This window comes from Trichoplusia ni, chromosome 2 (genome assembly GCF_003590095.1).
Source record: "Trichoplusia ni isolate ovarian cell line Hi5 chromosome 2, tn1, whole genome shotgun sequence".
Classification (NCBI taxonomy): Eukaryota; Metazoa; Arthropoda; class Insecta; order Lepidoptera; family Noctuidae; genus Trichoplusia; species Trichoplusia ni.
In genome coordinates this window covers 2,882,646-3,107,733 of record NC_039479.1, presented here as the reverse complement: position 1 = coordinate 3,107,733, position 225,088 = coordinate 2,882,646, and the positions used below count along the sequence as shown (strand labels likewise).

The 225,088-nt window shown below is 35.2% G+C and overlaps 3 protein-coding genes across 5 annotated transcripts; 1 reads left to right on the top strand and 2 right to left on the bottom strand.

Annotated features, from left to right (window-relative positions):
• Window positions 1–16,193: 16,193 nt before the first annotated feature.
• On the bottom strand, window positions 16,194–20,086 carry LOC113503507. Its single transcript, XM_026885531.1, has 3 exons — window positions 19,424–20,086; window positions 18,284–18,519; window positions 16,194–16,702 (listed from the first exon to the last, which is right to left on the bottom strand). The coding sequence occupies exons 1-3, from the start codon at window positions 19,634–19,636 to the stop codon at window positions 16,303–16,305; spliced, it is 849 nt and encodes a 282-aa protein (XP_026741332.1). The 5' UTR covers window positions 19,637–20,086; the 3' UTR covers window positions 16,194–16,302.
• Window positions 20,087–29,945: 9,859 nt separating this feature from the next.
• LOC113503491 (receptor-type tyrosine-protein phosphatase kappa) lies at window positions 29,946–196,809 on the top strand. Of its 3 annotated transcripts, none has more exons than XM_026885500.1 (16): window positions 29,946–30,135; window positions 113,079–113,648; window positions 170,531–170,649; window positions 177,515–177,602; window positions 181,694–181,770; window positions 185,765–185,899; window positions 188,251–188,388; window positions 190,568–190,734; window positions 192,687–192,822; window positions 193,856–194,105; window positions 194,507–194,583; window positions 195,542–195,673; window positions 195,937–196,065; window positions 196,145–196,332; window positions 196,418–196,553; window positions 196,622–196,809. In XM_026885500.1, exons 2-16 carry the CDS (start codon window positions 113,453–113,455, stop codon window positions 196,700–196,702), a joined length of 2,049 nt encoding a protein of 682 aa, XP_026741301.1. In that variant the 5' UTR covers window positions 29,946–30,135; window positions 113,079–113,452; the 3' UTR covers window positions 196,703–196,809. The 3 variants fall into 3 exon arrangements, with proteins under 3 accessions (XP_026741301.1, XP_026741317.1, XP_026741309.1); XM_026885516.1 differs by lacking the exon at window positions 29,946–30,135 and adding an exon at window positions 109,901–109,993 and having other exon boundaries at window positions 113,082–113,648; XM_026885508.1 differs by lacking the exon at window positions 29,946–30,135 and adding an exon at window positions 112,706–112,983 and having other exon boundaries at window positions 113,082–113,648.
• An 8,954-nt stretch (window positions 196,810–205,763) lies between these two features.
• LOC113503484 (holotricin-3-like) lies at window positions 205,764–207,635 on the bottom strand. Its single transcript, XM_026885490.1, has 3 exons — window positions 207,582–207,635; window positions 207,318–207,357; window positions 205,764–206,270 (listed from the first exon to the last, which is right to left on the bottom strand). Exons 1-3 carry the CDS (start codon window positions 207,591–207,593, stop codon window positions 205,780–205,782), a joined length of 543 nt encoding a protein of 180 aa, XP_026741291.1. The 5' UTR covers window positions 207,594–207,635; the 3' UTR covers window positions 205,764–205,779.
• Window positions 207,636–225,088: the final 17,453 nt, after the last annotated feature.

Here is a 225,088-nt window from a genome sequence, read left to right as displayed (position 1 = left end):
ATACTTTCTTAAATTTAGGGAAATGGAGGAGTGGAAGAATAATTCTTGATTAAATAGTTTATTTTTTTATGATTTGTCGCTCTGAAATATCTTTCTTGGCGAGTAAGTATCTCTTACTCGTCACGGCAACCAGCTTCAATGGATTTCTTTTGACGAAATTATTTGCTGGTCTTGATAGATAACATTGTGTCGCTTTAGTTATAACTGATCTTGATCAGGAACCACACATACACTACGACAAACCAAACCTACTCACAAAAGATCGGTTAACTTTTGTTCAACATTCATATTCAAACCATTCGTAACTACATGTTACTACGTATTAAATATATTAATTTTCTTCAAAAATAGGGATAAAAATTAACAGATACGTGTCTTCCTATTTCGCCTTTCTCATTCTATTTAGCGAAGTGTTCAGAAACAACTAACTCATCTAGATAAATTCTCGGGAGATAGTAGCTGGGCAACCAGATACGACCGTGTCCGGTGTTAGTATAGTCGCAGAGACAAGTATTTATAATATTATATTCTAAGTTATTTTAATTAAAAAAACTTTGATATTTAGAATAATAATTCTAGCCTTTTCCTAACTATTTTGGGGTCGACTTTAGTGTCACCGGATGCAAATTAGTAATTGTTTCTCAAGGAGCGACTGCCTATCTGATTTCCTCAACCCAGTCTACGCAATCACGTCTACTCAACTACACAATCTACATTTATCTTACCCTAGCACGTAGCTTCTATGTAAAAAAATCAAAACATATACATTTGTAGGCATGTTTACAATCAGTAATAGAGTGATAAATTCAAGATGAGGTTGCTCGATCGTCACCATATAAGTCAGTATTTTGGGTTATAAAACTTGTTGTCGTGACTGTACATACTTTAATAAATTAAATAGAAAAATGTAGACTGTAGCCAGAGCTGTTAACTGTTTGAACATTTCTAACAGAAATAAACTTTTCATTAATTTTCTTCGAGTGTTTAAATACATACAGTGTCTAAACTTCTATATTTATTGTAAGAAATTGGATCAAAGAATGCCCTTCAAGAATAAAACGTTCTTTAAGCATCAATGATCGTTTAGTTTTGAAACTTGTACCTTCGTTCAAATATGGTATGCTTTCGGAACATTAATTGAGCTGTTGAAACTAGGTTTCAATGGAAATAATAATATACATATCTTAATATTTCGCGTTTCGCGTTACATTGTTTGTCTGCTATGGATTCCCAGACCACTAAACCTATACCTATTGATCAAATTGGTTCACCGTGTGCAGTTTGATACAACTTGAAAGATAGTAGGTAGAGCATAAACAAAATAGCTTTAGGTGCTATAGGTACTTATTTTTTGTCTGTCATCGTTATTATTGACTGTTAATCAGTAGGAAGTTCGCCGAGGCAGCTAGTTATTTATAATTAAATGACATTACCTTTTTGGGACCTTTAATATCTATGTCTTTTTACACAGTAGACGACGGTATCTACATATCTACCAATAATTATTTGCAGTTCTACATAAGACTTTTTTCTATCCACTTTCTTCAAATTAAAACAACTAGCTCTCTACAAAATATTCCCTATACTCTCGTGTTCGCTCTAACAGTTTCTTCTACTATGTTGCAAACTTCAATACCGGCTACAGTTCTCATAGTTTTTGTGAAGTAGAGTAATCTGGAGACAAAAACCGGTCGGCAGAGACTCACACGGTGGCCCGGGGTATTGTTACAAGGACGCCGAGGGCAGACAATGTGCGGCTTAGTTAGATCTGTAGTTGATACAGGCTTGGGTGCGGCACAGATGTATGGTAGAATCGAGCTTCGAATTTGTCGAATATTTTCACGCCTGGACGGCAATAAACCTTATTGAAATGTTTGAGTTAGATTACAGTTTATTTCATTGCTTTTATTTAATCAATAATAGTTAAGTATGTCCATGGATGCCTATGGGATATAATGCTATTTAATATCTACCTCCTGACGACCTCCGTGGTCGAGTGGCATACGCACCGGTTACAAGGTGTCGCTAGCTCTGAGGTCCCGGGTTCGATCCCCGGTCGGGTCAATGTAAAAATTCACATTTCTACATTGTCTCGGGTCTGGGTGTTTGTGGTACCTTCGTTGTATCTGAATTCCATAACACAAGTGCTTCAGCAACTTACTTTGGGTTTAGAACAATGTATGTGATGTTGTCCGCATTTATTTACCTATCGCATATAATGTCTTAGTCTTGTAATGTTAATTTTGTATAATCAAATGTCTAACAAACATATTAATTCCAGCGAAACCTTTTAACGTCATCATCCCTAAAATACAGCGAAACAAAAACCTCAAATTGAGTAAGTCAAACAAAAGCTAACCTACCTACATCATAATTACCGTCGGCGCAACTTTGATGGATCACTTCAACATTGTTTTATATTCCAACGTATATTGAACTCGCTAACACTTCCACGATGGAATGACGCATGACTTCCAATCAAACAGAACTATAGGCTGAAGTTTGTGGAAATTCGTTTGCTGTACGTTGGACAGGACGGCTTTTGCACAAGCAAAAGTTTTTAGTCAATTATTCATTTGGAATTTCATTAAAAATAGACGGCGATGTTCATGTTTGTTCGACCGACTAAAACGGAGTTAGTTGGAGAAAAAATGGGACTATTTTTTTTAGCCTTTTATAGAGATGTAGTTAGGGATTTCATTTTTCAACCTTCTGATAAGTAATGTCTAGAGTTCGTAACTAGAACCTAGAATATGCGTAGCGGAAATGAATAACGTGAGAGCAAATATTAGTAACAATTAATTGCCCATCAATTGACCGCATTAATATACCTAACCTACAGAACATCGAATTTCTTTCGACCGCTGGCTACAACAAAACTATTTATCATAATCATTAATCACCAAAGAGGTTTATTACCATTCTGTTCCCACAGAGTATTTAAACAGATTGTCCGCTGTCACATCAAAAGAATGTCATTAGGCAAAGGCATGTTATGAAACAGCCACTTGAATGAGAGTTTAGGAATACATTATAATAAACTGTTTAAAAGTCCGGTAGGCTTTATATGCGTTCTTATAGGAGAAAGTTGATAATAATATTAGGTAATCGTTACCTGTTTGAACTAATTTAGGTGTGACAGCAAAGGTCAGTGGGCGATGAGAAAATACTTCGGTGTTTTATGGTTTAACTTTATTGGACAACTTTTGTAGTGTTTATGTCGAACCGATACGTGCTCGAGAATTCTTTCTGGAATGCGTAAATCAATAGATTTAAGTGTCGAATATTTTAGTAGATGGTTTTAATTAAAACCTGTAGGTATGTTATTGATTAGTGATTTGAAATTGGAGTAACAAGAAAAGAGCCTTTTGTCGTTTATGGGTTAAAAGCGCTAGATTAGTCGTTGACTACAATGAGAGTAACTTATTGAAACAGTATCACGTAGCGAGTATCGGACACAATTTACATTTATCTTAACACAATTTTAAACGCCGCGACTTTACTGTTCAAAACAAAAAAGAAGTTAATTTGTATACCATTCATCAAATAAATCACGTTATAAACAAATAGACATACATTAAGCATAATGATGAGCTGTCAAGTAATAAATGATACCAATTAACTATCAATAAAATAACAGACATCGCATGTTACCTACAAACAATTCGTAATCTTGTATGTGCGTTTAAATAGGACTTTATTACTGAAGTACCTATTTTTATTTGCTCTACGGAGACACGGTTCACCCGAGGATAGTATTATTAGTTTTCCATACATTACTCTGGACCCAAAATGTAGATAATTACATTAGTGTTACTGGTGTAAACTATAACCCATTTATATCATTAACCCGTGCCCTTTGCTTTGATTGTAAATGTCATGACAAGAGGATTTCGTTGAGCCAAATTGGATCTTAGTTAGTCCAAGGCCTTGCGTTATGCGTACAGGATGGAAATTTAGACATACTTTTACTCCTTTTTGTTATTTACTTAATAAAACACAATAGTTTGATCTGTCTCTTTGATTAAACAGACGTATTATAATAACGCTTCTAAAAAACAATTTAAAAGTCAATAAAAGTGTACTGACACGTGACGTCATGAGTCACGTTCGACTTTGTTCTCAAGTTAATTTTTTGGTGACGTAATAAAAGAAAAATACGTATTTAAGTAAGGGGACAGAGAGTGCACTATGCACCTTACTCGTAGTTTGCACTCACGCTCGTGCATTATTAGGTGCCCTGCGTAACTGACTGGGAACAAATTCTGCATTTTACAATTGCCGATGAATTAATAGCAATTGAATTTTTGACACTATTCTCTTAATAATGTTGTCAACACATTCGTTGGAAATTCATTGTATTGCCCTGGTGACTTGCGTCACTAGCCACTGTGGCCCAAATCGGTCGGCATATACATAACATGGTCCGATATTTGCCCTCAATTATAATACCCACCTTTTTCCACAAAGTAGCTTGCAACTAAGTATTGACTATAACCATTTAAAATCAACGTAAATAGATTCATTCATACGACTGTAACTAATGAATGAGTTCAAGTAACTCTTGCGAGATTCTTAGAATTACCCGACTGGCAAAAAGATGTGTATTGTTCTGTAGTTAATAACACGGGAGATAACAATGCACGTGTACTTAACAAGCTCAGAGTAGACAGTTCAAATAGTACTACGGCTTCATATAATTAATGGTGCTAAGTTCATATGGAAAATCTAACGATTTTCGTTAATCGTTTTTCGTTGAAATGAGATTAATATTATAAATATCAAAATGCTCTATAACGTACTTAATCTATACTAATATATAAAGCTGAAGAGTTTGTTTGTTTGTTTGAACGTGCTAATCTCAGGAACTACTGGTCCAAACTGAAAAATTCTTTTTGTGTTGAATAGACCATTCATCGAGGAAGGCTTTAGGCTATAAACCATCTCGCTGCGACTAATAGGCGCGAAGATACAATGGAAAATGTGAAAAAAACAGGGCAGGTATAAATCATAACTTATATCTTCTACCCACGGGGACGAAGTCGCGGGCAACAGCTAGTTTCTAATAATCTAATAATAATTTTAACTTAATTTCTTCATCGATCTCATCTCTGAGCTCTCAAAAAGATCGTATAGGACATTTCCCTCGCCACCCTATACATGACAGTATAGACATCTTTGGAAGAAAAAAGTAGTCACTAGCAACTAAACCATAAAAAAAGAAAAAAGCACTGCTCTTTTTTGAGGCTGAATAGTAGGATAACAATGCTTCAATCAATAATTCAAATTTAGAACAATACCCGGCAATAGTTCACTCCCGCCACAAATAAAACAAAAGCAATCCATAAACTGTCAGAGCTATACATTTGACGTTTTGCACGATGCATCATGGATTCTGGCAGGCCGTAATGCCCAGATAACATGAATAGTGAATACGTAGTTATTGAATTACTATCCGATTACCAATACAATTGAATTTTAGAAGATCTGGTCTAGGTGATTGGGAATAATAATAACACTTACTGTATCTAATAACTTAATGAAATCTCGTGTTACAGCACTAGGGACACGAAAAAAGTATCGATACTTTATAGTATCGAGTAGGTTTCCATTTGATACCGATACTTTTGTACTCGACACTTTGTTTTCGATACTTTTACTTAGCAAGTACTTTTGACAAGTTGAGTAGCTGGAAGTACAATTACTGAAACCCGTAACCGCCTATCGCCAAAAAGGCTCGACAAACTTCTTTTCTTGAGCGATTGTACAGAGGAGGAATGAGATTTATAATATTTTAGACTAAAAAATTGTGGCTTTACTTACAGATAGTTTTAGTTATGTACCATTTGCTATTTTTTCATTTTAATGAAGGTACAGTACAGACGATACTTACTAACTAACATTGACAAACTAACGTATGGCGTAGGAAGGCCCTGCCTGAGCAAAGAACTCGATACTTTGAGGTATCGATACTTTTGTGTCGATTCTTTTACGAGTACGATACTTTTTTATCGATACTACTCATGAGTACAGTATCGATACTTTCTATTCGATACCGTGTCACTATACAGCACTTACTACCTGGTCGTACCTACACTTTTTATCTATAAGACACCTTATTAGCCCCAATTTCTACTATAACGTTTCATCGTCTTTGAGATACTAAAGTTTTTTATTTTTATAAATCATCCCGATTTGACTGATAGACACCTACTACGGTTTTGGTCAAATACCACATAAATATTGTCAAAAAATATATTTAGTGGCAAAATCTGCGGGTACTGTCCAGTCTGTTTTCAAAATGTCATCGTGAAAGGTACATTGTACGGAGCGAGTCTACTGCATGTATCGCGATGTGTATTAGCACGTGCTACGAGAATTAATCGCTACGGAACCCCCGGCACGTCACGCGAACACAATTAAATGATAAGAATGGACTATTTACTGCACCAATTGGTTGTAGACATTACTGTTTGTTGATGCTTCTTTACTGGCTCTTTCACCACTTATATACCTGCTCACAAGCCGTTTACAAACAAATATTATGTTAGTTTGAGTAATTTTTATTAATTATCTTAGAAGCTGTGAAGCATAGAGGTTTCAAATCCCAAACGAAAGTTCTGAACACACTTCTCTTTTTAGGATGTCTGTGAATTACAATGTTTACATGCAATAACTATATCACCACTTATTCATCAGATTTTAGGGCATTCTTATATAGGTCACGACTACACCTGGCCTGTATGTACTTATAAATAAACATTCAACCCTCCAAGCAACCACAATACAACCGTAGCTCATTCGTAGAGCGCAGGAAGTTGCGGGCTACACGTCGTAGCTAATCCATTTTCCAGCCAAGCTCCAATTTGAAATACAGACCCGACGCAAAGGTTCACTACAATGACTTGTAGATTAGAGAGCAACGGTAGACGAATTGGCTAGCTATGAAATTGACGGATGAATTTTAAATTTTGACATCTAAGTGCTTTCGCAGTACGTACTTTTTTAGAAGTCAGACATAAAATATGTCTAATACTTTAATATACCTGTTGGTCTAGCAGGCAGTGGCTTCGACTGCTATAACAGTTGTCGTGATTTTGATTCCCACCCAGGACTAACGCTTGTGTGATGATACGATGTTTTGTTCTGAGTCAGGGATTAATTTATCTAAAACATGAATATAATAATATTCAAAAATATAAAAGTACTAGCAGTTGCCCGCGACTTCGTCCGCGTGGTTAGAAGAAATTGCGACTATAACTTGAGATTTAAACTATCCTATCTCTCAAGTTGGATCGAACTGCACATGGTGTGCGAATTTTATTATAATCTGCTAAGTGGTTTAGGAGTCCATTGAGGACAAACATTGTGACACGAGATTTATATATACCTACCTATTAAGATGTTTTTCAGTTGTCTAATAGATTACTACCAATGAACTCATAATCACTCATTCCTCTTCGCTATAAAATGCATAGTTTCCTGTTCGATTGCTAGCAAGAAACTGTTCGAGTTATTTTACATCCAGATTGCTTATTTAGAATCCGTGTACCTAACATGAATATTATATAGAATCGAAAACTAGTTTCACCATATCAATCCAGCTTACGAATTCTAAACAGGAACCTACTCAAACTTATAATCACTCAGCTTAACAATATGGCGGGAAAGTTTTGTGCATAAATTAAGAGATTCTCAGGTAAGCATTAACAACTGCGGCGTTGATAAACTTTATTCATAATCGCATGTTAATTTCATATTTAGGTTGGGTACACTGACGATGTAGGTTACATTTATACAAGTACAAAATCGTAATACTTTGATGAAATAAAGTAAAAATTGATAGCAGGTTAATTCGCACAAAATGTTAGTCAATCCTCGTGAATTAGTTCATCTAATTTTGCTCACAGGGAAAAAGGCGTGACGAAGTCAAATATTTATTTGTGGTTTATGAGAATGACCCTAACAGTCGATAAATCTTAAAGGTATAGATGTGTTTTACGTAATATCGGACATCTATCGGCATCTTTGACACGAATAGAAATGTTTTAATTATCATGTTATGTCACGATGTTTGTTTTTGTAGTTCTATTTTTGGAAACTTGTGAGTTTCCACGCTTCTGTTCATCTTTCATCCTATAGCTTTTCGAAAATTGTATAGTCCAAAGCCATTTTGCCAAATGCAATTTGTGTGTTTCATGTGCCAGTATTCGTTTTTGCGTTCTTTTCCCGATCTGAATTGTAAATTGTAATAAAATCCAATATGTATTTTTAGGTTTAATAAACAAAAATTTAGGTTTATAACATTTTTATCTATTAAAACTTTGTCAATCAAGTCACCATTTTTTATAGTGAATACCGGGCAACATATGACCCACAGCTGAGCACTGGTCTCTTCCATCTCTTGGAGCTTTGATCACCGCCATGCTAGTTCAAGGAGAGTTGGTGATTTCGGACTCAAAAAAATGTAATCCAGGTTTACTCACGATGTTCATCTACACCGTGTTTTAAAACCATTAAGCACATAATTGTAACTGAAAAAGTTACATTTGTAGGCCTGCATTGGCATCAAATCTACATCTCGATCAAACTAATCCATTTTTAGAACCACAATTGCTCAATAAAATCTACTATTGTTTAGTAACATTTAGGTATCACTGAAATGAAACTACTTTTACGGATTTTATCGCGGTTTAATGTTTGATTTCAGTTATTTTTAGTTAGTCTGCCCGAGGCCATGATACCTGCAAAGGTGTCGAAACGTCGGGAACTAAAATCAAAAATTAAACCGCGATAAAATCCGTAAAAGTAGTTTCATTTCAATGTCTAACATTCGCGTAAACCTAAGAAACCACTATTTAGGTATCAGTTTTGTTTTTACGTACCCAAGATATTAGTACATTTTATTATACGTTAATACACAGAGGTTTAGTTTCAGAATATTCACAAGTAGGTAACTTTAATAAACCCATTGATATTAGCTGTGAACATACGAGACTGTCACTCGCTGCCTCGTTTTAATAAGAGAATTTAAGCTAGTGCATTGGACCAGTTTATACAGGATGCGCTGCGATCGTAAAGCATGAACTTTGTACTGGGGATATAACGAGTTTTAATTAAATTTTACGAAGAAATAATGAGAATATGTTTCAATTAATGTGAGAGTTATTAACTTTGTACTATCAAATGAAAATGATATGTGGGTTTAAAGATTCTGGGGTCGAATTAATCAGTATCTTACTAAAATGTTCTTAAATGATGTTTCCAAAATTAGAAGAAAGAGATGATGGAACCAAATCATCAAATTTACTATTTTTTGTCAATTTTCACATATATGGCTTAAAATATAAGACTCTAAAGGCGTCATTTGCAAATTATATGTAGGAAATTTAATATTAGTAGAGTATGGACTACTCACAAAATATCAGCAGGCTCCACATATCAGAAGATCATCCAGACACTTACACTAAACCTCTCCTATACCAAGTTATGAATACAAAATGTAAAGTAAATAAAAAAGTCACTGTTCCACTGACGCAGCACCACTCTACAACGTACTGTCAGACATTGGAGCCAGCTGTTCCTACCACCAAGAAGGTTGGTATCAAATCCCTTCTACACTCCAAACATCACTACCAAGAACTCTCAAAGCAGTTCCATCGCTTTTGTGCAAGCGAGAGAGCGCTTTACATTTCTCGTAGCAGCATCTCTTTCCCACGATACGACTTACTTTTAAAAAATACAGTATTAAGTGTTCTCAGCAAACAATGCATTATATTGTTCAGTATTATTTATGGTCTATTGATTTGACAGCATGTTATCTCTTAAGTTTTTGTAAGTTGGGTTGCTGCTAATATTTATGGCGGTAAGTCACCCATTATGGCCATTACGGCGGCTTATTGAACTAACCTTGATGTTATAATGGCTTTAGTAAATTATGTGGTTGTTGTGCTGGAAGACGTAAGTAACAATGATGAAAGTACTTTTTTTAATAATTCGGTTCAGAGGGGTAATGCGATGAGACTTAAGACTGCAAGCTGATCTCAACATAGCTGGGAAAAGGAAGACCAAGGATAGCTTAAAAGGATCTATGAAAATTGACTAATTTATAAGTATCTAAAAAAGATTTCTGAACAGTAATTCAAATGGAAAATGTCTAAAGGGTGTCATGAGGAAAATTTAATTTCAATACATAATTCTAAGTACCTATATTTCCAAATGACTGAAATCAAAAAGACTTTTGCACGGACCATAATATGTAGGTCAGTGCAAAAGAGCTTTCATAATAAGCTCCCAAATCAACGTAATTACCACCCAAGATAAGTCAATACCTCCCTTTTAATACATAAGTTAAACTGTTGACACATTCTACAATCAATCAATCTAAATCAAATCAACATAAAATATGGAAAATCATTCATATTACAACCAGTCACAATTAACTGTCATTACTTAACTTAAGCCAACTTTACTGAGTAAAAAGCATTGGATATTGATTGTCATGTGAATGATAACAAAAAGACAGGCCGCGGTACTAAAGTGTCGTAAAACAAACACGTAATTGTGCTTTGTTAATATGTAATAGGAGACTGGATATGTAACTTTATTGCACGTTAGTATTAAGAGCAGAAAGAAATTTGGTTTTATTAATGTTTTTAAGACTCATTACACAGATGTTGTTGGTTTTATGTACTGTTTATTTTAGAGTGACCTGTTGGTCTTGTGGTTCGTGGCCCTGGCTGCTGTAACGCAGGTCGGAGATCGTAGATTTGATTTCTAACTAGAACACGTCCACTGCAGAATCGCTCCTTGAACCCTGAGTCCTGAAAGCTCGCATCCGACACTTTACTTTCTTAACAATAACTGAAAGTATTTTACCTAGGTCTAATAGTAGATATGTATGTTTATATAAACTTTGCTATAATATAAAAAAAACTGTTTTTCATTATTCCGTAAAGCCTTTTCATCTACTTTAGCACAGGAATAAGCACGGACTGCCTTTATCATACCCTGCCATTCTCTTCTTCAACATGCTCATTGATATTAAAATAAATTCCTATAGAAACAGGAATATGATATTTTTCTCATTTATCTCCGAGGAGAGTGTCTGACATAAGTTAATATCAAGAAAATTAAACGTCGCGGCACATACCACGCTGCGACAGGTGCTATAGATATTGGAGCTAAAAGATCGGAGTAAAATAGTACCAAGGAGGTTACACATTGTCATAAATTTTCTTGGAAATGTCTTATACATTTTAAGGGGAATCTTCGTGTCGTTATAATGTACAGTAAAATGATGGGTTTAAATTGTAATCTTACCTAATTATCTGCTAAAATGAATAAGATGTAATGACAATAGGTATAAAAAAGATTGTGAAATTGCAGTGAATAATTCGGTGACCAACTGGGAATGCAACAGGTTGGAAAGGTTTGAGTGATTTTAAAGTTTGACTTGAAATAAGGACTTTAAGTTCATAGGGAAGAATAACATAGTACCTAATGAAAAGAGGAAGCCCTTGGCCTGTAGTCTATTAAATCAGTGGTAAATACATATTTTTATTAAATTTGAACATTAAATAAAATTAACTTTTAATAGTTCATTTTAACGAAAGGAAATAATAAATGACACTCGCCTATAAATCTACTACCATTCGAACAAATTCTTAAGATATAATTAATATGATTAAATAGGTACCTATATCCCATAATATAAAAATCTTACGAACGTCTTCCCACGTAAATATATGAAGTTAAGATGGCTGCACGAAACAATCTGTATCGTTAAAATGAGCCGGTCGTAAAGAGACGCCGAGTTATCGTCGGATTTACTGCACAATTTCATGGCCTATCCTTTTAATAAAACTCTTAGCAACAGAACTGTCATCGTTGTGGAAGCGAGACAGCGATACACAGCTCGTGTTGGCGTCTCACTTACCTACACAGTGAAGACCATCTGGCTTTAAGAGATCTTGGAAGTCCTGGTGCCCAGTCTAGTGCAAGGAAACACCCCTTTTTATTGCGTGTGCTGGAAGAATAAAATATGAACTGTGTTTACAATGCAACGATATTAACGTGCGGGCTTATTTACTTTATGACACATACGGAGCAGCTTCCGATAAAATGGTCATCCCAACCTTCATTACTTTCAGCTGTCAATATCAATTATCCCCACTAATATTATAAATGCGAAAGTAACTCTGTCTGTCTGTTACGCTTTCACGTCCAAACCACTGAACCGATTTTAATAATATTTGGTACAGAGATAGAGTTGACCTTCGGAAAGAAGATAGGATATACGGTTTTTATCCCGGACTTTTGAAGAGTTCTCTTGGAAACGCGATATAACCGAAATCGACGCTAGAAATAAAAGCTAGTTCTCAATACTCCTAAATATTTATTAAACCGTTTTTTGTTGTAGTTTTACCTATAAAAATATAATGAAGCAACTGGCTTTGGAATGTATTAATATTGTAATTAAGTTCTTCCTATTTTATTGGACATGTCCTACATTATTGAGTCTCACTTATAGATTTAGATAATTTAGAATGTATCTTTTTGTTTTGTTTTGCAAGATCCCTGTTCTAGTGTACATAAATTAAGATTAGATGGAGCGTTTGCTAATGTCGCTGTGCCCTAGATAGTGCCAGTATTGATCAATAAACGTAGCTGCGTGAACCAGTACCAAACGTCACTGTTTTTACTGATAGCTGAGTGCAGTTTTTGCAGGATATTTCTCAAAATTGGTAATGTCTGGGTATCAGGGTGTTGTTGGCGTAAGTCAACGTAGGATTTTTTTTTTAATAATAAGATTAATTTTCTTTGGGCATTCAATATCGGAATATTTAAATTTTTCGCACTCTAGACCACTGAATTTGCCTGAATGCTTGGCATATTGTGAGACAATTAAATTGATAGAATTCTAGATCACTGCGGATTTCAGATTTCTTCATGATGATTTCCTCCACCGTTTATCATTTTTGTCTTAAACTAATTAAGAGACTTTGCTTACAAATCAATGTATGGAACCGCAAGACCACCACGAGAGCTACATTATATTACAATCTGTTTCTACGTAAAGGTACGCGATAGGTGTACGAGTGTCGCTGTGCTTAACATAGGCATACAAAAACAAAACATGGCTGATTAAAAACTCGCACAAAATAAATAACAACATGCTTAACGAAAGTATTGTTTCAACTCATTTTTATGACAATACCTACGGATTAAAATTCAGCCGCTATTCGTATTGCCCTAGTTTAAAAAGCTTTTAAGTTGAAAATATTACTTATATGGGAGAGTAGTAAGCTTTTCATTTTTTACGTTACGTGCGGTATGTGCGTATAGTTTTCGTTAGGAGCAGTGCTGACGTTAGAGGGCGTAGGAGGCGACTGCCACAGCCACAGGCTCCGAATTTAGGAGGAGTAAGGGCCCAGAACTGAGAATCGTGAAAGGATTTGGGGGAGGCCTTTGCCCAGCTGTGGGACACAGTGGGTTAGATAAAAAAGGGTCTTTAGTCCCCTGCCTCCTGTTGTGCAGGGGGCAGGGAGTATAGTTGCAGTATAGTTAGACTTCCCTCCTTATGTACCCTTAATAATATTTGGTTTAGCCAAAAATTTACAGTCGATGTTTTTAACCACATTTAATTGACCATTTCATTGCCGCTGATTTTATTTAACAGGAATATAAACTACTATAATAGATAAATAACTTAAAGCAATCGCTCTTTCTCGATAGTCAGTCACTATTCAAATCAATTTTCATATCAGCCGTCAAAGCTGACGACTTACAATCCCATTGTATGGAAATATAATTAAAATTTAAACGTTTTTTGCGTTTTCTATGTAAAACAGTTGAGTTATCCACACCGTGCGAACCAATTAATAAATATATGACGTACGACCATAACTCAGATTGTGAGAAAATAGATAGCATTAGGTATACATTACTTAGTGACTAGATGTTTCAATGTGTGTTGAAAGATTTTATTGTTTTTATGAGTTGTTGCACTTATCTGCAAGGTGTTAACAGCTTTTTGATTAAGAATACTTATCTATGAATGGAGAGTGATAGGCACCTGCTAAAAAACATATGTGTAAACTTTGTATGTTAATCCATTCATCAAGGAGCTTTAGGCTATAAACCATCACGCTGCGACTAATAGGAGCGAAGTTACAATAGAAAATGTGAAAAAAACAGGGCAGGTATAAATTATAACTTACATCTTCTACCCACGGGAACGAAGTCGCGGGCAACAGCTAGTTTGATGATAATTCAATGTATTATTTGTATTTTTGTAGGAATGCAACTAGACTTCTATGATTGTTAAGATTTTTTTTTGTATGTTTATATTGTAAGGTACTCAGGCAAATGCCTCTACTTTCTTTTTCTAACAAAATATTACAAAAAGATGGGTTTTTACATCTTCCACAAAAATTTTCGCCGACGCGCCGTCATCCTCGACGGCCTATTTACGGTGTTAAGATTATTTTAGCACTTTGAAATCGCTCGATCCTTTCGGGAGTTATGTTGCCACAGTCAGACAGACACTTCAATCTAAAGCCCCGCTCTTTTTGCGGGTAACAATAAAATCTCAAATCAATATGGAATACAGGGTTGAAAACTTTTAGGTCCACTAACAAACAGCATGGCATTACAAAATTGGTAATATTTACAAAAATAACGCTCAAATTTTCAATATCCACGCGAAGTGTTCACTCTACATTGTTGCCGAGCGCCGGCGAGTGTTTCACAGCAAATACTCGTTATGCCGAGCTGTCTCGTAAACTTGACGGTTGCTTTATAGAACTAACCTGGATACGGAAATGTTGAGTGGAGTAGGTTTTAAGTATACCTACCTACGTGTTTTAGTTTCTTAAGAATTGTCTATATCTAGGTTGAGAGTAGGTAGAGCCATATGAGTAGCATTTTTTCCAGGGAAACCTTCTCAAACAAAAAATAACTAGATACTGAACTGCTAACCGCGTGAACTCAAACCATCTGTCATTTCCTATGCAAGTTCCAGGACTAACAGACTGATAATGAAAATAAAGAGATTGTCTTATCTTAATGGGTTTTACGGATAGCCGAGTGGTATAGGTAACCACGCCAAAATTCGTTGTGCGCGAAATGTAGTGGGTTCGATCCCCGCGAAGGACAAGTATTTGTGTGATCTAAGAACACTTATTCTGTGTCTGAATGTGACTTAAATGTTTGTGTAATACCTGAAAGAGGAAATAATTGCTCATCATGGGACATGCTTAAAAAAAAAGTAAGAGAAAGGAGAATTGCATGTTCACTATATGTACGCAGTTTGCAGATTACCTAGGCCATAGAGGACGAGCCAAAAATATGGCGTTTCACCACTCTACCAAACTTATGGCAAAAAATTCAACTTCTAAGTTTAAACTAAACTTAGCAGCTCCACGTTTCAATCTGCGCATCAACATAAATACAATAACATTTAGCTCATTAACATGTAGTTATGCATAACTTAATTAAGGTGTGTGCGGTATCATTTTCTCTGAATCTCTATGACACAATTTCGAGTATTGTCGTAAATTAGATGATGTAACTGTGACGGTTTAGGGCAAAAGGTCTTGTTAATTATGCCGAGTGATAGAATACGGTAGAAAGCGTAGTTTAGATGTCACATAATAATAGAGCTAATAATTTCGGATGGGGAATGTTTAAATGACTCTCCCGCTTTGAATTAAGCGGAAGGAGTGTCAGATTTTTACTGACAAAAATCTACTCATGATCCCCCTTTTGCCCTTGATGTCCCGAACCCGCGGTAACACTTTCGAACAATCCTACTGGCCCGGCAGGCATCTGCCCTAATAGGAACCGCTAAGATAATAGAGCTACCACAAACTTATTTACTTAAAAAAAATGTTTTGTGCTAGTTCAAGTTGTTGCGATTTGAAGTAAATACAACCTACCGCAATAATGTGGAAGCGGGACAGCGCAATAAACTTCGTAGAGCGCCGTCTTTCTTCACTCTCTCTACGACTGTGGTGGTAGATCCACGGTCTATCCTATTACATGTAGTCAAAAAAATATATTTTTATTTTAATTGCAAAGCTAAAAAAATGCTGCCTTAATGTACATAACCGTGACCCGCTTGGTTATTAATTTATTTATAAATCGTAAAAAAAACAATGACACAACAGTTAGTTATAATTTAATTCTTTTAAATCCAATAATACTTAACAATTTTCTCCACGAAATAAATACCTAAAATAAATTTGTTCGATCCAATTAACAGCAATAATTAAGACCAATTGATATGACCAGATATCCTTATTTCTGGTTACTTGAAGTGAAACTCCAGGCTACACCATCCAGTCTATCAAATCCAGCTTTCTCATACAGCTTCATAGCATTCTTGTTAGTTCTAACGCAGAAAGCCAACACATCTCTTTTCTGCTTCAAAAGGATATTGCTCACCAGTTTCAATAGCAATTCCGCGTAGCCTTTTCTTCTGTGTTCGTCAACAGTGTACATATGAAGCAAGGTTCCAGACTCGCTGATCAATACCCAACATATTAAGGCGTCGTTAAAGAAGAGTCCGTAGCCATGGCCGGCCTTGATGATGAGCTCGAAGTACCATTCTGATTTGGGGTACTTGTGGGGCCAAGTGTCGTTGACGATGTTTACATGGTCTAATGTTAGATGGCCGAATGTGATGCCTTCGGGGAGACTGTGGACAAGATCGATGATATCATGAAATTTGTAGTACAATAGGAATAAGTCGTCTATAAAGCAGCCTATCGCAGTCCACAGCCGGACATGGGCCTCTATTTAGAAACCAGGCTTTTGCTAAGCCCTATTCCACATCTAGTCAAAAGGAGACGTACTCGACTGCGTACCATACGAGTACCATAGAAACAGTAGTAGTAAACGTAGTTATGTGTATAGAGCAAGACGCATAGGTAAAATATAATATTGGAAATACTGTTGTCTGCACGGATAGCCGAGTGGTTGAGATCATCACGCCAAACCGAATTTGCGCAACGTGTCACGGGTTCGATCCTGACGTACGACAAGCATTTGTGTGATCCACGAATGCTAGAAACCCCCGTGACACAAGGATTTAATACTTTGGTGCTAGAGTCGTATAAAAATTTTTTTGAAAGAATGACCGAGAATAAAAAGAGGTGGTACAGAAAGAGGCCCATTTAGCATTGGGATTAAGGCCAGATTTTTCAATCGTCAGATAACTTTTACCTGAGGAATAAATATGGCCGTTTGACATATTTTCTATACAAAAGCTGTCAAAACGTCAAACATATTCATCGAATAAAAGTTATCTGGCGATTGAAAACTCGGCCCTAAGAAGTATTAACGATGTAGATTTGCGATTGAAAATAGAACCAACAAAGCCAGGGATTGCTACCAAGCTTGCTAAACTATGACTCCCATTAACATCCGTAAAATATGACCTAACACTCAAAAGCATTAACTCACAAATATTCCATAAAACTAAAAACCAATGCCCTACATAATCTCTTAACATCTTATACGGTTTCAAAACAGTAATTCGACAGCCTCCGATATCTTCGTCAGAATAATAAACTAATAAAAGCACAGTAAGAATGAAATTAGCATAACAAATGTCTCTCGGGACATAAATTTTATTCATATGATTATCTACTATATCTACCATTACTATCTGCATAACACGCATCAAATGACATAAGTCGTTGTAACGTGATGGATTTATGGAGGTGTTACGAAATTGTCTTACTGTGCCATATTTGGGGTCAAATTTTATAGGCATAGTTTTTTAGAGATCTGTATCCGTGGAGTGAAACCGGAACTCTATTACTGAGGGTCAGCTATTCGTCCGTCTATCAGGTCGTACGTCCGTCACCAGGTTTTAACATAGAACCTCTATAGGTTTGTAAAATATTATTGGAATATTAGCATCTAATGTAAATATAAGTGTCCCGATGTACCAAGTTGCATCGACGACACACACACATTAAATTAGTTATAGCATAATTGGTGTTGGTTGCATGAGCTGGATTGTTCTAGAAGTAATGAAGGTCTAAAACCAGGAATCATAGTAATATTATTCTGGGAAAGCGTGACAGCGTTATACACGGCGTAGAGCGGCATCACTCTTGAACATCCGCAAAAATTTTGTAAGACCTGGCTATACGCCCCACAGTCCTTCATGGCTCATGAGAGATATAATTTATATCAATAGATTTTTATATTTATAGTTTTGCCTAGCTTTTCGGACATTGGAGGCTAGTAATAATAACTAAATACTCACGTAACATCATAAGGAGCAGTTTCTCTATCCAACACAAAAGTTTCAGAAGGTATGACCAAACTAATCTCAGCATTCACATGCTTCACCACCCTCTCCACACAATCTGTTGCATTCTTTGGTGCAAATGGTATTACAACACTTTTTGTCCAGTCTATTAGTTTCGTTTTAATAAGAGCTTCTTCAAGTTTTTCTGTATTGTCACTTGGACTGAAAATTATTACTTCATAGCATTCATTCTGCAAAAAAAAACATTTTCCCTGGTTATAAGTTTATTTTTGTATGACATACATTGTCTTTTTGTAGGCTAAAAGTAATTATTTATAAGTTACACCATCTAATAGATTTATTTTAAAAGTAATCATGAATTTATGAGCTTAGTTTAATATAATATTATTTACTTATTTCTGGCAAGCGGCAGGTGGTTAATGCTCGGTCAGTGCCCAGCGTATATAGTATAGTGTATATAGCTTGGTATTATTATTCCAAACAGAGGACTAAATGATATTCTAGATTATAGAGAGTACATTATATTTTTTTTTATTATTCCTAAAGTAAAAATAATTTATATGACATGAAAGGAAATCTTTACCACTTTCCAGTGCATTATCCTAATAGTTATACGCAATACAATATTGCCTGTGTATCAATTTATCTAATGAGTTATTTAGAATAAGAACAATTACTGTCTATTGAACAAGAACTTAATTTATTTACTAGCGCCATCTGTTATTTCTTACAATACCAACAGTGTTTAATGAGTTACTGCTTACACTACTAGATGGCTCTGTTAAGGGTTTTAATAAGTAAACCATCAAGTTGTTATTGACCTGGATATTTATTATTTACCTTATCAAATGCTACTTGTTTGCCTAGCAATTAAATCTCAAGCGCTGGTAGGTAACATAAATTAATTATATACATAGACAACCTTTGCTTTCATATAGAAATAACTTATGGAAACCACAGCATTAAAACCTAGAGACTTCTTGCTAATGTTTTATTCACTGTACAGGTGAAATTGTTATTGCATAAATTAAGTTTGTACTATATTATACAATAAATAAAGCTTTTTGTAACTTCAAAAAAGGAAGTAAAAGATTTAGGAACACTTACAAAATTGTTAAGTTATAAATAACTAACCTTTTCATTGAGGGCAACTATTCCATTTTCAACTTTACCAAATGGGCAGTAGACTTTGAATCCATAGGTATCTCCTTTCTCTAACCACAGCTGTTGAGTCTGTAAGACTGCATAGGCAGTCCTGCCTCTCTGCCAGTCTTTTTTAAAAGCACTTTTAAGTTCACACCACTTTTCTGGAGGTAAATATTGTAAAACATCTTGTTCTTCTGGCATTTTGTGGAATTAATTTCTATTAATTTCTGGCAATAAAGTTTTGAAACAATATTATATTATTTTTACAATTTAGTTTGAACTTTTGAAGTGCAGTTTGTAATGCACGAGTAGCTCAGACTGGTTTTTAAATAGTCTGTGTAGTGTGCAGTCATGTAGCGGCCAGGGTTTGGCGCGAACTGTTATCTGTTATTACTTGCAATACTTGCAGCAATAGCGTTGTAATCTACAGCAATATCAGTATAGCAAATACTGCTGTCTGGGAGCAAGGATATAAAGCAAGATAATTAAAGGTGCCTTTTTAATTTATCACCAATATTATACTGTATTTTTAAGTTTATAGTCGTTTTAAAGGATTAATGCAAATCACATTGCTCAGTGCTGGCGAGTACATTAATTTAGTTTTCATTCATTTTTATAATAATTTCGATTAGAAATATTTTTAACTTTGACAGTTATTGATAGTTTGTTTCATGTTTGAAAATGGTGGCTGACTTTGTGGTCACTAAACGTTTCGTCTAGAAAAACAAAACGTTTATTAAAAAAACATTATTGAATTAAAAACGAATAAAACGAAAAATTAGTACCATAAGATTTTTCTTCGCTCGATTTTTTTTTACCATTGGTCGTGTGTGAAAAATGAAGTGAAGTAAATTCAAAACGCGAAGTCGTTTCAATTTACGTTCTTTTTTAAGCGAAAGATGTTCTTTTTTGTGTTGTAAAAAGTGCTGCTTTTAATGCCAAAAATCATTACGATGCCAAAAAACTCCAATTTTATGACGTCTTTAATCATATTATAATGACAATGGCTTTAGTTAGTGATATATAGCGTCGCAATGATAGTTATTACAAGATTGATAAGATAACTTGCAGCCATTATTAAGATAAAAAATTATTATGAAATATTATAACTTAAAAATAGAAGACTTAAGTTCAAATTATTTGCGTATGGGTAATTCCGTATGAAACCCAGTATCTACTAGGTACTGGGTTTTTAACATAGTACTTTGTTAAATAATTCAATGTATATTTAATTTTCCTTGCACAATTCGCATTCATTTGCCACGATGGGACTAAAACTACCTCTTCAAATTAAAATTGAGGCAATGTCTCGCTTCCAAAACTCCAGCAGGCATTAAAAAAGTTATTGATAGGCCCCCACGACCCAGAGCGTGATTGTCCGAAAGGGTTCCCGCGGCTCTGGTATACAAAGGGAAAACGTACCAACATCGTTGTGTTTCAGGGTTGTGGTTGTGGCCGAGCAGGAGCGGGAGGTGTCATTTGATGGTGTCTTATCGGGAAAAATGTTCCCCACGGTGACGAATGACTTCTGTCTAATATCCTTAAGCTTCTTATTAAAGATTTTGTAATGACAAGTACCTACGTACGAATAATACCCTTATATCGTCGTCCTAAGCATGTAAACCCGTATGAGTCTGTTAATTTCTTCATAGGCTTAATTAGCTAAGTCACGTTGTCATGTACTGCAAGCTTATTATGATAGATTGTGCGTCGGTGACTTGTAAATTATTACGGTGTTACCTTACACAGTAATAACCAGTTTAATAACGTAGGTATACATTCTTATATTTGTTATAATGGATGCCTCTTTTTGGGGTTCGTATCAAGGGACGAAAACGGAAGCATGTTACTCAGGTTCGGTTGTCTGTCCATCTGTCCTTCCGTCTGCCACCAGGCTGTATCTCATGAATCGTTAGGTATAGCTAGAAAGTTGTTTTTTTCATAGATTGTGTCTTTATTGTATTTCAGTTCGCAAATTCTGGTCCCATATCAAGCCTTTAAATAAGAGAATTAAAAAAAACTGGTCTATTCCAAGTTAGACTCGTCGACAAAACTTGAAACTGCATACATTTATTGACTGATTTGTTAAAAAAAACGACTCTTGAAATAAATAATTTAATCCTTGTGCCCCGGGACGTTTTACGAACCATTCAAGTTACATGCACCAAGACACCAAGACAAAGCAAACAACTTTACCTTTCTTTGTAGGTTGGTATAATAATAGGTTTATCTGGCACGTTTTAACAGTCAGCTTACAAAAATAACGAGACCACACAATTCAAATTGACCTCGCTAAAAAGTCGTCTCAATAATTTTTCAATGTCATCACTTGTCTTTTCTGAATGGAGCTTGTTAAGCAAAGTGCTATCCATCTGAAGGATCACAAGCGAGGTCGTTGAACCGACGCACAGTTCAGAAAATACTCTAACGAAGATTTACATCAGTACTTGAAAAGTAAGGGAAAAGTGATACCTAGGGGTGAAGATTTAGTCAGGTTGTTGACCTTTTCATTTTCATCGATTTCTTTTTTATTTTAATTAACGGGTCTGGCCGTCTTGTCGTTCTAGGCGTAAGTCCAAGTACCAATAAGACCTTTCTAGATTTATTCTAAAACACCTGGATTCCAAATATTGGCATCTCATCACAGTACCCCACTTTAGCGTGGTGCTCAAATGCTCAAACCTTTCCTATAGGTACGGGAAGAGGCCTGTCCCCAGCTGTGGGACGCATGTAGGCTACCAGTTATCATTATTAATTGTGTAAGTAAAAATGCTTTGTGAAGTATTTGGGGTTGAATCTCGAAAGTTCATAGCGTGAGTGAATATAGTATAATCGATTCGGTTTCGGCAATATAGGCATTTACTGAAAATTGTGAAAAATAACAGATTAGCTTTTCGAGTGCATTTTGAGTTAGAGCCGAGCGAAATTTTAAGGTACCGTCCACTAATTGACCAAATCAAGATATTTTTACGTATCGTACCAAGCTTCATGCTTTTATCAAGAAGCGAAAGTATATTGTCATGCACAGTCGTGTTGTACTGAGAAAAACATGAGGTGTTAATTGTATTTATTTAGCAAAATAAACAGTTATACATTTTTGTCTTAATCTAAATTATGAAAGGGTTTCCGAGTTCCGACGTGCGCATAAGTTCTTTCACATTTAAAGTGTGGCACTGTGACCTTCACAACTAGAATACGTTAAAGCAACAAGGTCGTAATGAAACAGGCTCGTTTCATCGGCGTCATTAATTACTTTATTATGTTTTGCTCGTTAGGGGAAGATGGGCTATAAGTTGGATCTTCCTGGTATGCTGAAAGGGTACAAACGACCCGCACTTACCCTTTGACCTTCACGTTTGTAGGGTTGCTAGGCGCCACTTTACGGCCGTGTTTACGATAAATAATAGTGACTGACTGTTGGTAATAAGCATTTTATTGTCTTATGTTCAATAAAATAAAGGTAAGGTTCTTGTAGTGAAGGAGTTTACGGCGGAAGCGTCTGTTTGTCAATGGTAGGTACTTAAGCGTGACTGAGTTAAGCGGAGGTGTTTAGCGTTGATCATGCATCCTGCAGTTTGGGGTTTTCAGAGTTCCAACATTTGGAATCTAGGTTTCGTCATGGTGATTTCCTTCGCCACTTATCAATTGCGTCTGAGACTAGAAAAGAAAATATATTTAAATTGATAAAAGTCACAGTGTGAGAAAACCTAGATAAGAGCTAGCGTGGTGTGGTGCTCTATACAGGAAGTCAGGAATAATCTTTTGCCCTGCAGTAGGACGCATATACATACTTATATAGGCTGGTATTATACATAATGCGTTGCATGCCAACCTTATCTACAGGTAAATGTTTTACGGGTAGATGTGAACGCCGTATACTTCCGATAATGCCTGTAACGATGTTGAGGGGAGGGCGGGGATGCAAAGTGACGGGAAAAGTAAAGGCTTATCACAAAAAGGGGAATATAAGGTAAAGGAAAAATGACGGTTTTGTAGAAAATTGCATGAGAAGACGTCGAATTTCAAATTCCTGAATAATTATAATATGTGAATATTTAACAAGTGTCTTTGCATCGCACTTCGTAATGTTGTGTTCTGTCTTGATTCGCTCGGACTTGTATCATATAAGTGACACTGAATCCAGTTTCCGTACTTTGATTATTTGTTTTGAATAGTATTGGTATTACGGTCAAGTGTTTTGGGCGATTTTCAATGTTTGATATACTGTAATATAAGTAGCACCTACCCATGTTTTATTTAGATCAGATGACAACATGCAGGAATATTAAGCATTTTAACAAATGGAAATATTTTATGGCGAAAAATGTCTTGTCTTGTGCATGTAGAGCAGAGTTTTCTTGACAAAACTAAAATTTATGGTTGAAATATTAAGGGGTGACGTCGGAGATTATAGAAAAAAGGTTTGCATTCACAATGGCACTCACAAATATTGCAAATGCGAAGGTATGTACATATGTGACAGCGTTCGTGACTGTGTGAGTGTATGTTTTTGTTGCCTATTCACAAAATTTGGTATGGAGGTAACTAACACTTATTTTAGTACACAGGCTAGAAAGTCATAAATAAGGTTAATATTTTTGCAGTAAGGACCGACATCCATGGCAAGAACACGAGCAACAGCTAGATACTTATCAAATAACGTGAGGCAAGCTGCTGTTCAAGCGTCTGACAGCAAAAATCAGCAGGCGCTTTTATTTACTTATCTGGAACATATTAAAAATAGACAAAATAAACAGACATCATGACGATCACGTTACCAGGTGTTTACTAATACGATATATCTTTACTTTTATCTTTATCCACTCGGAGTATTATGAATAGATACGTATATCTTTGTGCATGAGTCAACAGAAAATATTTAAAACGACGTTAAATCATCATTTTCTTTTTCCTTTTTTGGTTTAAATTTAGGATTCTTGGAACATGTGTTCTATAAACTTGTACAATATTGAATTTTTATTAGTTACTAGCTGTTGTCCGCGACTTCGTCCCCGTGGGTAGAAGATATAAGTTATGATTTATACCTGCTCTGTTTTTTTCACATTTTCCTATTAGTCGCAGCGTGATGGTTTAAAGCCTAAAGCTTCCTCGATGAATGGTCTATTCAACACAAAAATATTTTTTCAATTTGGACAAGTAATTCCTTAGATTAGCGCGTTCAAACAAACAAACTAACTATTCAGCTTTATATATTAGTATATAGATAGATAAGAGTTTTTTTCATGCTAATGAAATTTAGGAACCATGCAACTACAAGTAATTGAAAGCATCTCTCTTAGGTCTACTGAAACTAAAAATAATTTGATTTTATCTTAAAAAACTCGAAGTTTGTTTTAATTTTGTTTCATATAGAGTCAATTGTTTACATCCTTATAAAGGTAAACAAGTCCATACGAAGATAATGGACCGTTTTTTAAGTATCTTAACAAATGAAGTATTGTCGTATTACAGTACTTAAATATAAATAGTTTTTCTATATTACATAATAAGTGCTTATATACCAATAGAAATTTCCTTAATAGGTCATAAGTGCTATCAATTTTCAAATGCCACCTTCCCCCAGAAAACCGTCTGTCGCGCCACATCCAACATTCAAAGTAATATTTCATCGTTACGTCTACAAATGTTTGCACTTTGGCTGAATTACACGAATATCATCACGTTTACGACCCCTCGGCTCTTCCACGTAAAGTACTCGTGTGATGCGCTTTTAAAACCACTTGAAGATATTTTACTGTGTCCTATAGAAGTCGGATAGGACGTGTAAGTGTAACGCCTACGAGTCTAAGTTTCATGATGTACACCTTTAGTATTATTATGTATAATTTTTAATAAAATATCAGACTCATTGTGGATAAAATATTAGGCCGTATATTGCACAAGCGACGGATAGGATTTTATACATAGTTTTTGCGGAGACAAAGATGGATTTTGTGCTGAGGAATCCTGAAGATATGAAATGGAGATTCTCCAATAGATATCTGAGAAGCCGTGATTTTATCTCCGAAGTCTCGTAGAGATCTATCAAGTAAAGTCCAACACTCTCTTCCGCTTAACCTAAAGCGGGAGAGTCATTTGATGATTCGCCATCAGGAAAAAGACGTGTCCGAAATTAGCTTAAAACCGCTAAAACCCGCAATACCTTAGTATTGATTGTTATATTAATATAACAAACATTATACATCCTCCTTCCTTAATTATACATCTCATGTTACCCAGTACTGCGTGGACGAGATTGCAAACTTTATGCTAATTAATTGTGGAATCATCCGTGCTCGTGCAAAAGCCGCAAAAATGTTTCCCGGAATATTATTTTTAGAAGAAATTTTAATTGTTCTATGTATCCAATGGATTAAGGTGTATTGTGTATAATATCGGACCTACATGTGTATTTTGTTATGCAGCCTTTTTGTGGAAAGAAGCCAGATACAAGATGACTCCATAGATGAATTCGTAAACGTTGTGAAAATTCTCATATTTTATCTAAACAACAATCAGCGGATCGACCAATGGGTCTCATTATGAATCTTGTCTGCCAAGGTATCTAGTCGAAGCTACAATAATAATTATATTAATTTAAGACGTGGCTATAGGGTCCTAGGGCGGTAATCCACAAACAGAAAGACACATGCACAGAAACACCCAGACTCAGAACTTCTTTGAAAAAAGCTTCTTTGATCACACAAACACTTGTAGTACGCCGGGATCGAGCAAGCGAAGTGCATAGAGCGTAGCGCATTTATACCACTTTGGAATCCGTGAAAAAAATGTAATTGAGTATGTTATATAATTTCATCAAGATCATTTCACAAGATACGTATATATGTATTTGTATATTCCCACAGCTGGGCAAAAGTCTCTCTTTCCCATCTACTCTTAAAGCAAAAACCACATCAACAACAACTCATACCACTAATGGCTCTTAAGAAAATTTAGCAAACTAAGTTAGTAACGTCTCACTAATGGTCTGTAACATATTCCTGCATGTTTTCGCATGCATATACATGGTATCAAACTCGTCGCGAACATGTATAACTCAATTTAAATCTGTCTGCGCGTCTTACTGTTTCATACCGATTGTTACGACGGGCGGAGGCAACTAGATGTGTAACTACCATTTGCTTGATTCAACACTTGTACCAACTACTTAGCAAGTACAGTCAGTTGTAATAGAGGATTCGATTAGATTTAAAATAATAAAGACTCCGGTCAAGTTCCTTACCTACAAATAAAGAAATCGGTTGAATGAAAAATGAGTTTGTGTCACCCCTTACATTTATTTGCCTCCCACCAATAAATTTATGAACAAGTGTTGCTGAGATAAGTTTCTGGGTATCCATCATGAAATTTTATTTGACATCCAGCCGATTTGCTTTTCCTTAATCTATTATGAGTCGCGAGTGCGGGTCGCACTTGACCGGTTATTACTCTACATAAGCGACTATTCTAACACCTGCACCACAATAAAATGCATCCTTTAAAATACATATTTTGGAAACAAAGAGTATGTTTAAATGGTTTGATGTCTTTTACCTAAATCCTGAAATAAAAAGAAAAAAACTTAATTTTTAATCATGACTGTTCCTGAACCACCCCTGTCCACATATGCTCAATCTCTGCTTGAAGCAACTGGTGACAATAATATCCAATAAGTATATGAAACGCTTTTATCGTCGACTGTACATCAAACTTACACCGATATCATGTGGAGTTTGTGAACTTGTGAAGTTATGTGCTAATGTTGGAATTTGTCGACATATCGATTTATATGAACTTCTGATCTCGGTATTCAATTGGGACAAAAGATTCTTTAGAAATGTTCATTTCAATAAATATTTCATGGAATCATCAAATAAAATCTGATGCTTATCACACATTACTCAAATGTCAGAACTTCACGTCACCAAAATAAATACTAGATAAAATAATCCTAATCAGTGTCAATTAAACTAATAATTGAATAATAACGGTGGAAAAATAACCATAAGGTAGTTGCGGCTGTCAGTCTGCTGAAATAGCAGTTGGTAAATCAATAGTATTCTTATGAATCCAGTTGAAATCACCAGTACGTTGCTAACCCAGTCAAGTGCGTGATGGAGACACGACACTAAGTGTTCTGTACAGATAGGCTAATAATGTAATTAGTTAATTAATACTACTAATATTATAAATTCAAAAGGATGTGTGAGTGTGTACGAGTCTACATTATGTGGGTATGTTTGTTCCCTCTTCAGATGGATTCTTTTAGATTTCAGATCTCAACAAATGGACTGATTTTGTTTGCAGGTAGCTAAATCCTTTAAATAAAGCATGCGATACTTTTATCAAACTTCGTAAAAGGAATGACTTGTTTGGCAGCTATAGTCGACATCCAAGTGGGCGAAGCCGCAAGGAACAGCTAGTAAAATTAATAAATGTACAAACGTCGCAGTGAATCGGTCTGTCTATAACATTCTAACGGCTAAAACACTGGGCCCGTATTAACGAAACTTTAGTATAGACATAGTTGAAATCCCAGGAAAACTAAACCACATTCAACTACAATTCCACGATAATCCGATTCAATATTTTTAAAAAATCACATAATTACGTAGGTAACATAATTATCGAAAGTAACTTATTTATAAACCTGTTAATAAGACATGTTGTACCAACGTATATGTTTTTTAAGAATGTCGAAGTATTTCTTCAAAAGAGTTTGGTTCGTAACGAGCACTGGATCTACATCAAAGAGCCCGCGCTCCTCGCGACGTGACTACGCGTTTGATAAAGGAGGGTAGCTAGATATTTTCCGTACCAATAATACCTTGATCAGATTAAATGAGATGGATCCTTTTAATGTAGCACACGTCGAATTTGAGGTACTGTATACATAGGTTTTAAACGGAGTCATATTACTGAGGCATAGCTTATCTGATTCAAAGCTTCATCTCAAGAACCGTGATAGCTAAATGGTCAAAGTTTTTACAAATGATTTGTTGTTGTTACACGGTTGTCACGGTCACGGTAATTGATTACTTATGTGTCTCATTTTTTTAAGCAATTTCAATAATTTTGTTGCTTCGGTATCTAATCGATTACTTAAGTTAACTCCTTATACATCTTTACCATAATGATTTATACATAATAAAATGAAACCATAGAAAATTTTCTGTTTTGTCTGATTGTTAAATGAAAAAAATCGGTCAAGTGCGAGTCGGACTCGCAACACAGATTTCGAATCAAACAGGCTAAAAAATGAAAAAAAACCGCTTAAGTGGCAAATCAATTTGTGGATAACCTGATAACCTTTTTAAGATTTCCAATTGCCGCCACTTTTGGACAAAATAAATCAGGTCAGCTCTCATCTATTTATCCATCGCTACCTCTTTCCTACAGCAAATAAATAACCTTAAAAGCCTCTGCCGGCTCATAAAGCATCATCATACTATCTTCGTACGTCGAGAACAAGGCTCTTGTTTTAAGTGGCTCTGAGTTGCCAATCTCGACCGGACGACCCGAGACTTTGACCCCTAGCGACCGACTTTTATTTTTCATTTGACTCCGCTTGGCTGCCATTCAGATGCATATACAGGAGATGTGACTTCACCTGCATGTAACTGAAAATATTGTTAAGTTATCCTCTTTGATTATTTAGAATTTTATGACACCTCTGATAAAGAGTGAAGGAAAACAGCAAATATCGTTAAGCCGCAGTGAGTTACCATGGAGATCAATCTATTTCCTATATCCCAAGAGGCCAGCAATAGGACGTATAGACAGGCATGATATATAACCTGTTTTTTAAAGGAAAAACAATACAATACGTTAAGTGAAATATTTTGTTACTACATTATTCAAAAGTGAATACCGGAATTCTGTGCTTCAATATTGAATTAATGCAAACACATTATTGTCAAATTAAAGTATTAACGTAAATGCAATGTGTTGTTTAAATAATGACTCTATTATTTCGATTTAATAGTTAAAACAAAATTTACTTCGTCTATTAACTATTAATTAGTAAAATAATATCTTTGAACAGTTTGAACTAAGTTACATCTAGTTAATACTCATTGCATGTGCTACCTATAAAGATGGCTACACAAGACTTGCAACAAATAGATCTGATTTCAAGCAAAACTAGGTTATTTGAGGTCGTGAGTACGCTTCCAGTACCGCATCTGAATACGCCTTATCGTTTGAATTTATTCATTTCATCGCTTCCTAGAATCATATTACTAGGCTGTGACCTACTTCCAGTTAATAGAGAAGCAAATTAATATCAATTTTAATACCAATAACTCGACAATCTTGATGATCGAACAAAACGATAATCTTAAACGTGTAATGGAACGGTAACAATATGCCAAATGCCATTTAAGTCATTAATAATCGCATCGTAAAGCGAGAAAATTTCAATGGGCATCCCATCGTCGGGCCGGTTATCCATTAAATAAATTTTATTTGTGTGATAAGGCGCGGGGCGGGCGGCGGCTGGGCGGGCGCCGGCCAGACGCCCCAGTCGCCGCCCGCCGCTGCCACAGCGACGACGCTCGCCGCTCCGCGCCCAGCCGCGCTAATTTTACACGCCAGTAACTCTCCACTGGTTCACCGCGTTGACCCACTGATAGTGAAGTGTTCCTCGTAGTGTTAGTGCCTGCTGCGAGCGCCAGCGCCAGCCCGGCCCGTCGCCTGCACAGTGAGTACCGCCACGTCGCCCCACAGAACTTTGACGGCGACTTATCTCAATCATCCGTCGAGCTTACGGCCATTTTATACGGACGCTCAACCTTGAGTCGTTGTCAGTATTTTGGTCATTGTGAGTAGCAGCTGACATATGATTTTTCCTCTCGCGCCGCCCGCGATGGTTCAGCGTACATACAGAAATAGCGTCTAAAGAATTTCATTAATGTATCGGGCGGTGAGATTTATTTGGATAAGCTTGGCTGACGATTAATATTGTGGAAGTTGTGTGGAAACAAGGGCGATATTCATGTCAAGGTTCTGACACCTCGTTATATTAACGGTTAACTGTTCTCGTGAAGTGCTCGCGACGTGTAGCCGACTTGTTTGCTGCCATTACTCGCTCCTAAACTTTATCTATTTTTATCTTTGTATTCTTACAGGTAAAAATAAAAGAATGCTGTCTAATGAGTATTTCACGACTCCCTGTTCATAGTAGACACGTACTAGCGTGTATACACGTTCTGTACGTATACACGGGCTAAGTTCCACGAAATCGTAAAAAAATGTTGGCAATGTGCTAGATTACGATTCAGTTAGTAATTTGAAATATGTAAAACATAGTTTTTATTATGAGGTAGTTAACGTTTAGGCATTAATGTCCTGTTGTTATTTCACACGTTATAAAACTTGAGATAATCGAGATTCGCTGACTTGAACACGTTATGCGAGCGTTTGTAAATTTGATGTTATAATTTTATCACTTTTGTTTTACGTCTCAGTTGTAACTCTTCTTCAATAAGAGCTAGGGATTATCAAACTTCGTAAAATCCAGGAATAAACTGGTAATTATAAGATTAATACCGATACATAATTTACATTTTACATGCATTTCCCTTATAACATAATGTTCAATAAATAAATAAAAAAGTCACATAGGTATGCCAATATTTTTCAAATTTAAATTTCGTTTTTCTACTACGAAAATCTACTATCAAATATCAAAACAGATATCCAGTTTGTGTAAACAATATCAATGTAAAACGACATTACTGGGAAGTTGATATTTTTCCATGAAAAAAAAAACATTTTGGTATAAAGCCGAAATGTTTTAAAATCCAGATTTTTCCGGAAAACTATTATTGATTCGTGTTTATGTAAGTAAGATATATGTGTTTCATACTAAAAGTTCATTTATATTCGATATTGTACAGAATTTCGCAAATAGAATAGTTTTAAATTTAATTACTTTAGTGGACGTTCTTGTTCTATAGAATTAATTCAATTAAATTGGAATAGATTGTGCAAAGTGACGCAATGTTGCCAGCGATGGAACTGTTTAGCTTTGTGCGACCCCATTGCACTCGAATGCAAAGCAGGCGTGGTTTAATGAAGTTCTGTAATTTGTTCTAGATTACAATTTATTTTTTGTCACATAAGTATGTTAAGTTTCTGATCAGCATAGTTTGTAATAATAGTTAAAAAGACGACAGTGTCAAAGACGTTTTTGAGGACAGGCTTTTGAAACTGGAACAAATGTAATTGCAAATTCTGTGGTAGGTATCTGAGGTAGTCTTGCTTTGTTTTTTTTATATTTATTCATTTGTTTCGTATAACCTGTAAGAATAAAAATCAATTCCTTGTTATATTCTGACCCATATTAGTTTTGGGACGATTATGATATGCTCATGTAGAAGAACGTAAGATTTCAACTGTCGAGTCAATGCGTACAATTAATGCGAGAAACAATTTTGATATAATTGTTTAGAGAATCCCTAGTATGGAAAACGTCTTCGGTAGAAATTAGTTTCCAATTCCTTATACATCTCAGGTACCGTTACGTTTATTGGTACCTTTGAAATCTTAGCCTGACGACAAACTCGAACTTTTATCCCTCTACCATAAAATCGTCACGTCAAGACCCTGATTGATGGATAGCCTTCCATTCCTGAGGACACGACAATGCTTCGCGGAAACAGGCGAAGTAATTCGTTTATCGCGACCGCTGACAATGGTACCAAGAGACGTACCAATAACTCTCAAAGTAAGAGGTGCAAGCGAGATAGACCATTACACAGGATAGCGGCATCTCGCTTTCACAACAGCTTCAGCCTTGTTCCTGGATATTCTTTAGTTTGATGGTAGATAGATACCCAGGGGTAACAGCTACATGGACCCGTTATTGATGGCTGGCGGATATTACGTGGGGGGTAACGCTTCCGGGCAGACTCGTGGTCAGACTGCTGAAGACTTTTGGCTTTTATTATTAGATCTTCACTTGGTTTGATATTTAAGAGTTTGGAAATAGTTTAATATACTTTTTGGTTAATCTTAGCTGGATTAGTGATCGTCGTGATGGGAATATGTATTTACTTATGGAATTGTGTTCACAAGTGAGAGTGCATGGTGATCATAGCCATTCTCATATTAGACTTATTATCCGGCGAAATTCGTTCTGCTTAGCTGATTTTTAATATAAAACATGAAGGATGCCACACAGACGTATTCGAAAAAAACAAATCTTTTATACCCAGGAGAAGTAAAACACACGTATGAAGAGGCCTGTACTGTGCCTGTACCCAGAGATTAAAAATTGACCGGTATTATAGTAGACATTAAAATGTTACTGTTCTTTGCCTATCTGTTCCTGTTTCATTGTGTAGTATCACAACACATCTAGCGGTGATTGTGAAACAGTTTTAATCTTCATATCGGGTGAACGTCGATTGCACCATCTGATAAATATTTAATTAAAAACTCGAGTTTGAAATAAACGTATAGTTGCGTATTGACAACCTCCTTCCTATTGGAGACGGTTTAAAATTTAGTTAAAAAGGCTTTTTAACAGATATTTTTATTCTGTTGTTAATTCTATTTGGTTTTTTGAGAGTATTCGATTATATTAAGATTTTACCGTTTGGCTGAATGTAATCACAATGTATGATTATTCAAATTGAGACAAACGGACAGACAGTTTTAACTTTAGACACAGTAAACTAACAAGTCCTTTGAGCCCCGAAAATCTAATGTATATTAGAATATACATTAGATTTCAATTCATTAATTTTGTCACTAATTACGAACAAATCAAAAAATAGTATGATTTAATAAAATCAAACCTGAATACAGTCCTTATGATCTTTAAAAACTATTTTTATTATAAAAGCAATTCAAAATATTAATTTAAATTTATTTTTATTTAAAGTGTTTAATAGAGCCATTAACTTGTATAAAATTACTTAATTACAAAGTGATTAATAGGCCCGCGGCCCGGCTGGGGTGTCCCATAAAAATGTTAAGTGTAATTAACACGCACCATGCATGTTTTTATTATTGTATTTATTTGTGTATGTATCGTGTACAATGGGTTCCTTCTGGTTTAAATTTAATCGTATTTCCTTATAGTTATAATTCAAATTGTAAAAAAGAGTTTAAATTATTATAACAATATACATTTTAAATCAGTCGTTCAGAAATATTCGTCAAAACAAACCAAATAAACAGAAATACTGTCTATTAACTTCTGAACATTTCAATGCTTTTATCTAAAGAAAAAAATAAATAAATATGAGACCACCAGTTCCACAGATTAGCTAATTCAAAATCGAACAAAGAAAATGTCCACCGTTTATTTCAAATAACTAAAATTCTCACGAAGCAAAACACTCCGATAATTCTTTAATCCACGTTATTTCCCCAGTACCATTTATAAAGCTTTTATTAATAAACAATGGATTGTAAATTCAATTTTCAAACTTGAGTATACAACCTTCACGATAGGTCGGCCACTGACCACAAGGCTTCCGCTGAAATTAAAGGGTCTACTGTCAGTAAGATTGACATTTTGTCCTGATTAAATACGAAGCCATCTTCTGCACACGTACCCCGAAACTTCGTGATGTGTATTAAATTAAAATCGAATTAAAGATTTTAATTGTTTTATTTTCATACTTACCATATTAATCTGATTAACGTTAATAGGTGGGTGCATCGTTAATATTCACAGATTCATGAAAATTTTATGTTTTTGAATCAAAATCATGCAATTATGCAACGTTATATTAGCAGTACTTTTGCACTTCACAAAATTAAAAATAGACAGCACCTCTATCACTCGCCCTTCGCTGCTTAACAAGTGCTTTGGCTGTGGAAAAAAACGGCGCAATGATTCTCTACAAGTTCGTACCATACCTTAAAACATATTTGGTCACCTTTGCCACATTGTTATGAAGCGGCTTAAAATAGAATCAATAGGGAAGAGTTTTAACAAACAAAGGAATGTGACTGTATTATTGTAATTGAAGTACAAAATAAATTTATTACCATCGTATCTTATTAAATCACCAAATGTTTAGAAGCTAAAACCTCAGTACATCCTTACCTTCACGAAAACTCTAAAATATCATCTCTATAAATTCTGCTCCACAAACTGTATAGGTAATCTCAATAGCTCTTCATCTAAAACAAAGAAACAAAATCACAAATCACTACACAGAACGATCGAAGTACCTACTTCACAGTACATAACCTACCCAACATATACTCACTACACCTATAGGTACATACATTATTTACACAGTAGCCTACGTCAGACCCTGTTACTTGATAATTATGAGGGCACGCTTAACTTCATTTAACTTAAAATTGGATTGTTTCACACAGGGAACACTTGCCGTGGTCTTAAGACTCATGGAGACTGCTCTAAACTTGTATATGTGTGTGTATATGCGTTTATGTGTGTGTATGTAAGCTTTATGTACATTTTGCGGCTTTACTTACGTTATGAAGTACTTCATTCGCTAACCCTACCTCTGTAGACATGAGATAATTGTCATATGTAAGTAAGTTACAAAGCGGTGTTGAATTTGTTTACATATATTAGTTCTGTTACCAGGGATCTAAAGCAAAGGTAATATTGTAATAAAAAGAATTGTTCTTCTATAGAAATCTGGGTAGGAAAAGGTGAATTTAAATTGATTCTATTGGTTTTTAAAACACATTACCGAGTATCTCTGATGGTTCTGTGACAACTCCGTGCTTTGCCTCGGTCCGGAATCTAAAAAGACCGTTCTGATGCTGGCTGGCTCTAAATAACCTGAATATATTAAGAAAACAATAAATAACCTTTTTTGCTTAACCGTAAAAACATTGCAAATGAAATTGTATATTCGCAAACTCAACGGGAATCGATTATAGAATTGAAAAAAAAATCGCCGTAAACTGATTATAATAAGGTTAAACCTATAGCATTGTTTTTCTTATCGCTCAATAGACACCAAAACTACACCATTTCACTGTTAATAAAGCAAGTAAAATTTACAAAGAGACCGCAAACCTCAATCTGGGCCAATTTAGGCTAATCACAGCTGCTCGTAATCCGCGGTGGCCCATGCAGCCAGTACGTCTAGTCCAATTAGCCGATTGTCCCCAAACGCCCGATTTCAATTACAGGGCCAGCTTATGTCAAATTAAACAGCTTATATACGGTTGGATCAAATGGACTTAAAGAGTTTATGTCGTCTTTAAAACCGGGTTTTTCTTATCAAAAGGTTAATCGAATTCCCGTGTCCTGAACAATGCGGTTGAGAAATAGGAAGGGTTCTAGTTGACTCGATCGGTGTTACGTGGCGGTTGGCTTTTTGAGTTCTTAAAATTACATTTTATTCCGGAGGACAAGGACTTTTCATGTATGCATCAGTTATTGGTGTATCAGGTGGGAGAAAATGCAAGTTTCATCGAACCAGTTGTGAGTTTAGATAGTTAACCATTTTTAGCATTATGATTATAAATTTTGTATTATTATGAGTATTATTGCTTTTATTCCAGTAGAGATAATTGTTCGATTCTTGATCTACATTAATACGTGCAACATGGCTCCGAAAGTAAGCTCATTGATTCCACGAAAAAAAGGTACTGAAAGATTTGACAACACTCCCTAATTCTTTATAAACTCAATTGAATTTCCTTCACACGTCCAACAGTGTTTCCTTCTTTCCTTAAAACTATTTACTTCTATCCGTAAACTGTACAAATACTTAAACCAACTCGTTACGTGAACAAATAGGTCGCCGGCAAAATGGGTTACACCGAAAACGATTTGTGACCAGTACTGACAGTTTAGCAGTGCCTAACAAAATGGCGGATAATCTACGTCACAATGCATTTGTCAACGTAAAGAATGAATTTGAACGAACGGGTTTTGTGTACGCTGAAGCTATATGGAGAAGGTTAATGGGTGCTTGACAAGGGTTTCAGCTGATAGAATAAGGATTTAAACAGTTGTATAGGTACGGGGGTTTAATTAAATAAGTTTTTAATAAAGGTAAATGTAATTTTATTTATAAATGTTCACATAATAATGATGATGCTTGGTGACTGGTAATGAGTAATAGACTTTTTGAAGGCTTTATGATAAAATGTTCCCAGTTTCTAGCTATCGATACTAGATACAGGTTTTCAAAGAAATTTGGTGCGTCATACCAAAGAAAGCTTTCCTAAACATTTGTTTCAGTTTGCGGTCAAAAATCCCCATAGCCACGGAAAAAGAGTTCGGAATTCGCTCATCTTTACACAGGACTATTCAACTTTTTCTGTAGGTACTTTATGGCTTTTAGAAGTGATTACGAGAAAAAATACTTTATTATTCTATTTAAAACAGACGTTATAGGTTATTGACCATCCGTGACCTTTAACCTTTGACCTTTACTACATTGTTCGGTACGAGTGGATCCTGTTGCACCTCTTTTATCCTATAAGCTGTTAGGACGATTTATGATTGTGCCACGTAAATTGGAATCGGACGCATCGTATGTGTCGGACTCGTCGTATGTGTTGGACGCATCGGTTGTGTTGGACGCATCGGTTTAGTCGGTCGCGTCGTACGTGTTGTTAGTGTAACATGAATATCATATTGTATTACCGCATTTGCATGCGGGCTCGGGACAAACAAAAGCCACGTTTGAATATTTAAATAGTAACGAAATGTGAATAAATATAGTTTTTTTATTTATAGATATTGAATCAGTTTTTTTGTAGAGTTTACAGTAGAGTTTTTTTGTAATATTGTTTAACTATTGCGCAATATGATAATGGTTATCAAATAAAAAATATTTCCATTTTTGAGATAGTTTTGGTTATTTCTGTTGCTGTATTTGGCCAGATGCAGTTGTCTGAAATCCTCTTTTTAATGTCTGTATTCACAGTTACATTACAGGTATTTTCTTTATTCTTCTTATCCTATCGTCTATATAACCTTTTATATTTCCTTACAACGTTAAAACATATGGGACACTAATTTAATTCGGGAATCCTACTATGCCTCTACCTACCTACCTCTCAAGTAAGATTCTATTTTTTGTTAAAGCGAGACAGCGCTCTTCTGCTTCTCGAGCAGTGACTCTTTCCCACAGTAACAAAAGGTTCATTCAAATTTGTTGGTCTGTCTTCAGTCAAATTTCCTATAAAAATAAAAAATCGCAAAAGCTTACAAAACAAGTTACAGTCAGTTACAAAAGTACCTGATCTATTTCTTTATCACTATCAAATACAAAAATATTAATTTTGCGTAAAGTGGTATAAGTGAACCAAGCAACAAAGTCCCTTACGACATATTAACTGCAAATCCAACAATGTCCAGTACATAAACCATTCACAGAACAAACAATTGCCCATCAACTGCCCTACAATTAGTGAAAGAGTAAATAGCATTTTTTTGCGTAACACAAGGCTTGGAAAATGGCCGCCGCTCCTGACCTCGCCCTATTAAAATGAAGTACGACGCTTCAGTTTGATAACCCGACTTACTATCATGTAACAATGAATCGGAATGAAATCAAAATCGAGCTTTTAAAAGGGTTTTTATGTTAAATAACTGATAGTGGATCAAAGAAGCCGGTTTTATGTTGCACGCTAATGTTGTTGATATGCGAGTTCAAGTGTTAGTTTAAACTACGCAAGTAGGAAGTTCTAGAATGTTATTGGAACTATATCGCCAGAAGGATTTTTATATTTTTTTATAACGGTTTCCCTACGCGTGCTTATCGGGATTGCTCGACTAGTTTCGGTTGCAAACGGAGTCCTTAATCATGAGCTGACGCATTTATAGTTATTTCCCGACTAGTTTCGGATACAACTGGAGTCCTTAATAGTTCTAGAAATAACCAGCATGCAAAAAGGTTAGCACTGCAACCTTAGTCATTGTACCGGCAAAAAGATAATGTAGGTATGTCCTTTAATTATGGATTGATCGTTTAATGAATGATAGCCGTAAGACTGAAGCAGGAAAAGTACCTCTTCTTTCTATGCCTAGTATAGCAAGGCAGACAACATGCTGTATCAGTACTATTCAAATCATGAGATAAATACTTAAATATTGGTAGTCGAGTGCTCCTATAAGGTCTAGGAGAAATCTTATGTTGGTCTTACATAAAAGTTCCTCCTATTAGCTCAATGTAGTTTTAATTTCAACAATAAAACTGAGATTATGAGCATTTAAACTGGTTTTACAGTTTCATATGTAAGCAGATGAATGCGAAATAACTTGGATATGTATATTACAACTCGTAAACTCGTTTTGACTTCTCTCCAAGGATTCTTGTTGTAGAGTCAGCAGCAAAAGTTGAACAAAATCAAATTAATGAAGAACGAGAATTGGTTGGAGATATTTGAAATATTTTGGTTCAGTCAATTTGTAGTCTTTTTTATACAAAACCCTGTTTCCTACTCCAAAAGATTATAAATGTGATTGCCAGTAATTCCTAAATGTGGTAATGTTTTTTGCTGTCTGTACATAAAGGTACGTATAAATAAGTAATGACGTTAGAGAAACAAGCTTGAATCAGTGTTACTCCTAGATCTAGACGTTTTGTCATCCAGGTAAATAATGGTCTAGTCCGGGGAGAACTGCCTGAATTATTCAGTTTAGACGATTTGGAAAACATGAAAGTGTTGCTCCCTGGCATGACAAAGAGTATAAGCAGAACCTTCAGAATTAATGTTGAGAATTGCATTAAAAATTGTAATACATTTTTGCTGACAATCGGACAGACAGACGGATAGACAGAGCCTTTGTAATAGGCGATTTTACCCTTTGCGTAAGGAACCCAAAAAAAGGTTGTATTGTAAGGGGAAAGAGACACAAGAAGTTGTGTCTTTTTCCCCGATCTTGGTGTAGTAGGTGTACTTTTCTTTCACATTCACATTACATTCCTTATACATGACATGTCAGCTCACCTCTCTCTTGCTCGTATAGTCATTTTAATGCAATTGATATGTCTTAGATATTTGTACTCTAATTGACAATAATTATAAAAATCATAATAATACAAGTCAACAGACCGGAAAGAGTGGAAAAATCAATTGGAGACCTTTGTCCTACTATGGGACAGTAACGGCTAAACCAAAAGAAAATAATAATAAAAGAAGAAAAATGAAAAAAGAAAACACATTGCATATGAAACAAAAATGAAAAGCAAATGAATCATCAACTACACAAACAAGGCTATAAAACAAGACTAGCTCAATTTACGATTATGTGAACATAATTATTAAAAAACCGCTTTAAAATCGATCAGTCATTATAATATGCAGCTAGACTAATATTACTGGTAGTTAGTACAGCGCATCTGCTCATAATAAATTATTTTATTGACCAGACGAACTATAATGTGTGATGCTGGATGTGTTACAAGTCATTATGATGTCATCAATATCTATTTCGGGCCTTGATTTGAAATAAAACTGCCGCACCTTGTAGGAAGAGCGTTGAACGGATTTGTTTAATTACTGGTTTTAAGACGATCATATTTTACCGTTTTCTTTTAGACACATTTTTGCTGTTTTGCGTAGGTAGGTAGTTAAAATATTTGTCTTTTTAATAAGATCAAAAGCAAATGTTAACTGAAGAATTCCAATGTCATTATTACTGAGCATTGCTCTCTTCTCATTATACATATATAAAGCTATTAATAATTTAAAATTTCAATTTTTAGAGTCCAGGCCTCCATTTTCCTTCACCGATATTCAGTACATTTGAATCATTGACTCATAACGTGCATTTTTGTTGCAAGTATGAGTTATACATGCTGTGTATAGTGTTAAATAAGCTTAGTGTTTTTTGTGTTACCAAGATAAAAATGAGAGCAAAGACATACTACAATTATGTCTTATTACCCAATAAAAGACTATATTTCAGTCATACAACACTTATACTTTCGGCCATCGCATTTCTCGGCGCGAACTAGAGGCCAGTAACAAATTTATCACGTAGTAAGTACGCCCAAAGTGGAACGACAGCCCCATTAATTTTTATTTCCTTTTCTTCGACAATAGCGACGAAGCCTTTAAGGAACTGGACTAAAACAAATTTCTGCAATTACTGTGCAGTTGAACTTTTTCTCTTTTTCCCCAAGAGCGAGTATGTTAGCGGATATAGTGGAATCGTATCATTAATGAAGTAGCTCTTTATTTCTCATCCATAGCTCCATAATATTGGCGACCACAGACACCACGGTATCCAATATTCACAAGTCGCTGGAAAGACTTTCCCCCTTTTTTGGCTGTTGCCTTCTGTGTTCTTTTCTATATATTGTATTTCGTCTTTTGACTTATAGTCATAAATCAGCAAAGTCCACAGTCAAATCCAACGTCCTCGCGGAGTTATCTTAGATTCTTCAACGGTCATAAACAATCACCTATCCACATACCCAATGTGATCTAGCATGCAAGTCAATTTCATTAAAATTAAGCTACTAAATAGCACTTCTTGAATGTCAAATTACAATGGACAGGACATTCGCCCACCCTTCTCCGCTTTCTAAGTGCTTGCTATGAGAGAGAAGAAACAGCGCACCAAATACCCTAGCAGCACGCTGTCCTCATAGCCTATTACCATTCAAACCAGCTTACACCGACACGGGCTTCCCTGTGCATCACTTTGACATTACGGTTAAATCCGATCATTGGATTTGAGTGTAAATTATCATTGGAACGGCTGACAATGGGGGAATGTGCACGTAATATGGCCGGCATTAGAGCCACGGATGGCAACGATTATCTGAATTCACATACGAATGTAATTACGTATGCTGTTCTGTGTCTACTGTTCTGTACTTACTATTTTTAGGATGAAATTGAGCAGATTTAAAGCTGGATGAAGCCTTTGTTTGGTAGTTTCTTACCGGCTCGTTCCTATGGTAACGCGAACAAGCGTGCATCTTTAAAGCTAACATGTTTTTACTAACAATTTATTGAAACTTTACTCGTACTAGAATAGCTTTTTTTGTAAAAACTATGCAGTACATGCTTTTCAACATTCAAGAAGAAGCGTAAACAGCTATAGTATCGTAGTTTACTATTTTCATTCGACGCCTTTACAAGTGTCATAAGTAGAGTCATAATACCTAAAAAGTAATAAAAATAAAACAGAAAAAAGTGAAACAGTTTTCCCTTAAAAAATATCACTTTTGACGTAGTTTTCCTTTTAAGGTACTTTAGGACAAAACCCGCAGTACGGCGTCGTTCGTTCATTTTTCACATCCTTAATTCCGCGCCTGTGCCATCTGCGTGTAGAATGCCTCGAGTGGCTGGGAGCTGCTCGTTTTTATCACCGAGTATATTTCCACGAATATTATCACTTATACTCGGTATAATCTCGTAAACATTAAATATTAAAACGTTTTGTTTCGCTAGAGCATTTCGAAGTGGCTCTCTGGTGTAGAGTCTCCACATTTCAGCTTTTTTCGAGTTGATAGGCGTAATGTTGAAGTGTTTACTGTTTGTTCGTGTTGTATGGGACTACCGCATTACGGATATTATTATGGACCTTCATACATATCTTATTTGTTTTTGTCCTAGTTATACAGGGCATGCTTAAAATTTTGTTTTTTTTTTGTCGCAGATGTGAACTTCAGTTTGGCATTGTAGGAAAATACGGAGGTTAAGTTAATTTTAGAGAACTCCGAAGGAACAGTAGACGATATCGATTTTACTAAATTTAACGCGTCTAACCTCAAGTCACCGGACAGGGCAACGGAGCAAAAAATAATACAAATAACACATCTAACATTAAGAACACAAACACGAAGACACACAATCTATTTCGTCCATTTATTTGCCGATATTCTGTATTTGACATTCGGTAAATAGGCTAGTGTAATTGATAATAGATTTTCATTAGTTTTGGTCAATATTGTTCATATTATCTATAATTATATTCCTTAGTGTAGCAAAAAAGTCAAATAACTTTAACGAATGTTTGATGTTTCTAATGAAACTTCTAAATTTTTCTTTCACTAAATTATTTATAAAGAAACCAGATTTCCCTTCAACATTTCCCAAAAAAGTTCGGCATCAAACATCAGATCGAGTACTAATAAACTAGTTATTAACATTTTCGAACTCCTCGGAAATGAAAGGGTAAGTTAGAAACAATTGTCATTGTCTGCCTGTTAACATCGGCGGGATTCCTGGACGATCATTTATCTTGTAATAAATTCCTACAAGTCTCGCCCTTCATATTTCTATTATCGTCGATGTCTCAAAGTTTTTATCGCCGACGTGCTGATTGCTACTGGCTGACAGTTCGGTTTCCTGCGGTCGTTCATTTCCAAAGTTCTGACAATTTTGATGTCAGAAAATGGCTGAAATGGTGCTTTTACGCCGTGACAATGTAGTGGACAAAGGGCTATAAGGGAAATGCTTTTTTGTGACTTTTGGAGACTATCAGATCTTATGTGTATTCCGAAACTTCGCCTTTTTCTAGACGCAATAACCATGTAGCTATTGATACAACTGCGGTCAATGCAGACAATATACACTGCATTAGTTTATACACTTTACTCACATTTTAAAATTGTCTGGACTTTAAAAGAGACTGCGACTCCTGAGTTTGTTTCGACATTTCTTCTCAGGGTAGTCAGATAGGAAATGTCGACTCCAGCGTTCTCAAAAAAGACATGTAAAAGTTTGCAGAATAAATGATGTCATTTTATTTCATTTCAATATATTTGAAGACAAATCAATCTCATTTACTATCTGATCTCAATATTATTATAGTGTAATAACCTCATTAAGCATTGGATAAGCCCATAATCAGCTTTCCCAGCGACTTTACTTATCTTCGTCCCTCCCGATCATGACTCGAAAGAATAAAGGAAATGAGACATAGTAGTATCCTTTGATGCGGAATCTAATTAGCGTTTTTCCTAAGCTTAGTGACGATCAAAGAGTTTTTACGAGGCTCGACTGTAGCTGATTAATTTCTTTTAGCTCCGTAATGGAACGCGGTTGCAGATTTTCATTTTTTTTTTGTAAGATCTCTTAGTAAGTATTTTTAAAGGGTATTTTTTGTTGACTACATTTTTCTTTATGTCTTGTGAGATTTTAGTCAAAAGGATTTGTGGAGAAAAATTTCAAAATATAGTTTCGGAACAAAATGGGGAGGTCTCTTACCAGCAGTGGGAACTTAGGCACGCTATTTTAAAAAGTTCTAAGTAAATAATAAAATACATTGCAAAATACGCTTCTTTTATTTTTGTCTTTTCTCTCTGAATCAAACAAATATAATTAACTCGTATCGTTTACATAATCTGACATCAAAGGATTCCCTTGACCCATATAACTGGCTAAACTTTCCATTCTTATTTGATTTGATTTATTCGGACCAAACCTTTGAATGCGTAGTTCACAAAGTGCTCCTATTTATATTTACAGTTCCGATTAACTATTAAATACTACAGAATAAATTTGTAAATATCTATAATGAAAATGCATACGACATGAACCTGTTTTAATTCTGCGTGCAATTTTTGGGCAATGAAATTATACGGTCAACCTTTGTCTCAACAAAACGTTAAATAAAGACCCCGAAACATGGAATTTAGAGATCAAAACTAAAAAGAACAGCAGAAATCAAGTTCCTCACATAAAATATATCCTCTGCAATAAAACATAACAAAACTCTCTCCAACAACAGTTGTAACAATTTGGCCACAACTCAGAAAGTTCCCGAACATGTCCCCAATGTTTTCAGTATCCATCCACGATTTATCAATTTCATTCTATTCTCTAAATATTCTCTAAACGTTCGGCCTTGCTAAAACATTATTTTTCGAGTCCCCTCGCCGCAAACACGCCTGCCAGTGTCGGAATGACAACGGTGCGACAATGACACTTGCAGATGTAGCATTGACACACTAACTATTATTAGATTCGCGAGTAACGCGAGTATTTTTTGAGCTTGGATATTTGATGATGCTCGGATTGTGTAAGCCCTTTATGAATAACCAAAGGATTTCTGGGAATTGGGGACTTTTTAGTTTTCGCAATCAGACACCCCTTGACCTTACTCACTTTGGGTCATCTAGTGCTCTTGTCTTTTCACTTTTTATAACCAAAAGGCTTGCGTTTATTATCTCTATTTTTTTTTCTATTTCTTAGGTGGATATATAATAAACAAACAACTACCTGCAACTACCTGTACAAATGTTATTCCTTCCGAATTTAGTTCATCCAAAGGTTGTCTGTAAAAGATTGCACTCAGCGATAAGACCGCCCATTGTGGCACCATGTAACTATTTATTTGTATCCAATCCTGTACTTAATGCTATAAATATATATTTAATCTATCTAATAAAACAAAAAAAAATCACTTTCCTATATGTTCACCAATTATTTTCCATTCTTACTTTACCATCATTAATGAATACACAACGTGTAAAAGCATCTGTACAGCGTGCACAGCTAGACAAACTTCACGATACTTCCAATGTTCGAACTAAGTTGTAGAAGCACAAGCCTTCCGCTGAACTTTGAAGATGAACCAGTTTTTGATACGGCTAACGAAACACCACTCCAGAAATGTTCTGTTGTTCGTGATGAAAATATGAGTACTTTTATAAGTACGGTTACAAGTACCCGTATAGGTAACTTGTACTTTAAAACAGAGTTCAAGGTACACAATGTGTGTATCGAAAAGTATTATGCTCAAGGGGATTGTGTAACATAACAATCTAGATATCATATTAATGTTTACAATCATTTACAAGGTGCGCAAATTCTTCTACACTTGAATTCAAACCGTGTTTAGGCAGAATAGACTACTGGCGTATGTAATGTCGGTGATCTTGACTGCCAAAGGAAAATATAAACTGATTGATAGTCACCGGTGACTGCTTGACTTTCAAAGGTGTTAATATCGCTTTGGTGAGTGGAACTAAACATTTTTTTTGTTGAACAAAGAACTCGAATTTCATTGTTGGAGACAATTCTGTATGGTTAAGATGTAAGGTGTGTTGTTGATTGCCTTGCAATTTGAGTCGGTCAATTTAAGAAGCTTCTCTTTCTTTTTAAAGTCTACAATATCTCTTTTGTTTCCTACTTTGTCTAAAAACTGTGCAAGCTGCTGCCATGCCATACATACACGTATACAATCTGCATTCAAACCAGATCGGATTCTGTTTACACAAAAAAAAACACAAGATAATCATGGAGTAAGAAGGTACAATAATACATTTCTGGTACGAATGAGTAAGTATTACTCGCTTAAATTCCCATAGAAATCCCAATTCGTTCGTTTTTTATTGTTTTCCCAATCTCAGGACTTTATCCCTTCCGTAATGAGGGAGGTCCCTTTGAGGCACGTGCGAGACACGCACGAACCCTTTGGAGACTTTAAATCTGAAAAGTAATGGGACGAGAGATGCTGGGATTGGATTCTTACAGGATAACGAATGATTAACGATTATTCTTCGTAATCGGAAAAGTGACAGCCAGTTAATAAAAAAATGATATGGAAGGAATCGTCTGTAGGTATGAATTCTTTATTTTATGTACAGGACTTTTTCTTTGATCTAGCATGTTGTGTTGGGTTCAGATGTGTTGTATTCAGTCTAAACGGAATTAAGATAAATGCGGTTTTTAACATGAAGTGATTGATTGCATGTCTGTATTAAGTTCTTAATCTTTATATTCCGACAGGGAGGGAAAAAAAAGTTTTTAAATACAATTTGGTCTTCTAAGAACTCGTGTCATTATAATTAGGTCACTTTGATCACAAACTGAAAAGGCGAATTATTAAATTAGGCGCAAGCGGTTTCACTGTTACTTACCTAAAATAAAAATATCGATCCAGTGTACTCCTTCGGTCGACTAATGAAATAGCAATAGGCACTGTGAGCTGTCCAGGTTATAAACTTTGATATAAACTTTGCACCAATTTTGCATTATTATTGAAATAAATTTTGTTGTAATAATTCTTTCCATTCACAGGTTATCTTCATGGGCAGAGACCCTGTCCTTTTTGAAAGACATACACGGGCACATTGGTCCAATATGAAGAGGCCTCGTAGATAACTATAAAAAATACTCCTTTTTGTAATTATTGTTGTCTTTTAATTTGAATTGTGCTCTACCTGTTAAAGCCTCTTTAAATAAAATCAGTGGCACACACGGCACTTTCCCGAGGGAGGACTTTGTTTCGAGTTGTTTGCCCGTAATTGGTCGGCCAGTTATAAACGAATCAGTACCAAGGCAGGCTAGTCCCCGAGAATTAATAAAACACTGAAATGCTTGAAATATATGTGTGTGGAAGTTTATTAATTATTCTCTTTCATTTTAAATTGTGAAATTGCAATTGTAAAGTCTTTGATAAAGTAATATAAATAAATTATATTATGCAGACTGGCTATTTGGTCTAGTGGTTAGTGGCCCTAACTGCTATTCTGGAGGTCGTGTGTTTGATTTCTATCCCAGGCAAATGTTTGTGTGGTTGAGTTTGTGACTAGATAGGCGTTTTTTGAGTAGTAGAATATATGTGTTGGTCAGTTATTTACCATTGCGATCTCAGATTACGCGGAAAAGTTTCGATATCAACTGCACTTACTCACGCTGTTAGTTTGAAAAGGATAGCTTTACTCATTACTGAGAATCGAAGCATAATTTTCAAAAGTTCTCCTAACTAAGGTGATCTACGAGCATTAACCTCGATCGAGTCACTCAAATGTATAAAAGTTCCAAAACACGTGATTTTTAATTAAAATTTCCATCACCTTTACCGCTTCTAGAAGTACCACCTGACAACAAGCTCCACTCGACAATAATTTTAACCCATCACAATATTTCAATAACAAACGCGGTGTCATTACAAACATATAACAATTGTTCTACACAATATCAAAGCAACCTTATACAGGATGTTGTTAATAATTGTTTCCCAGATTCGTGGAGTAATAACAACTGGCTTTCATTGTTACATTTCGTATTGAGTTCGTTTGCTCCTTAGTTTAAGAGTCGAAAATTGGAGTAAAGTTTTGTATCACTTCCCTTTATTGGGAATGATAACAGCGTGTAGTTAAACCAATGCGGGGTGAAAGGGAGAACGGAAAGTTTCAGTTGTTATTAAATGATGTAACGGTTTACTCACGCGTATTTATCGGGGTAGCCCGACTAGTTTCGGACCCAACCGGAGTCCTTAATCATGAGCAGCCGCGGCGGGATCGCGAGTCGAACTGACGTCAGCGGCCGCGCATCTCGCTGCATATGCGTCTGCTCATGATTAAGGACTCCGGTTGGGTCCGAAACTAGTCGGGCTACCCCGATAAATACGCGAGAGTAAACCGTTACATCATTTAATAATGAATCATTCTCACGACAGTTTCAGTTGTTGTTTGTGGGCTTCTTTGGGATGTCATGTAGCTGCCAGTTGGAGCAAATAAAACAATTGGTCTTATTAACAGGCTGAGATTTTACCAGTTTACTTGTATTTTACTTTAGATCAACTCTAGACGCCACGGCCGTTTAAGCTCATGTTGGGTCCAAGAATGAGTAGGTACATTTTTATATAATAATATCATCTTCGCTGAATTTGCTATAAAAAATATGTTTTTGTTAACATTGAATTACGGTAGGTACCTGATCATACATCATTCCTACATTTATATCTAAACCTAATGTATTAATAATCGAATCTTAGTTGTCTCTCTGGTAGTTTAAGGCCACAATACCCTCTTTCGGTTTGTCTATCTTTGACTTTTTGTGACAAGTTCTCCACAACAGAGTCAATTTGTTCCAACACATCTTCCGCAATTGTCCTAAACTCTCCAATACCTAAGTACAAGAAAAAATTTAGGAGGTATATATATATATATATCTATATATACATTATAGAGTTACAAGTTATTCTACTCATCTTGACCAACTTTTTACTGAGGATACATTGAAATGTATTTAGTATAGAAGTAGCTTTAAGTAAATGCTAATTCATTTCTCTCGCAACCAAAATTTACGATTTACGGAGAATAAATCCAACCACGGGAATTGCAATCGTGACCGAATTTCCTAATAGAAAAAGTTTGTTCAGGATTTTAACATTATGTTCAACAAATAAGAGAAGGAATGGAAGAATTTATTATTAATTATCGTCAGTTTCAATTATAATTGAACATGAGTTGCTACATTCATTACTCGATTTCAGTAAATGTGTGGTAATATTTGTGTTTCACTAATTAAATCGTAATTTTAATATGCTTGCTTTTTACTATTGTCAATGATTTGATGATAATGTAAAATTGATATGGGCGCCCTCAAACATAGTTGTGATCTATGAGTTAGTCGATATATGCATACCGCTTGCTGGCACAGGCTTGCTTAGATCTATCTGGAACTTAAAAGGTCAGTCTCGGAATACTCTGCACTAGTGTAAACGCTTATACACAATCTTCTGAACTTTTAAAAAAATGCTAAAGGGTGTCTGGGTGAGTGAGCTTGTTTCCAATTTTTTTACTTGGGATAATTGATACAAAATGTTACTCTATAGTATTTACAAAAAAGTCAGGTATAAGTGGTGATATATCTTACTAACAGAATAAATTCTTCTTTCATGACACATTTTTTTTCCAGATATTATTATATCCTAAAGATTTATCTTAAACAAAAAAAACTCAAACACTTCACATACGAAGTAAACGTCTGCCAATATGAATAACGTTTTTTAAAACTAGAGGAATATACGGACAGTGCGTTCACGTTTAATAAGGAAAGTTAGCAGAGCGCCGCGGGCAAGCAAACAGGCGCGCGCACCGCAGACATAACCGAGTGCCGAGCAAAGTTGTCGGTCGTCAAATGTAATATACTCGTTAAAGTGCAGTAATTAGGACTGTATTAAATATTTTCATAGTAAATAGCTGGTGTGAACAGATCTCGGATATGTTTGAAACATTGCATGCGTCGAAGTTAAAGGCTGTCTAGAAAAGGTAGGTGCCGAATAAAAAGTTGTCAGCGATTTCTTTTATTCTTAACTAGCTGTTGCCCGCGACTTCGTCCCCGTGGGTAGAAGATATAAGTTATGATTTATATCTACCCTATTTTTTTCACATTTTCCTTTGTATCTTCGCTCCTATTAGTCGCAGCGTGATGGTTTATACCCTAAAGCCTTCCTCGATTAATGGTCTATTCAACACAAAAAGAATTTTTCAAATTGGACCAGTAGTTCCTGAGATTAGCGCGTTCAAACAAACAAACAAACAAACTCTTCAGCTTTATATATTAGTATAGATATAGATTGTCCACTTTTTGAGGGTTTCGTTAACAGAAGTTGAATACAGAATCGTATTAATAAGGCTCCACTGTCTGTCTGTTTGTTACCAGACTGTTTCTCTATAACGATATCTAGACATTTGAGGTTTTACCTACTGATGTTGTAGTTGAGATGCTTCTATAAGAACAAATTATGATAAAAATAATCGAAGTTAAGAAATGGTTGGTTTATGGTTAATACCGCAATTAGATTTGATTGGTGTTACTTTTTTTTATTTCATCTTTTTATACTGGACTCTCAGTATAGTGTAGTGGCCGGATTCCGACTATTAAAATATGACCGGGCTACGCCGAAACAGAAAGCTTTTTGATCCTAAAAACTCAAACAAACATTTAAAACAAGTTGCCAATACAAAATAAAAAAGTGCTCCAAATTGGTTGGTAGTTTCAAATTTGAAATTCTGAAAAACCAACGTTGTTTTAAAAGTAATTACAATTTTCGTACCTACCTACCTATACACAACCTTACCGCTTACACAAACACCAATTATATCGAATGATAAACATTTCTAATTAAAACATTGAATAATTAACATATTGATTGGCGAGTGAACTTGGAGCGTGGGGTCGTCCAATTAGTACACCGAGAAGCTTTCGTGCCAAAGACAAACTTCGCTAGCCGAATAGACACAGATAATTAATATTTACTCTCATATAGACCATAGACTAGAGTATAGACACTAAGTGGCATGAAGACTTGGTGCAAGTTTAAGTATGGCCTTGCTAGGGGATATTTTATCAATATTATTTGAGCAATTTAGGCATCAGAAGTTGCATACCAGCCCATAAATGTCCACCTATTGGGCACAAAACGTTCAATATTAGGTTTTTCAATGATTACCACGCCAGTTCACTGCGGATTGGGGATTCCAGAACCCAATATTTGGATTCCAGGTTGCCTCACCTACTTAGTTTTTTTTTCACCTTTTGTAAGTGGTGTGCGTGAAAGTTTTATTTTTGCCATCGCGTGGTTGTAACCTGCAACCTCAAAGACACTTGTACACACACACACATGACAAGCAAACATTATTAATTATAATTATCGACATACTCCTACATACCTACTGTTTAAATATCTCACACACAAAGGCAAATTTACACAAGTTACCTCAATATTCCTCAGAAGCATTAAATAGGAAACTCCCAAGATGGCCACAACATCTCAATAGTAAATACCGTCTTACGCTCAAGCATGCATACAGCTACTAAAACTTAGTGCATCTGTAAATAATATGTGGCTCACGTGTGCTTCTCATTCGTATTGAAGCGTGTACATACATACTTGAAACTACTCATAGTTTTAACTCATGTGTATGCATGTATGCTAGCGACTTCATTTGCGTCTAAAATGGTTTGAATTTGGGCAGTGGTTTTTTTAATAATATTCTGTGATTCTCTTAATTGCCATTACGTTTTTATTGATGATTGCGATTTGACATGAAACACTTAATATTAATTAAGCTTACCCTAATACATTGAAGAAAGAAGAGAAAATTAAATCGGTATAGTCGTTGCTGTGTTCATCGCGCTCAACAGCAAGGAGAAATAGACGAAGATTGAAAGGAAAAAAAATACTTCGATATTCAATAAACTACTCGTAAAACAAGTAAAATCGATGACTATTCATTATTTAACCATATTCTGTGAACGTTTTTCTTATTTCAACACGAAAACTGGTGCAGTTAAGCAAGCTAACTCCATCAATTGATAGACTAAGAGCATACATAAGCCATTAAGCACCTAATCAGTCCCCGATCAATGTGTAATGACTATAAAATAGTGAGCGCGACCGCATGGAGATTATTCTAATGCTGCAATAGGGGCGCGGTCCGATAAACACAATACAGGTAGCTTAAAGCATCACGCTGAATGTTACGTCAGAGTTGAGATACTATAGTTTCCCTTATTTTGGTTTCGGGTTAAAATGGTAGTGACTTCATCCCAGGTCGTGAGCAACACAGCGTGGGATATTATCGTAGTCTCACCCGCTAAACACCCCGGGGCACTTTAGCTGGGTCACAGTCACAGTCAGGGGTTCGCTCCCACGATTCTGGCTGGCTTCTGTTATTGGAATACTTCTCAAAGGGTAGGTATGAAGAGTTTGCCTCTCAATCCTTGTAAACTTTCTTCGATACTATAGCGTGTGAAGTACTAGTCATCTCCTGAGGTTGACAAAAAATAATCCACAGCATCGTTAGCATTTTTTTCGACCCGTCTTATTGTCTAAACTAAATTATGTTGCCGTTGTAGAAGAAAGATGCCGATATTAATGTGCGGTTTCGCTTTGAAATCTGAAGAGCACTTAAAGTGGTGATTCAGGCAGACAAATGTTTCTACAGGTTATAGGATACTATTGCGGTTTGGGCCTACCTATTTTTTTTCGGATGGGGAATCGTCAAATGACTTCTTCCACTTTGGGTTGAGATAAGGAGTGTCAGACTTCTACTGACTGAAACCCACCCATGTTCTTTGCTTTGCCCGTTGTGTACCGGGGCCACGGTAACCCTTTTGGACAATCCTCCTGCCCTGGCAGACGTCAGCCCTAATGGGCACCGGCACCTCAGTGGTGGCTAAAGTACCTGGAGGCTAAACAGATGGACCTAAGCACCTACCGCTTGTTTGCCAACCCCTGTAGCCAATGCTTTGTAGATGTCACTTTGCTAATTGAATCTGACTAAATCTCTGTGGAGCAGGTTTAACATGCGGATGCCCGTTATGGATTGTATTGAGGTTATTTCTAGTACGCCATTAAGATAATTGTTTGGTACGAACCGATTGAATTAGTTGCTTGTTATTACTGAAGAAAATAAAAAATATAAGGTAATAATCACAATCACAAATACAAAGTTATATACGAGAATACGACAACCAAACACATAAACGTACAAATTAAAACTTCGGACCGCTGAAACAAAGGTTACTAAACTATAAAACCATGCCTCTCAGACGCACTCCGCCGTCAAAGCCAAAATCACCAGTTATCACCGAGGATAATCTTTTTACGGATAACAATCTCAATAGCTCATTCTCTGGATCCGCACCAAACTTAAACACAGAGAAAAGCAGTCTCAAGACACGAAACAAGCGCAAGCGAGAAGATGAACTGACCACATTTATGCAAGAGATACGCGATTTATTACAAACTTCCGCGAAACAAACTGAACATAAATTTCTCGCTCTTCAATCCTCCATGACGGAAATAATCGCACAGAATATTGAATTAAAAAATACCCTTACCTTTGTGTCTCGACAATATGATGACCTAAAATTAAAAATGGATGAATGTGAACAGGAACGCAAAACTGAGCGCCACTACATACATAAACTCGAGGAAAAAATAGAAAATATGGAGCGAACGCTTTGCCTTACAAAATTAGAAATTAGAAACATACCGAAAAAGGAGGGTGAGACCAGAAATGATCTACACGAGATAGTTTCTAAAACAGCTGACGTTGTCGAAGTAACGCTCGAGCGACAGGATTTAAAGGATGTTTATCGCATAAATAAAAAAGAAGGATCTTCATCTATCATCTTAGACTTCTCATCAGTAACCACCAGGGAAAATTTCTTGGGAAAAGTCCGTCAGTTCAACCGCAAAAACACCAACAAAATAAATACAGGCCACTTAAAGATCGGAGGTGAGACAAAACCTATATATTTTTCAGAATATCTAAGCACAAAAGCGCAACGTTTATTCTACCAAGCTCGACAATTTGCCAAAGATAATAATTATAAATTTTGTTGGACCGCGTTTGGTAGAGTATATCTGCGACAATCCGAAGGACAAAGATATATTGTCATTAAAAGTGAGGACGACCTCAAATTGAATATAGAACAATGACTAATAAATCCTAAAAATTGTCTCTTCTTTTTAATGTCTTTTTTAAATTTCTTTGTTTTTTATTTACTTTATGATGATTGTATACACAAAACCATTTTAATGTTACACAAAAACACACTCATACACACACATAAATTTTACACATTGCAAATACACACCTCTCTATGTGATTGTACAAAAACCGTGCTATTATATAATAAAACAGATAAAATTACCAAAATATTAATATACGGGTATTGGCTGATTAAATGTAGTAATTATGACATACTTACACAATTAGTTTTCAAAATACTAAAGATAAATAAAAACACATGTCTTGTGCAATATAAAATTATAAAAACTTCCAATGGCTAATCAAAATAATAATATAATAACATATTTAGATAAGTTTACAATAGCCAGCTCATATCAGTGTGACACAGAAGAATGTGACAGAATAATAAATATGTCTACCACTCGTGATTCCTTAAAAATTATAAGTCAAAATATTCGAAGTATTTATAAAAATTTCGACAATTTCCAAGCACAATTAGCTAGACTATCGTTCGATATAGATATTATCATTCTTACTGAATGCTGGCTCAATGACAGTAAACCGATACCAGTATTAAAAAATTATGTTGCATATGCTTCAAAACAATGCTTGAATCAGAACGGCGGTATGGTTATCTACGTAAAAAAACACATTTTGTGTTCTGTAGAGGAGCCCGAACCTTTAGGTGCTAATTATCTGTTATTAAAAATTAAACCAGATATTTGTATTTTAGCAGTGTACCGATCACCATCCATATATTGCATTGATAGCTTCCTCAACTCCCTTGAAAACATCATTAATAACGTCAAAGAGAAAAATATTATTATAGCAGGTGATATCAATATTGATATAAAACCGAATAACACAGATAGAAACAGTGAAGCATATCTAAACTTAACATCAGAACTAGGACTCCTCCCAGGACACACCTATCCAACCCGCATGGAAAACTGTCTTGATCATATATTGGTCAATACACCAATATGTTTGACGGTTATAGTTATTGATTCGACTGTTACTGATCATGCATCTGTACTTATATGTCTAGATAACTCCCACCCAAAAACAAAGAAAGTTATGACAAATACAAAAGTGAACCTCAATGCAGTGGTAGAAGAGTTGAAAGATGTAGATTTCACATTTATCGCCGACACCGTAGATGCCAATGAGACGGCCTCTAAATTTGTCAACTGTCTAAAATCAATAATTACGAGGCATACACAAGTAATAAAAATCCCTAACCGTAAAATAATTACCAAAGCATGGATTACCCCTGGTCTATTACGTTGCATTAGACATAGGGACAAATTACATAGATCTTCACTAAAAGACCCAGATAATACAATTTTAAAGATAACATATAAGAGATATCGAAACTATTGTAACTCTTTACTAAAGAAACTTAAAACTAACTACGAACAAGACGCGTTAAAATCATCAAATAATTCAAAAGAAACATGGAACGTTATAAAGTCAATTACTAACCAATCCAAACAAAAAACATCAGCTTCCAAACTAATACCTGAAACGAAAAACGGACCTGTAGTGACTGAACAAATAAACAAGTACTTCTCTGAGATTGGTAGAGAATTAGCACATACTATTATGAAAAAGCACAACTTACAGCAAAATTTAAAGTATAAATTCAACTCACCGCCTGAAAGAGACTCAATTGTTTTATTACCCCCCGATGAGACTGAAATAGAATCTATAATAAATGCATTGAAGATAGATAGTGCTACAGGATGGGATACTATTTCAGGAAAACTTATTAAAATGAGCAAACAGACTCTAATTCCCCACATCACAAAACTTTACGAGAAGTGCTTCGAGCAGGGTATCTTCCCCGACGTTTTTAAAAAATCACTTATAACACCGGTTCATAAGGGTGGAAATCAAGAAGACATGAAAAACTATAGACCTATATCGATTTTACCAACACTCTCAAAAATGCTAGAAAAAATACTAAATAGGCGGTTAGTACAATTCTTAGAACGTAATCAAACTCTATCCGAATCACAATTTGGCTTTAGAACAGGGAAAAGCACTGAAGACGCAGTGAATCATCTGGTTGACTACATAACAGAGAAAGTTGATGCAAAAGAAAAATGCTTAGGTGTTTTTCTTGATCTAGCAAAAGCCTTCGATACAGTCTGTGTTGCTACACTTATAGAAAAATTAGAACACGTGGGGATACGGGATAAGGCTCTCAGCATATTTACAAACTTTTTATCTAACAGAAGGCAACGGGTAAGGATTGACGGTATAATTAGTCAAGAAAGTGGAGTATCTTTCGGTGTACCACAAGGGAGCGCATTATCACCGACTCTCTTCTTGATTTATGTTAATGATCTGTGCAGTAAAAAGCTTTACAAAGGTAGAATTTTCAGTTATGCAGACGACACTGCACTCGTATTTCACGGAAAGACATGGGACGAAGTAAAACATACGACTGAAATGGAACTAAATAAAATAGCGCACTGGCTTGAAAATAACCTGCTCACTCTTAACATTGAAAAAACTTCTTATATACAATTTACCTTCTCTAAAACTAAACCTCCAGATATAAACCTCAAAATTCATCCATGTAGCACCGCCTCTCAATGCACATGCCCCTCACTTACTAACAAACCATATTTAAGATATTTAGGTGTGATTGTGGACGAACGATTGACCTGGCGACCACAGATAGATCTTACCACGTCGCGTGTTAGAAAACTTATATGGGCATTTAAGAAACTTCGACATGTAGCTGAGTTTAAGCTTCTTCGCACGATTTATATTTCTCTAGCCCAATCAATTTTAAGTTATTGTATTACGGTGTGGGGAGGCGCTTGTAAATCTATTTTGATACAACTTGAAAGAGCTCAGAGATCACTTCTTAAAGTCATGACATTTAAAAACTACAGATATCCGACAGTCACGCTTTATGAAAACTGTGAAATCCTTACTGTTAGGCAACTATTTCTGCTAAATATCTCACTAAGACAACATAAAATAACACCAGTAAACCAAATACAACAACGGACAATACCAAACGCATGCAAACCTATTAAATGTAACACTGCTTCCGCTAGTAGACAACACTATTGCTTATCAAAATACATATATAATAAAATAAACAAAACCCTGGTAATAAATTCTCTGAAAATGTCAGAAACAAAAAAGAAATTAATGGAATGGCTACAATCACTTGATTACCTGCAAACTGAAAATGTACTACAAAGACTAATTTGATATCACCAAGCACACGCACACGCACACACACACGCGCGCACACACACACACACACACACACACACACACACACACACACACATACACGCGCAAAACATGATCTCATTAATATAGTTTAAACAATAATAAGTTTTATATAAATTCAGTTTTAACATTAAGTTAGTATTAAGATATAAATATAATAACCTAAGCGGGCGAAGACACTGGCTCCTGTAACACAGGCTTTAAGCCTAGCACAGGCGTCAGGGTTACATTTATGCTGAACTGTATTTTTAAGTCAATAAAAACTTTTTAATTTTTTTTTTTAATTTTTTTAATAATATAATGGTTTGAAATCGTGAGCAATAAGAATAACTAATTTAAAATTAGTCTAAAAATTAGAAAATAATAAAGTTCTTTGATTAAATCTATTATTTTTTTATTTTGATGTTTTACAGTATTTCTTTCGTTTCAATGTTGTTGGCTCGACTCGATCTGAACATTTGATTTGACGAGAAAATTTGATTGAATTGTTTAAGATCACGCCGCAGCTATACTTATGTAGTGTGTCTATACATACGTTTAGAGTGCCTGACTTGTCTAAGATGCAGAGTTAAAAAGACCAAAATCTAAACTGGTTTTTATTATAACATGTTTTTTTTGTAACAGCAGCGACATGTATATTAGATAGTTAGATACATTCGCAAATAAGCGCCTAGTAACAGTTTAATCACCATCGTCACACGCAAAACACGAAACGATCGGCAGTCCAAACAATACGGTGTCATTGAACTCCAAGCTATAATCCGACCTAATCAGGTCAATCATGACAACAATATAACGTCATTACTACATATTTGAAGAGAGGCCAAAGAGAGGCCAAAAAGAGGCCAATAAGAAATTATACACATCAGGACAGTATTATTGTGGTCGCAAATCCGCGCCAACCGGACTAATTAGGCCACAGAGATTTATGGCGCGAGCCTACATGTCCAGGGGTTGTAAACCTACTGCCAGACGTAATGAAAAGTTATTTATTTTCAGCTAATAGGCTTTTTGGTTATGCTATGCGGTTTTATGTTGAAGCTTTTTTAATAAATAAATGAAGAAAAATTTTATTACGTTAAAACTAAGCTACAGGAAACATGGCAAGGAGGTTTATTCAACAAGACGGATTATTACCTCGAGAAAATATTTTCAATCATCTCTCTTATTAGTATTTTTTCTGAAGAAATATTTTATATAAAACAATACCTAGTGTTTACAAACTACGGTATGATTTATATATTTTTTTCTTTCTTTTTTGAATGTAATCCTTGTGTTGCGGTTGTTTCACAAAAAACAAATCACATGCCCATAGACACCCAGACCCAGAACAAGCATTCGTGGATCGGAACCCGCGGTAAGACGTGCACAGTGGATTTGGCGTGGTAGCTTAGCCACTGGGCTATAAGTGCAGTCAAGTAAAATACTCTTAATAACAATCATTTCAGCTTCTATGACAAAAAGGTCCATCAAACTTCGAATAAATTTTAAATTCGAACAGAAATTAAAAACAAAAAGTATTTCATAAAAATGTGACGTAACTTGAACGTAGCGAACAAAACCTTGTTCCATCGTTAATCATAGTTGAAATGTTTCCAACATACGAACCCGCTTCCTATGGGTCTGCCGAAACAAATGTCAAATGTATTTTTGTCAAAGCAATTTTTCATGGCTTAAAGTTCGAGAGTATGCTTTTGATATGATAATACAGGCACAAAAGTACGTACATATGTGAGCAAGGGAAAAAACTTTGGCTACTTCGAATGGTCCACAAAGGTTGAACGATATAATGGGGCCTACTTATAGAAGCTTGTAAATATTTGATACTTGATTGTAGACTATTTTAATGTTTTGTGTCTCGTGGTTCTACGTCTACTAGAGGTGGTAAAAGTTTTGCGGATACGATCACGGTGTAGGAACGAGTGTTCGTCCTGAGTCTTGATGTCTTTATGCATGTGCTTCGACTTGAATGTTTGTGAGACCCCCGCATCACAAGTATTAAGTAAATAATAAATGCGGACAACAACAACGGACAATCACATACATTGTTCTGAACCCAAAGTAAGTTGCTACTTACTGAAGCACTTGTGTTATGGAATTCTGATACAACGAAGGTACCACAAACACCCAGACCCGAGACAATGTAGAAATGTGAATTTTTACATTGCCCCGACCGGGGATCGAACCCGGGACCTCAGAGCTAGCGACACCTTGAAACCGGTGCGTACGCCACTCGACCACGGAGGTCGTTTTTTTTTAATTGGTATTATTTTGTTAATTTTACCAGTTCCTGACTGGCTGATTTGTCAGGATAAGATGGCTTTGTGTGATATATTAATATGACAATATATTATAAACATAAATAGTTTAGTCCTAGCTACCGCATTACGTTAAGTAACCTGTAATGGTAGATTAGTGTGATAATTAAGTAAATAAATAAATAACAAATAAATAAATTATTACTGAATACGTAGTAAACTTTGAAACCCATTGATCGAAACCACGTCTGGCTCAGTGGCTACCTGAATTAATCCGATTTACACAGAAAAAACACCATTATGTTTCTCCAATAATATTCATAAAACTGTAAAATTTTCAAAGAAAAGTTTATGGGATTCGTAGGATCGGGTATCCATACATTATACATATTTAATAAGCAAAATTTCCGGTCGACTGGAGCACGAAGTGGTTTATCAATATACCTATATAATAAAAGGTACATCTGTGTCTGTTAGTGTTTCAACTAAATCCTTTAATCCGATTACCGTGATTTTAGTATATATTCATGCTTTATGCTCCGGATCTAGCTCTACAAGCAATACAATTTTATACGAGTTATTTTATTACTAAGTTATAAAAACAACAATGAGTTTATAAATTTTACTTTTCCCAGTTTATTACTGCACATAAATGTTGCATTAAAATCGACCATCACTGATCTACAATATCTCTATCTTCGTTCTTCCGAGCCGACCAAACCATCCAGGCTTCTAACCGAATGTATACAAATAACTCATGCAAATCAGTTTAGCTGTTTAGGAGGAATTCAGTAATATGCACACGTCCATTAGAATTATACATATAAAGAAAATAGCAGCCTATAAATGTCTCTATTGCTTATTTATCGGGATAGCCCGACTAGTTTCAGACCTGATTGAAGTCTTCTTACCACTAATTCAACTTGCTCTGCAAGTCTTCTGAGGATATTTGTCAAAGCTCGTTCCTGTTCCCAACTTGGCTTCTTGACCAATTTTCCCAGCAATGACATCTCTAAGCTAGTATTACAACCGACTCTTGCCCAAAATATTTGAACCATAGTTCGTGATAACTCACGTAAACGTCGTTTGTACAAATCGTTCCCCGTCTCCTGCTTCGTCCCTGTGATTTCAGGTCGCAATGCGTATTTTCTTCGATTCATCCCCTCAATCCATCATTCATCCTCATTCGTTTTCATATAATTCTTCTTCAAGTCCATTAATCTTCCTTTGCCCGCATGCCGTGTTACCGCTTAGTGGATTCTATGATAAGCATTCATTTGAACATAGTGAACAATTATTTTGTCAATTTGGGTAAAGATTTAGCTGAAAATTATTCCCGAAATTCTTGTCCACAAACTACACATATGTCGCCTAATACCTTATATTCGTTTGTGTTATTAGATACGGACGTTAAAGAGGTTGTTAGTATTATAGATGGTTTAAAAGACTCTTGTGCCGTTGGATGGGATAACATCCCAAATAGCGTACTAAAAAGATTCAAGCACATAATTGCACCTCCACTAACTTACATATTTAACTTATGTTTATCGAACGGTATATTTCCTAATCTGCTTAAAAAGGCCTTAGTAACCCCAGTTTTTAAAGCCGGAGACAAAAACAATATTACCAATTATAGACCAATTGCAGTTCTATCAGGAATTTCTAAGATTTTGGAGAAAATAATTAACGTTAGGCTTATTAAATATCTTGAGAGCAATAATTTGCTTTCGGATCGCCAATTTGGCTTTAGATCAAAAAGATCAACTAACCAAGCGGTGCATCAGCTAACTAACTATGTATGTACAAGTCTAGATAAAGGTATGTACACAATGGGGATCTTCTTAGACCTTGCCAAGGCATTTGACACCATTGCTTGCTCTCTGTTATTGTATAAACTGGAAAAAATTGGTATAAGAGGAACACAGCTCAAATTATTCTCGGACTATCTTAATAACCGTGAGCAGTGCGTAAAAATTGGTCAATATAGAAGTGCGGGACTAAACAGCAGTAGTTACGGAATCCCCCAGGGTAGTATATTGGGACCTACTTTATTCCTAGTTTACATAAACGACCTGTGCAATTTGTCTCTGCAAAATGGTGTCATTATATCGTATGCTGATGATACAGCTCTTGTGTTCTCAGGCAAGTCTAAGGATGAGGTCTATCAAAATGCCCAAAATGGTTTTAATGTAGTGTCTAACTGGCTTAACAATAATATTCTAACATTAAATTCAAGTAAAACAAATTACATGTTATTTTCAATGAGAAATAGTAATAAGTCGACTACTAACCTAAATATTTATGCGCATAAGTGTAATACGAGCGCGTCCGCGGCGACTGCATGCGCTTGCCCTACATTAGTAAAAACTGACAATACTAAATATCTAGGTGTCACTATTGACAGTCACCTTAATTTCCGTAAACATATTGATTCATTATGCACCAGAGTACGTAAATTAATCTATATCTTTAAACACTTACGCAACATTGCAGACTTTAATCTAATTCGCCAGGTGTATATGGCTTTGTGCCAATCCATTCTTACCTACTGCATAGGCTCATGGGGTGGTGCATCTAAATCTATTATCTTGCCCCTAGAACGTGCTCAAAGAGCAATCCTAAAGGTCGCCACCTTTCGTCCTTTCAGGTTTCCTACTCACCAGTTATACAGGGAATGCAAAGTACTTACAGTACGCCAGTTATTTATTCTACATATAGTACGACTCCAGCATACTGAAATTGGTTTCAGCCCGGTACCTTCCGGCAAGAGAAGAAAGGATTTAGTTTGCACTAACCCACAAACGCAACATGCTTTTACTAACAGATTTTATTTATTTCAAGGACCCTATTTATATAACAAGTTTAACAGGCTACTTAAGTTATATAGTGTAAGCTTAAATAGGTGTAATAGAATGGTAACAGAATACTTACAGTCCCTCAATTACTCAGATACGGAAAAATTGCTAGAAATATTACAATAAACTGTTTAGCTTAGAAATTATAATAATAAGTACAGGTAATGTAATTAAATAATTCAGGACAGCTTGTCCTGCTTAGTCTTTTATAATACAATTAAGTGATAGAATTACATTAAAATATCCATCAATCATTTTTCTGCACTGATAACCCGAAACACAGGTTTAAAACAAACCTAGTTCGGGTGTCCCTATATTATCTTTAGACCATCCTTCTCGTATATTATTATGTTTTTGTGTAGATTAACTCAACTCCTATGATTATGACTATTAAGATATTTTTACTGGTTTTACATCCGAGTCATTTGTATTCGTACATGTATTTAAGTAATGTGAACTATGTTTTTAATAAATATATTTTTTTTTTTTTTTAAATCTTCGGGAACTATTTATCTTGCTAGATTTATTTTATCCCGGCAGAAAAGTGTTATGTCACGTCTCTGTGACACTTTATCATGGAATACTTTGTGTTTTCTATGTATTGTGGGGGATGAAGCTACGGACACTGGTATTTGGTTGAGAATGGGTAGATCCTTGCTTGAGTGACCGGAAGGATCGCCTCGACAGTATGGACTATTAATCAGCCGCCACAATGTACCAGATGCGCCTGAAGGGATATCTGGGAACTCGCACAGTTGCTCTTAAATAGTTGCTTGTAGAAATAAAGTGGGTAGCAGTAAGTTACTGTTTGACTGAATTAAGTGGGGGTTTTTCTTTTTATAGTTATTTGCCTTCTTATCAAATCAAATATCAAATATTTTATTAGAACATAAGCAATTTTACAATGTATAGTGCTCGTTAACGACTACATTAGTTAAAATTAAATTAATTCCTGATTGATTAAATTGTAAGGTGATGAATGTGATCGTTCTTCTAGGTAAAAGAAAATTATAGTTAAAAATTTTAACCCAACGATCGATAGTTCAAATCAAAAGTTTGAAAACCATGAAGGCCTTCTTCAGGCACTTGCACAGGTAATGTCAATTAATGACTCTAGATGCGTAGGTTCCAAAAATTTATTCCGATATGATTTAAACATAAATGAAGAAAGCAAGTAATAAGTGGTTCTGATCCCTTTATCCGAAGAATATACAACTGCTGCAATAAACTCAAATTAAATTCAAAAAAATATTTAAGTAGAAACTTTGGACACAAAATATGAAGTCTCTTCAAGAACTTAAACTTAGCTACGCTATGCAGCTGGGTCTCAGATTTAACGAATTTTGTATCCCTAATAAGCAAAAGTTTTTAGCATTAAAACGTAAACAAAAATACTCTTACTTTTATATTGTTTTTTAGTTAAGAAAATAAAAAAAAACTCAGATGCAATAAAATTAAAATATGAAAATTAATAAAGATACGGTACAAAAGTCCGTTTTATAACTTTATTAAGAAATCTTCTAGAAACTCCCAAGAGAATGATTTGTCCCGTACCTATTACATATCTTAACTCGATGTCGACCTATGTAAAACGTGTCGGGATGGTAATAGCCCCCCGGGAGGATCATTAACACCGATGTCTTTATTATCACATAGCTCGTATATAAATTAATCTCGTTCCTTTTATGCGGCAATTTTCGTAAACTTCATTTCGATTGGCTCATCGCTTTTATGTGTTTGGTTAACTTGAGGTATTTTATTCAATGTACCGGGAAATTGTTATTGAGGTTTCCGGGAGCGTTTTTTCTTTTGGCATTGTTTGAGAATGTATTTGGTATGATAGGTATACTAGCTGTCTAGTATTAAAATTAAAATTGTCCGCATAGACAAAACCTTGTATCGTATTTTTTTGTAGAACAACACTTTTTGTAGCAATGTAGCCTAAAAATTTTATTTTGGTGCACGTACAGTAAATTAAAAAGGTTCTATCATTATACCAAACAAACACTCCAATTTTATCTATATGTATAGATTAAACCTTCGTACTTTTAAGGATGTGGAAAACACATTTCATATTTTGTCTCTTGTAAGTGTCTCTTTGCATACGAATATTTTCTTTTAACGTTAACAATTGTAAAAATGTCTCTCGGCTAGAAGGACAGATTGCGTTAATCGACTTTCGTTGCAAACCGTACGTTACCTTGAACTAAATTCTACACAATTTCGAATCGGAAAGGGTTATAAAAATATATCTGAAACGAGAAATATTATGCAAACGGTTGCGGCGTGAATTACATCAAGCATGGGGTTTTATAACCGTCGTTACATGATCGTTGAGCGCCCATGGGGTGCCGTATTGTGGATCGTATCTTCGTGGGAACCTTGGAGTTTAGAAAGGAGGTTGAAATTGTTTCGTTGAATGTGGAGAGAGTAATATTATATGTAATGTAAAATGTTTGGTTGATGTTATAAAGATTTGTTAAACAGTTATTAGGGAATTGTGTATTTTTTTAACTTTAAACTAAATTCGCACTACAAGGCGAAAGCGTCATATACTATCATCTATATTCTTCCAGGTCTAATTGTAATAACAGAAGTTTAATAAGATAAGAATGTAAAAAAAATGAATTTATGTTACTGTCATTTCTTCATCTGTACTACTGCCGTGCCTGAAAGTTTCCACATGACTTACAATTTTTTTTCTTTATGCCATGGCCATTGAGTATTAAAATGATATATACAAATGTAAAAAATACTTATGTAAAAATTCTAGTTCCCCAAAAAGCTATTTTATAACCGAAAAATTCAAGGACCAACTTTTGCCCTAGCTTTTAATGCATCACATTATAAGGCAGTGTCAAGTAAAAAGTTTTGGGTTAAGTGTTAGAATACATTCTCCGAAGCACCGGCACCTCATGAATCCTCTACAATATGGCCAGGCTTGAGGCTTACAACCTCTTAAAGTGATATAAGGCCGGTGTGTAAGCGAGAAAGCAAACTACATTGTGTAGAGCGACATCCCTTTCCCACTCTCAAAGGTAGGCTTCTGGTGACGCCCAGCCATCGTAAAGTGCGGTAACTGACTTTCATAGTTTCATCGTAACCATCTCATCTTTGTAACTTAAGCTAGTGAGGCTACTTTTTACTTTTAATGTAGTCCCTAAAGTGACAAGAGGTTGGTTTATTCGCACACATGATGTTTAAGTTAGGTAAAAGATCTAGATTAGAAACTTCGGTACCTAATTTTTTTGCGCTAGAAAATATCTGCTGCCAAATATTACGTAGCACTTCCCACATACTACAAAAAATATTAAATTATAATAAAATTAAAAACGGTGTGCGGTGAACTCATTAATATTTTTCAATTCCTCATACAAAAATCTCTAATTGAGCCCAAACAGAACAAATTGAGTTATGTTTTACTCAATAGATTCGCCTACCGAGATTACGGTTTCAATCCTTGTACACAGTTCACTAGCTCACAATGTCGGGTCCTTTAGACCCTACAAAGTCCGCGTAGCATTGAACAAAGACGTTTATACCTGGCGTTCGGCGCGCCTTGGATACAGTCCCTTTGTACAGCGCTCTGTAAACCTTTAATCTGGTCGCACGCAGCCCGCGCCGGCGGTACTTTGACATTTGAAGGGTTAAGCCTTTGAAGAAGTATTTGTTTACTGATTCTTGAAAGAATATAGAGGTCATATTTATTATGAAGTTTATATCATAATATGCTTGTTAAAAAATCTGTAGTAATAGCATAAAATATAGAAATTACCGTAATATGTTGTGTTTTTTATATTTGATATAAGTATTCCCAGTGTACTATGGTTAATAGTCTTCTCAAGATGTTTTCCTTCAACAACTTTTTTCTTTCACATAGCGAGTGTATATTTACATATACCTTTGATATGTGCTGGGATTCGAAACTACGACCTTTTACTTTGCAGTCTATCGGAGATACCACTAGGCTATAACACTATTTACTGTATTTTGTGCAGAAGGTCTTGTGCCCTACATTTTTGGCTAAGAACCTTGACATGCAGTGAACTGAAGTCCTTGGCTTAGTAACAACTGAGTTAATATGCTCAATTCATATATGAAACATGTCATAGTCTCTTATGGGACTGGGCCAAGTGCTCAGTCTGGCCTTTCTAAGTAGCTTTTATCTAAATCAATTCTATATAAGTACTTTAATATGAAAATGATTCTATCTGTCTGTAAAACTATTCTAGTAGAAACTATTTTCAATTGGATCCAAAACGGAGGAGCTGGTCAATTCGTTTCTTTTTTATTTGGGGTCTCGAATCTCTCGAATGAATGAGACAATTTTGATGATTCTTTCTTTGTTTGATACGCAATTGGTGTTATTTGAATATAAATCTTGAAGTAAACAACAAAAAATGATGTAAGATTTGCCGCTATTTAGTAGAATTTGATGTGAGAAGTTTTACAACAAGCAGCCATAAGACCAAAATACGAGGTACCTTTTGCTAAAACAATCAACTGAAGTAATCCGATCAAAACTATATTATTTTTCATCAATTCCAAACAAATACAGAAATTGAAAATTCCAAAACACAACAGGACGAATGATTGACAGATCAAATTATCGAAATAGCGACTTATGAAGGGAGAAGCCTTCTCGTGTATTAAAACATAACCTTCGTTTTACGATTGGCTGCAACCGACAGATTACCTTGGCCTTTTGAGTTTTTTTTAAACGCTAACATTTATCGTATAGCCAAAATTTATTCTACTTAAAAGTCTAAGTGACGTCCAAAAAAATAAAATATTTTTTTTAAAATCCCCGGCCTGCAAATACTTGCACCCCCACAACTTTAAAATGGCTCGACCGATTTTTATCAGACATGTTTTCAAACACTAACACGTACTAATCCTTTAATACAAAACGAACTACATTGGAATCTCTATATCCGTTCGGGAGATATGACGCCACAGACCTTAAACTCATACTCATACACTCATACAACTCATAATTAAATATCCCACTTCTTGCCTGGGATGTACGTACCAAAACGTAATAACAGAATTCTATTACTGAACTAAGAATAAATAGGGGTAAAACAACGTTGTTACGGTCAATTTATTGGTGGGTGTCAAATAAATTTATTCGACATCCAACTTATTCGACTCGTCCAACTCGGACTTGACCTGTTTTTTTAGATATAAGTTTTTCAATACAAATTGCAACATAACACCTAAGTTCACATTGTGGAATGCATTAAACATATTGAGTATTGAGTAAATTACCGCTGCCACGTTGTTATTGCATTACACCACGCAAAACAGGAGAATATCCAATCACAGTACTGTGGGGGCAAAGTTGAAAAACCTGCATCGCATTGTGTAGGTTCCAGTAGGTCTGGCACTCCGGAGTTTCGAACTGTTTCACCACGCTCGTAATTAACAGCTTTGTTTGCAGGCTTTTTTCAGTTTCAGTATAACCGACTGAGTTGGTGAATGATTTCTCGTTTCGAAATTGTAATTAGGTGTTTTGCAATTGAATGTGATCTTGAGAGGAAAAAATAAACAGAAATCATATGGATTGTGGACATAATTTTTACCATTAATTAAGGTGTTGATTTGATTCAGAAAATAATGGAATATTCTTTAGTTCTTATCACATAAGTACAAGTTTGAACAAAGATAAATAATTGAACGAGGCCACAAAGGAAGGTTAATATTTTTTTTGGTTACTCATTAAAACTAAATATCTTTCACTAATAAGCTTAATAATATTAATTAAGCTACTAATAGAAACATCTATAATATCGCCTGGATTAGCTTGTTAAGGAGCCAGCTACCACGACTATTTAAAAAAAATGTCCACACTTTTGGGCCTGAAGATGTAACAAAAATTTACACTTTCACATCTATACTAATCTATATTTATACTAATATATAAAGCTGAAGAGTTTGTTTGTTTGAACGCGCTAATCTCAGGAACTTCTGGTCCAAATTGAAAAAATGTTTTTGTGTTAAATAGACCATTCATCGAGGAAGGCTTTAGGCTATAAACCATCACGCTGAGACTAATAGGAGCGAAGATACAATGGAAAATATGAAAAAAACAGGGCAGGTATAAATCATAACTTATATCTTCTACCCACGGGGACGAAGTCGCGGGCAACAGCTAGTTTAAAATATAAGTGGGATATATCTTTACATCTTCAAACAACTACCTTTATCTCCCATTGTACCTGAGACAAATATCTTAATATTTAGAGACTTGTACATTACAAACCTCTGTGGACCTTCGTGCTCGCGACTTCTTTTGTTCCCACCCTTGAGAACTTTGCTAACGATATTGCGAACGTGACGCAAATAATAAGTAGTTTGTAATACAACAGTAATAATAACGATGACTGTACCAATCTTTTGGGAGTTGCTGTTAACTCAGAAAATAATGAAGTGCTTTAGAGATTAGTAGTTGTGCCTATCGGGTTTAACTGTGTTATTGCTTTGGTGGAGATCGAGATGCCGTAATACATGGAGTGAGAAAGAAGTTAATTCTAGAAGGTTTTTGTGAAGTTTAACTTTCTCTCACAGGTTTATAATTATTCAGCGTTAGTTTTCAATATATAAAGAATTTCATGTATGAGCTCTTCCAGATGACAGGAACCAGCGACTAGGACTACTGACCACTAGAACATCAGGCCAGTCCAATAATAAGAATATCTTAAGTTAGAATTTCATATAAATCATATCATCATTTCAAAAAATCCCTCCAAGTTGCTTGTAACTGAGCCAATGTTTCTTGTAAATCAATCTAAAATATCATAAAATAATATTATTATAGATGAAGACGGCCACAAGTATTCCTCAGAGTATGTTTCAAGTGTAGGCGTTGGTCTACTCCCACACACTTTTCTCGTTTGCTGTTAATTACATTAATGTCACGGTTAGGGATACTTTTAGATGACGTCACTGCAGGGAAAACTACAAAAATAGGTTTTAAGTATGTAAATTGAAAAAAGGATTAAAATCTGGTTTTGTATCTGCTATCCCGCCATTTTTAAAAGCGTATGTATTGCATACGTACTGCATAAAGCACTTGATTCTTGTGATGATTGTGATTATATTTTTTGGCAATAATAGATACCACACAAGACAACCGACTTCAAATAAAATTTGATGATTTTTTTATAGGTAGATAGGTGGAAGGGAAATGTAGGACAAACAGCAAAAACTGTTCATCAGTTCACAAGTTCAACAAACATAAAAAATACACACGATTTGAGACCCTCTTCCATTTTGAAGTCTGTTTAAAATAATACAAATATTTATTTCAATAGATACCTAAACATCACAAAACATACTGAATTAAATACATTTTCATGAGTAGAATTCATAAATGACTGCACAGATAGCCGAGTGGTTGAGGTCACCACGCTAAACCCACAGTGCGCGATGTGTCGCGGGTCCAACCCCCTTGTAGGACAAGTATTTGTGTGATCCACGAATGCTTGTTCTGAGTCTGGGTGTTGTTGTGCACGTGATTTGTATGTTTGTGAAATCCCCAGCGACACAAGGATTGAATTCCTTAGTGCAGGAGGAAAAAAAATGTAGAAATTCATTCCAGCCAGTAAGAGTAACTTAATCATATTATAAAATACCAAAATCTAAATTAAATTTCGAAATCTATTTACGTTTAACCATTATCTATTACTTGCTTCATCTAACTGCTCATAATTGCAATCTGAGGCCCTTGCAGTCGCTCACGGCATGTTATCTTCTCTAATGAAAAGACAATTAGTTTGGAAAACCGTATTAAACTTTGGATGTTCATAAACTCGTTGAAGGTAAACAGAAATTGGATAGCTTTCAACCAACTTTGTCAGAAAGGTGGTAAGTAGATATATTTTTTAATCAGGTAGAAAATGAAGGCAATGAATATTATTTTATTTCAAGATCATAATCAAAGGTACATATTTTTTATCTCAAGTAGGCCGTTTTCCAGGCACTTTTAAAACGTTACAATGATGACTCTAGTTCCGCGGTTCTAAAATGTCATTCTCATGGAGAAGAACGGGCTTTTTAAAAATACTAGGTCAATTGCTTTACATGCAAAGAAACGAATTACTCGACAAAGGCAATTGCTGGAAAAAATACATGACCTTCCATAAAAAAATGATGATCAAATTATAATATGTCAATTTTCAATGACAGGACAAAGTTACCACTATAACGACCAATATTGGGATTAGTAATTTTGTACGTTGTCTTTTTTGTGGCAATTCCTAGTCGCACCTGACCGTATTTTCTTTCACCTTTCCAAAATCATTTTCAGCTTTATAATACTGTCTAGATCAGATACAAAATCGAAGGTATTTAAATATACATTCTGGCCGTGAGTGTACCACCTTTCTGGGATCGAGTGACGTCAGCTTATTGATTTGGTACTGAAATAGTTTCTTAAGAACGTGCAAACGGAGCCGAGAGACGGGAACTCGTCCGACGAATAATTGTTTTATTTTATGACGGTGATATAACATTTCTGTTGTAATCTTTAACAGGTTTTATGAAATTCCTTATTTTATTCATTTACAATTAAAAATTTACAATGTACTTAATGTCTGAGGCATTCTCTACCATTCAATCAAATAAGAAATTCAATGTTATGAAAATGAAAATGGATGACCTTCAACTAAGTGTTTAATTTTCCATTTGATATTTTAGCGAATAAATTATTGATTGTCCATACCTCCGTAGGTCACAAGGCTCTATCCATAATGGCTACATGATATTAATTTTCATAGATGATGTATGCTGCTACCGTTGTTGCAACAAATACTAATAAGAATCGAGAGAACTTGAATTTTAAGAGTTTATTTTATTTGTCACATAACCGATTTCTTTTCCTTTACCCTATTTGTAGGCAAACCGCTCTTGACTATTTATTACCAAAAATTATGTTGAAATTCCTTAATTGTTATTTGCTTTATTTCCTACAACAAAATAATATACATACTTGAATTATTTTGAAAGTAATTAACAAAGGTCGTGGCGGTCGACAGTCAACTGTCAATATTGTCTGTCCGTGTGTACACTGGTGTCGGCTTGCGTCACTCACGAGGGTAAATTAACTGTGCCGGCGTCACTGTTGTCTCTGTCACTGTGAGATAAAGTGACAATTGAATATAGGACGTCAGACTGTAGTTCAGAAGTTTATAATTGCGCAATAGCAGCCATTGAGCAGCAGAAATTAAATTAGTTAAGTAGTAGGAGTAGTTTAACAATGTTTTAAATCTCAAATAAGGTCACAAAAAATGATATAAAAATGATAATGATATAATTTCCATCGTATCTTCGCTCCTATTAGTCGCAGCGTGATGGTTTATAGCCTAAAGCCTTCCTCGATTAATGGTCTATTTAACACAAAAATTATTTTTTAATTTTTTCCTGAGATTAGCGCGTTCAAACAAACAAACAAACTCTTTAGCTTTATAGCTAGATTAGTATAGAAGTATAGATTAATAATTTGAGTATTAATCATTTGCATTTGTCAATTTCTTCCAGTCCGTACAAACAGGCTAATAAAAAACAAATCAGCAAATAAAATGGCCACCCATAAAATTTTTGACCTTACCAATAGTTTAAGGCAATTGGTCAATCACCTAAATTTAATTTTATCACCTTGCAATCTCTAGTACCGAATAGAGTACGATGTGGAAACCATAAAAACAGCCGAAGCAAAACATGCCCTAAATATTCAAGTTACTAAAATTCCCGCCAGAAGTCACAGTTATTTCTCAAATAAGGAAATATGGTAATGTAACCACTTCCCTGGGTATTATTAAAAAATATTTATGTTATGCAAAACGGGGCCAAGCTTACGGAACCCACTACCAGACTATTTAAATTTGAAATTGTAAACTCGACCGAGTACTTACTTTGTCTCTCAGTTGAGGTGGTATACTTCATCTTATAAGTTTTAACCTGAATCTAAACGCGTTGACACTTCATTCTTTTATTTAATATGAAAAATATAGGTTAGAATTTTAACGTATAACTTATGGGCGTGGGTCTTTGCAGTTTTATGCATTTGATTTGTGTTCAAAAGGTGCAGGTTTGATATAATTATGTAATCCTACATGTAATATATTAAATATTAACATATTGTAGTACGCACCCCCGTAGCTAATGTGCCACCTTTTTCTGCCTTGATTTGTTAAAGAGCAGTGCCAAGATTTGTATTTGCAAGAAAAACTACTTTATAATCTAAATCCTTAATCCATAAAAGATGAAATAAATCTCAACAGAAAGTATTGAAACACACAAATCCTCGTCAGAGGTAACACAATGTAACACTGTCTTTTGTTTTATTTATGTCGCTTTAAACCCCACACCAAGGTCACATACAATCTGAATTGATCTGTGCTTGGCAACTCAGCCTATGTATGTATATTGGATTACAGTCTTACAAAATCTGTATAATTTATATGTTGACACAAAACTGACAAAAGTTTGTACTAGAATACAACTTATACCTATGTTTTTAAGCTCTATTTTTAAGTAACCATTTATCAGCACATGTCAATACAATACCTTGGTTTGAAGGATAAATAAACTTATACGCATGTATTTAAAATTGATTTTCGTATAGTAAGTTTTCACAAGCACATGTCAATACGATACCTAAGTACAGTCTGTACAAAAATAGAACTTATGCTCATGGATTTAAGTGCTATTTTTACGTAGTAACCACTTAGAAGCACTTAAAATGATTAATATTCTATGAAAATAATCGTCGATTGTTTTGGCGAGGTGCCACGGATTGTGTAAAGGGCGTTTGATTCAATATTAATTTATATGATTATGTTTCATACATTAATATTTGATTTTGGAAAGCGAATCTTATTGTTACTGCTTTATAGCTCTCTTTGGATTAATTTTGAGGAAATTTCGCAAAGAACTAACCTTCTTTTAAAAACTAGGTGCACACGAATTTTACTAAAATGATAAAGATATTTATTTTGTTACGATTAAGGACCAAAATAGTTTAATCACAAATTATAGGTAATGCTGATCACTATTGAACCCTACTTGTTGTTTAAAGATATTTTTCAAATCCTATTCCGTTCATTCACTTTTATAATTGCCTTTTTATAGCTTCTTTTAGATGCCACTGCTGGGCAAAGGCCTTCCTCTTTCTTTTCCAGCCCTCTTTTTCTTTTGCGTATTCTAGACCCGTGCTCAACGCGTGTTTGATGTCAAACCTAAACTTAAAGGTACAATATCACTTTCGCTAGAAACAATATTTAAATAAAGTATTTCGAGCATTTTATCCTCCATTATATTAAATGGGTCAGTTTGAGCATGAAAAACATAAAACAAGTTATGAACACAAACAGAGAAATAAATAGATATCCTTGCAGGTTAACTGAGGTGTGAAGTTTCTGCAAAAATGAAAGTTATTCGTACGAGGCGCTCGGCACGCGAAGCGTTTTCAAGTATTTTATTTTCTTTTTGCTCGGCGCTCGCAATTTGCCCTCGCGACCGATTCTGAAGAGTGCTTAGCTTGACAAATATCGATACGTCAGACCTGCACCGAAAGTACCTTTGTGGTTGTGTTATTGTATGCTGGGTGCTATTTTTGGTTTGAGGTACATATGAGAGTTAACTCTCCCATGATTCGGGGTAAAAATTAGCTCAAGTGTCTACTTTTGTTTTATCCCATCAATTATATTATGACGAAATCAATTGATATCTGTAAATTGAAAGTTTCGCGTTCTGACTTAGAACGTTTATAATATCTGCAAGAAAGCGAATCAGACGGATAATTGCTGTGCTACCCTGATGATATGACAGTTGGATAGCTAAGTCAAAGGGTTCAGGTTCAAAAGTTATTCCGAATTCATGTGCGTATTGCTAGTAATAATTACCCACGTAATGCATAATGGAAATGTCAAAGGAAAAATCGCTTTTCTTTGTTTTTCAATGTGTGGAACTTTGACTCTAGCATTATACATCAACCATTTGAAAGAACGGTCAATGTCAGTCGTTATAATAATACTTTAATGCAGAATAAAATATCTACCCAGGTTTTTAAACCATTAAATTATTGTCAAAGAAAACAAACCTTAGGAACTGTGTATTATACAGTTATCCAGTATTATACAGGGTGCGGCAGAAGTCAAGCGCTCTCTGCCCCTCATTGAACAGTCGCGCCGTGCTCACCAAACCGAGGCTGTCGGTATCAGGATGCATAATTTTAAATATCTTTGTGTAAATCAAAGGGAAATCGATGTAATCTGAATGCTGAATGGTGACCCGTATTTTTAGGTTGTTTTGCATTTGTAAGATTGGACGCAAAGAACCTTCTTAATAGTGTTTTTGTAACGCGAGGTTTTTTTATCCGATGTTTCCACAACCGGACAAACTAAAAGGTATCATGTTGCGGAGGTAAGTGAGTTGAGAAGGTCAGATAGACAGGCGCTCATTGTAAAACACTGGTACTTAACTGCATCCGGTTAGACTTTAGGCCGAACCCAACATAGTTGTGAAAAGACTTTCAAAATATATCTTGCTTTTGTATAGTACATTTGTGTGGTACATTTCCTCCTCTAGACCATTTTGGTAAAAATCGGCATGTACACAGTTTAAATGCCAAGGAAAGTTACAGACTACAATAAATTGGTTTTGCTTGTAATGTTGTGATTCCTATGCTTTTTCCGTGATTTTCCGTCGAACTCATAAATATTCATCGTGCGTTTTCGAGTTTGATGCAACGCCGAAACGCTCACAAATTTAAGAATAATCGTGACATATTAAATCAAATATAACAAATGAACAATTCATTTCAATGTCATGTATCTTCATAGCAAATTCAGTCATTATAAATCTGTTGCTCGCATTGAGGACGCCTCAAATTTATACCTGATACAAATTATTAAAGAATTTCTTACACATCACACCTGCGTTATATCTTAATAACGGAACATAATCTTCTGGTACAGTTGGGAAATGACAATGGGAACAACACATCTTAAAATCATTATGTCATCACCTTTCAAAGCCTCTCAGTGTACCGAGTCTCTCTTGGATAAGATTTGTAAGTCTTTTGTTAAAAGAAAAGAATCAATGTGACAGTCAAATATATACTCGTAGGTCTTTGATCAAAGCCGTTGATCAGGCTCGTTGCGAAGCAGGGATAAATTCGAATTTGTTTTCTTGTTTGTTGCTGAATACGGTACGCTCATACCACGAGTACTTTATTTTTTTAGACCTTTTTCAACATTTTTGAGATGGCATCCAGTCTAACGGGATTCAGCTAGGTATATATGTATTACATGAAGCGACTGCCTATCTGACCTCCTCAACCCGGTTACCTAGACAACACGGTACTCCTTAGTATCTGAGACTGGCCACACTATGTCAGGCACAATAAAAAAAAGGTTTTATCCTCTAAGTTTAAAAAGTAACCAGACAATACAAAATTGAAATATTAAATAAAAACAAAAACATTCTTCTTTATGGCATTATTATGAAATTGTAGGTAAATAAAAACAAATTTAAAAAGGAAACAAACATCAAACGTTACCAACCTTTCACATTAGGTTAAGTGACACATTATTAAAAAAAACATACAAATATCGAATGTTATTCTCAATCTATATCTATACTAATATATAAAGCTGAAGAGTTTGTTTGTTTGTTTGTTTGAACGCGCTCATCTCAGGAACTACTGGTCCAAATCGAAAAATTCTTTTTGTGTTGAATAGACCATTCATCGAGGAAGGTTATAGGCTATATCTCATCACACTGCGACTAATAGGAGCGAAGATACAATGGAAAATGTCAAAAAAACAGGGCAGGTATAAATCATAACTTATATCTTCTTCTACCCACGGGGACGAAGTCGCGGGCAACAGCTAGTTTGTAATAAATATAGGGTAATGTAAATGAGTCTTCTTTGACCTCCTTGTTAGCCGTGACGTATAATTAAAAGCTCAAATGTTAAGGACGGGCAAGGGAGAGTCCCTGAAGGTTCTCCTATCATATTACATTTCGAGAACGTTTCAGAGTCTTTTATTTACTGAAGTACAAGTAGGTAACTCTTAATACTACGTAAAGTAACGTGTTGGTTAAGTAATGCAATTTGGTTTGAACTATCTTCTAGGGATTATATTTGAGTGTTTTCTGATTTAAGTGAAAGTATTTTGTACGGATTTTAAAGAGTGTTTTTTAGGTAAATTTACTTCATGCGATTCAATAATATGAGCCGGTTAATATCGACATCGAATCGTGCAATTGGGGAGGCCTACATCCAGCACTGGACGAATATGGGCTTATCATACAGGGGTGGATTGATTGGTCTCTGCGGGTCGGTAGTTTTTATACCCTGATAAAAATAATACATTATCGTCTCCTAGAATAAACATTCATCGTATTTGAAAAACTGTATCTATGAGTGGTGTTTAAACCAGCTATTCGTCCACCAGAAACTCGTCACTGTAAAACTTTGAGACAGCGACAATAGAAATATGAAGGGCGAGACTTGTAGGAATTTATTACAAGATAAATGATCGTCCAGGAATCCCGCCGATGTTAACAGGCAGACAATGACAAACAATGTTGTTCAGCCTTTAACACTGTCTCCGAAGTTATGGGTTGATGGTTGAGTTAATGAGAGACTCAATTAACTAACTGCAGTGTATTTGTTAGTGTATTTGAAATTATGTTGTCGAGGATCGCGATTGCTTTGTATGTAGGTTATTTACAAAATTATAAATAATTCAGTGGTTTTTGAGGTTAGGTACACAAAGGGTAAACATGACCCTATTATTGAGGGACCGTGGTCTGTATCGCCAGGCTGTACCCACTGAACCGTGATAGCTAGACGATTCTATTTTTTTTTCAGGTAATCTATTGACTATGTAACTAAAAATAATAACTTTATTTTTTAACTGTGGTTTATACGAATGAGCAAAGAGTCTACATAAAATTCTTTTTAGTCTCTATTTAACATTTAACATTTACTTTTCTATTTTCGTAATAAAACGTTACAACTCGCTTACTTCTACAAAAACACATGTCTTACTTAAAAATTAAAATCTTTACAAACCCAAAACCATCTAGATAATCTTAGCTTTAATTTTACCTAAAATCCCAGTCTGAAAATATTTTATCTCCCCAGAGTAAAGTGAGAGTAGCTTAAATTGTTCATGAGTTCAGTCGCGCGTCGGTTGCTGCTCGGTGTAAGAGGCGGCCGTCTACAACGTTACGTAGAACTAGCTTTTGCCCGTGACTTCGTCCACGTGGCTAGGATTTTTTAAATCGAATTATTAGTTTTTGATTTTAAGAGGATTTTCAAGAATTTAATTAAAAAGTTGTATTAAAGCAGTTTTAATGTATGGAAACGCATGTGACCTCCCAAAAACACTTTTTCTCATTTCACCCCTTGAATCCATATAGGTTTCACCCTATGACTTATATAAGAATAATAGTTTATATACACGCAATGAATAAAATAACCAATGAACGCTTTCAAAAACGATGTGACTGTTTTTTTATAATAACCTATTCGATGTTCAACATTTCCAAAAAATAATTTAACTTGTATTTGAAAAAAAAACGACAAACTATTTTATCCACCTTCATTCAGTTATAACTAGTTCCATCTGTTCTGTTTTCAAATTACGAAGCTCTTTTGCTAATTATTGTCAGTGTTAATGAGTATCGTATAGAACCCGATACGTAATTGAAGACTGAAATTCAATTTGTGTTAAATCTTCTTGTTGTAGATTTATTTGCTTAATGTTTGTATTGATTTCACATTAAAGTAGCATCAATTTATTTAATTGGGTACGTAAATTGTGCAAGTCTTGAGGCAACTGCTGGGATAGGTACATTATTATCAACTAGCTATGCCCCACGGTTTAATTCGAGTTGATTGCTTCGGCGTATTATGTAATAGCAATAATTTTCTCAGATTTTATCCAAGACGCAATTACTTGTAAAGTTAAGACAGGAATCAAACCCGAGACGTCTGACTAAACACACCATACCTTTTACCAACAAAGCTACCGCGGTCACCACCCATGTGTAGCATTCGATTGTTTTATAGATTTTATTTGCGGATTCAATAATTACAATAATTGTGTTAGTTTTTATATAGTATACTATAGCAGTATAACTAAAATAGGTTCTATTTTTAAAGTAGAAAAAAAACAACCGATTATCAGACAAGAAATTTGACATTAATAAAAAAGAACCTTTAGTTAACGTTCATATTTCAATAAATGACATCTTAGTCGCTTGTTCAGAACTTAATTAAACCCTTATTTTACAGTTGATGTTACTACAATATAATTGCAATAGATCTCATCATCAACACCAACCTCATTTGAACTTGACAAGCAAAAGTTCATCTTGTATCTTTTTACATTCATCCCTCTTCCAGAATAAACTATTTCATTTCATAATTCTCTTCAGACAACATCTAAACGTGTAGCAACAATAGAAACAGAATTATAACGAATGAAACAACAACTCGCACACAATTTCAATTATATCATCTAAATATTTACCTTACATACAGACCAACAGACAAACGCAAACATTTACCGTTCACACCACTCTACGCGATCTTCATTTATAACGATATACAAGCATCTAATTTCCAATAGGTTTGAAACAAATTAATGACTATTATTATATAACTATACTATACAAATATACTATAATATACTATTATATAACTCATTATTTGTCCTACGTTTCCCACTGCAGAGAAGAGGCCTCTCTAATTACTTTCACTATTACCTATCCCAGACGTCTAGGAATCAGCTAAAACATACTCAAATACATTGCAAACAATTAATTGAATGTTAACAACGCGACCTCCTTCGCAAATTTTTTGGATCATCTATTTTTTGTAAATTACTGCTTAATTGAATATATTTTAGTAGAAGAAGTAACAACCATATTATGTGATAATGTAAGTCTACGAAACATCCTAAAACATATAACACGTTTAATGCATGTCTAACAACACCACCAACCCTTTCAAGTCACTCACTTAATAAAAAGCTGCCAACACGAGTGTTGTACCTACATAAGATACACAGAGCAGGCCGAGTGCCTCTGTGGGGCAATAACGGGTTCAATGAACTGGAACTATTGATGTCGGCCGCCTCTCCAGTTTACTCTGATTACCTACCTATTGCCGGCAATTCAGCCAATATGATTGTGATAATCGCGTTTATTGAATTTCATTGGATGATTTAGATGGGATAATTTGTTTGGGAGAATCGGGGAGGTTGATAGTAACTCTTGAAGGAAGCTTGTGAAAAGTTGTGACTGAAGGAATGTTCGAAGTTGATATGTACAGCATATACCTATAAAGAAATAAACATAAAAGTGACATAATAAATTCAATTTCTGTGATACCGTATAAAATTTAAGCTGACATTAACGAGAATTTCTCTTCTTTTCAGGGTAAGCACCGACCAAAGTACTTTATGCGTCGGACAGCGCGACCCCCCGCGACAAAGTTCCTGGTTTGTTAATTACTTGCTTCTCAAACGTCACTTACAAGCCTGTGTGGTACTAACTAAGGTTTATCTGGTAAGTCTGGTAAAATCAAATGTTTAAACGCAGTAGTCGAGTGGTATAGTCACTACACCAAACCGTGCGCGACGTACATCGGGTTTGATCCGAGAACAAGTGTTTGTATGATTCACGAATGCTTGTTCTTAGCCAGTAAATCTTTAAATGACATCCTTACTGCGTTATTCTTTATCAAAACTTATAATTACATGATGAAAATTATCTGGTTTATATTTTAGCCTCGCTTGTATAGAAAAAAATCATAAACCATTTAATGTCAATGCCGCTTTGTTTCTATTGCTTTGTTGTCGGTGTATTTTCCAAGTGTACATAATTATGGATGCGAAAAGAACATTTCGCACAAAATATTTGCATCAAACACCTTTACACCTTACTAATACAGTTAAAATAGAAATGAGCTGCTGTTTATTAATATCGACTAAACTCATAACGAGAAGGAGCGATTTGGCCACAAAAGTTTTAAAGCCAACGAAGCCACGTTCAATAGTTAAGTACGACAACGAACGGAGTCTAAAATTAAAAAATCAAGCTCCATATATTCTACAGCATATAAGGTACGATACACACTATCAGGAGAGCCTTCATTTTAAAAATTCGCTGTGTGTCAGGCACTCTATTACTTTGTCGTTGCTAGGGGTGTGCAAAGGTGCTGAGTTTTATGTAAAATCGATAACAGGTCATAAAATGCGGTCCGTGACTCTAAGCGTGTGCCGAGGTGACTGTCAGGGATGTACCCGCGATATATATTCATGATGATGAGCAGGCAGATTCGGAACTTTAGTTATAAAGTGAGAATTTTTGAATTTTACTATGGAAACTTTTTGTTCCTATGTGGTTTTTATAAGGACTGAAATAAAGATTGGGAATATACGATAGAGTTTCAAAGTGTGTGTCTTGACTCATTGAATACAGAAATTAATTTTAGCTTTTCGATAGTGTGGTAGCAAAAATTTAAATAATCAGTTTAATTAATTCGCTTTGTTGATGTGTCTATGCATTTTTGGTTTACTTTTCTCATCTATCCGACTTGTGCCTAGCATTGGGACCTATAGAGGCTAGTATTATTTTTCTAGGTAACTAACAATGTAGTTTTTTTTACCTTGCAAATAAATTCTTCTCAGCTCTCTTTTTTATCTAACAAACTCTCCAGCATAAATACTAACTAATAAGTCTCATAAGTAACTCTTTCGACTTTACTTTTAAAAAATATGTTCTCTAATGAGCGGCCTACACATGGCCCGCAGCAGCCCTACTCCAGAACGCCACTGTACCCCATTTACCGTCGGAGTGAGAATTCTTTGTTGTCAATAACTACGTGGGGGAAATTGGAAAATAAAATAAAAGTCACCGCCGTACAAAATCCATTACTTGCGACGTCCATAGTTAACACTTTTTGTTTGTTGAAATTGTAATTACTTGTTCCTCTTTCTGTCGTGTTGGGGAATCTAAATAGAGTTATTGTTTGTCATTTCGGGTGATTTTGATTTGATGTAAAACTAATTTGGGGTGATGAGAAACTAGGTATCAGTGTTGTCTGCTATTTAAATTAACTTTTGCGTTTTATCACCTTTGTTCTTAAGGATAATGATAATATATGATCTAAAAATGTATAAAAAAAAATATTCGAACAAATTTTATATGGAACTAGCAAACGTTGTTTTGCAGATTTTTTTTTCTAGTTGTATGTATTTTAATGCCACATTATAAAAAATAAAAACAAACAATTTCGTCCAAAAAATAAAATATTTTTTTTTAGTGTGAGCAACCCTTAACCCTTAGGGGTATGAAAAATAGATGTTGTTTCATTCTCAGACTTACCCAATATGTATACAACAGTATAGAAATCGGTAAAGCCGTTTCGGAGGAGTACGGTAACTAACATCGTGACGCGGGAATTTTATATATTAGATTTGTAGACACCTTGGGTTAACACACCAAGCTACTTTATTTGACTTCGTTCAAGATGAGTAATATATTAAACTATAACCGACATCCAGGCGAGCGAGCCCGCGCTTAACATCTAGTAAAAAATTAAAGGCAAATGAGATCAAAATAAGTAAGTGTGAAACAAGTAAAAACCATAACTTCTCAGTGATCAAAAATACTTTCTAGCAAAATAAGTTACAATCCCAACGCAAATATTATAACAACAGACTCTATTTTCAACAAATTATAATAAACATACCGAAAAACCTATGTAAAATCAACAAACATTGTGTCACTATACGGTACTACTATCACCTCGTAAAGCAAGACTTGCCACTGTGCGAGCAGGACGGCGCTCTACAGGCGTACAGCGGTCTCTCGCTCTCCCCACCAACAGTATTGCTTTAAGTTATAAGCGCTCGGGTGAGCTAATTCCCTACGCGCCAACCCGCTCGGAACAAACGATTGGGTAATTGGGACGAACCGGTGTAAAAGTTACCTTTACCGGTAATATGAGCCGGTAATTGTTCAACGATTTTACCGGTACGAATATATTGTTAGAGGATAGTTTTTTTTTGTCTCTAGTGTTGCTATGTTGTATAAATTGATTTATTTTTTCTGTTGCTTTTTTGTTTGATTTGTGTTGTTTGGTGTTATCTTGTTATTAGGTGTCTTCTTTAAAATATTTCAACGTTACAATGATTTATATTTTTTTTTAAGAATATAGCTTTTTGTTGTAACTGCTAAGACTAAATTGTCTTTGTGTTGCAAAGGCCAATTTTGTATAATGTTAAATCCATATTCTTTTATACAACGACATTTGAATATAAAGAAAGAAAAATTGAAAACCGTATTTAAATCATAAAATCATTTGAATAAAAAATCTGTTGTAAAATTTCAATAATAAAACTTGCCTTCATGTTATCCAAAGATAAACATAACCTCACAGAATATTTTTTTAAACATTCTAAGGTAAAGTATTTGTGTCATGCAGTTACGCGAGTAGCGACAGGCGCGTATCGTAACACGATCGACTACGCCTGCTACGAAGGCATGTGCTACGGCGACTACGCGCTACGCTATGCCTGGCATGTGTCTTGGCTGGCGGGCTTGATACACTACATAACCTACGCGCCTACGTTCGTGGCAATTGACTATGTCAGTTGTTTGAAAATAATAATAACTGACTAGGATTTGTTTGAGTAATTTAAATAAGTACGGTTTGCGTCTCTTTATCTTTTTAGTGTTCCGTAGCCAACGGGTAAAAATGGAATTCCTTCTTTACCAGAACAAACTCATGTATTGTACGACTAAAGCGAAAGGAGTAAAAAAATATACAATGAATTTATGTTGAAATTCAATGGGTGACCTATTAATTTTGAAAAGAAGAATGTCCTTTAGCATAGTTGTATGGAACACTAAGATCTTTTACAATATAATTTAATTTTAAATAAATGACATAATGATATCTTTTAGTACTTTCAACATTAATTTACAGAAAAAATACAACAAAATAAAAAGGACATATAATAAAATAAATCTACATAATGAGGTGTTTCCAACGCACCTACTTTTACGTCAAGGTATTAGAAACCCTTCTCACTTGACAATGGGATGTGCAATCAATCTCAGTCGGTGTAAATGTATAGGTTTGCATATCATTGTATAAATGTTTAAAGGCTTCATTCCATGATTGATTACCTATTAATGTGTGTGGTTTTACTCGATTTTTTTGTGTGGCGCAAATTCTTTTTCCTTTTCGAAAACTATTAAAATGTAGAACAGTTTTTTCCAAGTGTGAAATACATTGTTTAGAAATATGGTATACCTTACCATCTTTCTAGGATTATATTTATACATTTTAACATAAAGCCTCCCTTTTTGAGTCATTCGTCATAAAATGATTTTCTTAGTCTACAAAAAATGTTAGCACTTAATCCTAAACGAATTCTTAATTAAGTAGTTAACTAAAACAACATTTTCAAACCAGCCACGAGTAACTCACTGACATTTATTACATAACATAGCTGAAACACAGCCAAACTTTCTCATTAGGTAATTAACCAACAAAATAAGCACTCCATTAAAGTTTCATCATAATGTCACAAGTCCGGTTAACTCTCCGACGGTTTGCAAGGAAGAAAGTCCGCAGAACGGGTTTTAAATGTTCCGAGATGATCAAATTCGTTTGATTCAAACTCGGTTTTTTTATTGACGCAAACACAGGTGGGTTTGAAAGGAGAGTACTCTAGGTTCTATCAGATGTTGATTTTAAGGTTCGAAACAACTGTAGAATGATTTGAATACATTGTTTTTATATTCGAATTAAGTGTTTTATTTTTCAGCCGACCTTCAAAAAGAAGGCGGATCACATTCGTCTGTCTTTTTTTATCTATATTACCTCATAATTTTGGTCTGGATGAACCGATTTTATTGATTCTTTTTTATTAGTGTCATTTGGTCTAATGGCAATAATCGAGTTTGGACCAGAAGTTTTTATTTAAAGTCAGTTGTATGTATGTATATGTTGTTTGTTCTTAAATAAAAAACATTTTGTGTTAAAATGTCATTTGTTGGCTACATTGTATTCAATTGCCCAGTTGGGATTCATCAAACGCAGATCATTCGAGTCAAACTCGTGTGATCATCTCTGGGGCCCTTTTAAAGGTCCGATCTGATTTCTTAAGCCTTTTTAAGAAATTTTCCGAATTTTTTTTCACAGTTTTAAATGTTTTCTTACTTAGTTTTGAAGGCTTTTAATATTTCTTGGCTGTGATTTGGCGATTTATATTTTTTATCGAATTATTTTTTTTTAATACGTTACTTTTCTGATGTTTTTAGTCTACTAGACACGTAAAATTCCCCTTTTTGTATGATCGGGCTTGACCAAAACAAAGATTCTTTCAATTTTTCAAGAGGTTTTAAGCTTGGATTTATTTTACCACAATCAAAATGTTAAATCAACAATCTCGGTCAATTTGATAAATAATAGAGTTTGGGTTAAACTTTTGGAATTTTAACAAGGTCTGATGATTTGAAGAAATTGAGTTTTGTGTTCTCAATAATTCAATTGTTGTGATTTGTGTAAGTTGATAAAGAATTTCGTTAGGCATAATAAATATGGAACAGAAACTATCGAATATTTGTTTTGCATAATATTTTGTTAATAATACACGACTTCTGCGTTGCTTGTTTGCAATTATAAACTTTTAGTTTCAAGAATACGTATAAACGCATAATGTTATACAATAATGTGAGCATTCAAATAATTGAGACACAATGGATACTGAACCTGTTTCTAATTCCTATATTCGAATATTTTTCAATAATTTAATGAAAACAAATCTGAGACGATGAATCTTCTTTTCTTTCTTTCTAATAGAATTAGGTACGGGATTCTTAGTTCGATGCAGGAGTAGACCAGCCACTTCACCATAAAAAAACTCACATTTCATGTCTTTACCTAATTTCTTCTCATTTCACTGCTTATAGCAACACACTTCAACAGACAAATTATCCCGGATTCAAGAGATGTCCGTCCAGTTTCAAAAAATAAAAATGTAGCAAAAATATTCAAACGAAAATATGTCAAAGGTAGAAATGTTCGTTTCGTTTGAGAGCGGGAGACAAATTACTGTGCCCGTACTTCAGTTATGCTTCCTTAAATTTAATCAATTAAACTGAGACTTTACATTTCTGGAGGACTTCAGGCTACCTACCATATTTAAAGTTAGGTTTTTGCAGTTGTGGAAGGGAGCCCCACAGACAAGCCATTCAATAGTTTTGTGGGAAATTGTTATATATGCATATATCAATATATGTAACCGGTTATATAAGAATCGTAAATGGGAGAGTGATCAAGACTTGGACATGGTCGCGGTGGACGGAAAAATCGAGGGAAGAAAAGATCAAGAAATCGATAGCACAAAAAAAGGGAGTCGTTTTCCTAGCAGTGCTTTTTTAAGGTTGATGATGATGGCGATTAAAGCCATCAGTAGTATTAGCGATCAAAAGTATTCCCTTTCAATAGAAAATTTGTACCAAACCATACAGTCGAAAATCCTCAAAAAATTACCAAGACGGTCATTAATCAGAATACCATTCTACAATTTATTACTCGACACTTTATTTAGGGACATCGATCAGTCGGCAAGGGCAATGGCCCAGGTGTTCCTTATTTATAACTCAATCTGGCTGGGACCCTTAAGGACCGCCCCTCATAAATTGTGGGGTCCCAGCGCATTGAGGTTAAGACTTTTAGTCAACGATAACGTTTGGGATTCTCATCTCCCGCTCGCTCTAAATTGAATTTGATGTTTTTTTTTTATGTTTATGAGGTAATGCTGTGTGATCCTTTGATGTAGATTTTGGGAAGACTTCAAGCATACAGGAAGTTTGCGTAGATATTTAAAGTTTTGTTGTCAACTGCATATGCAGTATAACATACCTAATAACAAAAAAAAAATGTTTCCATGATTAGATAAAGTAAAAGAGCTTTGTGGCTTAAAATTTTAGTCACATAACCTATTTATTTTGTGAAACATATTGCCATTTTAACCTTATTATGCAATTAAGAATAATAATAATTTGGGAAAAGCTGTCAAGACATTTACATTCTATTAAATATAAAATCGAGATCTTTAAATTACAAGACAATTAATTTACCATTTCAACTTAGATCTCCTTTTAAAGATTTATTTTTATTGTAAAAAAAAACGAATCCTATCATTAATATATCTACACAATCAAATTGAAAATTCGTAAATTATGTAAAAAGCATTAATGTCCCTTGTTTTGGGGTCACAAGGAAAACGTTCGGAAAGACGACGTATAATGTGATGTTCACCACCTACCACGATACCTTTAACAAAGACTGTTGCATATGCCGAAGGGAGACAGCGCTCTACAAGTCATATAGGGTTGTTTCTCTTTAGCAACTGCAACAGTGTGACGTGAGAGCTGGTAGTAGGGTCCCAGATTCCCGATAAAATAAGGTCAGGATTTATTTATTGTACTTGACATCGATCCGATTCACTGTTCGAGTGTTTTAACGTCAATTTGGATATAGGGGAAATATGTAGTTTACGTGCTACGTAGAAAGATTTTTCGTTGGTTGAAGCGTAGCGTAGTCCTTTGTTCTGCTTTATTTCATTTTATTTAGGGAAGTATTTTTGCGAATAGTCAGATTACTTTTTAGAGTTTTTTTTCTTTTTGGTAATTTCAACATAGTATACTTATAACAAGGAGAAAACTCGAAAGCTATTATTCAATATTTCGTAACTGTTAAAGAAAAAAACTAAAACTCATACTTACATATCTTCATCTTTCAGAAATACACACGTACATATGACGGCGTGTATAAAAGACACCTTATACATACATACATACACACACATATGCAACGCACTTCAAAACCCTTGACACGAGAAATAAAATTAATAATTCAATAGTTATCACTGTGTTAAGTAATTCGCAGAATATTTTGGTAAAACGGTACAGCTCGCGAAGTTCGTCATATACAAGCTCGGTCCTTGAGCCAACAATTTGTGAATTTCCATCTATTATTGAACGACGACTTTACGCTTCATTACATACATTCATATTGAAGTATTGGTTGGAGTATTTTTAAATATGTGGATAGTCTTGTGGGATAATTTTTACACAACGCCATCTAGTTTCCAACTAAGCAAAGCTTGTATTACGAGTACTAGACGACAGAAAAACATATGTACCTACTTATGTCATTCTAAATACACATTATTCTAAGTAAATTGCACACAGATACAGTACGGATCATCGCACAAACATTTGTCGGTTGGTGGGAATCGAAACTACGACCCCTAGTACAGCAATCAAAGTCAGACTTAATACTAACAGCATGGAATCGAATACTGATAAAATTTTGCGGAGATGATGATGATGATGATGATGACGATTGATGATGTTGTTTTAACCACAAAAGTATTCATGACAAAACTACTCAAACATAAAATTACGCGTAAAAAGTAACGCGTCATAAGTGAGTATATAGTTCTTCAAATCTATGCAGCTTTCCAATCAAGATTTCACTTCTGTCCTCGAACGAGTTTCAATGGCAAATATGTAACAATGTAATCTAGTTATCGTGGTAGTCATCCGCCGGCTTCGTATGTGCCACATAATTTATGACCTATCTACGTAGATAGATCGGCGAAATTCAATTATCGCGGACGAACAAGGTTAAAACTGAGGATCGTTAGCGAAAATACGAGAACGTCGACATATTGTGTCTTATTTATCTTTTTCAACTTTCAAAGAACGTATTTTGAAAGTTGCTTTTTAAATGTTGTTCGATTTATAACGGTTTTTAATTAGGTGTTATTTTTATAAATGTGTAATATGTAGTTCCTTTTTGAGATTTTCGAAAAAAGAACAAGTTTCTTTAGTCAATTTCACGTTTATGACTATCATTAAATTCCTATTTTATTCTAATTTCAAACCCTTGCAAACGTCGTCCATTTTTCTTTCAATTAGCATGACATTGTTTTGAAAATGCAACATTCCATTTTTTGCTTTTAAATCACTGGCCATATAATGCAGAGATATACAACCTTTGTGCAAACCGCATTTGTTCTTGTTTTGACATTCACGTGTTTTTCGAATTTCGAAATAAAAAGATAGTTCTTTGTGGCTTTCCACATTGTTTTAATAAAAGAAATGGTAATGAAAACACACTGGTAAAGAAAAAGTAAAAATATATTTAAATGTAAACGTTTATTTTCCTAGAGGTTATTCTTGGTAATTTAATTTAAGTAGCTCTGGTTATGTGAATGTTTAACCGCGAAACGGAGCTAGCCATTTAACTTGACTTGGCCAAAAAAATTTTTGGAAATTAATTAAATGATGAATAAGTGAGATTGTGAGACTAGGTGATACTTTATTAGAACTTATCTAAACTGTAATATTATAGTTAAATTATAGTTTAGTGCCTGATCGTCACGGTTTTTAATTGCCGTCAGATTTTATTTAAACCCCATTATTATGTTACGCGATAGCAAATCGATTAAAAACAAAAAAAAAATTAATAGTAATAAAAAAATAAAAATAAATGATCAACTTACTAGTTAGTACTGATATCGAAGGAATGGGTAAATAATTATTAAAAAAAAAAACAAATTAAAAAACGACTTGTGTTTGCTAACCTTACTCCTCATTGACAATGTGTGTTTTTTTTCTGAACAGAACAATTGTCTTCAAATGAAACCATTTAGATGCCCGTACAATAACATCGTGTAGTGGTGACAGAAAAATCCCGACTGTTCAACGAAATGTATTTCGTTATTCACGAGAAATTACGCAGCGGTTTCTGTGAATAGGCTGTTGATTTAAAACATTCCGAGACTCGACGAATATAAATGGGTGTTTAATTTTCTTTGGAATTCCGTTTCTAAGATGTATGGATTTTTATATCTACTTAAATAAAGGAGAAAACCAAACTCCATAGAAACTTGGGCCTGGCGTTACAGAGCTGGAATTTTGCCATAAATTAGAGAACTTAGGAAGATTTCACGAGTCCAATTTTCACGACACTCAACAATGGCCAAATTGGTAAAATCAGACAATGTTTACACTGATTGTTAGTCTTAGCGAAACCTCCTTTTTAAAGTGAAACCTCCTTCTCAAGATCCTTAGTAAAACCTCCTTCAAAACCTGGGACCTGACAAGCGGTGCGCTATAAAGGACGGAGCGCGCTTAGCAACGCTCTCTCTCATGTCTCTCTCTCACACTCTCTGCTGTCGAGATCGCTGGAACATATGGCCGTCTCCTGCGTTGTATTTATTCAACTGTAGCGCTTGCAATCTACCATGATGAGGTTTAGGTACCTACCTACTTACTTAAAAAGCGATAAACTCAGATTAATATTCGTGAAAACTTCAGCAGAAAACTGTTTACTAGATAAGGCCTACTTAGATCAATAATGACATATTTAAACATTGTATTTACTACCAGGGGATTTTTTGATGCTATCTGAAATTACAGTAAACTGAGATTGCAACAATAGGTTTATTAAAATAAAAACTGTATTATTAAGATCGTTCTTTATTAACCACCTTCGTTAGGATTATCGTAATATAATAATACAGGAATTGTGCAGGAGTAAAATTGGTCCATGGTGTGGGCACAGCACCCAACCAATCTTCGAATTTCTATTGTGTTGCAGCGGTCTGTTGCTATTCCACCATTAATGAACTCATGATACAGTATCCACCAATCGTCAGAAGAGCAATATCCAGATCCGGTTTTCCAGCAAAGGTCAGCAGGAATCCAGGCATCCAATATGCAAGCAAGGGTCAGTCAGAAGGCATCAATTTCGGAGTCCAGTATTCGAGCAGAGGTTTAATATTGTAATAAATCTCGAGAATTTGAAAAACACATTCACGCGCTCGAAGATACGAAAAGCGAATGTCACTTATGAAAGCACGATGACAATTATCAGACATTTGCTAGTGTAATCCATGTGAAATAAATGAATCGATGCGTTAAAATCGATTTTTTCTATTATTTATTTCCTTTAATGATTTTTTAATCGTGCTTACATAAACAAGTTATTAGACACCAGATTTTTTATTTTACAATTATTTGAATATAAAAAAAGGAATTACACTAAAATAAAGGCTAAGGCTGATCTATATTTTGCCCAAAGAATTAGTATTGCCATACAACACTGGCAATACTAATTCTTATTCTTCTGGGTACGTTTCCCGATTTTAGCACTGATGAAGATGTCTTTTTTGACGCTTTGTAAATAATGTATATTTTTCATTTTATATTGATATAGTTTTAAAAATATAATATCCGCTAAATCGATTATATCCTAGGTACACTCTATTGTTTAATGCTAGTGTTTGCAAATGAAGTTATGTACAATAAAATAAATACTTTAACGGTTTACAAAGGTTGTTTTAAATAGAAAAATAGAAATGTACTTTTTTTTAGACTTGGCCATTGTAATTGAGGCTAATATTTAAATGGGTAAACAAAGAAAAATAGTAGAATTTTTTAGTACATATTTCATTCGTGTAACGGCTAGGCCCAGAATCGGGTTTCTCCTTTTAGTGATAGGATGTTAGTTCTATTGATGCTTGAATTTTCCTATCTATATTATTTTATAATCCCCAAAGTTTAGGTGTTTAGGTGTTTGTAACTCTTAATGCATAGGGTATTTTATTCGTAATATTTTAACATGTTTACATATCTGTCTTCTGTACTATTTGATACTCATAATGTTTTTCGTACTTATTCTAATGGCGGTAGTGTCAGAAACTATCCATCCTATTTAGAAAAATCCATATCCTATGAAAAACCATATAATTTGTGATTTTTTGTTAAACGACTCCTGAAGTAAAGAATTTAGTGTTTGTGTCGCGGGGCTTCTACAAATATTCAAGTCATACACATAAGATCACCCAGGATCAGGAGAAGCATTCATAGACCGGGGATCGAACACATATCACGCACATTGCGTTTGGCGTGGTAACCTAACCACTCTCCTCCTAACCCAAATAAAATCTTTTAAAGAAGCTGGTATGTGTAGCTGGACTATCATATTTTTGATATACCTACATGCTATTTTTATACATCGACCTCATTACTCAAAAAAACCTGTCACCTTTTACTTAGACTACAAAGTGATATACACAAAAAGGGTTCCATACATATTTTATCGTAATAAAGTGGAGAGCATTGTTCCAATATTCATGTTTTTGTGTTTTACCAATATAGGTAAGCCGGGTAGCCAGGTAGTGAGGTAGTGGGTACCGGGTAGTTTGTAGGAAAATAGAAAGCTAAGTTACTGGTCCTATTGTGTCTATTACTTTCGCGCGTTGAGCCACACAGGCTTTGGGAACTTTACTATGTTTTTTATTTTTCGGCTTTCGTGTCGGCAAAGGTTTTATATTTTAGACAAAAGTTGAGTGATTGGTTTTATTTTGGGTGTTTTGTTAAACGTGATAAATGTGCTTTGTGAATATGTAAATAAGTTTTATTGAAAATTGTCCAGTATTGTTATGGTTATACATAAGCGGCTGAGCGTCCGCTGTCTGTCTATCCGTCTGGCCGTTATCAGGCTGTATCTCATTACCCGTGAGAACTTCACAGAGAGAATTTTTACAGATTTTTTTTTAAAGATCGGGATTAAACAACCTTTGCTATGGTTATAAATTTGCACTATATGTTACAAATCGAAGAAGATCCTACGGGAACATAAAATCGGGATAAAAACTATCGAATGTGGTAACTATCCTGGTTACCGTCGCTGTACCAAGTTTCATCTAAATCCGTTCAGCGGTTTTTGCGTGAAAGAGGAACAAACATCCATACATCCATAAATACAACCTATCGCGTTTATAATATAAGTAGAACGAAGTCTTATTGCATTGCAAGTTTACCGCGCTCGTTCAGAAATTTATTTTCATATCAGTGTTTCAGTCCGCGCGTCATCCGATATTCCTACACGGGTCCCTCGTATTGGTATTGTAGGCTCTCTGTACTTTTTGTATCACTTTTCATTCATGAGGGTTTTCAATTATTATACCGTCGGTGTGTTGCTAGGTAACTGTGTATTATGTACTTGGATATTGTTTTGCGACTATAAAGTATGTGGAATAAATATAGGTAGCACAATGTATTTTTATCATTAAATAGATATTGTTTGAATTTTAGATCCTTCTTTTATGCAAGGCAATAAACAAAATAGTCGAAACGGCGACACTATACTGGTCATGACTGTACACACGTTGCTTAACCTCGATTTGTTATAGTGGTAACAGAAATACATCACTAAAAACTGGTTTCAAACAGATCGACACGCATACAGAAAGCTTAGCCATATTAGGGTTATGTATTGACGCCTAGAGTACAGAACCTTTTAAAACTAATTGCCAGTTTCATCACCTGATGTTAGTTTTAAATGAGAACCCATTTTTGAAAATATAAGTACACCCATTATTGAATAACAAGCAATGAATTGAAAAATATAGATTTTCGATAAACATTCATTACTTTGATTAAATATACCGCAATTACTGAAATGAAAACAATTATTCAAATTTGAATTGAAAGCTTTAAGTTCTGCGTAGCGGAAAATATGAAGTTTTCAATAAAACTCTTTTAAATCTGAAATATATAATTCATTAAAATCATATTTAGTTACAAGTGCCGAGAACCAATGGTCGCCAGATCGGGTCTTGTGTGTTTTTCGATTCGCCAGACACAACATCCGTGACATAAGGATGTCATTTTTAGCGCGGGAGTCTGTTTTTTTAAAGAAATCTGCAGTTGTTTGACTCACACATCAGTGAATTAAAAATATAAGAATAAAAGCATATTTAAGCATAAGTAAACCGATTCTCACCAATACCTTCACAGAAAATAGTTTAAATGAATAAATGTAATAAAATGAGACAAACCTGCGAGTTTGTATTTGAGTCGGAATTTTTCGTCGAAGTCAGCTAATGTAAGTTACAATGTGTACCGTCAGCGCTGACTCAGCACTTTCCAGAGTGTCGCCTTGAAGTATTATGACCACATCTTTAAGCAAGATGGCTGTAGGAGCAAGAGCGGGATAGCGCGCTACAAGGCGTAGAGCGGCGTCTCGCTTCCACTGCTGCAAGTCTTAACTTTTATTGGTGATGACAGGTTTTCCGTACACATAAGACGCTCAGCAAATATTGTCGATGAAAATGTAGAGTATTTTATTCTTATTAAAATATTTCAAACTTCGAACCTGATATACAGTATTCAAACCTAGAATGATTTATTTTAATTGGTTTAATTTTGAGGAGAATAATTATCGTCCATGGCCTTAAGCTACGAGAGTCTACGCACCCTACAACCAATATAACGATTTGTAACTCTACTCTAGTTGTCTACGAGCGCCCTTTTGTAGCAATTTTATAAAAAAACTAACATAAATCAGCTACGAGACTACGTCATAGACATACTACGTAAGCCTACGAAATTAAGATAAAGATCTACGAGACCCATCGCTCTATATTTTAGCGAAACCTAATATTTTGAATGCTAAAAGCGTTATGATAATATTGAACACAAATATTTGACAAGTACAAAGCCTTATCGTGTCTCGGCAAAAAGCCTGCGTCACTCAGGATGATGTGGGCTGTTTTATTCCCGATGGATAAGATTAGTTGGACCGAGCATGAATGGTATAAGAGATTACGAGTCAAATGCTGAGTTTTAATGTTCACAAGTATGGGTTTGAAGATGGTTTAAAGTGATCTACATTTTTTGTTTGGAGGTAAATTAATATTCTATATGACATGTATATTTGTTGTTTTTTTGCATTGGATCTTGAAGCATTGAGTACAATAACCGAGAAGAATTTAATCTTCACGATACATGATCTCATAAACTATATTTCGTTAGCATGTAAAAATGTTTGGAAATGATAATTAATCATTTCTTTTCAAGAAGGTCAAGGGAAAAGTACTTAATACAAAAACAAATGTTTTCTATTTTTTTATAAAATCCTAGTAACAGTTTTAAAAGTAACTATGCAATAGGTAAATCAATTTTATAGAAAAGTCTTGAGATACCTAAATGCGAATACGTAGCAGAACTAGAAGAGCTCTTCAGAAATGTAATACATTGCATTGTCAAGAAAATAAGATAAAACGTAACATATTGCTCTTGAATAACAAGATTGTAGGAGCCTAAAAATGTACGGACTCGTATACATCAGTACCTGTACCACGGAATACTTACAACATTACTGATGACGTTATAGACACGAGATAGCGCTATACAATGTATATATTGGCATCTCGCTCACACAACGTTAGCAGACTAGTCTGGAATGCGTGGTGAATGTAGAGCCTGTCATTCTTAAAAGGTTATTGCACTAGGCGCCGAGATGGTGAGCGTCTTATGAAATGTTGTCTAGTTTATAAAGATTGGAACATGTTTATTCAAATAATGCGAATGCAAAAGGAATGTTCTAAAATTAACACTTAGTACGATAGTTGTATTATTAGAAAATGTTAGACAGGCTTTGTCTTTTATGTGATTCGCCCACCTGTATATTTGAGATAGATCATGAGATATAATCGATTTATTTCTGAAAGATATACAAGATTATTCCCTAGTACCGATATAATACTTACAGATGCATTCCTTCATTGTCAGTTTTTATTTCCCAATAACTCTTTTTAGTAACAGAACCCGACTACTGAAGCCTTTTTATCTTTAGCTTGTTTGTACGAAGCCCTCTATGCCCTTTACCAATTATTTATTTGCCCAGCTCATAATTAAGAACTGCTTTTGCGTCCACAACTAGTCGGGCAATCCTTATACACCCTTATTTGTTGATTTAGAATAGCGTTGGTAGCGACTGCGTGCCGTTAATCTCACAAAGGTGTGGGAGTGACACGACAATAGCGGAACGCTAGCTAACGTGTGTTACTGAAGCTTTGAACGTGTCAAAGCTTTTAAAAATAAGTAGTAAAACACAAGTCAAAAATGAATCATAAACTTAAAATAGAGTATTTTGACCATACCAGGCAATGGGAGCACAAATACTAACAGCGTATACAGGCCCCCCCTCACACAACTTTTAAACTGCTCGATCAATGTTGGTCAAACATGTCTAAACAGACTCCCACTTCATTCATCTTTAACAAAAAACAAATTTATTAGAAATCGCTCTATCCATTCCGGGGCTATGATACCACAAACATACACGTTTATAACACTCCTCTTTTTGACCGGAGATCCGAAACCGGGGTTCATAAAGTACTTACCAAATCGTGCTTACCTTACAGCATTTTCGTCATAGCGGTGCGTTTACAAATAGGAATGGTCCGTCGGTACAACTTCGCAAAGCTGTTCGCGACTTTACCGAGTTTCGACATAAACTCTTGCTTTCCAGTCAAATATTTAGAGAAGTGAAGTTACGGAACCATGTTTTGCAACTTTTGTTTTGCGTAACCGATTTAGATATTGCTTTCGAAACATTAATGGCTATCATTTAATTTACCTCGCTGACAGATTCAATGGGGAAGGGGTAGTAGGGGGCAAAGGGGTTCAAATCTCTCCTAGAACGAGTGGTTGAGTGGTCTCTAAACAGAACTTTCAATCTGACGTTGAAACGATTATCATCGCAGATCTTGCATTTTCAAATTTAATACCAAATTAATATCGTTTTTATTAAAGTTTACTGTACTTCCCCCGTTCCTTGCATCAAATGGCAACCTTGAATTAATAAGATAACAGCTTGCATAATAAGATAACATAAGATCAACTGGAAAACCGAATAATATAACGACTGCACTACTTGAAAACATTAAAAAAAGTTATTAAGAAATTACAAATAATTAAAAAAAAACATCAATATGCGTCCACAAAGTAACCTACATTCGCTGAGGAGATAAGTTCAAGTTTCGAACAAATAAAAACAAAAGAAGAATAACAAAACAGGCCGCAAAAACAAACAGTAAGTGTAAATACAACACAATGTGAAATACAGTTGCGAAATTCACTTACACCACTTACAACGGTTAGCTAAATTGAATGAGTTACACGTGTACATTGTACATAGACCACGTATCGGTGTACATGTGCTGTGTGTGTGCATTGGGGTATGTACAATCACCAGCAAAAGGTTTTTAATAAATATTTGTGGCTTTTTTGTGGAGAAATAATTTACTTTAGTTATAGATAGGTTTTCATAGGTTTGCTTTAAAGTAATTATGAGAACTAATGGTTTATTAGATACATATTGCTCATCCATGGGAAATATATATTTGAATTCATTCAGAATAAGCCTATGTTAGCTCGGCTCAGCTACTTGCATTTGTCTGACAATCTACTCTGGACGAATTAATACACATACATGCGAACACATTCATATTAGATTTTATATTACAAAGCAATCGATTTAAAATTGTAAGTTCTTTTTTTAAACTCAGGCTTTGTTTCTCCATTTTTTATTTATATATTTTTGTCGGCGACTGTACAATGCGAACATAGACAATATAAGTTGGGTAAAACTAATTTCTGTGGGAAGCGATGCGAGAACTTTTCTGTTACGTAATCCATCAAAAGGCTTCACCTCGACGATGTTAACTTAGTTATACACTGTTAACGATGATTTTATTTGTTTGTTGTATGATTGATTGCCAAGCTTCTATTAGTAATTGAATTACAATTGTAGAGCATACGGACAGCCGAGTGGCATAGGTTACCAAGCTAAATCTATAGTACGTGACGTATCGCGAGTTCGATCTCCGCAAGCGACAAGCATTTTTGTGATCCACAAACGCTTTTTCTGAGTCTGGGTGCCTTGTCTTGACTTGTTTATAATTCCACAACGATATTTTTTTAGTGCGAATCGTTTAAAGAAATACTCTTCACAAATAAGTAAGTATTGTAGGTACTCTTAAGTATTTTACATTTCACTGCTTTCTTAAAACAAACGAACCACATACAAACCTAGTTTTGAGAACCATAACCCACTTGCTAACAAACGACTCTACAATTTAATAATTAAAGTCCAAATTCATTAAATCGAAACACGACGTAGCTAATCTATACTCGGGGATTAATCAGCTGATCCCCATATATTATTATCGTTCCCGGATACGGCCGGACGTTTTGATTTATTTATCAGGATTTTATCTCTGCTACCCGATCGGAGCCGCGGATAAGCGCTCGCCATTTTGCACTTGGCTTAAGTAAAGTCCCACTGGGACTAATATTCGACCTATTTGTCTATGACCTACTTTATGGATTCTTTCATGTTTAGTCATGTGTTAATAGTTATGTTTATATTTTGGATAGAATGTGTGTGAATTATTGTTAGATTGGAAGTCAGTAAGAAGATTAGTAGGGAGATTTTTACGAAATAGATAATCTTTTGTTTAAGATTGGAAAGAAGGCATACACAGTTGAAAAGGTTAAATAATATTTAAAGATTAGGCTAGAGGCGAACATTTTTTTATACTTATATATTTATAGCCCACGTCATTTATATATCTCTATCTCTTTATACCATATGCATGGGACGCTTTTCGAACACCAGTCAATAATATTTAATTTTTAATTTAATTTACTAAATAAAAATATTATTTTTATTTTAATGATACACTTTATTCACCGCCAATTTGTACATTTTACATGTTATTTACTGCATCAAATGTTTTCTCTTGATGTGCAATAAAGTGGATTTTGTATTTGTATTTATTCAGTTCCAAAGCTCATCGTTATTAATTAAAACGTGTACCGAACAATAAAGTAATTTCAATAAGTTATTAATTTCGGTAAAATTGATTCAAATGTAGAGAACGTTATAATTTGGCAATTAGCTGAGGCAGTAGAGGTGACCGCGCCATTCGGAAATGAGCGATACCATTCCGTTTTTATTCTATCGTTATACTTTTGATTTTTCTTTTAATTTGTTTGACATTTTTTACATATTCAATATAATATTTGTATGATGTAGAGGTTTATACGCAGTAAGGAATTGAATCCTTGTGTCGCGGGGGTTTCACAAACATATAAAACACATGCACAAAGTCACCCAGACTGAAAACAACCATACGTGAACCAGACAAATGTTTACGCAGTCCTACGCCGGGACCTCAACCGCTCGGCTATCCGTGCAGTCATTGGTATATCAGTCTTTTCTGTGCATCCACATGCTGTCTGGAAGATATCGCAATCTATACTAATATATAAAGCTGAAGAGTTTGTTTGTTTGTTCCAAATCGAAAAATCCTTTTTGTGTTGAATAGACCATTCATCGAGGAAGGCTTTAGGCTATAAACCATCACGCTGCGACTAATAGGAGCGAAGATATAATGGAAAGTGTGAAAAAAACCAGGCAGGTATACCTAAATCATAACTTATATCTTCTACCCACGGGGACGAAGTCGCGGGCAACAGCTAGTTAGTGATAAGACCGCCAGTGTACCCTTACACTGTATGTACTAAGAATCACTGCTTTTATTCTATGGTGCACTATAAAGTAATGATATTCTATTTTAATAAGTAGACTTTCAATTGAATAATAAAAATTGATTGTATACCATCAACTATTATGCCATTATGTTCGAATTAAATTAAAAACATAATTTTTATTTGCATGCTAACATAGCAAATATATCTTAAAAATATAATAATTTTACTTATTTCAACTTCTACGGTAGCTTCCTGTATGCTTAGTAATCCTATGTATGAGTGAGGACATCGGGTGTCGTGTCATTCAGTCCTGGCACTGATAGGTTTAGTCGGCCGACAATACCTATTGATCCTGTACTACGGAAAAGTTTTAATTCAGTGTAGTATGGGAGAATAATATTACTAGAATATTAAGTAGCAGGCTTAATCTCGTCATCATGAACAGTTTTACAAAAGTAAATTGACCTCATTCTTACTATGTTCTATATTTTAAAAGTATCTTATAATTTCTTACTAAGATACAGTTTTATTATTTCACCTCCAAGAGCTGTTTTGCCTCCTTATCCTTTCAATAATGTTGTTATAACTTGTAACACGTATCTAGTTTTAGGGAACAAAAGTAGTATAATACTATATGTTGAAATACCTATCTGTATTGAAATTAATTAATTAATTAGTTGCAAAGAAATAAAACTCATGCGCGAGTTGGTTCAAAATTACATATATCGGTTGGTTGACACTAAAATTCGGTAGTCAAACTTAATTTAATTTGTCACTTACTAACAAATTTAAGGTAGTAAAAACCATAAACTGTTTAGCTAGGTATCACTGTTTTTTGAGAAGGTACTCTCGATCGTGTATTTGGCTTCCGAACTCAAACGGGTACTAAACCCTAATAAAACAACGTAAAAGTAAAAGAGTATGAAATGTTCCAGCAATACATCTTCAAACATATCCAGCATCCTATTACATATTAAAGTGATTCTCCATACCCATGTATCGTACTCAGAACCTCCTTTGTCTGCCCTTAAAATTCTACCTCCATACAAAAGATATTGAATAACCCTATTGAATACGCCAGATTTTTTAAGAACAATAAAAGCTAAGACATTGTCATATAACGTCCCACGTATGCGAAAACGTTTTCGTAATAAATTACATCTGAGTTGTTCTAACCCTCCGTCGCCGGGTACATTACTGCGACGCGGGCGAGACACGGGCGGGACGGGGTCGAGACGCGGTCGGGTAGGCCCCGCTCGCGACCTGCCCGCGAATTTAATAAATCACATCACATGTGAGCGTCGTCGCTGCGAATCTCTCTCCGTCTCTTAAGAGCAAGTTACGTATTACTTTACAATTACGATATTCACGATCGCAGGTTTTTGTTATGTTTGAACGTAATACAATTTATGCCGTTAACTTAATGTACCCTGAGTGGCAATCGATCGATTTTTGTCGTGGAAATACAAAATGCACGCCTCGACGCTCACGAACCATAAAAGTTGCTTTGAAAAATGGGAGTTTTCCAACCGATTACCTTCATGCAACCCAAGAAATGTATGAATTATTTGAAACGCGAGCTCTGCTGGTGATCCTCCAAATAAATCTAGGTATACGGAGCACATTATTCAATGCACCTATTCTAAAGATGTTTGGGAAGGTTTCTGCTGCCTAGTATCAAAGATTTTTATAACATTGTTGACATTGTCACGCCTAACCTTTATACTTTTTAAGGCATCAAGATCTTTCTTAGTGGTGCTAAGACCTTGGTTCTTACCTATGTTGGGACCATCCGCTGGCAAACTTTCAGCGTTAATAAAATAACGTAGGTCTGGCGTCCACGGGCTCTTACTCTAGTAGTTTAACCTGTGATCGACCAACTTATACAGTTATAGTTCCACCACAAGATTCTCAAGAATGAGGAACAGAGAATAAATAATATTCACTTTTATATTTATTTACTTAATTAGCTAGCGTTATTCTGGCTTTTATATTAACAATCTCTAAAGCAAAACTGTTACTATTGTGTGAGCAAGAGCGCTCTACACTGTTTGTAACGATATCTCGCTTTGACATCGGCATCAGTAACTTCAGAGTATATAGTAAGGTTGCTGATCTTACATTTGATAGTTGCGTTGGCGTTAAATTGTTGAACGTTTTAATAATACAGCGAATAATGCTGAATGATACCCTAATCAGTAAATTTATAGAGCTAATTTGGCTTAAACAAATACTATTAACAAAGCTGTGAATGTGATCGTTGTTTTGATGCTAGTGTTAACCTCATTTGATGAACTATGAAAATGGCATGATAAACATTCATGATTCAAACAGTTGAAAACAAATTTAAATAGAGTCCGGTGACTGTCAGAAAATGGTCTCTAAAATGTCTCTGTTTAGTCAGTATGTTGAATGTTATGGACTGTAGATTAGATTAGACAACTTATTCTATTAATAAACGAAGTTACAGGAAAAACGTTTGACAAAAAACTTGGAGACTAAAAAAACACAGAGAACGAAAAACCAGGCAAAATAAAAAATGCATCCAAATTTTAATGTCTGCCACCTCTAGAACAACATAAGTCCTTTATTAAGTAGTCCAGAGTTACAGCTTCATTATCCCTTTCACTGAAGGCCGAGGATTTCAATTATCTCAGGGGTTTTAATATTAAAGTAAAACGCAAACGTCCGCACTGACTACGGAGAAAAAAATGTACCCTCAAAACGGTGTAGCAAGCACAGGGTTAATGGCATTCTTGACCCTTTTAAGCTACAGCAGGGATAAATGTATAAATTCTTTGAAGTAGACGTGTGAACTCGTTATGAATTTAATGGGCCGGTCCTGGGCACTTTTTGATGACGTCCGACAATTATGTACGAGAAGTTTCAAAAAGTTAAAGGTAGAATTTGGTTCTCTGGGGAGGTACAGGAAGGATAAATTAGCGTAGACATTGAAGAAAAGAACGATTGCATTTTTTTTTAGAAAAAGCGTGGAGGCAGTGCTCTTATGATTTGTGCTCGAATCTAAATAACGTGAGGGTCAAAATTTAGAAAATAACTATACATTAACCATACACATTAAATACCATATTTTCCTCATAAACTAACATACTGATTTTGCTTCAAACTATAGTAATTTAACATGACTTAAACGTGCATAGAACAAATATTTGTCATAATATAGTAAAGCATTAAAACTGAAACTAAGTTCTGAAACTGCGAACCAATTATATTTAACAAACATCTGTTTAAAACTCCTGGCGCGTATACTAGAAATTCGCGTACCACCCTTTATGTAGAACTATTGGTGGAAAAGAGATGCCGCTATACAATATGTATGGCGCTGTCCCGCTTCAGCTTTGTGATAGTCTCAATTGTGAGATATCGTGGTAGGTCTGTTCCTAGATAAAGTTCCTTTTTATATTTTTTCTCGACGAACTAAAGTACGGGCTAATTGGATATCTTTTTATGTTCAATTCTTTGACTGAACCTATACAAGATCACTTCGGATGAAGCAATTATGCTTTATGCAAATGTTTGCATTTTTATTTCGATGGAATGGCTAACGGCGGACATTTTATCTGTGATTGTCTTTTGTTCGAAAAGGTATTAAACTGGAGTATTTTAATTGCTTTTTTATTTCTTGGTCTGGCGGTTGAAGAATGAGTGGTTTTTCAGGAGTTTTTAGGTTATAAGTGGTGCTTGTTTTTGAAGTATTGTAATTTACGATGGATAAATAAATGCTGTCAACTATTCCTTATTTAGTTTGTCTATAAATCCATTACTTAGGCCTTATAAATCTATTTTGTGATACATTTTCAATGACAAATATTTGAACTGCCAATAATATGATTCCCTAAAACAGCATAGGCCATTTTTCTTCTTATATTGAAACAGGCGAAGCCATTGAAAAGTCCTAGTACAATATATTAACATTACGAATTCATTATTACTATGTGTACTGCGGTCGCTCTTAAAATGAGAGTACGTTTTAAAAATTCATAAAATAATGAATTGAGTGTGTGAATGATGAATATTTAAATCTGTTTGGATTTATATGAAATCTGGTTTGTCTATGTTGATGAGACACTTATGAGATTAATGAAGACCGTTTTAATTTAAAATAATAAAGTTTACATCTAAACCACAAGGGAAAATCACAAGTTTTATTAATTTGTGATTTTCTTTTCGATTCGTAGTCGATAGTTGCAAGTTCGACGACTGTCTGAGGTTAAGATTTTTTTATTACAAATACATCATAACAAACTATCACACTTGCTCTAGGCGCCTGAAGAAGCAAAAACACCCACACCTGAAAACTTTCACCGCTCAGTATTAAGACAAAACTTTGGCTACATTACACTAATTGATCTCGTTCCCATGGCAACAGTAGTTACCCCACACAGACAAAGCAATAGGCGTTAAACGATTCCCATTTCTGAACACACAAGAAGCATAAATAAATCCCAACAAGATCCCAACAGTTACGACTATCCAAGTTCCCAGTATTTCCCTTGAGGCCCACGTCTGTATTAAGAAATAAAGCCCACTTGTGGGAGCCCACACGATTGCTTTTCGTGATTCCCAGTGATTCCGGTTAAATTATGTACGAATAGTGACAGCGAACATGGGAAGTGGATATACGGTGCATTTATTGTTTCCTCATAAGGGTTCTTGAGGATATTTATAGGATGATGAGGAGAAGGGTTCTATTGTTTTACGGAACTAATTTATTTTTGTGTTTGTAATCTTTGGGTCGAAAAGCAAGTGATTTTTTTCTCAGTCAACTGTAAAATAAAAGTGCGATTCATTCAATATTTTTTCTTAATATACTAGTTGTTTCTCGCGGTATTACCCGCGTAGTTAAGCAGTTATTTCAATTTTTTTTTCGTTTTTTTGTTTGCCGCGATTTTTCCATATTTTCTCACCATTTACAACTTCTCTTGACTGCCACAAATATTTCAAGATTTAAATTCAAATTGGTTCAGTCGTTGTCTAGTTACTATCCAACAGCAAGATTTATAGATCCCAAATGTAACTAACATTGCTGTCAAACGAATACACTTGCAGATACCATGACTAAATTTACGACATAAACTTACGGATAGCATAATATTTCTTGATATTAAGATATTGTCTTGACAAGGGTAAGCTAATATTGCAAGTATCCTTGTTTCAGATACCTACGTCGTTTGTTTTGTGTTGGAATAATATTTGAGAAACGAATACTAACCCAGACACTCTTAGATTGCATCTACTTATAGTTTAGAAATCCCTTAGAATGACTATTGTTTTAAGTGTTAGAAAAATGAGTACATAAAACAAAAGCGATCTAAAGAAAATTTCTCGACTAAAGCACGGCTATAATTGCTTAAGCAATTTCTTATATAGTCAGTTTTTAATGCTCTACCATCAAATTTCAATTGCTTGAAACTGAGATTGAGTTAAACAGAAAGCAAACGGTGGAATCAAATGACAGAGTCATGTGAATGAGATGGGTCGACAACTCAGGTCGTCTCGGTAAACATTTATTAAAATACCAGCTATTTATAAAATTATCCAATGGAACAAAAATCGGGATAACAGCTACCCTATGTGTTATTCCAGTTTATAAGATATCTGTGTACCTAATTTCATCCAAACACGTTCAGTGGTTTCTGCGTGAAAGAGTAACAAACATCCATACGTATAAACTTTCGTGTTTAAATATTAGTAGGCATACATGACTACTTTGTAGCCACCTATATTCAGGCAGAAAACACTACATCATGATTAAATTAATTAGTGTGGCAGTAGTATAAACAAAAAAATAAGGGAATAAAAAACTTTGCGTCTGAACGCGAAATTAGCCAAAACAAAACACAGCATTCGAAGATGAAAATTAAAAGCTTATTAACCTGCGGCCCAATATTAAACAGTTCATCGAGTTTCTCATTAAATTGATTATTGTTAAAGACCTCGTCGCGTCTTGAATTCCGTCAAATTGTGTTTCAAAGCCAATCTCAATGTTAATCATGGACCCGAAGGCGTTGGACGGAACTTTGGGAAGTTAAAGCGAGACAACGCATTATATTATGTAGTTCAGTCTCGTTTCCACGGCCACAGAAAACTTATAAAGTGTGGAAAAGAGTATACTGGTTATTTCAAGTATGCTTGCAAGGATACCGTTAATCATTTGACTTCAGTTTAGTTTTGTTGATGTTTTCGCATCGGACTTGTATGCTTCAATAGAATTATTATTTTTGTAGGATTTTTCCTTAATTCAAGGAATTTTTCCTTTGGTATAATATAAAAAAACTCTCTGTTAATGATGGATTTAAAAGCACATAGCAAAAAAATGGCTGCAAATTTATAAGTTTGTTTAAAGAAAATGGCTTAGAAACAGGGCCGGATCTAGGGGTCCAGGGGCCCTGACGCCTCGAAGCAACAAAGGAGTGGGGGCCCCCTTGGTTCAAGTTATTTTTATTATCGAGCTTTTTTTTAGTGTCGATAATGTGGGCTTCTACCGTGGTTTCATATTTGGCGCCTAGTCATAGTGGTGGGCCCCTGGTCATTGTGGGCCCCTAGGCACTGGCCTAAAGTGCCTTATGGATGAAACGACACTGCTGAAAAGGTGTAATTTAATCCATTACTTCTTTTATCTTATTGCATCCAACCATTAACCAGTAATCGATCACTAGTTCAACGCTCTGATTGGCTGAAGAAAACATCAGAAGAAAGAACGTATGAATGGGTAGAATGATTGAATGAAGGTAACGAGACCAATTTAAAGCTCATTTGTAATACTAGTTTCCTCGTTAAAGCATCTTGTTTGAGAATAAATATCTTGTTTTGAAGCCAATACGTTATATAAAAGGTAAATTATTTGAAGGAATGTTTACCTCTTGAACTAGCAGTTTTTATATTGAAAATTAATATGATTACGACTCTTCATATCTGCATTCAATGTGAAAGAAACGAGATTGGATCACGTAGCAATAATTACACTAAAGTAACAGTTTTAACAGAACAGTTGACCATGGGATGCCTAATGGTCGATTTTGACCATTTACGAGAGTGAAAACTAGTATCATATAACTTTGATATGGGACTAGTCTGCTACACATGTCCTTCATTGCAACTCCTAGATCTCCAAAGAATTCAACGAAAACCGCCGAACAACTGAGCCTTTTTAAAAGTTTCGGTTCTCAGGCCTTCAGTCAGTCTATCTGTCGCCAGAGATTAAGCAACGATTCAATGGGAAACAATTTTGTTGAATTTTTTTGAAAATTTGTTTTTCTTTAGCCTCTTGACAGTTTTGTTCATGTCTGTTCGATTCTTTAAAGCTCTGGTTTGTAACCATTTAAGGCAGAGATACAGTTTAGTTTATTGCAGTAACGTCAGTTGAAAAAAAATAGTAAAGTCAGTAGAAACACCTTCAGTTAAAAACAATCTAAATGATATTTCTTATATGAAACACTAATAAAGAATCTATTTTATATTAAATTCATTAAATTATAACTTTTGCACTGCATAGCGCATGATTAAACAAGAACAAACAATATGTGCTTAAGCGATTATACCCCTCACAGTTAAAATCGTTCCATCTGTTTGGTGTTGCCAACACAATTATGAAATGCATGTAACTTCATTCCGAGTTGCCAGCTCTGGGGAATAAACGTGCATTGTGCACACGTATTGCAATTTATGAATTAACTAAATTAATCTCACGGTTTCGCTGTTACTAACTAATTCCCATGAAGTTTTCTATAAAGTTTCCATGAGTTTCTGACTTTTGAAGATAATATACCTCGTTAGTGTGATGGCGTAGAAGAGTAGCGATTTTTGGTGATAAAAATACAAAAATATGCTCTTAAGAAACGGAAAAAAGAAAAAATAAAATAAAAGAATTGTGAAAATTACCAGACGTGCCTACTTTTTAAAATCTCATAAACTTTACATCGTTTTCATTTATCGTCATCGTAAAGAAAAACATATTCCTGCATACAATTCGATCAACCATGAACTATGTTCTCGTTATCCAGTTATTTCCAGTTCGAGCTAGTTAACAGCGGACTAGCGTTGTGTTATAAATGTCCGGATTATCTTTTACTTACAAGTTGTAATTGTACCGACACTGCGAGCATAAGGTATTTCATAATAAGCGTTCCATTACACGTTAATGGCGTTTTATATGGCAACAGATGTTAGATATTCCTAGTTTCCGTATTAGGTTTGGTCACGAAACGACAGATATTTTTTTGTGACAAATATGGCATTAATAACACTTTTATATTTTGTTAACTATACTTCATAATAGGAGGAGCTCGTAGCTAAGCTATAACCGCATAAGTGATTCGATCACAGGTTAAGCTATGCTTGACGCGGTCGGTCCGTAGGTGACCATCTTTGTAATAGCGAGTTCCTCCGTGTTTGTCGGAAGGCACGTTAAATTGTGGGCCCCGGCTGTTATTCCTACATCTTTGAGAGTTGTTACAGGTAGTCAGAAGCTCGAAAAGTCTGACAGCCAGTCTAACCAAGGGGTGTCGTATTGCCCAGGTAAATGGGTTGAGGACGTCAGATAGGCAGTCGCTCCTTGTAAAACACTAGTACTTAGCTGAAAACGGTTGGACTGGTAGCTGATCCAAACATAGTTGGGAAAAGGCTACACCGATGATACTTCATAATTTAAAAAAAAAACTGTGGCTTCTGAAAACCCAGCTTTAAACTTATAAAGAACACATCATAGTCTTTTGAATTAAAAAAAAAGCGAGCGTCTCTAGTCGCAAATCGATTCCGAAATTAAATATTGGCGCACGACCATTCGAATAGGATTTTGTTTTCAAATTTCAAATCCTATCGAATTCAAAAAAGTCTGTTATTTGCGGCCAGCTTTACACGAGCGCATGTGGTTCGAAATTTGAACTATACGAGTTTTGACGTGGCGGGAACTGACAGTACTTTTTTTTCGTCTATGTAATATCTGCGGGGCCTGTGGACTAAGCAAATATTTTTTTCGGGGATTGGATTCGCGACCGGCATCGACGGCAGGCGGAATACTGTCATCGAATATGCTGATAGACTTTTTCCACTCTTGGATGCTTTTTACTGAATGTATATACTAGCAGACCAGTGCCCACTTACACTGGTTACTGAGTTATGTGTCCATAGCATACAATATGGTGAAGGTTATTTTTTTACTCGTCTTTTTTACTCATCAAAAAGCTAAAGAACTAGTATTAATAGGAAGTAGAAAAAAAATGTACGTGCAAAAAAAAATTGTTATCTTTCGCTAAGCGAAATAAGTGCGCCATATTTTAAAGCAAACATGTGCTTAAGTTTTATCTAAATCTGTTGTAACAAAGAATTGCATCCAGCTTCGTTGCCAGCATAAATATTTCTGTAGACCCTGTGCAAAGAGTTTTGTGAGCTCATTATCTTAAATAAGGTTAAACAAACACGTTTTTTGATATTCGTTCCTTGGGTGCTAAAGTTATACCATTATAATATAATAGTAGATCGTTATATGTAGGTATGTATACAAATACGAAACTAATTTCACGTTTTGTCGGTGAAACTCAAGTAAGAACTAAAAAAAGCTCACTGCAATAAATATTAAAAGCTTAAAACTGCTTAACGTATTATTAAAAATAATTTGTAATTTGTACGCAAATTAATAGACGTTCTGATTATTTATTTGCACATGCATTCAGTTTTTGGGATGATAAAAGAAAATTTACAAAGGCTTTGAATTGCGAAAGATAATTTTATTATGATCATTTACGATTGTTTCTTTTTTAATACTTTGAAAAAAAGCAAAACGTCATACCAAAAGCTCCAAAAAGTCGAACAACAAAAAAGTATTTATGTAATACAAATAGTGGAAAAGAATAAATTTGTAACCAAAACAAAAAAAAAACTCTTTGCTTTCAGCTAAACACGGTAAACCACCACGTCTTAAAGTAATATCATTGACTTGTAGAAGCGGGACAGCGCACTATACGGCGTAGCGGCATCTCTCTTCAACACTGCAATGTGATTCCTTTAAGAGGTTGCTGTAGGCCCTCTAGCCGCAATATTAGTATCACAAGGATTATCCCGTGGCTTCTGATACAATAAAACGAAATTGGATAAAAGGGGAAAAGGTACCACGCTAGAGTTGGACACCCAACGCATCGGATTCTTTTGTGACAATCAAAAACAAATTCTAAAACTATCCACATAAAGTGCATGATTGTTTGTCAAAAAATGATAATTACAAATGCTCGCAATCTAGCTCGATCTAGCTGCCAATGTTTGCCTTACAATTACGCACTTTATTCTTATAGTTTTAAGGGTTGTATTCTAGTGTAAGTATTAAAAAAATAAACCCGCTTCGCTCCTTTCAGAGATCTTTACGCCGGCCCTCTATCCTTGATCCATTGTAGCTTGTAGGATACATTTTTATTCCCTAAGATTAGTAGGCTAATCTTAGTGTTGCTAGTTAATTATGTAACACATCTAAAGTGAGGATAAAAGATCGTTTTAAGGGAAATCTTTTCCTTTTTGTGTAAGCATTGAGATTCAGTGATTAATTTCCTTTTATTCATTTGTATGGACTTTGCTGTTTTTGGTAATACTTTTGGGAATTGACCTCGACTTTGTCGTTCTTTTAGGGACGGTGTACTTACATTTAATTGATTTAGCATTTCCTGGACTACACTTGTCTTTCAAGAATAAATTATTGTCCTTTTCCCGTTTGAAGGCGGATCAAACATGATCCTTTCTGTAAATACATTATTGAGAACTTCGGAGAACACTTTCCGGTGGAGAAAAGGTTATTCGATATAATCCATAGTTAATTCTGCTGATCTCTTGAATGCTTGTTTACTTATAAGGGGGGAAATTTTATGACATGCCTTAGTTTCAACAATATTTTCATTTGTAGAAAAACGCTGCCGTGCAACTATAGCAACTAAGGAAATACTGTCAATAGGTATATTATATTATAAATAATTGTTCAAGAACGAATTTTTTAACACGTTTTTAAGGGGATCGTCCGAATACTTTATTTAGGACATAGTCGGAGTTCTTAGTCAGGAGCTGATGCGATGGTACGGACGCGAGCCTAACTAACCGGGCAAACCCAATTAATATAAATGAGTTATTGTTAAAAAAACCATTCCACGTAATTTACTAAACAACGTATTCATTATATCTAAAGACATGAGAAATTTTGGATAAATGAAATTACGTTGCCTTTAAAATTAATATATAGAATGCAATCCACGTGTCGAAATATTCCTAGCTATTTCCAGCTTAGAATGCGAATGATTCATTCATTCACGGCACATGTCATTACAAAATCCGCCATGCTTTATTTCGACAGCCGCCCTTGAGTGAACCCAACCGGTCCATTCAATAGCGTGACTCACTCAGCTGTTTACTCGTTCATTCAACAAACAACGTTGGAGTGAAATGATTTTCTTTTATTTTTCTTATGTAGTTCACATTAGGTGAACGATTTAGGATGTGATGTGGTTGTGTCGTTTTTGAGTGTTGGTATTACGAGGTGATTTGGTTTTAGCTGAATTTATATTGGTATGTCAAACCTTTATTTTTAAGCTATAAGACGCCTATTTTTTTTATCAAAACTTATATTTATAAAGAAACGAATAACATATCTGGCTTGTTTTCTTTCTGTGCAAATAAATAATAAATTATTCACCAAAACGTTTTGAACGTTCCTGAAAGAGATCAATTAGAAATAAATACTTTTAAATTGTAATTAAAAAAGAGAAAACAATGTATTTAAGCAGCCAACAAGAACAAGTTCGTTGCGATATTACAAATGAAATTTCCTTTTATTCTTAAAACAACGGATAAATTTGTTCCAAAATACGATTTTCGTATTTAACAAACAAAGCACGTGTAACCCGTTGCACAAGGGATCATAGGCCGCGAGATACAATTCCGTTGCCGCTTTTTACTTTTTAAATTCGTTTTATTTTTATACAAATGTTTTTAAATGTTGGTCGCACGGAATGCTAATTTGTGGGACTTCGAAATTTTAATACAAGTTATTAGTTTTATGTTTTAGGATTTTAAAAAGTGTTTTGGGATTTGAAAAGATTTTGTTTTTGCGTAGGTTTTAAATACTTTTTACACATAATATTTTTAGTCTCACTAAATTTTATATTTAGTAAAATATAGGTATACAGAAATATCTATAATATTTAAGAAGGTATATCTAAAATAAAAAAAATGCCAAAAATAATACAATATCTATACATATAAAACATAATATTATTAAGATTTAGTACACATATGTATTTTTTAATTTATACCTAATTCTACTGGCATAAGTACCATACTATTAAAATGTTTTTTACGCGTTTGGAGGTTGCCCTGTACGGTTTGATTCAGTCATACGTTGCTTCTACATACTGGCACTCTTCTAAAATTAAAAAAAAAGAACTTTAATGACCGGTAATGACACCTACACATATACGTACATAGTATATACTGGTATACATAAACACTACACCCACAGGTGCACTCGTCACGGTTGCGTCTGTGTGCGTTTCTGGCAACAACGCAGACGTAGGTAATAGTTTGTGTTACCAATTATATGTATATGGCACTATAGAAAAGGACTACACTTGAAACTGATTCTTATTACAGAAGATATAAAGTTGATTATGCTGGGATAAGTTTATAAAAAAAGACTTGAAAATCAAAAGCATCCCTGTTTGTGACTGGATTTGGGAGAATCATGATTTTTATTGATTTTTAGAACCGTTATTATACATTTTGAATTTCATGAACTCCGTATTTGAATATTGCAAAATAAAGAAACTGCTCAGCCATCGTTCGACAAAGTAGAAAATAATAATTCGCACAAAAAAAATAACTTCATGAAAATTATAGAGTGTGTCCACTTTTCCCTCAAGATACAGTTACTATGCCCGTAGCCATCTTCCAGCAATTAGTACGGGCAACATGCCATACTTTTTGTTTTGCCATTTACTTGCAATGGCGATCACTTGTGTTGCATGTTCACTTTTCGACACGCAGCTGTCATCTTACGTCATCGATACACAAACAGTTTTGAAAATAGAACTTGTTGGTGTTTTGTACTTTTTATTTTTTTGTGTTTGTGACCTTGTGTTATGTATAACATAAGATTAATTCTTATGTTATCTATGATATTATGTAATTTAGTTTGATTTAAAAAAAATGATTTTCTTAGATTTGAGAGATAGAGCATAGAGTTTTTTGCAATGGGTTTAAGAATTTCTTGTCTTAAAAAAATGACAGATATTACCTTCATAAATTTAATAGACGATTTGAATTTGTGTAAATTTTATCATGCAACGCAAATAGTAGAACATGTTAGGTAAATCATCAATGAAGCACGTAACGTAATATCCACGCCAGCTGTCCCAAAATATAAATTTTACAAAATACTTTACCCAACGTGAATTGCATAAGTTTCCTTAGTTTAACAAACAAATCACATTGTTTTCATTTCCCATGGTCTAAATAGGTAATGTGAACATTTTGTACTACCAAAAGTAAATTAAATATTTCATCAAATTCTCGCCGTCATATTCATATGACTCGGTCATCGAGTATTCGCGTACATTCTTTTTTCAAACGTGACATTCCACCACAATGCGTATTCAAATAACTTCATTCATGTATGTACGAGAAACGCGCGGCTGACCGATTCCAAATTTAAATAAAGCAGCTAGTTCCCTGAAGCATTTATTTTTAAAAAGTGACAAGGCATTGGAAACTTTTGTCATCCATTTAAAATCCGCTTTTCTCTCGATTATCAAGAATCGGAAGTTTTCCGAGTAATGGAAAGTTATTTGTAGATCGCCTAAGGCATGCAAACGTGCCTGTACCAAATATCTGTACGGCTGCATCATTGGCCATTGCCTCTAAAAATACTTTGATAGTACCCGAAAATAGATTTTCGATGATTGCACATAAACCGAACGGCGATTAAATTCGGAGGAAATTTTCTTATAACGGACTTGGTTTTGGGTTTAAATAAACAACGCTGTTGGTTTTATGGGTGCCAAAAGCGTAAACTCTTTAGAAGTGTGCAGCACTCGCATTCCTTAAAACGGAAAAAATATTTCTATTTTGATCTACATTTTGATATTTTCAATTTTTTTTTTAATTATTTTGATATTCCATCTGTTTGACATAATTTGTGTCACTTCAATTCCTCCAAATAATGTCCCGAGTTATGAATGAATGAGTGCATATACACACCTTTTTGTATATTTATTTGTAGTACATAGATGTATTTTAAATGCGTCATATTAAGAGAATGCATTAGGTGCAGATAGCATATAGGATATACTAATGTAATGTATTGTAAGTTGGCAAACAATCAAGATATTTCAATGTGGCCAATCTAAGAATCGAAATCGAAAAGGAAGTTAGGTAATGCTGATTCATATTTAGAACGCATTCGTCTCTGATCATGTTTTGAAGCATTGGCAAATTTTATAAAATTGTTCATTTTATTCAAAAGAATGAATGCTGACTTACTGGCGAGAATAATATTATGTGTAATCTTATTTCTTTTTTCCACGACTTCCTATTGTGTCACATTATTAATAGTCGAGAACTTACAAGTTAATAACTTCTCTTTTTCTCTTTGTTTCAGGCGACGACTTGACACCAACACGCAACTTAGTCGAAATGACAGCGCTTTTATGATATCGCGACTGGCAACCCAAAACTGTTTCCGCCATTTTTAGTAATAATGTGTCAAATTGTAGGGTAGTTTAACAAAAAAAAAGTAATGTTTTGATAAAAGTTATATTTAAAGTTTTTCATTTAATTTCGCACCGGTTTAGTTTTCCACAAAAATTCCGTACCTTCCAGTAAAATTTTATACCACAATAAATAAACGAAAACAGTGTTTGTGTGTGATTTTCTACGTTGTAAAATGACGGTGTGATATTAATTGCGCCAGATACTTCCGTTCATATCCGTGTGAGTATAAATCGGCGGGAAATTGTGTGGTGTGCCAAAATGTCGTCGCGTACGGGGCAGCGCGGCACGTCAGTCGCGACGAGCCAGCGGAAACACCGCTCCCGGTCTACCACCAGGTACGACATGGAGAAAAAGCCCAAGAAGAAGGACTTCAGGACTTCTGGCACCACCAGTCTGGTGTCCATCCCCAACAGCATCAAGCTTCCCATGCTTAACAGCGGCCTCATATCTCTTGGTGAGTCCATTTTTCAAACTCTTTTTTTTACTATTCTATCATTCGTCAATCAGTCGGGTTCTTAATTCGAAATGGCATAGTTCTTATGTATGTCTGATATTCGATCCCTCAATTTTGTTTTTAAAAATGTTTTTTTTTTTATTTATATATTTTCTTTGAACGATGTATTTGAAATTCTAATGCAGTTCTTTCATTTGCTGAGAAGTTATTATTGCACGTCGTCCTGCTCGGGAAAATTAATAAGTGTTTTCTTTTTAAAAAGAAAGTTTTGAATTACCCACATGATATCGAAAAATACATAATACAAGACAAAATAAAATTCGAGTAGGTATAAAATAGCATGAAATCTACGTGCCTGTTTTAATATTATTTAAATCTCTATATTACAAGGTCAAGTTGTCTCGAGAGGTCAGAATAGAGATCAGACTGTTATAATTATTGAGCATTTTCGTGAACACTTAACGGATATTATCAGGATCACCGTTCAATTGTCTTTTTCGAGTAAGAAGGCACCTACAGTGAAGATATAGTACCTACTTCTACTAGTTCTACTTATGTATATACATTTTAATGAATATTGGGTAATAATCATAGAAGAGTTAAAAGTATAGAAATTGATTCAGAATCGTCCTGCAGTGTGAAACATTTTTGCATTGCACCATTTAATGCTCTTAACACTAGGGGAGGGCCACTATCAGCCACTATGTACCAGTTGGTGTCGATCGAAATCTATGTTAATGAAAAACAATACATTGACAAAAGGTTTTAAATACGAGTTCTATGATTATACTGCGGTTTCGGGTAGTTTCAGAAACCATTACGCCTGAATTTCTCTCTTTTTCGTTTTTTGAGTTCAACTAGCAGCTAAATCTGTAATTTACATATATGTTCGTTCTGTTCAAGTCATTCCAAACTGTCATCTCTAACGCTGTCAAATCAAATATCTGAATATGAGGTATTTTCATACCACGTCTTAAAATATTATTATAGTTGGTGTGGAAGAGAGATGTCGCTCTACGCCGTATATAGCGCTGTCACGCTTCCATCACCATATTAATATTACTTTAAGACAAAGTGTTACCCTTTCGGTGCTGTCTTAAACACTTTCAGTATTATAGCTCATTAATATAAATTCAATCGTTCAAAGCGCGTATAATTATGTATGCGAACGTATTATTTAGTACTGCTAGTTACGAAAGCAGTTTCAAGAAGTAATGAGGTTTAAGTATATTTAAATGGTCATTTATTCATATTAATAAAGTTAAATTTAAATCTGAAAGTCTAACACGAAGGTTTGAAAAATCTTTTTAAACTTATTAATTAAATCCTGGAAAAGAATGCTAGATCAGTGTAGTACTTTCTTATAAACAAAGAACAAGTTGGTTCAAGTACTTGTGGATCATAAGAGAGAAGATCAATCTATTTAACTTTACTTTATTTTACATCACTAAGCATCATTAAGCATGTAAAAGTTATAGTTTAAAAAAAATAACTGACAAACAAATTTTAATACCTACAAATGTAGGAACTTAGATAAGCGTCACCCTTAAGTAGTAAAGGTGTCTTTGTCACGTATCAATGACTAGCTGTTGCCCGCGACTTCGTCCCCGTGGGTAGAAGATATATGTAAGTTATGATTTATACCTGCCCTGTTTTTTTCACATTTTCCATTGTATCTTCGCTCCTATTAGTCGCAGTTGGTTTATAGCCTAAAGCCTTCTTCGATGAATGGTCTATTCAATACAAAAAGAACTTTTCAATTTGGACCAGTAGTTCTTGAGATTAGTGGGTTCAAACAAACTCTTCAGCTTTATATATTAGCACTAGCTGTTGCCCGCGACTTCGTCCCCGTGGGTAGAAGATTATGAGTTATGATTTATTTATACCTGCCCTGTTTTTTTTCACATTTTCCATTGTATCTTCGCTCCTATTAGTCGCAGCGTAATGTAGCCTAAAGCCTTCCTCGATGAATGGTCTATTCAACACAAAAATAATTTTTCAATTTGGACCAGCAGTTCCTGATATTAGCGCGTTCAAACAAACAAACAATCAAACAAACAAACTCTTCAGCTTTATATATTAGGATAGATATAGATTAGGCAAATACACGATTAAAAACGTCACTCTATACAGCAACGTTTATTAATACGGCTGATGAATTATGAAATTAAAACTATCCTTCATTGAGCTCTCCTTGAAAAATATCGTTTACCAACATTTATTTTTAAATATTTAGCGCATTTACATTATTTCATATTCAGAATTAGTCTATGGTGGAGATGTAAACATCCATGTTGTGATAGGAAAATCCTCTTTGATGGGGAAATCCCGAAAGAAGAAAAACATTAAACATTATATTTATAGAATTCTGATATTATGAAAATATTATTTATCTGTTCACTTTAGCGCATGTTTGTGAATCATGAAAAATTCTGATAGGTAATTTTTAGGGTAAGCAACTCTAAAACCAAAATAAAGCTACTTTGCTAAAAGATCACAAAATGATTTTTTTCATCTTCAGTCTTAGACTTTAAATTTTCTTAGACAGGATGGAAAATAAGCAATTTAAATCAACCTTTCTTTAAAAAATTTCGTCTCACAACAAAATTTATCGAAATAGTTCTTTACATTTATTTAGCTAACTTTCATGTAAAATAAAGACATATTTTTAAAAACCACTATTTGGATTAATGGATATATTCCATGATCAGCATTAATACATAAAATGATAAAAATATCCCGTATATTATTGTATGCAATATGTCCGAACTAGCTAGATGACTGGTATATACTTCCATAAAAAAATTGTTCTTCATTGATAGTAACATCATCTTTATTCCAAAGCAGTAAGACTCATTTCTAAACTTGATCATAATCATTTAACTGCGTTTGACCGTCGCGTACACAGAATCTCTCAATGGAAGCGTCCGAATACAGATATTTAAAAATAGAACTAGAGCGAATTTTCCACTGGTATACATCCGCGTTTGAGCTCGAACTAACGGTCAACAATAAAGATAAGATACAGAACGTTTCGTTTTACGCAAATGTGTTTTGAGATTCAAATTTCGATTTGGTAATAAGAATGTCTGACGTCAGTGTGGAAACGGATTTTCTGGATTAAGTGTGTTCGTGTATCTGGCGTGTAAAAACTTACGGTTTTAGTTTGGAATTTCTGTAGTTCTCAGTAAATATACCTCTCCAATATTTTGACCAATTGGATAAAAACCCCTTAAATACAAATAAAGAATAATAAAAAAAACTTGTGTATTTCGATTTACCGCTTTGCGGGTTGACAATTTAATCAATGCTTTGGGTCTAGGACACAAATGTCACGCATAAAAGACCCACTTGAGCCACTAAAAGCATAAAAACATGAAAGAACTTCTAAATTACGATATCAAAAATGAGTATACTTAACGTCGTATTCGATCGGTTATTGCAGTAACGAAGATTAATATCGGAGGTGACTGGCGAGTAATAAATTAAAACTGCTTTAAGTACAATGAGCGGCAACCATGATTTATGACAAGCATTAGGGATGAGGCTGCTCAAATGTTCTTAAATATTTAAATTTTTAATGGTGAAAATATGTTTTATTTTTTCTGAACTTATTAGCTGAAAGATTTGTAGTAGTTGTTTTTTCTCTAGACCGTAACGAACGTCGTGTATCTATCTTTTCTAATTGATTGTTTTTTTAAGAATGAACTTAGTTTTAAAAATAAATAATAAATAAATAATGAAATATGTTTGAAAGGAAATTAATAAAAATAATAAAATCTACTCGGTAAAATAGCAAATATTAAAAAGAAAATACATTATCATTTACATTCGAATCATTTGAATTTAGACCGATCTATACAAATCGCTGAGTGCCAACAGCTATTTAAAAATAGAAAGAAAAAAAACTTCTTAAAATCTATTGTCATTTCGTACTTCGTAAGTATGTGGATTATCTAAACAAAATACTCGGCTTCGGTACCGAGTAGCCAGCCAGAAATAGACTCAAAAGGCTGTTGGCCCGCTCTAGGTCAAGAGAAATGACGCGAGTACATCCCAACATCTGTACATACAAAGTTTTTGAAAAATGTACCTTATTCCTTTGATTTAAGCACTATAATAATGTCACATGTAACTAGACTTCTGTGGCACACTGTACGTATGAACTGTAGGTGTTTGTTTTCATTATGTATGACTGTGCGTTGTTTTACGATTTTAGGTATGTATCATCACGACTTCCTATTATAACCTAACGTGAATATTTTCGTTCATGATTTGTTTAAGACAGTTTTTTGAACCCATCAAAAGTTTTTTTAATTTTTCACTCTATTTTAGACATTTATCATACAGTCAATATTGTAACAAAGAATTCCCCTTGAATGATGCATTACGACTGGATATCGTTGACAGGATCGTATGACTGAAGTACATGAAAGTGATAACTCTAATTTCCATTAAACTTCGTAGCTCTAAAATATTTGTAATTTTCATACATTTAATGTCATTCGAATGATTTCTACTGAAGTAAAAGGTTGTACTTAACCTAAAATACTTTCATCATTCGCTCATTTCTACAAACGACATTCTGACAGCTGTCATGACAATACAAAATACTAATTTCGTGGTAAGCTAGCAATTTCTCCATAACCTTGGTATTCATACATTGACCTCAAGAATTCCTTGTTCTCATAAACTACGTGAACGTAGAACGTAGACGTAAATAACGTTTAGTTGCGGTCACGTCTTGTTTGCTACCAACCGCCTCCAATTAAGCTTGGCTGTATATAATTGATTCCGTTGCACGGTTTTGTAGTCTATTGTTGTTTATGAGTGGCTAAAGTTTTTTTAAAGGCAAAGGAAAATTAAAGAATGTTTCTGGCGTTTTGATTTTTTTAGGGACGCGTTTTTTTTTATTAATTTAATTAATTCCGCCAGATTCAAGCTCTGGCGCTTACTGAGTGCGGACGTATACTTAGTTGTTTCGAAAATATTCTTATTTAATTAATAGTACTACAAAGTAAAATAAACCTTACGATATTAGTTTTAAAGTTAATAAACAAAGTGACAAAATAGGCTAAAAAACCGTGTCCCCGCAGCAGTGTGAATCACGGAACGTCAACGAAGGCGCACCCACCCTCCCTCTACACCTCGAGTAAAGAGAGGCGTTGCTATTTTTCGACTCACTCGCACCTACGCGACCGAGCTACACAATGAATGTACAACGATCTCCGCCCGGGTCCAAGTTAACAGCGGGGAGCGATTACGGCGGGAGTGCAAGCGAATCAACGTCGACGTACAACAATAATGAAGATTCAGATACCCCATACTACGTAAACCTAAGAAAACGAAAGATACGACCGGAAGAAAGTGATTACAATCAGACATTAGATAGATTTAGAAGCGATATCATGAAGTTTATGGAAGACTTTGGTAAGCAACAAAATGAAAATCTTAAGCAAATTCGAGATGAAATAGCAGAAATTAAAGATGAAACCAAAACAATCAATTTGAAAATTGAACACTTTACCGAAAAGATAGACCTAATAAACACCGAAATAGAAAATATAAAAATTGTCAATAACACAACCCAGCAAAAGTTCAAACGCTTAGAAGAGGAAATCAACCAAATTAAAATTAATCAACAAACTGATACACAAATTATCAAAACGCCAATCGCTCATAACGAAGAGATCATCCAGGAACTTAAAGACCGATGTGAACGCGAAAAAAATGTCATAATAGTGGGTATCTCGGAAACAATAAACGCTAACTCGAATGTAAGACAAAAATATGATTATGAAGAAGTGACAAAACTAATCACAACATTCACAGCGGAAAGTCCCAATCCAATTAAATGTATGAGATTGGGCAAATACGTTCCAAACAAAAACCGACCTATTAAGGCATGTTTTGCCAATACTGATACACCAAGGAACTTACTACGTATTAAAAATAAACTACCCGAGAACATACAAGTGTATTATGATCAAACACCTACACAAAAAAAAAATCTTGCAGTCTATAAAAGAGGAGTTGAATAGACGCCTAGAAAATGGAGAAAAAGACCTTACTCTGAGATATTTAAAAGGAATACCCACAATCGTCATAAACAAAAGTAATCAAAAAAACTAATCAACACTTCACAACAAAAAGAAATTGTATCAAATGAATATAATAGATTAAATCATTACATAGTGAAATCTTATGAGGACATTCCATTGCACCCATCGGCACTTAGGTTCTTTTACGCCAACTTACGTAGTATTCGAACAGCTGGCAAGCTCGAAGAAATTAATTGCATAATAAAATCTATACCAAGGACTACCCACATACTGATATTTACAGAGACATGGATCACGTCGGAAAATGATGCCAAACTATACGAAATACAGAACTATAAACACGTATATAACTATAGACAAAACAGCAAAGGTGGAGGGGTTTCTATATTCATCCATAAAAGTATCAAATATGAAATAACCGAGGAGCTATGTGAAAATGGAAATCACTACTTATGGATACACATAGACAAATTATCGCTTAACATTGGCGCGATATATAAGCCAGGAGACACAAACATAAGCAACTTCTTGGATGTATATTCTGCGCAATTGGAACGGCGACGCCGAGCCATTGTATTCGGAGATTTTAATATGGATTTGCTTACTTCTAATAGACACACCACGAAATATCAAAACGAGATAAAAGAAACCGGATACGAACTATTAAATAAAATAAGCAGATTATACAGCACTAGAGAAACCAGCACAACCAATACAATACTAGACCATGTCTGTACAAACATAAATAATCACTCGTTTAATATGTCAATAATCGATTCATCCTTGTCTGATCACAAGCAAATCTATCTTGAAATAGGCAATCTCGCACCAAAAAAAAAAAAAAAAAACTTTACACAGCGATCAACTACGAAAGTCTGTATGAAAACACCCTAAAGGCTAAGTATGAAAACGACGAGCAAGAGTATTCTGTCCTTGAGAACTTTGTCTTGGAACAGGTGAACAATAGTAAGATCCAAAAAACTAAAATAGTGAACCCACCACAGGAAGATTGGATTACCAAAGATATTTTAGACGCGATCAAACTACGAAACAACTTATGGCAACTACTTAAATCTAACTCGAAGGACGAAGGGCTACAAAGAAGTGTCAATAAGGAACAAAACCGCGTGAAAACCATGATAAGAGAACGTAAGAGAAACTACTACTACAACATGTTTAAGAACAATGCCAACAACCCTAAAAAGGTGTGGGAACTGATTAATGAATTAGCGTTAAACAAAACGAAGGACATCAGTGCTCCCCCAAAGCTAATATCCGACACAGGTGTCATCACGGAAGGTAAAGCTGCTTGTGATTTATTTAACTCATTTTTTACGTCAGTAGGCTCAGAATTGGCTAATAAAATACCACACATGTACCATACATCTAACGGCAATACACTAATGTACGACCCTACATACTCACACAACACAACACTACACAAACTAGAACCTTGTACCACTCCAGAAATATCGAAAATTATAGATGACCTTGATATCAACACAAGTACCGGGCTTGACGGAATAAGCGCAAAAGCTATAAAATGTTTAAAAAATATAATACTAAACAGATTAACCAACTGCATAAACAAATGTTTACAAAATGGCACTTTTCCCGACACACTGAAGGTAGCCAAGGTCAGTCCTATCTATAAGGCCGGCAGCAGATCAGATCCAGGCAATTACAGGCCCGTCTCTGTACTACCCATACTTTCCAAAATATTTGAGCGTGTGATATACACTCGGCTAAATAACTACCTAAATGAGAAAAAGTTTTTAATTGACGAACAATATGGTTTCCGATCCAAATCCAGTACACTATCAGCTGCGATAGATTTAATAACCAAAATTAAAATTAATATTGACCAAAAAAAATTTGCTGTAGGTATATTTATCGATTTAAAAAAATGTTTTGACACCGTTAGTCCACAAAAATTACTCGATAAATTAGAGAATATAGGCGTGAGGGGTACAGCGCTAAAAATTTTTAATTCATACATGCAAAATAGGAGACAGGTTGTCAAAATGGGTAATTTTGTTAGTTCGCCACAGAACTTGGATTACGGCTGTCCTCAAGGCTCGATCATAAGTCCATTACTATTCCTAATTTATGTGAATAATATTAATAAAATAGGCCTCAGTGGCCATTTAACACTTTACGCGGATGATACCTGTTTATTTTATTTTGACAAGTCAATCAGAGAAATCATGACTGATGCACAGAAAGACTTGAATTTGCTTGCTGAGTGGCTAAAATATAACTTGTTAACAGTGAACGCCTCAAAAACATCCTATATGATTTTTACTGCAAAAAATAAACAGATACCCACATTCACACCGCTAACTATTAATGACGAACCAATAAAACGCTCAAACGCGGAAAAATATTTGGGCCTGTGGTTAGATGACAAACTAACGTGGAACCTCCATATCAATCACATCCGCACAAAGTTAACATCACTACTAGGAAGCCTTCGCAGAATAGCACATTGCATACCATATCAAGTGCGCAATGTTATCTATAACTCGTTAGTAAAATCAAACCTTGAGTACATGATTGAAATATGGGGATCAGCCGCCGCCACTCATTTGAAACAATTACAAACTACCCAAAATAAAATTATTAAGGTGCTTCACCACTATAACTACTTGACTCCAACAAAAACACTATACGAAAAGACTAACGTACTAAATCTTACGCAACTCTACACATATTGTACTTGTATCCTAGTTAGAAATATTAGTAACCTAACAATACAAACAAACATTAAACTACACAAAAAAGAAACTACATATAATCTAAGACATAATAAAAACAAAATTCAACTAAGGAAGCCACGCACTAACTTCGGAAAAAAAACAATAGTATTTGAGGGAGCACAACTGTATAACAACTTACCAAAAGAAGTGAAAGAAAGCAGCAGTATAAATGTATTTAAAATGAAACTAAAAAGATATCTCAGCACACTGTAAGCGACTCGTTATAAATAATTCCTAGTTCAGAATATAGAAATATAAAAATAATATATACTTATTAAAGAAATGTAATAAAATTTAACATAGAAACTTATTCTAAGTAAAGAAAATGTTTATGTATGCAATCTCGTAATTAATAGTAATAAGCGCTAGAGATACCATATTTTAATTGAATTTGTTATGCATATCTTATTTTAAATGAACTGTATAGTTTTTATAAGAAAATAAATGTCTTTAAACCGAATTAAATTGTAATTAATGTATTACGCTTTGCTAATTAAATTATAGGGTGTTGTATAAAATTATTATACGGAGAACGGTGTTTTATCCAAACTTTTATTTTATTACGTATGTTTGGTTGTAAAATTTCGTGATAAAGCTTTTTTTTACGTTGTATTAAAAAATAACAATTTCTTTAGTACTAGCCCAACACGGAAAATAATTGCGCAATATTTTTCATTATACATAAAATATAAGTATAAGAATATTGACAGTACTTTTCCAGTTCTCGATACGAGGAAATAATAACGCGTTGTTTATTACAAAGACTTCTTAAGATTCCAATAAATCCTGTCTCAATTTACTGACAAACAAATAATACGAGGAATATATTGAAATATTTATTTTTCCGATCGTATGTCACTTATGTATACAATGTGCAGCAAACAACACAGAAAATCTACTCCGAAGAAGCTATTTTTTAAATATAACTACATAAAAATAAAAAAGCTATCTGCAGTATAAGCTATCGCCATCCATGACTTTTAAACGGCCTGACTGATTTTTTCAAATATGACTAAAAACATTTGTACCATCAATACAAATTAAATTGATATCGCATTATCCGTTCGGGAGCTATCATGTCACTGACAGATAGATCGACAGTCAGAAAAGCATTACCTGTACGAAAGGATCACCTATGAATGGTTTTCATTCTTTTTTATTTGACATATCACTCGGTATTTTCCCAATTCTTTATCATGTCTAGCTTTCTTGCAAGGATTCTTGGAATCGACTTAATACAATATGGATAGGTACAGGGTTGATATTTCTACTGTAATATTTCTCTAAGTAAATGATATAAGGATAAACTTCAGAAGCAAAGGTATCTACTCGATTTGAATTCTAAATTTACTGACTTTTATGTTATGTAAGTTAGCTTAAATATAAAATAATATAAAACATAAAAATAATACTTGAGAATTAATAAATGATTATACCTAAACTTATATGCAACGCCTGCCTCTCTTCTAACTACCAGTATTATATGTATTATCTATGCTTCTAACTTACTATTTGCTGTGCCCTTCAGGGTCCACGATTGCTTCCATCATAATTGTATTACCATCTAATCTTACATTGTGGATTTGCAATATGAATAAAACGAATGAAATGAATATGTATCTTCAAATCTTTTGTCTCTCTACATTTACGATGTACATACATTGTTAAATACCTATATAATTATAATTAGCTGTTGCCCGCGACTTCGTCCCCGTGGGTAGAAGATACAAGTTAACATTTAAATATACCTGCCCGGTTTTTTTTTACATCTTAGCTCCTATTAGTCACAGCGTGATAGTTTATAGCCTAAAGCCTTCCTCGATTAAGGCTCTATTCAAGACAAAAATATTTTTTCTATTTGGACCAGTAGTTCCTGAGATTAGCGCGTTCAAACAAACAAACTCTTCAGCTTTATATATTAGTATAGATATACAAGCGCGCTCCTTTATAAAGAGTGGTATCACTGCTTCAACGTTATTGTGGTTTAACCGCTCAGCAGATAATCTCGTTTATTATCAATAAAATAGTATTAGCCACGTTATACGGATTACGTAGCCAGTGCGGTGGCAAATTGTCCGGATATACAACGATGTATAGGTATACGGTATTTATTGCGTTGATGGTAATACTAGCCGTACCTCGTGGTGTTATTTACGAATTAAAAGCAACATATTTTAATCTGAAAACGGTCAGAAACGAAGATATAATGTATGTTAACAAGATGAAATCAAAAATGAACTTGCTGTTTCGAGTGTATAAAGATTACAAACGTACGCCTACAAACGTAGGCAACAACACAATCTTTGTGTAATGGAAGAATACCGTGATCTCATAAGAGATAGATCAATTGGTTCGTATATTTATTAAATACATTACTTGGTGTTGCCAGCGGGCGCGCCCGCTATATACAGAAAATGACCCCACGATAACAACGACAACGGTTAAAATCAGAATAAAAATTATATTATGTGTTAATCTAAATCATTCAGTAATCAATCATTTTTCGCGTAAAACAGGAACAAACATCCGTATATACAAACTTTCGTGTTTATAATATTAGTATAATTGTAGGATAAAGATAGTTGGTATAAACACAAAAGCTCATAAGAAATTTGTAGAAAGAGAATCGGTCTCATGGTATCTTTTCATTAGTCTGTCACATTATGTCGCTTCACTAGGCGATAAATTTGTTTGTAAATGTTTGTGAAAGAAATTAGGTAACGGGAACATCCGCGATCTTTGATTCCAAGTAGGTGTAGCTAAAAATAGTTTTATACTATAAACAAACACTCATCTTCCAGTTTAATGACAAACAATTTTAAGTTTTGAAATTTTCAATTAAAAAAAACAAACTTCTTCAAAGATTCAAAATAGTTTCCTCAATAGAACTATTTTATCTTCAAAAATATTAGTCAAGATCCTAATTCACCAATATCAATAATAGAGACAAGAAAAAGCCACTTACTTTGTCCTAAAACAAAAATATTAATCTTATTCTCCAAAGCCAAACACGGAAAATAGGTCTGTCTAAACAAAAACACAAATAAACGAACAACTCTAAAAGAAAACGTTTCGTATTATCATCTTTTTACTGAAATGAAAAATGGCTCCGTTTATTGGGGACGGCGAGAGTTTAAGACGGTTAATCCGTTTTGTCCCAAGATCACTTATCCCTTTACGAGGAAATATTTTTATTGGCGGTGAGGGAGCCATTTCGGCGTTCAACGTCATACTAAAAATCATAGGGTAGGTGGAAAATTTGTCCAAGCCGACCCTTTTTATGTAGTTATAATAAAAGTTTATTTTGTGGCAATGTTCATTTAGTCAAAGTGAAATTAAAAAGGGGTTTTTGGCGTTTAGGGATGCAATTTTCTGGTAATTTTTTGTCGCGTGCTGAGGCTTATAGATACTTACATAAATACTCTTTGATACATAATTTGTTTTCTCTCCTTATAGCTATGCAATTCGTCTACTATTATTTTTAGTGCTTATTCCGTTCTCTTCTCGTTATTTCATGAATCCAATTTGGCCATTGTAAACCTGCGACCTGCGAATTTTAAGCTACGAATATAAACCTGAAAGAAATGTCTCCCATATAGTTTGTTTATGCAGTGATATATCTCTGATATTCAACGAAAACAAGTCGGAAGCGTCGGCTGTTTGTCATCCCGTACGCGACCCCCGTTAAAACGACGAAGAGAAATGTTTTTATTATTGTGTTCCTCCGCTATGGCAGGCACGCTTTCAACACAGCTCAGACCTTCTAAGAAAAAACCGTTTAAGATGCTTTCTTACACAAACATGGATATCGCACGCAGTTCTTTGAACCAGAAAATCATAGTATAAAATATTTTCCAACAATATTAATTTGTTGTATCGTTCTACGTTCAATCATGCAGATACATAAATCTTTTCACCCGACTGTGGTTCTGGAATCCTCGCTCGCGCTGTGGGTATATCATACAGATTGATAAATTATCAATCATTTTTACGTGTCCCGATGACAGTGTAGTTCACTGAGCCCTAGGGAAGGGCGACCGAAATCTAATAAAGTCCGCCATTTGTTAGAGCGAGTCCATTTTGTGCGTGTCCCGTTTCGTTCCATGTAGTGTTGACGTGTATAGATAACTCCATTATATTGGACCAGAAAGGAATCGGGGCTTGGATTTCACAAGTTACTTTGTTGCGACAGCTGTAGTTCTTTTGTGAATGGATGTTTCGTTTTCTTGACAGTTGCTATTTACGTTATTTACGAAATTATATTCGAGATCTAAAATAAAAGAAGAGATTTGACGGCTATTTGTAATTATGGAACGATTTAACGACCTCTTTGGTCGCTTTTTATTTAACCGGAATATGTAATAAAACTTTCAGAGAAATACCTATATTTCCCCAAACATGACGGAGATCATCAAAAATTTCCGACTTTTAACAAAATTAATTCATCACATCATAAAACTATTAAGGCTTCCGCAAAACAATTATCTCGTAACACATCAAACGAAAGTCGAAAGCAATAAAACAAAATGGCCGTCAATTTCCCGCGCGAACGAGAGCTGTCAATGCAGATTTGCGCGCCGCGAGCAATGACGAATGTTACCGAAATAATCCCACTCGTGGAGTCGTGTCTATGGCATGGCGGTTGCTAGAGTGACATATCCAGTGACGTCATCGGGCATAAATTTAAATAGCCCGGCTTATTGACGGCTCTCTTTTGTTTTACGTTACAATCAATTCTCGTGTTTTGTATGATTTTATTAGTGATCTGACAAAAATGATTTATGACGTTTATTGTTGTATTTTTCCGTATACGGTAGCGATTTTTGTATTTCCTTTTTGAGATTGGCCTAATGCACTGTTAATCTCTACACTACATACCTTAAAGACTTTTGAAAACTAGACAGACATCTATGAGTCTTGACCATTTAATATCTTAGAGACACGGGCCTTTAGAGAGTAAGTAGTCTTGGGCTACAATAGATGTCACACGAATGAAAGACAGTATGTAAATTAGAAGCAACATCTAACACATTACAAAACAAATGACGCTTCAAAACCAATACCAACCAATGACGTCATCGCGAGAACACCAATTTAATCTATCATCTATCCATGTATCCGTAACACGTAATACTACATAATCAAAATCGTCTAATTAACACAAGCGTTCGTGTAACAGCTAAACCGTTGCTATACCGTCCCTCGATACGTGTTCTGTAATAACAGTAAAATCTAATTACATTCTAAACAAGGTAATATCGCTGAACGTGTAGTGCGTAATCGATGCATTAAGGTCTCTTATCGCTTGTACTGTATGGTTTAAAGACGGTAAATTATTGTTGTATTTTATGTAAATATCGAACCCCGAAATTTAGTAAGTGTATCTACTGCAGTAGATACTCAGTAAATAGATACTGGTACATTTTTTTTATTTAGCCTTTACTGTCTCAATGCAGAGCAATGCCACCCCAAAGTACATATTCCACATAAAAAAATCAAAAAGCTATCACTTGAATTAGACACGAGACGTGCCCACTGTACCTACCTCTATGAGTTCGTAAGGCAGTCTGCAATCATCGGTTAAAACAAAAATTGGAATTAAACCTTTCATTGGAATCTCGTTATTCGATAGAACAAAAAGAAACCCTTTTAAATTCACATCTCTGTCTGTTGGTCTTTTGTGTTTCTCTTGAGAGTGTCATTTTTTTTGGTTCTGTAATTAAAAAGTTAAAACAAAACCTGAGGCTCCGCTGTTTGTCCCTCTGTCAATGGGATGTACCACATCAACCGTTACAGGTAAGCAGTTGAAATTTCTACAGAAGATGTATTACCACTATCACAACAATTACTAATAATAATAATTTAGGTTAAGCAATGATTATAAAAAAATAAAATATTTTATTTTATAAGTAGCATAAATCACCACTTTTACATGACATTGTTCGTTAAGCCTACTTGTATGGACCCTCAAATTCGCGAGTCCAACTAGCGCTAAACCGTCCTAATTCAGTCCAGAATCAAATAATCGGGAGAATTGCGTCACCTTGTTTTCACAAGGTCTTATAGACAACAAACTATATTAAAAATATTATGTACCGAATATCCAATATTTCACGTCAAAATGTCTACTATATTTCTTGACCAAAACTTATATGAACAACATATTGCTTTCTATAAACCTAGACTATCTCTATATAAACAGTTTGTCGTAACTTTGATGCAGCAAATATTGTGAATCTCATGGCGTTTCGCCAGTTTTACCTGATATCGTCTTTATTTCTTTTGGCTATCGATATCTGTCCTACTTTCAATTTACTTCTTCCATTTAAAAATCAAGAAACTGTTTTTAGTATGATAAATAAGGTCCTTCTTGAATCAGTCATTTAAAATCATGTCACATTTTCTGTAAAAACACACACGTATAAGCACGTAGCTTGGATTGCATCAGCTATTTTTATCACATGAGTTTTAAGTAGCACCTTAGTTATATGCTTTTTCTTTCATAAGAAGTTAACAAGCGATACATGCTCGTTTGAGATGTATTTCACAACAAACCACGAATAAAAAATGTCCAAAAGTTCAAACGTCATGTATAGTCCCAGCTTCATAAACTCCTTAATATGGTGTTGACAGTTCATGCGCTCCCCGCATAAAACAGTCCTATCAAAACATTTCTACTACTTCACCACCCATCACACCTAAAAGTCCATAAACCCGACTCTAGCTAGTGTGGAAGCAAGATACCGCTAGCGGGGCTACTGCTATTTCTCTCTTTTCCGTAACAATTTTTCTGCAAACTTTCATAGTACAGGAGCCAGAGTACAAAAAATTTTTGCAGATCCTACGATCGGATGCTTGAGGCACGTTTTTCTGTTTGTTTGCCTCAAGGATAACAGACATAGTGTGACTTAGAAAATATAGGGGAAAGGAGAGGGAAAATAGGCCAGGAAGACGCCGCCCTTGAAATTGCAGGCGTCACGAGATATTCCGCTTACATTTCCTTGAGATAATAACGCCAACGTTTCGTTTTCTCCGTCTCCAACTACGTAATACGTTTGTAAATAGCATAGCACTAATAATACTGAGAATTTCATTGTTTTCGAGAGATCTTCATCTGTTTTATATTTGTGTTAATTGCATGCGTTTTGGAATGTTGTCAATAGGATTGTTCTGATGGTTTTGTGAGAGGATAAGTAGAGATAATAGTTGGTTAACAATTTTTAAACGATATGTAGTTTTGACAACATTGATTGGAATTTAATAGCATGCAAATATAATATATGTATGTGTCTTATATATCTCTTTGTTTCTGTAAAGCAAAACGTGTTATTTATTTCTCCTACAGCTTCAAGTCCTACTTGCCAGATATAAAAAGTCGCTTGGCCAGTTTACACATAATACAACATGCTAAGCCGCATATCCTTTACCATTTTACCATCAGCCTTTTTTTCAAATCATACAGTATTACCAGAATAAAAATAAAGTCTAGGCACAAAAATTCGACCAGTTCTTTTGCTTTCTATCTCTGAGAAACCACACTCTAGTCTGTCATATTTTAGAGAAAGGGCTTAAAAACAAAGAGGATATATACAAACTCGATGGGATGTGACTAATACAGTTACTGGTGTAACTTCCACCCAACTATGCGTGGGTTCAAAGGGAAGGGGAGACGGTTAACGGATTGCAAGTCATGCTTCGAATTACTGACCTCCTTAAATAATATTACAGAGTCTGAACATTATTTAAAAAGCGAGTCTATGTTTGGTTTTAAATTTTGTCCAAGACAGCAAAATTAGTTTGTGTAATTAACTGGTGACATATGTATACACTTTTTTGTTCTGTTAATAATAGAATTTGCACAGAAGTGTTTAGCCTCACCTAACTATATTTAGTCACTAAAAAGTACCTTAGATGTCTTTTCTTTGAGCTAGAGTAATACCTATTTATAATAATCGATAGCCGTAACATTGTAATAGACAATTGACAATAATTGTTTCTAACGAAATTAAAACACTGAACAATTATTATATTTCTACACAAAACATACAAAACAAACACATACCTATATAGTTATTAATATAAATAAACATTACCAATGAGTATCTAAAGCAAATTACCGAACATAAATAAATTTAATATACAATTAAAAAACACACCAAAACTAACTAACTAGAAATACTCTCAATTTAACGAATACTGCATAATTAACAGCTATTGAAAACAAACCTTTTTAATTTGAAAATAAAATTCAGAGTTCTTTAATAATTAAAAAAGTTAGTTGACTTTATTAAAACAATGGTTCGTATTTAAAAAAGAGCTTTTCTAGCTTTAACAGGGCTTTTTAAACGTTGTCAGTTCTCAGCGTTTACGTTTCATCTGAATTTACCCTTTTCAGACAATTATGATTTTGGATTTTACGTCTCCATAAATTAGTGGAAGATAACTAGCCGTTTACGAACTTTGGCTTTGACAGCTGGTATATTGTATAATACCTACTTTTATAGTAGTTTTAATTTCTGTAACGAAGTTCTACACACATTTTGACAATATAGTACGTTTAATTCAACTGATTTTTTTTGTTTTATCATAACGTGACTGATGATTTTTGTTTCAAGATCATTAAGAATCGATTGCGCAGCATTAAAAACAGCACACATGCAGTGCCGTATTATCCATAAGGCACTTTGGGCCAGTGCCTATTTATTTTTTATTTTTTCACGAATGAAAATAATTTGCAGCAAGGGGCCTCCACTCCTTTGTTGCCCCGAGGCCTCTGGGCCCCTAAATCCGGCCCCATGAGAAAGGACTATGACCATGCAAGAAACAGTGGCCGCGACCAAAAAACTGTCTTCATGTTATTCCTCCATAGAAACATTTTATACAACTTTATCTTAAGCGCGGACATTATCCACAGCGTTTACACTTCACCCTTTACGTAAGCACATAAGTGGCTCCGCCCTGACCCTTTGCATCCGGAAGGCATTCCCGCTTCCGCATACGGAGACCACTCCTCGCTACTGTTCTCCTGGTACTTATCGTGAACTTTACGTGTAACACGGATAAGTTAAATGAACTGAATCTAGAATACAGAAGAAATAAAAGGAAATTTTGTCTGTAAATTTCTGTTTTTTTTAGGATACAAACTAACTATTTAAAATTGAATATTTATATAGATTTAAAGTTCCATAACATTAATATTATAATAGTACAAGTTAATTGTACATATAATTTATGAAGAAAATGTCAATTTTTCTTTCAATTTAGATTTATCTTGACGCCTATAAATCTTTGAACCACAACCCTTCAAGACTATTTACCTTGTTTACTTACACATTGGGTTCTTTTAATCAGTGGTTGTAAACTTAAATCAAAATAAATTTTACCCTAAATAACTGTAAAAGTAATCAGAAACGTAAAGTTTTATCGACACTGAAACGTACCTTCAAAGATTACTTAGATCAAATAGACAATCAGGCTCAGACTGTTTTTTAACGTATATAATGTACGTGTAGATGAAACGCTGAAAGCAATTAATAGGCAATCCGATACTGCAAGAGTTCAATAACAGTAAACTGAGTTAAATTATTCCTTTGATCTCGAAGGCTCAAGTGACTGACCGTTATTGTATTGCATCCCTACATCTGTGCCTACATTGTCTGCAGAAATTGGATCCGTTTGACATCCGTAAGACGTGTATGCATAAGGCAACAGCCGTAATTGGCGGCTTCCACACAGATTGACAGAATCATCGGCCTCCGTAGTCCGCACGATCTCGGCTTTCGGCCTAGCACCTACTACCTCTCTGATTTCGGCCTCACAGTTCACTACCCCACGTTTCATACCGGTTGACTATACAAAGGCCAGAAAATTTATGAATGAACGCTTCTTGAAACTCGTTTGAAATAGGTTAACATTTTATAAGTCTGATATTAGGTTAAATTTAAAAAATTTAAAACTGAAAATATTGTACTGTTATTTTTCAGTGGATTGCATTGAATTATGTTTTTGTTAGGCCAATATAAATCTGTGTTCCAAGAATCGTTTTAAACGCTATATTGTTTTATTTTTCAGTAGTCGCTACCGAATTTTTGAAGCATTCAAAGAAATAACTTTGTTTTTTCGGTTATTTATTTACCCGAGAATTGGGTTCAAAATCGCACATTACCTCGATTGATGGACTACACTGTGTACGACTTTAATAGGAGATAGATAAAAACCAATAGGTAATAGAAAAATAATGAAAAAATATAATATTTTATTAACAAAATATTAGAATCATGTTAAGAATGAAAGATTTTCCTAGATCGGATTTTAATTGGAAATCAGTAACCACGTCATAATAGAAAACAAAATAGCCCAATATTCAATACAAACTCGCGCAACACACCGTTTTCATACACAGTCACGATTTACTTCTCACAAAAACTACACAAACGCTACAACTCAGCAAATAGCTACGTGTACACCATGTGAAAAACACACTAAGACAGATCAAATCTCAAAAAGACTTACAAAAAATGACTCAGCGTTAAAAAGGGAAGGTTAAAAATTCTGAAAACATCTAGATAAAACCGGAGAGCACGGAGTACGGCACAAGCCGGTCTAATTGGCGGTACCGGTGCCGGAAGGCCGGCGGGCGCTGTGTTCCGGCGCCGGTGGAAGCCGCTTCCCCGCTAGATACATTATGCTCAGCATAAACGCTGGCTTTTCGGACTAAGAGGTTTGTTACAAGGCTATTAGATGGGAAAGTTGTTTTACAGTTGTGTTTGTAAATTTCGTAATTATTATTTTTAAAGCTCGGCTGCAGTTGAAAGTGCTGCGATACACGTTTAGGAAGATGTGTATGCTTGGTTCAAGATGAGGGTAACGACTGCTTAATCTCCAGATATCACAGGATTCAACGAACTGTATTCAGAAAAAATCGTTCACTTAAATAATTTTTACATTTTGATTGTCTACTGAACGAGAGTAGGTCACTGAACTCCTCCTAGACGGCTTTTTTTATTCGTTTGGTCTATGTCTAGGTCTTAGGTGGCTTCAATTCACAAATCACTCCGGCAAAACGAAGTTCCCCAAATGATCTAGTATCTTTAGTAATAGCGTAGAAACCACCACAACATTTAATACGCGGTGCCTGGCAACTGTTATGGCTGTTGTTCCCCTTCTCATCTGTAGCATACCCCTCTTTGTTGATCCTGACTTACAGCTGCCCCATTAAAAAAAACAAAACATTAATTTTATAAATAAAATACACAACACCTCAAAATCAAGTTGAAATACCGATGACAAGCATTAAACCACATTTCAATACAGAAAACCACAACAAACATTAAATTCAATGAATAATTCTGAGCCCAAATATTGAATTTTCACAAAGTCGTTATGAATTTTCCAGAACGTTTCGAAATGCAAAACGTGGTGCAGACATTGAGGGCCATTGTATTGTCTGTCAATGAAATGAAGTTTTACACATCAATGTTTTATTTAAAGGTCGAAAACGATCAATATTCAGCATAATGATGCCCTAATATTTATGAGGATATAAGATGTGATAGAGAAATGAATTAATTTAGTGTGAAGACATAAAATTCAAACGTTATGTTAAAATTAAGCAAAGAAAATTTGGCTACAAAACCTAAGGGTTCGTTTATTTCTTTTACTTATAGAGAAGATAAAACCTAAAATAGAATAAGACACCTGTCAAAAGTCATTCGGACTCTGGACACTGATGGTTCTGAACCAATATGCTTCTTGAGAAAAAAAAACGAATCTTTGGAATTTGTGATCGTACCCTAAATATGTATATTGTTATAGCGGCAAAATAAATATCAACATCATCTATGAAAATTTCCTTCGTATAGCGGTTTATGAGCTACATCCTGGTGGCAGACGGATAAACAGATAGACAGCGGACACTTTCTAATATAGTCCCGTTTCACCCTATAGGTACGGAAAACTTAGAACCAAGAAAAAACCTTGCTAATAAAATCTTATCCTTATTTACCCCTGAATATTATCAAAGTTACGAAAAAACAAATGCCGTCACGCAATAAACTAAACTTATCAATAGATAATGCCCTGTTTACGACTGTAACATCCCTATTTTCATCTCGAAATGTCCCAAAAGTGTAAATAAAACTATTTATTAGGCTCCGAGTGGCAGATACGAGTAATTTATGCGTCGTAAGGAAGGCAATGGGTTCGAAACTGATTCCCACGCTGGTATGAGTCAATGAATAGATGAACAGGACTTATTCATTCTCAAGTTACGACATCTATTTTCATTTGTTTTTTGGGATTACTTTTTTTCTTTTTGTCGGCAACCGGACTATATCTGTGTAGAATTTTGGAATTTTCACATTTATTTTTAAACCGGTTGAAAAAAACGCAGGTTAAATAACGGTTAGTACGGTCAAAATTTTGATAGGTGACCAATTTTTGTTTCTTTTTCGGCTATTTGTACAGAGTATTTTTAAATCGTTTCGCTGTGGCAGTATGTTATTTGTTAAAATAAATCATAGAAAATTTTAAAATACATAATATTATTATGTTATTGCAATTAATTATTGTAATGTTTCTAGTAACGAAGAAAAAAGTGATTTTGACATGAAAATTCATAATGTAAGTAATTGCAAACGGTAGATTTAATGAACTTACATTGTGTGCAGTTCACCGTCAAAACTTTCAACTTACCATTCAAAACATCATACTATCTCAATTTGATTCCAGTTAACTTAAACTTAATTGTGAAGTTCTCTCAACTAACAAACTGCTCTATTCCCTATTAAGGCTTAATAAATACGAGACCACAGACAATTAGGCTGAAATTTGCGACCTTATAATTCACGGTCAAGCCGCATAGCCTAATAAATAGGCCCACTAAAGGCCTCTAAATCTGCGTTTTAATAATATTGGAGGGCAACGCTTTTGCAGGATTTAAGACGGTTTTAGAATTACTTAGAACGTAATCAATTTTATTTTTCACATTTAGTATTTTAGTTTCTACTAAAACTTGTTCCTTTTTTATATCATACAAATCTGAAAAATCTAAAATCTCCAAACTTTTTTAGCTCTCAACAGGGTAAGGCTTGCTCCTTCAAAGCAATTTGACTTATTTAACAAATGACAAAAATTACTTAAATCGGAAGATAATGTGACTCCTTGTTTTTCGTTCTTAAAACTATTCAACTCATTTTTATTTAAAACAGCACCAAAGATTATCTGCATATATAATTATTATTATTTCGTTCGAGCTTTGCACTTTAGAAATTTCGTACAGTTTATTTAGCTCTTTACCTACCTGTGCTAGCCAAGCACTCTAAAACAATTGACTACCAGATTAAGCTGCGCAGTAGGTATTTAGCTAGAAGCTTCCCCTGCATACTTGCCAAATGTTCTTAATAATTCTAGAAAGTTCTACCACAACAGCCGCTCGAGAAATTCACTTAATTCACAACAAATTCAACTTGTACTGTTGTTTACTCAGCTTGTTGCGGAGAGCAAATTATTTAAATGTATACAACTTTGTCATAGAAGTATTTAAAATCTTTCTGATGTTCTTTAATTGCTTTTTTAGAAATAAAAAATATCTACTAATAACATACAGGTATGATCATTGTAATAACTTCAGATTCATTATTTTTATAGTAACTATCGTGAGACTGATTCATTATTGAATGATGCAACTCACGCTTATTTATCAAAACAGCTAAAACAGTTTTAGACAAAACTAAAGTCTTTAATGATGAGCTGCAGCGATGTTTCAGGACCTGGCTATCGAAAAATACGTGTGAGAAAGCCGTTGTTGAATAAATAATTAAATCTATACTAATATATAAAGTTGAAGAGGTTGTTTGTTTGTTTGTTTAAACGCGCTAATCTCAGGAACTACTGGTTCAAATTGAAAAATTCTTTTTGTATTGAATAGACTATTCATCGAGGGAGGTTTTAGGCTATAAACCATCACGCTGCGACTAATAGGAGCGCAGATACAACGGAAAATGTGGACAAGTATAAATCATGTGGGTAGGTATAAATCATAGCTTATATCTTCTAACGGACGAAGTTGCGGGCAACAGTTAGTGTGTAATATAAAATTACTTCCGATTTAGTTAGGGACAGTTGCCTTTTGTTGTGCCTAGTTGTTTTACCCAATAATGCATCAAAAAAGCATTCTGATTTACAATAAAAAGAATGCATAAGGGGCATTAATAATACAAAATAAATTTAACACACTGTTTATCGATAACATGTAAAAAAAAATTAAAGTCGCTTCAGCATAATAAAATTATGGCATACACTTGAAAAACCATTCTATATACTTACATGAAAACATTCAACGACGCGTAGAAAATTTTCCACTTCATAAAATACATTCAGTTAAATTAGAAACACTATAGCAGTTTACACCGCAGGAACAGAGCAATATGAACGTAATATCCTCTTCGGAACTCTAACAGATATCTTGAAGGCTCACCACAGTTCTATTAGGGCGCCATTTCCAATCAAACATAGATTTACCCGGTTCATTTGGAGCAAAAAGTTTTGTTGTGGAAAACTCGATTGGGACCTCCGAAATCCGGGTCATCGTAAAGTAATGCTTATTGAATTTGGCTCCAAAATAAAATATGGAGGTTGAGGGTTTTAAAAATGTTTAATTTAGAAGTATACCTTATACTTTACTGACTTAGTTCATCTTGAAACAAACGTTATTTGGTAAACTTGCGTAGAAATACTACTTAAACAAATCAAGTGATCTATGTTTCATCACAGAGGACTACCAACCTACAAAAAATCACAAAAATATATGATATTCAACTGTTTTGTGCTTTTACGGAGCTTTTTTATATGTTTTTTTTGTATTTCAGAATAATACGTGTTTTAAGTATAAAGACTTTTATTTTGGATTTCTGAAACCATCGATGTTAGAATCCGTTTTATCAATGAACTAAAATTAAATAATTTACTGCGCAAGTGGAACATATAGCCACATATTATACATACGTCAAATATTTTTGAGCCAGCTGAAGAAGACATTTCTATCTGACCCTGAGAAAAAGAAGTTTCAGAGTCAGGGTCGCTGTCCTCTTTAAAGTAGTAAAAAAAAATAGTATGTAGTAGACAATCATTTTAGTCCTAACCCGAATATAATTAGTCTACATTACAATTCTGATGTATTACATTAATCTTAAAAACAATGACTTCAGGCAGTCCTCCTTTCTACATCTAATAAATACACATTTAGGAATTCTTTATGTTTTTCAATGTACGGCCGTTGTTTTTCATAAGTCCCTTAAAGGTATCGGTACGATTTAGGCAAGCATTAGCAAGTAAATATTCAATCGAAATTAGCTTTACCTTGGAAGGGACTTAGGGCTAATGTTTTTGGGTCTCGTGAAGGGATTTTTGTCTTTATTGTGTTGTTTTTATGTGCTTAATGTATTATAGAATTATTGGGGTCGTAAATTTCGTTTTTATGTTATATTATAGGGTGAAGGTCACTGATGTATTTTGTATACACTTTCATGTAAAATTTGAGTTTCTTCAGCTACTAGCTGATCCGGCAAACGTCTTGCAAAGTTTTGCCGAGGTTCTGATTTATGTAAAATCAGTGTTGTTGCAGTTGCAAGTAGCACATAAAAGTCAGCCATAACACGTTGAAAGTAATGCATGTATTAAATAATAATATATATTACAATGCAACGTAACCATGACAACATCAAAATATGAATGTACAACAATGGGATTAAAGTATGAATTTAATTTAAATAATGGCACTTCTCTCTTTGTGGGTGTCGGAGAATAAATACCGGCACTTTATCCCTCCCTTTGAGTGCGGGAACTAATGGGAATATTATTATCTTAATGACACCTCGGACTTGCTCTTTATAGCCATAAGCTGAGCCCTGACATATGCAGGGCACTTTATTTCGACCATTCATCCAATGCAATATTTAGGTGGTGCAACCTTTGTCGTTGGAGTTATGTTTAACTGCAAATTATCTGAACGTTGTATTTTGTAGTACATTGTATTATTTAACAAAGAGTTAATTAAATGGGAAGAGGATTGGGAAGCTTATCGGGAAGTGCATCAAAATTGAGTTGGAGAAATCCAACCAGAACGACAAACAAACAAACAGACAAGAAAAGTGAGTGTGTAAAAACGTGGAAAAATCATAAACTATTTAATATTAAACCACCTTGAAAATCAAATTAACCAAACAATCGTTCATTCACTCATCCCACAACACATTACATCTTAACAGCGTAACAACTTCACAAACAACGAAGTCACCACAGAGCAAAAAGTACAGTCCATCTCACAATTTAATCTCTCTCTTGAAGGACAAAAAAACGTTAATGCAGTTCGTTTGTCAGTGTACTTTCGAGGCACTGACAAATAGACGCTGACTTCTTTAATAACTGCCGGTCTTAAATTGTTGTTGTAATTACGAGAATGAGTTTTTATTTGTTGCTGCGGTTTGTATTCTTGCTTGTATGTTTAGTAGTTAAAGAGATAGGAGTTTATTTGAAAGAAGAACTTACATAAGCTACTTAGGATGAAAAAAATAAATAAAAGATTTAGGGTCCAGCTAGTATAAATAAACATTATATTTTATGGAATATACAGAACACAGTGCAGTTCCGATTTTCTTGTGACTCATTTGTTTTTGTAATATTTTTGTTGCTTTTCTAAGCTTTACGTGCGTATCGGTACCAACTTATTGTTGAGCTTTATTGGATGGATCAGGACGAAGTACCAGTTCTAAAATCTAAACCGTTGTCTGACCTCGATCTTTATTTGTAGTGTTTTTTGTGAAAATGGCATTAGAAAATCCTCATCTAAAAAAAACTTGAACTGTCTAACTATCACAATTCAGAAGAGACCGCGAAGTCTCAAAATAATTCTTGGATTTGAACCATTGATTATGGATTCTTACAAATACATTATAAATACAACGTCGAACGTTACTTGTACCTACAATATCATGTACCTTTACTGGCAATATTGAATAATAATGATACAATGGAAAAATACAAGTAATTTATGATTTATCGGCCTGAAGACAGTTTTATAGTTTTCGTTTAGTGCTACGGATTCTTAGCACGCAAGGTCAGCATTGTAACAAAATGTTTTTCATTAATTCACTCGTAAATGTTTCGCTGTATCTATGTGGGTAGTTACTTGTTAGGAACATCTTTTGTAATTATTGTTATAGTGAGGACAATAATTAATAACCAGGGGAACTTTTAACTATTGTCAGTTACAAGGTAAACATTTTTTTTTACACAGAAGTGACATCAAGCGTAATGTTCATTTACTGTAATTTAATTAATTTATGTTTGTTTGACAAATAAAACTGTGTCCAATAATAATAATATATATTTTTTAAAGTAAATGACATCGAAAAAGAATGTCATCTTCTATCTGTGCTACCTAAACCCGTCAGAAATCGCAAAAAATTGACAAAATGAAACCTTTCAGCGTCCAGAAACAATTCGTACCGAATTGTTTAAATGAAATTTGGCTTGATATCATAAAACAACTTTTACGAGTTTAAAAGGAAATAATTAATCATTGGACACACGTTTTACAAGGGAAATAAAAAAAGAAACCCACGGAATATTCATTTTGTAAGCAAGAAGAAAAGTTATACAAATTGGCGGTCCAGATAAGCCGCTTCACTGATTTTAATAGCGTATTTGAAATTTCCTTTTTATATTCGAAAAAGTGAAATAAATGTATTTTTTAAAGAGGCTTTGAAAATTCTTTATAGAGGTTATTGGTCAAAAGTCAATTTTGTGGTATTTTTATGGTATTGATGCATTTACACTGGTTGATCTAATGTTCCACAAAATGCTGTCCGTAAATTTTTGGGTAGCTAAAGGGTAAAAATGGAATCTCTATTAATTATGCTCAAAATGCTCAAAATAAAAAAAATAATATTAAAGATATAAAGCTGTCTGTCCGTCCGTCGGCCACTAAGCTGTATCTCATGTATAGTAATAGCTATACTGTTTACATTTTAAGGATGTTGTTAATCGGTTTGCTATAATCACTATACAAAAAATAAAGATTGACATAGGCAACGGTTGTTGCTGCCATTAATTTGTAGGTTCTTGAGTCCAATTAGAACTTATCCTGTATTTTTAGATATTTCTCAAAAAATCTCTACACTATTGAAAATAAACTAAATGGAGAGATTAATACAACCATCTTCTATTTGTAACAGAAAGAACGAATTTACCTTCAAATAACAAAGAGTGATAATACTACCAATTTTATACGCCATCGTACATAGCCATAACCACAACTCTAATATAACTCCGCCGAAAATACCAACACCAACCCCACAATTCCTTTCAAGCAATTTTCTTAAGCTTTACGAACGCACGTCATCTACCACACGCAAGATAATCCTAATGAGCGCACCTAATCTTCCGTATACATTGCGTGCTTGTTATTAACCGCTGAAGTACCTCTTGTTTCACACTCGGCGGTCTACACGCAGCATTGCGATCTATTCATTGAGTAAGTTATACAAGAATGTTCAGGTGGAAGGGAATTCAGTAATACTACTCCCAATATTAATATGATTAAATAACCTGATATATAAATGTGGTGGAAGTTTGGTTGTTACGCTTTATTGGATGAACCGCTTAACCGGTTTGGATAAAATTAAGTGTGGAGACAACTTAAACCCTTAATTACTGACCACAAGGACATACTCAGGGTCACTGATGTTTTTCTTTAATCTTTAAGTTTTCTTATCCACAGTTAATCCGGACCCCTATTACATAATCTCCACTGTCTGATACCAGGCATCTTATGAACCGTGCTGAGCCACGACATTGAAATTTTCACAGATAATGTACATATTATGAATGAAATTATGATAGGCAGCACCCCTTTAAAGTAACAGCTGATAATTTATTCAGATCAAGACTCAAAAAGACAGAAAATTTGTACCGAATTCTTTTGTGAAGCGAGTCCGAATAGCACATGACCGCTTATCATTTAGTTATTAGTATTTTTTCGCCTTATTTCAGCAAATTCATGAACTAACGAAAAAAGAAGCCTAACTAGGCAGTGTAATTTTGCTAAATGAAAAAAGTTTGTTCTCAGTTAGTTGTTTCTGAACATAGTTTCAAAGCGCTAAGTCATCTAATTAAGTTCGAACCTTCTAGTTAAACCTGACACCAACAGGCATTATACAGATATTGTGCGTCTCTCAATGCTAAAGAAAATAGTTATTTCTTTTAGAAATTTAATCCTTGTATCGTGGGGGGTTTCACAAATATACAATTCACATGCACAAAGACGCCCAGACTCAGAACAAGCATTCGTGGATCACACAAACGTTTGTCCTGGTGTGTATGGGTTTGGCGTGATGACCTCAACCACTCTTCTATCCGCGCAGTCATTGCATTACATGAATTTAATTCCATACCATTCTTGAACAAGTACTAGTAGCCGTTTTATATAGATCTTTGACCGTCGTTAAGGGCAGTTACAAGCTAAAAAATCTAACAACCTGTATCGTAGGGAGGGGGGAATAAGGGGTATCGTGTTGCCACTTTTTTTTGGTAAGGCGGGGGAATCCTCATGGACACCCACTCCCTAGTGAGAGGAAATGGGTAGAGTCAGACTTTTACTGACTAAACCTGAACCGCCGTGCTACGTCATCCGCGTTTTTGTGTCGATGTATGGAAATGCGTTGCAATCTTTCATAAACCGACCGCGGGCTTCCACCGGCCAGTAATGTGGACCGGTAGGTCACTTTCTCGTGTTGTGTAGAGGCCGACGGTCTTTACACGCCTCATATTGGGACCGCATCCCTAGCACCGAATGTGCCCCCCCGCCGTGGGGGTATCGTGTTGCCTTGGTAACTGGTTTAAAAGAAACGTAGATTGGAGGTGTGAAGGCAGTTGTAGCGGTTTTAAAACACTGGCACTTAGCTTCATTCAGTGAAATTGATAGCTGACCACAACATAGTTGGAAAAAGGCTAGGCTGATGATGATCAATTGACGGTTCTTACAACACCAAAACAGTTGGTTTTGGTTTTTGTATTATAATTAAACATTTATATTTTCTTGCGTTATTATAAGTTTTGTCCCTACTTGTCCTTCTGAATCAGTTGTCTAGTCTCACTAACCTCTGCCACTTGTTGCTACGCGACGGGGCGTTGCACTACGCATGCGCGTCGGCTAACCTCGCTCAATCGTAATAAGAGAAGAAAATTCATTCATTTTCTTTTTACTGTTTATTGTATAAAAGAAATTTATGTTTGTAATGTGTAAACATTGCTTTATGTGGTCGTAAGAATTTTGTTTGATGGGTTATAACAAGCCATTTGATGAGAAATAAGGTTTGCCTTATGTACTTTACGAAATAATAGCCTAGATATAAGTAATCCCTATGAACTTAAAGGTAGATATTATAGATTCAGGATTGTCCTGTATACTGTTAACTTAAACATGTATTACGTTAAAATTCTTCCCAGGTTTTACAAGAAGTGAATCGGTTTTGGCAACCAGTGAATAATGCGACCGATTAATTTAAAATGATTTTACGCATTCTTAGAATAAATAATATTTGTACGCTTATGTGTTTTATAATAGTATAGTTATTTTGGTCAGGTGATTTGAGTTTTACGCAAAAGAGGTTTTATATCTTAACCCAATATATTGGAAGCTTTTCAATATGTTTTGCGATATTCATACTAATTCAGTAAGTTATGTAGGCGTTATTGTTGTGCTTATCTATATTTAGGATATTTATAGCCAGCTTACTATCTAATATAGCGAAAACAATGACGTCAGACCAGCCCACACGGTATAAGCGGAACTCATTGAAGTATAATATTAGATATTTTCATTTAACTTTGTGAATTGAAATTATTGGACTTGGTTTCAAAAATATATAGACACAAAAATGACATCCATCGAAAATCCAATCCATTTAATCAAGTGAGACTACTAAGTAGCATTTTTTGAACCACAAAGAGCAATATTAAGACAACACCCCATATCTGTGAGAAAAAAAGGTACACAAACCCCATAACACAGCGCACTGTCGCTAATAATACGTTCAATACATATCAATGACATGATAACAAGATTAAATAGTAAAAATTCCATTTTTTTTTATTTAAAACGACTCCCGCACTAAGGGATTTAATCCTTGTGTCGCGGGGCTTTTCACAAACATACAAATCACGTGCCCAACAACACCCAGGCTCAGAACAAGCATTCGTGGATCACACAAATGCTTGCCAAACAATTGCGTTGGAAAAAATAAAATAAAAAATGATTGCTGTTGCAAAGAAACTAAACATCTATTTTTTTTATTTACGTTTTCTGCTGTGGTATAAAAACCTGGTTTTACAGCATCAGTTTTATCTGCAATACATTTTATACATGTGGAATGTGTGATGTGGAATGCGCTGCCGCCTAACATTCGCGACTCCCAATCCACAGGCATATTTAAACGTCGTGTCAAAGAACACTATCTTGATCAGTAAAATAGCTTAATGTCCATGTTTAATGTAACTTTGTATGTACATATAAGATATCTATATAAGTATATATTTAACAAAAAGTTGTATTATTGTGTTTTCGTTATTTTTTTTTATTGTCCTATATTTGTCTACACACTGATCTATGTGTCTTCTTGTTATCTCCTGTCGTAGGTCTGTTGGAAGAAATTTCATAAGAAATGAGCAGAACCTTTGTACCTATAGTATTTTTTCTTTTTATATGTGTTTTACTCTGTCTTTGTTGTGTGTACAAAAATAAATAAATAAATAAATACATATACTCAATCATATTTTCCTCAATATAATTCAGGCAGGCAAGCATTTTGTAACAATGTTACCAAGTAGGTAGGTATTTATGCTTGTTAAATCCTCCATTCATGTGCAATAAAGTAAATTCTATTTTTATATCTAACACAGCCATTACCAATTAAAACCTATATCCAAAATAATACGGTTGAAACTTCAATACCGAAAAAAATCGTTGAAAACATTAATTAAAAATAAATTCTGCCAATCTGTTGTCAGCATCATGGTTCATCTGACAAAGTACACGCGCCATGATTAATTGTCGCTGTGACGTCATTCTGTGACGTCATTCCGCTGGTCCTTATGTAAACTACATGCATGATAAATTACTGATTCCTCTTTTGTTTGTTTAGGGTTTCAAATATCTATTTTATGAAATTTCTGAGATACTGTCATTTTCACAGCCATTGTTGTTTATGTTTTAACCTTCAGGCGATTCAGTTTTATAAACCAGTTTGACATCCTATGCATAGTTACAAACGCGAAAGTTTGTAAGTATGTCTGGGTCTATTACATTTTTGTAATATCTAATAACAAGTAACTGATTATTTAATTAAATTAAATTCGTCTAAAGATCGATGATTGAGGTCTAAATGAGATGAATTAATTAGAATAACTGAAAAATAATTAGGTAAGTAGATATTTTACCTTTTTTAAATGACATTAAGATTCACACATGCTTCTAATTTCAAAACACGTACACATTCAACAAGAAAACAGCTATAATAAATAATTTCCCAAACAAGTATTCATTGTTTTGCGTTACCATGGTAACCGTGACTGCGTGTGAATTCCATCTCTTCTGTTTATTTAAAGCCGTCGTTTCCGCGAAGGTTCAGCAATAACAAAGAAACAGTAATTAATGTAGTCATGTTCACACCTTATGAACTATTTGTAACATTCAGGTGACCAATTATTTTTTCTTTTATTTATGGATTCATTTGTTATTTACCAAAATTTTCTATTGTGTATAAAATATCGAATTTCGAACAACACTCTGCTTTCCAAAACTGAGATCACAAACAACAACACAACGAAGGCTGCCAGGCAAAATGGGTGTGGGCGACTCAAGTCACCCTCACAATAGGACCCAGCCAGAGTCAGCTTAACGTCTGAGCTGGTTAGATGTGACCCGGGATAGAAAATTGCGGAAGGTATTGTGCGGGGCTTTTTCCCAGCACTGGGACACAGTGAGCTAGATAAAAAATGTGTTCTGTTTAAACCAAAACTTGTTTTATTTAACATATTTCGATAAGTGTGTGTACCTATCTATCTATCTACATAGGTATATCATATGTGTGTCGAATGGAAGTATGTATGAGTTATAAAACCTCAAAAGTAGGTCGACTCTTTTCTAAAGCTCAGTGGTGTTAAAATGGTTTCCATTAATAATGCTACAGATATAACTCAAGTGAAATCCGTACGCGTCAGTCATCCGTTAATGTTTGATGTGGGGAGTCACTAATCCAAAATGGCGTCGAAAATAAACGATTAGCATTAAGGAGGCTTTGCAAAGTTAAGTGGGTAAGGTGTATTTATTTTCTTGAATATAAATGTTGTAATTTTAGTGATAAATGTGTTTTTTGTACAGGTTTCTTAATGGTTTGGTTTTATTTTAACTTCTTACGTTCTTCTTAATCATAGCTTATATTCTTCGTCTGCCTACACTTTATTAAGGACTTTCCACACACACGACACCAATGGTAATTAATGGCAAAATTGTTCAATTAATGCTGTTTATTGTCTATTGCTATAATGGAACATGACAGCAACAAAATATGAGAGCAATAAAATGTTCACATTTTTCAATCACATATAGCTCGATAGCTCTCACTGGATATGCACTAGCGCTGTCAATCCCTACTAATATTATAAACTAGCTGCTGCCCGCGACTTCGTCCACGTGGTTAGAATTTTCCCCTTTTTTCCACATTTTCCATTGTATCTTCGCTAATATTCGTCGCAGCGTGATGTTATATAGCCTATAGCCTTCCTTGATAAATGGTCTTTTCAACACAAAAATATTTTTTCAATTCGAACCAGTAGTTCCTGAGATTAGCGCGTTCAAACGAACAAACAAATTCTTCAGCTTTATATAATAGTATATAGATGCGCTAGTTGTTAAGCTTTTCCGCAAAAAAATACTTAACCGATTATCATGAAACTTCGTACATAATATTATGATCTTGGAGCTATAAGAAGTAGCACAAGGTTCCTTTTAGGTATGCGACTTAAAATAAAAATAGGATTATGCTTTACAGCGATATCCTACGCCTGGAGATATGCTAGCGTACGCTCGTCTAATATAAAGAAGAAAACAGGAAAAACACGTATAAGTCTATAATTTTAAACAATCACTTCAGACCTCTCGCTCTCCATCTTGACAACACAAAACATACATCGCAAACTCCCAAATCTAACGTCTTCAACAAACAATCAACGCACCTACAATATTTGCTACACTAATCAAATCTAAGCGTAATTTTCGCGCGTAATTCCAGAAAGCTTTGTCACAAAGCCATTAATTACATCGGCAAAGACAAAGGGATGTGCCTCAATGTGGTCTGTCTCGAACGTCTCCACTTGAGATACGTTGTCGAATCATTTTAGTGAGGCATTGGGGATTAACAGGATCGCAAGCTATAATCTGACTGAGACGTGACTTGGTTTGAGTACGTGAGGTTAAGCTGTGTCTGCTATGCTGAGTTTGTGGATGGGTGAACGTTTGGTGTGTATACTGCGATAATGTCTGTACTTCGGAAGACGTTTAGCTGCTAGTCGCAACTGTCATGGGTTCTCTGTGGCGAATCTTTGTGCAAGCTTTGTTTGGTTCACTGGGTTATCCTATTGGGCACTACTCAGATAAGTTCTTTAACTAACGGTTACTACGTTATCCAATAAAAAACTAGATTTCAGATTAGTAGGTTTCACACATTCCTATAATGCTTAATAGAAAATACTGCTAAAAATAGACATCCAGGCTGATAATGGCCTATATTGTCCTAAATTACAGTGGAATATGTTCGGCAATATACTAGGCAAATATTTCTTCCATATTCTGCTAATCAACTCTGATGACGTCACGGAACATGACGGCATAAGCCATATTGACTTGCCCATAAAACGTTACAGTACTACAAACTTATTTTTGCCGGCGACAGTGGCGCTAGCAGCTCTGTCTTCACACCAAAAGCTGTCGAATTTGTTCAGCCAAATTTTAGTACCGTTTTCCGCCACCGGCAAAAATAAAATTGTCGAGGTTTATTGGATGAGCTTATTAAACGGAGAATCATGGGGTTCATATTATTAAGATGGAATTCTTATGGGACGTGGAGAAATGGTTATTGTGCTGTTAGGGACTAAATTAACAGAGGTTTATACATCATAGTACTTGTATATGAACATTTTTGTCCACCTTTTTACTCAGATAGTCGGAACGAAATTGATGTCTTCAAAAATACATGTAGTTTACTAACGTGAAGAAAGCATTTGGACTGTTCTATTTGAAATTTTCTCAGACGATATATCATACTGAAAGATAGGTATACATCAGATATTTTGGTGAAAATACTTTTGAGTTCCCTCAGAGTATTTTTTCTTCCACTAAGTTTCTATCTATAACAAAAAAACAAAAAAACAGAATTGTATCGTCCTGTGACAATTTGAATTGACTAGCTAAGTCTCACGGGTCATGTGAACTTTGGTGACGAACAGACGCACAGTGGAACCTCAGAAATACAGTTCCATTTTACCTTATGTTGACAAATCCGCAAATACCACGCAATATCGAAATATCGCAATAAAATATGAATTCATTTTCACAAATACTTCAATAGTACAAAATCCTCTTAACAAATTACAAAAAAAACATTTATTATAAAATCCAATTGCAATTGCATTGATAGTAAAAACCTAGTTAGCATACTCCAATACGACCTGAATTGGATATTTTAATCTTTTTAATAGTGTAAAACAAAAGGAGACCGCTTGCAACAGTATTGCGTGCCTCGCTAATGACCGCGTTAACGGTACTACGAATTGTTATTACTTCCGAAGTGTAATTAATTTATATTATTACAGGGTGCGACACGGCATGCTCGTCTTTTTTCAATTATAAATATTTATGTGTTTTGTAACTGGTACTCTTATAACTTAGTAAGTACCTCCTTGTTTGATAACAAGAATTGCATCTTTGTTGTGTAGTTTTAAATGGAAGTGTGGAAGTCGATCAAAACATAGCTAAGTTTGACTTGCCGAAATATGGCGCATAGTAAAGCAAATGGAGTTTAAATTATTCATTGTAAAAAAAAAACAAAATCTTTTTTGTACGACTGCTCTCTACAAAAGTCCGAAAAAAGTTGTTATTTTATTAAAATTATCATCCGCTAATGAAAGTATTGTTGGACCATTTAGTTTGATAATAGTTATAAAAAAACACCGGTTCCTTTAAACAAGTTTAAAAATTATTCATCTCTCTTCGACTTCGACTCCGACTTTCACTCCTAAATATAAAAGTCTACATAGTAAATTATATTCGGGTCTTATAACCATTCAGGAAACTGCCTGAAAATATTCAGTGCACGAACTGTTTCAGGAGTGTCGTTTATTTCAGCAGTATTTACAGTCCCTTGTGGTCATTTGTAGAAACGTGCCAAGGACACCAAACTTTGTCATATTTATGTTTTAATTAAAATTTTATTTTCTTGCAAAATGTTGTTTTAATTTTAGGGTTATCGTTTTTTATTTTGAGCTTATTGTTAGACGCGCAATAGGTGCCGAAAATAGTAATTATTAATGCAATTGGGGTTATTTAATATAATGTAGATATATAATATAAGTATTCGGCAACCATTGAAGCAAATACTAAATCGACATATTTAAGAGAATGTTGCATAATAATTAATGAGATAATAGGTAAAGTTTCCAATTAATTCAGTTATTTAATTATGGTATTTTAATATTAATAACAATTTAATTGAGATATAATACATAAAAAAGCTATTCATAATTATCAATTTAGTAGCAAGAAGAAATATCAAAAAACTGTTACTACCCAGTAAATAAAGACAATGAAAAAACGACAATATAAACAAAACATATCAAACCTCATCAAAAATCCCTAAATTATTAAAAACCAAAAACAAATGAAGATCTCAAATAGAATCAAAAACCAAGTTCATCAAAGGCTCTCTTTGTTTGTCAAGCATCTGTATCAACGGTGCTGGACAAACGGACAGCATTTGTACACTGTACGCATATATAATGGCGAGCTGACCTACAGGGGTCGTTCGCAAATAACTCAATGTGCAGACACGTTGCGAATAATTTGAGAATGTTTTAATGTCCTTTTTTCTAGGGATTTGGCGTTGTGAATGGGCTGACAGCTGGTTATGTAGTTGCTATGTTGTTGCGTTTCACTAACATAATTCAACTTCCGAGTCTAAATATTTTTGAATTCAGAATGTAGTTTTTGGTTTGATACCAAGATATTTAAAAGTTAGCTAGTTTGAAAGGTTCGACAGACAGCAATATTTAGAGCTCATTCACACCATCACATATTTTACCTTTGTTTTGTGTCCCATTTAGCTTTAGAATCAATGCTTGAAGGACTTTTAAACAAATACCAAATAGTTCCAAATAAAACTTAATGTTCAACACAAGCCGTAAATACTTTCAGTAAAAAAATGACAATCAAAAAGTATCCATCATGTAATAAAACATTGTACTGAAATGTCATCTCTATTTCCATTTTACTATGGAAATCGATCAGTAGGTACAATCGCGTAGAAAAATGCTAAGATATTTAACATGTGGTGCAGTAACCTCGGCGAGTACATCTGAGTACGTAAGTCGCTATTTACATGGTAACTAGGTGTTTATTCGGGGAGGCTCCGAGCGGGCCTCGGGAGAGCTGGGACGGTGGTACATGCGTGAACGGAAGGCGGTTACTAAGGGTGAGAGTATTTCGTAATCAATTTGCAAGTCTTCAATTCTTTTTTTTTTAACTTTGCTCTCGCTAAACACACGTCTTTTTAGGTCTAGATATAAAGAAGTGTAAGGTACACGGTGTATAGTATAAGTTATCTGTTCATTTTTAAGTTTAAGTTTTTATTGTTCAATTTTGATACACGTAGGTATTAAAATAGTCCCTTACGTTTTAGTAATATATTAAAACGTAAGGTTTTGGATTGGTAACACTTAAGAATTAAGAATATTAACCATTTACCTGCAGTTCACGTCAGAACTATCTTGTATTACTCCTATTATGAAGTTGTATTGACAGCATGTTTACCCAACAGTGGGACAAAAAAATCACTCGAAAAAATAACTTTATTTCATTTTATTAAAATCGCTCGATCTTATCAATTGGACCACCCACCAAGGGTAGAGGAGGGGTCGTGTCAGGCGCCACAGGGGCGCGCCGCCGCAAAAAACACTGCCATCAAATTCACAAGATTTGAAAACGCAATGAAAATAACCGTTATCTCCGTATAGGCCTTGTTTCGATTATGTTCACGAGCCTAACTTGATTTTACAATTATTCCTTTGTTTACTCATGTTTCTTTTATTCCGATTTTATGGTACCCAGAAAAGGAGTGACGTTTTGGGAATCATGTATGTTCTTTAGTACGGATAGCCGAATGTTGTAAAATGCTCGATCCCTGCGTAGGAAAACTGTGCGTGATTCACCAATGCTTGAATTGTTTATGTAGTCAGAAGTATGTATAAAAATTGTTTCATAAGGTTTGTATCTAGTTTTCCGATAAGTGTTTTATTTTTGATCGCGTCTCGCTCGCAAAATAACATTACGAAATAATTGACTGGATCGATCAAATGGCAACAATTTTTGACTTTAATAAAAAATTGTTTAACTGAATTATGAATTAATGTTGGAATTTAAATTAACTCCAGAATAAACCAACTGTTCCTTTTCTCGATTCCAAGGACCACGATGAACAAAATAAGCTATTTTGGTAAAGTTTAAATTAACGCCCACGTTCAATTATAAAATGATATATTTCCTGATAATGCTGAAACAATAAACAGAATTTTGAAATGGGCTTGGTCTTAGTTCAACAATATTATAAATATTTAACATTACAGACTTTCAGCAAACAGCTTTCGTGTAGGTATTTTCGATAAATGTTAAGTATACAAAAACGATTTTTTTTTTCAGGAAAACAGCTTCGCATATAATCTTTTCTATAAAAACATAAGAAAATTTTGAATTTTTAACGCGTTTTTTATTTTATAATCTATACTTATATACGTATATATTATATTATCTATATCTATACTAATATATAAAGCTGAAGAGTTTGTTTGTTTGTTTGTTTGAACGCGCTAATCTCAGGAACTACTGGTCCAAATTGAAAAAATCTTTTTGTGTTGAATAGACCATTCATCGAGGAAGGCTTTAGGCTATAAACCATCACGCTGCGACTAATAGGACCTAAGATACAATGGAAAATGTGAAAAAATCCGGGCAGGTACACCTAAATCATAACTTATATCTTCTACTCACGGGGACGAAGTTGCGGGCAACAGCTAGTAATATATAAAGCTGAAGAGTTTGTTTGTTTGAACGCGCTAATCTCAGGATCTACTGGTTCAAATTGAAAAAATATTTTTGTGTTCAATAGACCATTCATCGAGGAAGGTTTCAGGCTATATATCATCACGCTGTAACTAATAGGAGCGAAGATACAATGGATAATGTGGCAAAAAATATTCATTTTCGAGGGCTTCCGTTCAAAAATTCCTAACTTATATCTTCTAACCACGCGGACGAAGTCGGGGCCAACAGCTAGTAATATATATTTGTTAATAAAGATAAGTCTTGGCCTCTGCTCTGTAAATGCAAATCAAAGTCTTTCCATTTTTTTAAACATTTCTTTTCTTTTATAATAATTATAAAACTTACACAATATACTAATTGATACATTATTTTGTTCCATGTACGCTGCGGTCTTCATAAAACAGGTAAGTTATAACACTTTGGCGAAAAGTTCCAGTAGAAATAAAACTATCTCTACTTAGTCCAACTTGAGCGGATTTCTTTGCGGTTGAAGTTTTCTGGTCGAGCACGTGCGACCAATGTTTATAACCACGCCACGTGTGGCCTCTGTACTTCGAGATGTCTTCTACATTTCTACTTAAAGAACACTTGGATGTGCGAGCCAATTTTAAATACATTGCAGTTTATGTATGCGAATGTTTTCGTTGTGTTTGTATTGAGCAAGCAATGTATTTTGAAAGATGCTGTATGTCAAATTTTAATGAACTGTATTTTTTTAGAATAGTTTACTTTTTGAAGTAATAGGTTTAACGTGACATTATTATCATAGTGTTTTTAGCAAAAGCATATGTTTCTAGAATAATGAAAACTTACCTAGATTAGTTGTAGTTTAGAAAACTAACAAAAAGATAATGACGCTATTGGCGACAATAGTCTTACAAAAAATTAACGGACTATTTTATTATTTCAGAACGAGTCACATTTAAACCAGAGAGTAAGTTAAAGGTTTTAGAACAAATTATTTGTGTTTAGAAGCCTTAGGCTAAACTGGGAATAGAGAAAATAGAAAATTCGTCAAGCATTTCCAACCTCCTTTGATTTTGACCTGAAAATTTGTTTTTTTTTGTTTTCATTCGATTTCCAAATGTTTTGTTATTTCAATAAATGCTGGCGAACTTTCTAGAACGTTCCAGACGAAGCCAAAGCTTACAACCGCTATAATAGTAGCACTAATGCTTCCATATGCCTTCGTAGCCGAAATTAGTATGTGAAACTTAACCGAAAACCACCGACTTTTGTAATAACCTATAGTATATAACGTAGAAAAATGTGACACAGTAATAACAACTGTATATTTTATGTTGCAATGTTGATATTGGAAAAACACTTTTATATACACGTGTTTAAGTTTGTATTTACAATGGATCAAAGTTATTGGGTTCTAGGTTTTTTGTAGCCAATGCAATATTGGCTTTTAAATGGCAGTTACGTATATACAGGCACGGATATTGCAAGCCGACTTTTTTTGTTTTTTCATGATATCGTATTCGACTTTCATTCGTTTACTTGTATTAACCGATAAAGTTATGATGTAAAAATGTATTGAATAGTTTCAAATTGTTGCAAAAAATATTTTTCTGATCAACCGCTGTTTGAAATAAGAAAGTAACATATGTAAGGGACCATAGCTGTCATCCCTGCAAATCTGGTGTGATCTATTCAGAAATCACGAAAGATTACGAGGTTTAGAAGAAAAGGAGAGTGGCTTTCGCCCAGCTGTGAGATCACATATATTATATTAAAAAAAATGCTTTCCTGCAATCATGCACCGAAACATATTGAATATTGTATAGTTAAGTTATGTGAACAGAACTAGGTCAACGTTACAGTCAACAGAACATGTCACAACATGTCCAACATATTTATGTAGAGCTACTTCTCAATCGTATTTGGGTCAAATTCTTTTCGGAGACTTGTTATTGTATTTGTTTGTTTAGTTTATGAACTTTAGGGTATCTCTTTTTAATGGCTTGTAGGTCAAAGAAAATTTAACACTTCAAGAGTATTTGCTAAATATTCAATTTAAATTATTAATATACCAATTCAGTCGTGAATTAATTTTTATACAATTTAACGCATTCGACAATGAATTTAATTTATTTTTATTTCTAAAGAAAATATTAAAACACTTACATGTGTAAATTGGGATTCAAAACTAAGAGCTAACGCAAATAAATGTTATATGAACTCCAGCAAAAATCCAGGTCACTCGATTTTGAATGTGAAATCACATTTATGTATATCAGATATTTCCAATGAACCGGTTACTGGCAGTTCAAATCAACTCGTATCAAATATCGACAAAACTTTAATACACTCTGGAACGCTCCATTTGAATTCTCTCATATATTTGAATGCGAAAATACTGATTTTGAATCCGTTGCATTTCATAGCCAGATGTTAAAATAAAATTGTAGCTAAAATATATAATTTAAACTAAGTGTTAATATTACTAAAAGCTTCCAATCAGTTCTTTTGTAAAAAGGAAATGAACTTAAAAGTTTGACAATAAATAAGGACCTGCTTTCGTCTATTCATAGGCTTCAATTCAATGGATCATATAACCTACTTCTTGCGGATAAAGCGGACCCCTTTGACGAATTTTCACGAGTGATCGGCAAAGTAAAAACATGGCCGAAGTTTCCCAAACACGATGTATTGGTAACTGTTAGCGTATCGACGAACTTTGTTGGAGCCGTGCAAGTTATCGCTCTAAAAACATTTTACAACATGATTTTTCCCGGGGCACAGAAACTTCCTGATCCGCCCGTCAAGATTGGCGTCTAAAGCAAAAAACTTCACTTTTGAGGTATTGGATATTTTTTGCCGAGGTCTCGTTGAGAAAGTAACTTTGTCTTAAAATCCATTTTCATGGGCTACCACAGAATGTTTAGAAAATCTTACTCCAAGTTTGGACAGGCTGGTTTGCAATTTGAGGTATTACTAATGAAGGAGAATTTTATAACACTTTAAAACATGGACTAAAAAGTACATGTATAAATCAATCCGTATTGAAAATAAGATAAATTATTTATCGCATTTTTTATATGAGAATAATAATAATTGTACTTGCTTAGGTGCAACGAATATCAGCATTTTGTTAAACGACTGAACAGATAAGATAATTGCATAAGCTTATAAGATTCCTCCAGAATTATATTTTATAAGTAGATTACTAAAACTTATTATTCCTGTACCACGAACTCCTATAGAACAACTGTAACCACTGTATAAATGAGACACCGCTACGCGCAAAGTAGAGCGCCCTCTCGCTTCCACAAAGGAAACAGTCTAGCTTTAAGTTATCATAGTACAGGCAGAATATTAATTAGGATAGTAATTAGAATTAGAGGCAAGCTTCGCTTACTGTGTTAGTCTGTTTTAGTATGGTTAACTATCTAACAAACAAATGCTTATTAGATCGCTCATAACACAATATCGATGAAATCAAAATTAACAGCTTCTAGTGTGTAGTTCTAATCACTTGCCTTTTAGAGACGATATTTTTTGACATAAGATGGCTTGAACTAAGTTTCAAAGGTCGGTACCACTAATGTCTCAAGTTCTTGTCTTGATCGACAAAAATATGGGTATTGGCTCCAGAAATCCTAGGTTATTTTTTCTATGTTATTTAATGTTTATCGCGAATTTAAACTTGTTATTAAATATTTTTACTCATAGATCATGTACTGAATACACAAAAATACAGGTTTAAGAATGTATATATTTCTACGGCTACTTTAAGCAGTTATCCACGTTTTCATCTAGCCACACCACTCTATACATAATGAGTGTTTTAAGACGTATTGTTAAACAACTGTAGCAACATATGAAAAAAAAGAAAATAAAAATAAATTTGCATTGAATGCCAGCACTACTATCTCCACATGAATAAACTTTCGTGTATCAGAAAAGTGACTGAAACTGGAATCAATTTTGCTAATCAAGAACTGAACATATAGTTTTTTTTTTAGGTTAATACCCGATACTACACAGCTATATTTTTCTTGGTGAGAAACCACAGCACAATCATTATAAGTCCACTGCTGGACAAAGGGTTCCCCGATCACCTCACACAACTTCTTCGTCTTCACTGAGTCTTTATCTCCAAGAGTACAGTAATTTTAGTTAATTAACAAAAATGTGAGCCTAAATACAACCACGGATCTCACCTCTTAAAATCACGCTGCAGGTAAAAACAATAAGCATACTTAATTTAAAAAGAAAAGCACATCAAAAAAATAATAACGAAATTCTTTAAATAAATAATAATAATAAATAAATGCGGACAACATCACATACATTGTTCTGAACCCAAAGTAAGTTGCTAAAGCACTTGTGTTATGGAATTCAGATACAACGAAGGTACCACAAACACCCAGACCCGAGACAATGTAGAAATGTGAATTATTACATTGACCCGACCGGGGATCGAACCCGGGACCTCAGAGCTAGCGACACCTTGAAACCGGTGCGTACGCCACTCGACCACGGAGGTCGTCTTTGTAGGTAAATTAATTAAATAAAAATACGAGGTGAAGCGACGCAAGAGCACACATTACCTCGAAAATGTTAATGGGATCTCGAGTATCCTGTTTACATTTTCGCCTCTATTAACCCTTACTGATGTACTTTTCCGAGAACTTTGGTCCGGGATAACTGGTCTTGTTACATTCAGTTGGAGTTTTGGCCTGTCTCCAACATTCCCCCGCCGCGATTGGACCCAGTGGGGGCCCATTGTTGTCCAATTCGGTGACAGGATTAATGGCCCGCCAATATGTGTGACGTATTTTTCCTTATAGTTGTTTTTATCCCAAATATGGATACCTGATTATTCAACTTATTGGGCTACGAAAGTAGTGTGACAACCATATTATAGGTCCTTACTTGGGTTTTGTAGAAACCAAATGTGTGACGATATCTATGACCAACCGTTACACAATGTTTTTACGTTCACTTTTTTCATCAAACCTTACCTAACTACACTTGGTCAATACTCTACGCGTAGTCGTATCGCTACGACTCGTCAAGGCGCTACGCGTAGTGAATACGCTACGCGTGGTCCCGACTAAAAAGGCCGTATAGTTTTACGTTAACGTTAGTGCTCACAGCGAACCTGATCTAAAAATGTTTGCGATCTTAGCATTGAACACTATTAATGAAATATCCAGTATTGCTTAAACAAATGGCACGCAGTACAGAAAACAATAGAATGTTGAGTTTTCTATCTTTAAATCCACTGTACCGCGCCCCTGCCAACGGGTTCTGTCTATCAAAATTCCGACGACGAAATTAAACTTTCCATCGATCAGTAATATAATAGCTAGATGTTCAACTGACTGGCTTAAATTTCATTCTCGAAATATCTTTACCGCTGAAAATAAATTGAAAAGTTAATTGTATTTTAGAGACGAAAAACAAAAGGCAACAGAAGTGTTTTAATACAAAATTAAAGTATTTGTATCGTTTGACACTCGATTATTGTTACCATTTCCAAGAATCCGCTTAATTTTGTATTTTATGGCTTTTTTAGAGTATTATAAAATTTGATAATAAAGTACCATTCACGGTTTTACTATCAGCTGTTGTTATGCTGTAGCCGTTGTGGACGCATGATAACGCGAGGAATGAATCGCGATCCTTATTCCATGGGAAGATGGTTATTGAGTTAATAATGTTTTATCACTCACACTTATATTTCTACCTACAATTTGTATTTATTTAAGTTTCAGCATAAAATTATTACACTTATTGTCTTATTGAATAAAAACTAAACAAATCTGTCGAAATCAACCACTTCTTCTCTCATTTTTAATGAAATAAACAGCACCTTTGTATACCTTTTCTTGTATATTGTCTATTTACCATGTGGTGTCTTCATAATTTATTAAATAAATAAAAAAAAACCGAAGTCCTGAAGCAAAACGTCGATATATATAAATACGTAGAACTGCACCATCTCGTATTCAACCCAGGAGACCAATCTGTTTGGTACCGATAAACTTTACTGCCACGAACTTGATTTGCACTATTCGGTATCGACCATATAGTTTTATGAACTCAACACAATTCCAATCCGTGCATTTATGTTTGCTCTACGTTGCTTTACTGACTTTATTCCCTATAAAAGAGAGTATAACAGTAAAATCATTGTTTTATTTAACACTAGCCATTGCGCTCGTTCCGTTTGAATACCGGTTTCCACGTCAAAAATGAAAAGGATTGGATATTGTTTACTTATAAACGCAAGGACAGCCGGAGAAGAAAGAGACAGAGAAGAAATCAAATGGAAAATTATGAGGATACCACCTGACGGTTATGTAAGGCTCATGACGATGATGGTAGTTGAAAAAACCAAAAATTTATGTGTACCCGAAAATCATGTTAGATAGACAGATCAAAATAATTTACCACGGAAATTACGCTGCTTTTTCTATTATTTTAACCACCGTAAACGAAGTCACGAAAATGCGCCATAAATCCATTACAATACAAACAAACGCTTCTGTCAGTGCGTTAGTTATAGTTTATGTTAATGATATCATCTTAACATGTAGTAGAAACATAACAGGCCCAGTTTTCAATGTTCTTAGTCGCAATATCCCCAGCAGCTGTCAATGCTTGTCGGACGTTACACGACGCCATGTTGGCCGCCATTTTCTCTCGACGTGCAGCGACATCTCTCCCAACGGACACAGCTGAGAGTTCCATTTTCAAAGTTTCGAATCGTTAAAGTAGAAGTTTAATGGAAGTGACGGTTCTATTTCGATATTTTAAATACAAAACTGTTCTGGAACGAGTTTTTTTTTAACAGTTTGATTGAGTAAAGTTAGATTTTAAATTGAGTTTGAAATTACACGTTATTCATTTATTAAAGTTACTCTAATTAATGTATCAAAAGGTTATTAAATACGTTAACCCAAGCAAATTAGTTTTTGATGTGAAAATTGAAATTGAAATAAACATAACATTTGGGTAACTTCACACTTTTCTTTGATCTCCCATTTAAATTAGGCATTCCTAACAGGGGTTCCACGAACGCTAAATAGGTCTCTATCGGCCTAAATCAATTTATCAATTTATCTAAAGGAACGTTGGGCATTAAAGTTAGCTGTGACGGCACGTTCCCTTGTTTATACGTCTTACGATGGCCGACTTAATCAGTCTCGGATAAAAGGACCAGTAATTGGACTATGTCGTATCTATGATCTCGCGTCTTTTGCATTGCGAGACTGTCGGAGCTTGCTAAAAGAAAAATAAAACTCACGTTCTTTGCTTTTTTTGCGTGAGTGTATTTCTTTCTCGCGCTTTATATTTTCCTGCGATGAATTTTCACGATGGAAAAGTAGGAAAATTTTGTCCTCGATTTAATGAAAAACTGAGTTAAATATTACGTGATATATTCTGTACATGCCAGTCATTACTTTACTCCAATTCCGAAACAGCTGTTAAACTTCACGATTAGTTTGCAACACATAAGTGCATCTATATAGGAATAAAGTGTCACTTTAAACAATATCTGCATAGCAACGGTAACCCAGTTCGGAACAAACTAGAAGCTAAACGGAGCGTGATAGCACTAAGTTTATATATTCTAATCCAAACTCCTGAATTGGAAATCGGTTCAGCCCCCGACGCATATAAAGTAGGCACACAACAGCGTACTGTGTGCTGTGCATACAGCTTGGTGGTCCTTTAACTATTTTTTGGTCCTTTTGGTAGCAAAGTTTTAAACTGGCTTGTGTATGAAAAATAACAGAAATATATGTAAATTTTTTCGCGTACCGTGTAGACTGCTTCACACGGTGGACGATGAAAAAATGATGAATAAGTACTGAATCAGACTGGAAACGAAAGGATAATGGAATGTTCTAGTCAAACTTGCTTAGGTTTATCTCTAGTAGTAGACCGTCATATCTTTAGTCAATTCATAACACAGGCGTAATATATTGTGAACCAGTGGTATTTTTATCAAATATTGTCGATTTCATTTCAGCCTTTTTTTTCGGATGGGAAATGATCAAATGACTCCTTCCGCTTTGGGTTAAGCGGAAGGGAAGGTCAGACTTTAACTGACTAAAATTCACTGATGTTCTTTCCTTCGTCCTTCGTGTACCAGGGCCGCGGTAACCCATTCGGACAATCCTGTTGCCCCGGGTTTCATTAATTCATTCTTAATCAAAACAAAAACTTTTGCTACTTAAAACACGTTTCAGCAAAAACAATACAGTTCGATCAATCGCAAATGAACACGCTCATCTCGCTACTCTCAGTCGATAAACAGATTCTCCAGCTCAAGGATAGAGCGTTGACCTCAGCCACGCATGTTACAAGAATTTATTGAATTTCTCAAGACCTTACTCTAGAGTGAATTTGTATGTTTATTGGAAGGACAAGGGTAGAGGTTAATTAAGTTTTAAGTGTTAAAGGATCTATTAGTAGTATGTGGTTTGTTTTTAGAGGGTTAGGTATTAGGTTTGTGGTGAGGTAGGTTATTTTGGCGTAAGCTTCTTCATTTCTGAGTTTTTAATTAATAATATAAAAAAAATCGTAATTAGCCGGTCAAGTAGAATTCAAAAAAATGATAGTTATGTAATTTTCTTAAATCGATAAATGGTGCGATGATGAACGCATCAATCTTGGTGGCACGTATGGAAGCTAGGGCTAATAACGTCACCTGTCAGTATAAAATGTACTGGTCAGTGACGTCATACAAGATTTCAACTTATCGTAGCCGATTTTTTTCTAATGTCTTACGGACTGAATAAGATTTTAGTTAAACTCTCAACAAATAGTGGTTCCTTATTTAAAATTATAAAAAAACTGGTGGTTCTGCAACCAGCATTGAATTTCTTACTTTTCGTTTTTAAACCACACAAAACATTATTTCAGAATAATCACTTTAGGTACATTATTCCTCATGTTGATTCCGTAAAAGTTTAATGATCAAATGAATGCTTGATGTTTTATAATGAATACAACATCAAGCAGTTGCACTTACACAACAAAACAACACACTTCACGCCATAACTCGTTAGCAACCATTAACAATATCCTGCGAGCTCAAAACCAGCTCAATAACAATTGTGAACAGACATAGTTGTCTAATTTCAGTCATGCAGCAGTTTGTGACGGTAATCACAATTGAAACGCGAAACTCCTACACAGTTATCATATACAATACGAAATACGAGGAAATTGTGCGGAGTATTCAAAGCTGGCGTTTTAATTAAGTTTTTACTGTATTTTGAGAATAATTTTTCGGGGCATGAAGGCTTTACTAAGCATTTTTGTTGCGTATCGCAGTTGAGCAGTGTGTGTCTAATTTTAGTACAAAAGGACCAAGACATGTATGAAATAAGCTTTCGGCGTGGTTGAACTCGAACAGTGCCTTGAAGTGAACACCTATATAATTGTTGTAAAATGAAAAAATTGCGGATTATTGTTATATTTAATAAAAGAAAGTATTTAGAAAATAAAAACGTAGTTTATATTTTGAGAGAATTTAAAACATAAGACACAGACAGTCAGATTGTCAAAAACTATAAAAAGTAAATAAGTACTAAAATAAGGTTCAATATTTTCATATTTCATCAATTATCTATTATACTTGTTACGGCTGTTGAGTATAAAGTATATTTATTCAACATAAAGACTTGATAGGATATCAGTACTCCAGAAAAGTAGAACAAAGAACCCGGGTGTTTTTAAACGGAGACCGTCCACCCGCATCATTGAGATACACTATGAGATTTGGTCGAGACGTCGGTGACACAATAACGAGGCTGAAGTGGACTTGGGCAGGCCACTTGGCCAGACGAAGTGATGGCAGGTGGACTAAGGCGGTGACAGAATGGTGGCCAAGACAAGGCAAAAGAAGCGTCGGTCGTCCGGGAGCAAGATGGGTCGATGACATTATAAAGGTCTCGGGTCGAGTCTGGATGAGGTTAGCACAGGACCGTAGAAATTGGCACGAAAAAGGGGAGGCCTATGCCCAGCAGTGGGAGGATAAAGGCTGTGGATGATGATGATGATGATGAGATTTGGCCCAAATTCATTAGTATCAAAACTGCACGGATAACCGAGTGGTTGAGGTCATCACGCCAAACCCACTGTGCGCGACATCTCATGGGTCCAATCCCTGCGTAGGATAAACCGTTCTGTGATCAGTAATTGTCCTTAGTCTGAGTGACTTTATGCAGGTGACTTAAATATTTGTGGAATCCCCCACGACACAACGATAAAATTTCCTAATGCAAATAAGCTTTATCTAATCCGAGTGCGACTTACTCCACAAAATGACTAAATAATTCATTATTTCTTTCTCTGAATGAGCGTAAACCAAGCCCTCAGCACGTGGACTGACATGTTGTATTGATTAGTCATACTACCGTCAATGGAAGACTCTTGGGCTTCGTCCAAATTACGAACAAACATTATTTGGCTTTGGTACGTAAGGAGATGTCTGAATGTTTTAAGATATGTAACACAAAAACTATTTTAAGTATAATACTTACAGTGTCTCGTTCGCATTTTAGGCTAGTCTTATTAATTATTAATCTATAAAGCTTTGGTCCTAAAGTAACATAGGCCACAGAATTAAAATTAAATGTATAATATTTTTCAAGTCACATATTATCTACAGGATAACAAAAGTAAACCTATTCTTCTATCACATGATTCTTGTATTCAACCCAAAAACGACGATCGCTCTGACAGTGAACAAAAAACAGTCATCGTCCTATTACAAAATAAAAACTAAGAAACTCATAAATTCCTCCGACGAATATTGTTCTCAGCAAAACCTTGCAACCTCCTCCGAGTAATATCATATTTCCCATGTAAAAACTTTAATACAGCGAAGTTCTTATCCGGCCGCCTCAACGGGCGTAATTTATTGCTTACTTACGCATAGCGGTGACTATGAACATAATACCGTAATACTTTCAATGTTTAGCATCTCTGGCAAAGTTCATTGACGTGATGAATTTTCTAGAAGATGGAACTGACAACCCCTGCTTTAGTATAAGGTCATGGGTATGAAAGACATATTTACGTACACCTACATAAAAACGCAGGTGACATAGCGGTTTATGTTTAGTTAGTATGAGACTAACACTACCCGTTCCCTTCCCCGAGGGAGTGGGTGTCCATGAGTATACACCGCCTAAACAAAAAAAGCTAACAAAGAGACATGACAAGTGTTAAAACCTCTTTCTAGTTCTACATAACTTTCTACGTCATAAATTGATATTACTAGTTTCTGACGCCTCTGTATCGAATCGCCCGACTAGTATCGAATCCAACTTAAGTATTTAATTATGAGCCGCGTCACTCAAAAATGCACCCTATTTATATATCAGCTAATGTTTACATTTGCTGCTGACTGTATTTACGCATAGCGATGACTTTGAGCTGAATATTTCAGTGTTCAGCGTTTTTGGAAAGTCCATTGACTCGATGAATGGTCTAGAAAATCGGAGCTGTGAAATGCAGACGCATTCGTATTATATTAGTTTTTCTAATCTGATTATTTTGAGACGCGACGTAGTTTTTTTTAATTGAATTAAATGTTTGGTCTGAGTGCTTTTAGCTAATCTTTAAAAGTAGGTAATTATTGATTAAAATTTGTTGTGGATTTGTCTAGGTCAGTTTGCAATGTCATGAGCAATTTCCATTGCAGGTATCAGTAATATTTATGTTTTAGGTATATTGAAAAAGGCGTATTCTCTTTCTAAAAGAATCTCGGAAATAACTGACGATACACTGTGTCTAGCACGACCTACTTTTGCGACGTAATAGAAATAATTCACTTCGCCATTTCCTTAAAAGGAATGATTTTTTAATGTTTCTCTTATAGAACATACGTTATTTAGTTCTATTCATGTCTCCAACACACTCAAACACCAACAGCTGCACAACAAACGTGCCCATTATTCCTTACTTCTCAGATAGAGTCAGATACAAAAACCATTACGGAAACACTACCCATCGTTATTGTTTACTAACTCCATTTAATAGCAATGGTACACCCGATATCCATGCTATTGTCTTTAGATTGCGTTCCGGAGCCTTCGAGAGAGATTGTGGGATTAACGTTCCCTTTTATCTTTGGCTAAAACAATTTCCAGCTTAGTAAACAGTGACGCAATGGGGACTGTGAGAGACTATGATGGAGAGTAGGGCCTGACGAAATGACTATGTCACTCGTTGTCCTAGTAGAAAAAAGTCTATTCTATTGAATATTTAGAAATCGTTATGACAATTGAATATGTAGGTATAATATGAACAATATATTTGTGCCCAGAATGAATTAGTAGTTGTTTCTAATTTTGAAATTGATGCAGAATTCCATTTGTCTCAACATTGTTAAAGCTTTTAATGTGATGTATACAGTATATATTATGTATTATATGACGGCTGCGATGGTAATGGTCCCCTTAAAATTAAGCCCAGAAATGTGATGATAGAGGCTTTCGATTAATGATGAAAATGAAGCTAAAACAGTTGAGTCATAACGTACAGGCACATAATTTCCATCACTTTATTTTGATAGCATCTTCAAAGATTCATACTTGGATTATACAACGGTTTACCTACTCTTGCATATTTATCGGAATTGCCCGAATTGTTTAGACGTAACCGGGGTCCTTAATCATGCGCTGACGCGGCGGGAGGGTCGCATAGTACGCATAAACTGTAGAATAATCTAAAAATATTTTTTTTACGTAGTTCACTGTACGGATATGATGGTATTAACCAACATATCGCCCAAATGCAACACAATTTAAACTTGAAACTTACTGAATCAGGAAATTGGACAGTCGCGCCAAAATTAAATAAGTTTATAATGCATTATAGTCCGCTTCGGAAGCAATACAAAATGTATGTGCTACGTCAGCTGATACCGTTCACTTTTAATACAGAAAGCCTTTTAATATGTTCCGTTAATGAAGTAATAATTTATTTCAGACAGTCGTATTGCATATGTTTTTTGTAGCTTTGAATTTGATATTGTGGAGAATTGAGGCTATTATCAGTATTTTTAGATATGCCTAGGATAGATGAAAATAACATGTTTAAAATATGTAACATGTCTTCAAAACGTTTACAGTTAATTTAACGTAGAGACCTAGTTTTAAATAAACATATACCTGTGTTAGGAGTAAACAATAGATTTTAAGTTGTCAACTAACTGTTGACATTTTGACAATGACATGACAGGCTGTTAACTTGAAAATTTTTGAGGATTATACTCTCTCCCTTTTTTTACTGTACCTTTTTTGAGCCGGATTGTCTCTACTCTTCGTTAGATTTTCACACTAACCCTAGCTAGCTCACTATGGGTTGGCGATTTCAGATTTCAATTATTGGAATTAGTTTTCCTTACGATAATCTTCCTTCAGCGTTTGTCATAGTACATATAGCTATAAAAATCTTATATGTTATACCTTGTCCGCGTTGTGATAAAACAATAAAACACACATGTAAACACACATACGTATAAAATACTTCCGTGACCTTAATTCGAACGATTGTATACATTACAATATTCAATTCACAAAAATTAATATACCCGGAATCAAAAACATTTATTCAGTGGTCAAGATTTAACTTTTTATTTAATTAAGTGCTTACAAGGAGGTTGGAGTTTTATATTTTCATTGTTGAATATTTCATAACAAACGTCAGGAAAACCGTCGAGCTCTGAGTACTAATTAAAATGTAATGAAAAACTTTTGCGAACAAAAATGTACTGTGGTTCAGAAGTTCGGATATAAGACTTCGTGGAGTGGTACTTACCGGTATTTGTGGATGTACACACTTCGCATGTTCATAGCCTAGTGGCGAGACCCTGGGGTTGTCAGTTAAAAGGTCATAGGATCGAACTCTTTACGCATGAATATTTTCCGAATGTATGTATTAACATGTGGAAAAGCGATTACGACTCCCTAAAATCTATATAGGAAAACTTTGTTAAAAGATCAACCTACCTAGGTACGTTATGATACTTGAGAGACAGAAAAAGAAGATTTGTGGCCTAGAGGGTCAAAGAGCCTTCGCGTCGTGTACAAATGTCACTTTTAAATACAGTAACGATGATAGAAATGTTTGGTGTGTTTGTCTGGGACTGAGCTTCCCTTAAAGCGATGCCGTTCGTCGGTCCATTAATGCTCACAGCAAGCAGATCCTACTTAATTCCGTAATCGTAAAAAGTCATTGGCCAACATGGTACAATATATTTGTAAACACTACAGTAACTACGTACAGTACGTATTGAAACCGTAATAGTCACTGCTATTTCCTCCTAACAAGCCCTGTGGTCTTTTTATAAAGATACCTAGAATAGTATTGCCCAAAATAATTTAAACATGCTAAATCATAAAAAGTCAATAGTCGTTACTCAGACACGGCCTCATGTCGTTTAGATCTACAGATTAAAAAGGTCCCATCATCCAAAACGTCTCCATAATCCGCTGGTTTTTTAATCTTTCATCGCATCGCCAAAAAGAGGCTTATATTCGAGGGTGGGCAACAAAATGGCAGAGTTGATAAGGTTTGTGATAACCGTGTTAAGTGATAAGCTGTGATGGAGATAGACCGCGTGATACGTGACTGCCGGCTTTGGTGATTTCTTTGCCATTCTTTTTTCTTGGTTGATGTTTTTGTTGTCTGTTTGTTTTTTTTTTGCGTGATTTGGAGATAATATGATGCGTAGATGTCTTCACACCCGTCTCTGATAATGTTCTTTTTTCTGATGTTGAAATTTATGTCGGCGTCCAGGTATATTTCAGTAGTTTTCCGAAGTTTAATAATAAAGCAGTAACCGTAGTAGTCAAAATTAAAAAAACAACACAAGTAGAATCAAATTATCCAACAAACACAACAGCTTTAAGACAACTGTTTATTTCAATAAACACCCCATTTACCCTTTAACATTAAAAGCTCCATTATTTCCTGTTATTGGAGTGATTTTCATAATCCTTTGTTACTTACAAGCCGTTGACCGTAATATTACATCTCTTAACTGTCTCGCAGTAATAAATGAATACTCAACATCCTACACCACCGTCATCCGTCATAAAGTGGGCCATACTAGCACTTAGCCCTGCCACAGAGTAAGTGCTTCGTAGAGGCGACACTTCACACCACCACTTGTCGATACGTACCTATGCTTACATACTATATACCTATAGCATAAGTACTATTTAGGTACAAGGATTAAATTTATCATGCGTATGTTACCTCAATATAAGATAACATCACAGAACTAGGAGAGAGAATTATAGTTGCATATTATGCACAATTGATTGTTGGAGACAATATAAGCGTCATGCATGCGTTACCTTAATATTAGATTTACGCAAAGCCTCACATCACTAAATCATCATCACAGCCTAAGTCTGGCGAGTAGGAATAGTAAGAAAAATTGTATGATTTAAAATAAATAACAAAAAAAAAACTAAGGATGTGAATAGTTGCATATTATGCTGTTTTAATTAATTTGAAAGTGTACCTTATAACACCGCTGAGTTTAATTATCAAAAGCAGTAATGGAATTATTTATAAGCATCCTCCGTCCAGTTTTGGATCCAATTGTAGGTGTTCACGAGGATGCGATGTCAATCCCGACACATAAACACTAGTAAACCGTTTAAACAAAAAATAAATGCTTAATCGTTCAACAATAGGTGAACTTATTGACAACTACAACGATGACAACCAAATACAAATGACTTTTTCGTAAAAAAAAAACTGTAAGTGCTAATATAAGGGTACATAAAAACACGTCTGTAAAACATTTACTCTGTGGCTCTTGTGTTTAGAGGCCCACAATAACGGCTCATATAATGGGGTAGTTGTTGTAATATTGCCCATTTTTTGTGCGATTTGAGGGTTAATATCGTTATAGGTTGTTACCCTTTGGGTTACTGATATTGGGTTACACAATAACTATTTACATTGAATTTATGTAGACTGAAAGGGTTCGGCATAATGTATAAGTAATAAGAACAAAAGTTACGATTTATACTAAAACTTGGATAAGAAGGTTGGGTCGAGTATGCACCTCTAATGGTTATAATGTTTCCATGTTTTCATATGGTGTACTTGCTAATTGTATCATTAACTATCAATTACCAATGCTATAGGTCATTAATGTGCTGGGTTCATTCATCAATCAAAAACGGAATTTTGTCATTAAAAACACAGAATTGATGCATCAAAACTTTGCTATTAAAAAAATGCATTATTTCACTTTTTAATTTACACAAAAAATACCGAAAAACTTAATTCAAATCAACGAATAAAAATGTCCAAAGCCTTCCTATAAACTCAAATGATGGGACTCAAAGCCATCTCAAACTAATCAAGCTATAAACTTGTCGGCCAAATCATGGGCCGTTCAACTTCGACCCGCCATTCGCTCTTCCATTCATTCAGTCAGTCGTATAGCTTATTCATTCATTCAATAATCAGGCTAATTTTGCGCCAGTCAATTTTTATTTAACGACATTTCTTGGGCGCGAAATGAGTTTGACATTTTTAGTTCGAATAGAATTTTTAACATAGCTTAGGTTATTTAATTCATGTTATTTTTATTCTTTATGTTCGTAGATTAAAGAATAGTTTTTTTATTTGAGGTTTTCTTTGTATACCTATACACGATAGGTCCCTTAATTGCATTTTACACTATGCATCAAAATTGCATCTCGGTATTAAAGTAGATTACTTAATCAATTTGTAAAAAATGGACGTCTTGTCATTAACAAGAGTTGTGTGGCTTACAATATTATATTTTAAACCTAAAACAACATGATCAGATACTGTTGTAATAATATTTTATTAAAACTTATTACCTTTTGAAACGTTGTCATTAAATGAACGCCATTAATTCTCTGCTTCCCAAAATTTCGCCCATCGATCAAGAGCTCTAGAATATGAATTCAAATTAAGAACAGAATTGCAATCGTTCTAAAGTCGAATTAGAAACGGCAATTTACAGCCGGCGGGGATTTTTTGGCGGGAAACGGTACGAGAATTATTATTAGTGTTAAAGACCCACCAGGCTATTGCGCAATTGTTTTATTTGATGGTTAAACACGGTATAGAGCAAATATCGCATAATAACACTTTTATTTTCCTATTTAACATTAAAAATAATTATTAAAAAAATTGAAATTACATTGAAGATTAGATAATAGTTTTGTATTTAGTATAAAATAAGTGTAAAATGTATATATGTGACATATAATTATTCAAATCACGTGTAGACAATCTATTGACCGTATTTTTTTCTTTTACATTTCTATTATTTTTGACACTAACTGCCTTCCATATCCATGTATATATAAATACTTAATTACCTATATTATGCTAGTACACTCACAGTGCGCTTTCAAAGCACATTCAGACGAATGCGGGTGCAGTCACTGATTACACGTGCCTTTGTGAGCCGGTTGTCTTCAAATGCACAAAACCAGGTTCCACTAACGACTAAACTTATCTAAAATACAGTATTCCACAAAAACGGCTTAATTTCACAAAGTGGATATATCTACACTTAATTAAAGTTGTGGACGAAGATAAATACAATCGACAAAAATACTTTTAATGTCACGTTTTAAAGTGGAATCAGTAAAAAATAATTAAGCTAGTTATGAAAATTAAATATTATTGAAATAGACAATATATTTAATAAATAATATTCTTTAAAATATTATATTGTTGTGGATAGAATGTAAAGATATTACACTTCTGACGAGTTTTCATTATTTCGGTTCTTATTCTACTACACTATTATCAAAAAAGTAGTCGAGGTTTAGTGCCTAGAGTACGTCTTTAACCTTCGTGCTAACCTTAAGCATGAGAACCTTTAAGGTTAGAAGGTCATAAGAACCGTCTTTATATTGCAAACTATTAGTATGATTAACGTCCATCACATGCAATATTCCGTGCCCAATAGACAAGGGATCTACAATGATAACCACGAAATTAATGTAGTTGCTCCTTTATACTGTATTTTTACACAGACTAGAAACAAAATATGCAACAATGCTATGTAATAAAAAATAACATAACACGTACACAGGTACCTAACTTCTACTTCTATCACTATTACGTATCTCTTAATAGCAAATCTACTATATTTGTCACAGACATAATAAGGTGCTTGACTAAGGCCCGATTTTTGAGTCGCCAGATAACTTTTATCTGAGGAATAAATATGGCCGCTTGACATATTTTCTATACAAAAGCTGTCAAAACGTCAAACTTATTCGTCAAATAAAAGTTATCTGACGATTGAAAAATCGGCCCTAAATCTAATAATATAAATTTAGTCCGTCAGACATATTTATAAAAAAAAAATGTATTTGTTATTTGTTTTGTTTTTCGACATCAATGCCACAGGGTATAATAAAAAACAAGGAGGTCGCATTTTATATTTCTCTAATAGTTATTATGTGCCTGTATCAATTTTCTTTCTTTTCAAATTTCGAATTTTCCGGCACGATACGGAACGCTTTTGTCTGCGTTAACTCCAACGCCATTACTCCTAGCATTTTGAAGTAAACTAACACTTGTTGACAAGTATATTTTGTTACATTGTTTTTAATAATTATATTTGTTTTGCAGCCGACGAAAATGGTTCCATATCGGAGACGATACCGGACCGGCCCGTCGAACTCAAGAACTTCCCCAAACTGTGCGACCAAAGGAGAAAATATCCTGTTTTATACAAGCTCGAATTTCAAGTAAGTTGTCGGCCATTTTGAACGTTATTTTTATAGGAATTATCGTGAAAATGATTCTAATATTTTTTTCCTTTATCTTTTTTGTCAGTAGCGCTACAATTACTTGACGGTAATTCTTCTGCATGCATAAATAATTAATGTTTTACAAGAGCAAACTTAAAAATTTAATCCAGATATAATTGTTCAAACAATCTTGTTTTAATAGTGTTTATGAATTATGAATGATAGATGAATTATTAAATGAAGTAACGGTTTACTCTCGCGTGTATATTGAGATTGCCCAACTAGTTTGGGACCCAAACGGAGTCCTTAATCATTACCTGGCGGGGTTCAGTCGCGAGTCAAGCATTTGTTTTTATAACATCAATTTATAGATTTTAAAATAATAAAAAAGATTTACATAATCGTATGTAAATAAATTTCATTGAATTCTATCGCGGGCTTGAAAGTAACTCTACTAATGACTATGACAGTTGCAACGGCTTTGAAATCTCGATAGTTGAAATCGTATTAACAATCTGTTATAGAATATCTCCCACAAAGGCATTGGAATTGGAAACGTCGATCTAAAAAAGAATTAATAAATGGCAGCCAGTTAAAACTGTTCTATTTCAATATCGATTTCTTGTCAATTTTGAATACTGTAACGCCCCAATAATAAAATGTAATTATTTTTCAAACTTTAAAGGCAGTGTCTTTTCAGCTTTTATTTTCTATGGATTATGGATTATTATGACGATTTCATGGATACATAGGCTAGTACGAAGAATTTCAATATATTTTGACCTAGTAAGGATATCCAAGCATGAATCACAGATCTAGTGAAGGAAACTTAATACACATACATATGCTAAACGAGCGTAAGAAAGCAAGTATTACTAGTAGATAACGCAAAGTAAATATATAAAAATGCTGATAATTACAGGAAAACACGAACTATCATAATCCAAATCAAATAACTGCATAGTTCTTCTAGACCTACAATCTAACTTGTATTTCACTCAACTGAATTTGTTTTACTAAAGCAGTTGAACCGAACTGTATAAACCAATGAACCCAACCCGAAAAGAAAATTCCTTAAAACTCGCAAACATTGAATACAAGGGTTGACACAGATAATGGCGAACACACCAGTAAACCTACCAAAACCGTTTAAACTTAGACTTGAAACTGTGGAAGCAAGACGGCATTACACAGAGCGTAGAGTGCTATCTCCTTCGCACATTAGGAATAGTTAAAGTTTCAAGATCTAGTGGGAGGACCTCTGATATCTTTATTTCTTGGTACGGGGCCAAGGAGATAGATAATAAGTCAGTATAATAGCCTTTTGGCCACCCCTTACTCACTGAGTATTTACTTTGTTCATTGATAAACGTTCTTTGGAAATTAAGAGAAGATATTGAGATAAAGGGGCATATAGACCGGGATCGCTAGATGATATTTTTTTTTTTCGTTTTTCGGCGCACGAAATGATAACTTTGAGAAAAAATAAATGAGATAATTATTGCGGAATTTTAAGTAGGTATGTTGAAATTCTGCTATGAAGCAAAAAGGCGTGCGTAATCATTTACCTGTCAAATTAATCCTACTAATATTATAAAGGCGAAAGTTTGTAAGTATGGATGTATGGATGTTTGTTACTCTTTCACGTAAAAACTACTGAATGGATTTGAATGAAACTTTACCACAATATAGCTTATACATCAGAATAACACATAGTCTACAATTTTTGAGGTTTCTAATGTGAGGTCGTAAAAAAACACATTTTTTGCGCTTACATTGCAAACGCTGACTGAATCCTACAAGATAGATAGAAGGTAGGTATAAATTATAACTTATATCTTCTAACTACGCGGACGAAGTCGCGGGCAACAGCTAGTATGTAATAAGTCATTAAAAACTAAATACTAGTTTCAAAGAAACATAATAGTGAGTTCATCAAAAGCTAAAATTATATTGTTATACCTAGTCATCAATTTGTTAATTTCACATCTTAAACAAAATTATTATTCCTTTATTTCACAGACGAAATGAATTATTCATAAATTAAAATTACCATCCTTAAGTAAAGAAAAGTAAAAACGATATCATAATTTTATTAAAGCTTAAAATACTGCGCGAGGGTATGATTAAATTGACAATTTGTGGGCGTTCGTCAAAGGAAATTACGAAGTGGACAACCTGCTAAAATAGCAAAAAGAGAAATATTATAGAAAGATAAGATAATAGGAAAAAAAATCATGATATTGTAATTGTGAAGCGAGAAAGCGTGTTGCGTTTCAATTTGTGGAGAATAGATGGTGCTTGTGATATATGTTTACTTTTGCCATAATTTTAGAGAGAATAGTAGATAACTTAGTAAATACTACGTTGATCACATGGTATACCAAAAATAATCTACATAAAGCAATCGTAATTTAAAAGTCATATAATTGGAGAAGATTACATTCTAAATCCAATGTAACGACCAGTTTATTATAATCTCTATTGTTAAATTGTATCCATACTTTATTAAGCTTACGATGTATAGTGCTTGCGATCACCACGTGATGCGTTTCGATCCCTGCGTCTGCGTCACGGATCACATAAATGCTTGTCTAAGCATTTATGTGATCCGCGAATTCTTGTCTTTAGTCTAGGTGTCTTTGTATATGGGAATTGATTTATTGTGAAAACTCCTGCTTCACAAGGATTAAGATCTTTCATGCGGGAGTCGTTCACAAAAAATCAAAAACTAAAATTAGTAGTCTCACCAATCCGTTGTTAATAGTCACCTGAAGATAAAAACATCGCTTTCCCATTGTTCAGAGTAATGTCAAGAGCAAATACCCCATTCATGAGACCCGGATATAAGGAAAACGGATAACCGTATATCCTTCATGCCACTTTCAAGGACACCGGGCAACCTTCATAGATTATAGCCGAGATAAAATAATAAACTCATTTGGAAAGCTTGCGAAGTTGTTTTGAGGTTTATTTAAAAAGGTTTTGCGTCACCGCCTTTAACCATATTTAGTTTGCTTGAGAGAGACTAATGCCCATTTTCTAATTAAGTATAATATGTTTTATTGGCTCCAACGTTCTTAATTCGGTCAGCATTTCTTTAGGTTTGGTGCCTTAGAATTTCGGACAAGATGAATCGAATTTGTTTAAAGTGAAATAACTTTCATTTGATCCCATAATAATTACGTCAAGTTCGATTTTAAATATGTTGTCTTTTCAGTCAATTTTGCCGGCCGGCCGGGAAGTGAACCTCGTCAACATTATTCCTGACAATTAGACTTGAGTACAAAGACAATATAATTACTACAAGTACATTATCAGTTTTGCTCTACCGCTGATCAAAAATTAAATTAACACCTGTATTATTTAAATTCCATTCACTGTAAATATATAAAATATAGCGGTGTTCCAACAAAGCAGGCTTGTCACTCACGGCGACCGCGTCAAAGGCAGGTATGCGGGGGTCGGCGACGGTTGTGTCAAACACCATCAAAACGTACTCGCTAAATTAAACAGGGTTTTTGGACACTATTCTTATCTAAGAGGTATTTTATTTGTATATCAGAGCTTTTTTCGGTATAACGTGTGACTATTTGAAATAGATTCAAACTTTTTCGTAAAATTTATATGGAGCAAAATATCCTGATTTTTATTTTTTGTTATAGCTTCTAAAGAAGTAAATCATCAATTTCAGCTGTCTAGATATAACTGTTCATGAGATACAGGTTATTGTCAGACTGGCTGATAGCGAAGCCTCAGTGATAGGATTCTAATTTACCCTTGGGCACGATACTAAAAATTGTGACAAGAATTGATCCAGAAAGCTTATAACAGTTATAACTACATTTATTTCAACTTCACACGTACTTCAAAAATGGAAACGTGAACAATAAACTAGCTAAATTGAATCATAGTTCAGGTCCACGAAATAGATTAAAAAGTTAAACCGGTGTAATCCGATTTTCCAACGTAATATAAAGATTGAGTACGAAAAAGAAATACAAACAATATTTCTTTGCTTGTTTTCTTTTCTTTCTATAAACGTATCCCCGAAGGCAGTTATAAAGTACCTGAAATTCTTCACAGCATTTGTATGAAATATTGTTTTAAGTTAATAATTGAAGAAACTCTTCGTACATTTCTTTCAATTGAAAATATTGTATTAACACGTCAGCTATTTTTCTTCTAGATTCTACAAAGCCATTTCACTAGAATGCAGTTATTATTTGTCTTATTGTACTTAACTTGGTTTATGTTATATTATACTTATATATACTTATATTATACTATATAGTAAGTTAGTTTTAATCACAATATAAAAAAAAATCTTTAATAAAAATGTGAATGTGTTTGTTGGTGTAAAACGTTGTAGTTTTAAGGGTTTCGTGGCCACAGGATGAATAGGGAAGCCTTTAACTGAGACACTGCTGTATGTTTGTGTGTTACGAGGCTTCATCTTATGAATCTTGATAGCTGGACAGTTGAAATTTAAACAGATGGCGAACTTATTTGTCTTCCAAACGATTTGTTTTCTTTTACCTATAAATACGGAGCCCTCAGTGTTGTAAGTTCGGCTCGAAATCTTTTGGTTATTTGATTAAATTGATTGCTTTGTTCATCCATCGCATAGTGCTGTATAGCAAAATAAATAGGTCACTTAAGGCGACGCTTAAACTTAACATTCCGCTTTATATTAACTTAGTGCAGTGCCACTGAAAAACTGCATACAGCGTCTAAGAATTTCAAGAATGTTAATCTTTTATTCTCAATATTATTATTTTTAATTTTTATATCCTAAACATCGATACAATTTACTGTAATACGCAAGCAAAATGACAGGGACAACTTGTTAATTTCTTATAAGGACTATATTATGCCTCTCGTGAACTCTCAACCTGCCCTAAGCTGTAAATTATCCAGTACAAACAAGAGTACTATAGACTTCCATAAAACAGACAAATAACAAGCATAATCAAATTACAAGGTGCTTTATAAATCGCCCAAACTGTAATTAATACAAAGTGTTTGTTTGTTTTCCAAGCCTTTGTTATACTTAATCGAAGTTATTACAAAACTTCTTACTACTGAAAACTTCCGTGAAGGAAAATGCAACAAAGCTTCCCCTGATTAACCGGCATCTTTGCTTTAAGACAAACAAACTGCTTTCAGGACTTTGATAGAACTTCAATACTTTATCACATTTCAGAACTTGAACGTGAAATTGTCAGATTAAGTTATGACAGTTATCGCACACTTTTAACTATGTACGCTCATTCGGATTATGGATATATGCAAATGTACGGATAGGAAAGTGGTATAAGATCACCACGTGAAACCCAGTGTGCGTAATGTGTGAGGTTGTATACCTGCGTTCTGCAACAATTCGTTCGGATAAGTAAACGCACGAAACAAGATTTTAAATTCATAAATGCGGGTGAAATTAAAAGAAAAAAAATGCCCGAATTGTTTGGAAAACTTGCAGCTCTGAGTGATAGGGAGATTTTAGTCAGAATTGCCTTTTCTACAATCATTAGCACTGATCTTAGACTATAACGAATACCTTCGTCATCGTTTGTTGGAAACATTACCTTATGTTTCCAAATCTATGTCTGTCATCTGGAAAGAGTATATACATGCATGGGATACAGTCTAAGTTATGAAAGCATCGTCTCTATTTTATTACTACAATTTCTATCTATAAGTTCTTTCGGTTATAATTAAAAATATACATTATATTGATTGAACAACCGGTCAATCCCAAAAAGACACGCGTGACCTGCGAAATATGTCAATGTTTTTTTACCAAAACAAATTTCTAAAAAACTTGCCTTTTCCCGCTATTCCCGATGCCCGTCAAAAAGGCTGTCTGCCGTTAAAAATAGCAAAAAACCAAAAGTTCCGTGAACTTTATCAAAGCTGGGACGCGAAGGGACCCGGACGTCAAGTTTTCGCTTTTTATTCACTTTGTTAGCGACACATACGGTCAGCAAAAGAAGTCGATTAACACCATTCGATTTTCAAAACAAGTATCCATAATCAAAAATTCAATGATCTACTCAAGGACAAAATGTATTCTGGCACTAATTTATACCGACCAACTCTATGTACTTATATTTTAAGCAAATAAATAATTATACTATTGTTTTCCTTTAAAGCAACAAAACAGGCATGACACCTGATATAGTTAAAACATCATCATCCTCATCATCGTCGACAGCCTTTGTCCTCCCACTGCTGGGCATGGGCCTCCCCTTTTTCTCCTGCCAATTTCTCCTACTAAACGCCAATTCCCACCCATCACTGAATAACTGGAATTTCGGCATAACTGGCAACCGGCTCGTATTAACCGCTTCTATTGCGGGCTGTACGTTGGGGGAGAGATAACATCGATTAGAGAATAAAAACATTTTGCTGACGTCGGTCCCGACGCTATCTGCCCTTAGCCCTTACAAGCTTTCAAATAACACTACTGATATGGAGTGAAAAAACGAGAAATGTATTTCATTACATTTGTCCGGCCGTAAAACAGGTATTAAATACTTCGCGTGTTCTTAAAATAATTAAAATAAGATTTAGCGAAGTGAAGTCATGCTAGTTAGGGTTGTAGCACTAAAGAAGACCTATTTAGTGATCTTTTTTATATTAATAAAGTAAATCAAGTTTACATTTTCAATAGAGTGTTTTTCAGTATAAGATTCTCTTCCATTTTTTAAGTTTTGACACAGCATAACAGAACAAACAAACGCTTGGATTTTTACTTACTTAGGACGGAATGTAAAAACCTTTCATATTTTTTTTTGTGTTATCATCATTTTTGCAGTTTTTTAATTACTTTAAGCTAATGTACACTCTTCTGTTTCAGACGGCGGTCAAAGTGGAAACACATTCGTGTCGACACGCGACAAAGAAAACAAATTCACATAAAAATCAAAATCAAAAAGTCATACCTTGTAAGTACCGTTTTTTTTAATTATATATTGTGACACGAGAGGTTTATATAAGTACAAATATGACTAGACGCCAGCATAATTCACAACTTATTGTACTAATAATTTTTTAATTATCTCATTAAACTATTAATATAAAATTAATTCATTATAAATCTTTGATTACATTTCCTGCAAATGAAAATAATTCTGCATCCATATTACTCAGATTAATGAGGTTTTCATAGTCATGACATCGTTGACCGCAACATGATTCGGCACAAAGGACCAAATAATTAGCTATTGAATATGAACTGGATTTGAATTACGATTTACTATTGCAAACATCGTAATTATACGGGTTCAGGATTAAATGTGGTATTTAGATGAAATGAAGTTGTAATATTATGTGCATTTAATGTATCAATTTTCGGCAATAGAAACTTCTTATATTAGACAAAGAATTAGAGTTATTTAATTGAGCTTTAGGCTTAAAAAAGTCCTAAAGTCTTAGAATGTAAGTAATTTTTCTACTGCAGGAGATACGCCACTCTTTTTTAATATTAAAAAAATCAAGTGAAAAAAAATGTCAAAAAAAGCTTGCAAGTGTGTCTTACGGGTGTATCATCTAGTTTCAATATACCACAAAGTGTGATTTAATTTTCAGCATAAAGTTTGTTAGACAAAAAAGATAAGTTTTTTTGCCTGAACATATTAAACATAGATTTCGGTCCTAACAAAAGCGACCAAAGCCGTTTGTGATATTAAAACTTTGTTATAATACTCGTTTTTGGAATCGTTTTTTATGAAAGCCGAGAGTAATCGAGAACTGGTCCTAATGTTTTTACTTGGTCTTTGTTGAGGTAATTTTTTTAAACTTGAGTAGGTATTAAGACTGTTTGTTTTATAGAGTATCTCTTTGTATGTAATTTTATAATGATACAAATTGCTATAATCTGTTCAAATTAATGACAATCATATAAAATATAAATCGCTTCATCTGTTCGCACTTCTGCTGTTAAATTAAAACAATTTGATATCCATTCAATTTTGTCAACATAATTTTCTATCACCGAAGCTAAATATTCATAGTTTATTATTCAACAGCCATACTAAAACTGAAAGCAAAACATTTAAGTTGTTATTCAACAACATTTTTAATACATCCTCTATTCTCATCTATATTTTATCGTATGTTAATAAACATGGCTATGAAAAACTAATATTAAGCCTTAAGAAAAAAAAAACAATTCAAACAATTTTAAGCCTTATTTTTAGCCAGCCTAATCTCTAATTTCATCGTATATTTATGATCTATGAACTGAAATTCAATCTTACCGATAGCCGATCACTTAATATCATTCAGAAATCAGACATCCATTACCGCTTACTGACATACCAAACAGAAGCAATTGTGTTGTCAGCGTTCAATCTGTATCGACATCAACGATTTGTCGGCAACATAATAGAAACTTTGGAGTCGCGGAAACAATTGTGACACTTGAAACAACTGTTCCTATGTTGCAATACGATAGAAAGCAAATTGGATAGGGAATATGGGTTCTTCTGCTTTTAATTGCAATACACTTTCATCAAGTATTAATCATCATCATCGGCCTAGCCTTTTCCCAACCATGTTGGGGTCGGCTTCCAGTCCAACCGGTTTCAGCTAAGTACCAGTGTTTTACAAGGAGCGACTGCCTATCTGACCTCCTCAACCCAGTTACCTGGGCAAAACCATACCCCTTGGTTAGACTGGTTGTCATACTTTTCAAGCTTCTGACTACCTGTAACGACTGTCAAAGATGTAGGAATAACAGCCGGGACCCACAATTTAACGTGCCTTCCGAAACACGGAGAAACTCGTTATGACAAAGATGGTCACCCATCTACGGACCAACCGCGTCAAGCACAGCAGAACCTGTGATCGACTCACTTATAAAGAGAAAGATGGAGAAGCGGTTAAAGCTTAGCCACGAGCTCCTCCTCCTCCTTCATAAAATATTAATCATGAGAAAAAATTCTAACACAAAATTGATTTCTTTATTACTGTTTTATTACTTCATAAATATTGACTGCACGGATAGCCAACTGGTTGAGGTCACTTGAGGTCATTACGCCAAGACCCACTGTGCGCCACGTGTCAAGGGTTTTACCCCGCTTAGGACAGGCGTCTGTGTGATCCACGACTGCTTGTTCTGAGGCTGGGTATCTTTGTGAATGTGAATTGTATGTTTGTGAAACCACCCCGCGAGACAAGGATTAAACTCCTTAACGCAGGAGTCGTTTAAAAAAATCGTTCAGTTATTTCTTTGTACATGTAAGAGACAAAGCTATTTATCTACATTTGAATTTATTGAGGTCAGATTCTTCTTTTGTCCCCTCGTTTCTGAATTGGAAGTCAATTTTATCTGTAGGCAAACTACTGATTAATACATTGATTGGTTCGGCAAAAAGACTAACATTTAATCATAGCGATTGGCATCAAGTTTGATCGATACCTAACGATTTTTTCTGTTGAACAAACCTTCAGAAACTAGCTTAGTTTTATCTACTACCAAACTTTGAACTACAGTCAAAATTAAAAGTAGTTGTTTCAAATAGGCCTTTCTCCAAGCAATCTTAAAATGTTACTGTAATGACTCTCAATGCACGGTTCCAAAATGTAATTCCTCTGGATAAGAACCGGCACGAAACTCCATAAGTTACTCTTTTCAAAATACATCAGCATATATTATACATATAAATTATGTTTGCATAAACATAACTTGGCGAAAGTTGTCTCAAATATCAAAATGATACACTTTAAAAATGGCGAGATGGCATTGATTGAAAAAAAATCTTCTTTTTACCACAAAAATTCTTCTAACCGTATTAGTCCTGATTCAACACCACCAAAGCACCATCCCTATCATTCCCTATCTTATCACACAATGTATCTGTTACCACAATAAGATCTTTAGATCCTCGGAGTTATGGTGAGTAACACTCGTTAGCCCAGCTTTGTCTGGTATCGTTCGAGACAAGACTTCCTATGTAGAATCTAAACTTCCCGTTTATACTAACAAGATTGTTATTTGGTCCTTCGGTCCTTTTGCTCATGGTTGCTTTAAGGATGTTGAAGATATTATTTTTTGCGGGTTGTACTGGTTTATATTGGAACTTAGATTATTATCACGTTTATGCATAGTTTTTTTTCTTTTGATTTTCAACTGCCATATATTTTTATTTATTCTTTTAATGGCGATCCTTGGGAAATCAGCTTATAGGTTAATGTACATTCCCCGGTTAAAAAGATGAATTATTTATAATCCCTCTAAGGTTGTTAATGTAAAAAAAAAATATCAATATACAACAATACATTATTAGAAACGATACTATTGTAAATAACTAAATATATTAATGGATTTCAAATTCAATTAATCATTATAACGAGGATGAAATAGTTCCAACTAATACATTAGTCACATCATTTGAATTGATTTACTGACACCATTCCCAAACATTTGATTTTGAAACCGGAAGTGATGTATGCGAATTTAACATGAAATCCTAACTAATGAATGGATTAAGTAATAATTTACTTGGTTCATGACTGTATACGTTGAGACCAATTTGTTAAGTTAATGTTACGCTCTCTGGAGCTCTTAGTTTTGATAGTAAGTTTCCAACTATTAAGGTTCTCTTTAGTGGAAATATTATCTTTTTTTGTTTAAGTTTTTACTTATAGTTGTTCAGAAGTTCAATTAATTTTACCAATTATTGACATTTTATTTATTCATGATTTCACAATGATTTCTTTTAAGTGAGAGGCAACTCAAAATGATTATTAAGTGGACCAGGCATTCAACATATTCAAGACACAGGTTTTTAAAATTAGTTTTAATCATCTTTAATAATATACCCAAAAATAACAACACCCTATTTCATAAAGCGTTATAAAAATACTGGTCCTTCTGCGAACCAAAGGACCAAAACTCGTCATCTTTAAAGACGGTTCACAAAATACACTCTCAACTTTCTACAGCAAAAATCGTTGTTGAAATATGTAGAGACATTGAACATACTCTTGTATTCGAGATAACAGTTCCACTCATTACGTATTCTGCCCTCAGATGACTACAACAGAGTGGTGCTAGAGACGGTGGATCGAGAGCCAGACTCCGACTACATTAACGCTTCCTATATAGATGTGAGTATGGAAAATACTGTCTTATTTGCATGTTCTTAAGTGTGATTTTTCATTTTTATATACTTTTTATGCATCGTTTGTTTAACAAGTGTTCCACACATATAAAATAGAACAAAATGTTATAGTAAAATTAAGGACGAGCGCTCATTTTAGTTTAAGACAGACTAGTACCTTTCGTAATTTTAGAAAAAATTAAACAACTTGTTTGATTGAAAAAAACTGCCTTATACTTACAAGTCGCACGAAGATAAATCAAGCCTAAAACATACTGTCTGACTACAAATGAGCGCTCGCTTCCTCACATTTGTTTTTAAGAGAATTTCGAACTTTATTGAATAAACTACTGTGCACAAGGAAAGTAATATTGCAATATACAATAAACAGTATATGTAGTACACTTTTGAACAGAACAACTACATTAGTACCACGGTTTCAAGTTCACCAGTTTCCATGCCTACAGTGCAGTTTACTTGCACTAAAATTATAACATCGATATGATGCAAAATTATGTACAAATTATGTACTACCATATAAATGTATTACTAATTTATGTAAATGATTATAAATTCAATTTTACAGTCAAATTTAAAGCAAATAAACCTTGCAAGGCTATCATAGGCGACGGGCCTGTTGGTCTAGTGGTTAGCGACCCTGACTGCTATACCGGAGGTCGTGGGTTCGATTCCCGCCCAGGACAAATCTTGTGTAATGAGCATGATCATTTGTTCTGGTGTCTGGGTGTAATTTATCTATAATATTTATGTATTTAGAAATATATTATAAGTAAGTTTATCAGCTGTCTGGTTACCATAACACAAGCTCTGCTTAGCTTGGGATCAGATAACCGTGTATGACTTGTCCCAGGATATATTATATTATATATCAAATCCATATCCTTTATTCTAACGTAGTAACGAGTTTTCTATACTAAGGTAATACGTAAAAAAATGTATACCTTAAATTAAGGCTTTACTAAACCTTATCTTCAAACAACAGCCTTCAATTAAGTTACGAAGTCTCCTGCTTTGTTATTATAATATTAATTACATGTCTATCCCAAATTAATTACGTATCATTAAAGCATAATTACGTGACAAAGGGATCGATATTCATAATCATTTGGCAGTATCAAATGCATCGGTAATAGACTAGGAGGTACATTATAAATTAACTAGATTGAAATCTAGCCGAGTAAGCAGCGGACCCAGTTAGGTTTAAGTAAAATGAAAAAAGTTTTATGTCTTGATACATGCGGTGCGAAAGCTGTTGTTTTTTTTTTCTAGAGCAGTTCAATGATGCTCTACTAATCTTGAATCAACTGACCCAATGTGCAGTATATCCGAATCGATTCATAGTAGTCAAGCAGTTTTGGAAATGTCCGATACTCCAGTCCATAATATAAAGGATCCAAAGTAACAATCGTCTGAATTCACCGTTTTATAAGAGGGTTTGGAGGCTATCACAAATTCAGTCACGTGCACACGTAATGACTACACGAATTGTTGGTTCCAATGTGTGCGGACGAAAAGACCCGAATCAGAAAGTGAATGGGTCTGAAGGACCAAAAAAATTCAACTTGTATGTCCTCTAGAATTGAAATCGGTTCTAACATTCCTGATAAAAGTATCGAATGACCTAATTTTGTTACAAAAAGGGTACCTTAATGTACTAGGTAGGTTTTTAGTATTAGGTACATTTTGTTTGGGATGAAATTGTAAGTGAACTGCTACGAAAGTAGAGCTTTAAAAAAACCTAGGCGAAACAAATATAAGGTAAAAGAGACAGGTACTGTACAAAAGCGTAAAGAGTAAAATGTAATGCACACTTTTAGTACCTGCAAGTACCTGCTTTTAGGTAGACGTTGGTGCCACTATTAACGAGGAAATGTAGCAGTAAATTGTTGAGAATATACTGGTAGAACTTGCATATTTTCCCGCTTAATTCTGCAAAATCTTGGGTTAAGTTTCAGTTTTTCCTTTAAAAGATAAGTGAAATAAGTTTTTCACTTAGGCAAGCGTGAGTAAGTGGTATTCTCGCGTAATTTAATTTAACAGACGAAAAAACACAATTGTGTCGTAATCACCATGTTTGGTCACTTTTGGGTTGAGGACTTCACCTTTACAATGTTGGTAACCATATTTTCCTTCCTCCAAATTAATATAATTAACTTAATAATCTCCTCTTTTCGACACATTTAATTAAAACCATTAAAGCTTATTAAAGATTTTTATTGAAGTTAAAGAGTAATATTAAATTTCACGTATTTTATCGGACGATATTCTTTAGAGGCGGCGTTTTTTACGAAATTAAAAGCCGGGTAAGTCTTTGATAAATGCACTTCTTGTAGTCGCCGACAGCTTAAGCCAGGCGGAGCTTATTAGACATCCTTGTTGGGTTCTACGATATTAATATTACTGGAACTTATCCTAGTAATATTAAATTCTCAGTATATTTTGAAGAGCAGTATTACCTCTTTTGCGGATCAAAGGACAAGATAATATGGTGTAGGAAATGGATCAATTAACTTTAGTAAATATCTATTATGTAACGATATGTTACTAAGCGATTTATTTTACTTTTCTTAGTATCGGCAATTAAGATGTAACATAAAAAAACTCGTATTTTCCAATGCCCAAAAGTCATCATTCTTATTCGTCATAGATATCGAATAACTCTTTTTGTCATTATTGAATCTGATATGTGTTCGGTGGCATTAATATCCGCTTACGTCACCCAACATGAGCAGATGGAGTCCATTAAACGTTATGTAGCCGTAAAAGTCACATTTGATAGCCAACGCAGTCTCAGTACCGCTGTTAGCCTTTTTATTGGAATGACGTGCATTCCAATAAAAAGCTGTGTTTCTGTTTTGCGATCAAACGAGGTAAATAAGAATCGCGGATCAAGACAAGGTCAGAGTTGTGGTGGTCACCACGCCACCACCACTGTGCGCGACGTGTCGGAGTGTCGTTCCCATGGGACAAGCATTTGTGTGATCTACAAATGCTTGTTCTGAGTCTGATTTCTTTGTGCATGTGACTTGAATATCTGTGTAATGCCCGCGACACGAGCCATTAATAAAAAGGTAACGAGTAGCACATCCCTCACGAAATACGTTCTTTGTAATGTGTTTACCCAACCAGTCCTATTCACCTAATTCTACGGTATAGGTTTATATACAATATAGCTAGGTGCATATACGTTCATTTGCGCCATTGGTCCTGTGGTTTCAAATGCAATTATCGTGTGATTAGCATTTTAGTTTAGTTCGCTATCACGTATTCCTGGTAAATTTTGAACAGCCAATCCAAAAGGCAATTTATGATAATATCGTTATTCCAATGAAATGGCTAGATACTACTAGATATAGGTCTTAAATTGCTATATACGTAAGCTAGTATATTGGCAACTATGACGTAATATACGTGCAATTTTTTTTGTCCCACTAGCAATATTTTATCTTTCAAATGATGTAGGACTTGTTTATTGGAAAAAATAAAAATATTGAACTCAACGGAGCATGAATAATATCTTCTCGCTTATAAGGGTATCGTTATCCGTACCACTTTTTAAGTTTTCTCTGTTTATGTTCATGATGTATTCACCTTTAATTATTTGTTGCGCAAGTATATAATCTGTTTTGTTTAAGTATATAATGTAATTAAGTGTTGATGAATCTTAGAAATAAACTAAGTGTAGAGCAGAAATCTATTATCTTCACTGTCGCTGTCTATCCCACCTTTTGTTTCATAAGCCTTGATAGTTGGTTATTAAAATAATTAAGATATATTTTGCGACAAAAAATAATGGCTATTACAAACAAACATGACATGATTTTTATTTGTAATCTTGAATATTCAATACGGAACCGTTCCTGTGCGATTCTGAATCGCATTTTTTTAATCTATTGAGTTGGAAACACTTGTTTATCGCCATGAATCAATTGCTTATCCTATAATAATGCCGATTTAACTTGATACACATTTGTCCACAGAGTATATTAAAACCAAACGCATACATAGTAACCCAGGGTCCAACGGAAGATACAGTGGTCGACTTCTGGCGCATGATCTGGCAGGAGCGGGCGGCTGCCATCGTCATGCTCACCAAGACCTTCGATTTCATTAAGGTAAGATACCAGAAACCACGTCAAAAAAGAGTGCTCCAAGGAGGCTGATCCAAGACACGTGAATTTCCGAAACAATTTTTTATGCGTTATTTATCGATGTTACCCATTGTATAAATTTTACTTGGTTTTTGGAAAAATAATCTTGGATTCAGACATGAGGTTTTACCATTCTTAAAATATTAGTTTTTTTACGACCGTTGACTGTCAATCTAGAAAGGGTACCTCGAAGTCTCTATTTTGGCAAAACGTCCAATAGTACAAATTGCTACCATCCTATTTCCATAAAGTCAGAAAATCCTCTACAAATTCTCCATTTCATACTTCATCAAATGAAATGTTGAGCACCTCTGTTGACTGGTTCTAATGGCATAAAGAAACTTGACGCCAACGTAACAAATTTCTGCGCTCCGTGACCCCTACATTTACATCGTTCATCATTCCCGAAAAATATGTAAAACATTTAGGCATACACAAGTTTATGAGGAAGTACGTCAAATGTTACATTATTATAGAGGAAAGGAAGTTTTTTATTGCAAAAATTCTTTAGCATTTGTAGTCAGTAAATGAATGAACTTGTAAAATGTAGGATGTTGGATTTAAATCAATGATTTTAGGGAAAATTGGAAACTTACCTCAGAAAATGGCTTATATTTGTAAACATAGATTTACAGAGTGCTGTAGATGGCAAAGATAATTGTCACCATCAATTTCTTCCACAAAATAGTATAACCACTCACAATGTACGCCATGATTTTTCTTTATATATATCTTCCTGAGAAACATCAAGGAAATTGAACCAGTGTAAAATATACCTATCGTAAAAGTATGCTCGTATAAGAGACATTAGCTTATTTAAAAGCCCTTAATCAGGATTATACCACGTATTTATCAGGATTGCCCAAATATTTTTAACCTAACCGGAGTTTGAAACGTGACGCGATGACGTGGCACCTAGTTACTGTAAAAAATACGTTAGCTTCTTAAAACTTACCGCTGGCTATGTCGCCTAAAGTACAATATGACAGTCACGACAAATTAATTTACCGTCCATTAATATGACCTCATTAAAATTCCCATCTCATCAGACTTTGACATAAAAGTCCAAGAAGTATCTACAAATTCAATCTACCCTAATCAAGTCCGCTATTTGCTTACACGGAATCCTACTCAGAAACACTTAACAACAGATCTGTCTAATGCGACATTAATTATTAATTAACCGGACCACACTCTCGGCAACGTTGTGAATAATTAGTTTGAATAACAAACAGACAAACGACTTTGTGACGTTTTCCCAAATCGGGAAGGAATGGTCTTTGGTGACATTTATTTTCGGGTCCTAAAGTTTGAAAATGAAACCCTATTAGTAAGGCTGTCCGCTGTCTGCCTTCTGTCTGTTAGTTTGTCTTTCGCCACCAGGTCATGTCACAAACTGTGAATGATATATAGTCTGATATATATATCTTTTCCTGATAATTTATTTCTTTAACGAAAAGTAACAAAAATATAAAACACGGTGTGAAGAGTGGAAACGTACGAAAAAAATTCAAACTTTCACACTTAATAAACTAAAATATCATCATCATCATCATGATCATCAGCCCATATTCGTCCACTGCTGGACTAAGCCTCCGATTGCACGCCATCTAGATCTATCTTCAGCTGCTCGCATCCAGCTCCTGCCAGCCCTCTCGCTCAACAAAAATATATGTGGCTTTATTTCTCTTTGCCTATTACAATATCCTCTAACCTCCTAGTTTTACCGGTATATAACAAGCATCAAACCCAAATACAACCCTAACTGTAGAAAAACTTCTCCAAGTTCTCTCCCTGAAGAGCAACCGTCTCAACAAATCATAAAGTGATCAAACTATAAGCGCTCTTAGCTCTACTTTGATTTCTCAAGATTACCAAACTTCTGATTTTATGTACTTGGATTTAGATATTGTAATTTACAGGGATTTTTTGGTATTCCTAACTTTGTAATATGGTGAAAACTGTTCTTTCTCATTTGGATAAAGAATGTCCGTTTCAAATCACTCTGAGTAGTATTTTGTTGGACCTGCTAGTATTTGCAGCATTTGCGTATATTCTCTCAAATCCTCAATGAAAAATGTTGCTAAACAAAACTACTAATATTGATATTAGATATAAAATCTACGGACACTAAACTAAACATTTATCGTGTTATCATTTATCGTAATATTTTTGCTTATTCTACTCACATTTGAAATACAGTTCAGCAGTTTGGTTATAGCCGTCTCACCCAGTCTAATAGTAGTTACTGAGTATCACTATTATGTACTTCTTAGTATCACAAACTTATAACCACTTATTTATTGTTGATCTAGGTCATGTGCGTCCAATACTGGCCGCCGAACAAAGACAAGGACGAGACATACGGAGACATCAGCGTCGGCATCGTGCAGGAGGAGGAACTCGCCAACTTCCACATACGAACCTTCAGGCTCTACAAAAGTGAAAAGAGCGTGAGTAGATCTAGATTAAGAGCAGAACTTAGGTTAAGCGAGTCACACTGTGTAGTAATACCATGTAACTCCACGTGCCGGTACCAAACGCGACTGACGTCACCCGGTTACGTTCAGTGAGAAAGAGTCTGACACTACCCGTCCTCTCCCCTAAGAGGGCAGGGGTTGATGAGGATTCCCCCGCCATAAGAGAGAGAAAAAAGGTTAAGCGAGTCAATGAGTCGCTAATCAAAAAGTCGAGAAAATGAAATGTGTTTCACTTAAACCCACCGTGCACAGCGAGCCGCGGTCCCTGAGTAGGGCAAGCGTTTGTGTGATCCACAAAAACTTATTCTGAATCTATGTGTATTTGTGCTTGTGATTTGAATGTTTGTAAAACCTCTGCGATACAGGCATTAATTCCTTAGCGCGAGTGTCGTTTTTTTAACGCAGTATGTTGATATGAATGAGCTTTGAGCATCTAGGGAAATAAGAACATTCTTCATAATTAATTTTATTTTAACAGACTGAAAGTACAAAAATAAGCTTTTAATAATTATAAAGGACATAACAAGATTCCACTAAAGTCTAAAAAACAAGAAATCTGAGATCCTGGAGATACTACGAAGAACTACGTTTAAAATTAAAATAAACGAAAAATATTTTCGTCGAAACCAAAGGAAGCCCTGCGAAAATTCTTTGAATATTTTTGAACGTAAGATATATATTCGAGAACTTTGTTTACAAAGGATTCACGAGAGAAGTTGAATTCAGCTCGCCAGCGGTTCTATCCGTGTTTAGGTTTCAACTTATCAAAACACAAGACTAGGAAACTCTAATGAAAACCATATATATTAAAACGAGCAAAAACAGTTTGGTTAAAAATATTTTGCTTTCCTGAATTTTTCATAAACTTTTAAAAGATATGCAAGGTAGCCCATGGATTAATTCAAAAGATACAGTTGTATTCAATTTTGCGGAATGTATATAACAGACACTGAAGAAAGAATAATATACTTACAGAAAATCAAAAAGACTGAATTGTGGAAAAAAACTTTTTTTTTATTAAACACCTAAATTCAGAGGTTTTTCCCAAAATCTGAAGCGTCAACACCAAAATATACTAATATAACTTGTTCAACATCAAATGGCTGTTAATAATTTCATGTATAATAAAGCTATCCATTGTTCTACCAAAACGTGTTTACCGTTTCATAATATTTGGTGTACAATAATTATAACTTGGTAAACAATGATCGTTCGCTGTGACAAAGCTTTCGTTTAGTACCAGTTGTAACAAATTAAAATCACAGTCGGAATAAAAGTTGATTCTCCTGAGAATGGCATGTAATTAATGAAAAAAATATTTATGTTGTCAAGGAAAGTTTGGGATGAAACGTTATTTTTTTTGTGGACACGTAATTTTGATATTGAAACTTAAATCTTCTTCAATAGCTATTGTTCTGGGGAAAATTAAATTTCTTTTATTTCTCTCTAAATAAATTCACTTTTTGTTCTGGTTATTTTTTTATACTTTAAGAGCGACTCCCGTATTCAGGAATTTATGTCTTGTGTTGCGAGGGGTTTCACAAACATTCAAGTCATAGAACAAGTCATAAGACCGTGATAGCCCTAAAATAAGACTGTCGAAATTGTAAAAGGGAGACGCACTATACATGGCATAGAGTATTGACTCTTTCTACAGCTGCCACCTTACAACTTTCAGATGTACTTCTTGATCAAGCATTTAAATTACGCACTTAAAGCTCTCAGCTATCTAACTCGCTATAAAGCCACGCTTGTCTTGTTCTTTATTATAAATCTTGAATATGAGGACATAAACCTTTGTGAACCTCGTTAAAACGTCACAATCCCATGGAATTAACTGTAATGCGCGACGGCAGGGGAGTACGATTTTATGAGCGTAATCAAAATCTGTCAAAACGCATAGTCAAAACAAATTCAGAACTGGCATTCTTTCTGTCCTTCTTCTGGATTTTCTCAACATTAGCAATATGCTAAACACAATATTCCTTAGCAATGACGTTCTGATCTGGCGTAAAAAGTCATTTTCTTTATCCTCCTATTATTTTTAATACTCCAGCGAAATTCAAATAGGGTCAAAACATTTCTGAGAATAACTAGCCCACGCTCAAGAAATCATAGAAATAAGTGATCCTGAAGGTATATTTTCCACCAGGTGGTGGTCGAAGAGCGCTTCATCCTGCAGTTCCACTACACCCAGTGGCATTCTCACACGTGCCCGTTCAGCAACGCGCTGTTGGAGTTCAGACGGCGTGTGCGCGCCGTTGTCGGCAGGAGGCTCGCCACGAACCCCGCAGCTGGACCCATGGTCGTGCACTGCAAGTAAGTAACAATTCTTGGACAATACTTTTGGGCATGTCGGCCTATCACCAATAGTTGGAGGGAAGTTGGTACAGTTTTGGAAGCAAGACAGCATTAAAAGGCGTCTTGCACGTCGGTTTAACACCTGCATGAAGCTTAAGTAATGGTGGCAGAGCTGATAAAATTAAGAAATCTCAAGATGATATGGTGAAAGAAGGTAGTTAATTTTGGTCCAATTCATCCAAGAAGTGATATCTGAATGCTAAAACACTTCTTTAACCTTGTAAAAGAGCAAACGATATAAGAATATTCATTTCCCGAGATTACAAATAATCTTCAATTTGCAAATTTACTCTGAACTACCAACTACAGCTTTCTTCTTCTTTATGGAAAGATCTTATTCCTCAAATATGAATACTAGTTACTTAGCTCATTTTAACTTTCTTTAAAAGCAAGAAATAAAACCTTAAAAAGTAAGTCGTCTACTCTGTCTGATTGTCCCGTGACAAAAGGTCGTTGAAGACGCACGCGATTCTGAAAAGGTTCAATGCACTTATATTATTTCAGACGAACAGACGAGACTATTTTATTGATGTTTTATGTTCTTGATAAGTGGTGCTAGAACCAAAAAAATATTGAGTGTTTTTTTGGTTAGACTTTTGAAGCAGACTCGAATCTATCTATCAAAGTAGACGCTTAACAATATATCAACTCAGGTACAAAAGTTGATTCAAGGATTTCGTTGCCGATTGACGATCTTCCAAATGAATAATAATAATAATACCAGCATATAGGTATCCTACTGTTGGGTACTAAGCTCAAAGTAGATCGGGCAGATCGGCGATTAAAGCTTCCAAACTTGTAATTAATTTTATTACGCTGATGTTTAGCAAGTCGTCACCGGTTTTGCTTTGTTTTTTAGTTCTAGCAATAAGTTATTATCTACATATGATCTGATCCAAGAGTAACCTAGATCCGTTCTTAAAAAAAAAAGAAAAATTCAACGAAGATCTTATTACGAAGGCTCCGATGTCCAGCCGTGATAGTAAGGCTGTTGCTCAGAGATAATACATTTCTGTTGCTACTATAACAAACAACAATAAATAAAAATACAGATTCACATAAACATTTAAAAGGCTCCAGCAAACATATTTTTGGTTCATAAGTCTTTGTATGCAAGTTTGACTCGCTCTCACCCGATTTTCATAGTAAACATATTATAAAATAGTAAAATGAGTGTATACGCTAAGTCTTTTGAAAATCTTTTACTTAGAGTGCACAACATTTGAATTTTACTTAAGGGCTTCCTTTGAACACATTCCGTTTACATTCTCTGAATAAAAATGTTTCTAGTAAATACTCCTTTCTGCATGTTAAGTTTATTTACAGTACATTGTGTACTGAGAGCAAATAACGTCGCAGACAGTATTTGATTAAACTAAAGCTTTTCTATTTGTTTCTCTGCCTCGCCTTTGATTTTACTGACATTCGAAACACGTTATATTAATAAAACACATTTTATTTTACATAGTTTTCTGTGGGTCTGACTGAATAAAAATGTGAAATTAATAAGGCGCATCTATCAGTCGTATCTTTTTTGCACCACTAATTAAGTTCAACACGGTCTAAATTTCTTGAAACTCTTGTCTCGTTCCTACCGAAGTTACATGCTTTAGTAGTTTAGTATAGGGATAGGTTTTACCATACAGATCTAAATCAAAATTTATTTTATTCATTATCACTTTTTGGACGACGCAAAATACATCTATCGTATAGACAACAGCACCCCGTATAGCTCACCCTTCACCACAGATACCTGATAAGCTCGCTGTTTTTATATACATTTTTATTTCCTCAACATCATTTACCCTTTAAAAGTCCCAAAATATTCGTCTCCTGAAAACCTCACATGATAAATTATCCCATTTTAATGTTCGTATTGAGTTTAAAACTAAGAATTTTGTCCCGAACAGTGATGGCGGTGGCAGATCAGGTGTATATCTCGCCATCGATGCAAATCTTGAGCTGGCTGAGGAAGAAGACTGCTTTGATGTGTTTGGGTTCCTCAAGAAACTCAGACAATCCAGGAAAGGCCTTATAGAGAACGAGGTAAGGTCAGCTAAGCCTTGGAAGATGTAGATCATGACAGTTTCTTTATGTGAGCAAATAACTGAAGCATACATGAATGAATTTTCGACAGAAATAACAATGTATCAAGCTTCGTTTATTGTTTTTAACTTACAAATTACTAATTCTGAAACTCCCCAGAAAATTTTGAAGAACTTTGTCAACAAGAAAGATATCTCCCCCTTTTAATCCCAAATGGGTACTAGACTTAAATATATTATTGTCATCTGTAGTTATTATCAAATTACTAAAGTGCTCTTAAAACTGACAAATGTAAAAATTGCAATTACGTAAAACATAAAAGCTTGCTGACATTGCAATTTCAGACTGCAATAGTAGCCATTACATTTTAGCTCCGTACTGTTAACACAGCAAAACGAACTCAGCACAAAAAGCAATGCTGCACTCCTAACAAGTAGTTTTTCCTCCTAATTGGAGATTTGCTATTGAGAACAATAATATCTTGCTGGAATTGAACAGTCTGCAATTTTGTTATTGTAAATATTTAATGTTATAAAAGCTTAATGTATTTCTTCTTTCGTGGATATTAATATTTTAATTTGATTTGCTTTTATTTTGTCTTCCTTTTCTGGGAGGCCGAAAACAAAATGTTAAACAGCTGTCAAACGTCACGTGAAGTTTTGTGATTGATTGTTGTTGTTTTGGTCATCTTTTATCCAATTTCATTAATGGATTAGATGATGGAATAAATTGAATCATATCTTGTATCGTGGGGTCTTTACAAAGGTACCTGTATTTAGAGAAAGCGTTTGTAGATCCAACATCAAGAATCAGACAGCAAAGAATAAAATTAAGGGAAAAAAAGAGAATATAAAAATAATTAAATCTTGTCCTTACTGGAGATCGAATCTGTGATGTGATGAAAATCGTCACTCTAAATCATAAGTGTACTGAGCGTAACACTCACTCACCACAAAGCTCACAAACCCTTTCTTTCTATCTAAGCAGTTGTAAGATTCTTAAGAACTCTTCATAAACTTTACAACATTTGTAGGAACAATACAAATTCGTGTACGATACTCTGGAAGAGCACGTCGTGTGCGGAGTCTCGTGGTTCCCGGTGTCAGAGCTATCCCAAAGACTGAAGCAGAAGTCCCAGAGGGACCCGGTGTCCAAACTGAATGAATACCAGAAGGAGTACCAGCAGATCTGCAAGCAGACGCCGAGGTTCACGATAGGAGACTGCGCTGGTGGGCACAGAGGAGATAATAGGGAGAAGAATCGGGATGTGCTGGTTGTACCACGTAAGTTTGGGGTCATTTGATTTGTTCTGATAGTTTATGAAAGAAGTTTGACTTAAATTATTGATTTATGAGTGAGAGTTAAATGTGACAACTGTCCATATCTTCTGTTCTTAAATAATAAATTACCATAGAAAGAAGAAATCTTTGATTTAATATGCTTGTTATTTCTAGCGATTATTTTGGGGAATTTAACAAAGTATTTTCCAAAGAGGTATTTTCCATTTCCAAAATTACACAAATAACTGTATTAAATTTTAGACGAAAAGCTTGGCTAAACATGCAATGGAAGTTATTTGTAGATCATATTTTAACTCACATTTTTCCGTCCTTAGTGTTCATGAACCATGAATAAACGAACCTTAGCGAGATTGTTTCAGTTCTAATCTAAATTTATGTTTCAGCTGACAATTTTCGTCCATACTTGACATCTTTCCAAGGAAACAGCTTCACGGACTACATCAACGCTGTGTTTGTCGATGTAAGTAAAGAAGAAAATTATTAAATTTACTAAACTAAATGAGGAACTTTTAGGTCATTCCCATTCCAAATAGGACCATTTGTACCAACGTTTTTGCTATGAGTCCCGAAGCTAAAAGTCCCGTTAAAAATAGGATACCGCTAAAAACAGTGTAGAACGCAGACCTGTTTTCATTAATATTTTAAATTAATCAATGCTACCTTAGAATAGAGATGAAACACATGTACTGGGATTCCTGATGTATTTTTGACAGTACAGATATGCAATGATAAAAAAGTTATTGAAACACAAATCCACATCTTCCTACTGATAACTAAAAATCAACATTAGCTTAAAGGGATAAAGTACATATCCGCCTTTCGTAAACCCTGCAGAAATACGATATTTTCCTTTTGAAAAACATTTTTAATAGTTATACACTGTTCTTACATTTTATTTTGCTCAAATTGCATTTTTTCTCAGCGAAGCTTGGAATTTCTCAGGCTCTCATCTTGTAACTAATGGGAGGTTATTATGATGCAGCACCACCTCTAATGTAGTTTGTTTGTTACGAGCTCCTTCACTATAAACCTGAGATTAAGCATATCAGGAGCTTCAAAACTACTCTTGGATTTTAAAATTTTCTTTGAAATTTTTTTGCTCACCTTCTATAAAATATTCTCGTACAAAATTATTGTTGGATATGGCTCAAATCTTCCCACCAATTGTAATTAAATTTGCCATTCAATACATGTTTAAGCGATCGGCATTAGCGGATTGTCGAAACTTCAATGTCTTAGGAGGCTGAAGCAACTTATTCTCAAAGTATATCAAGTTCCTTTTCCAGTCTAAGCAAATCAGGGAATCTCCCAAAAAAGTTGCAAACAACGGGCAGACGACATGAAGTACCATAATACCTCTTTTACAAATTGTGATTCTTATGTAAAAGGTGAGAAGTATCATAATCCATTGTTTCCAGGGTTACACGAAGCCTCGTGAGTACATTGTGACAGAGTGGCCGCTGGTCAGAACACAGGGAGAGTTCTGGTCGTTAGTGTACGACTACGAGTGCGCGGCTGTGGTGGTGCTGTGTGTGCCGCCGAAGAACTCTGTAAGTATATAAAGCCATCGTAAATATTATGTTTTAAATAATAATATACAGTTCTGATATTTTTTTGCTGAAAATGTACTCGGCTATAGTTAATAAAATAAACTTAGACGGTTAAAGCATAGAGAATCTAATCCCAATTTCGAATTGCATCTGCTTCTTTTGGAAAGAGGGAAGAAATTTTAATTTTGGTAAGAGCGAAGAAAATCCTTCATACATAATTTATTTGTAGCTTATTAGGTTTCTAACAATGATCCTCTTTGCAGCAACAATTCCCACCCTTCTGGCCAGAGGGTCGGCATTCCAAGAAGTACGGGCCAGTGTTCACGATAGACCACGTCTCCCACAACCACTACACCAACATCAAGACTTGGATATTCAGAATCAATAAGAAGGTAAAGAATACCTTCGGATATTGTGATAGCTTTCAACTTAGCAAAATGTACAACTTCCTTCATATTTTTCCAAAACCAGATTATATCGCTGACGGAGCTGATGGCTGGCGTGAAGGCGCCTACGAAAACAGTGCAGCTGTTCCAGTTGACGTGCTGGCCTATGGGTCACAAGGTGCCCTCCTCCACCAATTCTCTGGTCGAGCTCATGAACATGGTGGAGCGCTGGCGGCAGCGCACCGACTACGGCCCCGTCTGCGTGGTGTCGCCGTGAGTGGATAACTTGTTCTTTGTTATTTATGCGTGCTTAAAATACGGATTCAGGAGCTGATGGTTGTGTTTTGTTGGGGTGTAGTGACGGGCGAAGTCGTGCCGGCGTATATTGCGCTGCCAACGCGTGCATCGAGCAAGTGATCCAACACGGCGAGGTGGACGTGTTCCAAGCGGTCAAGACTGTACGCCGGCACCGACCACAGCTGGTCGAAAATATGGTATGTATCTATTAGTAAGGTTTAATATTGTAACGAAATAACATTTCTAATGACATTTCCCTCCACAGACTGAATACAAATACTGCTACGACCTAGTCCTCCATTACGTGCTGCACTATTTAAATAAAGACATGAATGAAAAGAAGTGAGAGTGCGAACTCAAGGACGAGCTCTGGTTCATCGAGTTCGGTCGCGGCGCGGCGCTGCCCACGACCCCCGAGGAGACGTCGCCGGCGGCGGCGCGCGAGCCGAAGCGCGCGCGGCCGCGGCGCGGGCTGTCGCTGGACCGGCTGCTGCCCGCGCCGCGCCCGCCGCTGGCGCACGCCGCCACCGAGGAGCCGCGCCGGCCGCGCCGCGAGCGCCCGCCGCTGCGCCGCTCCTTCCGCCTCGACGAGCACGACGCCGCCGCTGCCGAGCGCCGCCGCGCCTTCTCCCGCGGCCCGCGCGCGCCCTCCTTCGACGAGGGCGATGACTGCGAGTGCGCGCGCTCCTCGCTCGAGCGCTCGCAGCCCTCCGACGCGGCCGACGACGACGAATACGAACCCGAGTTCGCCGCTTCCCCGCCGCGCGCGGTGCCCCCGCCCCGCGCCGGCTCGCACGACCGCGTGCTGCACGACGCGCCGCCGCGTGCACCCGCCAGAGCGCACTCTCAAGGTGTCTTTGAACGGCGCCTGCCTAAGATATATAAGTTCGGCCTTATGGATAAGTCTAAACGCGCTAGTTCTAGCGCTCTGTACGAGCGGGCCGAGCGATCGCCTACCGAAGCGTTCTATAACGCAACAGGCTCCACTCGGCTCAGCTCCCAGGAACTCTTTGAGAAGTTTTGTTCAGAGGACTTCACATCGCTATACGGTCGGGAGGACGACCGGCGGCGGCGTCCCCCGCACTCCAAGTCCCAGGGCAGCAGCGGGTCGGACGTGCGTCACGAGCGCACGTGTTGCCGGCGCACGCCGTGCGGCTCGCAGCCGGCGCTGGGCCGCGCGCGCCACGTGTGCGCCGCGCCGCGCTCCGACCGCTCCACCGACTCCGAGGACACGTCCCCGCGCCGCGCCGCGCTGCGCCCGCTGCCGCTCGGCGCCGAGCCCGACGCGCAGCCCGACGACTGCTCGCGTTCCGCGCCGCTGCTCAGCCCGGACAGGTTCGAAGCTAGATTTACTTTTGATATCTCGGAACGGAGCGAGGTCACATCTAATCGTGACGAGACCCCTTCCGACGCCACCGAGACTAGAAATCTGACTCTGTATGAGGAACCGCACTCGGACCGGACGAGTCTTTGTGAATTATATGATGCAGCCTTCTCTTCGCATCGCCCATCTTTTCGGCGAGATGGGTCGAAGCGACGCGCTGGCCCCGTCGACCTTAGTACCCTCGACTTCCGCGCTATCGACGATGAAAGCCCTCGGCACAGCAGACGCACGTCACAGCGGAGTGTAGACGACACTCTGAGACAGAACTCGGAGTCCCGCAGTTGGGCTTCTGATTCAGTGTTCGCGACGCCGGAGCGGCGTGTCCCCGGCGATGCGTCTCCTTCGTCCGGCGACACGCGAGGTTCGGTCACCGCGGCGGGAGACTCGCCCCCTAGAGCTGACTCCGCCGCTGCCGACTCCACCATCGCGGACACCACGATCGCCGACACCACTGTGGTGGAGGAAGAACCGACGAGTGTAATCGAGCGCGCGGAGTACGCGCTGGCGCTGCGGCTGGGCCGCATCGAGCTGGACGGGGACTCGTCGTCGCGCGCGGCGTCCACGCCAGTGGGCAGCGCGCGGCTGTCGAGCCGGCCGTCCATGCACAAGCTGGAGCCGCTGGAGCCGGAGCGCGCGTGGAGCGGCGCGCGCGAGGAGGCGGGCGGGGGGGGCGCGCGGCGGCGGCGCCCGGCCTCGGAGCCGCGGCGCTCGGCGCGCTGCTTCCCGCTCTGACTGCGCGCGGCGCCGGTGCGGCCGGCCCGCCCGCCGGCCCGTCGCGCCGCTGCCGCCGCCGCGCGCCGCCCCCCAGTGCCTTGTCGGCGGCGCTCCGGCGCTCCCCGTCCGGCCGCCGCTGTCCTCTCCCTGTACATTCTCCCCCCCTCTAGTTTCCTCCGGTCGCCGGATCGTAACTGCCAAATTTCTAAATGAACATATTGATTACTTTGACTACATAGGTAAGTAGAGTAGCGCCGTCTTTTTCGGTATCGTTAGGTAGGCAGTGCCTAAGTCGACTACGTGCGTAGAGCGTAGATTCTAAATCTCGTAGATAGAAATTGTACCCGGGGCAGCCGCGGGCGCCCCGGTCGCAGTCCACGACTGACACAGGGTCATCGTTTAGCTAATTACACATAATGCGCTGTCCTCGCTCACGCGGCATTGTGCGAAGTCTTAATCCTGATAAACCATATTTCAACAAGGATGTAGAAATTTTATAACAGCCATTTGGACACTAGATACCACAAACTTCCTCTACTGTATCAACTAAAAGAAACACAAGCGCAGCGTGAGTGCGGGCAGTATGTAACACATCGCGACTGTACCAAGCGAGGTGACTAGCTAGTACTTAGGTATTTAAATATATTACTTTTAGGTAATTTATGTGCTTTTTATATTGAGCTGAAACGTTTCGTCACGTGACGCGGAGTTTCGGGACACGACTCTCCGGTTAGACTGATGCAGGTACTGTTCTGTTCAAAAGTGTTTCGATATTTAATATTTTGTATAACGATACCTTATGTTAAAGGTTTAGGTGTCGTACAGTCGATGTTATCAATGTTTGTCTAGTTTATTCCAATGTGTTAAAATATTATATTATTATCAAAACTATGGTTATGTATGTAAAGCTTACAATTTGCTGAATATTTTGCAAATTACTTAATATATAATGTTTGCTATTATGCTAGTTTTATATCGTTATAAATTTCTAATGTGCCAATGTTCCAAAATATTAGTTTAGAAGTTTGTTTTTATATAATTTTATTAAATGATATTGAGGTTTTCTGATTTTCGTTTAGTTTTGTTAAATTATTGACTGTTTTGAATTTATTGTGAATAATTTTATATTTTATTCAGTTACGTTTACGTGATAAATAGATTTACGTAATTACTATGTATTTATAGCTATTCTCATATATTTTGTATAAGATAACATATTCAAATGGATAAAACTAATTTTGAATTATATTTTATGGGCTTGAAGTCCTTGTTTGATGTTTAGGTAAATAAGGTACTTCCAAATATTTATTTTAGTGGATGTATAAGTAAATAGCTCATATTATTGTTGTCCTTCCATAATTTATGTATTAAAATATTTAATATTTTAAATATGTGTATATTAAAGTAAAATTTATAATGTTTTTCGATGGAAATGTCAAGCATTGTGCTTAAAGTTTTGCTGAATGCATAATATTTTTACGACGTAACTTGCGTAAGATATGGCAATTATATTATTTTGTATTATCTTATTTAGCTCGTGCTGCTATTATTCAAATAGTTTGTAACCCTTTGATGTGGTATAATATAAATATTAATTTGATAGTTTACAAAATGTATTTATGCAAAAAGTAAATATTTAACGAATATAACGCACAACCAATCCTAATATATAATATAATAATATAAATGGTTAGATTACCCCGACCTGTGACTGCAAACATTTTGATAGTGCAAGTTTTTGAACATGTATACGCTTTTCAACACAATTTTGAAAGTAGCAGCTAATTTAGAAAGTAATTGTCAATAGAGTACAGTGGTATGAAGATTTTATAACCATAGAATATTTACAATCGTCAAAACAGCTTTTGTAAGTCCTAAAACCGCTTTGCAAATATAATGAATAAAATTTAAAAATTTATTAAAATAAATTCGGAATATATACAATTTTAATAGACGTTACAAATGTGTTGGCGACTGTACAACATTTTAAAAGACATTATTGAGTGTTTTATAAGTTTGATAAATATTTTGAAGTGTTGGGAGGTAGAAATTTGTATCGAATGCTTTCATAAAGGCAAAGTTATGTAAACAATAATACGTAAGTCCGACACCCGCAAACACTTTTCTGGAATTCGAAAAACCACTTAGAAACAGAATTGAGTACACGAAAAATATCGTAAAGAAAAACATTTTTAACTAGCATAAAATGTAAAGAGCCTGAATAAAATTAAATTCATTAGTACAAGAATTTTCCTTTCCTTTAAATACTAAAACGATGCTATTTTACGGGTCTTACGGAATAAAGTACCACCTTCTACATATTTCTACCCCCCTTATATGTAACATAATAATATATTATAATTTCACGTTCATTTAATATATATTTATTTAGTAGGTACGTAGCCATTATCGCTTATAGTAAGTTAAAATTTCATGTGGACCATAATTGATTTCTCTTTAGTGATAGTTTTAATAACTATATTGTGTGTAAATGCGACAATTTTCTTTATATTTGGGAAAATTTTAACTATAATGAACTCGCCCGACCATCTTTTATGTAAATAAATTAGAAAAAAAAACTAATTGTGTAGTCAAAAATACCTACCTATACCAAATTATGAATATTGTATACTGCGTAACGTATTAAAATATTTACTAAATAATGTGGAACGCGAATACGCGGTCATGTTTAAATACCACTTCTAAAAATGGAAATAGACTTCATTTATTCAAATTGTCATACATTTAAAAAAAATATAGGAACGAATTCTCCACTGAGAAATCTTCGTGTCTCGGGGAGTTATGCCAACATTCAAGTCACATGCACAGAGACCCAGACTCGGAACAAGCGTTCTTGGATAAACAAATGCTTGTTCACCCGAAACAAGCGTACATTGGGTTGAACAGTTTAGCTTAGCGAGGTAATTGCAACTTCTCTTAGAAAAACAAAAAGATCCATTAACGGAAATATGTGGTATTTAAATGTCCAAGTATTTTTGCCGCATGTCGTATAAGTGGTGGTGGACAATGTACGACTTACTATAGTAAAATTTATATGTATAGAAACATTGTGATTTCAAATTTTCAACTTCCAAAATATTGTAAAATAACATTGAAATATTGTTGTCATGAATGTTATTTAAAAAGGTAATTTTAAAATTTATACATGGAACTTAATGGAAAATATATTTATTTGTTGTATAAAATTATTTGTTTTATTGTTTTCTCGTCGCTTATAAGATAATTTGTCTTCACCTGAAAGAACAGCCCTATTTTACAAGTAGTACAGAGTGATAACGTCGCATCAATGTTTGGAAATAAGAATTCTAAATCTTGTGTACTTTCATTTTGTTTAAGATTTAAAAAATATATAGCTTTACAAACTACTTCTAGAAAAAAACTTGTACATCAAACTCTTCCAGCATTACCAGTTAAATAAAGATACATTAAATACAAAACCATAGTTCAGTTATGACGTCACTCAAAGATAAATCCGTTAAATCAGAATGCTGAAAACGTTTTTGCTATCTCAATCTGTTGGCTGTCAGATGTACCGGATATCAAATGATGTATCAGAGAAGATATGTGAGTGGATATGAATCAATGTCTGCGGGATATTTAAGAGGAATCTGCAGTGTTTCAAGTTGTACGATAAATTAAGCTTGGTAAGAGTGATGGGTTTATCAATCTTTTCTAAAACTTTTAATCTTTTCTAGTAAAGATCTGTCAACTGGGATGGGAATAGGTACATTTGTTTTCATCTCTTAATTGAAAAGCCATGATTTTAACCATGTTTAAAAAAAGACTACTTCCGCACTAAGAAATTTAATCCTTGTGTCGCGGGGATGTTTGCAAACATCCAAATCACATGCACAAAGACAACCAGACTCAGGACAAGCATTCATGAATCACACAAATGTTTGATTGCTTGTCCTACGCGGTGAGCGTATCTGCGGCGTGGCGTGAGGTCAACCACTCGGTCATCTGTTTTCAAAAAATAACTTAAATAACGGTGTTTCTTGACGGTTCTTCTACACTGCGTGCCTAGAGCCACCACTAAAACGTTTTAAAAGTGTCTGAAAAAAGACCTACGTAAAATAACTATTGATATTATCATTTTCATCAAAAACGGGTCACAAAATTAGGTCACCGTGTTACATTAAAACAACTGGTAAGGTCGCACTTAAAATGCAGCAAATAATAACTACTCTACAAATTCGTCTCTCATAATTTAATGGAGAGCATTTGTGTGCATTTTATAAAGTGCTTGTTATGCGAGCGCTCAGCATTCATTTGCTACGTTATTCTGCAAAGTAATGCAGTTTTCATGAAGCGTCACACCCAGAGTTCTAACCCAATTAGAGCGAGATGGAACTATGCCGTATAGCGCGCTTTCTCGCTTACACACCTACAGTCATCTTACTCGAACGTATGGTGGTCAGCCCTCTGTAACCGACGCTGCGTCATACAGTTGTTGTTAATGATGTAATTAGCAGTTAAGCAGCCGTTAATTAGTCCTGAGTATACAATGTAATGGCTAGTTTAGTGACTTACTAAGGTACTTTAGCTGAATAATATTTTAGTTTAGAAAGTGTTGACAGAGACTTCTATATCTAGATTTTTCTTGAATAAACACTTCTGCAAGTTGATTTGATTTGGTAAATTTAAGATTATATTTCAAAAATAAAGAATAACCTTGTACCTAGTTATAGTATTCAACAAATTTAGTACATATTGTTCCAACAATGTTTAAGATTAATCTCTGCTTACCCGAACACGTTTCCAGAATCTTAACTTCGTTATACACAAGTGTTGAAGATCCCCGTTTGATTGTTTACATGCATTTTTGTTACCCGTTCACATTGATGTAGCTTCAGAAATATTGTTATACACCAATACTTTTATAATATTACTTTTATGCGAATTACAAAGCAAGGTGTACACAGATTTTGGTAGTTAAATAAGAACTCATAATTTAGCTCAGTGTTATCAATGTAAATATATAATAAGAAATCAACCATTGTTTTTGTCACACATAATTTTTTTTTACTATTATTAATATAAAATTATTAAAAAATCGATCATAATGATCAGTTTCACAGCTTGTCATCTGACATAGACCTCTAAAACTTTTCATTTCTGCCCGTCTCGTGCTATTCTCTTCTATGCTCGTCTCGACGAGCTCGTGCTATTATATTCTCACCGTAACGAAAGTAAATACAAAATCATTATAGTAAAAAAAATAAAGCAAATTGGATCGAAAAAATAAATAAAAATCGGGACAGTAATAAACAAAAAAAAAACAATTATAAAATGACAAACAGACGGCAATAAATTCGTAATGTTCTTTATTTATATGATACCATCCGCCGCTCGTCAATACAATCTTACACCATACTGACCTTACCATCTTGTACCTACATACATAAGCACAAACCGAATATATGAATACCTTAATATTTGTATGATAAACAGATACAGTTATAAGATAATGCATGGTTCTGTCCTGCATAGCTAAGTAAGAAATAAATCATTGTTATCTGAACACAGTACAGACCTCCACAAATCACTTGTAATTTACTATAGTATTGTTTCTGTTGTAAATATATAATAATAATGTGACCCACTCATAACTGAGGATTATTTACAACCAAATTAAAATATCTAGAAAATTTTGTTAGGCCGAAAGCGCTAATGCCGATTAAAAATGTCTAATTTCGAATTAGGATGCTAAGTAGCACTTTTTCAAAATGATTATTTGATGCCTTATTTTAATTACTATTTTTATCATAAGTAGGTAATCAACTAGTTTTAATGTAGGTAAAAACTAATCAAACCTCATATAATGCACAGAATTTTTAATTTTTAATCTGGAAAAATCACTTAAGTGTGAAAAAGAGAACACAGTCTAGGTCTCTTAGCTTATCAAAGAAAAATGCAAGTAATTTCTTATCAATGACGCTCGTAAAATGACGTAGATATACGGTTCATCGCGATGCTAACCACTTATTAACCCTTCCTAATCAATAATGAAGACAGCAGTCTCAAATTACCCATCTTAATCTTAAGTAATTTAAAATATGAATTAAGTATGTCTTAAAACTAGCTGTTGCCCGCGACTTCGTTCGCGTTGTTAGAAGACATAAGTTATTATTTATACCTGCCCCGTTTTTTCCACATTTACCGTTGTATCTTCGCTCCTATCAGTCGCAGTGTGATGGTATATAGCCTAAAACCTTCCTCAATGAATGGTCTATTCAACACAAAAATAATTTTTCAATTTGAACCAGTAGTTTCTGAGATTAGCCCGTTCAAAGAAACAAACAAACACACTCTTCAGCTTTATATATTAGTATAGATATATTATGTCTGTTGCAGCCCGATTACCTCCAATCGATGTTCTTGATCGAATAGCAGAATGATCGTTTAGAAATACAGTTATACGGAGCTTTTTAGTAAAGTAGCTAGTTTTTTGAATGAAAAGAAACAATGAAACAGAATTACAATCGTTTATAAAAAAAAACATAGATGAACAGGAAATGCGTGCAGATATTGGAGTAAATTAACTCAGCGCTATCCTTTGTACATGGTACGACATACCTACTACTATAAATATACGTAGAAAAGACAAAACCCAAATGAGTCAACTGCGACATTTCTGTCCGAATTACATTTCAAAGCTTCATTGGAAAAATATGTCCAAAATCCGTTGTTATAAATCCTACTGTATTCACAAATTACATCAGTTTTTCGTCCTCCAACTTTCAGTACACAAACATTCACTATTTATTTGTATTAGTCACTCGCCGTCGCAGCAAATGTGTTTGAAATGGAATTGTCAGCCCAACAATGCATACGAGACTAAGCGAAACTTGGCCAAAATATCCTGACCTTTGGTTTCACAGCGGGAGGCCGCGTTTTGACCTTAATCTGAGGAATAGTGGGAAGCGGGGAGGATTAAGTTATAATAGATGTTTTATATGAAAGTGCTTTGTTTGCTCCTGCATAACACACGACTAGCTATGAGTTTGGACAAAGATAGGACGGTATTTATTTTGATTTAATTTGGACAAAACTTTTTTTGGTGGTCTGTTGTTGTAATTTCGGCAAAAAAGTTTCCTGGTTTCGTCCTTCATTGGGATATGAAGTTTTATTTGGCCTTGTTTGGTTTTATTCTTACAGATAAGAACTATTGACTCATAGCAAATCCACAAAACATTCTGACTTGTTATATCTAAACTATAGCAAAATATAAACATCACTTTTGACACGTAAGGTAACATTTTTTATTTATCAATAAAACACACAATCATTCAACAAGCAATCTAATATCCGTGTTCCTGGTAACCGCCGTGGTGAGAGCCATATCCGCCATGATGGCTGCCCTGACTGCCGTGCCCGCCGCTGCCAAAACCGCCACTGGGAGACGATCCGCTGAAACCAGAGTTCTGATGGCCGGGGACTCCAAAACCTTGGTCAAAGCCTTGTCCACCGGTTCCGAACCCTGAAGATCCAAATCCGCCTTGTTGGGTATTTCCTGGGCCAAATCCTCCTTGATGACCTGCACCAGATCCAAAACCTCCTTGGTGGCTTCCTCCAGATCCAAAACCTCCTTGGTGACCACCACCAGATCCAAAACCTCCTTGATGGCCTCCGCTAGATCCAAAACCTCCTTGTTGTCCAGTTGGTTGTCCAAAGCCCCCGCTAGGTCCAAAGTCCTGGGAGTGACCTCCAGAGGATCCTTGGCCCCCAAAGCCACTGTTGCCACCACCGTTGCCGCCGCCGTGGCCACCGCCGTACCCACCATATGGGATACCTGAAACAGACAATGCACGCATAAAGGAATATTGTTTAATGTATCTACGAATCCAGTGAAGAAGTGACATTTCCTAATTTCATTATTTATACTTTTTCTTAAAAAATTACTTCCGCGTAAGGAAATTTAATCCTTGTGTCGTGGGTGATTTTACAATCATTTAAGATACATTCTTTAAGACGCCCAGACTTAGAACAGGCATTCGTGGAGCACACAAACGCTTGTCCTATGCGGGAGCACGGAACAAATAAATTTAAAAAAGAACTAAATACATAACTTTATCTAAAATAACCAAAGTGTTGGATTAGGAATACTAAGTTCTCGCGTCGCCTGTAGACCCAGAACATTCTGCATAATAATATATGAATTAACTAAACAAATTACATTTATTTCATATATTCAAATAATTTAACCGCTCATAAACATTTAAGAGAAGCTAACAAACACCGTTAGACTTCAACAAACCGCACATTCTAACACTGATTAACGTAACCTTTAAAACAAGGGAATAAGGTCGCATTTCGCAATTACTTATCACCAGTGCACTTGCCACGATATTTTAAAACAAAGCTGTGGTCGATGTGCGAAAGAGACCTCGCTCTATACCGTGTGATGTGCTATCTCGCTTTAGCAAATAGTGCAAGCGTACGCAATCACGGTTGGTTTGTAACATTTATTACAAACGCATAATAAGTTCAAATGTCATTACAACATGCATAAAACAGTAATTAATTAAATTTTACGAGTGAAGAGCAAAGGCGGTTGAGGTTATCTTAAATCTTTATTGCTTTGCTAATAGTTAGGAAAAGTTCTAGACTTATTTATTAAATATCTACCGGAACTTGCATACTTGCTAATATTATGCCGTTTTTTTTTTGCTTTGTCCTTAAAGAAATTAACAAGTTTAACAAAAAAAATAACTTAGAAAAAACAGCGGAGTATCAATTTAAATAATGAAAGAGTTAAACTTTTTTTGAAGAGATTTTTCCGTTGTGTAATTAGTAAATACGAGTGTAAAAGTGACAAATTATGTTTAGAGTTACTTACAGTTAGCAGCTACGGCTAAGGCCAACACTAAGCAGGTAATCTGAAAAAAAAAAAAATTTAGTCAAAAATATTAAACTACATTTATTACAAAATGTTTTACATCAATAACTCATTTGAATAACTATTTTTCACTTGTTTTCTAAGTTCGATCTCAAATGAACCCTTATCACATTTAAAAAATACAAAAAAAAAAACGATTTTTCGATGATATCAATCAGAATGAAAATATAGACCACTTTTTAGAAAAAAGGTTTGAATACTAACTTTAAAAGCCATGTTTACAACACTCCAAACACCGTTCTTATGAAATGTATGCCCCAATAGATTAACACCACCTTATATAGTCACGTTATCTCCAGAATTTGAGCGTCTGACCCCCAAGACGCTTTGAGAAAACACTTCATTATACTAAAGTTTATATTATAAACAATAACAGACCCCTTATCGGTTACTCGGAATAGATTCTATGAAACTGGCATCTTATGTTGACAATATTATGTTGTTACGTGAATTGATCTAATTTTTGTTCGTGGAAAACTTTATCTGGCGTGTTGTGCTGTGGAGTTTGTTGCACCGATTCTTGTCGACAGCTGTAACACTTGTTAAACGGTAAAGAGCGGGTGATACGAGGTGCTGTCTATAGATTTTTTTTGTAACGTTCAAAAACTTGGTAATCTGTAGGGAATAAATTAACTTCGAGTATCTACCTAACCTGACCTTTGATTCAGTTACGGTACGTACCGTACCACTTTCTCCCTGAATTTAGTAGATGCTGATAGATGTTATGAAACTCTCTCCAAAAATCCATACTTATGGTTTTTTTTTTGTAAGGCGGGGAATCCTCATGGATATCTACCGTCACGGGAAAGTGGGTTGTTTCAGAATCAAGCTGGCTTAACCTGTGTCTCCTATTTGGTTTCCAAGCATACCATTTTATCACGCACCGACTTCGGATCTATCCAAATACCATGAACAAAAGCTATGCATTCACAGATTAGGTGCGTATAAATAATGTTCAATTTCTTCGTAGACATGTTTTAGAATGGAAATTACAGTCTCAGCCCTCTTCACAGGTTTCCTCAGACTATCTTTTACGGCCAGCCTTTGTAGTCAGCTAAATGAACAAAAATTGCACTTAATAAAACTTATTCAACTTCGTTCCTTTCTCTTGAAAACTAAATTCCCAATCAAATTCAAGTGTCCATTTTCTTATTCTTAGAAAGGAAAACCTTTTTCTAAAATGATCTAGTAAATCTAGTTTTATAATGACGTTATTTAATTCAGACCGCGGCGGCGGGTCGGGTAATGACCACGATAGCCTACAAATGCATTCTTTGACCTTCCGGGACTTTGATGATAAATTTCGTTCGGACACCTTTTTTCGTAACCGAAATCATCAAATGACTCCTTCCGCTTCGGGTTTAGAGAAAGAGTGTCAGGCTCCTACTGACTAAAACCCACCCATGTTCCTTCATTTGCCCTTCATATACCGGGGCCACGGTAACCCTTTCGGACAATCCCGCTACCCCGGCATCATTGGGATACCTACATTTTGCTTTATGGATGTTTGGATGTTTTATAACAGTTCTATCTTCAAATTGTCTACTTTATTGTAGGTACTTAGACATAAAATTTACACGTCATGTGAAATAACATTATGTCAATCATCATCCTCACTTATCTACAGGTCTCCATTTGAACTTTGAATTTGACAAGTAAGTTACCTATTTTTTTAATAAAATAATAATAACGAGCGATAAATATGCATTTCAGATCGTATTTTCCTGGCTTTCATTTGATACCTATAATGCCAGGATTGCCAGGAGGACTTGACAAGAAATTAGACGCCCATATACATATACGTATGCACCTACGCTCGAAATCCATAAGCGCTCTTTTGCCCCATCCGGCTAAAAGAGGCAACAATTGAAAGTTGAAAACTGCATTAATTCATTAAGCTTGTATGTGGTCCAATCTCTACTGTAGTCGGATCTCTGACCTATTCCACCTTTTTATTCAATTAGTCTCGAAGTTTTTATTGTTGGCTCTTCAATGTCTATTTGACCTATTTAAGTATCTACTGTATTATGGTAGCCTTTGGTACTGTTTTATGGTTTGCTTTCTTCAAATTGAATGTAGATTATTATTTAATTTAACTTAAAAGTAGGGAGCAACTTTAATTGATTACTTTCCTTCATCTTCCTTTCTCTCATGTAATCATTAATACATTTCTTATTAATCTCTTTTGAGCTGATGATCGTTGCGACTGCTTTTTGCATATTATATTTTCTCCAAATACATGTATACTGGAGTATATATTGTAACATATCAATCTGATATTAGATGACACATCCCGTTATCTGTAACGACTTAATTGTGCGTAAGTAATTTTAATGTGTTTGTGACTTCCAGAATTGGGTCACCTGATTTCGTCACCATGACAGATGAGATTACTTGAATCGTTTGATAGATTTGCTAGCTAGGTCACAGAATCGAAATTCATCGCTCCTTCATAAGCTCGGGAACTTCTCGAAGATAAAACATGGCCTCAAAAAATCCGCCTTTCCTGTTTAATTTATTTAGCCATGAGAAAGATATATTTCAATTAAAAATAATATGAGAAACTATTTGGTAGCACATTGCTCTCTTGATTAGGGGTCGTTTACGTTTTATAACGGAACCAAATAGTCGGCAGTTTGATCAACAATCAGATGAGTCACCAACTCACTAAAAAAAATTTTGTTATCATCATTGCATATTTTTACCCCATGTTTTATCTCGAACCGATAACTTATACATTTAAAAGCAATAAATCTGTCAGTTTTTACAAGGGAATTTAATATACATATACTATCCTCATTAAATATAATATATTTTCATGACGATCAAAAAACTTTAATTAAGTAAATATTACTTTATTCAAATTAGCCAAAATTGTGTCAAATAAACAACTCTGTCTACATACATTTTATCAGATCTCTTCGGCCGTTACTTTATAAACGATTGCGATGTACTTCATTATGTGGCTGCTCAGGTGCATTATCATCAGGTGACTCTGGTAAAGCAAACATCGCTACCTGAGCAGTTATGGCACCTTGGTCATTTTCACTAAAATTAGCTAAAACCAACCAAGCATTTTGATCGAAATCTGGAAAGGAAAGATCAAGATTGATGTCCATCCCATTTTGATCTTGGCCAAATCTATTTTCATTTTGATCGCCTGGACCAGCAAAACCAGGTTGTCTTCCCATTGGACCTGCAGGACCTTGTGGGTATCTGGGACCTCCAAATTCCACTGGGAAATTCATAGGTCTTTGAGGAATTCCTTGCCAAAATCCTGGCTTTTGATTCATTGAACCAAACCCAGGTCTGATTGGGTATGGCCCTGGTCTAAAATATCCTTGATTCCACTGTCCAGGACCAAATCTACGTGGTCCAAACCGATTTAAGGCTCTGTATGGTAATGGGTGTCTATGGTGCATTGGCTGGAGTCTTGGAGAGACTCTTGGGACATTTCCTAGCATTGGTTGTTGTAGTCCGAAGCCAGCGTTTCTTGTTGGACGCTTATAGCCATTGGTGTCTTCTGATTCTTCATCTTTCTTTCCTTTTTCCTCTTTAGCTCCAGGGTGTTCAGGATCAGTAGGTTTATTTTCTTCAAGTAACTGTTTTACTAAATCAATTGCGTGTTTATCTGTATCATTCAAAGTGTTTAATTCTTCAGGAATATCTGGAATCTTCAAAACTTCACCGACGGTACTTGGAGTATCCTCACCTATCACGTTACCTAAACAAAAAATTAACAGATCATATTTTGATTGCTTCTTAAACCCAAAATTTTTACTTAGGCTGAAAATATGCGTTCTTTAAAAGAACTCATTATAACTTACCAAAATAAGCTATAATCAGGAACACGAAGAAGTGTGATAACTGTAAAAGGAAAAAAAAAGAAAAATATTATTTTCTAAATTTACTTGGATGTGATTACCTTTGTTAACCTTTCACCTTTAAAGGTAAAAAGACATGTTAAGAAACGAATAGCGACAGCCTCACAGACTTATTTCACTCTATTTTCTTATCTTATCTTTCTCAATATTCTAATCATATACAACAAAACGCAGACACAACATTCACACACATTTTTCTTAATTTCCTTTTAAGATTGATAACGTCAACTAATTAAAAAAAAATGTGGATTAAAAAATCTAAATACCCACGTTTTTTTTTATTTGTGACTCCATTAAAATGTTATCAAAAGCGGTTCAGAATTTTATAGTTCCCTCTAAACTGAGTTACAAAAATCCAACCAGAACGAAAACCAACAAACAAACAAACAAGAAAGCGAATGTATAAACACGTGGGAAAAAGAACTTTCTCTACACTCACCCTGTCAGCCATCTTGCGTCACAAACACTGTACTTTAAATATTCATCAATGAACCTAGTCCTTATATACGAAGTGTTATCATTCCTGTGATTACCCAACAGGACACTCACATTGTTAAACGACCATAAATTATAACTTTATCAATCAATATCCTTCACACATTTAAATGTATTATTATTTAATATTATTTGACGTAGTTTCCCTTCATATCTTTGAATTATCGAGGGAAATTTTGGTTTGTCATGTCCTAATAACTTCTAGCGGCCGTGTAGCGACGGCTAAAGAATACATATGTCGCTACCCCTTCTTCCAGTGGGTGTCGTAGAAGTCGACTAATGGAGTCAAAATGCACCGAACACCAGTGCGAGAGAAGGAAAACTCGGAAAAAAAAAACCCTCTATCAACCCGTCTGGCCAGCGTGATAGCAGTAGGCTAAATACCTCTATGGGCAGCACACAAAAGCCACGGCCCCTAGTTCCCGGCAGTCCCGCTATTCCCGGTCACGGTGGCGACCGTGGTTACGGCGGGACAGGGGGTGCGAAGAATCTCCGGGTTACGAGAGGCCACCAAACAAATCTGACTCTTGCGACGTACAACGGCCGCACGCTACGGCTTGACTCGCATCTGGCGCAACTCGAGGTGGAACTTGGGAAGATTAGGTGGCACATATTAGGGTTATGTGAAGTTCGAAGAGAGGGGGAGGACACCATAACCCTCGAATCAGGTCACCTAATGTACTTCCGAGAGGGAGACCAACAATCTCAAGGTGGCGTTGGGTTTCTGGTTAATAAGTCCCTAGCTGATAACGTTGTGGAGGTGTCTAGTGTGTCGAACAGGGTAGCGTACCTTATCATAAAGCTCACCGACAGGTATAGCCTTAAGGTCGTGCAAGTGTACGCACCGACCTCGACACATTCAGACGATGAAGTGGAGGATATGTTTGATGATATATCAAGGGCCCTCCACTTCACTACAAAGACCCATTACACCGTTGTCATGGGGGACTTTAACGCTAAAGTGGGAGTACAGATTTGCGGCGAATCGGCAGTAGGATCCCATGGATTTGGAAGCAGGAATCATAGGGGGCAAATGCTCGTCAACTTCCTCGAACGCGAGGGGCTCTTTTTGATGAACTCCTTTTTCAAAAAGCAGCCACAAAGGAAGTGGACGTGGCAAAGCCCCGACACTATGACTAAAAATGAGATTGACTTCATCATGACGAACAAGAAGCACATATTCAGAGACGTCTCCGTGATCAATAGGTTTAATACCGGGAGCGATCACCGACTTGTCCGAGGCTCTCTGAATATCAACTTCAAGGCCGAACGTTTCCGTCTGATGAAGGCCAGGCTCCGACCAACACTGCTCCAAACCATGACAGGATCTGAAACGTTCCAGTCAAATTTGGAGAACCGATTTGCCGCCGTGGAAACCACAACAGACGTTAACCAGAACCACGAATATGTGGTTCGGATCCTCAGGGAGGAAGGTTCGAGATTCTGTAACATGCAGCGTAAGGGCAGGAAATCAAAGCTTTCGGAAGAGACATTAGGGCTTATGAAGAAACGACGTGAAAACCCGCCTGTCACTTCGTCAGCTAAGCGGGCTCTAAACCAAGAGATCAACAAGCACGTACGACGCGACCTCCGGTGCTCCAATACTCTAGACATTGAAAGAGCAATTGAGCTGAATCGGGGGTCAAAGGTGTTCGTACAATCTCTTGGAAGAAGCCACTTGACGAAGCTGACCACAACAAGTGGAGAAGTCGTCTCTTCGGTGCCGGCAGTCCTTACGGAAGTGGAAAATTTCTATGGCCGGTTATACGCATCGCATGCATCTCGACCTGATCCCGGAAATGAGGATCCCAGAGCCACATTAACACGCCATTTCACCGACGACCTGCCAGAAGTCAGCAGTGGCGAAATCGAGATCGCTCTGAGACAGCTCAAAAATGGAAAAGCCCCTGGCGAGGATGGCATTACAACAGAGCTATTAAAAGCAGGAGGAAACCCCTTACTAGGGGAGCTCCAAAAGCTTTTTAATGCCGTCCTGTTTGAAGGGAGAACTCCAGAGGCGTGGAGTAGGAGTGTTGTCGTCCTGTTCTTCAAAAAGGGAGACAAAACCCAGCTGAAGAACTATCGACCCATTTCCCTCCTAAGCCACGTCTATAAGCTGTTCTCAAGAGTGATCACGAACCGACTTGCGCGAAGACTCGACGAATTCCAACCGCCGGAGCAGGCCGGGTTTCGGAGCGGATACGGCACCATAGACCACATCCACACAGTGCGGCAGATTATACAGAAGACCGAAGAGTATAATCAGCCCCTGTGTCTAGCATTTGTGGACTATGAGAAGGCCTTTGACTCGGTGGAAATCTGGTCTGTTCTGGAGTCCCTGCAGCGTTGTCAAGTAGATTGGCGATACATCCAAGTGATGAGATGTCTTTACGAAGCCGCTACAATGTCCGTCCAAGTACAGAATCAGCAAACAAGGCCCATACCGTTGCATCGAGGAGTGAGACAAGGGGATGTTATTTCCCCGAAATTGTTCACTAATGCAATGGAGGATATGTTCAAGACGCTGAACTGGAAAGGACGCGGCATCAACATCAATGGCGAACACATCTCTCACTTGCGATTTGCTGACGATATTGTCATCATGGCGGAAACGCTGCAGGACCTACAACAGATGCTGAACGGCCTGGCTGAATCTTCTCTACGCATCGGCCTACGGATGAACTTGGACAAAACCAAGGTCATGTTCAATGAACATGTTCTACCGGAACCGATTGCGATACACGGCGCCGTTCTCGAAGTTGTTCAGAAATATGTATACCTCGGGCAGACATTGCAGTTAGGTAGAAACAACTTTGAGGACGAGGTGAATAGGAGAATTCAGTTGGGTTGGACTGCATTTGGGAAGTTACGTCGAGTCCTAACATCGTCGATCCCACAGTGCCTAAAGACAAAAGTCTTCAATCAGTGCGTCCTACCTGTCATGACTTACGGAGCCGAAACGTGGACACTGTCGGTACGGCTGGTTCACAAGTTTAAAGTCGCTCAGCGAGCTATGGAAAGGGCTATGCTCGGTATTTCTCTGAGGGACCGCATCAGAAATGAGGTAATCCGTCAGAGAACCAAAGTCATCGACATAGCCCACCGAATCAGCAAGCTGAAGTGGCAGTGGGCTGGCCATATTAGCCGAAGAACCGATAACCGTTGGGGTAAACGAGTTCTAGAGTGGAGACCACGCCTCGGCAAACGTAGTGTAGGACGTCCTCAGGCACGGTGGAGTGATGACTTGCGCAAGACGGCTGGCAGGAGCTGGATGCGAGAAGCCGAAAATCGATCTCAGTGGCGTGCACTTGGAGAGGCCTATGTCCAGCAGTGGACTTCGATAGGCTGATGATGAATAACTTCTAGTATTAATTATTTTACCAAGGCTCTATTTAAAAAAAAACGATAAATTGTAGTAAATTTTGATCGCTTTCGAGTGTAAACAAGCGGAGACGTAAAAGAAAGTATTGAACATCTGCAAAATCAAAAAAGTCATCGTTATTATAAATTTACAACAATAAAGTATATTTTTTTTTTGCAGGAACAAACCTCAACACACTTATTTGCAGATCTTTAAGATTTCTTGAAGCAAGAGACTAATACATTCCCCTTTCCACAATTCCAATTCTTGCTTCAAAACCTCATAGCAAAAGCTGTATTGCTTTCCGACTCACAATTGTAAGTACCTAATCAAGACAATCCAAATAAATCATGTCGGTTCCTCATCGAATAACAAGTTACTGGACGACCCTGAAACACTTAACTAACTAACTTCAGCAATATATTTTATTATCTGTATGTTTATCTTTATCTTTTCCTGTTTTTGAAGGTTAAGACGCAAGGGTGCGTATTTCTTACTGCTTTCTATTGTGTTCGACCATTTTTTGTTTTTGCGAAATACAACCTTTTTAATAAACAAGTGTTTTAGTCCAAAAGCTAGTTTTAATAGTTTATTTTTTAACACCTCAAATTAACATTAAATCACAATGATATTATTTCGGCTTTTCTCAGAGACTGGGGAATTAAACTAAATATAGCTTTAACAAAGACATAGTTGAATAATAATAATCAATTATTGCAGTATTCCTTTAGTACCGAATGCCAGACCACTTTATTACAAATAAATAACCCCTACCTCTTTATTAAGGTTTATTACGAAAACTGACCTTAACACATTATCGCCCTGTCAACGACACATAAAATTTCCTTAACATAATTAATTAAATGGCCGTGTAAAATTAACTGAGGCATTACTTTTAATTATTCTGCAACATTATATTAATTACAGGAAGTTGTTACATTATTTTCGTCACGTACTTTCCCGCCCTCTGTCTAAAATGTCAAACTGTCCAAAACACGCGTCTGCTGATGAATTAAATAAAAAAAAAACTCGAAACTTCATTTAGCTCCAACCCAAAACTTGAAAGAGAAATGTTTTTTTTAATATTGAACCAAAAAGCTATTCATATTTTTAAAATTAGAACTTTTTAGGTGGCTTTTTTAATAAATATCGTATACTCATTTTCTCTTTGGCCAGTAATGAAAATTCGCAAATGAGGGTGCATGCTTTTTTGTAGCATTTTATTTTTGAGTCGATGTTCAAAGCAACTTATCTCGGGCAACTTAAGTGAAAAATGTTTTCCTCATAAAGTAAAATAGTTTCATCAATAAAGTATCCGAACGCCACCTGTGTCAGTTTTCAGAAGCATTTTTAAAGTTTTTTGTGGGCACACTTTGAAAAACGGAAAATAGCTATAAAAGGCAGAGCTCTATAATTATTAGCGCTGAATATTAAAGTGAAGCGAATAAAAAGTTTAGTTCAACTTGTTCACAAAAAAAACAGAACTGAATGAAACAGATTTTTATTCATAAGATTTTTACAAAAACTCATAATTTTAGTCCTGATCGGATAAAAACCTCTTTTCTTTTTCAAGATATTAAGTAATTTAACCTACACTAATAACTACGTTTTTGCAGAAGTTAAGTCGAAGAAAAATGGATAAAACTGAGTTGAAAAGATTGAAATGAGAATTTCTTTTCATTTGATACGATAATCGTACTTGGCGATTCAATAGTTTGAGAGAAATCGGTCTGCCTCGGGAGCCTGTGGAATCAGGTCAATGCGTCACTTTGTATAAGAGATAATTTTTAATGAGCGTTTACGAAGTTGAGAACAAACAACTGCAGTTGGAAGGAAAACCAATTGATTGTGTCTTCAATAGTTAATAAAAAAATATATTTTTCTTTCATCCTATTTGTTCTTCTCAACTTATGAAATGAAGGGTGAACTGTGAGCGATACGGGATGCACGAATAAAGATTTTGATTAATTACAGAATTTAGCTGAACAGTGGTTGACGGGTAGCCAGTTAGACGCCATCCACTTAAGCAGTTCGTATTGGCGTAAACCGATCGTAAGGTTAAGCTAGTTTTAATAGATGTCTAGTGATACTAGGAGATCGAGTGTCTGGAATCAAGTAGCTTAAAAAATGAGAATATTACAAAAAATACAGTGACGAGAATAACCAAAACTCACAACTCAGAACGTGGTTAACAACTCGCAAACAAATGTAGTAATATACAGTCTGTTGTCACAATATCATTGGCCTAGCCTTTTCCCAACTATGTTGGGGTCGGCTACCAGTCTAGCCGGTTTCAGCTAAGTACCAGTGTTTTACAAGGAGCGACTGCCTATCTGACCTCCTCAACCCAGTTACCTGGGCAACACGATACCCCTTGGTTCGATTGGTTTTCAGACTTTTCAAGCTTCTGACTACCTGTAACGACTGTCAAAGATGTAGAAATAACAGCCGGGAACCCACAATTTAACGTGCCTTCCGAAACACGGAGGAACTCGCTATGACAAAGATGGTCACCCATCAACGGACCAACCGCGTCAGGCTTAGCTTAACCTGTGATCGTTTCACTTATGCGGTTATAGCTTAGCCACGAGCTCCTCACTGTTGTCACAATACTAGACTGATTATTCTCAGACCTCATAGTGAAAATGTTGCAGTTTAGTTTTAGACGTATAATGCACAAAGAGAGCTTAAAAAAATCCCCCGAGTTTACGCTCTGTTACACAATGCATCATACTCAAAAACTTTAATTTAATTCACAACTAAAAAGTACAACAAAATTAGTTTTCCCATTTCACTGTCTACGTTTTTCGTCTCCTGAATCTCTAAAAACGAGGATATTTCGCTGCATTTTTATACGATAGATTAAGGTCGGAATAAATTTGAATCCGTTCCCAGTAATAAAGTGCGGGTCTCCTCCGGCACTCCATTAAGTCATTTTGTATTACAAATCGTTCTGACGTTAAATATCGCCATCTTGGATTTTGGCGTTTGGGGTATTATGTCATTTTTAGCAACAGCGAATTTCAATTAGAACCCTATATTTATGTTAAGGTTCAAATAATGATTGACATTTTAAGGTGTAATTATTACGATATATTGAAAAACGATTACAATGAGTTAATTTTGCTTGTCTTTATTCAGATGTTTAAGGTACTAGGTTATATATTACGCGCTTTAGGAATATGCATTTATACTTAATCACTCATAAATCTGTCATTATTGGAATCAAATAAGTGTTTTACTTGCATTGATACTAAACTTTCCGACTGACAAGAACACTTAATCCAATACTTCTAACGTCCTCGTTCTTCTCTCGTCACGTGACTATTAGACCAAACCCTAAAAAACGAATAAATATTAAGAAATTCTCCAACATATTAAGAAGTAAACGCTTAATACCACTTTGAGTGACGTCCGCCACTTCACATGGACGAAGAAAAATGGCTTGAATTTTTTCTCTCAGTTACCCCGACGGACTGTAATTGGGCCCCCGCGACCGATTACACAAGCCTCTGGCTGGGGCAATGATATCTGCCTTCGACATTGAACATGAATTATGGATTTTTCAGCATAGGTAGTCACCTCCAAAGAGTTAAGTAAGATTCTTAAATAGGTTGATTAAAAATATCTATTGGGAACGACATATCTTAGAATGCATAACTCAAACGTAAGTATTGTAAAGTTGGAAGAATGAAAAATAACATTAGAAACACAACGGTAAAGCATAAGAACGAAAAAAATACGAAAAAAAATGAGACGATAATAATATTTAAACACGTCATCACAATATAATAATGGCTCATATACGTCCCACAGTTAGGCACAGACCTCTTCCCATAAAAGCAAGGTTTGAGCATTGAAAACATCAACTCACTCAAAATTGTTCTCAAGAATATCTATCCATTTACGGCTATCAAAGGCACACCAACAGTAATTGCAAGAAACATAACACTATTCAACCCGAATCCCATAAAGTTCTGAGTGACGCAATTCCTCCCTAACAATTGGCAACAGCGATATAAAAACGGTTCCCATCTCCCCAGATATTGTGGTGTCGCGTGACAAATCGATAGACAAATGGCCGGCTATAAACGTCTCGGGCCACGCAGCTATGTCACCACCCACGGCTGTATATCTACCCGGAACTGAATTGTTTATACAAATCTGTGTAGCAATGATCTCTGCATGTAATTTATCGATATTCTTGCCGTGGCGTTTTAGTGTAAATTAAGTTTAATCGTTTGGCTGTGAATTTTATATTATAATTAAAAATGGAAAATTAGGCAAATTTTCCATTTTTAATGACCATTCGTTAGCACACAATACAGATGAACAGACACAATGAGATACGATTTTTTCAGAACATCAAAATTAAAACAATAAGCCACTGAGTTGATGTTGTGTTAAAAGAGTACTTTATCTACCGCTTTAAAACTTGTTTCAAACTACCTTTACATACAACAAAGATTCAAACTATTCGAAACTAAATTGTGATCAATTAGTTAAGGATACAAACATTATACAAACTGTCAAAACCAACTCCAATATTGATGTCTATCTCCCTAAACATGAAACAGGAATCAAACGGTTTGAACTTTAAATTTAATGTGTCAGTTCAATCATAACATAGGTCGGACAGGTACACCTTAAAGGTAAGTTCGAAGTCTCATGAGTAATCTCCTAAAGTTCTGAAAACTTATCAGAGCTTTGACAACAAGGGACTTACTACTACCCCTTAATAAAGTATTGAGTGGTGTGAAGATACTGCTGATAGCTGCATGGATTGGGGAGTGGTTGAGGTCACCACACCAAACCCACTTCTCACTTCGCATTGAGGTTCGTAAGAACAAGCGTGTGTGATCTACGAATGCGTGTCCTGTGTCTGGTGGTACAACTATTTAAGTCACAAACACAATGTGCTTGTGACTTAAATATTTGTCAAACCCAAGTGACACAAGGTCCCTTGGCAGGCATAGTTGTTTATAAATATTATTTATGTAGAGTGAGCCATGCTGTTTCCATTTCTGCATTATATATTTTAGATGGTCGCAAACCCTTAGAACTATAATTGTTATTGAGCGAGACATCTCGCTTCAACAGTAAAACTGATACAGGTACACACAACACCAACTAAACTCGAATACTTCTGGGCATACTAACGACTTACCAACTCGAACAAACAGGGAAATAATTACAACGTATTAAACAAATGACTGTAATCTTTCTAATATAATCATCATTAAGAAAGTAATAAGGAGTTTGGTCGCTAACACGCCTAACACTCGGTGATGGTTGCTCGTTAGACTAGCTATTGCTCGCAGTTTCACCTGCTTCCAAAGTTTTGGGATGTTCTCGTTATGGTTGGGGTATGACAGTCGTTATTACAGGGAGATGACGAGGTTTGTGATTTGATATCGTTGGAGGATTGTTCTTCTAAGTAGAGTGATTTAATAAATATCTTTCGTATGAATTGGGCAATAAGAAGACAATTGTAGGAACTTTTGAGATGAATGGACACTTTTTTTTAAGTTAAGTAAACTTTAATCTTAGAATATAAGGTGTTGAGATTCTGAGGACACAAGACCAAATTTTGTTTAACTAATTTAATTTCAGAATACGACATCAAACAAAAAAAAACACTTTTGAAGCTTAGAATATTAAGTTCTCTAAATTTTGATGACTCAACTCTGCGTTGCAATCCATATTTTTTTGCATCACACATAAAAAACACGTGGGAAGCCAAATACTTTAATCACTTTAGGTCACTTATTTATCTCTTAAGGAATTCAGGTCTTTCTGCAAACTTCCCAACTTAAAGTCAAAGAACTAAAAAGAAGACCACTCGAAAGAAACGAGAAGTTAAATGCATCCTTAATTCTTCAACTTTTTTTAGTACCGTCTGGAAAAAAGTCGCTTGACACAGGCAGATTTTCAAAACAGCTCTACACTATCCGATTATTAGAAACAATTGTGAACCAAAAAGGTATGATACCTTATATAATTAAAACTCAGTCAACACCAAGTCTGAAAAATACTGGCGCTTAATAAATCGAATTGTGATAACCAACCGTTTTCTCTGACTGTACCCCAAGTGTCGTGTAATTCCATCAATAAAGATTTGGATGGATGTGTCATCAATCTTAGAGCTTACAGAACATTTCTGTATCTAATCACGGCTGGGCCCTTCGAAAAGAAATCCAACATCAGATCCTTGTGATTTATCATTGATTTTAGCATTTATAGTGGTAGAAGACACGCACGCATTAAAAATAATCCGCATTTACAAAATCTGGATTCAGAGTTCGTTGACTTTGGGAAATGCAAAGAGGTTAAATTAGAGAAAATAAGCCGCACCTAGGACATTTTTTAACCCGAAAATAGGGGTGTTATAAGTTTGTAGAAGGTTACATTTAGCTTTTTTTACTAAAGGTAATTTTTGCGAGTGTTTTTGACGTGCTTGATAAAAATCGGTACAATAATTTGAAAGTTACTCTGATTGAAAGTTTTTACTGTAGGGGTGTGTATGTATACTGTATGTATACTTTAAGAGGGGACTTTAAAAAAAATATAAGTAAGGTGATTTAAACATTAAATATGATAAAATTACTTAAACAAAAGATACCGATTTCACCATATGACACACATACTAGTGACATTGTACATCGGTAAAAAAATAAAGAAATATTCAAGGATTTGGTTAGAAATGAAGTTCTAGCATCTAAATTTTCTGAACACAGCTAACCTCTTCAAAAATAACACACCATAAACAAAATACAGCAACCAAGATCAGAAGTAACCGCAGTTGTATCGAAGCCAATAAACATCCCGACATACTTTCCACTTGTTATTAATTGCTTTGAAAGTTACCGATTTTACTTTCGAACTCCCTTCCACGTTTGGTTACAGAATAAGCGGGACTGTCTAAAAAGGAAACTAAATTATATTATTTTAAAGTTTCGGCATAGAAATAGATCAAGAGATCAAGGTGAATGTAATATGAAAAATCATTTCTGCTTCCCTTGTAATTTTCATCCATGGGACACATCAAGCTAGTAGCATTAGCTCAGTGGTATGACAGTGGGACTGCCAAGTGACACGTCTTAGAAACAAATCTCGAATGTCTTTTCAATTGGAAAAGACATTCGAGATTTGTTTCTAAGACGTGTTGAACACATGCTGACTAACACATGCTGAATTAGAACATTGTAAGTGAAGGAAACTAGTACACATGACGATTTCTTCAAGGGTCTGTTACGCCATGTCAGAGGCCTACGGAAGGTTAAAAAATCTCTAAAGCCAGAGTGACAGACAGGGGACGAAGTCTTAAAACGAAGGCTTCTGGATCATGCGTTGTTTTGTAATTTCAGCCAGCAGTAAACCCTATGACCTTATAACATTCACCCACATAGTAGAAACACTAAGAAAAACAACCCAGGTACTAGTGTCGTTACATTAACCCCGTCACCCCTATCACTCCCGGGAGAGGCGGTGAGGCTACATTTGTCCAACTTCCCGCTAGTTTCGAAGCCTCCTTGCCCCCAGGGCATCGCGAGAATCACGGTACACGAAAAGGGTTTTAACCCCAGTTCGTCGACTTAATTAATTTTAAGGGCAAACCGCATCACTTGCAAATTGTCGGGAACGCCCATTTAACCCTTGTTAAGATCGTAGAGATCATCTATCGATACTCAGTGTTTGTTGACCTATTTGCATTTTAATCTCTTTGTTAATTGGTGCGGTGGGACTTGTGACTGTCTTTGATTAAACATTGTCTTCAGGGGTCTACTGCCAACTTATATTAATTCAGATGTGTAAGCGGGACAGAGCAATACATAGGGTCAAAGGCGTCTTCTTTCCAGTATTACAATAATGGTACTCTTAACGGTTATGATGAGCCCCCATACTATAATATGTAACTTAAAATAGACGCAACGCACATATATTTTCAGTTGCATACGTATATTTAAAGCTCACTTTGAAATTTGTCCAGTCCTGTCCAGATCCTGAAATTAAGATCCGTGATTATAACACAATGTTTCGTCGTTTTTATTCAAAGTTACATTAATTAGTCCCTTTTTTGACACCGTTTAAATTAACTATTATGGTACTGAACTATTTTATAGTAACAATCAAATAGATACATATTAATTCTCAGTATTTTCAATACTATAATATTCTATCATATAATTTTGTCCCATTATAGTTTCCCACAATAGCTACGATTACAAACTACATACCTGTCATCCTACAAGGATACCAACCCTTTCCCGTAAGACTTATTCAAACCGCCACACATAACAATTACCCCTTTATCATCCTTAAATTGTACCCTAAAGGATACTTAGGGTCACCTACCAGTGTAGGAACATTTGTAAGGTAGGTTCGTCCTTCATAAGCTGAGTATGTCACACTGTTTAAATCATTTACTCACCGGTCTTTTAGTCTAAATTGTAGTTTATATAAATTGCTTTTTAAGTAATAATATTTAAATCGTCTTGAAGTTTACCAAATATAGCACGGGGACGAGAGCAATCTTGTGTGACGTCACTTACCAGTACGCTTTTAATAGTTATTTCAGTATTTTTAATAAATTAATTTTAATTTGTTTGACCCTTTTTTTTTGGGTTTCTGTTACTCACTTTGCCCGATATGTCTGATCTGAGAATAATGCCTTGGCTATTATAACATGTAGCTATGATATATCGTCATTAGGAGTGCCTCAATCACACGTCATGTCTGTTGATGATTCCTCTCTAATGAGATAAGGCTGTGTTATCATGACTGTGGTAATAAAATCAGTTATGGTGTTGATCATTGTTAAAAGGACATAACAAGCCGACAAAACAGCCTCTATTCACAAATTTAGTTCGGTAGCTTATAATGCAATTGTAAAGTAACAAATCTATATCGATTTTAGTGTCATGTAGAAAGTTAAAACTAGTTAAAAGTACGTATTATCCAATTTTAAAAGATTTTGAGGTGAGCCTTACATTTGATTGACAAAATAAATGATAAACCTCTTGTTCATAATAAAAGTATTTTCAATTCAATGTTATTTTCTAAAGTATTTTAGACGACATAAAATACGTGATATTAAAAAAATATATTTAGCAAAATGTTCTTTTTCTGAAGTTTGGTAAATGTTCTTATTAAGTAGGTAATTCGTGACCGCACCTTTACATATATTGACATCCGTCTCCATGCCATCAGTAGGTACGTAATACAATTAATTATGTTTGAGCTCAAACCGATATAATTAGCTTAAACTATTGTCGTTGTTGTTAATTTGTAGTGTTTAATTACTGATATAGATGTCACTCGTACCGGGATTACAGGTTGAGGACAAAAATAGATTGAGTGTGTGATAAGACGATTTTAGACAGAGAGTGCCAAGTCAAGTGTGAGTCAGACTCGTAACATTGAAGGTTCTCAACAAAGCATCAAAATATAACAGAACCTAGAGAAGCATTAAAGAACCGTTGCTTAACACCGCTTTTTATTAGTCATAGTTATTAGCGGCAACAATACACAATACCTGATAAGAAAATAACTTTTTTTAGATACCACAATAAGATGCAGTTTGGTGGGAAATTGATAAGCAGAGAGCGAAACCTAAGGGATAGGGTACCATTTTTAACATTTAGTTAATGATTCCAAATTGTAGCACCAAAATAGCTAAAGACGAATTTTAACATTTATTATAAGACGTTTTCACATGACTTGCAAGGAGATATAAAAACATTAGAAATAAATAAACATAATTGATTTTCAGTATTTCATTTCTAATTCTCCTTTCAAATAATATCTTAACAGTCCAACAAAAAACTAAAAAACTAAGACTTAAAATTAACTGAACTTTACAAAACATTATCGTTTAAAACCAAGTTAAAGTAACCCGAGTCTACTATAATTGCATTACACTAACGGAATCCTTTTAAAGTTATCCAACACTAAGTGTGGTGACGTCATAT

Bases quoted from the DNA above. Each gene is read 5' to 3' on its own strand.
- LOC113503507 (XM_026885531.1), bottom strand. From the start codon at position 19,636: ATGCCAGAAGAACAAGATGTTTTACAATATTTACCTCCAGAAAAGTGG. The intron at 18,520-19,423 runs GTTAGTTATTTA...TTTTTTTTGCAG, and splicing joins TAGTTGCCCTCAATGAAAAG to AATGAATGCTATGAAGTAAT. The intron at 16,703-18,283 runs GTGAGTATTTAG...TCTTGTCCACAG, and splicing joins ACTGCTCCTTATGATGTTAC to TCTCCCCGAAGGCATCACAT.
- LOC113503491 (XM_026885500.1), top strand. From the start codon at position 113,453: ATGTCGTCGCGTACGGGGCAGCGCGGCACGTCAGTCGCGACGAGCCAG. The intron at 113,649-170,530 runs GTGAGTCCATTT...TTTGTTTTGCAG, and splicing joins CAGCGGCCTCATATCTCTTG to CCGACGAAAATGGTTCCATA. The intron at 194,106-194,506 runs GTAAGTTTGGGG...TTTATGTTTCAG, and splicing joins GGATGTGCTGGTTGTACCAC to CTGACAATTTTCGTCCATAC.
- LOC113503484 (XM_026885490.1), bottom strand. The intron at 206,271-207,317 runs GTAAGTAACTCT...TGTCTGTTTCAG, and splicing joins CTTAGCCGTAGCTGCTAACT to GTATCCCATATGGTGGGTAC.